General features: G+C 42.2%; 1 protein-coding gene across 3 annotated transcripts; it reads right to left on the bottom strand.

Annotated features, from left to right (window-relative positions):
- Positions 1 to 59,254: 59,254 nt before the first annotated feature.
- PLA2G4A (phospholipase A2 group IVA) lies at positions 59,255 to 279,607 on the bottom strand. Of its 3 annotated transcripts, XM_030207544.1 has the most exons (19): positions 279,347 to 279,607; positions 274,305 to 274,309; positions 250,049 to 250,197; positions 238,033 to 238,114; positions 224,955 to 225,103; positions 212,427 to 212,540; positions 204,738 to 204,775; positions 198,339 to 198,483; positions 194,265 to 194,401; positions 185,524 to 185,746; positions 180,726 to 180,840; positions 169,603 to 169,740; positions 167,554 to 167,646; positions 142,085 to 142,156; positions 136,912 to 137,157; positions 115,890 to 116,074; positions 92,228 to 92,423; positions 82,514 to 82,671; positions 59,255 to 59,613 (listed from the first exon to the last, which is right to left on the bottom strand). In XM_030207544.1, the coding sequence occupies exons 3-19, from the start codon at positions 250,079 to 250,081 to the stop codon at positions 59,482 to 59,484; spliced, it is 2,256 nt and encodes a 751-aa protein (XP_030063404.1). In that variant the 5' UTR covers positions 250,082 to 250,197; positions 274,305 to 274,309; positions 279,347 to 279,607; the 3' UTR covers positions 59,255 to 59,481. The 3 variants fall into 3 exon arrangements, with proteins under 3 accessions (XP_030063404.1, XP_030063405.1, XP_030063406.1); XM_030207545.1 differs by lacking the exon at positions 274,305 to 274,309 and having other exon boundaries at positions 136,912 to 137,154; XM_030207546.1 differs by lacking the exons at positions 224,955 to 225,103; positions 238,033 to 238,114; positions 250,049 to 250,197; positions 274,305 to 274,309; positions 279,347 to 279,607 and adding an exon at positions 205,785 to 205,823 and having other exon boundaries at positions 212,427 to 212,461.
- Between the last annotated feature and the right edge of the window lie 8,751 nt (positions 279,608 to 288,358).

Here is a 288,358-nt window from a genome sequence, read left to right as displayed (position 1 = left end):
AAAACGTCTATCTTTTAGCCCTGGATGTTTTTGCTTTGTTCCATTTTGGCAGAAATATATCCAAGTTTTGGGAACGCCCAAATGCCACCTCCAATACATCCCTTGTGATTTGGATGCACTGCAGATAAAAAAATCTCAAATCTGAGTTTTGAAAATCATGATTTGGACATTTTTTGGAGAAAAACAGCCAAATGCCACTTTATGCTGTTTTTGAGATGTTTTTCTCGTTTGAAAAATGAGCCCCATATTGTCTCAAACACAAAAGAGTAGACCTAATATTTGGCTTTCTTTTTCAGGAGACAGTCCTTGACACAGCAGTTTTGTGAAACATGAGTTCATGTCAGTACAAGAAGTCTCCTCTAATCTAATATGGGGACATTGAGAATTGAGAAAATAAAAAAGAAGAAGCTTTTAAGCTAAGTACTTAAAGTTTGAAAAATAAGTTTTTTGATAATAGATAGATTAAAAATAAAAAAGCTAAAAAAATAATAAAATTTGGATCAATGACAAATACATGCCCACTCTAAGCAATGCTTGGTTTGATAAATTGAGCCATAGTAGTGGTGACATGTGCATCTGATAGATCCAGTTGTAGTAGTAGTACTACTAGGCGTAAGTGTTATTTATGAGAAGAATTTATAATTTATCTGGAGCTGGGCGTTGTTATTGGAAGATATAGGAGCCCCCTCCATTGTGAGAACATGGATACTGTTAATTTGGAGAATTCATACATTTCAATGGGCATATATAGTGTGTAGCTTGCACTAATCATTAGTGTGCACTAAAACCGTTAGCAAGCCTTTGTAAAAGACCCCCCCAAGAGTCCAAATAATTTAATTTTTGTTTTTGCTATATACGTAACAATATATATATATACATAATAACTCTATATCAAGGACTGGATTCTATATATGGCGCCTGAAAAATTCACAAGGTAAAAAAAATACACTTGGCCATGTTCTCTAAAGTACGCCTAAATGTTGTAGAATAGGCTTAAATTTCCATACAGTATATAGAATATACTGAGTGCCTCTCCATGCAACCAAACCTGGTCGCATCCATTTAGGCCAGGTTTTACTTGGAGTAAATCTCAATGCCTAAATTAACCACAGAGCAGATGTATTCTATAATAATGCACATAGATTTTAGAAATGCCCATGACCTACCCATTCTACTCCCACAACCATGCTCCCTTTTCAACTATGTAACTTGGAATGTATGCATACCACCTTACTGAATACATGTAGGGGCCTTTTTACTAAGCCGCATAGGCGCCTAAACATGCCCAATGCGCGTCAATTTTGAGATACAACCCGGCTACCACGTGGCCCTTGTGGTAATTTCATTTTTGACACGCATCCGCTATGTGCACTGGAAAATACTTTTTAGTTTCTGGCACATGGCAGAAACCAGACGGTAATCATCATTCTACACGCATAGACGATTACCGCACAGTTAACGCGTGAGACCTTACTGCTAAGTCAATGGCTGGCGGTAAGGTCTCAGACCCAAAATGGACGCGCGCCAATTTTTATTTTGCTGCACATCCATTTTTGGCAAAAATAAAAAAAGGTCTTTTTTACAGGTGCGCTGAAAAATGGATCTGCGCGCACCCAAAACATGTGCCTACACTAGCGTAGCCCATTTTTTGACACACCTTAGTAAATCGGCCCCTGAGTGAATTGTGCATGTAAATCCTAATTAATGCCAATTAATGCTGATAATTGCTTGTTAACATCCAATTAACAGTGCTGATTATCTAGTTAACCAATTAAATTACATGCATTGTTATGGAATATGCTTCGATTTCCATGTGGAAATTAAGGCGCGATATATAGAATTTGGGGACAAGTGTCACCAAAATACAATCTTCTTGAAACTTCACTTTATGATAGCGTATAAAAGAAGAAAAAATCTAAGAGAGTTGCTGGTTTTCTCAACTTTTGAGAATGGGACATCTGTAAAATCAGTGACTAATGGCCACTATCCTTTTAGAAGATTTTCAGTTTGTTCTGTTAATGTGAAAATTCTTTCTTTTAAACATCCAGTGACTAAAAACGATTATTTTTTAAGACACTTCACTAATTGCAAAACTGACAAAGTAGTCTATGCCTGTATCTGTCCTTGTAATTATGTATATAGGAAAAAGGAAACGTGCGCTCAATAAGAGAGTAATTGAACACCGCAGTGCTATCAACAGACAATTAATTGAAAAACCATTAGTTGAACAGTCAATATTAAAGCAACATAGATTTGAAGAATATAGATATTTTGTTTTACAGAAACCTAAGTTACCAAGGCGAGGAGGAAACATTGACAAAATATTGCTTAAGATAGAACAGAAATTAATATTTGAATTTAACAATGTCTCACCACATGGCTTGAATAGGGATTGATCTGTTGGCTTGCATTTGATATTTTGTTGGAATATGTATTATGTACATCTGTATTATTTCTCTCTATATCTATACATACACACACACACTTTTTTGGATGCATAGTAGGTTTTGTATTTAATTTCTTTGCAGTTGGGAAGGTGTAAATTAAGATAGGTACGTGAGGACCTTGATCGATTTCTTGAAAGGTCAATCAAGTCATTCATGTAGCTAGGGGATTCTCCGTATATGATCTTATGAATCATTGTGTGGACCTTGAAATAAATTCTTTCTTTGATGGGGAGCCAGTGAAGCTTCTTTCGAAGAGGTGATACACTTTCAAATCCTGACTTGCCAAAGTCTGGCTGCCGTGTTCTGGGCAGTCTGAAGTCTCTTCAGGACTTGGGTCTTACATCCTAGGAAAACACTGTTGCAGTAATCCGCATGGGTAATAACTGTGGATTGTACCAGGCTCTGGAAGGTGACCAAGGGAAGATAAGATTTTACTCGTTTCAGTATCCACATCATATTGAACATTTTTTTTTCGTGGTTAACTTAGCGTGATTATCAAAAGATAAATGGCTGTCAATCGTTACTCCAAGGATCTTTAGGCTGTTAGATATGGAGAGTGTAACATCAGGGGTGTTGAGAGTAGTCGGGAGGATTGGGGAGTATTGAGATGAAAGGACTAAGCACTGTGTTTTTTCTTTATTTAATTTCATCTTGAAAGCATTAGACCAAGAAGTTAGGGTGGTCATGCCAGTAGTAATTTTATCGGAGATTTCTGACAAATTTAGGCGCTGTGCATTACAGGATACGCTTAGCGAGTTATGTGTGTAATTTTAATTATTGACAGCCTGATGCTACCGAGTGAAATATTTACATAGTAATGAACTGCTTTATATGCATTTGCATGATTTGCATCTTATTACTATCCAATGAGGGATAACCTAATCATTGCTGCATTAGTAACGTGGAGGGGCATAACTGAATGGCGCCGGACATCTATATGGCCGGCGCCATAAATGGGCAGTGCCAACCATATTATCGAAAAAGATGGCAGGCCAAATCTCAACATTTAGGTCAAATGTTGAGATCGCCGGATTTAGAGATGGCGGGCTTCGGTTTTCGACCATAATGGAAACCTTGCCCGGCCATCTCAAACCCGGTGAAATGCAAGCCTTTTGGTCATGGGAGGAGCCAGCCCCTGTCCCGCCTTCTTTACCCTGCCGAAACAGCCCCTTGAAGTTTGGCCGGCTCCACGACGGCAAGCAGTTGGTGCTGGCCAAAATCGGCTTTCGATTATACTGATTTGGCCGGGTTCAGGAGATCACCGGCCATCTCCCGATTTGTGTCGGAAGATGGCCGGCGATCTCCTTCGAAAATAAGCTAGATAGTAACATAGTAAATGATGGCAGATAAAGACCTGTATAGTCCATCCAGTCTGCCCAACAAGATAAACTCATTTACATGATATGTGATTCTTTATATGTATACCCGAGTTTGATTTGTCCTTGCCTTTTCTCAGGGCACAGACCGTAGAAGTCTACCCAACACTGTTTTTATACTAAGTTCTGAAGCTAACGTCGAAACCCCTCAAAATTTACACTCCAGCCCATCCCTATCTATTCAGTTACAATCAGGGCATAGACCGTAGAAGTCTGCCCAGCTCCCATTTTGTTTCCCAATTACCGGTGTCACCACCCAATCTCCGCTAAGATTCCACAGAACCATTCCTTCTAAATAGGGTTCCTTTGTGTTTATCCCACACATGTTTGAATTCCATTACTGTTTTCATCTTCACCACCTCCCGCGGGAGGGCATTCCACATATCCACCACCCTCTCCATGAAAAAATACTTCCTGGCATTAGTCCTGAGTCTGCCCCCCTTCAACCTCAATTCATGTCCTCTAGTTCTACCGCCTTCCCATCTCTGAAAAAGGTTCATTTACGGATTAATACCTTTCAAATCTTTGAACGTCTGTATCATGCCACCCCTCTTTCTCTTTTCCTCTAAGGTATACATGTTCAGGTCAGCAAGTTTCTCCTCGTAGGATTTCATGGGTATTTTAAACTCTTGAACAGCTGTATATTCTAAGCCAAGAAAGTTAGTCATTCTTTTGTTTTTGTGAATTTGCCTCATATATGAAGTGTTTTGCCTAGGGATCGTGTTCTTTGAATTCAGAGAAGATACACTCAACAAAGCTGAGGGAAGAATACTTTTAATCAGATCTTTCACTCAGTATTTTTGCTTTCTTTCTCCTTTGCTTCATAAAGAATACAATGGTAGCCTTCTCGCTTTAAAAAATTCAAAACTGAAGAAAAAAACAGTACATTCTTTTTTTCTGTTTATTTGAACACAGTTAATGGGCATTTGGATGGTTAAGATTGATAAATGGCAGTCACTGTAGATGCTGACAAAAGTGTCATATCGTTCTGAATTCAAAAATGAGCATTTCATTTACGTCTGTCACACTTTAAAATTACCTTCTTCAATGTCTTGTTTCTTTCTTTGCCTCTTTTCTTTTTGTTTTTACAGGCTTGTAGCCAGATTGCATTAATGCATGATTGTTTTCCTTGATAGCTTGATATAAAATGTTTCTGTAGGACAATGTTGACATCTAGTGGATGATGTGGAAATCCAACACGTTTTTTTTTTTGCTAGGCCTTCCTTTTGTCAATAAGCCTGAAAGCCTGTGAAATGAGCATTTATCGCCTACAATAAGTTATCATGGGATTGTTAACACGTCTTCTAAAAAGGGATAATTATCACATTTTTAATGCTGTACTCTTCCTTGCCAAATCTATGATACTTCAGTTCCTTTTTGATGAGGTTAAATTATTTCTGTTCTCTCAGCTATTATTAGTGTCTGCCAAAAGAGAATTCATCACATAAGCAGTGTGTTCTTGAAATCTAAGAAGCATCTTTGATATTAATGCAGATATCAATAGATTAAATATAATGTACAGGCTGGAAAGATTAGATAACTTTGACGATGAAAGATAAAAACCAAAAATGATCATCTGTTTAGGTTTGTAACTGTACTCCAAGCAGGTTATCTTTATGCCAGGGGTGGTGGAACAACCTTTTGGTTGGTGGGGCCAAAGAAACCAATCTTCAGGCCTCAAGCTCTCTAGTTGCTGATGCTGTGTTCAGAAAAAATATTGATTGTGCCGTAGCCCCAGTGGTCCACCCCATTCTGGAAACATAGAAACATGACGGCAGATAAGGGCCAAATGGCCCATCCAGTTTGCTCATCCTCAATAACCACTAACTCTTCCTTTTCCTAAGGGATCCCATGTGCCTGCCCCACGCTTTCTTAAACTCTGATACAGGCCTTGTCTCCACGACCTCCACCAGGAGGCCATTCCATGTATCTACCACCCTTTCTGTGAAAGAGTTTCCCTATTGTTGCATGCTAACCCTCCGATTCTATATATGGCGCCTGGATTTTCATTACAAAATTTGGGTGCATTCCTGAGATGCGAGCACAAATGAATTGGCTAGCAAGCCAATTAACATCAATAATTGGATGCTAACAACCAATTATTGAATTTAATTGGCAGCCATTAAAATTTGAGTGTGCTGGCACTGTATTCCTTCCAATTAGTTCACAAAATATAGATATTTCAAATAGAATTGCAGAGTATATTTGTTTATTACAAGAATGGATTTCTTCTCACTTTCTAAAGTTAAACAAAGATAAAACAAAATTCCTTTTGATTGACCAATTTTCTGGCATATGGAATGATAATATTTTAAAGGTGGCTAATCCACATTTTACATTTTATTCTACTTTGAAAATACTAGGTGTAATTCCATTCCATTTCCAGCTCTTATATCCCGCTTAATCCAATCGGAATCAAAATAGGCTACACTAAGATTCAGATACCAATATTAGACCCACATATTCAGAAAGCTTTCAAACAGTAAAGCCTTCAAAGGCTGTCTAAATTGATAATATGAATCAATGCTCCAAATTTGTGCAGGAATACTGATCCATAATTTAGCTGCAATGTAACTTAGGGGGGGTCTTTTACAAAGCATCGGTAAACCCAATGTGGGCTTACCGAATGCTAAATTGGGACTACCGCCGGTCCAACGTGGTCATCAGCGGTAATTCTGCCCCAAGCATGCATTATTTCTGGGGGGAAAAGAAAACCCTTGGAAATGGCTTGCGCGGCAGTAACCCAGCAGTAATCGGGCATCGCCGTGATCTGCCTGGCTACCGCCGGATTACCGCGGGAGCCTCTATCACCACCTTATGGACATGTTTGTATGGGGACTTTTTACCCACTGCAGTAAAAATGGCCCTGGTATGCGGGAAACATGGCCCCTGCCACAAGCGCAGGGCCCTTTTCCCCACAGCTTGGTAAAAGGATCCCTAAAAGAGCTATCATGGAAATGTATCCAGACTTACAGATTCAAGCTTTGATTAAAAAGAGTTTTTATATGATGAAAAAGTTAAGAAGGATAAGAAAATATTTTTATTTTGATGCTTTTAAACTAATTGTACAGTTATATATTAGGCCAGATTATTGTAATAGTATCTACCTGGGTTGTACTAAGTTTTTTGATGAAGAAGATTCAGACAATACAGAGAATACAACTGCTTGTCTTGTATTTTCAGTCCGTAAATTTGATAGGATTTCCCCATTGCTAATTGAGCTACATTGGCTGCCTATGGAAACTTGTACATATTTTAAATTGTGTACTGCTGTTCTTAAGATGGTTTATAGCAAGGCCCCAATGTACATGAAGGATTTTGTCTGTCTTCTGTCTGGGTTGAAAAGCATTTTTTCAAGGAATCCATCACCTTTACAATTTTTTTAGTCCATGACGAATGCATATAAGCAGCTTTCATTTACCTTTCAATACATGGCAGCTCAAGTTTGGAATTCTCTTCCTGTAGAGATCTGTATTATTTCAGATTATATGATATTTAAAAAAACTTTTAAAACTTATCTTTTTAAGAAACGTCTTTTATCTGTTTAGAATCTATTTTCATACAATTATGTGAAGTTAATAAGTTATCTCTTTTTAGAACCATTTACTGATTCTTCAGGTTTTGTCTGAACTCTTAGTTAAATGTGACCCGTACTGAACTGCAAGGTTGTAGCGGAATACAAGAATGTATCAATATCAGTATGAGTATCAGTATATGACTGCAGTGGAATGATGTGAAATCATTGTGGGGCCCTTTTATTAAGCTACGTAAGCATCTACGCACGCCCAACACATGCCAAAATGGAGTTACTGCCCGGCTACTGCGTGGCTCTTGCGGTAATTTCAATTTTGGCGTGCATCCATTACGCGTGTCCGAAAAATAATTTTTTTTTTTGGATGCACGTATCGGACACGTGCCAAGTGGCATTTGATGCGTGTAGGTCATTACCACACAGTTACCACATGAGACTTTACCGCTAGGTCAATGGCTGGCAGTAACGCTTCAGACCAAAAATGGATGTGAACCAATTTTGATTTTGCCGCACGTCTATTTTCGGCAAAAATTTTTAAAAGGCCTTTTTTTACAGGCAGGATGAAAAATGGATTGGCCGTGCGCCCAACACCCGTGCCTAAACTACCACAGGCTGTTTTTCAGCGCACCTTAGTAAAAGGACCCCTGTGTTATGCTAAATTTGTCATGCTAGTATTTCAAGTTTTATGTAGATTTTGAAGATTCATTTTAGAAACAAATACAGGCATGGATTTTTTTTTACACTTTATAAGGATTTTGAAGATTACTGAATATAGTCTTTGCCAACAGTTTCAGTAATATCCAAGTACTGGATATTATTGGGACTATCTCACAAAAACAAGAGAGAGTAGGATATTCAATTCACTGAAAATCATATAACGCAAATCCTACTAAATGTTTAATGTGGGAATTAGCTACAAAATTGTAACCAAAATTCAGGGGCCCTTTTACTAAGACGTGACGAAAAATGGCATGCGCTGGTATAGGCGTATGTTTTGGACACGCGCAGGTCCATTTTTCAGCGCGCCTGCAAAAAAGGCCTTTTGGGTGGAGGGGTGAAAATGGACATGCAGCAAAATTAAAACGGGCTCGTGTCCATTTTTCAGTCTGAGACCTTACCGTCGCCCATTGACTTAGCGGTAAGGTCTCAAACATTAACCGGGCAGTAAACATCAGCATGCATATACTGCTGATTTCCGCTGGGTAAGTGCCACACGGTAGAAAATTTCTTCCGTGTGTTTTGGATGTGTGTCAAAAATGGAATTACCACCCTATTCATCACAAATTTTGTGGTCAAAAACTATGGATCTTCCCTGATGTTACAAAAGTAACACAAGAAAGAAATTTCTTGAAATGAGAGAAGAGACGAGGTCTTTGGGTGCAACGTGTTTGCTTGCGTATCCTTGTAAATGTATTATAAAATATCTGGGCATTAGGTATGTTTTCTTTGTACCGAATCAGTTAAGGGAGTTCATAGACCTGAAAATGGATAGTCAAGTCATAACATCAGTACAGCAGAAAGATGTATAAGGTGGTTTTTAAAGGGCATTAGGTCTATCCCTTTATTATTTCCTTATAATTCCCTGAATTTTCTTTGGCACCCCCCCCCCCCCCCAATATTGTGGTCTAAGGAAGATACATGGAGGGGCATAATTGAACGAAAACGTCTATCTCCATGGGCGTTTATCTCCGAGAACGGGTCCGTGAAGGGGCGGACCGAACCATATTTTCGAAAAAAAATAGACATCCATGTTTTATTCGACAATTTGTGAGCTGGGCGTTTTTGTTTTTCAGTGATAATGGAAAATGAAAGTGTCCAGCTCAAAAACGAATAAATCCAAGGCATTTGTTCATGGGAGGGGCCAGGAGTTTTAGTGCACTGGTCCCCCTCACATGCCAGGACACCAACCGGGCACCCTAGGGGGCACTTTTACAAAAACAAAAAAAAAGGTAAAAGAGCTCCCAGGTGCATAGCACCCTTCCCTTGTATGTTGAGCCCCCCAAATCCCCCTCAAAACCCACTGCCCACAAATCTACACCATTACTATAGCCCTAAAGGGTGAAGGGGGGCACCTACATGTGGGTACAGTGGGTTTGGGGGGGTTGGACGACTAAGCATTAAGCAGCACAATTGTAACAGGTAGGGGGGGATGGGCCTGGGTCCACCTGCCTGAAGTCCACTGCACCCCCTAAAAACTGCTCCAGGGACCTGCATACTGCTGCCGGGGAGGTGGGTATGACATTTGAGGGTGAAAATAAAAAGTTGTGAAACATCATTTTTTGTGGTGGGAGGGGGTTAGTGACCACTGGGGGAGTCAGGGGAGGTCATTCCCGATTCCCTCTGGTGGTAATCTGGTCATTTAGGGCACTTTTTGGGGCCTTATTCATGAAAAAACAGGGTCCAGGAAAAGTGCCCTAAATTCTAGCTACAAACGCATACTTTTTTTCCATTATCGGCGAAAGGCGCCCATCTCTCCTCGGCCGATAACCACGCCCCAGTTCCACCTTCGCCACGCCTCCGACACGCCCCTCAAAAAGGACAGTCCCTGCTCAAAGGAGCTTACAGTCTAAAGGACGAAATGACAAGTTGAGGCATTCTAGATTTTTTGAATAGAGGTATAATGGTTAGGTGCCGAAGGCAACATTGAAGAGGTGGGCATTGAGCAAGAATTTGAAGATGGGCAGGGAGGGGGCCTGGCGTATGGGCTCAGGGAGTTTATTCCAAGCATGGGGTGAGGTGAGGCATAAAGGGTGGAGCCTGGAGTTGGCGGTGGTGGAGAAGGGTACTGAAAGGAGGGATTTGTCTTGAGAGCGGAGGTTACGGGTAGGAACGTAAGGGGAGATGAGGGTAGAGAGGTAAGGAGGGGCTGCAGATCATTCACTAATGTATCTTGTATTGCCTGTAACAAGATTAATGCTTGTGTAAAGTTAAAATTGTATAAATAAACAAAATTTTTTTAAATGGAATTACCACCTGGGGCACACGGTAGCTGGATGGTTGTTACAACTTGACGCCCATTGGACACATATAGGTGCCTAGCGTCTTAGTAAAAGGGCCCTCAGTGGAGAAAAATGGGAGTAATGTAATGCATTTTTAAAGCTGTATGTGAAGAGGTAGATAGCTCTGCTCATCCCTTCAGACAGCTTGAAGCAAAACAGAGAACCTCTGTGGGGATTTGGGAGCCCCTTTTTGTGGATTATGGCCAGTATAAAAAATGAAAATTAAGATAAGTGCTTTGGTTGGGCTGCCATATTTTAGAACAGAGCTTAGGCAGTAATTGCACACTGAATGGTATTAATATGGGTCAATGTGATGAAGTTAACATTTTTAAAAATTCTTAATTATTTTTGAAGAACAATTGGTGAAGTTTTTTCTTGACTGATGATCGAAAGCGAGTCTGGTGTTGACAGAGTTTCACTGTGTTTCAGTACTCCTGTTTTACTGAGGTCTTTTTCTCCACTGAATTTTTTGACATTTTTGTAGCCAATTGCCACATTGAACATTCAGTAGGATTCATGTTATTGGGACTTAAACATCTTTAAGTGGAAACAAGATGTGGTCCTATAACAGGGATATTTATCACCTACAAACGGAAAAGACCCTTTGGCTTAAAAAGCAGGCACAATTGGTTTATTTCTATGGACTGTATTAGCCTGCGTACAATTCTTTTTAAAGTTACAGTTTACATTTACACTCTGATTTTTTCCCACCCTTTTTCCCTCTGGCCTCTAATTGCTCATTGTTCATTGTATGGATGCTTGATCACTTTCAGATAATCTGTTACATTAGTATAAAGGAAGATCTTGTCTTTATCTTCACCTTTATTACAATACTCTGTATGGCACCCTAACTTTGTAGTCTCAAAATGGGAATTTATTATCAAGAGCATCTTAAACCCTCTTTTGCCCAACCTCTGATGCGTTTTTTTAAGAATTCATTTTCACAGTCTCTGTAAATGCATGAACCTGAAATATGAATAAATGATTACTGAAATTTTCTTTTCAAAGATAAGAAAAATCTCATTAAACCTGCGGCAAAGAATTTCTCCTTTGGGAGCAAACTGTAAATGACTTTTCAGAAATTGAAATGGAGTGCACCAGCAGATCAGGCCTCTGAGACATGTCTACTGTCATTGTGCTATAATGTACTTGTTTAGCACAGTTATCTAAGAGTAAACTGAATTGATGTGCCTACCATCTGGAAAGCAGCCATGCCCATTTACCTAAAGAAACAGGGCAATAAGAGAATTTAAGTCAAAGTCAGAAAATGTCTAGAATTGGAGAGCTCTATGCTGTTTGTCATTTTTTCAGATGAAACACCCATGCACCTTATCTGCTCTGAGAGATTCAGCTATTCGATGTCTATGGAAAGTAGCTATTCAGGCTAGTTGGGAGAATATTTTATAGGAATAGCAGGCTGAGAACAGGGAAGTCAGGGTTCAAACCCCACTGCTGCTGTTTGTGACCTTGTGCAAGTAATTTAATTTTCCGTTGCCTCAGAGAAAACCTAAGGGCCATGTTTACTAAGGTGTGCTAGCATTTTTAGCATGTGCTAAAAATTAATGTGCACTAACCGTGTAAATGCCCATAGGAATATTATGGGCATCTACACAATTAGCACACACTAATGCTTAGCGTGTACTATAGTGGCGTAGCCAGACTGCCAATTTTGGATGAGCCTGAACCCAAAGTGGGTGGGCACAAAATTTTCTCTCTACCCCCCTCCCCCAGCAAAATTTAGTCACGCTAATCAGATGCATTTGTCACACAGGGTAAAGTGCTGCTTTTCAGTGCATCAGATTTCAGAAAATTTATTTAATAACCTAACACCCTTTTCAGTGAGCTTTCAGAGGCCAAAACCTCCTGCCTCAGGTCAGTATAATGCTGTTACGGTATCCTCGCCTGACCTAAGGAAGGAAGTATTGGTCTCTGAAACTTCATTAACACAGGTACCGTATTACTTTATCCTAAATTAAAAATAAAATTATTTTCTTTACCTTTCTTGTATGGCCATTTACTTTTTCTTATTGTGTCGCTCCCAGTCTCTAGATTCTGCTTTCCTTCGTTTTCGCTTAACTCTTCTGCCAGGTTTTCCTGGCCATTTGTCATTTTTCTCTCCTTTTTCTTTGCTTTCTTCAATATTTTTCTGCCTCTCTCTCTGTCCTGATTTAATTCATTCTTACTATCCATTCTTTAATTTCCTTCATCTACTTATGGCTTTTCATCTTTTTCTCACCCTTGTTCTCCCCATGCCCCTTCCTCTTATTCTCCAGTCTTTCACTACTCCCCTTTTCCATCCAGCAGCTCTCCTCTTTTTCTCCCCATCCTTCCAGTCTCCCCTCTCTCTCCCCATCCTTCCAGTAGTCTCCCCTCTTTCTTTCTGCATTCTCCATCCAGTGTCACCTCTTTCTTTCTTTCTTTCTTTCTTTCTTTCTTTCTTTCTTTCTTTCTTTCTTTCTTTCTTTCTTTCTTTCTTTCTTTCTTTCTCCCTACCCTTCCATCCAGCGTCTTCCCTTTTTCTCTCCCCATCCTTCCATCCATCTACCCTCTCTCCTGATCCTTCCATCTAATGTCTCTCTCTCCCTCTTTCTAACCAGTGTCTCTGTATCTCTCTACCCTTTTCTGTTCAGTGTCCCTTCTCTCTCCACATCCTTCCAGTCTCTCCCCTTTCTCTCTGCATCCTTTCATCCATCTCCCCTCTTTCTCTCCCCATCCTTCCATCCAGAGTCTCTCTCCCCATCCATCCGTTTTCCCTCTTTCTCTCCCCATCCATCCATCTGTTTCCCCTCTTTCTCTCCTATCCTTCTATCTGTTTTCCCTCTTTGTCTCCCCATCCTTCCATCTGTTTTCCCTCTCCCAATTCTTCCATCCAGTGTTTTTCTCTCCCCATCCTTCCATCTGTTTTCCCTCTTTCTCTCCCCATCCTTCCATCTGTTTTCCCTCTTTCTCTCCCATCCTTCCATCTGTTTTCCCTCTTTCTCTGCCATCCTTCCATCTGTTTTCCCTCTTTCTCTGCCATCCTTCCATCTGTTTTCCCTCTTTTCTCCCCATCCTTCCATCTGTTTTTTCCCTCTTTCTCCCTATCCTTCCATATTTTCCCTCTTTCTCCCCATCCTTCCATGTTTTCCCTCTTTCTCTGCCATCCTTCCATCTGTTTTCCCTCTTTTCTCTTTTCCTCGAGGCCCGCCCTGCATGCCAGCGCCAGCCCCAGCCCCAGCTCCCATTGCCGGCCACTGCTGCTTTTCCTGTTGAGCAGCAGGGCCGGCGCTACAAAAAGAAGAAGCGCTCAGCTGACTGAGCAGAGCGCTAAAGCTAAGGACGAAAAATGTAAAAAAAAAAAAAAAAGCGCGGCACCGGCAGGCACTGTCTAGGCAGCCTTGAGGCATTGGCTGCTAGCTCTGCAGGCTCCTCCCATCTCTTACGTTACTGCCCCTGCGTCGCTCCAGGGGCAGTGACGTAGGAGATGGGAGGAGCCTGCGAGCCAGCAGCCAATGCCTCAAGGCTGCCTAGACAGTGCCTGCCGGTGCCGCGCTTTTTTTTTTTTTTAACATTTTTCATCCTTAGCGTTAGCACTTCTTCTTTTTGTAGCGCCGGCCCTGCTGCTCAACAGGAAAAGCAGCAGTGGCCGGAAATGGGAGCTGGGGCTAGCGCTGGGCGGGCCTGGGCCAAAATTGGGTGGGCCTGGCCCCAGCCAGGCCCACCCGTAGCTACACCCCTGGTGTACTAAAAACGCTAACATGCCTCCCTTAAGTTGGCAGTTCTATAAATTGGCACCAAGATTTAGGCACCCCGATGCTACACTCTTAAGACCTAATTCAATATATGTCACCTAAAAAATAGTACTGAAAGAAAACACGCTCAGGCATATTCTATAAACTATGCCTAAAGTTAGGCTCGGTTTACAGAATATGCCTAAATCCGACCACATCACTGAAATTTATGTGCAGCCAATTACACCAATGAAAATCTGGAGTAAATGCCCACACCTAACTTTAGGCGTAGAGCGGGCTATTCTATAACACTGCATGTAAATTTTAGAAATGCCCACAAACCACTCATGCTCCTCCTAAGGCCACACCCCCTTTTGAAATCCATATGGTAGAATTTACGCAGACTACTTTATAGAATTTGCTTAGTGAGTAATGCGTATAAATACTAATTATTGACATTTAGTGATGATAGTTGCTTGCTACCATCCAATTATCAGCACTGCTTGGCTCATTAATCAATTAAGTTACACACGTAAATCAGCTACACGTGCTAATTTGCACACACAACTCAAGGTGTCATATATAGAATCCGGTGGTTAGTACCAATTCTGTAACAGCATATTGGCACCAAGATTCTTTACACAATACTATGGTAAGTTGGTATTGGTGTGCCTAAAGTTAGGTGCCAAAAGAAATGCCAAGTCAATGACAATTATAACTTTTAGCGCATAATTGTGTTCTGAAGTATGCATACCTTATAGTATTCTATCAATTATGCATGTATCTCCAAGACGCACTCATGACCCTCCCATACTTTGCCCATGTCTGTGCCTCCTTGTACTTATATGCTAAGGGGTCCTTTACCAAACAGCACATGCTCAATTTCATTAAAATGAGTGTGCACATGTTGCGATGTGAGGGGAAGAGCAGGGCAGGCAATGCGGCGGAGACCAGCACTGGACAAATGCTTCAGCTGGTGGGGGTTAGAGACCCCTGCCAGTCAAGGTATGTGAGGATGCGGCGGCAGGGAGGTGGGCCAAAATGTGCCCCCCACTTTGGGCTCTGGACCCCCTCCACGTCAAGGTCTGGCTACGCCGCTGGTGCAGATTAATAGAATTCACCCAAAGGGGGCCTAAGTTGGGCACCAGCATTTATACCTGCTTTTAGCAGGCATAAGTACAGCTCCCAAATGTTGGGCACAGGAACTGTACTGAACGCTATTCTTCAAAGGGCATTTTTTCTTTATAAAATAGCCCTTAGGGCTCTAGTATTTTGGCGCTGAATTTTCAGGGCCATGTATTCAATTCCGACCCTAGTGTGTCTGCATTACCACGTGCTATCTGATTAGTGCAGGATTAGCACATGAGCCCTTACTGCCTACAACATAGGTGCCAGTGAGTGTTCATCCACTAATGCTTGTTTATATTCACTAATAGCAATAGTACAGGGAACGGGTAAAAGCCAGTAGGTAGATGAGACATGAAAAGGAGGAGACTAAGGACTAGAGGATAAGAGAAAGACAGAATTAGGGTAATATCAAATGTCCCAAATAGAAAGAAGATAAACGTGAAAAAAATATATAAAAAGAAAGATCAGTGCCAGACAGATGTAGAGAAGGAACTGAAGACAAGAGGAGAAAGAGAAAATGGAAAGACAAATCTGGTAAAGAATTTAGGTTTCTCACGCAACGCTGAATAACTCATTGACGGGTTCTTTTACAAAGGCGTGCTAAAAATAAGTGTGCACTAAACGCTAGAGACACCAGTTCTATTCCTATGTGCATCTTCAGAATTTAGCGTACGCTATAATTAGCGTGTACTACAAAGGCTGCCGTGCCTTTGTAAAAGGACCCCTGAATGCATCTTCCTTGAAGTTAAAATACGGTGTCGGCCTGCAAAATTTTGCCCCTGTCAGAGCTGTGCTGACTATACTTTGTTTCCAGTAAGAGAACGCCATGATTGCCACCCATCATATAGGTCTCATTATTGTTGTAGGCAGCTGCTGGAGAAGTAAGATATTTGTTCTTTTCTTGAAAGCACGGCATTTAACATATTATTCTCTTCTCACCTGTTATGGCCTAGTGTAAGATAAAGATGAGCATAAAAAAGCCAATATCTCATTTCTTCTGAGATGGAGAGTTTGATGTCTGTTGTTACTGGAATTTACAAGCTGCGTCTTGGTTTTATTATCTTTTTCTCAGTGGCCAAATAAGTCAAACTGGAACAATGTATAAACATCATAAACAGAACTAGGTCATAAGTTAGATTTATATAGCTTTATGGCAATAAAGTGGTTTTTTTGTTTGTTTTGTTTTTACATTTTTAGACATCACATGCATCCTTAAAGGATAGAGAAAATAAAGGCTCCTTTTACAAAATGGTGCTAATGATTAGCGTGCGCTGAATGCGAAGAAATCCATGCGAACTAAATGGGTTTCTTTGCATTCAGCATTCGCTAATTGGTAGTACCGCTTTGTAAAGAGAGCCCAAAGTTTGTAGCTATATCTTATGCCTGATTGCTGACATGTGGTGACTGCTTTTAACATATTTATAAATGATCTAGAGATGGGAGTAATTAGTGAGGTAATTCAATTTGCTAACAGCACAAATTTATTTAGATTTTGCTCACACCTTTTTCAGTAGTAGCTCAAGGTGAGTTACATTCAGGTACTCTGGATACCTCTCTGTCCTAGGAGGGCTCACAATCTAAGTTTGTACCTGAGGCAATGGAGGGCTAAGTAACTTGCTGAAGATCACAAGAAGCAGCAGTGGGATTTGAACCAGCCACCTCTGGATTACACAAGTGGTGCTCTAACCCCTAGGCCACTTCTCCACTCCAAAATTAGTCACACTCGTTAAATCACAGGAGGATTGTGAAAAATTACAAGAGGACCTTATGAGACTGGGAGACTGGGTGTCTAACTGGCAGATGACGTTTAATGTGAGCAAGTGCAAAGTGATGCATGTGGGGAAAAAGGAACCCGAATTATAGCTATGTCATCCAAGGTTCCACGTTAGGAGTCACCGACCAAGAAAGGGATCTAGGTGTTGTTGATAATATGTTGAAACCTTCTGCTCAAATAGAATGTTAGGTATTATTAGGAAAGGAATGGAAAACAAAAATGAGGATGTTATAATGCCTTTGTATTGCTCCATGGTGCGACTTCACCTCGAATATTGTGTTCAATTCTGGTCGCCGCATCTCAAAAAAGATATAGCAGAATTTGAAAAGGTGCAGAGAAGGGCGACAAAAATGATAAAGGGGATAGGATGACTTGCCTATGAGGGAAGGGTAGAGTGGCTAGGGCTCTTCAGCTTGCAGAAAAGACAGCTGAGGGGAGATATGATAGAGATTTATAAAATAATCAGTGGAGTGGAACGGGTAGATGTGAAGTGTCTGTTTACTCTTTCCAAAAATACTAGGAGTAGGGGGCATGCGATAAAGCTACAAAGTAGTAAATTTACAACGAATCAGAGAAAATGTTTCTTCACTCAATGTGTAATTAAACTCTGGAATTCATTGCCAAAGAATGTGGTAAAGGCGGTTAGCTTAGCAGAGTTTTAAAAAGGTTTGGACGGCTTCCTAAAGGAAAAGTCCATAGACCATTATTAAATTGGACTTGGGGGAAAAATCCACTATTTCTGGGATAAGCAGTATAAAATGTTTTGTACTTTTTTGGAATCTTGCCAGGTATTTGTGACCTAGATTGGCCACTGTTGGAAACAGGATGCTGGACTTGATGGACCTTTGGTCTGTCCCATTATGTACTTATGTACTTATGAAGTCCAACACAAGAATACCAGAAAACCAAACAATCCCACAAATATCAAAATGAAGAAAAAAAGGGATGGGAAATGACCAATGCGATGAGTTGTTGTAAAAGTTCAAATCTTTTTTTCTTGTATGCACATCAGCATTTCCTTTTAAACAATATATTGAAGGAAGAAATTAAAATGGATCTAGGAATGGACTCAACATGGTCCATGTTTTAGCATATGCCTGATGGAGTCTAAAGCTAGAATCAAGTACTGGAATATGCTGAAAAGAAACATGCAACACTAGAGTCTGTATCAAGAATCCTCAGTTGTGCATTCAATAGTAATCACAATTATTCCTTTCAGCATTCATTTTACCTTTGGACTCCTGATGAAGGCACATGTCGAAACACGGACAGTATTGAGTCCATTTCTAGGTCTATTTTGATGTTGTCCTTCAATATACTGTTTACAAGCAAATACTGATGTGTTTTCTATCATGGATCAGAACAAATTTTATTCATGCATGAGACTCAGAATTTCAATTTCTGGTCATCTACCCCCTTCTGGATTAACCTTTGGCCAACTATTTAGTCAGCACCATTATAGCAATAAAGTGACATATTTACCAATAATACAACCTTTTTCTTTCAAGACAAGCTACATAATAATGAGCTGTGAAGTATGCAGATGTTTGTTTATTTTTATTCAATGTGATTATCACTTTTCAGTAACAATGCAACAAGGTGATATACAAAGCCAAAAAAAAAAAAACCAAACAAATCATAAAAAAAAAAAAAAACAGAACCAAAAACAACACAGGATAAAAAAAAGACAAATATCAAAATGGGCATATAGGGGGGCATAGTGCAATAACACAGATTATTTTAAAAGTTCTCAAGCTATGTTATTCAAAGAGGTGCTGTTAACTTTCTACCTGGAAGCAGCTAATATGCAAGCCAATGCTCCCTGCGAGTGGTGGTGCCCTAAAGGACACAATACCCCCCTCCACACACACACACACACACACACACACACACACACACACACACACTTTGTGCTTCCCTCTTTGCTTTCCTGTTTATATTGTATTTCATCTCTTCCTTCCCCTTGCTCTGCTACCGTTTATATTGTAAGCCGCCCCTTGATGGGCAGGGTATAAGTCTCTAATAAACTTGAAACCTTCAATCTCTTCAGAAACAAATGTGTGCCCCCCGATCCTACTGTTTCATTAAAACAAGAATGCACAACAACTGAAAACAGGACAGAGCGCCAGGCAATGTGAGACCAGCGCTGACCAGCCAAACTGGGGCCCCAGAGCCAATTTGGAGGGGTCCAGGCCCCTGTGGACCCCCATAGCTATGCTACTGATAACAGCACTTAACAAGCAATAATAAACACTAATTGGTAATAATTAGAATTTACGTGCGCAACTCACTAAGCGTATTTTGTAATGAACTGCACCTAAATTCTAATGCATTCAATTCAAAAGGGGTGTGGCTATGGGCGAGGAAATGTATGTTTCATGGGTGTTCCAATATTTATGCACATATTTTTAGAATATAGCCCAGTGCCCGTAAATCTACACACAGGGATTTATGACACATATTCTTTGGTGTAAATTGAGGCATGTAGTTTTAGGCACCTGGATATCAACTAAGCATATTCTATATACCGTGCCTAAATCTAGGCACCACTTATAGAGCATGCAGAATTTTTTGGTGCCTTACATAGAATCTGGCCCCTACTTAAGGTTAAGAAGTGGAGAGTACCACTTTGAGAGGAACACTAGAGTGACATTATTGAGCTAAGTGGTTTCTGGCGATATCTCCTTGATGTATTTGCATTCTGCATGAATATGGAAGAATTAGCACCGCTAACAGTAGTATACAGAATATTGATTTATAACATTGTGGACACACACAAGTGAGGCAGCAGTGCATATAGAATATTTTGAGACTAGAAATCTAGAAATAAACATTATGCAGTGGAGGGTTTTTTTGAAGCTACATGATGGTACGCCGAGCTCACGCCTTATAGTCTGCTAAGTTGGGCTGGATGGGTGGCGACTCTGAAGCTTTTTTTCTCCACTTTAAACACACACGATTAAGCTACATTAGAGTTACACAGCTAGTGTGAGTCTTTGTGGGGAATTTCCCTTACTTAAGAAACCCACAAAACAGTAGTTTCTGATTTTAAAAAAATTCAGATTCATATTAAACACTCTCTAATGGGCCCTTTTACTAAACTGTGTGAAGCATTAAGACCAGATTCGACAAATGGTGCCCAAAGATAGGCGCTGTTAAGATTCATGCCAACAGCAAATTCTATAAAGGTTACTTAGCGCTAAGTAACCGTTATAGAATAGTGTTTAGTATGGATTGTGCCTGCTGATTCCTGGTGTGAATGCTGGCGGCACGGAAATGACCCTATGGTATAATACTGCACCTAAATTTTGGCAATGCCCCTGACCTGTCCATGCCCCTCCCCTGACCATGTCCCCTTTTGAGTTGCACAAGAAACAATTTAGGTGCACAATGTTATAGAATGGAGCATAGGCAGATCTGCTCATGAGGTCTAATTAGTGCCAATTAATGTCAATAATTAATTGTTATCAAGAATCCAGAAGTTAATATGCAGTTTACTGTATGGTAACTGTTAGCAGACATCCACATTAAGGGCTAGATTCTATATATGGTGCCAAAACATTGGCCCAGAAAAAAGCACTATTCTATAAGCCGCGCTTAGTTACTACTACTACTACTATTTAACATTTCTAAAGCGCTACCAGGGTTACACAACGCTGTACAATCTAACAAAGAAGGTCAGTCCCTGCTCAGAGGAGCTTACAATCTAAAGCACAAAAAAGTGCTTGGTTGATCCAAGATGGCGTTGTGAATGGACGTACCTGTGCTAGCTCCTGGAAGTTGCTCTGTTTGTAGGTCCTCTTCGGTGCCTCCGTCGCCTCATCAAACATGGGGAAACGGAGGGGAAAAGTGAAGGAACATCCCTCAGCTCCTGTGACTTCTTCGGTGACAAGGCAGACAACTTTGCAATTTTTCAGACAGCAACCGGGTCCTCAGGGTTTTTCGACCCCCCTCTGCAACTCTCGGTGCTTCGGCGTCGATTGAGAATGGAAACGGGGCTTCCCTGAGCCCCGTGGAATGAGTTGCTCCACCCCAGCCTGGAGGGGAGTTGCTGGCAGCTCTAACAGGGAAGGAAGCCGAAGGGGCTCACCTCGACCTGTTTGAGGGAGTGTCTGCAGTAACGGAGGCTGAATCTGAAGCCGAGAACTACTGTTACAATCAGCTTCAAAGGTATTGCCCCAGGACATAGTTTCTAAACTTGCTCGTGTTGAGGATCAACCTCATTCTTCTCCAGTTATTTGTGGTGTGAATAGACCAGCAACTGTGACATTAGAGTCACTATGGGACATGGTTTACAGCATTCACACTTCTATGCAAACTACTTCAAAAATGAATACTTCTGATATAAAGACTCTTTCTGAGGCTGCCCTGCTTCAGGCGCAAAAGACTGCACAGCAAACCTTAGATTTGGAGACTCTGAATGCTAAAATTCAAGAAATGGGATCTGTAGAAACGGCTCTGGTTAAGGATAATAATTTCCTACACAAAAGACTGGAGTACCTGGAAAACCAGGCTAGAAGACTTAACCTCAGGTTTCTTAATTTTCCCAAATCGCCTTTAATTTCACCTTTGGATATGGTTAAAAAATATATGATTGATATTCTTGGAATGGATAAGGATTCACTGCCTCCCCTTACTCGGGCTTATTACATCAGGAGTGGTGGAGTGGTGGAAGAAAATCCCCAGAGAGCAGGGGAAAGAATGGATCTTACTTCTTTCCTTGAAAGTTCATTGGAGATAATTACTCAGAGGTTGACTCTGCTTGTTACTTTTGTGCTGGAGCCTGATAGGAATGCCGTATTAAGGCTTTCCTTGAGACACTTAGAAAATCTGTTTTGGGGCTCAAAAATTCATATTTTTCCTGATCTCTCAAGGCCTACACAGATGAGACGGAGGGCCTTTTTGGAACTCTGCCCTAGGGTGGTGGCACTGGGAGCAACTTTTATATTACGTTTTCCTTGTTATTGTAATGTAAAGCTTGAGGGTAAACAGTTTCAATTTGTAGACCCAAAACAGTTAAAAGAATTCCTAGATGCTAGAGTGGAATTGAATGTTGTGTGCCCTCCCTAAATGCAGGCTGGGGTCTAAACCAGAGGCTGCAACCATTAGTTCGTAATTATTGCTATATGTTTTATTTTTAAATTCTAAATTCTTGGATTCCAAATTTCCTAAACTTGTGGACAGAAAGGCTGTTAATGATATTTCCTTTTATTTCTTTTTTTGCCTCTTGTATAAATGCCGATTGTATACTCACGTATTGTGATGATATATTGAAATATATGAATAAAGAAATAATAAAAAAAAAAAAGTGCTTGGTTTATAGAATATCACTTATGCCCAGGAATCATGCCTAAATTTAAGTGTGAGACAAAAGTCAACCACCGAGGTGGAGAAACTGGATCCACTACGAGAGAATAATGCAATAACAGAGGAGTAGTGTCATCAACAGGACTCTTCCAAAAAGCCAAGGAGATGTAGTGTGGTAAAATATCTTTTAATTGTAAATAAAATGGGACTCAACACAGCACTGTGTTTCGGCAACAATGCCTGCCTCAGGAGTCTGTGTATAATGGACGCTTCAGTATAAAATCGGAGGATAATGCATAGCAGAACATACCAAATCAAGTCTTTAGAAAGACTGGTAACTGGTGGACGTAAATGATGCAGTGGAGGAAAGATGACTTTAGATTAATGTACAGTCAGTAAAACGGCCAACTGCAGCAACTGAAACATGGTGCAAAGGTAGGCGCAAATCCCTGTTATTCTATAACAATGCGCATTAATTTTAGGAACGCACCCGTTCTGCCCATGACCCTCCCATTTCCGCATCCTCTTTTTCAAATTGCGTGTAAAATGTAGGCGTAGATCCCACGCCTAAATGTATATGCGTAAAGGTCAATTAAAATTAATTTGTGCCAATAATTGCCTGTTTAAAAAGCCAATTATTGGTGCTAATTGGCTTATTTAAATTGCGCATGCAAATTGGGGATGCACCCAATTTTCATGCACAATTTTGGTGACTTTTATAGAATTAGGGGGTAAGGGGCTTTGAGGTAGTTTTGCAGTTACTGTGTTAGGCAGCATGTCTTGGGTGAAGGAAAGGCATGGAAACGCACTGCATATACTTCAAGCTAATCTGTACTTTTGCAGCTAGTGCAGGACTCACATACCACCTCCTAAATAGGAGGCGATAAGTGTTTCCACACTAACTGCACACAAAATACCACATGGTAGCTGCAAATGTAATATGGCATCTGTAACGGCTAATGCTGGGAATACCCCCAGTAGTGATTGTGTTAAATTTGAAGATACCACACAGTAAAGTCCCACATTAAGCTGCATTAATTGCAAATTTAAGCACAGTTTAGTAAAAGAGCCCCTATGATTTTTAAGAAAAAAAATGAAAAAGTTATATTTGGATATCTACACACTTGCTTTGAAAGTAACCAAGCACATAACCAGTGCCATGCTAAGCCAGAGCAGTTGTGCCTCAGGCCCAGCACCCTGTCTCTGACAATGGTCAATCTGGGATACTAGTACTAGATCCTAACTGAAAAGTCCACTCTATGTTGCCCACTCCTTCAAGTATGACGGGCCTATCTGATTATTCCTCTCATTCTGCAAGCTGGCACCTAAATTTAGTCACCAATAGTACATGTATGTTACAGAATAATAGCACATGCAGTTAGGAGCCCTTTTACTAAGTACGGTAGGCCTAATGTGGGCCTACTGCTTGCTAGAAGAGCAGTACTGCAGGATGCACTGAGGTGTCCATGGTAGTTTTCCGCTTAGCACATGCTAATCCCACACTAGAAAATATTTTTATTTTATTGCATGGAAGGCATGCCCATGGTCAGAGGGTAGGCATGCCCTGTGCTAATCAAGTAGCATGGGCAGATTGCCATGTGTTGCCCAATGACTGAGGAAGTAGCAGAGGAGCCCTTTCCACCATGTAAATATGTGGTGGTAATGAATCCTGCAGTCATGGCCACACGCTAATGGGGAAATTACAAAAAAAAACAACACAAATGCAGCCATTTTACTAACATGCTAAAGGTGGCCACGGTACATAGGAAACCCATGCACAAAAGATAGTGTGGGCCACCTTTTAACATGCCATATTAAAAGGACCCCTTAATTTGCAACAATAATTGACAGTAATGTACATAAGTGCTGGGCGCTATTCTGTAACCGGTGCATGTAAATCACTTAGGGGTCTTTTATCAAGCTGCAGTAAGCACTAATGTCCTCATTGAGGACAAGGCCATAGCGGAGAAACTGAATGAATTCTTTGCTTCTATCTTTACGGAAGAAGATGTAAGAGATCTGCCTGTACCAGATGATGTAGAGGAACTGAAAGAAATCTCGGTGAACCATGAATACTGAGCCAAATTCACAAATTAAAGAGTAGTAAATCACCTGGACTGGATGGCATACATTCAAGGGTGCTCAAAGAACTTAAGCATAAAATTGCTGATCTGCTGTTAGTAATATGTAACCTGTCGTTAAAATTGTCCATAGTACCTGAAGATTGGAGGGTGGCCAGTGTGACGCCAAAAAGAGTTCTAGGGGTGATCCGGGAAATTATAGACCGGTAAGCCTGACATCGGTGCCGGGCAAAATACTGGAAACTATTATAAAGAATAAAATTACAGAACTTGTAGACAAACATGGCTTAATGGGACAGAGTCAGCCACTGACCAGGAAGTCCTGGCTTGGCCTTGACTCTGCCCACCAACCACCCCTGTTCTAACCAGATAGTGACAGAAGCATCTATACTAATATTTAGTGGCATTGCCAGGTTAAGTGTAGCTGAATATCAGTGGCAGAGCCAGCCAGCAGGATTTAACTCAAGCTAATTAAATTATTAAACTTCCCAATTCCCACAGGCAGGCCAAAATTGGAAAACACTGCCTCTTAACACCTACATGAATTGCTATGATGTTCCCACATTCCCCACTCTTCCCTGCCCCCTAACTCAGTAACCCCTAAAGGCTGGAAGGGTGGGACAGCACCCACCCTTACTGCTCTCCAACCATGAACTGCCTGCCAACTCGTTGAGCTTCCCACCAGCACCCCAGCCTCCTCCATGACTGATGCTGTAATCTCATCTCAGTATTCAGTTTACTCTGAAGCTTTCAAAAGCTATTCAGAGTAGCCTGAAGAAAATGTTTCATGTGTCAGAGGCAGAGTCAGCCTTTACTTTCATTGAAAGGCAGTTCACTCCATTAGCTTTGGAAGTTTATTTGCATCCCTGTGGTCTGGCCACAAATACATTTTACTTCTGATTATCTGTTGCAAACAACTGTACTTGACGATGTCTTACTTTAATCTGAATCTCGTGAAATTACACAATTGTTTCCGAAGTTTTTCAGTGATGTTTTGTGCTGTCTATAGAATGGTGACCCTTACACTCAAATAGTTCCTTAACATATCGAAATAAAATGCCTTTTTTTAGGAGTAATGATCTATGTGCTGTTGGTTTTTTTCAGGTTACCCACTGTAAACACACATTAGTTCCCTACTTTTAGATTATTTTTACATTGTAAACACACAGCCTGTTAGTCATCTGCTTTCCAAACATTTATTTATGCTTACTTGCCCTTAAAGAGATGGTTTTTTAAAACTACTGGCAATCAGCAGTGTCCCAATGGAAATCTACAAGTCAACTATAGTGTGCTGGCAATTTTGCACTGCCAGCACCACGACTGGCCTATGTTCAGCACACTACAATTGTCCAACAGACCTAAGGGGCCTACTGAAAATACCTAAAAGAGGATAAATTATAAATAACACATGTACAAATAAATGTATTTATTTATTTATTTGTTACATTTGTATCCCACATTTTCCAACCTATTTGCAGGCTCAATGTGGCTTACATAGTTCCGGAGATGCATTTGCAGACTCTGGTGTAAACAAATACAGAGTGATGTTGAGATAAGATAAAGTTCATGTGGTACAGCCACATAAGGGCATCGTACAACGGAAAAATTGTGTTATGTCCATTCCGTATATTAGTTTTGTTGTGTTGCAGAGATCAGGCATTTATGTTGGGTTGGTAGGGTATGCCTTTTTAAACAGATAAGTTTTTAGTGTTCTCCGGAAGTGTAGGTGGTCGTACGTAGTTTAAATAGTTACTATCCTCATTCCCTAAATTTAGAACTGACCTTTATTTGTGGAGGAGTAGCCTAGTGGTTAGAGCACCAATCTTGACATCCAAAGGGGGGGGGGGGGCAGTTCAAATCCCACTGCTGTTCCTCGTGATCTTGGGCAAGTCACTTAACCCTCCATTGCTTCAGGCACAAAACTGTCCCCTCCAGGGACAGAGAAATGCCCAGTGTACCTGAACACAAAACACCTTGAGCTACTACTGGAAAAGGTGTGAGGAAAATCCAAATAAATAAATAAATTGGTTATGCCATCAAATCACCCATAGATATCAAGACAGTTATAATAAAATACTCAGACAGACAAAAGGTAGTTCACACAAACAATCATGGAGCAGCACAAGAGCAAAAATTCTTAAAAACAATGATTCCAAAAACAAGGACAGTGAGACAGCTAGGTAAGGGAGATCAGAGAGAGACATTGAATCAAGACATATATTCCATGTATGTTTTTGGTTAGGATAAAGGAACTGAAAACACCAGCTTACTTGACGCTCACTCTTTCTGTGAGTGGCAGAGAACAGATAAAACAGCACACACCTTTTTGAAAATGCTAAGCACATGCTGTGTTTCTTTCTGCTGACTTACACGCACCCAGTACCTCCTGCTTTAAATTAAGGAGGCTGGAGAAGCCATTGCACCCTTTCAGCTGCTTTGAAGAGTGGAGTTTTCAACAGGTAATTTACCTAGGGCAGGCCAACTGCTTTGAAAATCACCATGTGGTAGCGTGGACCCCCCAGCCAGGTTTGGAAACCTCAGAAATACAGCCAAAAGGATGGAAGCAAAACACAAACACTTTCATTGTATTTTCATGTATACAAGCCTGGTTAGCTCACAGACTGGATAAAGTAATATCTCTTTAATTTCCTGCAGTCATTCTATAGTCCTGTCCCTGGTAGCTTCCACATTCTCAATATGCACTCAGGGTGCCTGTAAACTTCCCATAGTCCTGTCCCTGACAGGCTCCACAATCTTCATATGCACTTAAGGTTTTCTGTAATCTTCTCATAGCCTTGTTCCTGATAAGTGCCACATTAAACACACCCAAGCCTGCCTCTAGCCTGCCCTCAAGGGTTAATATCTCACAGGGTTTCCTGGTAAACCTTCTCCTACCTTTGGAAAAGCTTCTGCTGCTTATAGCTGGGTAATGCAGGTCTTGTAGTGATATATGGTGCCATACTATATTATAGTAATTATCAGACCCAAATATGCCTACAAAATCTGCTGAAAGGCCATTCTGCTTCCCTGTCCCTCAGGTACTGCTGCCTCACTGTGGCACACACAGAGAGGATCCCTTCCTCTTGCTATGGGCCACCCTGTTCTCTTCTGCCAGAGGATTTTTAACTTCTTGCTCTATGCTTGACCCCGCCCTCCTGGCCAGACAGGCTAACATCTCTGTTCTATGCCTTAAAGTAGCTCAGTTGCAACCTCAGTGCAGGAGTGTCCTTAAAAAACCTTTACCTTGTACCATCCACTCCCTCACACACCATCACAAATGTTCTACATCAGCAAAGAAATTATTTTGTTTCGTGTAACGTATTCTCTTTTCATTATCCTGAAAAGCTGCAAAGAAACACTTAAAAAAAAAAAAAGCACACTGTAAAGAAAGTGTAGAATTTCAAAACACTCCAGGCCAGTATTCAAAAGTATTTATCTGGTTAGCAGATGAAAGGGATATTCAGTAGTACTAACCAGATGGTATTGCTGAGTATTTCCTCCAACCTTTTCATCACTATCTGGACCATGCCAGGGTGATCTGTGGGTTGAGCTTGGGCAGCGCTGGAGGTCATCCAATTAGTGATGATATTCAGACCATTAATCAGTGCTGGTTCCAGATATTCAGCACCAGGTGGTATCCGTATACTGACATTAAATGTTTGGTGTTCTTTTAACCTCTGCAGCCAGCGTTTTAAAAAAATGGTGACTGCTGCAGGCTGAATATTGGCCAGATTTTCTTTTTAATAATGACCAAAACAAATCAGAAGAAACACTAGGAGCCTTCAAAATTTGGACAAGTCCTTTAATTCCACGACACAGATCAATAATACATCAATCTTGTACGTCGTAGACTAGACACGGGCAGTGTTCCGGCGCACAGCATCTGCCTCAGGGGTCATTCAATATCTGTTGTGCAATGCAAGAAAATGTAGCATTTGGCTTTAGCTGTGCTGGAACAAAGTCCCGTTTATTTGTGTATCTAGCTCTGCAGCTGGGTTTTCTTGCATTACATAACAGATATTGAATGACCCTGAGGCAGGCGCTGTGCGCCAAAACACAGTCCATGTCGGGTCTACAATGTACTACTACTACTACTACTACTAACTAGCATTTCTAAAGCGCTACTAGGGTTACGCAGCGCTGTACAATTTAACATAGAAGGACAGTCCCTGCTCAAAGAGCTTACAATCTAAAAGACAAGAAAACAATCTAAAGACAAGTGAACAATCTAGAGGACGAGTGAACAGTTAGTCTGATATCTCGAGTGGTTAGGCGCCGAAGGCAGCATTGAAGAGGTGAGTTTTAAGCAGAGATTTGAAGATGGGTAGGGAGGGGGCATGGCGTATGGGTAAAGGAAGATTGTTCCAGGCATGGGGTGAGGCAAGGCAGAATGGGCGGAGTCTGGAGTTGGCAGTGGTGGAGAAGGGTACTGAGAGAAGGGCTTTGTCCTGTGAGCGGAGGTTACGGGCGGGAACATAGGGGGAGATGAGGGTGGAGAGGTAGTGAGGAGCCGCAGACTGAGTGCATTTGTAGGTAAGGAGGAGGAGCTTGAATTGTATGCGATAACTGATCGGAAGCCAGTGAAGTGATTTGAGGAGAGGGGTGATATGAGTATATCGGTTTTGGCGGAATATAAGACGTGCAGCAGCGTTCTGAACTGAATGAAGGGGGGATAGATGGCTGAGTGGGAGGCCGGTGAGGAGTAAGTTGCAGTAATCAAGGCGAGAGGTAATGAGAGCGTGGACGAGAGTTCTGGTGGTGTGCTCAGAGAGGAAAGGGCGAATTTTGCTGATGTTGAAGAGGAAGAAGCGACAGGTCTTGGCAGTCTGTTGGATATGCGCAGAGAAGGAGAGGGAGGAGTCGAAAATGACTCCGAGGTTGCGGGCAGATGGGACAGGGAGGATAAGGGTGTTATCAACAGAGATAGAGAGTGGAGGAAGGGGAGAAGTGGGTTTAGGAGGAAAGACGAGGAGCTCGGTCTTGGACATGTTCAGCTTCAGGTGGCGGTTGGACATCCATGCCGCAATGTCGGATAAGCAGGCCGATACCTTGGCCTGGGTCTCCACGGTGATGTCAGGTGTGGAGAGGTATAGCTGGGTGTCATCAGCATAAAGATGATACTGAAAACCATGAGACGAGATCAGCGAGCCCAGGGAAGAGGTGTAGATTGAGAAGAGAAGGGGTCCAAGGACAGATCCCTGGGGAACTCCAACAGATAGTGGGATGGGAGTGGAGGAAGATCCATGGGAGTGTACCCTGAAGGTGCGGTGGGAGAGATAAGAGGAGAACCAGGAGAGGACAGGGCCTTGGAACCCAAAAGAGGACAGCATGGCAAGAAGTAAATCATGGTTGACAGTGTCAAACGCGGCGGAAAGATCGAGGAGGATGAGGATGGAGTAGTGACCTCTGGATTTGGCCAGGAGCAGGTCGTTGCAAACTTTAGAGAGTGCTGTTTCTGTCGAGTGCAGAGGGCGAAAGCCGGATTGAAGTGGATCGAGGATGGCATGAGAGGAGAGAAAGTCAAGGCAGCGGCTGTGAACAGCGCGCTCAAGTATTTTGGAAAGGAAGGGTAAAAGAGAGATGGGGCGGTAGTTGGAGGGGCAGGTAGGGTCAAGTGAAGGTTTTTTGAGGAGAGGTGTGACAACGGCGTGCTTGAAGGTGTCAGGGACAGTTGCAGTGGAGAAAGAGAGGTTGAGGATGCGAGAGATGGCGGGGGTGACAGTATGGGAGATGGTGTTGAGTAGGTTGGTGGGGATGGGATCAGAGGAACAGGTGGTGCATTTCGAGGAGGAAAGAAGGCGGGAAGTTTCATCCTCGGTGATCTCAGGAAAAGAGGAGAAAGAGACCTGGGTAGGTTGGTTGATGGAGAGGGTTAAAGGGTGAAGAGGAGGTGGTGGCTTGGTCGTGAACTCAAGGTTGATCTTTTGCACTTTGTCGCGGAAATAGTCGGCCAGTGATTGAGGAGAGAGAGAAGGGGGAGTAGGAGCGGGGGGCACTTTTAGGAGGGAGTTAAGGGTGGTGAAGAGACGACGAGGGTTGGAGCTGAGAGAATTGGTCAATTGGGTGTAATAGTCCTGTTTTGCACGGAATAGGGAGGAGTGGAGGGAGGATAGCATGAATTTGTAGTGGAGGAAGTCTGGAAGGGTACGAGATTTCCTCCAGAGGCGCTCAGCGGATCGGGTGCAGGAGCGAAGGTAACGGATGCAAGGAGTCAGCCAGGGCTGGGGATTGGTGCGCTTTGTGGGACGGGAGATGGATGGCGCAAGGGTGTTCAAAGCAGAGGAGAGAGCGGTATTGTAGGCGGAGACCGCTTTGTCGACAGTTTCGGAGGACATGATGGAGGGGAGGAGATTAGAGATAGTAGATGATAAGGTGGAGGGGTCAATAGCCTGGAGGTTCCTGGAGGTGGTGGTTAAAGTTGGACGGGGTGGAGGGGGGGGGTGAAGAAGTGTGAATGTGATCAGGTGATGGTCGGAGAGAGGAAGAGCTGAGACGTGGAAGTTGGAGGGTGAGCTGGAGGAGGAGAGGACGAGGTCAAGACAATGGCCGTCACGATGAGTAGGGGTGGTGGAGCACAGCTGGAGGTTGAAGGAGGATGTTAGGGTGAGGAACTTAGAAGCATGGGGGTCGGATAGGTCATCAGCATGTACGTTAAAGTCTCCGAGAATGAGGGACGGAGATGAAGGGTCAAGAAAGACAGAGAGCCAAGCATCAAAGTCGGTAAGGAAGGAAGGGAAGGATTTATCAGGGGGGCGGTAAATGACTGCCACTCTGAGTGGTAGCGGGTAGAATAGCCGGATGGAATGGGCTTCAAAGGATGAGAAGCAGTGAGACTGCGGTAGGTGGAGGGGTTGGAAACTACAGGAGGGTGAGAGTAGTAGCCCAACGCCTCCGCCGCGGCCAATTGGGCGGGGCGTGTGGGAGAAGAGAGAGCCTCCATGGCAGAGGGCTGCAACGGAGGCAGAGTCTTCCGGGGAGAGCCAGGTTTCGGTTAGGGCGAGCAGTTGAAGGGAGCGAGAGATAAAGAGATCGTGGGTGAGAGGCAGTTTGTTGCAGACTGAGTGGGCATTCCACAAGGCGCATGAGAAGGGGAGGGAGGAGGGGGGAAGGAGGGGAATAGAGACGAGATTGGAGACATCCCGGGATCGTTCGCAAGGATAGGACGGGGACAGGTGAGGGGGACCTGGATTAGGGTTAATATCTCCCGCGGATAGCAGGAGGAGGAGCAAGAGAGTGCGGAGGGGGGGGGGGAGGTTGGGCGACGAAGGCGACGAAGACGGGGTGTACTGAGGAGGAAAGGGGATGGGTTAATGGCAGGAAGGAAGTGCCGAAGGTTGAGAGCCAGGAAGGAGGGGGACAAGAGGGATGGTAAGGTGAGGGATGGAGGTGAATAGGGTATTGCGGTGGCGGGCAGGGTGGGAGGGCAGCGAGTAGTTCTAATGGTAGACAGTGGGAGTGGGGGGGAAAGGAGATTAGGAAGGGACAGGGCAAGGAAGAGAACATGGACAGGGGCCATAGGTGGTGACTGAGGTGTAACAGGTGACAATATAGTGACTGAGGTGTTAAGCAGTTAACAGGTGTTAGTGAGTGACTATGTAATGACTGAGGTGTTAGGCAGATAGATAGGGCTTGAAGCTAGGTTTTGGGTTGGCGATTAGATAAGTCAATGGCTGATAAGCTAGCAGGCAGGTAGGTAAGTCAATGGCTGAGAGGCTCGCAAGCAGGCAGGCAGGTTACTCGATGTGTTAACAGTCAGATGGATTGGAGCAAGCCGGAACAAGCTGAAGCAAGCAGGAACAAGCCGGAACAGGCAGGTACAGATGGACAAGCTGGAACAAGCAGGAACAGATGAACTGTGTCAGGATGAGCAGACGGACAAGCTGGGATCAGGAAGACTGGAACGAGCTGGGATCAGGAAGACTGGAACGAGGTGGAACACGCTGGAGCAGAAGAATTGGAGTAAGCAAGGAGAGGCTGGGTCAGGCAGGCTGAAACACACTGGAGCCGATGGACAGCAAGGGGAGGGCTGGATCGGCAGCTGAAACTAGCTGGACACGCTGGATCCGGTGGACAGGGGCAAGCCGGAAGAAGCTGAATCAGGCGGACTGGAACACACTGGAGCCGATAGACTGGAAGGATCAGGCGGGCTGGAACAAGCTGGGCTCAGGAGAACTGGAACGAGCTGGAACACGCTGGCTGGATCAGGCGGGCTGGAACACGCTGGAGCCAATGGACTGGAACAAGCGGGCTGGAACACGCTGGAGCCGATGGAGTGGAACAAGCGGGGAAGCTGGGTCAGGCGAACTGGAACAAACTGGGATCAGGAGGACTGGAACAAGCTTGAACACGTTGGGGCGGATTGACTGGAGCAAGCAGGGATTGACTGGAACAAGCTGGAGTGGGCTGGATCAGGTTGGAATGGGCTGGAACAAGCTGGAGCATTAGAGCAGGAACGAGCTGGCACACGGGCTGGAACAAGCTGGAACAGGCTAGGCCAGATGGGCTGGTATAAGCTGGATCAAGTTGGAGCAGAAGGCAGCGGCACTGCAGGACTGGAACACGCTAGGACAAGCAGGTGCAGGTGGACTGTAGCAAGTCGGAACAGACGGACTAAGCAAGCTGGAACGGATGGCCTGGATCAAGTTGGAGCGGATGGACTGGAACAGGCTCAGGCAGATGGGCTGGAACGGATGGACTGGAACAAGCTGGAACAGGCAGGAGTAGGAGTAGCAGGGCCCGAGTAAGCTGGAGCAGACAGATTGGGACAAGCAGAAGCAGGAGGGAGCAGAGCAGCGGGCTGGAGCAAGCCGGGTCGGAGCAGGCTGAAGGGCCAGAGCAAGCCAGGACAGAGGGCAGGCGGCAGACAGGCAGGACCAGAGCCAGTGAGGGCCACGGGACATGAACATGAGGTCCTAGGGAACAGCTGCCTGTGGACACCTGGCTCCCCAAGCTCCCACGTCAGCAGGATTAACACCAGGGCCAGCTGCCCAGGTCTCCTGGCTCTCAGATGGGCTAGGGAGAACGGCTGCCACGTGGACGCGTGGTCCCGGCCGCCCTCCGCCGACTCACCACCCTACCTCAAACTCCCACGCTGTGCCGGTCACCAGGCAGCGGAACGAGACGGCTGCCACGTGGACGCGCGGTCCTGGGCCGCACAGCTTCGATTGCGCCGCCACCGCTGCTCTCGACCTCCTGCCTGCTTGTACAAGATTGATGTATTGTAGCTCCCATTTTGAAGGCTCCTAGTACTTATTCTGATTTGTTTTGGACTTTGCTTTGTGCTTTTAACCCTCTCTGTGCTGTTGTGTTCTTTTTAATAATGAACCACTTTTAAAAGAAATAGAAGGAAATATTTTTTCACGCAAAGAATAGTTAAGCTCTGAATCTCACTGCTGGAAGATGTGGTAACAGTGGTTAGTGTATCTGGGTTTTAAAAAGGTTTGGACAAGTTCCTCGAGGAAAAGTCCATAATCTGTTATTGAGATGGACATGGGGAAGCCACTGCTTGCCCTGGGATTGGTAGCATGGAATGTTGCTACTCTTTGAGATTCTGTCTGGAATCTTGTTACTGTTTAGGATTCCAGAATTTTGCTATTCTTTGGGGTTCTACATGGAATGTTGCTACTATTTGGGTTTCTGCCAGGTACTTGTGACCTGGATTGGCCACTGTTGGAAGCAGGATACTGGACTAGATGCACCATTGGTCTGACCCAGTGACTATACTTATGTTCTTAACAAAAACGATCCTGAGAGCCATGGAATTAAGAGGGTTTATTATACCAAAATGTGGTTATAATCAAGTGATGATTACTAAGGAGTTTATTGCAATCATGCTAGATCTACAATGCTGGGCACTTATGCAGTCAATGAGCAATCAGGACCAGCACTGCATCTGTGCATTTACAATAGAGCGTGACATTGAGAACAAGCTTTGAGTAATGACCTATCATACGGTACATTGAAGGTCATTATGCCAAGAATCTTTTAGCCAATCATATCACCTTAATTATTCTGGCCATTTTATAGTATGAGGTCATTAATTTCCATCATTTATTTTCCATTCATATGTCTTTATGCCAGCAAAAATGTTGCTCTCTGTGCTATACATCATAGTGGCAGATCCTTACTCAGCTTCTGAACATCATTAGGAGAAATAATTTGTTTTATTGGTTTGAATTATTATTGTTCATTTTCATTGCCAGGAACTTTGCCAGGGCATTTGAAACTGACATTGAAACAGCAGTTCAGGGAAAGCATCTTGCTTTTATTAAGCTTTGTTCCATCCAATACCATAACCTAGTGCTTAAAGGATCAATTCTGTCACTCAGATGGATAGAAAGCGCTCCTGTTGATCTATCCCTGGAGATTTGGGTCTACTTTAGGTTAATAGCAGCCAAAAGCAGGCTTTTTCCCAAATATATCCCTTTATAAAATAAAAGATCTTTGCTCACTATTCAGTGTGCTCTGCAGCTTTCAGAGAGATAATCAGAATAGCCTGAAGAGAGGAGTATTGCAAGGCTCAAATACACCCTATGCAGTGTCGCCAAGTGCTCTCACCCTGCTCAATTACAGTTCCCACCCTGCCTAGTGCCCAGCAAGGGAAGCCAATGGATGGGGCACTATTTTAGTGTCCTGGTATTCCTTGTGCTGTGTGTGGCCACACCGACCATGGAAGGCAGCCCGCATAAATTCCGCAATCGGTGCTGACTCTGGATATTCAATGCTGGGCTGTTTCCTGTGACTGGCATTGAATATCCTTTTATTTTTTTTTAGGCCAGCTCAAACTTAACCGACTAAGGGGTCCTTTCACTAAGCAGCAGTAACAAGTGGCCTGCAGTAGTGTGGGCACGTGTTTTTGGAGCACACTGGGCCATTTTTTGCCGAGACTGGGAAAAAGGGCACTTTTCAATGGGCCGGGAAATGGGCGTGCACTAAAATAAGTAGTGCATGCCTATTTATGTCCTGGGCCCTTACCTCCAGCTATTGACCTGGCCAATTCTCAGAGGATAATGTAGAGTGGTGTCACTTCCTCCACCTCTCCAACAGAGCAACAGCAACAACCAGACAGAATCCTGCTGTGTCCCCCAGTTTCTCTTTTCAATGACATGTGACATATGAAGTCCCTTTTCTTAAGAGCGCATGGTCACAAATGCATACTTGTGAGTACATGGACATGCAGACAGATGCAACAAAAGGCACCCACTCTCACTTTTTGAAAAATGTGCTTAAATATGACTTATCAAAAAATTGGACCTTTGCAAATTCCACTATATCTTTTTTGAGATACGGCGACCAGAACTAAATATAATACTCAAGATGAGGTGGCACCACGGATGGATAAAGAAGCATAATATTTTTGATCTTATTTTGCAATCCTCTCCTAATAATTCCTAGCACCCTGTTTGCTTTTTTGGCCACCGCCGCACACTGGACAGAAGATTTCAGCATATTGTCTACAATGACCACTAGGTCTTTTCTTGAGGGCTGACTCCTAAAGTGGACCCTAGCATCAGATAACTATGATTTGAATTATTCTTCCCAATGTGCATCACTTTGTATTTGTCTACATTAAATTTTATCTGCCATTTGGATTGCCAGTCTTCCAGTTTCCTAAGGTCTTCCTGCAATTTTTCATCCATCCTTGATCCTGATCTGGTTTTGCCATTTATGGGACCCAGACCATAGAAGTCTGCCTGGCATTGGTGTTACCTCCCAATCTTTGAAGCTGCTGTTAAAGCTTAGTCCAGTTATGAGGTCATTTAAGTTTTGATTTAATTGGATTCCATCCTTTTTTATATAGTGTTCCTCTGTGTTTATTCCACACATTCTTGAATTTCATCACCATTTTTTTTCACAATCATCCGCAGGAGGGCATGCCAGGCATCTACCATTTTTTCTGTGAAAAGTATTCCTGACACTGCTCCTTAGCCTCCCACTGTGCAACCTCAACTCATGACCTCCAATTCTACCATTTCCCCACCAGGGCCGCCGAGAGACTGAGCTGGGCCTGGGGCAGGGCCGCCGCTGCCCCCCCCCCCCCCCCCGGAATTGCACCGCCACCCCCTCAAAGATTGCCACTGCTGCCGCCCCGCCCACAAGGATTGTTGCTGCCGCCACCTGCCACCCACCGCAACTGTAAATACCTTGGCTGGCGGGGATTCCAAGGCCCCACCAGCAGAAGAGTCTTCCTCCAGTGCTACTCTTCTTTACCCTGCTGGGTGTCCTGCCCCTGAGGCTGCTTTTTCTGTCAGCATGCGCAGCCTAAGGGGAAAATCAGTCGCTTGGAAGGCAAAGCGGCAGACTGTGAAGATGAGCAGCACTGGAGGAAGATCTCTTCTGCTGGCACAGTCCCCTTGCCAGCCTGCCTGCTGTGTCTGCTCCTCCAGATCCTCCCCAGCCTCCAAGGGGGGCCCAGCACCAGAGTTTTCTCTCTCTTGCTCCTGACAGGACGTGATCACCCAGGTCCCGTCAGGAGCAGGGGAGAGAGAGAGACAGAGACCCCGGCATCAGGCCCCCCTTGGAGGCCCGGGCCTGGGGAATTTTGCCCCTGCCCCCTCTGGGTGGCCTTGTTCCCCACCTCTGAAAAAGATTAGTTTACATATTAAAATCTTTAAAATCTTTAAACATCTGCATTATATCCCCCTATCCCTCCTTTCTTCTAGGGTATACATATTGAGGTCTGTTCTCATAAGTCTTTTCACACCTTCTTCTGACCTGCCTCAAGTCTTTTGATGTCCTTAGCAAGATATGGTGTCCAAAACTGAAGCATTTATACATAGAAAGATCAGCATTTATACATGGAGATCATAAACACATGTAAATGAAGATTTCAGGAAGCTGCTATTTACACGTTTAGATCCACAGGATGCAGAGATTTCAAGGGGGCATGGTATGGGTGTGGTTTGAGTGGGCTGAAAATATATATGTGGGTTCTATTCTTAAAATGGGAATATACATCTATTCAAACATTTTTTACACCAGCTCAGGGGCAGGCACAGATTCTTGTTTCAGCCAGAGCTTTACATAAGGAATGAAGGGATTAATTCTCCTTAATCCCTCATTTTTATTTCCATCTCAAATTACTTCCCCTAACTAATTGGAAATACTTCTTTTAAGTATGCAAAATGGCCCCGGTATTCATATAAGTGCAGGTATTTTTATGTGGAAGCTGCTGAGTTGATCCTTCTCTTTATGTGTCCATGTACATTTGCAAACTTGCCAGCCAATACACCTGCATCCTTGAACATCTTTATAAGCATTTGGTTCCGCGGAATCTTAGTGGAGATTGGGTGGCAACGCCAGTAATTGGGAAACAAAATGGGAGCTGGGCAGAACTCTACGGTCTATGCCCTGATTGTGACTGAATAGATAGGGATGGGCTGTTTTAAGGGGCTTCGACGTTAACTCCAGAACTTAGTACAAGAACAGTGCTGGGTAGACTTCTATGGTCTGTGCCCTGAGAAAGGCAGGGACAAATCAAACTCGGGTATACATATAAAGTATCACATACCATGTAAATGAGTTTATCTTGTTGGGCAGACTGGATGGACCGTACAGGTCTTTATCTGTTGTCATTTACTATGTATGTTACCATGTTACTAAAGCCTCTACATTCAGCTGAGCCTTTTGTAAAATACAGAGGGAATTGAACTTATCCTAAACCTGGTATCCCAATTGTGATTCAATTACATATGTAAAATGGGCTTTCATGTCTCCTGAAGAATATTTCACCCTATCACCAATTTAAACGAACTGAGAGAGTACAAGAGCAGAGTTCTTATCTCCTAGCACTGTGGATGTTCATATTTCTTCTGATATATGCTACCTTAACAGCTTCTCTGTTAAAGTGAAATTCATGACTGCTATGTGTTATTCAGTTACCGGATTTCTCTGACTGGCATCAGCCAATTCTCTATCTCCAGATGTGTCAGTTCTTTTCTGGAGGCTATGCTAGTGCACTTTTCTGAGTCTATCTAATAAAATGTATGGTAACAAACACATTAAGAATAAAAATAACCCTCGCTAATTCAAGCACATACTGTGCTCGAATCTATCAAGTAACTCTGTACTGAGCAGTGGAGACGAGATGCACATAGAGGGTAATTCTGAAAACATTGACAAACTTTAGGCGCTAGAATGATGTACACCAAGGGGTCCTTTTGCTAAAGTGTGGCAAGCCCACCGCGGGCTTTCTGCGCCCAACCCAGAACTACTGCCGGGCTACCACAGGAGCCTGGCAATAGTTCCCACCCCCAGTGCACACTATTTCTGGTACTACTATGGCTAGTGACACCCCTGAGATGGAGAGACAAGAGAAGAAACACGAGAAACTGTGTTGTGAGGCCTGATGGATTAATAGAAGAAATTGGTAGATTGGGGAACCAATACAGTGACCACATTTTCATTATCTTCTTTGTATTGTCCAGCAACAAGAAATAAAACTCTCAGGAACATAAACCCTTTGAAAAATAATCCCTATCTTTTGATACATAATTTCTTTCACTCTAGTATCTTCAATATAATATTATGATAGAACATAGATACTTTAAGACAAAAACCTGTTGGCGTATCTAAGCATTCAGGTTTGTGTTAATAAAATGAAAACACCAATAGAGCAGAATGAAAGAAAGGGAGGAATTCAAATCAGTGAAAATCCTGTTCACGCCCATGCATGTCTGTCAATGTACTAGTATTAAGTTAAGAAACAGGAAACTCTTAGAAATTCCTAAAGTTTGCCCCTCCGAAGGGACACCACCTTGTAGTGGTGGAGAGGCTTCTGTGTTTCAATGACTCAGAGGGCTATGCTGAAGGGCTACCCATATCAGACAGGCCTCTGAGGAGAAACCAGACAAAGAGTGTCCCAAACTGGGAGAGTGGTAAGATGGCGACCTGAAGTTCGTATGCCCAACGGCCCAGCTGCCCTCTGAAGTTTCGTATTCTTTACGTAAATTTCCTCTCTGCAATTGCAGTTACCTTAACTGAGAGGAAGGGGACAACCGATGGTCAGCCGCCGATGGCCAGTGTTTTGTCCCCTGAGCAGCAAGTGCGGGATCGCTGCGCGATGAACTGCCCACAGATGAAAGGGTTGACGAGTCCTTTGATTAGCGCCGGCGAAGGAGCGTCGACGCTCTTAGACCTGGAAAAACAACTCCATCGCTCCCGAATTATTCAACCACCATGTCTAAAGGAGTGGAAGAGTGAGTTAGAGGCATATGCTGAAACGGAGGATGTTTACAGCAGAACCCAAATCGGCGGAACCACTCCTAAACACCTAAGAGAAATCAACTTGGAGTTTTTGGCTCCCATGGAGGTTACATTGAATACCATCTGGAAGGCGCTTCGGGACTTAATGGTGGCAGTAAATAATTTTGTTTCAGATATCATTTTATTAGAGAGTTACATGGACAATTTAACTGAACCCTTTGAGAGTGAAAAATTGATGATTCTACAAATGATTCTACACGAGCAAGAAGTGGTTATGATTTTGAAAATGATAATAGACCAGAAACTTTGAATACTAAAATGAATATTATTATGGATGATTAATATCGAGATTATTGTTTTTCCCAGAGTTCCGGGTATGACTCCTAAAGTTTTCCTCAGAAATATTTCTTCAATTATTACTTTAAAAGGAGTGAAGCCTGTGAAAACTGGGATTACTTTAATCCGTGGGATTTGAATTACAGACTTTGTATGTGTATTGTTAAATAACTTCTGGTTTTTAAAAGAGAAAGAATGTCATCAGATGTATTATTTCTAACTAATATTGGACAATAAGTATGTTTTCAATGAAATGATTTGACTATACACCATATTGGCCTTGAAGAAACCAACCAGATGATCAATGTGGAATAATGAATTAGACGAGTAATATCTGGGGATAATCAGGTAAATACCACTTTTTTTTCTGTTTACTGTTTAATTGATCTCCTTGTCTTGTTTCGCTCTCCCTATTTAGTGGTCTAAGGAAGAGAATAGAATTACCTGACTGAAATAATTCCTATATATTACTTTCTCTGTATTTCTGGCAAATTGTTTTATCACTTGTAAAAATTTAAATGGTTATAAATAAAAAATTAAAAAAAAAATCCTAAAGTTTGGTATCCTTCTTTCTGCTTCAAATGCTCTCTCTTTGGTCACTATTATTGTTAATTGTTGTAGCAATATAGCACAACTAGATACATATAGCAATTCACAGGTGCATATAACAGACAGCCTCTACTTCTTGAAGCTTATATTCCAATAAAAAAAGATAAATAGACAAGTAACGCAGACGCATATCATTTGCTTTTCATAGCTGTTACAGGGTGTGAGTCACATCACGAGGCAGGGAGAACCCCCCCCCCCCCCCAACCCCGAAAAGATAACACAACCAAACAATACAGGTGGACAACTTGAGTCTAGTCCCCACAAACACAGTTAGGGTGAACATCTGGAACCCTGCTTGGGTGGTTGTAGCCAGACAGGGAAGACTACATGGGAGGTGGCAAGGGAGGAATAACCCATCCAGAAGTTATTTGGATAATTCCATGAGCTTTAAGAGTGATAGAGCACTCTGAAACTGAACTGCATCCCAATTAGAATATGATTTGCATAAGTGGACAAACTGAAAACTTTGGCTTGTCCACAGAGCCAGGAAGAGTGAAACAGGACCCTGGTAGCCCTAAAGGGGACAGGGTGGGAATATTGGTGCCCACTGTACTGCACCAAGCCCAGAGGTGACTGAAGCTTTGAGGGTCTTGCACTCACCCTGAGTAGAGTGGGGCTCACATCTGTACCTGAAAACAGGGTAGCCCAAAAAATTAGAGATATCTCTTTTTTTTCTGGGAAGCGAGAGATCTTTTTGTATAGATGGTCTGTTTGATGGGATTAGTGGCAGTGGATGGATTGTGGCAGATACTCAGCCTACACACTGGTGAGTTTTATGTGACACTGGTGAAAAAGACAATATATCCTCAGGACTGGAAGTGATTTAGGAACAGGGATCATTGCCCAAAGGTGGCCAATAAGAGTGGAATTACACATTACAGGAAGTATGCTAAATTATTGGTCCATAATACAACAGAACTTGATATGTAAACAACATAACATGCACATATGTAAAATGGGGCAGAACAATGAGTCAAAATGGTTCAGCAAAGGCTACCCCCAGGGCTAGAAGGTCCCTGAAGTATCTGTCAAACCAGGGGCAAGGCATGAGCTACAATCCCCAGAGGAAAGGTCCCCAAAGGAAAGAAAAGCCAGAGGAAAACTTGGGCAGGATAAGTTTGAGCCCTGGAAAGCTTTTTTTTAAATGTTCAGTAGTTTGTTTGCTAGAAGTGCATTTAGATGACCGCTTGTCGGAAACCTCGTTTGCGTTGCTCAGAGTCCTGGGCAGGTTAAAGTCACGTAAGGGAATAATGTAAGGATATCTGAAGGAAGAGAGTGTTTATTCCGTATGTTATCTTGTATGTTTGGTTTTGAAACTGTGCTGTGGATTACAAAGAAAGAAAACTGGAGAAACCTTCAGGGAATTCATTTGCAGCTCTGGTTAGGGGCTGAAGACACAGCAGCAGGGAGATAATTAGTCCAGCATAACTTTGGTGGTGGTGGGGGGGGGGGGGGGGGGGGGGGGGGGGGTTGACACTTCTGCTATGTCTTGAACTGAAAACATTTATAAAACAGAAATAAAGCAAAACAAAAGGAACATAAGGTGATCCCTTTTTTATTAGACTAACAATATATTTTCTGACAAGCTTTCAAAGGCAGAGCTTTCTCTTTAAGTCAGGTATGAGCAAAAGATAACAACATCAAAAGATGTATAAAAGGCATTCCAGTGATAGTCTTGAAGGAAAGGAAGGGGGAGAAGTGAGAAACAAGGAGAAGTAGATGTGTAATCAGAAGGATTTTAATGTGATACGAAACCCTTGTTAACTCATGTCGGGTGAGTGTCAAAATATTTAATCATCTTAACTTCAAAGGTCTTACATTCTTTGATTGTTTTAAAGTTGCTTCTTAGAATTCTGATCGTACAGTCATTGATGCAATGGTTGGGTTCTGAAAAATGCTCACAAAAGTGTCACCTTCATCTGCTTTCTGGTGTTTACTGTAGTGCCTGTGTAACTGATTTTGTCTTTATCATTTGTCCATCTTCTCGATACAGCAGCCTTTTTCAAAGTTTCAACATTAAATAATAAATACAATTAGTGAGGAAGACGATGAGTAAGGTCCATTTATATTGAATATTATTCCTATGTGGGTAACTGTGCAGTCCACTGCTATTTGCTGGTATAATCTGTAGTTTGCTATACTGCAAGGACTACTGTCATGCTCTTCTTTGAGAGCTTCCCTTAGAAGTTTGTTTTTCACTAATTTTTGCATCAGTTTTGGTGGTTGTCAAAAGTGCAACATTGGTGGAAGTGGGAATATCACTTAGGGGCCCTTTTAATAAGCTGTCCTAAAAAGTGACCTGCACTATCCCCAGTGCCGGTCTTTCCCACATGCAAAGTTTTAGCCCCAAACGCTTTTGCTGTGTTCCATTATGGCAGAAAAGGGGTCTATAAATAAAAACAATGAAAAGTTAAGGTTAAAAAATACAATCAAATGTCAAAAAGGGGAACATATAACAGATATATATGAATAAGCAACAACAAAAAAGAAATAATTTTAACCATGCTAATATGAATGCATGTTCATTAAGCAATAATAATAAACAAATAATGCTTATATAAGCTGACAACAAAGGGATAAATCAAAATAAGAGAAGATATGAAAACAGAGAAGATATGAAAACACGAAAGGTTATCAATGGGTATAATCACAAAATCTGCCTGATATCAGTGATCCTCTGGACAATCTTTTTTTAGGCCATAGGAAATGTGGACGATGCAGTGTGTGTGCTCTTTGTATAGAGACTAACAGTTTTATTCATCCCACTACTAAAAAATTTTTTCCGTTGAAGCATTCGTCCAATTGCAATACTCATTATGTTATTTATATCATCCAATGCCCTTACTCCCTATTATATGTGGGTAAAACCATCAGGTCCATCAAAACACGTATTATTGAACATAGAAGCTGCATATCAAGAAATGTTCAGTCAGCACCCCTGGTTCAACATTGGCAGGCAGCTAACCATACTACAGCAGATATTAAATACTTTATGTTTAAAATTTTCACTAGGAAATGGCGGGGAGGTGACATTGATAGACGTATACTGGCTTATACTCCCACCTTTCGCATTCCCATTATGGCAGAAAAACATTCAAGTGTTGGGAATGCCCAAATCCAGCTCCCAACATGCCCTGACATGCCCCTTTGTGATTTGGGCTCACTGCACGCAAACTGCCATAGAAAACCATCTTAAAATGGGTTTCAAAAATGGCGATTTGGACTTTTTGGCAAAAAATAAAAAGTCCTTCTGCCACTTTGTGCCACTTTTTGGACATTTTTTCTGTTTTGAAAAGACATCCCTATATGCTACAAGTTTATCACTAGTATTTAGGAGCAAACATTTACACTAGCTTTATGATTGGGGTGGGGCTAAACACCATATAAGGTGTTTTTTCCTTATATGGTGTTTAGCCCCACCTAGTGCATCCCAGAATGCACTGAGTAGGGCCTGGGCACCACCATTTTGTTCCAGGCTGGTCCAAGGCATGAGGGAGGAGCTGTTGTTCCTGACCTCCAGCCTTCATCTTGTTGTAAAGGTACAGGGAGGACCACCAGGGAAAATGTTTTTAAAAGGTTCAGGGATCATGGTCCGTTGGACCACCAGAGAATTTTTTTTTTTTAATTCAGGCGGGGGCGCCAGGAGGTGAGAGGTAGGAAGCACAAGCAGGTAGCCTTCGCAGCTGCCTGCTTGTGCTTCTCTCCTCTCTGACAGCTCCAGAGCAGTTGTAAAATTTGTTCATTAACTTAGGGCTGCTCTGGAGCTGTGCAGCCCCTGGAATACACATTAGACTACAAATGAGCTCATTAGAATACTAATGAGCTCACTGTAATATATTTGCATAGGATTCTCGGTGGCTGATAACAGCACAGGTTAGAGCTACAGAAAACCCCTTTGTTCATTACTAAGTACCTAAACGTTTACTTTAGACTGGCTAGAACCAGTCTAAAGCAAATGATAATAGCACTGTAAGTTTTATGCATCTGGCCCCAAGATTTACCAGTTTAAAAGTATTCACAGCATCTGCTGTCTCAGCTTGGTGCTGAGATCTCCTGGCTCTCTGTGTATACAGGGTGAGCTGATAGAATACAGACTCCCAGTTATTTCCTTTTGTTTGAATTTGCATTAAAGAAGATTTTGGTTCAAGAGTTCTGAGTCTTCAATGTGATGTTTTATACTCTGGTTATCTGCATGCTAATCTCCTGTCAGTCTGGTTCAATGTATGCATAGGATTTCTATATATAAATCAAAGGTTCCCAAACTTTTTTGGTTCATGGCACCCTCCCCCCCCCCCCCCCCCCGGCCACATGGGTCTCCGCGGCACTCCCCCCACACCCACATGGGTCTCTGCACTCCCCCCCCCCCAGCAACATAGGTCTCCACACCCCCCTGGCCACATAGGTCTCCACACACCCACCCCAGCCACACCTCCCTTTCCATGCAGCCTCAGCCTTCCCCAAATCCAGCATCGCTCACTACCTTCCTTCCTGCAGGTCTGCACTTCCTTCTCTTTCCCCCGCCACTGCTGCAGAATTTGCAGCTTACATTTTCGGGCTGGTCATGATTCACACAGGCACTCTGGGACCTTCCCAGTCTTCCGAGTCCGGCCCTCTCATGCAACTTCCTGTTGTAAGGGCCAGACGCAGCAGAGGGAAGTCCCCTCAGTGCCTGTGTGGATCACAGATATAAGCTGCAAGCACTGCGGCTGCAGCGGGGGAAGAAGCAGGAAGCACCAGATGCTGGACCTGTAGGAGGGGAAAGTAGAGAGTGATGCGCTGTGGCAACCCTGAGTGTTTGTACCGGAAGACTGGAGGGTAGCCAATGTTACTTCGATTTTTAAGAAGGGTTCCAGAGGAGATCCGGGAAATTATAGACCGGTGAGTCTGACGTCGGTGCCGGGCAAGATGGTGGAGGCTATTATTAAGAATAAAATTGCAGAGCATATACAAAAACATGGACTGATGAGACAAAGTCAGCACGGATTTAGTGAAGGGAAGTCTTGCCTCACCAATCTAATGCATTTTTTTGAGGGGGTAAGCAAACATGTGGACAATGGGGAGCGGTTGATATTGTATATCTGGATTTTCAGAAGGCGTTGACAAAGTGCCGCACGAAAGACTCCTGAAGAAATTGCAGAGTCATGGAATCGGAAGTAGGGTATTATTATGGATTAAGAACTGGTTGAAAGATAGGAAGCAGAGAGTAGGATTGCGTGGCCAGTATTCTCAGTGGAGGAGGGTAGTTAGTGGGGTCCCGCAGGGGTCTGTGCTGGGTCCGTTGCTTTTTAATGTATTTATAAATGACCTAGAGATGGGAATAACTAGTGAGGTAATTAAATTCGCCGATGACACAAAATTATTCAGGGTCGTCAAGTCGCAGGAGGAATGTGAACGATTACAGGAGGACCTTGCGAGACTGGAGAATGGGCGTGCAAGTGGCAGATGAAGTTCAATGTTGACAAGTGCAAAGTGATGCATGTGGGTAAGAGGAACCCGAATTATAGCTACGTCTTGCAAGGTTCCGCGTTAGGAGTTACGGATCAAGAAAGGGATCTGGGTGTCGTCGTCGATGATACGCTGAAACCTTCTGCTGTGTGCTGCTGCGGCTAGGAAAGCGAATAGAATGTTGGGTGTTATTAGGAAGGGTATGGAGTCCAGGTGTGCGGATGTTATAATGCCGTTGTATCGCTCCATGGTGCGACCGCACCTGGAGTATTGTGTTCAGTACTGGTCTCCGTATCTCAAAAAAAGATATAGTAGAATTGGAAAAGGTACAGCGAAGGGCGACGAAACTGATAGTGGGGATGGGACGACTTTCCTATGAAGAGAGGCTGAGAAGGCTAGGGCTTTCAGCTTGGAGAAGAGACGGCTGAGGGGAGATATGATAGAAGTGTATAAAATAATGAGTGGAATGGATCGGTGGATGTGAAGCGACTGTTCACGCTATCCAAAAATACTAGGACTAGAGGGCATGAGTTTGAAGCTACAGTGTGGTAATTTAAAACGAATCGGAGAAAATTTTTCTTCACCCAACGTGTAATTAGACTCTGGAATCGTTTCCGGAGAACGTGGTACGGGCGGTTAGCTTGACGGAGTTTAAAAGGGGTTAGATAGATTCCTAAAGGACAAGTCCATAGACCGCTATTAAATGGACTTGGAAAAATTCCGCATTTTTAGGTATAACTTGTCTGGAATGTTTTTACGTTTGGGGAGCGTGCCAGGTGCCCTTGACCTGGATTGGCCGCTGTCGGTGACGGGATGCTGGGCTAGATGGACCTTTGGTCTTTCCCAGTATGGCACTACTTATGTACTTATGTACTTATGCTGCGGTGCACCAGGGTGCCGCAGCGCACTGTATGGGAACCACTGGTATAACTACTTTTAGCAGGATGCAGGGGGGCATTTGAAGTGGTGTGCTCTGGGAAAGTGGGAAAATAATACAAATAAAGACCAATGAATTAATGCATTACCCATTATGATGGGGTTTTTGTTTTTGTTTGGGGTGATTTTTTTTTTGTAGTTTTGCTATTGATACAAATGAGTTTTCTATTCATTAACATTTTGCATATATGTATGTGCCCAGCCATGTAATACAAGTCAATTTTCTGCTGAAATTCCACTTTATGCTAATTGCAGTCCAGTTGTTGAAGGGGCTATGCAGCACACGATAGTCCTCCGAGTGCCAAAATCCTTGATTGTTAGTGGATATGCCTCCTCAGCATAAACTATAGTAAAAGCAAAATAATACCCCCATGTAGTAGTCCTACCCCTTTCAATGTCCTGCCCATATAAGAAAATATCTACCAAATGTCCCCAAATACTTATTCCACCAAGATTACCCTACAAGTCAGTAGAGGTAGGAAACGGGCATCAGCACTGTTTACTCTTTCACCTCCAGCACTGTTTTGAGACCTTTGCAAAGCATATTCTTATAAATGAATGGGGCTTCAAGAGGGGATAGAGGTACAGCATAGGGAGTACTTTCTTCTTCCACTGAGATAAGGACTGCCATCAGGTATGGGGAAGTCACACTTTGCACCCACTGGCCCATGAAGGATTTCAGCACCCAGAGGGGATACTTTTAAGAGGCATAATGCAGTGTTACTAGCTGCCTTGATCAGAAAACAAAACACGTATGTTATAAGCTGAAGAGGTGAGTTCCAAAACCCGTTAAGTACATTTCTTTCAAAAATGAGTTCATGCCAGAAACAAACTGCCTTTATAGATAGCCAAAGGATGTGTGTAATTTGCATGAAAATATATTTATTTGTAAGATATATGATATTCAGTGAAAAAAAGAATTCTTGGAAATAAAAACTTGCACTTATCCCTAGAACAACTTTTCATACTTAACAAGTTTTGGAACTCACCTCTGCAGTTGCTGCAGGATACTGGGCTAGGTAGCTTTTTGGTCTGACTCAGTATAACAATTCTTATGCCTTATTGTAAAATCACAAGGGACTCATAGATTTTATCTTCACTGGTACCATTTTTAACCAGACCTGCTCTAACTTCATCCTTGTTTCTTCAGAGAACATAACTCTCCTCTGTAAATTAGGAGGGGGGAGGGGAGCATTGACAATAAATCCGTCAAAACTGCCCATTTGCAGTGAGACTGGCAATAATTGCCTAAACACCCATAAAACAAGTCCTCACCATTTCATCTAAAGTTAACCCATAAAACCTAATGCTGAAATTTACAGAAGCCACCGTTTTCATAGAGGAGACACCAATTTCAGCTGCTCTTTCCATTCGTTATTTCTACTCTATCTTCCTGACCTTCCAAATATGTGCCCTGGAAAAATCTGAAACCTAGCTAAGTATATAGAACTTCATTATATAAATATAAATAGGCTTCACTTAAGCAAGCAATAATCCACTGGGCATCAAAAAATAAATTATGAACACTACTTTTATTCCTTATTGAATATTTTACGAGAGATGTGCACAGGCAAAAAAAAAGAAAAAACAATCACCTAGTTTCTTTTCAGCAAATGTGTCTTTTTTTCCCAATTTTCTTTAATGTTATTGGTTCATTTCACATATTAATTTTAATAAAAATGTATGTAATACATGCTAGAAATGATGGGAGCCAACAAACCAATTCTACATATTAATTCAGAGTTTAAATGTGCATTAAACCAATTTTGTGCATATTACATTTTTAACAGCTCATAAATATGTGGTGTTACTAAAATGTACTCATAGGAAAGCTTATATCATATCCCATATATTATCAAACTATCTTCAATACTGTTCTCAATCTATACTAAAGTTAGATTACCACATGGCAAGCTCAGAATTAACTTCATTACCAGCTACACAATCAGTTCTTCATAGAAACCTGACAGCAGATAAAAGTCAAATGGCCTATCCAGTTGGGCAATCCACCCCTAAGAGATCCTACGTGCCTGTCCCGCACTTTCTTGAATTCAAATAGTCTTTTATCCTACCACCTCCACCAGGAGGTTATTCCATGCAATGTTGGACATATAATATATCCTTACAAATTTTTGTGAGCAAAGATGAAGGAAAACTGTTTTGATTGGGTCATAGTTTTGTTTTTGTTTGATTTCTGGCCCATACTGTGTTGGACATTGTTGAAAGGTGGAGCTGAACTAGGGAAGCAATAAATTGGTGACCGCCAGCTCCCAGCTGATGAAGACCAGACTCCATACTAGGGGGTTTTGGGTTGAGACTTTGAAATTAAGTTCATGGGACAACCTCCCAGTACAAGGAGGGGAATAATTGCTCTTTTGTTGGAGGACAAAAATCTTGTACCCACGGAGGCCCAAGATCACTAGAGAGGTTTTCAGTCACTTGGCTCACTCTCGTGGGTGAGCAGCATAGGATCAGAGAGGTCTCCACGGTCACTCAGTCCATGCTCATGGGTGGGCGGCGTAACATGAGAGAGATCTCCATGGTCACTTGGCCCACGCTCACAGGGGGGCAGTGTAGCATCAGAGAGGTCTCCATGGTCACTCGGCTCATGATCACGGATGAGTGGCATAGGATCAGAGAGGTCTCCATGCTCAATCGTTCCATGCTCATGGGTGGACGGCGTGGCATTTCAGTTTGTTCCAGTCATTCGACTCACACACAAGGGTGGGCGAGGCATGCTCTGTTTACATAAAGATTGGCTGACCATTTTCATCCAATCCCTTCACACCAATGTCATCTCTTTAAGTTCTTCATTCAACCCTTTTAGGGAAACATAATCCAACGTAAAGATCCAATATTAGCCTTATTATTTAAATGGAATTCATAACTACCACTCTCCAATCACCTGTTAACTATATCAAAAATGTGCTCGTGAATATCTGAAGCAATATGATGCAATGGTTGCCACTGAGCCACTAATGGTGCTGATTCATTCTGGATTTGTGTTCATTTAAATGCAACTTCACCTGGTGGATAGATCTACCCGCATAAATCAAATCACAGCATATGACATATCAAAATACATTAAGAATAAACTATTCTCCCCCCCCCCCCCCCCCCCCTCAGTTTTTGGATGAATCCACTCCATATCAACCATGGATAATACATTTTGGCAATGGTCATATTTTTTATTTATTGCATTTGATATACCACTAGGCATACAGTGGTTAACAAGTACAGTTTTCTATATGGGTACTAGTATTGTCCCTAATGGGCTTGCAATCTGTAGCTCCATGTGACCCTGGGCAATGAAGCGCTAAGTGACTTGCCCAGGGTCACATGGAGCTACAGAGGAAATTGAACCCAGCTCCACAGGATGTCAACCCACTGCTGACCGTTAGGCAGCAGCAGGAATTGAACCCAGTTCCCCAGGTCTGCAACCCACTGTACTAACCATTAGGTCACTTCTCCACATATTTTATGATAACCATTCTCATCTTGTTCTTTAAGAATTGAATATTTGAGGAGAGATATTCATTTAAACAAGTATCCCTTTGAAAGGAAAATAAAGGCTTGTCAAGACACACTTTCAGCATCTCCAACACATGCCAGTGTTTACACCTCTATGCAAGTGATCTCTATGGATAATTTTGAATAAGGTAACCCAAAAGTCAAAAGCTCTTTCTCTTCTCTTTGGTGATATTGTAAAAGAAGGTCTCACTGAGCATATTAAGCTCTCAAATACGCTATTTTCAAAATATTATGTGGATAACCCCGCTGAAAAAAATCTGTTTTAAGCACAGATTGATTCTTAAATTCTTCCAATGTAGAGCAAATGCATCTTACGATGCAAGAATTGACTGACAGGTAAACTCTAAGGAGCCTGTTTACTAAGCTGTGCTACAGGCACATTAGCATTTTTAGGGTACACTAAGAATTAGCTCACGCTAACCGTGTAGATGCCCATAATATTCCTTTGGGCATGTACATGGTTAGCGCAGATTAATTTTTAGCATGTGCTAAAATTGTTAGTGCACCTTAGTAAACAGCACCCTAAGTCAATACAGGTGGAAACTGTGAACCTTAAATAATTATTTTCATCAGTATCTTTCCTATACTGAGTTCCAACAATCTTATAAATTTACAGATCTAAAAAAATCAATTGTTCAATAATGCCAAATTACAGCAAACTGTAAACATCACAAATTCTCTCAAGGAGGAACCTTCAGAATCAGACTGTGTGAAATTGCAGAATACCTTGGGAGGCTGAAAAATGGGCATGCAAATGACAGTTCATATTTAATGTGGACAAGTGTAAAGTGGTGCACATTGGGAAGAATAACCTCAACTATACCTATATAATGCTAGGTTGCACATTAGAAATCACCATCAAGGAAAAGGACTTAAATGTCATCATAGATAATATGTTAACATCTTCTGCTCAGAGGGTGACTGCGGCCATAAAAGAAAAGAAAACAGAATGTTCGGAATTATTAGGAAAGAAATTGAGAATAAATCATGTCTCTGCATCACTTCATGGTCAGACTGCTCCTTAGTATTGTGCAATTATGATAGTCACATCTCAAAAAGGATATAGTGGAACTGGAAAAGGTACAGAGAAGGGCAACCAAAATGATTAAGGGGAAGGAAAGACTCTTATAGGAGGAAAGGTTAAAGAGGTTAGGGCTCTTCAGTTTGGAGAAAAGATGGCCGAGGGGAGATATAATAGAAGTCTATAAAATCCTGAATGGAGTGGAATGGGTAAACATGAATCAATCGATTTCTCTTTCAAAAAGTACAAGTACAAAGGACTCCAGGAAGTTACATAGTTCCACATTTAAAACAAATAGAAAATATTTTTTCACTCAACTCTGAAATCATTGATGGAGCAAGTGGTAACAGTAGTTAATGTATCTGGGTTTAAAAAAAGGTTTGGACAAATTCCTGAAGGAAAAGTGCATAAACCGTTATTAAGGTATACCTGGGGTAAGCTACAGCTTATCTTTGGAATTAAGTAACATGGAATCTTTCCACTTTTGGGGGACTCTGCGAGGTACTTGTGACCTGGACTGGCCACTGTTGGTAACATGATACTGTGGTAGACCAACCCTTGGTTTGACCTAGTAGGGCAACTGTTATGTTATCAGGAGGTGTCAGTATGTGTGGAGGTGAGATCGGGGTATCTACCAACGTGTGTGTGTGGGACCAGGTGGTGTTGGTATGGAAGCAGAGTATAACAGATGTGGGGGATGTGTGACAGGCTGTTCAAATCATGGGTGGGGGGGGGGGGGGTGAACACATCAGGTCCTAATTATTTATTTATTTCCATGGGCCAGCACCACATTACCTGCAGTGCCTAACAGCGTGGGTGTTCCTGTGCTATCTGGCACTGCAGGTAACACATTAGCTGCAAGTTACCTGACTGTCCTGTAAGGTAAATGCAGGGCACACCTCCTGCATTTATCATGCAGGCTTTGTGCTGGAAATGCTGCATGGTGGGGGTGGAACTACTGCCAGCGCCCATGTTGGACCAGTGGTAGTACGGATTGGCGGTGGTAAGCCTGCAGTGGGCTTACTATGCTTAGTAAAAGGGTCCCTAAGTTGTAAGTATTTATAGTATTAGCATCTTGTATGCTTGTGTTTGCACACAAGTGCTATTCTGCAATTATGCATGCTTCTTGAGGTACTTCAGAGGGGATCTCTCTTCTTCTTTATTTTCTTCTGTGTATCTTGCATAGAGCATATTTGCAAGGGAGCCAATGACAGGGGTAAAGCTTGGACGGGGTGTAGGCAAGAAGCACACTTACACATGTGCCTTATATAATACTATAAAGTATGTGCGTATGTTCAGCATTTAGGTGAAGATATGGCTGGAATTTTTCCTGTTACACCACTATTCTATAAAGGAAAGTAGCAGGGCCAGCTTAACTTATGGACCAGGTGAGGTTCTGGCCCACGGCACCAGAGATAAAGGGCGCCAAATGCCTGAGACTGTGATGTCACTGGCCCTATAGGTTAAGCTGGCCCAGAGCTCACCTGATGGCGTTGCTGGCAACCCCCTTCCTCTCTCTATCTCAGGCTACCTTCCCCCATCTACCTTTAAAGGCAGGTTTCACCTAACACTACCCACATCAGCCCTAGCATTTTCCCTCTGCCCCGCCCCTCCTTTGACATAACTACCTATTTCCACAGGGGTGCGGCACAGGGAAGACACAGGGGCTGATGCAGGTAGCATTTGGTGAAAGGCTGTTGGTATTCAGGAAGGGAAAACTGAATTTAAAGGTAGGCTGTGGAGGTGGCCTGATGGGGGGGGGGGGGGGGCATACCAATGGGAAGGCGCCAAACCAAAAGTTGATTCAGGGTGCCACAGTCCCTTAAGCAGGCACCTATGTTCCTTTATAGAATAAGCTCCTTCTTAGCAGATGCCCTCTGGATGCCCATTTGTAGGCACTCTGTCATAGATTTACCTTTTTTATGGGACCATTCTAAAATTAGGATGACACTTTGTGACAAATCTGTAAAAGCAGACAAATATGAGCCTCTCAGGAAATGAAGGAAACATACACAACATTCTGCTTCAGTTTAGAATATATCTATTTATTAATATTTGATATACCGTCAATCTCCATGTGACATCTGGACGGTATATTTCTGAGAACAGACAACTAAAATAATCCCTTTGTCCTAAGCTGTTTCAAAGTGTTTCTTCAGAGTAAGGTCACATTATTTTATAGTGTTTCAGTTGAGAAGAAACAATACGTTTATACATTTAGAAGTCTATTCCATAAATATGGCTATTTTACATATTGTACTTATAAATACTAGATTATTTTTGGCTTTCTTACATAACATGCATTACAAACATTAGAATTAAGTCACGTAGGTTCCTGTTTGTGCTCAAGTTTTGTAGTTATCACACACTAACAGCCAGAATTAATACACAGTGGGCCAAATTCTATAAATGGTGCCTAGTGTGATTCTATAAACTAAGCCTAAAGTTAGGAGTACTTCATAAAATATACTCATGCGCCAATCTTGTGACTAAAATGTAGGCGCACCCCTTTGGGCCACCTAAAACCAGGCCTAAATACTTGGGCCTAAGTGGCTCAAATTGGGTGTATTCCATAATAGTGCGCATAGTATTTTGAAATACCCACAACCCACCCATTCCATGCACATGCCACGTTTTCAACTGTACGCTTTAGAATTTACACGCATAGCATTATAGAATACACCTAGAAAGTTGTGCGCGCATAAATTGTAAGTAAAGCCAATTAGTGTCGCTAATTGGTTAATTACCAATTATCAGTGCTGATTGGCTTGTTAATCAATTAAGTCGTGCATGCAATTTGGTCATGCAGCCAAATTAGCATGCACAACTTACAGCGCCATATATAGAATTTGGGGGAGTAACTACAAAACCTCTCTGTTAAATGTCAGAGCTGCTCCCTGAATTTTTTTTTAGATGGGCTGCCACGTTAACTATAAACAGATGGTAATAAACCCCATGTCCCATTCCTTGTCCCCAAAGGGCAAGCCAGCTTAGCAATTATTGCATGATAACAGGTAAAGCGCTGCACCATTAGTGTGTGCTAAAAGCCACATTAAACAACAAATATGGCCTAATAAATAAGCTTTTAGGTGACAATTTTATAACTAGGCACCTCCTTGCAGGTGCCCCAGTGATGCATGGGGAGCCCTTATTCTGTATCATCTGGGCGCCTGAATTCCTTTATAGAATATTAATCTTAACCTGCATTGGCGCACCTAGATGTAATTCCACCCATTTATGCCAGGTCAATGGTGGGTGAAAAAGGGTGTGACTAAGGGTGTTGACCCATGCAACATGGGCAATTTTCAGTATTCTGTACATCGCATGCATGTGGTAGCCATGCCCTTTCTCCTTCCTTGATCCATCTATGTGTGGGCTTCTTTGCAGTTATGCACTAAAGGCACTTCAAACAGCACAAACCCCCAAATTCCATAAATGGTGCCTTAAGTTGTACACGCTAATTTGGCTGCATGGCCAAACTGTGCTCACAACTTAATTAACAAGCCAATCAGCGCTAATTGGTACTTAACCAATTAGCAGAACCAATTGACTTTAATTAGTATTTACACACAACTTTCTAGGTGTGTTCTACAGCATGGTGCACATAAATTCTAATGTGCGCAGCTGAAAAGGGGGCATAGCCAAGGCTGTGTGAAATGGGCAGATTGTGGGCATTTCAAAAACTATACGAACTATTATGGAAGACAGATGATCTGCGCGTAAGTTAGGCACAGGTATTTAGGCCTGGTTTTAGGTGGCCTAAATTTTAGTCACAAGAACGGCGAGTGAGCATATTCTATAAACTACGCCTAACTTTAGGTATAGTTTTTACAAACACGCGAAGAGAGTGGGTTTTCAGCGCCAATTTTTAAGGCGCCACTTACAGAATTTGGCCCAAAGTGCACTTATGCACGTTACACTAATATCCACTGAAAATAACCAGTTAGCGCTGAACTGAAAACTGGCAATTTTGGAGGCATTCCAGGGGCGGAGTCAGCATTTGGCCGGTTAAGTGCAGTTATTCAGCACTTAACCGGCCAGGTTAACTGTATGAATAGGACTGCATAAAAGTCAGTCCTATTTTTATATGGTAACCCATAGCTCGTTAAGTAATCGCACTTAATTGGCCCACTAGTTGGCTTCGGAAACCCGGAAATTCAATGCAAGTGTCCAGACATGGCCCAACCAAAATGATCAAGGGGATGGAACTCCTCTCATAAGAGGAAAGACTAAAGAGGTTAGGGCTCTTCACTTTGGAAAAGAAACGGGTGATGGGAGATATGATTGAAGTCTACAAAATCCTGAGTGGTGTAGAATGAGCAGAAGTGAATCGATTTTTTACTTGTTCCAAAAGTACAAAGACTAGGGGACACTCAAGGAAGTTATATGGAAATACTTTTAAAACAAATAAGAGGACATATATTTTCACTCAAAGAATAGCTAAGCTCTGGAACTCTTTGCCAGTGGATGAGCGTATCTGGGTTTCAAAAAAGTTTGGACAAGTTCTTGGAGGGAAAAGTCAATAGTCTGCTATTGAGACAGACATGGGGAAACCACTGCTTGTCCTGGGATTGGTAGCATGGAATGTTGCTATTCTTTGGGGTTCTACATGGAATGTCGCTACTAATTGGGTTTCTGCCAGGTGCTTGTGACCTGGACTGGCCACTGTTGGAAACAGGATACTGGACTAGATGGACCATTGGTTTGACCCAGTATGGCTATTCTTATGTAACACTGGCAGCAGTCAGTAAAACGCTGATCGCTGCTGGCTATATATGGGACCCTTTGTCTTTAAATTAAATTGAAAGAAAATTTCTCATCTGAACAGTGCTCTTATACCTATTACAAAAGCCATTTAACTTAGTTGAAAACTATAGGTAAGCTGACCACAGGGAACAGGCATGTATTGTACTATTAAATAGCATCAACATGGATCCTCCACTCTTACTGAACAGTTTATTCACATTTCTCCCTATTCTTAAGAATTTAGAGATGTGTAGCAATATCTATTGGAATAAACCTTGTGCAGGATACGGATACATTCCAGAAGGGGCAGCAAGGAGATGGACTTAAAATTGTTTTCTGACTTTTGGATTTTCAAGATTATGCATGCATAATTATTTTCATCGGAAAAATAATGTGCAGCAAACAGCAGATATAAATGTGTTCGTGCAAAACTTTCTTCCTCCCTCCCCCAACCAAAGAAACAAAGAGAAGGTTTTGCTTTGAAAATCCACCAGAATCCACAAAGTGAAAAATACCTGTAAACTTTATTAATGCAGGCAGTTAGGGTGAAGGTAAAAGGGTCATGGATTTGCTATACTGCCTTTCCATGGTACATCCAAAACAGTTTTACATATATTATATGTGGATACTTTTCCCTGTACTCCTCAGTTATAAAATTATCCTCCAGATCACCACAGCGATGCATCTGCCAAGTAAGTCCAAAGAGGTGACATTATACAGCCAATTCCATACGTTATTTTTTGAGCTTCGGACTTCATACACAAGGTTTCTAGCAGGTAGTATATCCATAAACACAGTTTTCTCAACAGATCTGAAAGACTATTAAGACTCCTGAGGCAGGCCAGTTGGCCGAAACATGGCCATGTCAAGTCTCTTTTGAGTCTCACGTTATTGATCTGGACTTGCTGTGACTTTTTGGACTATACAATAAATTTGGACTTTTTAACATCGTCTGAAGACTTTATCCTTGTGTCATCTTCGCTGTGTTCTTTGTGATTTCGAGTTTTGCGAAGACTGGTGTGCTTTTGCATTTACATCGATTATCTGCTGCTCTAACAGTTAATCTGCAGTAAATTACCTTGTGTTAACTGCAAGGCACAGTCCGCCCAGTACCTGTCTCTAATCTATGCAGCTTAGTAAAAGGCCCACACGGCTTTAGTAATGATTCACAAATAGGTCTGCATCCCAGAGTTAATTTCTTATCAGTGGCTGCCGCTTTTCAAACTGGCATTTTCTCCTCCAATCATGCATTAGAGCTTTTTATTTAAAAAAAAAGTGGTTCTATTCACAATGGCTGCAACTTCACATCATTGAAACTGAATGACTTTAAAATGTGTTAAAAATTTCACTTTGGTATACATGGGAGATCATCTCAAGAGTATTATGCTCCAATTATGTGTATAAAAAGCTGATTTGTACATGTAAATCACATCCATGTATATGTGGTAATTGTAGAAAAGCTGCCAGGTACACATATATGCTGGGGGCATGTGCATATTTCAAGGAGAAATATCTTGGGTGTGGTTTGGGTGAGATTTCAAGTATATGTGTATTCACTATTTTAAAGTGGTAATATGTATAAAGGGGCAAATTTGAACATCAGCATTTACACCTGCTTTCAGTCATAAGAACACAAGAACATGCCATATTGAGTCAGATCAAATGTCCATCAAGCCTAGGATCCTGTGGTCACTCCAGGTCACAAAGTGCCTGGCAAAAAATAGCGGTGGATTTTGCCAAGTTTACCTTAATAACAGTTTAGGGACTTTTCCTCCAGGAACTTTCCCAAACCTGTTATAAACTCAGCTACACATTCCAGAGCCTGTCAGTTAACTTCTCGTTTTGACATGGGTGGTGGAGGAGGGCTTAAGGGGGAAAGAGTTAAAAAAAATTGCCCTGAAATTACAGAAGTTTCAGTTTTGGAGCTCGACTCCCCTTGTACATGCAGTTTTGTAAAATATGTTAGTCAAACATGCAAAACCCCAAGAATGCCACTCTTTTTTGAAAATGTTCTTTAGTAAAATGGCTTATCAGAGTCAAAGGGTAATGGATTTGATACACCACCTTTCTGTGGGTACAACCAAAGCAAACTATATGCATGTAGTTTATCTGTCCCTGGACCAATGGAGGGTTAAGAGACTTGCCCAGGGTCACAAGGAGCTATAGTGGGAATTGAAGCTAGTTCTCCAGATTCTCTGCTCACTGAACTAACCATTAGGCTACTCCTCCACGCTACATACATTACTTCCACAGCACTATATGTAAAAGACTGGCATTCAAAGAGTGTTTTATAAAATGATATCATACGTGCATACATAGAACATGAATGTTCATTTACTGACCTGTACAGTCTATAAAAAGCTAGGATGAAAATAAGATGCTACAATAATATTTCCTATAATACATTATTGATTCATAAACTTTCCAGTCAACAGATTTAAAATATATAATATTTTGGGTACTTCAAAGACACTCAGAAATGTTTGTGCACATAGGTATTCCTACTCAAACTTTAAGGCATTACCTTTAATGTATGACTGTTACATCTCACTGTTACATTTAAAAATAAGTTTAAAAGGACTGATGAATTAAATAATATAATGGGGGGGGGGGGGGGGACGTAAGTTATCAATGTGGGCTACTGTTAAGATGGGATATTTTACCATTAACTTGTGATATTTTGGCACAGATTGACCTAGTTACTAATAGCTAGGGTTAACAGTAAAATAATCCTCTTAATGGTACTCCACACTGTTAACTTTCCCCCTTACTGTTATGGTAGATATAGTATACATTAGCAAAAGCATTCAGGGACCTTTTTACCAAGCTGCAGCAAAAGGGGGTCTGCGCTTACATCGGTGCGTGGTTTTGATGTGCGCCGAGGTCCCCTTTTACCGTAGTGGGTAAAAGTTAGGTCTTTCTTTTTTTAAACAAATGTCCAAGCAGCAAATGAAGCACTTGCTACGCAGCCATTTCGGGCGGGGGGAGGGAGCCCTTACCACCACCCATTGAGGTAGCAGTAAGGGCTCCCGCACTAACCAGGCAGCACGTGGCACTGCCCGATTACCACCAAGTACACACTGATGCTAAAAAAAATAAATACATTTTTTGTAGCGCCGGATAGGATAGCACTGGGGTAAGCATTCCACCAGGCTGCTTCGGTAGCCCAACGGTACTTTGGGGCTACCACCGCTTTGTAAAAGGGGCCCTGAGTGGGAGCCAATGGTAAAGGTAACCAGAACTGCTCAAGGATGCCATGTACTTTGAAACAGTCAATATATAGAGTCTATATTGGGAGTCTATGCTGGGAGTCTATGTTGAGAATCTTTTTTAAAGAACTTTTTTGCTTCAACATCATTGAGGGACACAGAACAACGTGATGGATTGTGTTTTCGGTACTCTATGCTCTCCTTTATGGCTTGCTTGATCACCTGTAACAGAGAAAAACAATATATTAGACTTATTTTTTTATTTATAATTTTTTTATTTATATATATTTATAACTCGTTCTATCTGCCACTCTAGGTAGGATATAAAATAAAGCATACATAAAATCAAATGAAACATTAGAGACACATAAAATCACATAACACCTGATAGCCCTCCACACCCTAGACAGTACCATACATGCAACAAGCAATATAAAGTAAAAACTGAGAACTTTTCCACTTAAAATCTGCACAAATAAAAGTCATTAACTCCAGATTCTATATAGCGTGACTTAAGTTGAGCATGCAAATCCAGTCGTATTCTAGATTTGTGCATGCAACTTAATTAGTTAACAAGCCAATCAGTGCCAATCATTACCACTTATCAATTACTGACACTAATTGCATTAATTAAAATTTACACTCAGAACTGTCTAAGTGTATTCTATAATGTGATGCTCGTAAATTCTAAGTCGCATAGTTGAAAAGGTGGTGTGGCCATGGGTGTGGAATGGGAAGGTCGTGGATGTTTCTAAAATCTATGCATGTGGTTATAGGATACACCCAGTCCATGCGTATTTTAGGCGATGGCATTTACACCAAGTTTTACTTGGCATGACTGCCCATGACTAAATTTAATCACATAGATGGGTGCTCGGCGTATTCTATAACTGCGCAGACATTTAGGCTTATTCTATTAAGTATGCCTAAATTTAGGCATACTTTATAGAATACGCTTAGGCGTATTTTGTTTTGGCGCTGATCTTTTAGGCGTGATATATAGAATCTAGTCCTTACTGCTTTCTGAATTAAACATTGTAGCTGAAAGCCTGTGCACATAAAAAAGTCATTAACTGCTTTCTGTATCGCAGAAGTGATGTAATACTGCAAAGTCCAGCAGGTAAGGTGTTCCATAATTGTGTTCGTTCAACTTGAAACTTAATAGTTTGATGAGAATCAAGTCTGATCTGTTAAAAGTAGGAATGTCCAGTAGAAGATTTTGAGCAGAACGCAGACTGCGTTGGGGATAATAAATCTTAAAAGAAGATGTCAAGGACAAAGAAGACCATGCTGTTTGTTTTTGGTAATACAATAACCTACTATGGCAACATAATCATTTACAAGATTATCACAGGTAGACTGGAAGAACAATGACCTTGCTCAGAGTAGCCAAACAGATAAAAGTCACATGAGACAATTTCAACCAGTCTTCAAATGTGTTTTGCTTTAATTACCATCTCTGAACCATTCAAGGGGCTCTTTTACTAAAGTATGGCAAGGTTTTGCATTTACTGTGCGTTAGTTGCAAAAACTAGTGTATGGTAAGTGCAAAGTCTGAGTGGTAAAAGTACAGAGCAGGCACTTACTGTATGGCACCACATTACCTGCAGTGCCAAATAGAATGGGTGCCCACATTATCTGTCACAACAGGTAATGCAGTACAGGCCCAAGTAAAAATAAATAGTGATGCATAAATGTGTTATGGTGGCATTCTCCCCACAAACACCCCCCACATCCTTCCCCCACCACCCCATACTGATTCTCCAACCCTCTCCACCTTCTGATTGTGTTTCCAACCCTCCAAGCACATCCCTCTCGATGCTCCCAAGCTCCCCCCCCAATTGGCTCCTGCTGATAAGTCCCTCCCTAAACTAAAGCTCTGCACACAAGCTGGCAAAGAAACCTTCACCCTATCCCTACCCCACCCTCCTCCCAGCCCCCCTAACATCCCCGGGACTTACGTGGAGGTGATCCCTAGTGGGCTAGGACAGGAGGAGTTCCCATCCACTCTCGTCCCAACTGGCTCCTGGAATCCAAATAGCCACCACAAGCAGCGGTCTTGTGGTACTAATGTTAGGGGGCATCCTTTCATATAAGGAGATAAGGAAGGATGCAGCCTACCAGTCATACCATACTACAGCTAGGGTTCATGATGACCATTATGATTCTTGGAGTCAGATGGGGCAGGAGCAGAGGGTAGTGTATAGCTTGAAGTTGATGAACATATGGATAGAGTCTGGGTAGTATACACATATGTGCAATTACTCTTCTCGCATACTAGTCCATCAGACTACCAGGGATTATCTCTGAGTAAATCAGGGATGGTAGGGGGTGGGGGTGATGGAGGGTGGGTTTCCTTGCCAACTTGTAGGCAGAACTGTGGTTCAAGGAAGGGCTTTCAAGGAGGGGCTTATCAGTAGAAGCCAATTAGCATGAGGTAACAGGGACTGGAGGACAGTATATTTAACGGATGGGGCATGCAATTGGGGAGATGGAGGGGGTCACGGAATCAGATCTGGGGAATTGGGGAATCTCCACCAGTCTGTGGCTGTACTACTGGACTGCTGGTATCATGGCTGCAGTCAGTGCCTCCTCTCAAGGTGGTGCTAAGTCCAACCATGCGATCGGCAGTCGTGAGAGTTAGCTTGCAGTACTGATCTCCCTACTAGCTGTTACGCTGGCCACTCCCGTGACTCATCCAAATCAGATCCGGTTCCTGCTCGCTACGCACGTTAAAAAAACTAGTGTAGCTTTTGCCTTTCACTACTGGATTTAATGCTCAGTAGAAGTTAATACATCTACACTAAAATCTATCATACAGTAAAGCCCATGCTAATTAATTAACACAGCTTAATAAATGAGCCCTTAAGTTTTTACTTGTTTGGTTGATGAAACAAGCAGAAATAGAAATCCCAGATTGTTTATAACTGGAACTGAAAAATGCTGATGTTTTAAAATTGTCCTTTATAGTCTGGACGTAGTTGGTAGCTCTGTTTATTTTTAAGTAAGGGGCATGTTTACTGATGTGTTATAAGGTTTTGCAGCTACTTTGTGTTAATTACCCCATATATACTCAAATATAAACTGAGCTTTATGACCAAAAAAAGGGCAGCAAAAATTGCATTTCAGTTTATATTCAGGCTTACCCTCCTTTCCCCCAGGTGTTTGTATTCCTCCTGTTCCCTCTCCTCCCTGTGGTATCTCTCTTCCACCACCAATCAATCCTCCCACCCAAAACTGGAAGAGCTCCTACTTCCTTCCTCCCTGTGTTCCTCCTCCCACCAAGCAGATGAAGCCTCCATCCCAGACCCACCCATACAGCACACCAGGGTCTACCATACAACCCTGGTGGTCTAGTGGCAAGCTGGGGCCTATGGGTAGATCAGGGAGGGGAGCATCATCTTCTCGGTGGGAGGGGGTTTGTCTGTTTGGGAGAAAGGGAAAAGGTGGTGGAAGTAGGAGTGAAAGAATTTTTGGTTCGGGGAGAGACAAGTGGAAGCGATAGCGGAGGAAGGACACCACAGCTTGGGGGGGGGGGGGGGGGAATAGGAAAAAGGCAATACACCATCGGGGATGGGAGATAGGGGGGAAATTTGAATTTAAACCTTTGATTTATTTTCAACTTAACACCCCCCCTTTTTTAGGGGGAAAAAAACATGATCTCGGTTTATATTCTCTGTGTTAACTGTTGGGAGCATTTCCAGCATCTTTCCTTACAGTTAAAGCATTTATTGTGTGTCTTATCTGCACAGATAACATGATACAATTAGCTTTACCTATTGAAAAGCCATTAACTGCATTGCATTAACAGTTAGTGCTTGGTATTTGGCTTGGTCCCTGATTATTCCATGTTGACCAGTTAACACTGGAATTAGCATACAGTGTAAAGCCATTGTGATGTCAGTGCATACTAATTCCTACACTGACTGCTGATCGCAGCTTAGTAAATAGGCTCCAAGGGGGGCAATTTTCTAAAGCTTTCTCTGCATAGGGGGGTCATTCTAGAAAGAAGATGTCAAGATACAGATGTCAGGAATGTATGTAATGGGTCATGGTTTTGTTATACTGCCCTATTGTGCAACCAAAGCAATATATATTTACTATATGTAGATACTTTCTCTGACCCTAGAGGGCTCATAGTCTTTTTTTTTTTTGTACCTGGGACAATGGCGGGTTAAGTGGCTTGCCCAGAGTCACAAGAAACAGTGGGAATTGAATCCAGTTCCTCAGATTCTTGGCCTACAGCACTAACCATTAAGCTACTCCTCCACTCCATATGCATACACAAGTGTCTAAATGCCAATATTCTGTTTACATGCTATTCTATAAAAAGCTGCCTAAATGTGATAGCTTGCAGGTGAGCATACACATGGATGGACTCTGGACAGTGTATAAATATACACATGTAATTTATGGAATACTCTGTAACACTGAACCTTTATGTCATCTGAAAGTTTACTAAACAGCTTGCATCACAGTTAAAATCATGCATGGGAGGAGAGAGGGGACAATGCTGGATGGGGAGAAAAGAGATAACAGGGGCAATGCTGAATGGTGTGGGAGGGAAGGAGAGACAGAGGAGATGATGAATGGAGAGAGAAAGAAAGAGAGAGAGACGGGGCAATGCTGGATGTGGGAAGACAGAGGAAGAGGCAAGGGCATGGCTGAGTGGTACAAGAGAAGGGGGAAGAAAGAGAGACAGGGCAATGCTGCATGCTAGGGGCATGCTGGGTGGCGAGGCAGGGGAAAGAGACAGAGGAGATACTGGATGGTGGAATGGGGAGAGAGAAAGAGACAAGAGAGGAGATGCTAGCTGGAGGGGGGAAGAAAGACAAGAAAGGATATGCTGGATAGCAGGGGAGGGAGAGACAAGAGAGGAGAGGGTGGAAGGCAGGGGAACAAGGCTGGCTTAAGTCCAACTGATGCCCTAAGTACAAACCAACAATGGTGCCCCTCAGCCCTTCCACTGCTTAACTGAAAAGACATTAAGACTCAGTAAGTGCTAAGAAATATCATTATTGTACAAAACAAAACATTATATATATTTATAATGATTGAAAAAAAAAAAAACACTGAAATTCATGTTGGATAATGGGTGTGGCAGATGGCAGTAAAAGAGTTAAGGGCATGATAGCTAGGGAAAAAAACTTTGTGATTCCCCCATTCCCTTGGTGCCCTGAGCACGTGCTTATTTTGCTTAATGGTTAATCCAGGGCTGTGACATTAGAGATGATGCTGGATGGTGGTAGAGGGAGGTTAGGAAGAGACAGAAAAGATGCTAGATGGCAGGTGGTACAGAGATAGTCAGAGAGAGAGGAGATGTAGGATGGCAGGGGTAGAAAGAGAAGAAGCTGGATGGCAGGGGAAGAGAGGAGTTAGTGAAAGACTGAGAAATAAGAGGAAGAAGAATGGGAGGGCCAGAGTGAGGGAAAGAAATTGAAAGCTGTAGGTACATGCAGTAAAAAGAGGTAGACTGAAGACTAGATAATATGAAATGAAAGCTGAATGAATAGGCAAAAATAAAAGGAAGAAAGCTAAAAGGAACAGATCAGTGTTGGGGTTGGATGTAGTGGAGGAGGTGAAGAACACAGAAAAAGATTTTAAAAAATGACATGTGACAGAAGACCTTTGGAAAGAGTTAAAAGAAGACAGGAAAGCAGAAATCACAGACTGAGGCCAACACAATTAGAAAAATTAAATGGCCAGACAGCAAAGACAGAAAAAAAATGCTTTTGATTTGAATTTACGATGAAGTAGTGTGATAGCTGTGTTAGTCCATTTTAAAAGTGAATAAATATAAATAAAAGAAAAAAAAACACAGAATAAGATGATACCTTTTTATTGGATTAAATACATTTTTTGACCAGCTTTCTTAGGCCAAAACCTCTTTCTTCAGCTCTAGACAGTATACTTCTGTTATAGTATGCTTGTCCAGACTTAAGGAAGGAGGTTTTGGCCTCCAAAGACTAGTTTAAAATGTTTAAAACTAGTCCAAAAAAATAAAGGTATCACCTTATTTTCCATTTTCGTTTTATTTGTTAATGTATAACATAGCAAATGGAAATGTCGGTTTTTGACATTTATATCTGCTTTCTTTCTATTTGCACAGTACAGAGGGCTATGTGTCACTGTTCTATTTCACTGATGTTGCACTGGTTTCTTGGGGGGTTCAGTTTTAATTTGGTCTACATGTTTTTATTTTTTGCTTGTGGTTACTTATTGTATAGTCGAGGGTCTCCCTGTGTTCCTGTGTGAATAAGGTAGGGTTTTCTGTTAGTATTCAACGTCTGTATAGGATTGATATGTACTAATTCAGCTTGTTTAGTTTTCCAATAGGTGTATTAATGTTCTACTGTCCGATGCCATGTTTACAGTGCTTCCTTTTTCCTAGAAGGCTCTGCCATGACCCCTTGAAGTTAGTACTGTTATGGTGTGGTAGAATTGCTTTATAGGTCCTGTGTGATCTTATAGGATTTTGTATGCCTAGTATTACATTTTGGATTTGGATTTAGTTCATGCCTTTCAGTTGTAGCTTAATGCGACTTACATTCAGGCACAATAAGTATTTTCTTGTCTCTGGAGGGCTTAAAATCTGTTTGGACCTGAGGCAGTGGAAGCTTAAGTGACTTGTCCAAGATCTCAAGGAGTGGCAATTGGATTTGAACCCTTGCTTCACTTATTCTGAGACTACTGATTTAAGAGCCTGCAAATCTGTGGGAAAATGTGGGATACAAATGCTATAAATAAAAAAATAAAGAATGAGATACAGCTAGTATAGATAAAACATATTCCAAACGTTTGATAACCTTAAGAGTGGACTAACACGGCTACCACACTCCATAACTCAACAAGAAATTAAAGGCCAGCAGATCCGAAGCCAATTTGGCAACCTATCAAAATAACTGATAGGCAAATCATTTTGTGGTTGCCATTAACCACGAGATTTCTGTTACATTGTTGTTGAACATCTTTGTTTGCATGTTCAACAGGAATATGCTGGATTAGGGAGCTAGATCTGTCTGGGAGCCAAGTGTTAAAGTACTTGCATATATTTCCAGAGTACTGCAAATATTGTTCTGTTTAATATGTTGTATTGATTTGGTGCATTATTTTGATTTTTTTTTTGGCATGCAATTACTGGAGTGTGTATTCAGCATGCACATAACCATCACTAACAGTGGAACTGGAGAGACAGATGATACAGCTTCACCAGAACCCCATAGTGAAGGACTCCCTCCTTGCAGTGTTCACAAGTGCCCCACTGTACCTTTACTGCTGTGAAAGTTGTTGCCTCACTCTCCAAAGATTTTAACTTGCTCTGTTCTATTCCACTCCACTCCATACCCCACCCTATTCCCAACCATACCCTGACCAGGGGCAGACTGACCATTCGGGCAACTAGGCAGTGCCCTAGGGCTCAGAGGCTTTAGGGGGCCCAGAGGCTCTGCCTGGATGCCCAGCACACCGGTGGTGATCTAGTAGTCTCGGGGGGGGGGGGGGGGGGGGGGGGGGGTGGGGGGAAACAACATGTTCTTTCCTGCCCAGCCTGCTGGGCTGCCGCTATTTCCCCCCATCCAGCACCACTGTATTTTAAAAATGGCGGCAAAGACTCCCTGCAGAAGTCTCGCGAGACTGTCGAGACCTGCGAGACTACCGCGGAAGGCTGCCATTTTGAAAACACAGTGGTGTTGGCAGGTAGGGGAATAACGGCAGTGCAGTGGACAGGACAGAACATGCCCCCTCCCACGCAGAGGCCACCAGACTGCCAGGACCCTTCAGGTAAGACTGGGGCAGTGGGGGCGGTGGCTGCGGCAGCAGGGGTGTCAGGCAGTGGCCAGGCAAGGGGGCCCAGACCACTCTCAGTCTGCCCCTGACCTTAGCCCCATCCTACCCCTTAAGGTTACCTAGCCCCACCCACTTTAACCTTCCTAAACAGCACTTACTGTCTATGGTTGTGAATGCCTGCTCTCCACATACTGTAAACGAGTCTAAAATGCAGGACAATCAATACATATAAAACAAAACAGCCCTTCATTTGTTTTGTTTATTATCTGTGTAATAGTTTCTCAGGTTCTTTTGAGCTATTATCTCCATTGGCAATCATTTGTCAATTACATAAAAATAAGTAAAATTAATCTTGTGTACACCACTGAGATCTTTGCGATTGTAAGTTAAGCAGTACAGCAAGTGAAATAAATTATAACTGCAATAAAAGCCTTAAATACAACATATAAAAGTCTAGCTACAAGTAACACACGTATACCACATATGTGCTCACGGAAACTGAGGTTTGCTAATCAAAGCTTGCATGTTGGGGTCTTTAGATAGGTCAAAAACATTAGAATTCAAAGTACTACAAATAGGGAAGCAATGTGATTTGGCTTCTGTATTGGAAATGCATGGCCCTACTTAGGGCCGTGGGTTGACAAATGCCACTTCTTTAGTTATACCTGCATCTATACATAATAGAAACATTTTTTAAGCAGTAGAACATAAGAGCATAAGCCTTGCCATACTGGGACAGACCAAAGGTCCATCAAGTCCAGTATGTGCTTTATTGTCATGTGCTTCTATATATATATTCCTCTCCTTTACTCTTGAGTCTCACAATGCCACTTGTGCACTTCTGTGAAGTATCTTAAAAATAAAAAGCCTTGTCTCCCCATTTTCCTGGATTGGCTGCTTTTTCTTCCATTTACTTCTTTGCTTTCTTGAGTGCTTTCTCAGCTTCTCTTAGCTCTTCCGTTCAAACAACAATATCTAGACCTGAAGAGATCCTCAAGTCAAACTATTTGCATTTGGCAAGGATAAGTTGCACATGCAAGTTTGAGGTTTCATTTAATCTAATGTTGCTAACTTTTTTTTTTTTATCAGCTTGCACTTGGTTGCTAAAGTACATTGGCTATCTAATCTTTGAAATTTCACAAAGATACACTCATTGTAGAAGAAGATAAGAGTCTGCAGCTAGAGAGACATAACACAAATAAAAAGGCCTATGAGATATTCTCAGCCACAGGTTTAATGCCTTTGCCTGCTTCAGCAGAGGGCAGGTGTGGAGGAATAAAATAGTGGATAGAGCACTTGGCTTAAATCCAGGAAAGCCAGGGTTTAAATCTCACTGCTGCACCAAGCGGCCTCTGGAAAGTCATTCATCCCTCTATAGACTCACATACAAACTCAGGGCTAGTTTAACTAAAAGGCACTACCTTACTAATGCATGTTATTTTTTGCAGGTCCAATTTTATATAATGAGATCCATTTATTAATAGTAGTGCACATTAACAGCATTAATGCATGCTAGAGCATGAGCACACATTAGAAAATCTAGCCCTAGGATTTATAAGTATTAAAAAAAAAAATTTAGATTGTGAGCCCAATAGGAACAGAAAAAGTACCTGTACATGTAAAGTGCTTTGATTGTACCACAGAAAGGCGGTATATCAAATCCCTTTCCTCTTCTTCCCCGTATACGTCTTCTGGGAACAGGCAAAATACAAATCAAATATATTACACTAGTCTAGGCTAGATCACTAATGTATTTTTAGAAAGGAGAGAATCCCTCAGAAACCTGACGGACAGAGTCCCAGGCTTACAACGGATAAGATGAAAACCGTTGCTAAGTTTGTATCATGGGGATTCACTTAACTCTCCTTCTTTTTTATTATTGAAAGTGCTTGATGCTGTGATTCAAAAAGGTAAGCATTCAAACAGAACCTCAAATAGGCTGGATACAAGCGCCAATGGATATGGAGCAACACTTAAGTCGAACGGCGCCACCGTTTCACCTTCAAGTGGCTTCCTCAGGGACGAGTGCTGGTGTCCGTGCGTGATTTTATTCAAGTTGCCATTTTTGCTCGAGGAACGCCACTTGAATAAAATCACGCACGGACACCAGCACTCGTCCCTGAGGAAGCCACTTGAAGGTGAAACGGTGGCGCCGTTCGACTTAAGTGTTGCTCCATATCCATTGGCGCTTGTATCCAGCCTATTTGAGGTTCTGTTTGAATGCTTACCTTTTTGAATCACAGCATCAAGCACTTTCAATAATAAAAAAGAAGGAGAGTTAAGTGAATCCCCATGATACAAACTTAGCAACGGTTTTCATCATATCCGTTGTAAGCCTGGGACTCTCAGTCAGTCAGGTTTCTGAGGGATTCTCTCCTTTCTAAAAATACATTAGTGATCTAGCCTAGACTAGTGTAATATATTTGATTTACCTCACCAATACACTAGCTACACTGCACTTTCTTACTGTAGTGATTACAACAGGCAAAATACCTACTGTACTTAAATACAACTTACCTTGAGCTAGTATAGCTTATTATTGCTCGTTAACACCAATTATCACATTATTAAATTAAACCATTTATAATATACTGATTTTTTTTAAACATACAGTGTGCCAGGGATGAACAATGGGGATGGGTTTTTTTTTTGGGGGGGGAGGGAGGACAGGAGTAGTTATCTTTAACATATAGGAGATCTGGGGGGTCATAAGAACCCAGACACTCCAATTCCTTAGGGGTTCTTTTATTAAGGAGTGCCGAAAAATGGCCTGTGCTGCTGTAGGCGCATGTACTGGACGTGCGCAGGTCCATTTTTCAGTGCCCCCTTCAAAAAAAGGCATTTTATTTTTTGACGAAAATGGACATGCGGCAAAATAAAAATCAGTGCACATCCATTTTGGCCACCTACTGACTAAGCGGTAATGTCTCACGCATTAACCGGCGATAATCGTCAGTGCACATACATTGTCAATTACCGCCCTGTTAGCACCACGCAGTAGAAAATTGAAATTATTTTCTGCCGCACTTCAAAATTAGAATTACCACCTGGGACATGTGGTAGCCAGGTGGCAGTTCTAATTTGACACGTGCTATACGTGTGTAGGTGTCTACATATCTTATTAAAAGGGCCCCTTATTTGGTTTTACATAAGGTTGTGGTGAGGGTGGAGGAAAAGGTGTATGGGATTTATTCCTATACAGGGCTCCAACTGTATATTATCTGGGTCTGTTAAGGATCTTTAATATAACTGGAGACTTATGTTAGCTGATACTATTTTAGGGAGGAGAAATGATTTAGGGCCCTGTTTACTATGCCGCATTATAGGCGTGTTAGTGTTTTTAATGCACGTTAACCATATATACGTGTTAACAGTGTACACACCTACAGTATCCCTATGGGGCCTACAAGGTTAGCGTGCACGCTAATTATAGGCACATTAAAAACGCTAACGTGCCATAGTAAACAGGGCTCAGACTTTTTATGAAAAATGGATGATGGTTCTTATACACTTGGGGCCGATATTCAGACTGCGGGAGTTAGCCCGGCTAACTCCTACAGTTGGCACTGAGCCTGGATATTCAATGCCGGGCCATTTCTGGTGACCAGCATTGAATATCCAGTTTCTTTTTGGCCAGTTCAAACTTAACCGGCCAAGCCGATATTCAGCACCGGCCAGTTAAGTTTGAACCGACCAAAGATTGGTCTGCTATTCACATGGCCAAATATGGCTGCTAAACTTCCGCTGGTGGATAGCTGGTTATATTGCACGATACAACCAGCTATCCACTAACCGCAAATTTTCAGTGGGTCATGGCCAGCCACATTCTGCTGAAAATTTGTGGCTAACCGATTATGGTGCATTTAACCGGCCGGGTTATCAATAGAAATGTTTTAAACTAAAAATTATGTTAAGCACATGACTGGCCTTATTACATAACTTGTGCATGCAAATTGCATGCTATTCAGAAATGTGGGTTGGCAATCTTCTAGAATTAGGGGGATAATACTGTTGGAATAATGTATTGTATTTTACATGCATTGTATGTCACCAATTTTTCTCTGTGATTACTCTGTGACCTCTGATGTGAATTTCCTAGAGAGGTCACACCTATGCAACTTCCTGTGGGTGTGATCAGGCACAGCACATGGAGCTCATGATCTCTCCTAAGCTGAGGATCTATGGTGTGAGCATCCATTACCATCTAAGCACATGGAAAGAGCTGATAATCCAAATGTATAGTATTATGTATATATAAGCCTGTCTGAATATAAATCTAACTACAAACTGTGAGTAAACAGATGTTTTGTTACTTCAACTTTAAAGTGACTCAGCAGTGAATTATTCTGGGGTGTATGTGAGAGAGATGAAGAAAAGAAATTAACATTTCTAAAGCAGAAGCTGTGTGTATAAAATCTGCTAATTATTTACTACAAATAATCCAACAAAAGGGTTATGGGCCCAGCCCAGGAATTGAAAAGGAAGAGAAATATTACCAGGCAGTGAAAAAGCCACATTTTTTCTCTTAAGTTTTAAAAGAAAGATTCAGTCTGTCTCTCTCTCCCCCCACACACCAAACAGAAGGCAAGGCTAAGAAATGGCTGAGGGAGGAAATTCACCATTTTTCTACTCTCTCAAGGTGCCTAAATTAACTGAATTTAATTATCAGCAGTGGGAACTAAGATTCAGATGTCTCCTTCAAGCAAAGAAATTAAGTATATGTTTAGACCAAAACAGAACAGCTGAAAATATGGCTGAATGGGACAATGCAAACTATTATGTGAAGTGCATGTTTTTGGAAGCTCTTTCAGAGAAACAAGCCATATTAGTGGAGGCAAAAGATACAGCAAACGAAATTTTATATAAACTGAGAACTATGTATGCAACTACATATGCAAAACAGCAACCAATTTGGTTAGCAGAGTTGAATGAAACCAAATTAAGGGATAAAAGTAAATGTAATGATCACATTATGCATCTTATGTCTTCATTTCAAAAGCTAGAACTTTCTGGAATTCCCATGTGTGATGCATTGAAAAGAGCATTTCTTTTTACCTCACTATCAAAGAAGTTTGATGTTTTTAGGTCTGTAAATGAAGCCATTGAAGGGCAATCTTTTGAACAGGCAGCATCAAAACTGAGGCAGGAATGCATAATTAATGATTCTGAGGAGATGTATTCTCAAAGACAGTCAGAGAGAAATGAAACAAATTTCTTGGCAAAGAATAGAGGAAGGCGGAGCTATGGGAAAACTCCACCCAAGGGCAAGCTGATTTGCTACTCATGTGGAAAGGAGGGACATGTATCTAAATGGTGTAAGGAAACACAAAACACCCCCTCTAGCTCACCTAAGCCAATGGAACAAAAGAATTTTCCAAGCAGGACATGTACAAAAGACAATGATAAACATAAGAGCTTTCTAATGGCAGAAAAATCTTTGACTATGGTAAATAATAATTCAAATGAAAGTACTTGGATTTTGGATTCAGGGAGCACATGCCATTTAACCAATTGTAAGGATTTCTTTCAGGAAATGAGTCCAGAAGAAGGTATTCTTCAAACTGCAAACGCAGGGACTACTCAGATCCAAGCAAAAGGCATTGGATTCTTAAAATGCAAAGTGTCTAATGAAGTTAAAGAAATTCCTGTAAGTGATGTCTTGTATATTCCCCAAGCAGTTTGCAATATGCTTAGTGTATCTACATTAGATAAGAAGGGATTTGTGATTCATTTTGAAAACAGTAAGTGCACAATCTCTAAAAATGATGAAGTGTATGCTGAAGCTTTTATGCATAATGATGTTTATAAACTGAGCATTTCAGGTGAAGCCTCACATCTGGCGCAAGTAAGGAAGAATGATGGTAAATGTAGTCTGGAAATCTGGCACCGCCGCCTGGGACATCGTGATTTTAAGGTGATCCAGGATCTTTACAGTAAGCAACTTGCCACAGGCATTCAGATAAGTGCAGATACTGGTAAAATGGAGAAATGCATAGACTGTGTTACTCAAAAAGGTGTGAGACCCTCATTTCCTGCATACACAGGAAATAGGAGAAATAAAGTACTGGACTTAATACACAGTGACTTATGTGGACCGTTTAATATCCCATCATTGGGAAATAACAGATTTGTGCTAATATTCTTGGATGATTTCTCTAGATATTGTGTGGCCTATTTGCTGAAAGAAAAAAGTCAAGTCACAGACATGCTGAAGAAATACGTAGCCATGGTGAGCAATAAATTTGAAAGAAAACCAAAGGTTCTCCAGACCGACAATGGTGGTGAGTTCACTTCACAAAGCATGCGCACATTTCTAGAACAAGAAGGCATTCAGCATATCACAACAGTAGCTTATACACCAGAGCAAAATTCTGTTGCAGAGAGAAAATTTAGGTCACTTGTGGAAATGACCAGGTGTATGCTGTCAGATAGCAATCTCCCTAAAAGACTATGGGGGGAAGCCATTCTCACAGCAGTGTACCTACAAAACAGAATGCCAACTAAAGGCGCTGAGCGCACACCACATGAGACATGGCATGGTAGGAAGCCAAACCTGTCACACATAAGAACATTTGGAAGTACAGCATATGCTCATGTACCAAAGCAAAGAAGGCATAAGCTGGATTCCACAACAGAAAGGGGCATTTTAGTTGGCTATGCTCCAGGACACAAAGGATATAGAATTTTGAATCTGAAAACTGGCATTGTTGGCATAAGACATGTTACATATTTTGATGAAAACAAAAGGGTTGATAAAGGCTGGATTATCCCAGATGAGCCTTATCCTCCAGAATATGAAACTAGAACCATAATAGACATGCCAGTGTATATAAATGCCATACCAAGGCAGATGTCTGAAAGCAACTCATCTGTATCTAACGAGGAACAGGCAGAGGAAGCAGACACAGAAAGGATCATTGCAGGAGACAGTACAGTTGGAGAAGGGGAATCAATTGGAGAAGGACTCTCAGATTTAGAGGATGCGGAAAGGTCGGACCAACCTGTTGTCAGACGCTCATCCAGGGAAAACAAAGGTGTTCCACCCCCAAGACTGTCTTACCTAACAAAGTCAGCAGAAGCTCAAGAGCCCTTAACATGGGATGAGATTGAGAAAATGCCAGCAGAAGAAGCTGCTGAATGGCGTAAAGCTGCACAAGAAGAAATTGATGCATTGCATAAAAATAATACTTGGATTCTTACAAAATTACCTCCTGGCAAGAAAGCTATAGGATGCAAATGGGTATTCAAGTTAAAAAGGAATGCACAAGGAAAAGTGGAAAGGTATAAAGCCAGATTAGTCGCAAAGGGATATCTTCAAAAATATGGAGAAGATTTTGATGAAGTGTTTGCACCTGTAGTGAAACACACGACAATTAGAACACTTCTGAGCATTGCAGTCTCAAAAGGCATGCAAGTCAACCACATTGATGTGAGAACAGCATTTCTTCATGGAGATATAACTGAAGACTTGTACATGGAACAGCCAACAGGTTTCATAAATACAAAACAAAGACAGCTAGTGTGTAAATTAAACAAAGGTCTTTATGGATTAAAGCAAAGTGCAAAATGTTGGAATGACAAATTGCATGAAATATTGACAAATTTAGGATTTAAGCAAGGTGAAGCAGATAAATGCTTGTACACTAGGTGCAGAAATGGACAATATGCATACATTTTAGCTTTTGTTGATGATCTGCTCATTGCAAGTGAAAGTGAGCAAGAGTACAAGGACATTGTAAAATATTTAAACCTGAATGTTGAGATAAAAGAACTTGGTAATGTGTCATACTATCTTGGTATAGAAATTGAGAAACAAAATGATGGTTCTTATCTTCTAAGCCAGAAGCAGAAAATAAATGAGCTTATTGAAAGTTTAGGTATGCAAGATGCCCAAGTTGTAAGCACTCCCATGATCACTGATTTTCTGAAGGATGAAACAGTAAGAGAACCTTTACCAGATAACATCCAATATAGATCAGCCATAGGTAAGCTTTTATATCTGACTACCACATACAGGGCTGATATAGCAAATGCAGTAGGAATTTTGAGCAGAAGGGTCAGCTCACCTACCAAATCAGATTGGACTGCAGTTAAAAGGATGGTAAGGTATTTAAAGGGTACCATTGATTGTAAATTAAAGATTTCAGCCAATAGTAATCCAAAACTAATATGTTACTGTGATTCAGATTGGGCAGGGGATCATTCTGATTATAAATCCACAAGTGGATATGTGTTTATGTATGGAAATGTACAAATTTCATGGGCCAGTCATAAACAAAGTATTGTGAGTCTGTCTTCTACAGAAGCTGAATATGTGGCTGTATCAGAAGCATGCAGAGAACTGATGTGGATTGAAAAACTTTTGCTGGATTTTGGAATAGCTGAACAGAGACCAATCCAGATAATGGAAGATAATCAGAGCTGCATCAGACTGTCACAGAATGACAGGGTTCAGTCACGCACCAAGCACGTCGCAACGAAATATCACAACGTGCGAGAGCTGGCGAAAGAAGGGGTCATCAGTCTACACTATTGTCACACCGGTGAGATGACAGCTGACATCATGACCAAACCGTTACCCAGAGAACATTTTGTGAATCTGCGAATAAAGCTTGGACTTTGTATGAATTAATAATTGCATGACAGTTATGCATGAGAAGGGGTTTGTTGGAATAATGTATTGTATTTTACATGCATTGTCTGTCACCAATTTTTCTCTGTGATTACTCTGTGACCTCTGATGTGAATTTCCTAGAGAGGTCACACCTATGCAACTTCCTGTGGGTGTGATCAGGCACAGCACATGGAGCTCATGATCTCTCCTAAGCTGAGGATCTATGGTGTGAGCATCCATTACCATCTAAGCACATGGAAAGAGCTGATAATCCAAATGTATAGTATTATGTATATATAAGCCTGTCTGAATATAAATCTAACTACAAACTGTGAGTAAACAGATGTTTTGTTACTTCAACTTTAAAGTGACTCAGCAGTGAATTATTCTGGGGTGTATGTGAGAGAGATGAAGAAAAGAAATTAACATTTCTAAAGCAGAAGCTGTGTGTATAAAATCTGCTAATTATTTACTACAAATAATCCAACAAAAGGGTTATGGGCCCAGCCCAGGAATTGAAAAGGAAGAGAAATATTACCAGGCAGTGAAAAAGCCACATTTTTTCTCTTAAGTTTTAAAAGAAAGATTCAGTCTGTCTCTCTCTCCCCCCACACACCAAACAGAAGGCAAGGCTAAGAAATGGCTGAGGGAGGAAATTCACCATTTTTCTACTCTCTCAAGGTGCCTAAATTAACTGAATTTAATTATCAGCAGTGGGAACTAAGATTCAGATGTCTCCTTCAAGCAAAGAAATTAAGTATATGTTTAGACCAAAACAGAACAGCTGAAAATATGGCTGAATGGGACAATGCAAACTATTATGTGAAGTGCATGTTTTTGGAAGCTCTTTCAGAGAAACAAGCCATATTAGTGGAGGCAAAAGATACAGCAAACGAAATTTTATATAAACTGAGAACTATGTATGCAACTACATATGCAAAACAGCAACCAATTTGGTTAGCAGAGTTGAATGAAACCAAATTAAGGGATAAAAGTAAATGTAATGATCACATTATGCATCTTATGTCTTCATTTCAAAAGCTAGAACTTTCTGGAATTCCCATGTGTGATGCATTGAAAAGAGCATTTCTTTTTACCTCACTATCAAAGAAGTTTGATGTTTTTAGGTCTGTAAATGAAGCCATTGAAGGGCAATCTTTTGAACAGGCAGCATCAAAACTGAGGCAGGAATGCATAATTAATGATTCTGAGGAGATGTATTCTCAAAGACAGTCAGAGAGAAATGAAACAAATTTCTTGGCAAAGAATAGAGGAAGGCGGAGCTATGGGAAAACTCCACCCAAGGGCAAGCTGATTTGCTACTCATGTGGAAAGGAGGGACATGTATCTAAATGGTGTAAGGAAACACAAAACACCCCCTCTAGCTCACCTAAGCCAATGGAACAAAAGAATTTTCCAAGCAGGACATGTACAAAAGACAATGATAAACATAAGAGCTTTCTAATGGCAGAAAAATCTTTGACTATGGTAAATAATAATTCAAATGAAAGTACTTGGATTTTGGATTCAGGGAGCACATGCCATTTAACCAATTGTAAGGATTTCTTTCAGGAAATGAGTCCAGAAGAAGGTATTCTTCAAACTGCAAACGCAGGGACTACTCAGATCCAAGCAAAAGGCATTGGATTCTTAAAATGCAAAGTGTCTAATGAAGTTAAAGAAATTCCTGTAAGTGATGTCTTGTATATTCCCCAAGCAGTTTGCAATATGCTTAGTGTATCTACATTAGATAAGAAGGGATTTGTGATTCATTTTGAAAACAGTAAGTGCACAATCTCTAAAAATGATGAAGTGTATGCTGAAGCTTTTATGCATAATGATGTTTATAAACTGAGCATTTCAGGTGAAGCCTCACATCTGGCGCAAGTAAGGAAGAATGATGGTAAATGTAGTCTGGAAATCTGGCACCGCCGCCTGGGACATCGTGATTTTAAGGCGATCCAGGATCTTTACAGTAAGCAACTTGCCACAGGCATTCAGATAAGTGCAGATACTGGTAAAATGGAGAAATGCATAGACTGTGTTACTCAAAAAGGTGTGAGACCCTCATTTCCTGCATACACAGGAAATAGGAGAAATAAAGTACTGGACTTAATACACAGTGACTTATGTGGACCGTTTAATATCCCATCATTGGGAAATAACAGATTTGTGCTAATATTCTTGGATGATTTCTCTAGATATTGTGTGGCCTATTTGCTGAAAGAAAAAAGTCAAGTCACAGACATGCTGAAGAAATACGTAGCCATGGTGAGCAATAAATTTGAAAGAAAACCAAAGGTTCTCCAGACCGACAATGGTGGTGAGTTCACTTCACAAAGCATGCGCACATTTCTAGAACAAGAAGGCATTCAGCATATCACAACAGTAGCTTATACACCAGAGCAAAATTCTGTTGCAGAGAGAAAATTTAGGTCACTTGTGGAAATGACCAGGTGTATGCTGTCAGATAGCAATCTCCCTAAAAGACTATGGGGGGAAGCCATTCTCACAGCAGTGTACCTACAAAACAGAATGCCAACTAAAGGCGCTGAGCGCACACCACATGAGACATGGCATGGTAGGAAGCCAAACCTGTCACACATAAGAACATTTGGAAGTACAGCATATGCTCATGTACCAAAGCAAAGAAGGCATAAGCTGGATTCCACAACAGAAAGGGGCATTTTAGTTGGCTATGCTCCAGGACACAAAGGATATAGAATTTTGAATCTGAAAACTGGCATTGTTGGCATAAGACATGTTACATATTTTGATGAAAACAAAAGGGTTGATAAAGGCTGGATTATCCCAGATGAGCCTTATCCTCCAGAATATGAAACTAGAACCATAATAGACATGCCAGTGTATATAAATGCCATACCAAGGCAGATGTCTGAAAGCAACTCATCTGTATCTAACGAGGAACAGGCAGAGGAAGCAGACACAGAAAGGATCATTGCAGGAGACAGTACAGTTGGAGAAGGGGAATCAATTGGAGAAGGACTCTCAGATTTAGAGGATGCGGAAAGGTCGGACCAACCTGTTGTCAGACGCTCATCCAGGGAAAACAAAGGTGTTCCACCCCCAAGACTGTCTTACCTAACAAAGTCAGCAGAAGCTCAAGAGCCCTTAACATGGGATGAGATTGAGAAAATGCCAGCAGAAGAAGCTGCTGAATGGCGTAAAGCTGCACAAGAAGAAATTGATGCATTGCATAAAAATAATACTTGGATTCTTACAAAATTACCTCCTGGCAAGAAAGCTATAGGATGCAAATGGGTATTCAAGTTAAAAAGGAATGCACAAGGAAAAGTGGAAAGGTATAAAGCCAGATTAGTCGCAAAGGGATATCTTCAAAAATATGGAGAAGATTTTGATGAAGTGTTTGCACCTGTAGTGAAACACACGACAATTAGAACACTTCTGAGCATTGCAGTCTCAAAAGGCATGCAAGTCAACCACATTGATGTGAGAACAGCATTTCTTCATGGAGATATAACTGAAGACTTGTACATGGAACAGCCAACAGGTTTCATAAATACAAAACAAAGACAGCTAGTGTGTAAATTAAACAAAGGTCTTTATGGATTAAAGCAAAGTGCAAAATGTTGGAATGACAAATTGCATGAAATATTGACAAATTTAGGATTTAAGCAAGGTGAAGCAGATAAATGCTTGTACACTAGGTGCAGAAATGGACAATATGCATACATTTTAGCTTTTGTTGATGATCTGCTCATTGCAAGTGAAAGTGAGCAAGAGTACAAGGACATTGTAAAATATTTAAACCTGAATGTTGAGATAAAAGAACTTGGTAATGTGTCATACTATCTTGGTATAGAAATTGAGAAACAAAATGATGGTTCTTATCTTCTAAGCCAGAAGCAGAAAATAAATGAGCTTATTGAAAGTTTAGGTATGCAAGATGCCCAAGTTGTAAGCACTCCCATGATCACTGATTTTCTGAAGGATGAAACAGTAAGAGAACCTTTACCAGATAACATCCAATATAGATCAGCCATAGGTAAGCTTTTATATCTGACTACCACATACAGGGCTGATATAGCAAATGCAGTAGGAATTTTGAGCAGAAGGGTCAGCTCACCTACCAAATCAGATTGGACTGCAGTTAAAAGGATGGTAAGGTATTTAAAGGGTACCATTGATTGTAAATTAAAGATTTCAGCCAATAGTAATCCAAAACTAATATGTTACTGTGATTCAGATTGGGCAGGGGATCATTCTGATTATAAATCCACAAGTGGATATGTGTTTATGTATGGAAATGTACAAATTTCATGGGCCAGTCATAAACAAAGTATTGTGAGTCTGTCTTCTACAGAAGCTGAATATGTGGCTGTATCAGAAGCATGCAGAGAACTGATGTGGATTGAAAAACTTTTGCTGGATTTTGGAATAGCTGAACAGAGACCAATCCAGATAATGGAAGATAATCAGAGCTGCATCAGACTGTCACAGAATGACAGGGTTCAGTCACGCACCAAGCACGTCGCAACGAAATATCACAACGTGCGAGAGCTGGCGAAAGAAGGGGTCATCAGTCTACACTATTGTCACACCGGTGAGATGACAGCTGACATCATGACCAAACCGTTACCCAGAGAACATTTTGTGAATCTGCGAATAAAGCTTGGACTTTGTATGAATTAATAATTGCATGACAGTTATGCATGAGAAGGGGTTTGTTGGAATAATGTATTGTATTTTACATGCATTGTCTGTCACCAATTTTTCTCTGTGATTACTCTGTGACCTCTGATGTGAATTTCCTAGAGAGGTCACACCTATGCAACTTCCTGTGGGTGTGATCAGGCACAGCACATGGAGCTCATGATCTCTCCTAAGCTGAGGATCTATGGTGTGAGCATCCATTACCATCTAAGCACATGGAAAGAGCTGATAATCCAAATGTATAGTATTATGTATATATAAGCCTGTCTGAATATAAATCTAACTACAAACTGTGAGTAAACAGATGTTTTGTTACTTCAACTTTAAAGTGACTCAGCAGTGAATTATTCTGGGGTGTATGTGAGAGAGATGAAGAAAAGAAATTAACATTTCTAAAGCTGAAGCTGTGTGTATAAAATCTGCTAATTATTTACTACAAATAATCCAACAAATACCACCCTGCCAAGGTGGAGCAAGAGCAGAGCACGGGCATTCTGGCTAATTCTACAGATAGTTGCCAACATGTTCGGCCAGATTCTATATATGGTGATTAAAAAATCCGCGCAGTAAACATTTCTGCCTAAGCATATTCTATAAGCAACAACTAGATTTATGTGCGGTATATAGAATACGCTTAGTTGATATCCTAGCGCTAAAACTACACGCGTCCATTTACACCAATGAAAATGTGGCATAAATCCCTGCACATAGATTTACACATACTGGGCCATATTCTATAATGCATATAAATTTAGGAGCGCAACCACGGAACGCCCCTTTTGAACTGTGTGCATGAGATGTTAGGCGCAGTTCATTTCAGCATGTGCTTAGCGAGTTGTGCGCCTAAATTCTAATTATTGCCAATTAGTGCTCATTATTGTGTTAAGTGCTGCTAAAAATGTTGATTATCTTGTTATGCCAATTAAGTTATGTACGGATCTCTAGGCGCATTATATAGAGTCTGGCCCTTAGCTTGTCTCTGTACAGCTATCCAGATTAATTTAAACATGCAAATAAGTCTTAAAACCAAATAGCCATGGGGATAGAGGCTGAATATCATGGCTACTGATTAGAGCCAGCAGCAGTCACTGCTCTCCACATATACTCAGAGTGCTGGCACTGAATAGACAGCATATATTTAAATGCCATAGCTATTATTTTTTAAAGGCAGACCACAGCATTTGAATATGTAGCTACAAATAAATAAAAACTGGTGTAAATTAAGAAAGAGAGGACATTCCCATTCACAATGGGCCAAATTCTATAAATGGTGCCGAACAACAACGCAGTTAGCATGATTCCATAAACTATGCCTAAACTTAGGCACAGTATATAGAATATGCATACGTGCCATTCTTGTGACTAAAATTTAAGTGCACCCATTTAGGCCATCTAAAACCAGGCCTAAATACCTGTGCCTAAGTTAGGCGCAAATCGGGTGTATTCCATAATAGTGCGCATAATTTTTTTTAAATGCCCACAACCTGCCCAAGGCCATGCCCCCTTTTGACTGTGTGCATTAAAATTCATGCCACCATGTTGTAGAATATGCCTAGAAAGTTGTGCATGTAAATTCTAATTAAAGCCAATTAGTACCGCTAATTGGTTAAGTACCAATTATTGGCGCTGATTGGCTTGTTAATCAATTAAGCAATGCACGCAATTTGGTCGTGCAGCAAAATTAGCACACAGAACTTAAGGTGCCGTATATAGAATTTGGGTGAATTAGTAATTCTTTTTACAATTTCACATATGTTCTCTCTTGTTCTTTTGGGCTCCCACCTCCGTAAGAACTGGTCTCTACTGGGTGATGGCGCAGTGAGCCTTCATTTATAGCTTCATGGGTTATTTCCTTAATTTTTATAACCTTCTTTAATCTTGCCATTGCAGTGGCCATTCTTGGCTGAGATCCACAGACTGCGATTCCCTTGGGAACCTGCTATGCATACAGTTCATCTTATTTATAGCCAGTACACTATGCAATATGCAGTAGAACAGTAGCTTTAGAAACAAAGTTACAATACGTACATCTATGTTATTTAAGGTGTTGAATTCCATCAAATCATGCAGTCTTGTGAACGCACTATTTGGATACTGAAAATTGAAGGTTGAAAATGGTGTTTCAGGATCATCAAAAATGTCAAAGTCTGCAAATTCCTTCTCTTCCTTTGTTTCCCTCCAAACACCTGGAAAAAAAAAAAAAACAAGCAAGGTTTTCTCTTTATTAAAGATTCAGTGGACCATGAAAGAAATGTGATCATTCACTGAAATATGACCCATCAAGTTAGAAACATAGCTTAGCTGCTATTGTGTTCCATTAACAAAGATGATCTCAAGCAGCTTTGGTTAATTTTGAATTCCCTTCCTCTTCAAGTGCTGCCGCTGGAATCTACACTCATGCTCCACCCTGAAACGCCCATGATCCTTTTATTTCCACTCCCCCTTTTCCGGATCATGCACCGAAATTTACGTGCATACATATTAATTGATTTCAATTAGCGCCAATAGTTGCTTGTTAAACAAATTATTGGCACTAATTGTCTCATTATTCAATTAAATTGAAAATGCAAATTGGGTGCATGCCGGGCAAAATGGTAGACACTATTACAAAGAACAAAACTACAGAGCAAATACATAAGCATGGATTAATGAGACAAAGCCAACATGGATTTAGTCAAGGGAAATCTTGCCTCAACAATCTACTATATTTCTTTGAGGGGGTGAATAAGCATGTGGATAAAGGTGAGCTGGTTGATATTGTGTATCTGGATTTACAAAAGGCATTTGATAAAGCACCTCATGAAAGACTCCAGAGGAAATTGGAGAGTCATGGGATAGGAGGCAATGTTCTACTGTGGATTAAAAACTAGTTAAAAAGATAGAAAACAGAGAATAGGGTTAAGCGGTCAGTATTCTCAATGGAGAAAAGCAGATAGTGGGTTCCCCAGTGGTCTGTGCTAGGACTGCTTTTTAACATATTTATAAATGATCTACAGATGGGGAACAACTAGTGAGGTAATTAAATTTGCTGATGACACAAAGTTATTCAAAGTTATTAAATCCCAAGAGGATTGTTTAAATTACAAAAGGACCTTACGAGACTGGGAGACTGGGCATCCAAATGGCAGATGACTTTTAATGTGAGCAAGTACAAAGTGATTCATGTGGGAAAGAGGAACCCAAACTATAGTTGCGTGATGCAAGGCTCCACATTAGGAGTCACCACCGAGGAAAAGGATCTCGGTGTCATTGTTGATGATACATTGAAACCCTCTGCTCAATGTGCAGCAGCAGCTAAGAAAGCAAATAGGATGTTAGGAATTACTAGGAAAGGAATGGAAAACAAAATTGAGAATGTTATAATGCCTTTGTATCGCTCCATGGTGTGACCACACCTCAAATACCGTGTGCAGTTCTGGTCACTGCATCTCAAAAAAGATATACTGGAATTCGAAAAGGTACAGAGAAGGGAGATTAAAATGATAAAGGGAATGGGACGACTTCCCTTTGAGGAAAGACTGAAGTGGCTAGGGCTCTTCGGCTTGGAGAAGAGACAGGTGAAGGGAGATATGATAGAGGTTTATAATATACTAAGTGGAGTGGAAAGAGTAGATGTGGATCGCTTGTTTACATTTTCCAAAAATACTAGGACTAGGGAGGACGCAAAGAAGCTAATATGTAGTAAATTTAAAATGAATCGGAGAAAATATTTCTTCACTCAATGAGTAATTAAACTCTGGAATTCGTTGCCAGAGAATGTGGTAAAAGCAGTTAGTTTAGTGGGGTTTAAAAAAAGGTTTGGATAATTTCCTAAAAGATAAGTCCATAAACCATTATTAAAATGGAATTGGGAAAATCCACTGCTTATTCTAGGATAAGCAGCATAAAATCTGTTTTGCTGTTCTGGGATCTTGTCAGATACTTGTAACCCGGATTGGCCACTGCTGGAAACAGGATACTGGGCCTGATGGACCTTTGGTCTGTCCCAGTATGGCAATGCTTATGTTCTTAACATCTTTATCTCCCTCTTCTATGCCCCACCCCCATCTAACATATCTCCATCTCTCTTCTCTCCATTTTTCCAACCCAGCCACTGTCCAACATCTCTCACACTTCCCTCCCTTCCTCCCTCTCTCTATCTCCCCCTCCCTTCCCAGCCTGGTCCAATATCTCTTTCCATCTCTCCTCCCTCCATCCTGCCTAGCCACTAACATCCCTCTCCCTCAACTCCACCCTTGGATCTGGCATTCCCCCACCCTAAAACCTCCAGTCCCCAGGTCCGGCACTCCCCCTGTATTCAATCCACCCCCCTCCCTGCACCCAATCTACCTTAAAACATTTCTCTGTACAGGTCATCAGTAGTAGCAGCAATTCTCACAGGCTGTCTGCCGCCAAGCCCACAGCCTGCTCTCTGCTACATTCCACCCTCTTCTGATGTAACTTCCTGCTTCCACAAGGGTGGGATGCAACAGAAAGCAGGCTCCAGGCTTGGCAGCAGATGGCCTGTACATATCACTTCCATTGCCAGTGACCTGTACAGGGAAATGCTTTAAGGTAGACTGGAGGAGTGCTGGACCTAGGGCTGCAGGAGAGGGTTGAGGGAGGGGGAGTGCTAGACCCAGGGGGTGGAGGGGAGGGAGAAAGAGATGTTGGACATGTAGGGGAGAGGCACTGGGCCCCTGATTGCTCTGGACCTTCAGGCACTGCTCGACTGCCTGAATGATAAGTCCACCCCTGCATTATATTAATATATTAGGGTTGATATTCAAAGTAATTGAACTGGGCAGGAGAGGCTCCTGCTGGGTTCAATTGCACTGAGCAGGTTGAGAGGGGGATTCCAGCAGCACTTAACTGGATAGTGCCACTGAACATCCACTCTGACTACCACAGCACTTGCTGGTTTAGGGATGGGCTCTGGGCAGAGCCAAGAGTTATAAATGCATTGGTGATATTCAGTGCTGGCGTCCACATAAGTAACTGAGCAAGTAGGAAAGCATAAATAACAGTCCTTACTTTGCCTGATTAGCTCTGTGAGTACAGCACTGAATAGCAGTCGTACCTAGATAGCTTCCGAGTGCTGCCAAAGACCCCGATAGTCAGTGCCAGTGTCCAGATGGAGCCCGGCCATAATATCCAGGCCTAATTTAGTCAGGGCCAGTCAGTATTTGCCTGTTGAATATTGACCCCAGTTGACATATGAGTCATGCTCTCTATCCCTTTCCCACCCTCTTCCTGCAAGTAATATGAAACCTGACATTTCGTACTCAACATTGGATTTAACAAGTGTTTACTAAATGTTAAGCAATAGATTGAAGGAAGATTGGACAGTGACTGGATAGGAGGGAGGGTATGTTGAACCCAGGGGTGGAGGGATGGAGGTAAAGTTACTAGAAAATGGGAGGGAGGGAGGGAGGGAGGGAAGGAAGGGAGATGTTGGACAGTGGCTTGGTGGGGAGAGGGAGAGAACAGAGATGGATATATTTAGGACTCAGGGAAGGGAAGGAGAGAGGAGTGGAAGGAGGGAAGGAGAGATGTTGGACTCAGGGGTATAGAGGAGGGAGGGAAGAGAGATAGTGAGATATTGGACCTGGGGCAGAGGGGGCGGGGACATATACTGGACAATGGAAGGGAGGGGGTGGAAAGGAAGAAAGAAAGATGGCTAGATGTTAGACCCAGGGTCAGAAGGGAAAGAGGGAGGAGCTGGACCCAGAAGGGAGAGGGAGAAACAGAGTGAGAGATGTTGGACATGGAGAGATGTTGGTCTCTGGGGATGGAGGGAGGAAAGGTGAGAGGGGAAAAGGGAGAGGGTGCTGGATCCAGTAGTGGAGGAAGAGGTGTTGAACCTGAAGGGGGGGAGGGAGAGACAGAGTGGTGTTGGAACCCAGTGAGAGAGGGAGAGGTGTTAGGCCTGGGGTGGAGAAAAGAGAGGGAGGGATTTTGGACCCAGACAGGAGAGAGAGAGAGAGGAGAGGAGGGGAGGGGAGATATTGACCCAGTGGATGAGGGGAGAGAGACAGATGTTAGATGATGGGAGGGAGAGAGGCATGGAAAAGACAGGGAGTGGTGTTGAACCTGTGGCAGAGGAAAGGGAGACAGGGAGAGATGAGAGATGTTGGATCCGGGGGGTGGAAGGGAGGGAAGGTTAGATGCAGGACAGTGGGAGGGAGAGAGAGAGAGAAGAGAGAGGGAGACATGTTGGACCATGGGTTGGGGCAGCAGGGAAGAGAGACCCTTCCCCTCACCCAACCTTTGAAGCCTGATATCACACTATCCCTTTCCTTCTTTCCCTGACAATCTCTCTAGTGTCTGTAGATGTTGTCTGCTGGTGCTGGAGGTTCCACTGAAAGAGCTACTGCTCATGAGAGATGAGGATGTTTCTGTTCATTTTTCATGGCATTCTATTCCACAGCCGGTAGAGAGGCCAGGTGTTACAGGGGTCTCATCTCCTCCCCCTCCCCCTGTTTGGCAGTCTCTGCCATTGAGAACGGCGGGTGCCCATTCTGACTGCCTGTCGGGTAAGATCTGAAGCCCTTCAGGAATATTTTTTAAAAAGGGGAATTTGATATACGTGATTATGGAATGGGGTTATTTGCACTGTTTATACTGCAGGGAAGGTACAGTGTGTTTGTATGCAGTGCAGTAATGGCACATATGAGATGGAGCCATTGGACAAGGGCTATACCGCAAAATTATGTTTCTGTTGTGAAGGGGGTGCATGGTTGACAGAAGTTAGTGCATATTTGCAAGCACTTGATTGTTCGGAGGTTATATCACATGTGCATGCTCCTGATGACTTTGGTGTGTCTTCGTTTGACTCACGACTCTCCCACATTTGATTTCTTGCTATGAAGTGCAACCCTTAGCCTCCTTCAGGGGAGAAAAACAGTCATGCCGCTTATCTACAATAAGCCAACATCATTTACTAGCTGAGCTCACATGGCTGGCATAATAAAATGGAAGCTTCTGTTTGGAAATGTAAAAAACATAAAAAGAGGGTGTAGGTGAAGATCACTCTGTGGTAGCAGCTAGCAAAGGTGCTTGGTTTACACTGTTGGTCACAAATGGGGCTGGTTAATTGTGCAAGTATATATATATATATATATATGCTATGTACATGGGTATTGCAAAATCCAGGATACAAAATACAGCAAAAAGCACCAAGAGCCTTCAGAAACGGGACACAGTTCCTTTAATGTAAAAATGATTATTCCAATATGGACCCGATACGGGTTGTGTTTCAGGACACAGCGTTTGCGTCAGGGGTCAAATGTGATCTAATACGAGATGAATACAGTATGTATCAACACAAACTTCTTCCTCATGAAATAAAGAATAATTCCGTCCACACTAAGAAATAGTTATTTCTAGAGAGCAAAGAGTCCCTTCCTTTGAGGAAGGGAGTCTTTCACACATAGAAAGCAAAAAGTCCCTTCCTCTGAGGAAGGGACTCTTTGCTCTCTCTGAGTGAAATAACTACTTCTTAGAGTGGACAGAATTTTTATTTATTTCATGAGGAAGAAGTTTGTGTTGATACATACTGTATTCATCTCGTATTAGATCACATTTGACCCCTGACGCAGGCGCTGTGCACCGAAACATGGTCCGTGTCGGGTCCATATTGGATAATCGTTTTTATATTAAAGGAACTGTACCCTGTTTCTGAAGGCTCTTGGTGCTTTTTGCTGTATTTTGGACCCTCTCTGTGTTGTTGTAAAATCCAGGATGCAGCCGTTGCAGATGATTCAGAATGCTGCGGCCTGTACTCCGCTCTTTGTGTTGGCTACCCATTCAATTTAGGGTACTTTACAAGGTTGCTTGTTTGATTCATCAAGCATTATATGCTGACTCAGTTCTCTGGTATCTTAAAGAGGCAACTGTGGTGTATCGGCCTTTAAGGGCCTTGAGGTCAGAGTATGCAACGTTGTTGATAAGTAGGGATTTGCATTCTGTGAAACATGCTAGTACCTAGAACAAAGTTTTTTTCATTTGCTGGTCCGCTGATCAGGAATGCTTTACCTGGGGATTTAAGACTGTGTGGCAGTATGGCATCCTTTTGTAAATTACTGAAGACACATTTGTTTGTGCAGGCATGGGGTTAATATGTTAATTCAATATATTGTAAACTGAGATTTTTGGCAAACGCCTCTACGATACTATGTAAGCCACACTGAGCCTGCAAATAGGTGGGAAAATGTGGGGTACAAATGTAACAAATAAATAAATAAAATCTTTGGATGGCTATGGATGCTGTTTAGGTGTGCAATATATTACATATCCTGCGTACCACAGTGTGATCTCCTAGTAGCTCTTTATCATTGTATCATTGTGAACCTCACATAAGAGTTGGCAGAAAGCATTTTAGGGTACTGATGCGAAGTGCAGCAAGATATATATATATATATATATATATATATATATATATATATATATATATATATATATATGATTTTAGAACTACCTGTAGGTTACAGTGTCACACTGCAGGCCAAACCACCTTGCATTCCAGTGCAACAATTGTGCATATTTTAATTTGTCATTCTTGATCTGTAACTTTTTTTCAGAGACATGCCATTTCAATGAAACAAGGCTAGCATGAGCAATGTGAGCACCACTTTGAAAAGAAAAATAGAAATTTCTTTAAAGAAGATGCCAGCAACAGAGTCAGCTGCACCACTGAGCAAGCACAAAAAACCCCACACACTGTGATGATAGTTACCTCTGCCATACAGCCAGAAATAGATGACCTCACTTGTGAATTACATTGCTAGGTCAATCAATATGGGGTTGCTGCAGTGAGGCAACAACTGAGCAACTGCAGTAGCAGTGCAAACCTCAGCATATCAAAAGAACCTGGGCCACTGAATGATCTGGCACAGTCAATGGTAGAATCTGTATAACCATCCAGAGCTTATAGAGTATCTCACTGTTATCATAAACTCATCATCTAAATAGATCTCTATTCAAATCACATCTAACGTGGTGCAGTCTTATTTAAAGGAGAAAAAAGCCTCAAACAATGATAGGATACTCTTTTGTTGATCTTTTATTCAACCTAAGGGAGTTCCATCCATTCATCACCGGCTGAAAAACCTCCTATTAATTGTTAATCTAAACATTTATTCTCCATAAACACTTAATTCCGCTTTATGCTATTGTTATTCCTTCAAAGAGGTGGTAAATAAATTCTTATCAATCAATCAATAGATAAATAAATAAATAAATAAATGTTTTCATTATTGATCAGAGATCAGGAATAGGACACCTCACAGAAGCCCTTATATAGAAACATGACCTGGTAGTACTGCAAGGATACTGCTAGGGGTTGCTGGTGCTATTGTATCCCAGTGCAGGCAAGGGCAAGAGAGACTGGGGATCACTCCTGTCAGCCCACTAAACACCAGGGAATATTTAAGGTATGATGGGGGAAGCCTTCAGGAGGGTGGGAGAGAGGTTTGGGGGGGTCCTTTTAGAGGGTGGGGCTTCTAGGTTGGGAAGGTCATACCTTAGGGGGTCCTTTGGGTTGTGAGGGGCTGGTCAGGTTGTACTGGAGGGGGGTTGATTGCGAATGGGCCAAAAAGGGGCTGTCTTTTTGGGTGTGGGGAGAACACAGAAGCAGCGACAGGGATTAAGCACATAAGTACCGCCATACTGGGAAAAGACCAAGGGTCCATCAAGCCCAGCATCCTGTCTCCGACAGTGGCCAATCCAGGCTTCAAGAACTCGGCAACCCCCCCCCCCCAAAAAAAAAAAAAAAAAAAAAAAAATATATATATATATATATATATATATATATATATATATATATATATGCCTCGTTGTATCTTGATGTTAGGAATGACAAATTGTGGAGCATAATTTGCCACATTTTCATGGTGAATCTATGATATAGCAAGGCTTCTACTTTTCTTAGCACAGGCCATGATGGATTTATTCAACATGAACTGGTCTTTTCTTCCCTATGCTCTTCTCTTATTGCCCTTCTGCTCTATTACTATGATGTTAGTAGTATCTATATCACTGTATATTCTGTTGGCATCTATTGCAATGAACAGCTTATAGCCTGTAGGCAGTAAGGTCATTGGTCTGTAATTTTTAGGATTATTTGGATCTCCTTTTGGAAGAAGAAGTGTTCTGCCTATTATTAGCCAATGCGGTATGAAATCTGGTCATTTGATCAATTGAATTTTGCAGTTTGCTATCTCTTGGTAGAGGGATATGAACTGTTTCATTCAAAAGTTGGTCACCCCATCTGGGCCAGGACTCTTCCAATCTGGGGCTTCTTTTAATCTGTTTTCCAACTCGTTATTACTTCAGGCCATTCCACAGCTTTAATCTTTACCCGTTCCAAATCCTTCTATATGCAGGGTAGCCATTTTGTGTCTAGATTATACTCTGCAGCAGTGTTTCCCAAGTCCGGTCCTGGAGTACCCCTTGCCAGTCAGGGTTTCAGTATATCTACAAGGGGATTTTCATGAAAGAGATTTGTATATAATGCAGGTAGTGTATGCAAATCATGTTCATGCATATTCATTGCGGAAATCCTGAAAACCTGACTGGTAAGGGGTATTCCAGGACCGGACTTGGGAAACACTGCTCTACAGGGTCCTCATATAAATTCCTCCAGAATGTTTCTGTTTCAGCTTTAATTGGTGACAATTTCACTATACTGATGTTCTTTCCCAATTCCCTGTAGAACTGTTTTGGGTTTTCCTTAAACAGTTTATTTGATATCTCTCTTTTTTTAAGTTTTCTTCATATCTCCACATTGTTTGTGCTTCAGCTGTTACTTTCAGTTTATTATTAGAGCACATGAATTTAAGATCTTCCTCCATCAATGCAGCATGTCTCTCCTTGATGTTTTGAATCTTCCTCAATATCTTAAGTGATTGTGGTCCTTTAAGGTAACTATCTATCAAGGACACCTCTGCTCACACAGATTTTATTTTTCCCTCAATGTGAGTTTTCCAAGGAGGAGTTGTTGTCTTTCCCATTTTCTTTTGGCCCTCCAAACCTTCTCTGCAAAACTTTTGGCTGAACAATAGTGTATTTAATTAATTTCTGTAATATCCAGATACAAATACCCAAATTATGGCTTTATTCATTTTATTTCTCATACTATTCACTATTTTTTTAATTAAAAAAGGGCCATGTGGTGAAGCACTTGCTGTGTGCCCATTTTTTGGGGGGAAACACTTACCGTTACCCATTGAGGTGGCGGTAAGGGCTGCCTTGCTAACCAGGTGGTAACCAGACAGTGACAATTACCGCTGGGTACCTACCGGTGCTACAAAAAATAAAAACATTTTTGTAGTGCCGGAAATGGTATGCACTGCGGGTGGAAACTACTGCCGTGCTGCTCTAGTAGCCCAGCAGTATTTCCGTTTTAGCGAGCAGTAAGCCCGCGTTGGGCTTACTGCTACTTTGTAAAAGACGCCCGAAGAGTGGAAGAAGCAGTTTAGGCTAAATTTGTATACCATCCATGAAAAGAGCTGTTCCTCTATAAACTTTAGGTCTTTAACATGAATTCAAACTCATAAACCCTATTGTAAATCTTTGTATGTGATCAATGTGTACTTTTAATTGTACCATAATTAATGCTTAGTGTTGACAAATGTCAGCTTTACTACTTCTGAGACAGGAACTTATAAAGTAGTATTAATCAGAGTGGTCACAGACTGCAAAGTAACTATAGATCCTTCTGCTGCAGAAAAGCAGCAGAATAAAAACAAAAATATTACCCACCTGGAGCTTTGTATTTCCGGAAGTTGATGTTGGCCAGAACAAAGTGGATAATGGTTGGACAATGCTTCTCGACATTCGGATTTTTAGGTCTAAAGATATAGCACTCTTTCAGCCCTTCACGATCAAACACATTGGGATCTATTTTTGGAAATGGAAGGTTGTTCATTTTAGCCCACTTTTCCGCAAGCAGAAGCTCCTGGAAGAAAATACATTTCCAAGGGATTGATACAGGAGTTAACCATCAAATTACTTCTGCGGTATGCCATAAAGAATGAGCTATACAATAAACACAATTTTATTTTATATAGGGGTTTTCTTTTCTGCTGGAGAACTTGGGAAAAATAAGCCACTTTTGGAAAACTTTCTTTCACTGGTACAACATGCAAACTGGTCAATCTTTATTTTGATTTAGCAAAAAGGACATGGGTTCTACATTTGTAAGACTAGTCTCTGGTTAGAATCTTTGTAACTCTCGTGTATATTCGGACTACTGGATTCCAGCCCATTAAGCTACGTACATTTATTTACTTGTCCATTAAAAAAACAAAACAAAAACTTACATAGCAAATATCTACTCTTACAGACACAGTTCACATTGAACACAAGAAACAAGTCAAATCATACAAAATACAAATAATTAAGAAACATGTAAAATACAAAACTGTACTGTATTAAGAGATTACAGGGGACAAAGTTGAACAAGTTATGGATCAGAATTAAGGGCCTTGTGACAAAACAGTGGGTTTTAAGCCTGTAAAACTATTATTTCTTGAAGAGTATTTCTCTAGTTTGGCCAGCAGGTGGTGCATGTTTATTTTTAAAGCTGTTACAGAAACTAGAGAGTTGCACGGGGATAAAAATCCAACACGTCCCCACTGGAATCTAGCCCATCCCCATTTGTCCCCGTAGGGAATCTAATCCGTCCCCCTCGGTAATCTAACCCATCCCCGCCCGTCCCCACAGGGAATCTAACCTGTTCCCACCCATCCCTGCAAGAATTTAACCTGTCCTCACCCAGTCCCGCAAGAATTTAATAGTACATTAAAAAAAAATTCATGTCGGTTCTCCCAGTCTCTCTCTGGGTTTGAGCCACAGCCCTGCAGGCAAAGAACGAACAGAAGTTGGAAGTTGGAACACTCTGGTGTGCACATGTAAGACTTCTTTGATTCACTGGCACTGTGTGCTAAGAGATCACCACATGCATGCTCCAGTAGGTCAGGTGACATCTGATGCTCATGCCTATGTCAGCACTGAGGTCTGCGCATCAGCCCGGGAGCACAGAGGATTAATAGTAACATTGTAAATGACAGCAGATAAAAACCGGAACGGTCCATCCAGTCTGCCCAACAATCACAATCATCATCAATTCATGATTAAATCAACAATGAATATGGTATTATATACTTCACTATGGTATTTCTGTGGCATTTCTGGGACACAGACCATAGAAGTCAGCCTGGCCCTATACGTACGTTCCAACTGCAGGAGTTTCCCTCGAAGCCCACTCCAGACTATTCATCTTCTCATTTGCGGGACACAGTCTGTAAAAGTCTGTCCAGCACTGTCCTCATGTTCCAGCCACTAAAGTTGCTGTCTACGCTCTTTCCAGCCCATCCTAAACCAGATTGCCATAGATGAGACACAGACCACACAGGTCTCCCAGTATCGGCCCTAGTTCATCACAGCCAGAGTCGCCATCTAAGTGTCATTCGACACATCCACACACATGTAGCCATTTAAGTTTAGGTTTTTTATAACTTCCATTTTCTAATTAGAGATCCTCTGTGTTCATCCCATGCCTTTTTGAATTTCATCATCATTTGTATCTCTACCACCTCCTTAATGGTGACTGTTAAAGCAAGGAGGAGGAGACAGCACTCAAAGAACTTGGTACTCAGTAGGTGAGAGGTTGGTGCATGTGCAGCATACATTTTCACAAGAACCCCACAGGAACTGCTTCCATCCCCATAGGAACCCCGCAGGAACTGCTTCTGTCCCCATGGGATCCCCGCAGAACTGCATCTGTCCCTGCAGGATTCCCACAGACCCCGTTCCCGTGCAGGTCTCTACAGAGAATTGACTGTTCCATCTTAAGGGCTCCTTTTACTAAGCTGCGTAAGGCTTTACGTGCACCCAACACACACCCAAATGAACTTACCACCTGACTACCGCATGCCTTGAGGTAATTTCATTTTTGGCGCATGTCCGCTACGCGCGTCTGAAAAATATTTTTTATTTACTGCCACTCATATCGGACGCGCACCAAGTGGCATCTGACACGTGTAGGTCGTTACCGTGCAGATTCCTTACTGCTAGGTCTAAGGCTGGTAGTAAGGTCAGACACCCAAAATGGACGCACAATTTTGATTTTGCTGCACGTCCATTTTCAGGGAAAATTTTAAAAAGCATTTTTGGTACATTCGCTGAAAAATATTTCAGCGCGCGCCCAAAACCCACGCCTACAATATCGAAAGCTACTTTTTACCGTGGCTTAGTAAAAGGACCCCTTTTATAACTCAGATAAGAGGTAACCTGCAGTGATGTGGCCGGCTATTTTTAAAACTTGTTCTGGGCTCTGATTGGGCCAGGAGCTCAAAGTTCAGCTAGGATGTACCGGCTTTTTCCCCAGTCTCAGCTTGGGAGAAGAGAGAGAAAGACCTCTTTACTGACACCCTGTAAGCAGTTATATTCTGTAATCTGTAAGCAGCTACATTTCCTGTACGTCCCAGGTACTACTTAGATAGTAAACAAATGTTTAGTTAATTTTATAATTGATCCATATTCAGTTACCTGTTACTATGTGCTGTTTTTGTTCCATCTGTTTTTATGATTCACTGTTCAATATTTTTTCATGACGATAAACAATTTTAGTTTATTGCCTCTGCTTGTCTGGACTGACTAAGAATCCAGGTACTTTGTATGTTGGGTCTGTGAGTGCTTTCTGGGAACTGTGGGACCACTGGGAGTGTAGCCTCAGTAACCTAGAAATCACTGGGGATAATTTGAGAGCGGGAGACTCACCCAGAGGTGGTTGGGACCCAGTTGGTGGAAGGAGGGTGCTAGTGTAGAGCACAAGCAGCAGGTGCAGACGGACCTCTAAGTGGCTGCGGGGTAGCCCCAGGTGGATGGCTAGGCATTTTGTGACAGGCTCATTAGAGTGCATTTTTTTAACAACCTGCCTAGCTGCCAAAGCCTGTGGCTAAAATCTTGCACTTAAGTTTCAAAAAGAACACACATACTCTCCCTTTGAAAATTTCTGTGGAGATAGAGTGCCTGTAGGCATATGTCTCTATTTTTCAGAGAAATATTACCTACAGAAAAGCAACATACGTGGATTTGAAAATACAAATCTATGGGTGTGTCTAGTGTTAGCACACACTAAAAACTCTAGCGCACCTTAGTAAACAGGGCCCTATGGAGCCCTTTTACAAAGCGGCGGTAAGCCCAATGCGGCCTTACTGCTTGCTCTTTCGGGACTACCGCCAGCCCAACACGGCCACTGGCGGTAGTCCCACCCCTAGTGTGCACCATTTCTGGGGAAAAAGAAAACCCACAGAAATGTCTTGCACGGCAGTAACCCGGCGGTAATTGGGCATCGCCGTGCGCACGGTAAGGGCTCCCCGTCGCATGGCCATGTGGTAAGAGTTCTCTTACCGCGTGCCCATGTGTGCTGGGGACTTTTTACCCACTGAGGTAAAACGGTCCGTGCCACCAGTGCAGGGCCCTTTTTTCCGCAGCTTGGTAAAAGGGCCCCTATGTGCATTATTTTCAGATTCTGCCCAAAACACGCATCCAGGGACACCTCCAGTAGATAGAGCTAGAAGTACACTCTCTATAAAACAGTCAATTTAGCAGGTAAATGGACTTGAAAACGGGGCTCTTAATTCATTCTCATCTTTGGGTGAGAAGAGAAGGAAAGCTTTGTTTATGTATATGGATGTCATGTTCTCTTAATTCCTGACATCAAAAATATCAATTATTTCTTTCACACCTAATAACTAGCTATGATTCAGCAGATTAAGTTAAATTCTATTCAATTACAAGAAGGAACTCAGCAGCATATCTGAAACACTTATGAAAGACATTAAGTAATGAGTCATTATAGGATATATTGCCACGAAAGTTTCCAAATTAGTAACTCAGAGTAACAGTGCTCAAAAGAAAGATTAAAAGCAGCAGCAGCACTAATTGCATTTTTCAAAGTATGATTTTGGCCGTTTGCCTTCCTCTTAAGATTCTTTTTATTAGTTTTTCCTTCTATATAAAAACTAAGGGGTCCTTTTACTAAGGTGTGCTGAAAAATGGCCTGCATTAATGTAAGCATTTGTTTTGGTTGCACTTAGATCCATTTTTCAGCGCACCTGTAAAAATGCTTTTTTTTTAAATTTTGACTAAAAATGGACGTTGCAAGGCTACGTCAGACGAGGAAAGGAGGGAAGTCTGAAGGGAGGCATCAGCTGTTGCCCGCTGCAGCGCCTTCACACGGAGGTGAAAGGCGCTGTGAGGGCCCGGCCCGGTGGCAGACGGAGGGGGGTGGGTGGAGGGAGGAGCGGCCACGGGGGTGCAGAGGATGGCGGAGAGGCCGGGGCTGCGGGAAGCTGTCATTTCAATGCGGGGGGAGGGGAGGTGGAGGGGCAGCGTCAGAAGGGAAAAAAGAAAGCCAAGTACTCATCAGAGACGTCCTTGAAGTATGTCCATGTTAGGCACTTTAGAAGGACGTCCCTGACGAGCACTTGGGACACGCAGCTTGGGGTTTTTTTTTTTTTATATATGTTAGGTGCTTTCCCACTGGTCTCCAAACCGATTTAACAACAGCCCCAGCCTAACGAGAGGTGCAGACCTCACGTTAGGTTTTCCACGGTAAGGGGAATCGGTAAATGTTAGTGCATCTCATTATAATAGCCTTGCAGCGGTAGTGCAGCTCATTATAATAGCTTTTGAATCATCTGCATTCCGTTTTCGTTAACTGATACCATGATAGGAAAATGGCCTTTAGGGCATGCCAGGGTTTACTACTTGCTCGTTAATGGCTCGTTAATTGCTCCTTAAGTTTAGTGCATCTGGCCCTAGGAAACCTGTCTGTCTCTAATGACTGAAAAACCAATACTGAAGTCCCACCCCCCCCACTGACAGCAAAGCAGTTGGAGGACTCCCACTCAGCTTAGAGGGAACATGCTCCTCTCTTGTGAACGTCCCCCCCCTTACATTTACGCACTAAACAAGTTGAACGTGTCATTTCTAGAATAGCATTGAGTGAGCATCCAGCACTAATGAGTTAAGTATACACTTACCAATGTTAGTGCGAGTATTTTATAATATAAGCGTGTAAATGGCATTTAAATTTAGGCACTGATTTATAGAATAAGGGGATGGGTGAACAGAAAGCCAAGGGGATGGGGAAAAATCATATGCATTCATTTCAAAATGCCATTTGCATGTGCTGTTTTTCTCCCCTGTACTTAGCACGTTCTGGGAATAATTGTAATAATAATAAATGTAACATTTATATACCATCTTAACCACAGAGAGCCAAACAGCTTACACATAAGAGTGGAAAAACCACAGAATTAATTTGCTCCATTCAGCAATTACAATGGCTAACTAAAAGATACAAAACAAAGCAAACAAACAAAAAACACCTCATTTTAACTGCACTAAGGGCACTGTTTACTAAGGTGCGTTAGTGTTTTTAGCGCGCCTACACTTAGCGCATGCACTAACCATGTAGGCGCCTACAGGGATATTGTAGGCATGCACATGGTTAACACGCGTTAAAAATGCTAACACGCCTATAACGCTGCTGAGTAAACAGGGACCTAAAAGTACTTATGTTATGGAAGCCCATAGGAACATTTAGGAGTGTAGTTATCAAAGTGGGCTACCATTAAGATTATTTTCAGTCACATATGCAACACTGTATGGCAGAGGAGAGCAGAGTTAGCCGCTCTGGAATCAAGCTGTTCTCTTTGATATAAAAATTGTGTGTGCTTATTGTATTTCTTAATGTCTTGGATCGATTACCTAAATTTGTGGGCGTTAGCCTGGAATATTATTGCGCAATGTTAATTTGCAGAGTATATTTGGTTCTTATTTTTCAGAGTTGTGTATTATCACTCATAAATATAAATTATGAATGTTAAAATTGATAAATAAAAATTAAAAAAAAAAAGATGGGTTATTTTACCGCTAACATGCTGGTTTACCACAGATCCCATTTTATGACATAAAACCTAGTTACGAATAACTTGGGTTAACAGTAAAATAATATATCTTAACGATAGCCCATGTTAATAACTTCCCCTCTTAGTTGGGCAGAGGTATTTTGCCTGGGTAACTTGGGGGGTCCTTTTACTAAGATTTAGCACACACTACCTATTACTGCACACTAAGGGTTTCTTTTACAAAACCACACTAGCAATTCCCGCACGGCAAATGCGAGGAAGCCCATAGGAATTGAATGGGGCTCCTCTCATTTGCGGTATCGAGGCTTTGTAAAAGAGGCCCTTAATGCTGAAAAGCCCATAGGTATAAAATGGGCTCCTTAGCGTTTAGCACATGCTAAATCCTTTAACACATCTAAGTAAAAGGTCCCCCCTGGGTTTGAATGTAGCTCACCCTCTCTATATTACCAGTAAAGATAAGAGTAGATGCTTTACTTGAGGTACGGCTTTAAAGCTCTTGAAAAAGTATTTTGCAGCTGAGGATCAAAGCCTACAGTAGACAGGATTTAATCAATGATGTTAAAATTACTGCTTTAACCAGGTCTAGAAAATACTCAAACCTCGCCCTTCACTTTAAAAATGTGCTAAAAAGAGTTCTTAGGTGGAAAACCTTGTCTCAAATATGCCTAAGGAGGGTACTAATTATACAACTGTGCACAGACAACCGATATTATAGGAAACAGTCTCTAAAATTAGCAGCACATTAATGGCTTATGTTCCTAGGGAACATCTAATCTCTTTGAATAGAGTGTCATCTTTATGTGGGAGAGCGCTGCTCCATTCCATTGTTTCCAGAAGGGGCTGGAGGCTACTGTCAGTCAGCTTTGCAGGCTCATCACTTAGTTTTACAGTCACACTGTAAAAGAGAGACACCTGGAAACCAGCTAACACTTTTCCACAACAATAAGCAGCCTTTCCTCAGGACATGTGCAAAGCATGCAGTGCTGAAGAAAATCTGCACATGAGTTTTTCGAGCTAGGTGGTTTACTTATTATTTATTTATTAATTAGGATTTATTTACTGCCTTTTTTGAAGGAATTCACTCAAGGCGACGTACAGCAAGAACAAGTCAAACCTAAGCAGCAGACAATTAAAGCAGTAAAAATATTCAAATAACAATAAAAAGTATGGCATAGTCAGTGCTTTTTTTGTGCCGGTACGCAACGGTACGGCGTACTGGCACCTTTTTTTTTTGCTCCCCCCGCCCCGTGACGGACGCAGTGCCAGCCCCCATTTCCGGCCGCTGCTGCTTCTCCTGTTGAGCAGCAGCGGCCGCTACACAAAGAAAAAGATTTTTAAAAAACTTCAAACCTGGCTGAAACGCGGCACCCCAGCACTGTAGACAGCCATTAGGCATTGGCTGTTGTCCCGCAGCCGCTCCTCCTCTTGCCTCTACGTCACTGCGCTCCTCCGGGGTCTTCCTCCAGGGGCAGTGACGTAGAGGCAAGAGGAGGAGCGGCTGTGGGGCAACAGCCAATGCCTAATGGCTGTCTACAGTGCCGGGGTGCCGCGTTTCAGCTAGGTTTCAAATTTTTTTTTAAATCTTCTTTTTCTTTGTGTAGCGGCCGCTGCTGCTCAACAGGAGAAGCAGCAGCGGCCGGAAATAGGGGCTGGTGCCGCGTGCGTCGCGCCTTCGCGCCGTTCTCGGGAAACTTGGCAGGGAGAGGGAAACCAACAGAGGGAAGGATTGGGGAGAGAGAGAAAGAGGGAAAACAACAGAGGGAAGGATTGGGGAGAGAGAGGGAAAACGGGAGAGAGAGGGAAAAACAGATGGAAGGATGGGGAGAGAGAGGGAAAAACAGATGGAAGGATTGGGGAGAGAGGGGAAAAACAGATGGAAGGATTGGGGAGAGAGGGGAAAAACAGATGGAAGGATGGGGAGAGAGAGAGAAAGAGGGAAAACAACAGAGGGAAGGATTGGGGAGAGAGAGAAAGAGGGAAAACAACAGAGGGAAGGATTGGGGAGAGAGAGGGGAAAACAGATGGAAGGATTGGGGAGAGAGGGGAAAAACAGATGGAAGGATTGGGGAGAGAGGGGAAAAACAGATGGAAGGATGGGGAGAGAGAGAGAAAGAGGGAAAACAACAGAGGGAAGGATTGGGGAGAGAGAGAAAGAGGGAAAACAACAGAGGGAAGGATTGGGGAGAGAGAGGGGAAAACAGATGGAAGGATGGGGAGAGAGAGGGAAAAACAGATGGAAGGATTGGGGAGAGGGGAAAAACAGATGGAAGGATGGGGAGAGAGAGGGAAAAACACAGATGGAAGGATTGGGGAGAGAGGGAAAAACAGATGAAAGGATGGGGAAAGAGAGAGGGAAAACAGATGGAAGGATGGGGAGAGAGAGGGGGAAAACAGATGGAAGGATGGGGAGAGAGAGAGAGGGAAAAACAGATGGAAGGATGGGGAGAGAGAAAGGGAAAACGGAAGGATAGGGAGAGAAAGAGGGAAGACGCTGGATGGAAGAATGCAGAAAGAAATAGGGGAGACACTGGAAGGATGGGGAGAGAAAGCAGAGCTGCTGGATGGAAAAGGGGAATAGAGAAAGACTTGAGAATAAGAGGAAGGGGCATGGGGAGAACAAGGGTGAGGAAAAGATGAAAAGCCACGGGTAGATGAAGGAAATTAAAGAATGGATAGTAAGAATGAATTAAATCTGGACAGAGAGCCTGAAAAATATTGAAGAAAGCAAAGAAAAAGGAGACAAAAAATGACAAATGGCACAGAAGAGTTAAGCGAAAACAAAGGAAAGGAGAATCACAGACTGGGACCAATATGGAAAGAAAAACAGTCACCAGACAACAAAGGTAGAAAAAAATCATTTTATTTTCATTTTAGTGTTTGTAATATGTCCAATTTGAGAATTTACATTGGCTGTCTTATTTTGCACTGGGTATACTACTGCTACTAGTTAGCAAATCACGTTATTTTTTTCTCCTATAGTACTGTAATATTTTCAATGATGTCTGTTTATATGCGCCATGGCTGGTATAGGGGGTGTGGTTAATGTGGGTGTGGCTATCATAGGGGTGGAGCCATATGTGGTGACCCCGCCCATAATGAGTACCGGCACCTTTTTTTCTACAAAAAAAGCACTGGGCATAGTTGATATTTTCAGTAGGTTATTTAGTTCAACTGTACATTAACCCTAGAGAGTTTTTTTAATAGTTTGAATGTTTTCCTCTGTTTTTTGGTTACAGTGGGTTTTTTCTCCCTTTGGGAGTTGTTTTCCCGCTGTGATTTGTTTCAGGGGATTTATAGAAACCGTTAATAAGAGACATTTAAAGGGGAATACCATCTACTACTACTGAGGTTTCCTTTTCTAATATATAATTTATCTATAATCTCTGGGGTTGTGATTTAGGGCAAATTGTGTGATGTTCTAGTATTCTACTTACAATAACAACATAACATGTAATAAAACATTTTAATAGACAGCATGGGGTATAAAGGTTATATCATACAACCAAGGTAAAGTTCCAGCAGCCACACTAGTCTTTCAAAAAACACTGGGCCCCAATAGTCAAAGGATTTATGCTCCTAACTTAAGAGGTCTTTTACTAAAATGCATTAAGTTTTGGGCTTAATGTGCTATTACGCTGAATTTTAAAAGGTGGTAAGACCAAAACTAACGCTGCACCAAGAAGAAGTATTCCCACCATTTTTTTTTACTGCGGTTGTGTGTTAACATTTGGATTAGAAACATGACGGCAGATAAGGGCCATATGACCCAATCCAGTCTGCCCATCCTCTGTAACCCCTAACTCTTCCTTTTCCTAAGCGATCTCACATGCGTATCCCATGCCTTTTTAAATTCAGGAACAGTCCTCGACTCCACAATCTCCACCAGGAGGTCATTCCACGCCTCCACCACCCTTTCTGTGAAATAGTACTTCCTTAGATTACTCCTAAGCCATTACTGCAAGCTACCTGCTATCAGTTAATGTGGAGGCGCTAGGTGCTCCCAAATTAACAGTGCGTTAGCCAGTTAGCATGCGGTAAGTATAACACACCAGCTGGCTAACATTTCGAAGCCCACTCTCTGGCCGTGCCATGCTCCCTTATTGAACAATTTTGAAAATATCACTAATGAGCGGTTTAAAGCCCCTTAATGCAGTCGCACATAGGTGGTCGGTGGCCCAATTGTTTGGGGAGGCTAAAGGGGCGGGGTTAGGGGTGGGGCAGGGGTGGAGCTTAAATCCATAATTGTCTGATAACACGCAGAAAAAATAAATAAATAAAAATAAACGTCACAATACCTTTTATTAAATTTAGATATTAGATATGTATCATATGTCAAAGAATAAAGTGGTTGCTCAAAGCATATTCTAACCACAATCACTCAACTGCAAAACACTATGCACAACTTTGTCCAAAAACACACTCAGAACCTTACTGTACCATAAATATTACACTGGGCAGACCTAATACACCAATATACCACCCATATGGAAAATGCAGACTGTCAACAATATGAAACAAGGATCATAATATCACAATTCTCATGTAGAGCCACAAAACATCCTAATTCATGTTTAATGTGGGATAAAATGCCATACATAAGTAAATAAATATAAACTTTTAATGTTGAGGACCTGATTCTCAAAGTGGACATATTTCAAACACTATAATGAAAATAAAATGATCTTTTCTACCTTTGTTGTCTGGTGACTTTTTCTGATCATGCTGGCCCAGTATCCATTCTGCTGCTATCTGTCCTCAATGCAGGTCAGGAAATCATCCTCCTTAAATATCTCCCTGGCAACCCAGGACACCTCCAGCCAACCCCCCCTGCTTTCCCAGCAGTAAGGTAAACAAACCATAAACCAATTTCTACAACTGCTAGAGGGCTTTCACCAGCTCCTGTTGTGAGGATGGAGGTAAATCAACAATTTAATCCCCTCAGAGCAGCTGGACTCCACAGCTGATCCATTCTGCTGCAGCAGGGGGGAGGCTTAGCCTTCCCAAGCCTCTTATACCGGGCGCCTATGCAGTCGCATGATAGCTTGTTTCCACATGTTAACCCCATGTTAAGGGTTTAACACCCTTTAGTTAAAAGGGTCCCTTTACGATTTATGCTCATAAATTGGCCTCTCTGAAAATTTACTAGAACCAAGTGCCTAAATCTATACTAAAAATATCAGTAAACTCAAATTCAGGAGCATAAAAAGTAGATGGCAACAAGAGTGGATTTAGGGTATGAAAATAATTTGGAGCTTAACACTGATTTTCAGCACTAGGCTGAAGCACTCTTCAAAAAAGCTTATCCCACCGATCCAACATAAATCCCCACACCCAACAACACAAGATAATCTATGATCGTACTGGACAATTTATTATCCTCGACCCCATGATGCCTGAAACACCTCTACCTGTGACCATAACACAACCTTTTATTTGTTATCAACCGTAATGGCAATCGCCATTACAATACTTTGTAAGCCACACTGAGCCTGCAAATAGGTGGGAAAATGTGGGGTATAAATGTAACAAACAAACAAATAAATAAATAAATAAATAGATAGATAAATGAATGTCAGGCCTAAATTTATAGATACCAAATAGATATCTGAACACTAAGCCACCACCAACAAAACCACCTCAATACAAAGAGATATATATATGAAAATTGTAGGTCACGGAGAGGAGAGTCCAAGGCAAAATACTTCTAGCCAACTGACTCATTGTGTATTCTAATCATAGGTCTAAGAACATTAAGATTTATGCAAATCTTAGTGCTACCAACAGTTCAAAATACAATCCCCCGGATATTCCAAACTATTTAACTGGCCAGGAACGGCTCCTTTGCCGGAGGATGTGGTAACAGCGGTTAGTGTATCTGGGTTTAAAAAAAGGTTTGGACAAATTTCTGGAGGAAACGTCCAGTCTGCTATTGAGACAGACATGGGAAGCAACTGCTTGCCCTGGGATTTGTAGTATGGAGTGTTGCCAAGATTTGGATTTCTGCCAGGCACTTGTGACCTGGCTTGGCCACTGTTTGGAAAACAGGATACTGGGTTACATGGACCATTGATCTGATCCAGTATGGCTACTCATACTAAGCCACTGGGATATAGGAGGTGCCAGAAATTTTGGTACACTGACCCTCAGACATCCCAGGAGAGCAATGAGGCACCCTAGGGGGCACTGCAGTGGACTTCAAAAAATGCTGTCAGGTACACATCTAGCCTTTGCTCCCTTATCTTGTCTGCTGAGCCTCCCAAATCCCACCCACTACCCCCAACTGTACACCACTACCATAGCCCTTATGGGTGAAGGGGGCACCTATATGTGGGGGCACCAGTGGGTTTTGATGAGTTTTGGAGAGCTCACAGTTTCCACCACAAGTGTAACAGGTAGGGGGAGGTATGGGCCTGGGTCCACCTGTCTGCAGTGCACTGCACCCACCACTACAGAACTCCAGGGACCAACATGCTGCTCTAATAGACCTGTGTATAACATCTGAGGCTGGTAATATTTTTAATCACATTTTTGGGGGGTGGGAGGAGGTCAGTGACCACTGGGAAAGTAAGGGGAGGTCATCTGGTCATTTAGGGCACAATTTTGTGAGTTATTCATTATAAAAACGTCTTAGTTTGAGTCCTGGATGGTTTTGTTTTGTTCCATTATGGCTGAAAAATGTCCAAGTGTTGGGAATGCCCAGATCCCGCCCTTAACACACACCTGACATGCCCTTTTGTTATTTGAATGCACTTCTGATGGACTTCATAGAAAAACATCTAAAAATTGGTTTCGAAAATACCAATTTGGACATTGTGAGAAAAATGCCCAAATGCAGATTTATGCCACTTTTTGGTCATTTTTCTCTTTTGAAAATGAGCCCCATAGTATCCTATGGAACTTTGTAAGTCTAAGTACCCTGGCTCCTAAGTTTGCTTGAAAAAAGGGCACACATTTAGGAGCCTAACTTAGTAGCCTTTTTGTGGATGATATCAAAATCTGTAATAGGGTAGACATTAATGATGGTTCGGACAGCATGAGAAGGGATGCAGCAAAACTTGAAGAATGGTCCAAAATTTGGCAGCTAGGATTTAATACTAAAAAATGCAGGTCAAGCATTTGAACTACAAAAACCCAAGGGAGCGACATAGTTTAGGAGGTGAAATATGAAAGAAGAGTGGTACTTTTGCATATAAGTACATAAGTATTGCCACACTGGGACAGACCAAAGGTCCATCAAGCCCAGCATCCTGCTTCCAACAGTGGCCAATCCAGGTCACAAATACCTGGCAAGATCCCAAAAAAGCTCAATACATTTTATGCTGCTTATCCCAGAAATATCACAAAAAGTGGCACTGAGTGTATAAAGATGAGTAACCTTACAATAAGAGCTGTTGTAATAACTAGGTGGATTAGAGTCTCATACCTTGCACATGATTATTCACATCACATCCAATGGTGCATCACTTTTATGTGCCCATTTGCTAATCATTGACTCAACCTCCACCGCCCCATAGTTACCATTACATTCAGCCCCGTTAGTTCACGATTATTACGGCTGAATGATGTAAGAACTTGTGACTTGAAAGTACTCAATGCAAAATATAACATATAATCAGCACTTAGCTTGTGCCGGCTGGCGAACTCTTACACCCCGAAAGGTCCCCGTTTCCCAGAAATAAGCAGTGGATTTTCCCCAAGTCAATTTAATAATGGTTTATGGACTTTTCCAGACCCTTTTTAAACCCCGCTAAACTAACCGTGCATGACATATGTGATAATCTTAGGGTGTCCAAACAGGTACAAAAGGTGATGGTGAAAGCCAGAGGGATGCTTGGGTACATAGAGAGAGGAATGGCCAGTATGAAAAATGAGGTGATAATGCCTCTGTATAAGTTTCTGGTACTACTACTACTACAACTTAACATTTATAAAGCGCTACTAGGGTTACGCAGCGCTGTACAATATCATTTAGGGGTCCTTTTGCTAAGCTGCCATAAGGTTCAAAAGCAGTACCTTGGGGCGCGTTCAGGTGTCCTGAGGTAGTTTGGGGATTGATCCACACTACCCATGCAGTTAAAAAGAAAAAAAAAAAAGTATTTGTTTTTTAGTGCTGAGGGTGAAGGGTAGACATATAGGGGATCTTTCACAAAGGTGTGCTAGTGTTTTTAGTGCACACTAATGATTAGTGCATGCTAAACACTAGAGATGCCCATAGGAATATATGGGTGTCTATCACTTAGCACATGCTAAAAATGCTAGCGCACCTTGTAAAAGGGGTCCCTGCTGTGTTGATCGGTTAGCACAACTACATCACCACTCACTAATTGATGATCTTACATTATCCAGATTGCCATGGCCTCAAATATAAATCTACCTACGCATCCAGTTTCTCATTCGTAGGAACACAGTTATGGAATGCTCTGCCTAAAGTCCTGAGATCGACCCAGAATCATTTAGACTTCAGGAAATCTTTGAAGACCACCCTGTTTAAGAAGGCATACCTTCCTAATGTTACTTAGTTTACTTTCAAAATGTTATATCAATATATATGGACCCTCATGTTTTTTATTATCTTATATTATTTCTGCTGTTTTAGATGATACGTATACGACTATAGTTTATAATGACATTGTTTAACGATATTATACTTTATTGCAGTTTACCCTTGTGATTGTGTAAGCCACATTGAGCCTGCAACTAGTGGGAAAATGTGGGGCATAAATGTATTAAATAAATAAATAAATGTAGTTGTGCTAACCAATTAACACACTCACTAAGGGCTCATGTACTAACCACAAGCTATTCACCATTCACTAACTGATTAGCGTGTGGTTGGCGCATAAGCCCTTAGTGCTTACAAAATAGGTGGAAATAAGGGCTCACATGACCAATAACAGGAAAAATGGAAAATGGGGCCAATCTACTGCCGCACTAAAAGTAGCATCAGTGTGCGGGAATGACCTGCGCTGGGGATAGCGCAGGCCACTTTTTAGCATGGATTTGTAAAAGGGCCCCTTAGAAAATTGTGTACAATTCTGGAGACTGCACCTCCAAAAAGATAAAAACAGGATGGAGTGAGTCCAGAGAGTGGCTGGTAAAGTGGTCAGTGGTCCTTGTCATAAAGCTTATGGGGACAGACTTTAAGATCTGAATATGTATACTTTGGAAGAAAGGCAGGAGAGGGGAGACTGCCAGAGACATTTAAATACCTCTGTGCATAAATGCACAGGAGGCGAGTCTATTTCAGTTGAAAGGAAGTTCGGGAATGAAGGAGCATGGGACAAAAATGAAAGGGGACAGAATCTAGTAATGTAAGGAAATACTTCATCATGGAAAGCGTGGTGGATGCGTGGAACAGAATCCCAGTGGAGGTGGTGGAGACAAAGACTATCTGAATTTATGAAAGCATAGGACAAACACATAGGTTCTGTAAGGGAGAGGAACTGATAGTACACTGTATGGACAGGCCATATGAACTTTATCAGCCATCATTTTCTACATTTCTCATTTTGCTTATTCATAACGTAAATAGTGAAATAAACTAATGTTACACAGAGACTAAACTGTAAAACATTTAGAGTGACCTTATACAAAGAAATAGGATGTGTGCGGAGTAACTGACTAAGAATGAGGTTTATGACACCACGGCTGTCAGTGGAGAAACAAACAAGAGACCTACACAGCTGCTTACACTAAACTTTCCAAAATCAGACACAGATGTTAGAATCCAAACATTTAGGCAGTGTGCCTAAACAAAGCATACAGAAAGGCAGCCAAGGAAGAAACCATCCGGAAGTTTTAAAACTGAATTCCCAAAGCCTCTGTGACACCATACCGCAGGGCTCCCAGTCACTATAACTGAACCGTGCTATTTTCTTTGTGACCTTTGCAAAAATGCTTTACCTGCAAACCAGTCTACCTTGTTGTCTTTGGATGTTAATAATCACCAGAAGGATGGAGGATGTGCGAGTAGCTCATTCTATCTGCTCCAGCCACCAGAAAATGATACACCAACAATTCTGTTCATAAACTGGGTTATACAGTCTTATTATCTGAGATAAGCAACAGCAAATATGCCTGGAAACCTAGAAGTGAGGCCCCGAAGGAAGAGAAAAGCAGCATGGGTAAATGGCTGTGGATAAAGTGCAAATTAGCCCATCCAGGCGCACTCCCCCCCCAAATAACAATTTTTCTACCATAGGTAGGAGCATATGCTAGAGAAGCGCTAAGTTATCAAGGCGGGTTATCATTAAGACAGGTTACTTTATCACTCAGACGTGAGAACCTGCCCCATTTCCTCAGGTCTCTCATCTAACCTTTCAAATTGTACCACTGCCTTTTTGGGTAGAAGCTCTCATTTAATCTGTCTACTAGTGCTACTTCGTATCATTTCTATAGCGCTACTAGACATATGCTGCAGTGTATACTGAACATGTGAGAGACAGTCCCCGCTCGACAGAGTTTACAATCTAATCAAGTTTGACAAACAGGGCAGATACGGGATTAGGGAATTACTTCTGGAGGGAATAATAAAACAGACATGGGTACTGAACAAGTGAACAGAAGTTAGGAGTTAAAAGCAGCCTCAAAAAGGTGGGCTTTTAGCCTAGTTAGCTTGACGTACTGACTCAGGAAGTCTATTTCAGGCATATGGTGCAGCAAGATTTTTAAAAAAGTAAATAAAAAAAAAAGGAACAGAATCTACAACTGGCAGTGGAGGAGAAAGGTACAGATAAGAGAAATTTACCCAAAGAACGGAGTTCCTGGGGAGGAGTTTAGGGAGAGACACATGCTATAAAACAGATGAAATGCCTCGTATACCCCTTAAAAAAAAAATTAGATTTGCCGTAATTAATTTTGCTACTTTAGAATCTGTAATTCTGCTGAGACGCTTCTAGTAAGAGGCCTAGGACTAGATTCTATAAATGGCACTGAAAATTTGATGCCAATAAAATTTGGTGCTCAACACTTCGGGACGAGCACTGTTTGGGCTCCGAATTTGGCGCTCAACTTTGGGCGCAAAGACTTATGCCAGCTAAAACCTGGTGTAACTCTTGGCATGCAGATTGGGTGCGGATCCCCGCTATTCTGTAACACTGCACACATCTTTTGTCAACATCCATGACCTGCCCATGCCCCTCCCTTGGCCACACCTCCATTTGAGTTGCACTTGATCCAATTTAGGTGCCCATTGTTACAGAATAACATGCAGCCAGATCGACAGCCAAATCATAATTAGTGCCAATTAAGTATCTGTTAACGCCAATAATTAAATTATTGGAGCCCATTGACTAATTAATATTCTGGGCATCAATCTGAGATCCGTGCCGTTTTGGGCGATCTTTATAAAATCCGTGGGCTAGTTACAAACTTGTACTATCGTGTTCCAGTATGTTAACACCGCCATCAATAATTATTGATGGTGATGATTATTATTAGTGACATTATTAGTGACTAGATACCACTTGATATACGCCCTTGTCATAGAGAAGACAAAGATGCTAGCCATACTACACTGGCCCTCCACTTTAAAGCAAATGGGGGGGGGGTCCTTTAAGAAGTGGGGACTACAAGTCCCATAACGCAAGGGGCTGTGAGGTCAATGGGATTAGGCTTGGAGGAATTCTGGGGAAGGACTGAACTCAGCAGCTATCAACTGCACTAATTAGAAGTGTCGACATTAACTGTCGGTAACTGACCAGCTGTAGTAATTTTTAGATACATATCTGACCGAAAGGGAAGAATTTAAAAGAAGCATTTTTTTTTAGATAAACAAAGGGGTTAATGCAGAAAGTTACATGTTAAGGTCACTGACCATACAGCTTCTAATTTGAAAAAGTACCACCAGGTTGCAGTAATCAATGATCATGCCAAGTTAAAATCACAGCAGTAATCTGCAGCTCACTGAAAAAATGTCTCCTTTCTGGTCAGTGCATGAGCAGTGACTGGCTCACAAACTGACAGGAAGGGGGGCATTTTTTTTTTTGAGTCACCAAGTTTGCATCCCCAACCTGACCTCCTTCTCTCCAACTTAAAAAATATCCCTGGTGTCTAACAGCAGCCTGAAAAATGGTAGGCCCCTTCATTATCCTTAATCCACGAGGGATTCTTTGCTGTCTACAATATTCCAATAAAAATGAATAATGTAAGTCCAATTTGATCATATTTTTCTGTTCTAAAATGACATTGGACCACCGATCTAAAAGAGATACATTAGTGTCATCTTCTTCTGTGAACCCCATTTGTCTTTTCGTCTAACAGCAGCCCCCATCCCTGAACTGACTCTCCCTCATAACTTAAAAGTAATAAGACCCTGATTTCTAGTGGCACCCCCACCCCTCGACTCAACTGACCCCACCCTCGAACTTAAAAGTATAAAGTCCCTGATGTTTAGTAGCACTTCACACTCCCCACCCCCCATAATCCCTCCAGGGCATACCTTGAAGTGGCAGAAGCGATATCCACTTGGTTCTGCCTCGGATCTTTGGAAAACTGCGGCACCTGACCCCATGTGGTGTATCCTGGAATACACTGAGCAGGACCACTTTTTCCAAACAAAGGAAAATTTCCCTTATTTGCTAGTCTCTACCCACATTACCAAATAAGGGAAAATTTTCCTTATTTGGCAGACTGACCCCACTCAGTGCATCTAAGGATACACCACATGAAAGTTAGGCATTGTTGTTTTCCAAGATGGCAGTGCCTCTTCAGGGTACACCCTGGGAGACTCAGGGGGTAGATGGTGCCACTAGACACTAGGGAATTTTGTTTTACTAATAAGTCAGGGGAGGGGGTCAGGTCAGGTTGAGGGAATGGGGGAGGGTGCCTCTACATAGCACAGCTGTTTGCATCATCATGGACAACTATGTTGGGACAGGGGGTTTGGGTTTGGGGGGGGGGATTTCCTTACCCTTCTATGCCACCTCAGACTTGGTCATAGATTTCTTGCATGGTGCTCATCCAACAGCCATCAGTGCACAACTTTGTATTGCTGTGGATTGATTAATTGCCTCCTTACCATACATTTTAATGTGCTGTACATCATGTGGCCAGTAACAAGCACGTAGACTGCTCATTAACTGCATGCTTCTACCATTGGCAACTTTGTGCATTGGCCCCAGAGAGGGGAAACAGAGAGAAACCCAAAGCAGAAAGACAGAGATGGAGAGAGAGACAGGGAGCCATAAGACATACAAAGGGCTGTATTAAGAGTTCTTCTTCCAGCCTCCTTAACAGGAATGGAAGGAAATCCCATCCCTAAAGCAGGCAGCATTGTCAGGGCTTGAGAAAGGTGTCCACAGGGAATAGTTGGAGCCTCAGAGGAACAGGCAAGAGGAGTACCCAAAGGACCAGACAATCAATTCCTCTGGAGAAAGCATGGTGCTTCTATATGGTGAATAATATGAAGCTCTCTTGTAATTTCAGAGATGCTAAGTTACCCAGTTCCAGGCTGGAGACTTAATGGCCAGTCCTTGTTTTCAATTTACATCCCAAAGCAGTGTGGGATTTATAGTGCCTGATCCTGCCCATTGAAATCAGTGCTGCGAGTTCCATAATGCACCACGATGGGGTGGTCAGTAATCCAGGACTGTCCCAAAATCTCAAGCCTGGAACTGAATAACTTGGCATCTCTGAAGTTTATTCTCCTACTAGTAAAAAAGTCTTGTTTCTGACACAAATGAAATGGGCGCTAGCAAGGTTTTCCTTGGAGTGTGTACGTTTGAGAGAGTGTGTGTGAGAGTGACTGTGTGAGAGAGAGAGAGAGAGAGTGAATGTGCGAGTGTGTGTGTGTGTGTGTGACAGAGAGTGAGTGTGGGTGTGAGTGTGTGTGAGAGAGAGAGAGAGTGTGTGTGAGACAGATAGAGTATGAGAGTATGTGTGCGATACACAGACTCTCTGTGAGACCGAGAGTGTATGAGATCGAGTGTTTGAGAGTGACTGTGTGACACATAGAATGAATGTGATACAGTGTGAGACATAGAGTGTGTGAGAGACAGTGTATGAGAGTGAGAGAGAAAGACACTGAGAGAGAGAGAGTGTGTGTATTTGACAGAGATACCTCCCCCCCTCCCTCTCTGGTTTCAGGACCCCCTCCCCCCACCCTCTCCCCCCTCTCAGGTCTCAGGACCACTCCTCCCCTCTGGTCTCAGAACCCCCTCCCTTCCCCCCCCTCTCTGGTCTCAGGACCCCCTCCATCCCCCCTCTCTGGTCTCAGGACCCCTCCCCCTCTCTGGTCTCAGGACCCCCTCCCAATGTCTCCCCTCTTTCTTTCTGCATCTTTCCATCCAGTGTCTCCTTTTTTTCCGTACCCTTCCATCCAGCGTCTTCCCTCTTTTCTCCCCATCCTTTCACCCATCTACTCTCTCTCTCCTGATCCTTCCATCTAATGTCTCTCTCCCCCTCCTTCTATCCAGTGTCTTTCTCTATCTCTCTACCCTTTTTCTGTTCAGTGTCCCTTCTCTCTCCACATCCTTCCAGTCTCTCCTCTTTCTCTCTGCATCCATTCATCCATCTCTCCCTTTCTCTCCCCATCCTTCCATTTGTTTTCCCTCTTTGTCTCCCCATCCTTCCGTCTACTCCCCTCTCCCATCCCGTGTCTCTCTCTCTATCCCCTTCTTTCCCTCCAGGCCCGCCCATCACAGACCTGCCAAGCCTCCCGCGAAACATGAGGCGCCAGTTCCCATTTCCAGCCACTGCTGCTTCTCCTGTTGAGCAGCAGCGACCGCTACAAAAACAAAAACAGCTGTTTTTAAAAAGCAAGCGCAGCACTGCAGGCAGCCATCAGGCATTGACTGTCGGCTCTGCAGCAGCTCCTCTCGCCACTCACATCACTGCCCCTGGAGGACGACCCTGCGTAGATTCCATTGCAGTAGTCTAGTTGGCTTATTACCATTGATTTTATCAGGTTGCGAAAGGTATCTCTCGTGAAATATTGTTTCACGTGTTTGAGCTTCCTCATTGAGTGGAACATTTTCTTTGTGGTGGATTTTACTTGGCTCTCCAGTGTTAGGTTGCGGTCTATTATGACGCCAAGGATTTTCAGGTTGTCTGAGATGGGGAGGGTGTGACCTGGGGTGCTGATGCTTGTGGGGTTGTCCGTGTTGTGTTGGGTCGAGAGGACAAGGCATTGTGTTTTTTCTTTGTTGAGTTTTAGTTGAAATGCATTGGCCCATGAATCCATGATATTTAGGCTTAGCTCGATTTTGTTGGCGATTTCTTGCAGTTTGGTTTTATAAGGGATGTAAATTATTACATCATCTACGTAGATGAAAGGGTTGAGGCCTTTATTGGCTAGGGACCTGGCTAATGGGATCATCATTAAGTTGAAGAGGGTCGGTGATAGTGGTGATCCTTGTGGTACTCTGCAGTTTGCTTTCCACGGTTGTGATATGTTTGAGTTCGACTTTACTTGATAACACTAACTAAACATTTTTATACTATCTAAGTAGTACCTGGGAAGATCAGGACATATAACTGTTCACAGAGCCTCAGCAAAGAGATCCTACTCTCTTTTCTTCCTGGCTAAGACTGAAGGCAAAACCAGTAACTCCTGGGTAACTTCAAACTCCAGGCCAATCAGAGCTCAGAACAACATCATTTGAAAATAGCTGACTACATCAATGCAGGCACTTCCCCTTTCTCTGTGTTAACTAAACAAGGAAAGGTCATTTCTCTGTAACAGCTTTAAACATAAACATGCACCATCTGCTGGCCAAACTAACTTAGTAACATAGTAGATGACGGCAGAAAAAGACCTGCATGGTCCATCCAGTCTGCCCAACAAAATAAACTCATATGTGTATACCTTACCTTGATTTGTACCTGCCTTTTTCAGGGCACAGACCGTACAAGTCTGCCCAGCAGTATTTCCTGCCTCCCAACCACCAGTCCCGCCTCCCATCACTGGCTATGGCACAGACCGTATAAGTCTGCCTCCACTATCCTCGCCTCCCAACCACCAACCTCTCTTCCCCCACCTGCTCCGCCACCCAATTTTGGCTAAGCTTCTGAGGATCCATTCCTACTGCATAGGATTCCTTTATGCATATCCCAAGCATGTTTGAATTCTGTTACCGTTTTCATCCACCACCTCCCGCGGGAGGGCATTCCAAGCATCCACCTCCCTCTCCGTGAAAAAATACTTCCTGACATCTTTTTTGAGTCTGCCCCCCTTCAATCTCATTTCATGTCCTCTCGTTCTACCGCCTTCCCATCTCCGGAAAAGATTTGTTTGCGGATTAATACCTTTCAAGTATTTGAACGTCTGTATCATATCACCCCTGTTCCTCCTTTCCTCCAGGGTATACATGTTCAGGTCAGCAAGTCTCTCTTCATACGTCTTGGAACGCAAATCCCATACCATTCTCGTAGCTTTTCTTTGTACCGCTTCCATTTTTTTTTACATTCTTCGCAAGGTACGGCCTCCAAAACTGAACACAATACTCCAGGTGGGACCTCACCAACGACTTGTACAGAGGCATCAACACTTCCTTTCTTCTGCTGATCACACCTTTCTCTATACAGCCTATCAACCTTCTCGCTACGGCCACCACCTTGTCACACATTGCAGGAAAATATCAAAACAATTATCACAGGCTTAAAAATTCACTATTCTGTCACTGGAAGGGAAGCCTGAATTGTTTTAGGACAGCAAATACATGAAGGTTTGGCCAGGAATAGGTTACATTGAAGCTGTATCCATAGTACAAACTCATTTATCCTCTGCAAAACGAGTCATAGCTGATGTGGAAGAGAGGAATGAGAAAACCCGGTCTGGAGTTCAGCATAGAGCAGGCCAGGACCTCAGCACACTGCAGTGTAGGTTAAGCCAGAATTGAAAGTGAAAGGGGGAATTGGAAAACCTGGTCTGGAGTTGGACTTAGAGCAGACTAGAACCTAATCACATGACAGGGAGAGTAAAAGCTGCTGAGGAAGAACTATGGAGGTCTTTATCTGCTGCCATTTACTATGTTACTATGTATATATGTAAAGCTTGATGAAAGTAGGGTGCTTATGCTTAAAACACAGTAAGAGAAACCTCAGAGCTGTGAAGGGGAGATTCTGTGTTTATGTTCAGCAGTATTCTTAGAAAAAGAAATCCTGAGCTATGGAGGGGAGATACTTTATTATGTGGTGTATGTTAAAACAAAAGAGTGCCTGGACATGTTGGATTTAGTCTGTGAGATCCTGTTAGTAACTATGCCTGTTAGTTGGGTGTTAGGGTCTTGCTTTGTTTAAGTTTGCAATTATTTGAACTGTTTAGAGTTGGTGTTCTTTTGTGACTTGTATTTAATCTCTATTTATGAACTGTACTGTAATATGTGTATTTCTGCTTTTAGAACTATGAGTTTTAAATATATTGAAGGTCACTATAGGATGAATAATATGAAATACAAGTGGAAAGAATGGAATAATCAGAATTCTTCTTTTCTTCCTGAATCCAAAGGTGTTATGTGGATTTGCTGTCATTTCTTATTTACCTTGAAAGGGGGACTGGAGTCACTAGGCCTTGCAGAGAAGTCAAAAGAGATGATCAGATCCACTCCTCGCTGAGGTCTCAAGATGAGAGGATATGGCAGGTTAAATGTCAGTCCGCTATCCACTATATGAATCTTTTTGCTGGTCACATCCAGTGGTTCATATATCCTCTCAAATTCATCAGGATCTAAAAAAAAGATTTTACTATTAAAACCCAACTATACCAGTGTGTTAAGCTTTCCATGGTGCATATAATGTATGGCAAATAATTCTATGCATCCTGTACTTGTATGCTCTAAGGGTAAGATATGATCTCTCTGAATTTCACTGCTTCCAGCCAGTCTGGGATGCAAATAGCGAATCTATATTCAAAAGATTTACCCATGTATCTCTGATAGTTACCCAGGCACATCTAAAGTTATTTGAGTAAGTATATCCAGATAACTTTAACTGGTTCTCTTCTGTGATCTGATTTATCCTTTTATGTCTGCTGACTATCTGGCTAAAGTTTCTGGATAACCTTACGCTGGCTACAGCCTGCTAAATATCAGTCCCCTTTTTTGTCAGTTTGTTGTTTTGCTTAATGAATAAATTCTAAGAAAAAAGCTTCAATGGCTTTATGTTTTATCTAATGTGGCCTAAAGAGGGCAGCAGAATCCACGAAATGAGAGAAATATTTTTTTTTTGTTTAATTATGTATAACTTTTGACTTCTAACTTGCTTTTCTACAGTGTACTCAAGACGAGGAACACGACTGCAGGAAAAAATATACTATAGCTTTTAGTTAAATCTAAAAAGTTAAATAGTTGCACTGACAATGGATTTTCTGTGATCCTCATAGATTTGTGTGTATGATTTTGTGGAGGAAAAGCTATATAAAATTTCTAAAGATGAAAAGGGAGATAAGTACATAAGTATTGCCATACTGGGAAAGACCAAAGGTCCATCGAGCCCAGCATCCTGTTTCCAACAGTGGCCAATCCAGGTCACAAATGCCCGGCAAGATCCCAAAAATGTACAAAACATTTTATACTGCTTATCCCAGAAATTGTGGATTTTCCCCAAGTCCATTTAATAACAGTCTATGGACTTTTCCTTTAGGAAGCCGTCCAAACCTTTTTTAAACTCCGCTAAGCTAACCACCTTTACCACATTGTCTGGCAATGAATTCCAGAGTTTAATTACACATCGAGTGAAGAAAAATTTTCTCCGATTCGTTTTAAATTTACTACATTGTAACTTTATCGCATGCCCCCTAGTCCTAGTATTTTTGGAAAGCGTGAACAGACGCTTCACATCTACCCGTTCAACTCCACTCATTATTTTATAGGCCTCTATCATATCTCCCCTCAGCAGCCTTTTCTCCAAGCTGAAGAACCCTAGCCGCTTTAGCCTTTCCTCATAGGGAAGTCGTCCCATCCCCTTTATCATTTTTGTCGCCCTTCTCTGCACCTTTTCTAATTCCACTATATCTTTTTTGAGATGCGGCGACCAGAATTGAACACAATATTCGAGGAGCTGTCACACCATGGAGCGATACAAAGGCATTATAACATCCTCATTTTTGTTTTCCATTCCTTTCCTAATAATACCTAACAATCTATGTGCTTTCTTAGCTGCAGTAGCACACTGAGAAGAAGGTTTCAACGTATTATCAACGAAGAAACCTAGATCCCTCTCTTGGTCCGTGACACCTAATGAGGAACCTTGCATGACACCTAATGAGGAACCTTGCATGACATAGCTATAATTTGGGTTCCTCTTTCCCACATGCATCACTTTGCACTTGCTCACATTAAACATTATCTGCCATTTAGACGCCCAGTCTCCCAGTCTTGTAAGGTCCGCTTGTAATTTTTCACAATCCTCCCACGATTTAACGACTTTGAATAACTTTGCGTCATCAGCAAATTTAATTACCTCACTAGTTACACCCATCTCTAGGTCACTTATAAATATGTTAAAAAGCAGCGGTCCCAGTACAGACCCCTGGGGAACCCCACTAACTACCCTTCTCCATTGAGAATACTGACCATTTAACCCTACTCTCTGTTTTCTATCTTTTAACCAGTTTTTAATCCACAATAGGACACTACCTCCTATCCCATGACTCTCCAATTTCCTCTGGTACTTTGTCAAATGCCTTCTGAAAATCCAAATACACAATATCAACCGGCTCCCCTTTATCCACATGTTTGTTCACCCCTTCAAAGAAATGTAGTAGATTGGTGAGGCAAGTTTTCCCTTCACTAAATCCATGTTGACTTTGTCTCATTAATCCATTGCATAAGAACATAAGAACAGCCATACTGGGTCAGATCAATGGTCTATCTAACCCAGTATCCTGCTTCCAACAGTGGCCAATCCAGATCACAAGTACCTGACAGAAACCCAAATAGTAACACACAAAAAAAGGGAATATCATAAACACACTCCACAAGAATAATAAACAGAAAAGAGGAGTAATGCTAACATGGCAGTTCTAAAAAATAAAAAAATATATTAAAAAACACCTCTAAAAAGGACATGGAAGCATCAGATATGCACCAGAAACAAGGCCATTGGATCTCTTATAGCGCACAGCTACTTGAAATGCCCTATTATATGGAATCAATTGCTTGCAACCATAGTTTTAGAATCTGTAACCTTAACAAAAACTTTTCTATACCTTTATTATTATATATCAAAAATGACTTAGAAACCCAAATAGTAGCAACATTCCATGGTACCAATCCCAGGGCAAGAAGTAGCTTCCCCATGTCTGACTCAATAGCAGACTATGGACTTTTCCAAACCTCTTTTAAACCCAGTTATGCTAACCACTGTTACCATATCCTCCAGCAACAAGTTCCCGAGCTTAACTATTCATTGAGTGAAAAAATATATATTTCCTCCTATTTGTTTTAAAAGTATTTCTGTGTAACTTTGTTGAGTGTTCCCTAGTCTTTGTACTTTTTGAAAGATTAAAACATTGATTCATTTCTACTCATTCTGCACCACTTGGGATTTTGTAGACCTCATTCATATTTTCCCTCAGCTATCTCTTTTCCAAGCTGAAAAACCCTAACCTCTTTACCCTTTCCTCAGAGGAGACGAGTAATATCACTACTTTGGCACCAGAATTAATTCTGGTTTGAAGAGAACAATAATACAATCCCAGTATAACTCTTCAAACACAATATATAACAAAAAATCATCTCAATAAGGAATCTATTGAGTGTAAGGGAAAGAAGTCCTCAGTATAAGGTGACCCACACTCACCGGTGCAATACCTTAATAGCAATAAGGGGCTAAGGGGCTCTTTTACTAAGCTGCAGTAAAAAGGGTCCTCGCACTGAGGCCCTTTATACTACAATGATTGTTCTTATCGTCTGGCCATGCCGGGGAGGGGGGAGCACTTACTGTCACTCAACCCTCCATTGACCCATGTACAAAAACTTTACGGCCAGAGAAAATAGCTGTCTATAATATGTACGCTGCTTTGGTTGTAAGTGTATCAAATGCATTATTTATACTTGGATAGGCTCCTGTCAGAGACAGGATGCTGGGCTCAAGAACTTTGATATATCTTAAAATCTTCTGTAGGGTAGCCAAGGTTCAATTTCTTCTTCTCCTAATGTTCTTTATGACCTCTGTCAAGTCACATTGAACTTTATTGCCCCAGGTACTCTCTTATGAGTGAAAGATTAGCCTAATGGTTAGAGCAGTGGGCTGAGAACCAAGGAAACCAGAATTCAAATCCCACTGCCACTCGTCCTGATTTTGGGCAAGTCATTTACCCCTCCATTGCCTTAGATACAAACTTATTGGCCAATAATCAGCCAGCGGCAGTCAGCAATTTTTATACACTGGTCACCACTAGCTAAATTAGATCCCACTATTGTGTCAACACCTATCTGGATCCCTGCACGGAATATCCAGGTACCCAGCAGCCTGCCAGGAGTTACCCAGGTGTGGTTGATATTCAGAGGCACTATCCAGTTGACTTAGGAGAGTGTTTCTTCTGTCTTCAGTTCACCAGATAGCTTTACTTGAGCACAGGTGACAAAAATATGAGTAATTAAATAGAAAATTCAAATCTTTCTACTGGGGTCAAATCTTTCTACTGGGGTGGGGGGAGGGAACAGGGGAAAGACAGAGGGATCTGGAGGTTGTTGTGGCAAAATTAAAGGCAAGGCCATGAAAATTTAATGATGGAGGTGCCTAGAATGGATAGCTTTTCAATCCAAGGGTGCTAGGGAACAGAAGATTTGGGGGTAAATTAGACATATCACTCTAGAGGGAGAACTTGAAGAGCATTGGACAGGGAGGGCTCGAAGGAGGCTGGGGATGCCACTTGAAGTATAGTTAACAAGGGGCTAGATCTTTTGAGCTACCAGAAGACCACAAACAAAACGTGTTAGAATTTCTGAATATTGTAGAAATGAAAGAAATTAGGATATGAAATTCTTCTATATTTGTAATTTAAATACTAGGCCATGTTCAATTTGTTTTAAGCAGCTGAGATTGTTAATTTGCCCTGAATTTTTACCCACACTAGACCTTCTTGGGGGGGGGGGGGGGAGCAGTAATTTTATAAATGCCCATATTGGTGAATGTATACTTTTCATTCCTCACACTTTATCCTCTGTGATGTTGAGAGTAATAGTGCATATATACTTTCAGTTTGGGAAATTTATCCATGCTGGACATGGATGGAGGAGAGAGAAGAAATGCTGGACTTAGATGGAGGGGAGGGAAGAAAGAAGGAGATGCATACTGACGAGATGAAGGAAAGGGAAAAGAGGATAAAAACTGCACATGGATAGGTAAAATAGGCAAAAGCTGGATACACTCTATACCTCCTCCAGTCAAGTCTGCGGAGGACCCAGCTTTTACCTATGGATGTAGGGCAAGAAAGGAAGAAAGTAAAGAAATAAATGGAAAGGAAGCCCTGGAAATGGAGTTAAGGGAACAGATAAGAGAGCAGCAGAATCAGATACTGGGACCAACATAATCAGAAAAACAAAGTTACCAGACAACAAAGGTAGAAAAGATCATTTTATTTTCATTTTAGTGTTTGGAAGATGTCCAATTTGAGAATTTATATCTGCTGTCTTATTTTGCACTGGGTATACTGGAGCTGTAACAGCTTACAGAAATTATTTATAATGAAAAGAAAAATCACAAGTTACTTCTTTCTCCTATACTGGTATAGTATTTTCAATGATACTGCTTATATGCGCCATGGCTGGTGTAAGGGGTGTGGCTACTCTGGGTGTAGCTACCATGGAGGTGGAGCCATAGATGGTGATCCCACCCATAATGAGTACCGGTACCTTTTTTCCTACAAAAAAAGCACTGGTTGGGAATGACACTTCAGCACATATAAGTTATACATACATCACTAGAATGAGAGGACAACCGAATTACAGTTTCGGTTACTGTGCCAAAACCAGCCTAAAATCCTGTTTCTGCCCAGTTTCAGTTGAAAGGCTATTTGAATTTTCGGCCATTTTTTTTGGTTTTGGACAAAAAAATGACCATGTGCTTTCAGTGGAAGTCAAAAATTTGTGCTTTTTCCCGTTTGTCTCCCTCCCTCCCTCCATCCCCAACCTCGAACAGGAGATGCCCTAGTGCCTCCCTCTCCACACGCATAGGCCCTCCTGGGCCCATCTTACAATGCCCAGTGGTCCAAGGGTATAGTTGAGAGAGGAGCAATCCCCAGTTGCTCCTGCTTATTCCGGCTCCACTCTCCAAATGGCTGCTGTGACTGGAACATCGCTCTTGCCCTGACTACACCAAAACCAGGTGTTGAGTTTGGGCTGCAGTTTCAGTCAAAAGCTTTGACAGTTTCGGTGGCAGCTTCGGTTTGCGCCAAAAGGAAAAGGAAAAACAAAAACAGTTTTGCTCAGATTGTAACTGGAGCTTAGCTGCACATACTTAAGCCAACTGAGAAGGAACTGATTTATAGACCAGGAATGTCTAACATTTAATGAATCTGGCTTAAACTTCAGTCCTGCCTTTTTAGTCCTGATGCATCTTTTGACAGCAGCCTACTTCAAGCACTAACACAAACAAAAAGATGTAAAGGGCATTCAGGATTGATGTGGCATTTCCACGAAACAGCTTTTTTAGATACCAGAATAGCCTAAAGGAAACCCAGTCTGAAGTGTGTTTCAGCCACTGTCATGTACAAGGTTGCATAGGATGTTGCAAAACACTAAATATTGCAGGCACTAGTGTTTTACTCATACTGCATAAATAAAATAGGAAAAAGTTATCCCAAACTTCAGATGGTAGTTGACTATAGTGCATTGACTTTGCTGTTTCACTAAAGTCCTTACGTACTGTCCTTTTACACGCCTTCTGCGTCAGTTCAGAACCGCACTTTCACAAGGTGTTTTGAAACTCAAATGGACTGCAGTTCAAAAATTAGGAGTCCTGTAATCAGAATTGCTTGCCTTTTTCTTATTTTATTTTTTGACTGTTTTCGTGTAACTAAGTTTTATTTCTCATGAATATATAGCAGATGCAAAAACATTTGCAGAGAACATACATGGAGGGGCATTTTCGAAGAAACGTCTAAGTTGAAATTTGGACGTCTTTGTAAAACGTCCAAATTTGGAGGTGGGGAAAAGGTCATTTTCGAAAAAAAGATGGACATCCATCTGTGTGTTCGAAAATACCATGGACATTCTTGGATTTAGACGTCTTTGATTTTCGGCCATTTTCGAACGCAAAGACATCCAAGTCTAAAACGTTCAAAGTCAAGCCATTTGGACATGGGAGGAGCCAGCATTTTTAGTAGACTGGTCCCCCTGACATGCCAGGACAGCAATCGGACACCCTAGGGGGCACTGCAGTGGACTTCATAAAATGCTCCCAGGTACACAGCTCCCTTACCTTGTGTGTTGAGCCTTCCAAAAACCCACTACCCTCAACTGTACACCACTACCATAGCCCTTACAGGTGAAGGGGGCACCTTTATTTTCTTTGTTTTATTATCATCATGTTGACCAAGATCCTGCAATACCAAATGTTTATCTACTAACATTCTTCCATTACTCATGATGTATTGTAAGCCACTTTGAGCCTGCAAAGAAGTGGGATAAGGTGGGATACAAATGTAACAAATAATAATAATAATTCTGGTGGGTTTTGGAGGGCTCGCTGTTTCCTCCACAAATGTAACAGGTGGGGGGGGGGGGGGGGGGTATGGGCCTGGGTCCACCTGTTTGAAGTGCACTGCACCTACTACTAAACTACTCCAGGGACCTGCATGCGCTGTCATGGACCCAAGTATGACATCTGAGGCTGGCATAGAAGCTGGGAAGTAATATTTTTAATCACGTTTTTTGAGGGTGGGAGGGGGTTAACGACCACTGGGGAAGTAACGGGAGGTCATCCCCGATTCTCTCCAGTGGTCAGCTGGTCATTTTGGGCACCTTTTTGTGCCTTATTCGTAATAAAAACAGGTCTGGGTGAAAACATCCAAGTTTTAGTCCTGGATGTCTTTGCTTTGTTCCATTAAGGCTCAAACACGTCCAAGTCCCACCTCAAACACGCCTCCAATACGCCCCCTTGAGATTTGGACGTCCTTGCGACGGACTTCCGAGAAAGATGTCCAAAATCGGGTTTCGATTGTACTGATTTGGACGTCTCTGTGAGATGGACGTCCAAGTGCTGATTTATGTCACTTTTAGTAATGTAGTAGATGACATTAGATTAAAAATCCGCTTGGTCCATCTAGTCTGCCCAACAAGATAAACTCCTAGTATATGATAACATAAGCATACAAGTCTGCCCAGCACTGGCTTAAGTTTCAACTACTGGAGATGCCGTTGAAGCCATACCAGTTCAACCATATCTATCAAGCCATAATCAGAACACAGACTGTAGAAGTCTGTCTGGCACTAGCTTTACTTCGCAACTACTAGATTTGCCACCCAAGCACGGCTAAGTTGTTTTAATTCCATTAACTTTCCATATAGGAATACTTTGTGCTTATCCCACACATTCTTGAATTCTGCAACCTCCTGTGGGAGGGCATTCCAGCCATCTACCACACTCTCCATGAAAAAGTACTTCTAATATTAATCCTAAGTCATAGAAACATGTAGGCAGATACAGACCATATACTCTTCCATGTCATCTACTTTCTCCGACTCCCTTAGAGATCCTATGTACTTCTCCCAAGGTCTCTTGAATTCAAATATTGTTTTTGTCTCCACCACTTCCACCAGGAGGCCATTCGGCGAATTCACCATCCTTTCCATAAAGATAAAGAAGTATTTCCTCAGGCTACTTGTGAGTTTGTCCCCTTTCACCTGCATCCTATGCCTCCTCGTTCCAGAGCTTCCTTTCAATTGGAAGAGACTCACCTCCTGTGCATTTATACTGCATAGGTATTTAAATGTCTATCATATCTCCCCTCTCTTGCCTTTCTTCCAAAGTATACATATTGAGATCTTTAAGTCTGTCCCCATACACTTTATGATGAAGACCACTGACCATTTTAGAAGTCGCCTCTGGACCGACCCCATCCTGTTTATATCTTTTTGAAGGTGCGGTCTCCAGAATTGTACACAATACTTTAAATGAGGTCTCACCAGAATCTTATACAGGGGTATCATCACTTTTTTCCTTACTGGTTATTCCCCTCCCTATGTACCCAAGCATCCTTCTAGCTTTCGTTGTCAACCTTTCTACTTGTTTGGCCACTTTAAGATCATCACATATGATCACACCCAAGTCCTGCTCCTCTTTCGTCCACAAAAGTTCTTCACCCCCTAAACTGTACTATTCCCTCAGGGTTTTGTAACCTGAATGTATGACCCTCCACTTTTTAATATTAAATTTTAGCTGCCAAATTCCAGACCTTTCCTCTAGCTTTGCTAAGTCCTTCCTCATGTTATCCACACCATCAGGGGTGTCTACACTATTGCAGATTTTGGTATCATCCACAAAGAGGCAAACTTTACAACATCACCTTTCAGCAACATTGCTTACAATAATGTTAAAAAGAACCGTTCAAGAACTGAACCGTATGGCACACCACTAGTAATATCCTTTACCTCAGAATGAGCTCCATTTAGCACTGCCCTCTGTTGTCTTCCACTCAACCAGTTCCTAACCCATATATGAGGGCACTCGGTTTATTTATTAGTCATCTATGCAAAACTGTATCAAAGGCTTTGCTAAAATCTAAATACATCACATCTAGCGCTCTCCCTCGATCCAATTCTCTGGTCACCCAGTCAAAGAAATTATTCAGATTTGTCTGACAAGACCTGTCTCTAGTGAAACCATGTTGCCTTGGGTCCTGTAATCCATTGGATTCCAAAAACTTTACTTTACTATTCTTTGTTTTAAAAGTATTTCCATTAATTTACTTATCACAAAGGTCAGACTTACCTCTCCCTTACTTCTGCTTGGGACCACATCTGTTCTTCTCTAGTCCTCCAGGACCACTCCTGACTCTAAAGCATTGAAAACGTCAACAAGCGGAGCCACTAGAACTTCCTAAGTTCCTTCAGTACCCTTGGATGTATGCCATCCGGATCCATTGCTTTGTCCACCTTTAGTCAGCTCCTCATGAACACAGTCCTCTGAAAATCATTCAAGGACTACCACCCCTCCATTCCTATTTGTGTTTGTCTTCTGCAGTCCTGCTCCTGGCCCTTCATCCATCAACACAGAATAGAAATAATTGTTAAGCAATTATACCTTTATCATTATCAGCTTCTACATATTCCTCCCCTTCACCCTCACAATGCCACTTTTGCACTTCCTCCTATCACTAGCATATCTAAAAAATGTCTTATTCCCCCACTTTACCACATTGGGTATTTTTTCTTCCATTTGTATCTTTGCTTTCATGATTACTCTATCAGCTTCTCTTAGCTTTTCCAGATAGTGTCGCCTGTCTTCCTCTTTCTGTGATCTCTTGTAGTTTATAAAGTCTAACCTCTTTTCCCTTACCTTTTCAGCTACTAATTTTGAAAACCAGTGGCCTCCTTTTCCTCTTGCTTTTATTTACTTTCCTTACAAAAAGGTTTGTTGTCCTCATAATAGCTCCTTTCACTTTTGCCCACTACTTTCCAACTTCTTTGAGACACCCCCACCCCTCGTAACCTCTGGAAAAGGTTTGCATGCATATTAAAATATCTTTCAAATATTTAAACATCTGTATCATTTCTTCTAGGACATACATATTCAGGTCCTCAAGTCTCTTCTCGTAGGTCTTTTGGTGCAAACCTTATATCATTTTTGTCGTTTTTCTCTGACCCGCTGCAGAGAAAAGCGACAAGAATGAGATAGCTACATCCTTTAGAAGCTGTGCAGTCTCTTGTTTTTATCATGCAGATTTTTGCAGAAGTTCAGAAAACTCTAGATTTTCTTATGTTGTTCCATTTGAAAATTCTTGAATGGGGTTCAACCATCTCACCCATGTTTCACAGGAATGTATTTTTGGATTCCAAGCACCAGCTGGATTTCAAATCTGGATTCTGTACAGAACATGCATCAGTCTTGTAAAGTGTGTTTTGTTTGCATAAAGCTGTTGATAATCATCCTGTACTGCACTGGAAGCATAGCAAATATTTACCACTGATGAGGCACACACTGAGACTGACAAAAATATTTAGAACTGGACCTTTAACTCTGTGAAGATGAATCCTAATGGTTGCATAGGATATAATCTGTTCTATTCTTTACTTGAAAATAAAGAAATCCAGCAGTTCAAAATGTGTCCTATACAGCAGTAGTTCTGATGTATGTCCTGGTTGGACCACCAACCAATCAGATTTTCAGAATATCCCAAATTAATATGCAGGAGAAAAATTTCCAAATAATGGAGGTGACAGGCGTACAAATCTATTTCATGCATATTCATTAGGAATATCCTGAAAATCCAACTGGATAGTAGTCTTCCAGGACAGGTTTCATAACTTCTCCTATAGATCACTTACCACCTTGACCTTCACTCCCATTCCTCGAGGGCCACCAACAGGTCAGGTTTTCAGGATATTTCTAATGAGTATGCATGAATGGCATTTGCATGCATACTACCACAGCGTAATGGTATCGAAACTTGAAAGATGCATGTGTGGCGTCTGAGGAGATTTCAGTGCCATTTTGGGCAGGCTGGTTTGAGTCCCGACCTGACAAAGCTGAAGAAGCAGAGTTAAGACTGAATTGTGATAAGGTATGCAGAAGCCATAAAAAGCTTTTATTATCAGATTTGGATAGACAGAAAGTAAATGAGGAATCCTCACTGTATGCTTTTTGGGTTATAATCATCGCCCCTGACGACGCCTAGAGCGAAACACAAGTGTGTTGGGCTTGATTACAAAGAACACAGTGTGATGTGAAAAACGAGTGGAGACATTGAGAAATGAGGAGCTGCTTGACAGGAGCACAAAGTGTATTGAAAAACTAGTAAAGTGAGACGGCAGAAATGGCAGCCCTCTGGTGGAAATCTCATGAACTGGAAAGATAACTTGAAAGAACAAGGCAATTGAGAACCCGTAGGAGATTTAAAACAACTCAAGATAAGAGACTATTGCAGACACGTGGGAGTGTTTTATAGGTATTTAAAATGAACAATAAGAGCAATTCTATGAATAGAGGTGGTCATTGGGTAACACAGTGACTACAATAAAAGATAGTATTTTCTATGTAAAGGTTCGATTTCAACCAGAAGCAAACAGATTGTACTACTCGCACTGTGCAGTGAATATAATTAGAGTAAGAATGTAGTGTGGTGTATGAATGCAATGTGAGTGAAGCAGTGAGGATAAGGGAGTTTTTACAGATTTGTAAATACATATTCATTAGGGATATCCTAAAAACCTGACCTGTTGGAGGCCCTCAAGTTCAGGATGTGCTAAAATCCTGAACTGAAGTCTTCCTATTATCTTCACTATTCTGTAACTAATTCTCCGGAAAGCCATAATACACTTCACGATGATGAACCCAACAATGACTTTGTCATTCAGAAATCAACTCAGGTGCCCCACCTCCCAACCCATTCGCCCACAATTATCCATTAGAGTAGCCACGTTAGTCTGAGATCTAGAACAATGCAAAGGGGCCATTTTACTAATGTAGAAAACAATTAGTGCGTGAATTCGCTTACAGAAATTATTAGTGCAAGGTTGTAGCAATTACTACTGTGCTAAGGTGACAGATAGTCATGCTAATTCATGTACTAAGAGAGCAATTCTATAATTGTGTGCCTACAATTAGATACCCAGAGGGTGTCTACTACTGGAGCCTATTATATAAAGCAGTGGTTCTCGACCAGGGTGTCGCGACACACTAGCGTGTTACAAGGACCCAGGAGATGTGTCGCAAGACCATCAGGCAGCTGCTCTTCTCTTCTGCTGGATGCTGCATCTGAAACTTAAATATGTTCAGCAAGCGGGAACAACATGCACAATGCAGTGGGGCAGGAACAGCAAAGCAAGCTATTAAACTGCTGCGGCCAGAACAATAGCCAACAATCAGAATATTCCCTGCAGGCTGCTGAAGAGAGGAAGAAAGCTGAAGGGCAGGAACAATCTCGGGGATATTTTTTCCTGCCAACCTCTGGGTAACTGAGGTTTAGGGTTGCAGTTTTCAGTCCAATTTATACCATCAGAAGCACTATGGAGTGCAGTAAGGAACCCCCAAAATTGTGCTGTGCTCTGGAACATGGAGAGCCAGATGCAAAGGAGGATGCCAGAAACTAAGTAGAGAGAAGGGGCCTGCCTGAGGAGAAAAGGAGAGGTAAAGGCTGGTTAGGCAGTACAGAAGCAGTGAGTTTGGGTAAAGGATGTTCGCTACCCCCCCCCCCCCCCCACCCCTCCAGAACAGCAGAGTTTCTGGCAAAGGGAGGGAAAACCTAGGGGATGGGAATGAAAGCAGTGTGTAAGTTGATAAAAATCTGCAAGAAGGGAGGGAACAGTGTAATAAATGAAGTCTCTTAGTTGTTTCCAGGATCCAGGAGGGACCATAAAGAGGACCACAAAAAGACAGTGCTGCAAACAGGTCAGTTTTTCTTCTTTGTGGCTGTTTATCTTCTACTAAAAATAAAGGCTCCAATGCTAGCATAAGCTAATAAATAGGTATCCAGCTATATCAAATTAAGTGATTATGCAACACCAATTTTTTGTTTCTTTCGAAGACCTCAGTCAAACGGAGTAGTGTAGCTGTATCATTTCTCGGCTACCACTCCCCTATTGTCACGTCGGGCAAAGCGGGCACGCAAGTATGCCTGATTTACTGCTTTATTAGGTTAACATTTCTCCTTACATTTCCCTGTTAACACCGTAGCTTGGTGTTTAAAATCTTCCATAGATCTGCATAGTCATCTGAGTACTAAAATTGGCTCACTGGTAAGTTATATTTCAAACTATAGGGGTGAAAGCTGTCAAATCCAAGTAGACTGTTGCATTCCATTGGTTTTCTATATAGTGTGGTTGCAAAACCGCCCTGTTGTTTGCATATTAGCGCGTGACCTGTTATTACAGAAGACTCAGACAACACAACAAGATCGAATAACCTGTGTGTTACCATATTCTACCATCTCAAATCACATTGTAACCCACTGGCATGTACTTCAGTTATATCCAGGATTTGAAGAGTATCCCCTAATTGCAAAAAAAGCTAACAGCTCCATCTTGCTAAGCCCATGTGGCTCTTGCATTTATTTGCAAATTGCACTCTCCAGCCTTTTTGCTCACAAGTACTTCTTTTCTGTCTGTCATCCTCACTGTTTTGTCTGTCTTTCAAGCACATGTATTTGTTATTCATTTGTAAATCCTCAGTACATTACCTTTACAAACACTCTTTTTCTGTTTGTCATCCCCACAGTTTTGAATGATTGATTTTTAAGCGCATTCATCTGTCATTAGTCTTTTTAAAGGTAGGTATTATCCCTTTTGTTTTTCCCCTTACCCTATGTTATTTTATCCCAACTAAATGTATTTTTCATGTTCTGGTACTCTTCACTGTTTCAGGCTTGATTTGACTACCTCATTTATGGTGTTTCATTCATTGGTTTACACAACAAACAGGTCTGCATTTATTTTCATATATTATCCATACCCGATATCTCCTATAATTATTAGCCTTAATCCGGCAAAAGGATGAACAGAACTGTCGTCTCATTCTGTTTATTACAATTTTATACTCTTATTTATTTCATGGCCCAATTTAGAGTTTCTTTAATTTCATCTTATTATTCTCATGTGATTTACAGTTTCAATACATGGCTTTTATGTCTCTGTTTAAAAAAAAAAAACCCTTATTGTATTATCAGTCATTACCATTTATATGATTGTTATAAGTTTTACACATTTTTGTGTACTGCTATTTATATGACTGTTCTAGGTTCTATTTATTTGAATGCATTATAATTATATACCTCTCTTGACTTGTAGACTCCTGAAGCAGGCATTTTTCGCCAAAACACAGCTCCATGTCGAGTCTTTTTTAATTCTCATTTAATTAAACATTTTATTACTTGTACCCATGGTGTCTTGGGAGTGTCGTGTTGATGTCGCTACTTTTTTGCTGTTCTATTTTTATCCACGTAGCGGATCATGTTTCTCCAGTCTTTGTTGGTTTTTGTATAATCCATATGACATGAGGGGTGGGAGGGAGGAAATTCAGAACAAAAAGTAAACTACAAAGAACAATTTTGGATTTTCACATTGACCACCATTACACCACATGGTCTTAATGCAAAGCTAGAGTGGATGACGTTAGTATAGCCATGTTTCCTGATTGGTGATCATCTCTTTAATTTGAAAAACATAAATCAGCTGTTTGAAAACGCTGCAGCCAACTTGGCCAGACAAGAGAGAAAACATTGCCGGCACAGATGGCAGGAATGCTTTTTGGTAAATGTGGTTCTGAGGATATTATTGTCTCTCTAAAATGTTTTTCATATAAATAAATTTAACATAGTGTATTTCTTACAGGGGACAATTCTTGATAAAGCCGTTGGGCAAAACATGACGCCATACTTACAGTATCTCCAATAAAGAGAGTTGGAGCACCCTGTATCTGTCTTTGAGTAATTATTTGAGAAACTTGTATACCATGGCCTAGAACCTGCTCCTGAGGATATAGGTACGTACATACTGAGTGAAAAGAGAAGATGATCACTAGGGCCTAAAACCTGCTCTCTTGCATTGAGTGAAGAGGGAAAATGACCAGGAGAAATAAAGGGGAGGCATAAATGTTCCATGGGAGTCCCTGGATGTAAATCCGTTCATCAGGACACTTCCTTACATTATTTTAAATGTTTGTATAAATATTAATGTGGATTCCTTTCAATTTCTTTCCAATATCACGAATAAGCTAGCCTTGAATGTATGATCCTTGGGTCTGGCAGCTGCTTCTAGGAGCTATTCTGTCTCTTGAGGCTGTGCCTGTAGCCAACCCATTCCTAGCTGTGACAGGGTAGGTTTGAGCATTTGTGCCTGTAGCCAACCCATTCCTAGCTGTGACAGGGTAGGCTTCTTTCCCAATGCTTTAGTGTTGTTTTCTTCTATAGTCCTCATTTTGGTTCCAGCATCTTGTCAAGCTCTTTGATATCAGTACTCTTTGTTGCTCTTTTAGATGCACTTCTTGGAGGTACAATGACATTACGATTTACCTTGAGCAATCCTAGTTCTTGTGTTGTTCTAGTCTAGTATTCAAGCCCCAGGAATCCCTGCTAGGGATCTCACAGAATAAACCAGCCAAAGTAAAGGTGCTGAAAGACTGACTAAATCACCTACATCAGCTCTTTTTAACCCTTTCCCGAAGACACCTAGCCAGTGAGGTTTTCAGAATCGCCATAATGAATATGTATGCTATATTCGCATAACTCTTCACAATGTAATCCATAACCAAGTTGTAACAAATTGTATTTCCATCATTCATATCGTATTGTAAGCCACACTGAGCCCGCAAAAAGGTGGGAAAATGTGGGATACAAATGCAATAAATAAATAAATAAAATATTTGCATATGGAGATTCGTTATATGGAAATCTATGTCATACATATTCATTGTGGTAACGCTGAAAACCCAACAGGCTAGGTGTACCTCCAGGAGAAGGTGGAGAAACACTGTCCTAAATAACTTAGATTGTGAGCCCTCCAAGAATAGAAAACAACCTACTGTACTTGATTGTACACCACTTCAATAGCTTCTGGGCTTGCAGGTGGTGTAGAAGAAACATAAAGAAATAAGCTTGTAGAAAAGGGTTTCTCAACCCAGTCCTGAGGGAGCCCCAAGCCAGTCTAGTTTTCAAGAAATCCGTAATGAATATGCTTGAGATATATTTACATATGATGAAGGCAGTTCGTGCAAATTTATATCAGTATATTCATTGCAAATATCTTAAAAACCAGTCTGGCTTGAGGTTCTCCGAGGACTGAATTGAGAAACTCTTTTATAGAACAACTCAGCTAAAGTAGAGTGTTCACAGCAGCAGAGCTGCCAACACCTGGTATTCCAGTCCAGGGACTACAGATACATTTAGATTAGAGCAATGTGGATGGCAGCAATGGGGTTCACTCCTGTTCTGACATTATGGCCCTTATTTTAGAAAGTCTATTCGTGTTTTGAGCATTATAAACTGGCATTTACACATACATATTGCATGGATGTCCAAATCCCAATTTTATAAAGTCAGGATGTAGGTGTTTATAAATGGCAAAAGGCGTGGTCTGGGCATGTTTTTGGAAGGGCTAGAGAGGGGGCCAAAATATGTATTTCCAACTCTGACTTCAGAAAGAGAAGGGACATCTACGTCCAAAAAGATGGACGTTGTTATTTAGACCTGATATTTTGCACGTTCAGGTTATTACACTGGCTCCCACTAAAAGAACGCATCACGTTCAAACTTTGCACCCTAGTCCATAAAATCATCAATGGTAACGCTCCAGCCTACATGTCAGACCTAATAGAACTACCACCCAGGAACGCAAAAAAATCTTCTCGCACATTCCTTAATCTTCATCCTCCCAAGTGTAAAGGTCTGAAATACAAATCAATGCAAGCATCTACCATTTCCTATACGAGCACGCAGCTCTGGAACGCGTTGCCACCTAACCTGAAAACGGTCTATGAACTGACCAATTTCCGTAAACTACTGAAAACCTATCTCTTCGACAAGACATATCACAAAAATCAACATGTGTAACTGTACAATCTCTAAAACTTCCAGAATTGTCTTATAATGTCTTTTGCTTTAACAATGTCATGTATTTCACCACCATGTAACACATAACCCACTGTAAAACCACATGTATGTTCTCTTCTATTTCCAGTACACATGATGAATTGTAAGCCACATTGAGCCTGCAAAGAGGTGGGATAATGTGGGATACAAATGCAATAAATAAATAAATAAATAAAAAGGTGCTCTGATGGAGCAGCTGTCCACTGGAGGGATTCAGGCCAACTCATCTCATTAATCCCCCACCATCCCCTGAATGTGAAACTAGCAAGGAAACTGGGCTTTAAGACAACTTCAGGAATTACGGACATTTACGGTACTAAAATCTTTTTTTAAATCAACTTCTTAATAGACCTCCATGCAAAGTTGAGAAGTACTCTAATGATTAGTACAGTTTGCTGAGAATCTGAGGACCCACTTTAGCTCTTTGTGTGTGTGTGTTTTTTAAATTATGAGCCCTCCAGGGTCAGAAAAATACCTGCTGTGTAATGTATAAGAAACCTGCAAGCCTAAAGGCTATAGAAGAAATATTTTTCTGTCCTTGGAGGGCTCACAATTAAACAAAAAAAAAATCACAATGAGCTGAAACGGAATTTGAACCTTTGTCCTCTGGTGTTTAGCCTACTACTCTAACCATTAGGCTACCCAGTGGTGTACCTAGCTTGGTTACCACCAGCAGCATCATCCCCTCCTCCAACAAGTAAGGGGGTGAATCAACAGTCATGGAGCTGCAATCTGCATACACATGGCTGTTGGCTCTGCTAGTCCCTGCCCCAAAAATGAAAGTTGATGTCAGAGAGGGTGGGGGACCAGCAGTGTTGATAGCCATGTGCATGCAGATAATGGTGCTGCCACTGCTGGATGCTGACCCTTACTTCCTGCACTTGGGGTGGACCACACCCAATGCCCTGCCGTCGGTATACTACTGAGGCTACTCTTCTGCTCTGCATGGAGGTTCCTACGCTGTCACAAAGACATCCGTGTCCCTTGTTACCTCCTGCTCCTCTCCACATTCATAACTTGAGCATTTCAGTTTGTACAATGGATGTTCATGCTGCATGTCACCTGCACATGGGTGTCTATTTCTCTATAGAACAGGCTGTATTCTTGGCAGTTGTGTTCTAAAATACACAAGAAACGTATGTCCATATGTGACGTACCAATTTAGATGTCCATGCTCTGAGTTGGTTGTCCGTGGCTGTCCTTTCTAAAATGCAAATCCATCTCACCCAGTAAGTGCCTGGAGGTACTGACTGCCTCTTTAGTGTGTGTGGTGGTGGGGGTGGGGGGGGGGGGGAACTGATACATTGCTTAACTTTGGTGACAGCAAGGGATTGGAAAACATAAGGGGTGGGCCAAGTAATGCTCTTGGGAGGTGGGGGCAGGTTGTCATTGGGTATTTCAGGTTGTAATCAGGGGGGGTTGGAATGGTTTGCCACAAACAGGGTTGTATTTTTTGTTTGGGCAACAGCCACAGTAACCTCTTAATTAGCACAATTGCCCTGAAACAAAAATGCATCAAAAACAAAACAAAAAAGCCTGCAAACTACACAGGAAACAAAACAATTATTTTTGTCTTCATATCCCTAATAAATATTGAGAGGCCCTTTTACAAAGCAGCAATAAGCCGCACGGTAATCTGGAACTATCCCCGGCCCAAAACAGGCGCCAGCAGTAGTTCCAGCCCCAACATGCGCCATTTCTCATGCTAGGGAAAATCAGCCCGTATTTTTTAGCACAGCACTAACCCGGTGGTAATCGGCCAGCAACGAGCACTATCCTGATACTGCCGAGTTAGCGCGGGAGCCCTTACCGCCGCCTCAATGGGTGACAGTAAGTGCTCCCCCCCCCCCTCATGGCCACACAGTAAAAGCAATCTTACCGCATGGCCATGGCTATTTTCATCAAACGAAGTAGACTATAGCTATCTGTTACCTTCTCGCTAATGCATGGAAATATTCTAATGGGAGGAAAAGGTCTCATAAATCACAGGGATTTATCACTGAACAGCGATTTATGTATAAATCAATCCCTTTCATGTGATTGTGAATAATCATAGACCAAAAAACCTCCTCCTTCCTTAATGTGTGCTAACGTGCTTAAAACTAAAACGTGGAAAAAATATTTTTTCTTTTTACTGTTCTTTTTTTTCTTGGTTATTGTATTCTTATCTGGTTGTACCCATATAATCCCAAATGACTAATAGTTCAGCAAGAGCCTATGCAGTCACAGGAAACGGCCCGGCACTGAATATCCAGGCTCAGCATCGATTGCGGAACTTAGTTGGTCTGCCTCCCGAGGGCTGAATATTGGCCAGACAGTATATAGTCAGTGTCAATTAAGGGGTCTTTTACTAAAGCATAGCTTGAGTTATCTGAAGCAGGGCCCATAGGAATAAAATGGGCCTACTGCAGATAACTCAAGCTACGCTTTAGTAAAAGACCCCCCTAATATATGTATTCGCGGTTAACTGCCAGCCATTATCCAGACAGCAATGATATTCAGCAGATAACCTATGCAATTTACTTTTAGATCTGCAATCTAGCTGAATATTACTGCTATCCAGATCATTTTTAGCCCCTCCTTTTCTTTGCCCCAAACCCAGACCCATTTTATATAGATAGTATCTTGTTGGTCAATCAAACAAACATATATATTGATAAGTGAAAAAAAAAGGCTCATCAATGTCTAACATATAGGACAAAAACAAAAGCTAAATACGTCTTGAGAGATCGCCTATTTGCGCTACTGCCAAAACAAGTGAGAGTGGTAGAATCTCGGAGACTCAGCCATTAATTCAAATGTCATACTGGTCACATCACAATTAAAATGGCAAGCTACAGTAACAAAGTAGTGCAAATTGGCTAATCATAATCATAGGTTAACATCTATAAATAAATTTTGCAACCAACACATCTATAAGTTCAAAAAAGTGGCTCACAAAATATAGTTTAAATTATATGCCCGGCACCCAATCCAAAATACAGTGCTCTAAAGGGCCCTTTTACTAACAGGCATTAAGAAATGCGCATTTTAACGCGGGACTTTCCCATGCCCTAAGCCTATTTCTAATGTGGTCCAAAAATAGGGCTTTTTTCCTTTTTTCATTTCTTTAGGTCCTGCACTATTTTTTCCACTAGTGAATGAGACCTGCAAAAATATTAATGCGAGAGCACTTATTGCCTCCTGTTTAGAAGGCAGTGAGTGCTACTGTGTTAAGTCTGCATTATCCAGTTAGTGTGTGCTAATGCGAATGCGCTATCTGGATAACGCGTTTTGCAGTAAGCCTTTTTTCTTGTGTTAAGCACACTTTAGTATTTAACGTGGTTTTGTAAAGGAGCCCCTTAATGAGAAAAGAATGCTGCTGAAATACTCATTTGTAAATATGACAGCAACAGTAGATCATTAATGTAACAGTCATGTGTAACACCATAAAGCAAAAAAATTCTAACATTCATTAGGTTTCATTTATTCACATCTTCCTTGAATAGGACCACATTAGCAACCCTAAACTTCCTATCCATACAGTACAGGCTCGATTATCCGACCTTCGCTGACCTGATCATCTGGCATATCTGACAGACCCTAATGACATGACACGGCTTCTCTTTCCGTTTTCTGAACCCGGGACCCTACTTTTTCCACCATTGTGAGTCGGGACCCTGCTTTTACTGCCTTTGTTTCTGCATTATTTGAGGGATTACCATTGTTTTCCATATCTTTCGATTTTTCATTTATCTGACAACGGGTCAGTCTCGATTAGGTCGGATAATCGAGACTTTACTGTATTTTGATTACATGAACAAAATATTGTCACTAACCTGTAACGGCAGCATCCATTTCATCTTCATCCACAAAGTCTTGGGTTTCAAAGCCAAACAGAGGAGACATTGGGTAGGATGCATTGAGATTCAATCCCAACATGAAGTTGTGCACTTTGCCTGCTCGTCCTTCACGGGTGTTAAAAAGTGTAGTGTCACTCACCAAGGCCATCAGCATGCGTTGAACCCAGCTTGCTTGGTTGTTCCTTTGGAACTCCTCTTCAGCCTCAGTATTTTCCGTGCCTGCTTCCAAAATTATAGAGTTAAGGAGTGATGTGACAAAGCATCTGAGGTAGCAATATCTCACCAAGATGGGTGCATGGACAACCTTCAGCAACACAAGCTGCTCCAAGGAAGGGCTACTGAAATGGTGTGCGATCAGCACCAAAAACCTTATAAGATTAAGCTTAAGGATCTAAATATGAGAAGAGAAAGAGGAAGAATGATATGTTCACCTGAGAATATCACAGGCACTCCAATGAAACTCCACTAAAAGTACTTATTTACAAACCCTTAACATCACACTGTCAACCTTAACAAAACTGTCCAAAGTGGTTTATATAGTTTTGAAGGTCTAGGGGGATGGGGTGGAAAAGGGACCTTTGGTGAGCATGAAGAAGGTCCAATATTACATACCTCATAGAAGTAGTAGGCTTAAAAAATATTTTATTATTGCTTTGAGTGGTATGTTTTTTTATGTGCGAGTCTAGTATTTAGATTATTATTCTGTACAGTCTGTTCACAGCTATGAATAGTCTGTGGACCAGGAAAGCAATATATACATGGTATTAATATAAGCAGTGTACTAGAAACAAACGCGTGCGTTAAAAATAGCACCGGAACATCACGGGGCTATAACGTCCCTATGATCAAAGCTAATAGTATGCAAATTTATGTGCACTATTAGCTCTGATCATAGGGGTACTTCTGCGGGAGGATTGTGCCTGGGCATGCACCCAAGGCACAATCATCTCACAGAAGTTGTTTGACAGGTCCGGGCTGTCAAAAGCCAAGACTTGTCAAAAAGCAGAAGAGGTTTTCTCCCAGACCTGTCAAACCGAAGCCCGCCCCCCCCCCCCCAAAACACAAGACCATGAGGTCCAGTGGACCTCTAGGTCCCCCACCCACAAAACACAAAAACCATGGTGTTCCAGTGGGACCGCTAGCTTCCCCCTCCACCCCCCCTCCACATCAAACAAAATGCCCTGGTGATCCAGTGGGACCACTAGCTAGCTAGCTAGCCCACCCACCCTTCCTCCCTCTCCCCCCCCCCCCCCCCTGGTGGCCTACCTCACTGCAGTAGTTGTTAGAGGAGGGAAGGACTAGCATTCCCTCCCTCCTCTTCAGGCGCCTTCTCAAAATGGTGGCGTGCCACCCTTCCTGGTGCATCCTGGGATGTGCTGGACGGCGCTTAACCCTTATATGGATGTTAAGCCCCACCCAGCTGTGACTAAATACCTAGCCACCCGCATGGGGTTACCCCACGGCCACTCAGAGGGTCCACCTGCACCTGCTGCTTGTGATCTACACTAGCACCTTCCTCCTATCAACTGGGTCACAACCGCCTCTGGGCGAGTCTCCCACTCCCAAATATTCCCACTGATTTCTAGGTTACTAGAGGCCACAGTTCCAGTGGTCCCACAGTTCCCAGAAAGCACTCACAGACCCAACACACAAATCACCAGGATTCTTTATCAGTCCAGACAGGCATAATGAACAAACTATTGTGTTTATTCTCATGAAAGTATTGAACAGTGGAACAAATATGTGCAAATAGCAAACAGTAACATGTAACTGAAAAATGGGTCAATTAGAAAACTAACTAAACATCTATATACTGCCTAAACAGTACCTGGGAAGATCAGGACATATAATTGTTCAGAGCTTTAGCAAAGAGATCTGTCTAACTGTTCTTCCAGGCTAAGACTGAAGCAACAGCCAGCCACTGCTGGGTAATTTTAAAACTCCAGACCAATCAGAGCCCAGAACAGTCAAGTTTCAAATAAAAACTGATTACATCACTACAGGCACTTCCTATTATCTATGTGCCAAATAAAAGAAAGAGAAGTCAGTCGTCTATCATAGCTTTAAGCATAAACATGCACCATCTTTAGGCAAAACAGGAGAAATACACTTCAGACCTATTTAAGACAAGAAAATATCCAATACATTTTACAGGCTTAAAACATACTGTTTCTAAGGCATGTTTTGATTATCAATGCTCAATAAAGACTTCTATAAATAACAAACAAAACAAAACATACTTTTTCTTCACACCAGCGCATCCCAGGATGCACGCCATTTTGGGAGGAAGAGAGTGCTAGTCCCTCTCTCCTCCAACTACTACTATGGAGAGGTAGGCCGCCGGGGTGAGGGGGAGGGAGGGTGGGCTAGATAGATAGTGGTCCCACTGGACCACTAGGGTGTTTTTGTTCGGTGCGGGGGAGGGGGGAAGTGGGCTTAGTTTTGACAGGTCCAGGAGAGTAGATATTCCTCAACAACTTTGGCTGGCTTCTGAGGTATATGTGAAAGTCTTTGAATGACTTAAAGTTGCATCCTTAAAGTTGTGCTGCATGAACAAAATTCCTTTGACACATTCAACCAGCAGGGAAACAGGAGATCAGCAATGTCTTTCTCTGTCTTTAGCATCTCCATTTCTCCAGACTGTCTAATAGGTCATAGATGACCAGGATGTACCACGCAGGGCAGTGCACCACCATTTTGAAGATGGCACCAGGAGAAGTAGGAGCAAGTGGGCATCACTCTTGCCTCTGACAAAGTATGGGCCTCAGGGAGGGTGCTGGCTTCCACTAGACAACCAGGTCAAGTAACTGGGGGGGGCCAGGCCTGGTGTAGCCTAGGTTAGCTTGGGGGGGGGGGGAGGGCACTAGAAGACCAGGGCATTTTTTGACTAGGGGGGATGGGGCCACTGGACAACCAGGGTATTTTTTTTTATATTGGGTAAAGGTGGGGGGGGGGGGCAATGCTCAAAATGGGTCTTGTCAGGTGGGAAGTCATTATACCACCAGGGTATTTTGGGGGGCTGGTACAGCAGGGTAGTTGGGTTGGAGGGAGAGAAGTGGTGTCTCTAGACACCTCTCCTCTTAACCAGTCCTTCTAATGCTGTCCCGGACCAAGCTAAAAGTTTTCCATGCTAAACGTGCTTGAGAATTTTTTTTTTTTAGCTTGGCTGCAGGGTGTACATTAACATGCATGTAAATGCATTTTTATGTGGTCTGAGCTAATGGTTTCAGTGCCTGCACTGAAACCACTAGAGCATTTGACACATCATGTGTTCTTCCCCCCATGCTCGTGGAGGCAGGGTGCATTGTTATATATGTTTAGTATTTGTGTTTAATTGTATTGTCTGTGCTATAGATACAACTAAATATTTTGGCTAAACTTGCTCGTCTGAAACTATCACTACATCGATTAAGCAAGTTGCAATCAATTTGCTTTAAAGCAGGAGGAAAAGGACTTCAGTGGCTTGGGTCCTGGTCTATCAGAGGGTACTGAAAGTGCAGCATAAATGAACACGCTCCTGATGAAGCAAGGGTGAAACAGCCATGCTGTGGAGCGAGTTAGAACTGCCTCAGATACGTACCTGGAATCTTGTTGAAAAGAGTGGTTTCTTCTTTTAAAGAAAATAAAATGAAAAATATTAAAAATTGAAAATAGAAAATCAGGTGTTATTAAGCACTGGAGGTTTTTTTAGGACTAATGATGAAGCAGGGCGGGCCATTAGTCCAAAATTGAATTCAGACGTGACCCGAGCCACTGAAGTCCTTTTCCTCCTGCTTTAAAGCAAATTGATCGCAACTTGATTAATCGATGTAGTGCTGTGTTATAGATACATAGTTTGCAGTTCCTGTGATCGACTCCTTGTGAGCTTTCACTATTGGCTCTTGGTTCTGAGCTAGGGCCAGTCCTCCCCCTCTCCCCCGGTGGGCTGTGTGAGAGAGTCCTAGTCTTACTAGCATGCCTTGGTGATCAGCAGCTGTTCTAGGAGCTGATCCCTCCTTATTTTACTGTAATTCCATCAAACATTTTCACCATCTCCCCAAGTCATTCCGCTTTTATTTACCCTGAGTTTCTCCCCGCTATTTCCTTTGAGAGTTACATCTTTTCCTCTCAGCTAGGCTGAGGTTCTGGCCATCTCCTGACCTCTGGGTTGGCAAGATGCAGACTCTATTGCAGAAGGCAATAATTCTGTCTAAGCAACTGAACTGTAAGTTGGATTTTCTTTATTATGACTACTACAATAAAGAAAATTTGCTTAAGAACTGAGGTATTCTGGGGATGGTTTAGCTGCCTTTTGAAGCTACATCATATTTTGCCTGGAACAGCACACCATGTGTGCAAACCCAGTGCTAACATTAATTTTAAGCATTGATTCCCCAGTTATCTATGCAGGCATTGGCAACAAATATCCCCAGTTCCCACATAACTCCCATTTGCATCCAAACTCTGCTGAATATCTACTCCTGGCTCACTCAGCAGAATTTAACCAGGCAAGATTGACTGGACCATCAATCCTGTTACGTTCAAATTTGTTAGCAAGACCTTTGTGGCAAAAATTATGTGCCTTCATGTTGGTCGGTTTTCAATGAACTCTTACCAAGTTGCTGTACACAATCCAATAAGAGAGCTTAAGAAAATTATATCATTAATCTTTTGCAGTGCTGCGTCTACTGATCACATTGTCGAAGTAAAGCACCTACTGCTAAAATATTCAATATTTCTGGGGATTTTATGGACCGCTCCATTTAAAGCAACAGACTTCACCATACTTCATCATGACGTGAGTAGCTAATAGTAAAATAAGTAGAGATTTCAGTACGAAGGCATTAAAATGAACTACATAGACACCATATTTGATTGTCTTCAATAAACACTACAGAGAGGTTAGACGATGTTCAAGCCTCACCCCTTCCCACTGAAACAACACAAAAACAGTGGGTGCCATATTAGCCACTTGAATGCACCAATGAATAAGTACATAAATCAACCAAAATAAGATATGGGTCTCTTTTTACTTCAGGAAAGGGCTATTAGCTTCTAAAAGCTAGTTAAGAAATGTATTATGGTTGTCCAATATAAAAGTATGACCCTTATCAATTTTTTTTTAGTTGATCTCTATTGCCCACAAAAACATTAAGTATATACCTCATACCTTTTGGTTCCTGTGATTCATCATCACTGTCTGAACTGTCCATGGAGAAAATATGCTTTGGCTTAATGTTCTCTGTTGAAATATGAAAATAAGATCAGATATTATTTACAGTGCAGTACAGTTCTGTGCTATATCCTGTGTCATAGCCTTCTGACTTATCAGACTTTCCACATTTTACACTGACATTTCAGTTCAAGTGTCAAAGTTTTCAATTATGAAGCTAATTATTACTGGCATTTCTAACTCATTTTTCTTTGAGCTATTTCCAGGTAATACAGAGATAAGGAAAGCAATTTTTAAAAAGTATTCCAGAGATGATCCGGGAAATTATAGACCAGTGAGCCTGACATCAGTGCCAGGCAAAATGGTAGAGATTATTATAAAGAACAAAATTACAGAGCATATACATAAGCATGGATTAATGAGACAAAGACAACATGGATCTAGTCTGAGGAAATCTTGCCTCAACAATCTTTGAAGAGGTAAATAAACATATGGATAAAGGTGAGCCAGTCGATATTCTGAATCAGGATTTTCAAAAGGCATTTGACAAAGTACCTCATGAAAGACTCCAGAGGAAATTAGAAAGTCATGGGACAGAAGGTAATGTCCTATTATGGATTTAAAACTGGTTAAAAGATAGAAAACAGAGAGTAGGGTTAAATGGTCAAAATTCTCAATGGAGAAGGGTAGATAGTGAGATTCCCCAGGGGTCTATGCTGGGACCCCTGCTTTTTAACATTATAACATTATCTGTATGACCTACAGATGGGAATAACTAGTGGGGTAATTAAATCTGATGATGACACAAAGGTATTCAAAGTTGTTAAATCCCAAGAGGATTGTGAAAAATTGCAAGAGGACCTTACGAGAGTGGGAGACTGGGCATCCAAATGACATTTAATGTGAGCAACTGCAAAGTGATGCATGTCGGAAAGAGGAACCCAAACTACAGCTACATGATGCAAGGTTCCAGATTAGGTGTCAACCGCCTAGAAAAAGGATCTAGGTGTCATCGTTGATAATATTTTGAAACCCTCTGCTCAGTGTGCATTGGCGGCTAAGAAAGCATATACAATGTTAGGAATTATTAGGAAAGGAATGGAAAACAAAAATGAGAATGTTATAATGCCTTTGTATCGCTCCATGGTGTGGCCACACCTCAAATACTGTGTGCAATTCTGGTCAGTGCATCTCAAAAAAGATATAGTGGAATTAGAAAATGTACAGAGAAAGGCGCTGAAAATGATAAAGGGGATGTGACAACATCCCTATGACGAAAGGTTAAAGCGGCTAAGGCTCTTCAGCCTGGAGAAGAGACGGCTGAGATGATATATGATAAAGGTCTATAAAATACTGAATGGAGTGAAATGGGTAGACGTGAATCACTTGTTTACTCTTTCCAAAAATACTAGAACTAGGGGGCACGCAATGAAGCTACTAAGTAGTAAATTTAAAACAAACCAGAAAAAATATTTCTTCACTCAATGTGTAATTAAAATGTGGAATTCGTTGCCAGAGAATATGGTAAAAAGCAGTTAGCTTAGCAGGGTTTTAAAAAGGTTGGATAATTTCCTAAAAGAAAAATCCATAAGCCATTCTTAAGATGGACTTGGGAAAATCCACTGCTTATTTCTGGGATAAGTAGCATAAAATCTGTTTTACTATTCTGGGATCTTGCCAGGTGCTTGTGATGGATATCTGATCTGTTCCATAATGGCAACACTTATGTTCTTTTGTTCAATTTTCATCCTCTCCACAGAATCTCAAGACACTGTACAAGTGTATTCTTAAAGGGAAACTCCCTACCGCAGCAGGGAGTTTAAAAATAATCTTTGGTGGGGTGATCTGAGAGGGGAAGGGGGGATTTATTCATAAGAGTGATAATAGTTTTGGATCTGGGTCCGGGGAGCTAATAGTTAACAGAGGGGTCTCTTGTTCAAGCTGTTTTTTCTATGTAAGCTTTATAATAATAATATTCAGTAACACACATACTTGCACTCGTCTAATAAGTTGGGGGGGGGGGGGGATGGGGAGAAAATGGTTACAAAATTGGATAATAGCACTATTGTCTTGTAGTAGTTCAGTTTTCACCAGAAAGTGGTGTTTGCCATTCTTGTAGTTTATGCCTATTGTATGTTAATTCTGTTGAATCACCAATAAAATTGTTGAAACCTAAAAATAAACTTTGGATGTGTACCTTGCAGAACCTCCCTTTGTAACAAAACCCACAAGTCCAAGGTTTCATAAGTGAGTTTTCTTACATGAGGTCATTGACTATGGAATTTGAGATCTCGGATGATATTTCTAGGAAATACTTTACAAGAGACATGAATGCTTTAATAATATATTCATTCCAACACAGTTTGTCATAAAAGGATGTTTTTAAAGCTAAGAAGAAAAACTGTGTTAGTCATGTGAATGCAGTAGGTGGCATATTAATTTTATTTATTTGGATTTAGATCACACCATTTTCAGGAGCAGCTGAAAGTGAGTTACATTGTGGGTGGGCATGACTGCCCTACCTACTGATCTTAGCACAGTTTCATGCCATTCTCAAGATTTACAGAAGTTAATCTCAGGTGAATCATGTACTCCAGGTGGCTTGGTGAAAACTGAAAATGATGCGTCAGTTGCATTTGCAAGATTTTTGTACTTTTGTGCAAACAACGATGTTTACATAACTGGATTACTGCAATGCTATTTATGTGGGGCTTCCTCAGTATGTTTTACCAAAGATGCAATGGGTACAGAATGCTGCCACCTGCACGATACTGTACTGAAAACTCTGAGATAGGGTTTCCCTCTTTTCCCAGGATTCTATATCTCGCGCCTTGATTTCCGCACGGAAATCAAAGCTTATTCCATAACAATACGCATAACTTATGACCCTGTTTACTAAGCCACGCTAAAGGTTCATTAGCATTTATAGCACGTACTAAAGCCCATAATACTCCTATGGGCGTCTTCTTGGTTAGCACGCGCTAATTTTTAGTATGTGCTGAAAACTCTAGCACATCTTAGTAAACAGGGCCCTTAATTAGTTAACAAGCTAATCAGCTTGTTAATTGGATGTCACAAGCAATTATAAGACTAATTGGCATTAATTAGAATTTATGTGCACCACTTGCTAAGCGTATTCTGTAACGTGGTGTGTATAAATGCTAAATTGGATAGTTGGAAAGTGGGCAGGGTTATGGGAGGTAAGTGGGCGGGTTGTGGGCGTTTCTAAAATTTATGCGTGTTGTTATAGAATACACCCACTCTGCGCTTAATTTAGGCGTCAGGATTTACACCAGGTTTTAGTTTGCGTAATTGACCATGACTAAAATTAGTTGTGCACAGCAGCACTCGGCAAATTCTATAACGTACAGTATGTCTAAATTAAAGTATACTTTGTATAATATGCTTTGAATTTTTTAGAAGAAATCGAGGCATCTTTGTATTCAGTTAAACTGTGCAGCTCGGTACTTAAGGCTTTACAAGAGATAGGACCCCAATATTTTAATGGGCTTTTGCAACCTTATGAACCAGGTCACTGGTTGTAATCAAATGGGCAGGGTCATTTGGCACTGCCAGCAGTAAGAGATTTTCAATTAAGTGCAAACATGGGTGTCTTCTTTTGTGTGCCTTGTGTGCTTTGTTGTGCCTGGTTTGCGGAATAAGCTACTGAAAAAACTGAAGGTGATTCACGATCGTGTAATCTTTTAGAAACCATTAAAAGACTTGCCCCCTAATTCTATATAATGTGCCAAATAGGCGCCTAACATTAGGTGCTCAAATGGAAGTACCAAAATGGGGTTAAAAAGGCAGTTAGGTGCCTAAGTGCATTTAGGTGCTATTCTATAACTTGGTGCTCATTTCAAAGCACATAGATGTCTCAAAATACCCCCCAAATCGTCTATCTGCCAAAAACATCCAAATAGCAATTGCGGAAAGGCAGAAAAAAAAGTCCAATGATATGTTTCTTCCAAATAGCAAGGGGGTGTGTTGGGGGTGGGTAGGAGGTGCGTTTTCAGTAGGATTAAGGAGGGCCCAAAAACAGGACATCCAACATTGATAATCGACATGAATAGGGTTACCATATGTCTGGTTTTACCCAGACATGTCCTCTTTTTGAGGACATGGCCGGGCATTCGGGCAGGTTTAGCCAGCCTGCCTCTTTGTCCAGATTTCCAGGCAACAGGCAGCGAGCCTCAGGGTATCCTATCCTCCCCTCCCTTCTTTACCTTATTGTAGTGCCCTGGTGGTTTAGTGACCTCTTTGGGGCAGGAAAGAGCCCCTTCTTTCCTGTCTGGTGCAGCTGGAGACTGTCTTACTCATGGCGCCGCTTCAAAGTGGCTGCTGAGAATTCTAGCGGCAGCCTAGCGAGACTTCCAGAAATGTTTTCAATGTTACTGCTTGAACTCTCGGCAGCCATTTTGAATTAGTACTGGGAGCAAGACAGCCGCCTGGGCAGGAAAGAGGGGGCTCTTTTCTGCCCTGAAGAGGCTACTAAACCCTCAGGGCACTACAATAAGGTACAGGAGGAGAGAGGTGGGAACCAAGATGGCGCTGATGTGAGACGCTACCCCAGATCTACTAAGATACGCTCCAGCACAGAATCCCGAGAGGTGTCTGAATACCCAAGATTTGGGGAAGCGGAGAGGAAAGGTGAGGGAGGCTCCTGTTACCCCTGCCGAAATCCCCCTCTCGAGGCAGACGAAGCTGGAAAATTTTGGAGTAACGCTGGGACCTCGGGTGACATCATCTCCTGCTATCAGACCGGCTTCAATCGACTCGGTCAGCAGCGTAGACGGGGCTTCTCTTAGCCCCAACGTCCGTACGGCAACTCCTCAACCAGGAAGTGAGCGAGAGGGTTGTGCCTTGCTGGATCCCATGCCTGAAGTGGAGAGGACCCACAAGGAAGGGAGCCCAACCGAACGTGATGGAAGCGAGGGTTATGTTGTGCGATGGCTTGAAACAGATAACCAATGCTCCCCTTCCTGATTTGAGTGTAGTAGTTGCAAAACCTGCCGTAGTGACAATGGAGTCACTATGGGACCTAACTTTTTCAATGCATTCTTCACCTACAAGCGGTTTTGGCTAAAAATGTAGGAGAAATTAAGCTATTAGCTGAAGCCCTATCGGTCCAAGAGCGGATTAATGCCCACCAGTTGTCTATGACTCAAGAGTTTGAAGAAAAATTCCAGAGACTGGAGAAATTGAATAAAGCTACAATTAAGGATAGTAATTTTACCAAACGGAAAATGGAATATCTAGAGAATCAACAGTGACGGCTTAATTTGTGGCTTATCAACTTCCCCAGATCTCCTATTGTTTCGGCTATTGACATGGTTAAAAAGTATTTGATGGAAGTCCTAGGGATGCCGGGTGAGTCTCTCCCACCCATAACAAGGGTAATTTACCTTCAGACTTTAACATCTAAATCTGGAAGTAATCATGCTGTTGTGGATGGAGGAATGAACTTGACGTCCTTTTTAGAGTCTTCCCTAGAGGTGGTTACCCAGAGGACAACAGCAGTGGTAGCATTTGCACTTGAGATGAATAGAGAAGTGGTGTTGAAATTATTTTTCAAACGTTTAGACTCATTGTTTTTTGGATCTAAAGTTAGAATTTTTCCGGATCTCGCAAGAGAGACTCAAAGTAGACGCAAGGCCTTTTTGGCACTGCGTCAAAGAGCTTTAAATATTGGGGTAATTTTCACTCTTAAATTTCCTTGTGTCTGTCAGTTTGTTTACCAACAGAATAATTATCAGTTCTTTGATCCAAAACAATTTGAGGAATTTGTTTGTTCCAAGGAAGTTCAGAATGTAACTGTGAAAGTTTAGGTGCTCATAAGGTCGCTGTAAGATAGGCTGAGAATATCACTCGAGTTTGTAATGTTCTGATTGTTAATTACTTTAATTGGTAACTATGTTAAATATATATCTTGGTTCCATTTATGTATTTCCCATATGGAGGTCGAAAATGTATAATTTATTACCTTAAGAGGGACAAGTTTTTATTTGTCTCAAAAACAATGATTTGGATTTTAGTGTCTATTGTTTTTGTATACTTCTTGGATAAGATGTATATATTTGAAGTTAATAATAAAGTATAAAAAAAAAAAGGTACAGGAGGAGAAGGATAGTGAATGAATGGAGTCACGTGGGTGGAGGGACAATGGAAAATTGGGGAAGGGATATACATGGGGAGAGAGAGGGAATCGAGCTTTCTTTGGGGGGGTCAAAGTGATGGGGAGGGGTGTGACAGGGACGGGGCATGTGTCCTCTTTTTCCTTAGGGAAAATGTGGTAACCCTAGACAAGAAGAAACTTCCAAGTGTTAGATTTAGGATGTCCTAAGTTAGACCTGTTTCAAATCATGTCCAGGGTAAAAAAGAAGGTGCTCTGAGTAGCTAGCTACTGACAGGGATTATGGCATGACCCCTCCATAATTCATTGTGGGTATCCTGAAAACCTGACTGGCTGGGGTGTCTCCAGGACTAGGTTTGGGAACCACTGCACTAGGCTACTCCTCACACTTGCTTCCTCCTTTGGTCAGAATGCCTGTAGTATCTGAGGCTGTCATAGAGCTTGGTTTTCCTTTCCAGTTTCACTTTCAGGGGAGAGGGAGGGGGACAGTAACCACTGGGGAATTACAGAGGGGTCATGCCATAATCCCTGTCAGTGGTCAATTACTCAGAGCACCTTCTTTTTTACCCTGGACATGATTTGAAACAGGTTTAATTTAGGCCATCCTAAATCTAAGACTTGAATATTTCTTCCTGTTTGATTATCACTGTTGGAGGTCCTGTTTTTGGGCCCTCGCTAATCCTGCCTAATATGCACTTCCTACCCACCCCCAACTGCCTCCACTGCATGCAAATCTCTCTCACAAATATTGTGTAGATATCCTGAAAACCATGACCAGGTTTGAGAACAACTGGCTTACTGGTTAGTGCAGTGGATTTTAAACTACGGGACCCTGGTTCAAATATCACTTTAACTCAATTTGTTTTAATTGTGAGCCCTCCAGAAACAGAAATATAAAGAGTCGGTTGGGCCGCTGGACGAAAATGGTGTTAAAGGGGCGATCAAGGAGGACAAAGCCGTAGCGGAGAAATTAAATGAATTCTTTGCTTCGGTCTTCACCGAGGAGGATTTGGGGGGGACACCGGTGCCGGAAAGAATATTTGAAGCGGGGGAGTCGGAGAAACTAAACAAATTCTCTGTAACCTTGGAGGATGTAATGGGTCAGTTCAGCAAGCTGAAGAGTAGTAAATCACCGGGACCTGATGGTATTCATCCCAGAGTATTAATAGAACTAAAAAATGAACTTGCGGAGCTACTGTTAGAAATATGCAATCTGTCCCTAAAATCGAGTGTAGTACCGGAAGACTGGAGGGTAGCCAATGTTACTCCGATTTTTAAGAAGGGTTCCAGAGGAGATCCGGGAAATTATAGACCGGTGAGTCTGACGTCGGTGCCGGGCAAGATGGTGGAGGCTATTATTAAGAATAAAATTGCAGAGCATATACAAAAACATGGACTGATGAGACAAAGTCAGCACGGATTTAGTGAAGGGAAGTCTTGCCTCACCAATCTAATGCATTTTTTTGAGGGGGTAAGCAAACATGTGGACAATGGGGAGCCGGTTGATATTGTATATCTGGATTTTCAGAAGGCGTTTGACAAAGTGCCGCACGAAAGACTCCTGAAGAAATTGCAGAGTCATGGAATCGGAGGTAGGGTATTATTATGGATTAAGAACTGGTTGAAAGATAGGAAGCAGAGAGTAGGATTGCGTGGCCAGTATTCTCAGTGGAGGAGGGTAGTTAGTGGGGTCCCGCAGGGGTCTGTGCTGGGTCCGTTGCTTTTTAATGTATTTATAAATGACCTAGAGATGGGAATAACTAGTGAGGTAATTAAATTCGCCGATGACACAAAATTATTCAGGGTCGTCAAGTCGCAGGAGGAATGTGAACGATTACAGGAGGACCTTGCGAGACTGGGAGAATGGGCGTGCAAGTGGCAGATGAAGTTCAATGTTGACAAGTGCAAAGTGATGCATGTGGGTAAGAGGAACCCGAATTATAGCTACGTCTTGCAAGGTTCCGCGTTAGGAGTTACGGATCAAGAAAGGGATCTGGGTGTCGTCGTCGATGATACGCTGAAACCTTCTGCTCAGTGTGCTGCTGCGGCTAGGAAAGCGAATAGAATGTTGGGTGTTATTAGGAAGGGTATGGAGTCCAGGTGTGCGGATGTTATAATGCCGTTGTATCGCTCCATGGTGCGACCGCACCTGGAGTATTGTGTTCAGTACTGGTCTCCGTATCTCAAAAAAGATATAGTAGAATTAGAAAAGGTACAGCGAAGGGCGACGAAAATGATAGTGGGGATGGGACGACTTTCCTACGAAGAGAGGCTGAGAAGGCTAGGGCTTTTCAGCTTGGAGAAGAGACGGCTGAGGGGAGATATGATAGAAGTGTATAAAATAATGAGTGGAATGGATCGGGTGGATGTGAAGCGACTGTTCACGCTATCCAAAAATACTAGGACTAGAGGGCATGAGTTGAAGCTACAGTGTGGTAAATTTAAAACGAATCGGAGAAAATATTTCTTCACCCAACGTGTAATTAGACTCTGGAATTCGTTGCCGGAGAACGTGGTACGGGCGGTTAGCTTGACGGAGTTTAAAAAGGGGTTAGATAGATTCCTAAAGGACAAGTCCATAGACCGCTACTAAATGGACTTGGAAAAATTCCGCATTTTTAGGTATAACTTGTCTGGAATGTTTTTACGTTTGGGGAGCGTGCCAGGTGCCCTTGACCTGGATTGGCCACTGTCGGTGACAGGATGCTGGGCTAGATGGACCTTTGGTCTTTCCCAGTATGGCACTACTTATGTACTTATGTACTTATACCTACTGTACCTAAATATATAAGCCATTTGCAAACCTGAAGGCTACTGAAGTGGTGTACATTCATGTAGAGTAGGTATTTTTCTGTTCCTGGAGGGCTCAGAATTAGAAAATAAAAGAGCTGAACTGGGATTTGGACCGGGGTTCCTTGGTTTGAAGTCTACTGCACTAACCACCAGATTACGCCTCTGCTCTGTCTGGATGTCTTTGTGGGTGATGCCAAACAGACATCTCTATCCCTGTTTTTTTTGACGTTCATAAGTCATTGACTATTCATTTTGTACATTCTCAGCAAAAAAAACCCCCATCCATCTCACAGCCATTTTCAAACAGAAAACCTAGATGTCTTTTTTTTTACATTATGGGCAGGATGTCCCAATTCTGACAGACACATTTTTCAAAAATGCTTCTCTATGTATTCTAGCATGTAACTGCAAAGGCGGTGCTAACTTTTAGCACCCTTTATCAAACCAACCCTTTGGTTTTTTACTTAGTATTATTCTTGTTAATGGGGTTGAGTGAGTTACCTAGTCAGAAAGATGCATGAATAGGGAACGAGAATGGGTTGTGGGGATTGTTTTAGGCAGGATTGTATTGATTGCTCTTACGAATATTTTATTGTACTCCACACTGTATGACATGTTCTCAGTTATAAGTAATTCAAAGTCTTTGGATTAAATTAAATTTAGGTACAGTAGATATTCTCCTGTAACTAGAGAGCTTACAATGTAAGTTTATACCTAAGGCACTGGAAGGTTAAGCAATTTGACCATGATCACAAAGACTGGTGGACGGAGTTGAACTGGGTTTCTCTGGTTGCTAGCCCAGCACTCTAACCACTAGGCTATTCCTCCATTTTCATGCTTTTTCTGGCAATGTCATTTTTGCTCTGGAGCCCACAACAAAACAGGAAAGGACCTCTATGAGGATCAAAAATGGAAGCAGGACCTACTCACTCTGAATCTGAAGAATTGAGCTGTGGCACAGTGATTGGTGGAACTAAGTGATGTGGTCTGAAGGGGGAATGGGGTGCTGAACCACAGGCTGAGGCGTCCAAGAAAAAACAACCTTGGGCCCTTCAACCCATGACTGCAGTCAAAGCCTTGCCCATTTCCACCTGTTGGTGACAGGAAACCTATGCTGAAGGAGGTAGAGACAGAGAAATGATGATGGAGCATCAGAAGGGATGATTGGAAGCAGAAGGAATGGGCAGAGAGAAAAATCAGTATGGGGATAATTAAAAGAATGCGTAAATAGAAATAAGCAGCTAATCTGATCTGTATGTAGCAGCCACTGTTAATTCAGCAGCAAGGAATGCCTGCTTGAAGTTTGTCACTACTTTAAACCACTACTTCTTGTCTGACCTCCATGATAGGCAGGCAAAGTCTTGTATGTCCAGCTACCTTTTCCAGAAAGTTCAAGTTCATCTTTATTTGACATACCATCTTATAGATGTACCACATAGGCAGTTCACAATAATAATAACAGAACTACTAGAAAGAGTAGCAGGTCAGGAAGGAAAAGAAACTACAAATCTACGATAGGAAAGGGACAGAAAGTGAGGGAAAAGTACTATAGCATCAATAAACTCGGTGCTCCAACATTGGCATCATTAACAATCTAGGAGAAACCTAAATTAAAAGTAAAAAAAATAACAAAAAAAATTAAAATTGTTAATAATTTAACAATTTTGAGGAGAAAAGAAGACACCTAAGCTGGAGGTTTGAAGGCCTGGTGAAAAATATGGAAAGGAAAGGAAGCTGAGAGAAACCAGGCAAATATGAGTGCCTTCTGTGAGAATTGGTGTCTATTGTAATCAGTGGGAGCAACTGGTGGCAGCCGGACCCCCCCCCCCCCCCCAGACTATTCAATAGTAACTCAATATTGAAACTCTTCTCTAAGGTTCTTGATTCTCCCTGGCATCTGACCTTTTGTTATTAAGGGAGAGCCTTTTAGCTACTGTTTGCCCTGAGATTGGTAGTATGGAATGCTGCCACTATCTGGGTTTCTGCCAGGTACTTGTGATCTGGCTTGTCCACTGTTGGAAACAGGATACTGAGCTAGATGGACCATTGGTCTGACCCCGCATGCTATTCTTATGTTACTCAACGGTACCACAGAAGAACCAAAAAGACCTCCGCAGTCTCAAAAGCACACCACACACAGCGAAGGTGACAAAAAAAAAAAAGGAAAACTAGATTATGTAAATGTAGTAACTCCAGTTACATCGTCTAGTTTTCCTTGTTTTGTGTCACCTTTGCTGTGTGTTTTTGCAATAACTGTTAGGACAGGCTTATGCTGTAGGCATGCAGTAATTCTCACATTAAAATGATAACAGAGCTTGGTAAATAGGGACCTTAGTATGAGAAAGATATATCATTTTATATTTTTTGTGTGTTGACCTGTGCTTCCATGCAGCTTAAGAATCTATTTTATTAAAACACATATTAGGATTTAGAATAAAAGATGGATTCAAGTAAACATTTGTGGAAGACAATTTTCAAGTGATTTATGCAGGTAAAAAGTATTTCACCTACGTAAATCAAGCACCTGAAAACAATCCACCCTCTATTTGACAAGAGGTCCGCAAAACATTTGTCAAGAATGCATCTTGAGGAGTTCCAGCAGATGTCACTGTAAACAACAGGCAGCTTTGTGGACGCCCCAGACCATCTCCTGTTGGTTGAGAGGCCCCCAGCACAAGGCCATTTTCCTGTCGCAGCAATGTCAAGTTCCAGCAGATGGCACTATGAGCAGCAGGCAGCTTTGTGGATGCCCCGGACCATCTCCTGCTGGTTGAGAGGCCACCAGCACTACAAGGCCATGTCCCTGCCACAGCGTGTGCCTGTTAGCACATACCCAAAGGGGTGTGACCATAGGGGCAGGTACCACTCCTTTAGAGCCCCTTCGGAGCAAATGAGGAGCGAGAAGCGGGTTCCCTTGCTCTTCTATGGGGAAACGTAAAGAAGCCAGGGGGAGGACTGCACAGCTTACCATTATTCAGGGACCGATGAACTTCCATCTATAGCAGGCCATGGTTGCACAACCACTTCTGACTAAGAGTTCCTCCTCCAAGTCTGGAGCTTCTCTTTTTCCTGGGGGTCATACCCCTTCCCCAACCTGTTTTTCCTAATGCAGTGATCAGTAAACCTAAGCAGAAATTACTCTGGATCTCAAAGGAAATGATCCGGAAGGATCTTTTTTCTTGGAACAACAATCTTCAAATAGTGGGACTAAGAACAATGATTCCGTTAAGATACCATCTCCGGTTTGTCTTTTAGTCTCTACTATCTCCGGTTTCTCTTTCAGTCTCTCCTGATCTTAGCAATTTGCAGGAGGTTTCATTCAAAGCTATTCATAGAGTTGAGAAATCTCATCAGGAAAATCTTTCCAGTATTGGGAAATTTACTGAAGAAACTGCAATAAAATTCACGGATCAAGATTCAAAATTAAGACTATGTACTTGCATCTTGGGAAAGTTGAGCCTCAAATGGGAACCTTTAGTGCTACGGCTACATCAATGATTAAAGACAGTTTGTCTATTCATTTTCAGTTAGAATGACTTGAAAATTCATTGAGAGCTCGTAACTTGAGGGTCCTTAATTTTCCTGTGACTCATTTTTAAGCACCATTAGAAATCTTTAAAATTATTATTATTATTATTATTACTTTTGTATCCCACATTATCCCACCTTTTTGTAGGCTCAATGTATATGAAGTTTGACTTATGAAGATTCTATGGTTGCTAAGCTGTATTATATAATTATGGGCTCTAGAAAGGCTAGAGATAAAGGAGCTTGTGATGTTATTGCTTCACTAGATAGTTTAGATTTATCTAGATTTTTAGAATCTTCACAAGAACCTATTTCCAAAAGAGCAAACCTATTGGTGTCTTTGAACAAGGAAGAACACAAGATGCTAATTTTGAAGACTTATTTTACTAAAAAAGATTTGCTACTCTTTGGTCAGAAAGTTATTTCCCAACTTGGCCCAGCCAACACAATTGCATCGTAAGGATTTTCTACAGTTTAGGCCCCGGGTTCTGGCTGTGGGAGCCACTTTATTCCTAAAATTTCCTTGTAAATGTCTGGTCACATCAGGGAATAATTCCTATGTTTTCTTAGATCCTACTTAATTGGAGAATTTTTTTGATGGAAAAAGAGAAACATACGCAAATTATGTAATGTTTAAAAAAAATTCCTTTAGTTATCTCTGCAGGTTAAATAATTGAAGTATTAAAGATATATTAGTGTTTGCTGCATATTTAGGATTGATTGCTGAAACTAATTTTTTCATTTCTTTGCTTTTTCCATCTGAAGGAGCTCCATAATGTGGACTTTTTTTTTTTAAGCTTTTTTTGTATTCTCTGTTTTGCTTTATTTCCTATACATATTTTCATTATATGTCATTATGGGCCCTGTTTACTAAGCAGTGTTATAGGTGCGTTAAAGTTTTTAATGCGCATTAACCATGTACGTGCCTACAATATCCCTATAGGTGCCTACATGGTTAGTGCACGTGCTAAGTGTACGCACGCTAAAAACACTAATGCACCTTACTGAACAGGACCCTATATATATATAATGTAAATTCAATTAAAAGAAAAAAAAAAGAAAGAATGCATCTTGAAATATATCTGCAGTGTTCACAACTTAAACCCATACTGCAGTATTTCAGAGGTTGTGGAATCAATGGAATAATTAATATTTCTATGAATTATTTAAATGAACAAAGAAAAGCACTGTGTGCTTGTCCTTATTTTAGAATTACCTAGAACGTACATAATTGTATACAGTGGATCGATCGACCCTTTAATCTTCTCAAGTTTAAACAAATATTTATTGTACAGTATTGTGGTTGGGAGGGAATAGCTGAACACTGTTCTATAAATGGCTGGTTTCTCATATTAGTTTTGGAACTTTTACAATCAAAATTCTTTGTGATTAGCTGTGTGTAGATTGGCAACAAACAACAAACTGAGTAGGAAGCTACCATACCAGTAGTAATGCAATCCAAAAACACAGTTTAAAAGTGTAATGTTCAGGTTTTAAGAATTAAAGGACAGTTAAATTAAACCTGTGTATACCTGAGTGCATGGAGATATGCCATTGTTGAGCATGTAGGCGTAAAAAGATTAGACTATATAACTATGGACGAATTATTTCCAACGGCATACATTTTTATCATGTTTACTTAATGTACTTAAACAGTAATTTCCTGCCAAGTATGGCCAACTGAAGGTTAAGAAAACTCTTATCTGAACAGAAAAGGAATGGAAACTTGAAGGATTAGAAAAAAGAAGTGCAAACCACAAATCACAGCTCCAACTAGGATTTGGAAGGGCTTGTAACCGCTGAAACCCAGCCCGTGTCAGGTCATTTTCTGGTGCTTTAATAAAGACCTTTCAAGCTTCTACTTCCAGTTTGGAAGTCATTTTGTCATCCTCTACTTCTGCTCGTTTCCTTTGGACTTTCGTAGAGGTTGTTTCCTGTTTTTGCTTTGGACTTTGCTTGTGCTCCAATTATTTATTTATTGTACATTTATACCCCACGTTTTTCCCACACTTTTGCAGGCTCAAAGTGGCTTACAATGCACTGATAGGCTAACGCCAGATCAGAGGTGGTACAGATACAATTAATTAGATAAAATAAAAGAAACAGGGGAAGAAGAGAATAGGGAAAGGATAAGCGAGTTCAAAATGGTCTGTAGATATGTTGTTAGGTAGGACTTCAGGCCTCATGTTGAATCCTGGCCGAACCTCGAGTGGCTAGAAGAGATGCAAAGCGACCAGGCACACCAGATAACCAATAGTTTTAATATGTATGTCATTTCAACGCTGTATATATTATGGCACCCAAGTTTTCACGTCATGACATCAAGGTCCTTAATTATTTCCTCTGTCCCTTTACAATTTGTTCCCCTAATCAATACATATGTGCGTTTTACATTTTTTTGTTATTATTGCTCAAATCTATGTGTGCATATACGTTTTTATTTATATAACATATGTATGGTGTTTTTGCTTTCGAAATACATTATTGCATCACCATTTTACATATAGTATATTTTTGTTATTAGTTTATTCTTTTTGTGTGTATTTTTTTAAAATCCCTTGACCGAATTGTTACACATACATTTTTAAAGTTTACAAGTTTATATAATTTGTAAATTTATTGTTTTAACCTATTTGTGTGCACTGTATTTTGTCTTTTCTATTTTATATATAAATGTATGGTTTTTTTTTTAATTTTATAGAAGTCTTTATTGAACTTATTTTGATACACAACAAGGTATAAACATAGTGAAACACATCTGGATTAAAACAGAAGTCTTAGTAATAAATGTATGTTTTTATAGACTCCTGATGCAGGCCTGACGGCCGAAACACGACGTTGTGTCGAGTCTTCAAATTATCAATAAAATTGTTTATTAACGAACATCCTCCAGTTTCTGGTATCCTTGGTCGCTCTCCCACTTCTTTTACACTATTGTTTTTACCGTGAGGCGTTTGAGTTCTCCGCTTTTTTGGCGGATTTTCTCTCACACCAGATGACCAAACATGATGGGAATGGAGCTGAAATACGCTCCTCCACCCGTCCACGTCCGCTCCCTGGTCAACCGACCCACACACTCACAGACTTCTTCAATGGCAAGCAGGCCAGTTTCACAGTTGGAATCAGAAGGACAGCACTTCCCAAGAGGACCCAACGATGCCACCGCAATGGCCAACGGCCAGCAACCGACCGAGCGGCAGGCTGACGACGGAGGGAGATCCGCAGCGCTGAAGAAACCAGCAGCCCAGAGGAACAGACAGATGGCCGCAGGGGCCATTTTACTAAAGGGTTGGTGTATGGCAATGGTCTTGCTGTGCTCCAATCTGGAACTACTGGAGCCCGGCAGTAGTACCCAAATCAAGCGCACACCATTTCCGGTGATACAAAAATATTTTGTATTGTTGTAGCGCTGGGTTTACCCGGCGGTATCAGCACTGCTTGGTTACTGCTGGGTTAGCTTGGGAGCCCTTACCGTCAGCTAAATAGGTGACGATAAGAGCTTCTCCTGGAAATGGCCGTGCAACAAGTTGTTCACTTACCGAACAGCCATTTCCTTTTAAAAAAAAAAAATCTCAGCCTTTTACCCGCTGCGGTAAAAGGGGGTCTCAGCGTGCATCAAAAACTGATGCCACTGCAGGCCCCCTTTTACCACAGTTGGGTAAAATGGGCCCTTATTCCCTCGTGTAAAGCCCTGGCCAAAACAAGCACTTTTTGAGCTGTTGTAAAACCTGTTATGGAAATGTTTCCCCATACACATATATGCCCTTTGTAAAATGGGGAATATACATGCCATCCTAATCTTAATTTCAAGCATTTTTAAGGAATAGAGAAGTAGCCTAACGGTCAGTGCAGTGGGCTGAGAACCTGTGGAACTGGGCGTGATTCCCAATGCAGCTCCTTGTGATGCTGGGCAAGTCACTTAACCCTCCCAGGTACAAAATTTAGATTGTGAGCCCACTAGGGACAGAGACAGTACCTACACATAATAAATGTAAACCGCTTTGACTACACCAAAGAAAGGCTGTATATCAAATCCCATTTTTTTAAGCTGCTTATTCCCAAACTATGTGCTAAGCAGTTAACCATAAAATTAACCAGTCATATTACTGGGAAATAACAAAATGAAATACACAATTGACAAAATATATGTTTAACAGCCAACCTTAATCAAATAAAATATTTATAAAATTGAAAAGTCTTTTGCTTACGAAACACATAATAAGAAGATTGGCATTTAATATTCAGAGGCAAGCTGTTCCAAATTATCACCACTTTGAAAGAAAAAGCGCTATCCAGTACTCACGTACAGCGAATGCCCTTCACTGATGGAAAATGTAATAAATAATGTTCTAGTGAACAACAAGTTTGATTATTTGAAGGCACATCTACCACATTAGTCAAATAAACTGATGCTTGAACTTGTAATATTTAAAAAATTAAAATCAAACAAAGCTATCTTAAACATAATGCAAGCCTGGACTGGAAGCCAATGATGTCGTATCAACAGTGGAGTGGCCTTATATTTTTTGTCTTTCAGTCTCGTAGCTGTATTTTGCAACAACTGAAGCTTCTTCTGTTTAGGAGAAATTTCTAACTGAATTGCAATAGTCTATCTGAGACAATCATCTGAACCAACAAACAAACCAGTTTTCATAAAAATAAGAACACACTGACATTAACCCCCTAATTCTACAAAAGTTGCTAAAAATTATGCGTACACAATTTAATTGATTGAGCTAATTAGAGCTGATAATTGGCTTAACAAGCAATTATTAGCACCATTTAGTTTTAATTGGAATATATGCGCCTAAATTTTACATGCAAGTTCAAAAGGGGGAGTGAAAATGAGAGGGTTATGGGCAGAACAGAGGCGTTCCTAAAATTAACATGTATAGTTATAGAATAAGGGGGAAACACGCTTAATTTAAGCGCCAAGATTTGCACCACATTTCAGCTGGTGCAAACGTGCGTGCCAAAAGTTAGATGCGATTCCTGGGTGTAAGCGCTACTCTATAAACTGTGTCTAACTAAGTGGCTTTCCTAAATCAGCATTTATACATGTACACAACTCATAGCCACATGTATATGCTGCAATAGAGCAGCAAGGCAAACGAAAGAGAGGGAGTCTAAAGTGCAGGAAGCCCAGTCAAACACAAACAGCCTCCAAGAATGGGTTGGCATCTAAAGTTTATTGAAGGACCCAACACAGGCCGTGTTTCAGCAGAACACCTGCATCAGGGGTCATCAGTGTTATGTGTTACAATCACAATATTGTCTATTGTTCCTTCATAAATCAGTGGATAATACTGACACTTACAAAGGTTAAAATGACATAACCAATTTGCACAACTAATTAGAAAATGCTGCCAAAATTCTAAAACGTTAAGTCATTAGTCTGTCTTGCTAGGCAAGGCTTGCGAGAGAGCAGCAAACACCTCTAGTGTGATTCATTCATTACTGAGTGAAAAGCATTAGTTACTGTAACATGCTCCCTGCTGTATGAGAGACAACGGTTACTGCCACAGGTTTCCTGCTTCAAGCTGTTCTATTTGTTAACTCTTGTCCTCTGACATATACTATAGGCAAAACATGGTTGTGTTGGGGTTTATTATGTGATTTTGCTATGCGATTTATCATTTTAATTGATTTTTATTAAAATATCATATTTTTGGTTCATTTTATGTCTCTCTGGTACTGTTTTCTTGTTTCCCTCCTCCAGCAGAAAAAAACACAAATATGCACAGGTAATTTGTATCCATAATAAATTTCAAAGCAAAAGTGTATGCACGCGTTCCCTTCAAAAACTGATGCAAAACCTGTGCATACAAAATATGTACAGGTTTTGTGGTCAGAGGATCATGCTTTGTCAGATAGGGTTCATGCCACACACCTGAGGAGGATTATTTCCTGGGTTAAATTCTACAATTCATGCAGTGGGGTGGGGGGACCTTTTTTTTTTTAAGGTTTTCAAACAAGTGTTTGGTGAGTTGGCAGGTGAAACAATTTGTATTCTTTGATCCCACACAATTGAGGGTTTTTTTGTGGATACACTTCTTAAGTAATTTCTGTTGGGATATTGTAGGTAGGGCTGTTGTTAATCAGATAAATATACACCATGCTTTGGACTAAATTCTATAAATAGCACTGAAAAATCAGTGCCAAAAAAAGCGCTAAGCATTAATTTTATAAAGCGACACTCAAATTTAGATGTAGTTTATAGAATAGCGCTAGGCGCCGGAAACCACAACTATATTTAGGCATGACCATTTACGCCAACGAAACCTTGATCTATGCCTATGTTAGGCACAGGTCCCCTTTATTCTATAAAGAGACACCTAAAGTGCAGGAACACCCTTGATCTGCCCATGACCCTCCTAATTAGCACTGATAATTGATTTAGTGCCGGTGCTAATTGGCTCATTATTCAATTAAATTGCATGCACAAATTGGGCACATGCCCAAATTTGCATGAGAATTTAAAGCACCATTTATAGAACTTGGGGGATAGTGTGAGACTTTTCAATCAAGCTTGCTTGTTTGATTTTTGTTATTTGCTTTTGTCCATTTCTCTCTCTTTGATGTGGGCTATGTTATTTTAACTTTGCCTGTGATTAAGTTATTACTTTTTACTATGGTATAGTTTTTCTTTGTTTATTTTGGAATGTTAAAGGTTTCAAAAGTCTAATAAAACTACATACTGTATGTGTACAGACTTTGTCCCAATACAGTTTGAACAATGCCCCCTTGGACTTATAGCAAAGATGTTAAAATTGGAACGAGTATGTCTTTTTCCCATCTGACGGGTTCTGCATCCCGAGGCAAAAATGTGGCAGGGCTTTCCTTTGATCGTCTTGTATTGCAAAGGTTTACATTTCAGAAAACATCATCATAGACAATGAAACTTATTATGGGCTGGAATAAGAGATTCTGGCCTGCTTGGCATTCATTTCAAATCAAATGACTCTTCCCAAAGTTGTCATTTGCATGTTTTACATCTGAGGCTGCATATTTCTCTTGGCTGGACAGTAAGTGAAACATGACCCTTTGACTACATTCTTTCCTCTGTATCTCAGCTAGCAGTAATCATCAAAGACTATGACTGACCTACAGACATTAAGTAGAGGCTTAAAGTATCAGTGTCAGACATCACATATTAAGATGATTAACAGGAATTGGACCCCCTACTATAGAATCTTGTTTCTCAATCTGTTACAGGTAGGCGAGGTTTAGTAGGGCTGTGAAAGTGATTTAAACTGACTATGCTGCTCATATTGCACAGTTTTCATAATTCTCAGATATGTAGATTAAGTGTTCTGAAGTTTCAAAGTTTTAAAGAACTTGGCAGACCAAAACCAGAGCTATTTGAACAACTGCTCCTACTCAAAAAGCAAAGGACTGAAAGCGATCTTTAGAACATAAAAGGCGGCTACAACGTGGATAACTGCAGATTAGAGAATGACACGCAGTAACCACAGCAATGCGGATGGGGAAGGGGCGGGGATGGGGACAGAGCCCGTGAGAACAGGGACAAATTTTGTCCCCTTGTCACATTCTACTTTGAAGCCTGTTAATGAACTGGACTATTACTTATGTTTGATTGATGCAGATGGAAAAACAAGCAAGCATGCTGGCCACAGCTAGCAAAATTTGAATGGGGGATCCTGTACATCCTGTTACAGCACATCTTCTAAGAAGACATCTTCTACTGCAGGAGGGACTGTGGAAGACAGGAGAGCTAGACTGAATCCTGAGATTGTTAATGACTTCTTATTCATCCACAGATTAAAGAAATCATAACAGTGCTTCATAGGGCATATATCTCCCCTCTAGGGAATACAGAACGGGTTGTAAATTGTACCCCTGGACATTTTAACAAGGTGGATTAGGATTCCTTGGGGTAGTAGAAATCAGCTATTGTTGGGGTTGGAAGGGTAGAGGGTGGTGGTGGTGGTGGTGGGAGGATTTATTATAGCTGCTCATTGTTAATATTGCTTTCTGTTTGTAATTTATGCACAACGGTTGCACAGCATATTGTTCCTTTTTATACTTTAATAAAAAGATTTAAATATAAAATCATAATGTTCGAGGCTTCTACAGATGAGACCAGAGCCCACAGGGAGGGGACAGGGACAGAGACGGGGCCTGCAGGGACAGGATGGGGATGGGACCAAATTTTATCCCCGTGTCATTCTCTACTGCAGACAGAAGAAAGGACAGAGAACTGAGTTTAAAATGCAGGAGGGGAGATCTAGGTTAGACAAGAGGTAGGTAACTGGTTAAAATTATTCAGGAGGGTGGAAGACTCTCCATCACTTCAGGTTTTAGAAAGCAGGTTAAACAGACATTTGGGATGATATGCCCATAGTACACCCAGTCTTGAAGCAGAAAGATGACTAGGTCAGTGTTTCTGAACTGCCAGTCTGTGGCAGCTTTTTTACTGATCCATGAAGCATGGTGGTAGTGATATAGGAGGCAATGTGACAATCCTTCCTGTATCTCTGCCTATTTGCCTATCTCTGCCTATTCTGCCTGGAATGCTACCATCTGATAGGTCTAGGCCAAATGATGTCATCACGTTGTTGACGGAAGTTTGTTTCTTTAAAAGGTCCGCTTTGCCACGCTGTGTTATTAAGAAGCAAGGAGCTGAACTTTTGAGAATGCAGCACCGGCGTCCCTGAAAAAGTAGTTTTGAAACATAGATTCCTGTAGGACGTTTAAGGAGCAGATGGCTTTGGAGCGAGCAAAGAGAAGTTTAAGGGGTCCTTTTACAAAGGCGTGCTGAAAAATGGCTTGCGGTAGTGTAAGCATGGGATTTGGGCACACGCCGATCCATTTTTTAGCGCCTGTAAAAAAAAAGGCTTTTTCTCTTTCTTTGCCGAAAATGGAGGTACGGCAAAATCAAAATTGCTGCTGGTCCATTTTGGGTCTGAGACCTTATCGTCAGCCATTGAACCTAGCAGTAAAGAATCCGGGCGGTAATGACCTGCGCACGTCCGTTATGTGCACATGAAAAAAAAATATTTCTCAGACGCACTTATCGAACGCTCGCAAAAAATAAAATTACTGCAAGATCCACATAGTAGTCGGGCAGTAACTCCATTTTGGCGCATGTTGGGCACGCGTAGACACTTACGCGGCTTAGTAAAAGGGCCCCTGAGTTAAGTTCTTACTCTGGCTTGACTGTCTCTATTATATCTGGTGTTTTGCTTTCTTTCATTTTTTACTCACATATTGTGACTTTTTGACTTAAATGTTTTTAAAAAAAAAGTTTTTTGAAGGACTCCTTGATAGAGGGTTAGGGGGTTTCTCACTAAGGTTTTTCACATTCATTTTGGTAATAAAAATTTTGTACATGAATGCACTAAAAAGGAAATTTGAAGGGTTTCAATGTAAGGAGTACTGATGATATATAGAGCGGTATAGTGTGGTTTGGCTAAGGAACAGCCTATACTGAATTCTCCGTTCGTTTCCCTTCTTTTTTGATAAATTATTCAATTTCCAGTGTGAAATCCTTTTCTGAGTATTCCCTATTCCTATGTAGGGATTGACTTTATATTCTAGAATTCATTGAAGTGTCTCTCCCTTTGGGAATTTTATAATTGATATATATTATAGTAACTGCATGTCATAGCACTTCCTACTCCTTTCTCTCCCTCCCCCTCCCCCCCCCCCCCCCCCCCCACCAAACACACATTGCCAAGGATAGCAAGCTAAAACCCTGTTAGTTCTAGAACAAAGCAAATACCCTGACTCCATGCTTTCTGACTTGCTGTACTGTATGGATGGAATAGCCCTCCTGAGCTGGTGTATAACGCTTCTCCTGGCTGTATTTGAATGCTTCCTATACAGCCATCGTTTTGAGGCTACTTTTAAATCTTACACCCTGGCCTAATCTGTTTAAAGCCTTATTTTACCAATGTTTTCTGTGTTTAATACATTTCCTCTTGTTTGGGATATCAACTCGTAATTCACAGTGAAGTTGCATACTAATACCATGGAATTTTTGGATGTTTTGATAAAAAGAAATGATGGTTCTTTAACCATGACAGTAAAGTATAAACCAGCGGGACCAAATAATTTGCTGCAGTTTGAGAGCTTTAATCTACAATCTCTTAAACGGAACTTTTTGATAGGACAGTCTTTGTGCCAGTGGTGAATAAATGCATCAATGCAGGACTATGAACAGGTGAATGTCTGCTTAGGGTTACCTGAGGGCTTGTTTTACCTACAGATTATTTGTTACAACATAGGATGTGAGAAGAAAAAAAAGAGACCTTGTTTGTATCTTTCCATACAAGGCCAGGTCTAAATGTCTCATGAAGTTGATTCATCACCACATGGTATGGCGACTGCATCAAGTATTCACAAAGTCTCCAGTGATTGCTTATAGAAGAGGGAAAAATATTGGTGAAATTTTGTCTTATCACGATACATTTGAAACTTAGAATAGGGTTCATAGGGTCTGCTCCCACTGTTACTGGTGATCTACAACTCTGAAAGGCAGACCCAGATATATCCTCCAACTGTAAAGTACTATAGAACACAATTTGATTCCAGCTATGCGATCTATCTTATAATAAACCCCTGTAGTCCAGTATATATGGAACATACTAAGAGTTGATAAGGAGTTGTGGCCATCGCTGAAGAGTGAGTGGCAGTATCCAAGACCCATAAATTGTGGGGTTCCAGAAGGAGCCCTGATGCACAGCGCCTGCCTTCAGTCCTGCTCCGATTAAGCAGGAGGCCCAAAGTAGCAGAAGGAGAATGATGAACAAAAACTATGATTGCTGTGCAACAACTTCTGACTGATGAACATAGGCATTATCTAAATGCAATAGATTACAATGCTACGATACAATGAACTATGCATATACCTCAGCTTAGATATACTAGCAGCACTGTTTGTTTTTGTTTTTTTAAATCTATATCTCACATACTGGTTTCTACTCTGTGGGGATGAAATGATTCTCATTTGAGGAAACACTAGGAAAGTTGGGGCACTTAACTTGGACAAGGCAACTGAAGGGAGATATGATAGAGGTCTATAAAATAATGAGCAGAGTGGGTAGGCGTGAATCGCTTGTTTACTCTTTCCAAAAATACTAGGACTAGGGGGCACACAATGGGGCACACAATGAAGCTACGAAGTAGTAAATTTAAAAAGAATCGGACAAAAATATTTCTTCACTCAATGTGTAATTCAATTCTGGAATTCGTTACAAGAGAATGAAGTAAAAGCAGTTAGCTTAACAGGGTTTAAAAAAAGATTTGGCTAGTTTCCTAAAAGAAAAGTCCATAAGCCATTATTAAAATGGAATCCACAGCTTATTTCTAGGATAAGCAGCATAAAATGTATTGTACTGTTTTGGGATCTTGCCAGGTACTTGTAACCTGGGTTGGTCACTGTTGGAAACAGGATGCTGGGCTTGATGGACCTTTGGTCTATCCCAGTATGGCAACACTTATGTACGTATGAGGGAAGCTATGATAAAGGTCTATAAAATACTAAGTGGAGTGGAACAGGTAAATGCAAATTAATTTTTCAGTCTTTTTAAAAGTACAAAGACTAGGGGGCACACCATTAAGTTATACAGTAGTACATTTAAAATAAATCAGACAAAATATTTCTTCACTCAACACACAGTTAAGCTCTGGAACTCATTTCCAGATAATGTGGTAAAAACAGCATAGCTGGGTTTCAAAAATGTTTGAACAAATTCCTGAAAGTTAAGTAGCATGGAATCTCTCTACTGTTTGGGATCCTGCCAAACGCTTGTGACCTGGATTGGCCACTGTTGGAAACAAGATACTGGACTTGATGGAAATTTGGTCTAACCCTGCATAGTATGTTCCTATAAACAAAGCATAGGGGCTGTTTTACAGAGCGGCGGTAAGCACAACGCAGGCTTACCGCTTGCTCTTCTGGGATTACCCCAGCCCAACATGGCCAACAGCGGTAGTCTCACCCTGAGTGCGCACCATTTCTAGGGGAAAAAGAAAACCCCCAGAAAAGACTTGCACGGCGATAACCTGTCGGTAATCAGACATTGCCATGCACTGCTTGTTACTGCCAGGTTAGTGCGGGATCCCTTATTGTTACCACAATGGGTGGTGGTAAGAGCTCCCCGCCTCATGGCCACACGGTAATAATTCTCTTACCGCATGGCCATGTGTGCCTGGGGGCTTTTTTAGCTGCTGTGGTAAAAAGGGCCCTAGCATGTGAGAAAAACGGCCCCCGCTGCTAGCCCAGGGCCCTTTTTCCTGCAGCTTCGTAAAAGGAACCCTATATTTTTTATTGTACACTGCTATGATACTTGATTGTAGATTTGTGTATATATTTATTCGATTTATTTTTACACTATCTAGGGTTTTCTAGGTGTACTTCATTTTCTCCTTACTAAATATCTTAATATTTCAAATAATTTATAATATTGGATATTAATGATTTATTTCACATATAATGTAACAGCCAAGTGGCCGTAAAGAAAACAATGACCTCCCCCCTACATCAGATTTAGGTTACAGCTTGGCAGTTTCTTCCTCCAACATTTGGACTTCCAGCTCTAAAGGGCTTTGACACACTAAATCATCTCTCATTTCCCCCCTTTGTATCCCCCTTCCACCTTCGGTCTGTTATTCCATTGACTGTCTTGAGCCAGGGGCCACAGACTGCGTCTCTGTCAAGAGCAGGCTAATTTGGACCCAAAGTTTGATCACTGAGGACATTTGACGCACATAGATCATTACTGCCCAGATTATTTACCACTAGGTCTATGGCTAGTGGTACATTTTCAGCCCCCCCCCCCCAAAAAGGCCTTTTTTACAGGCATGCTGAACAATTGATCTGCGCATGTCCAATACACGCGCCTACATTAGCACAGGCCATTTTTCAGCGCACCTTAGTAAACGAACCCCTCAGTTTGGTAAAAGAGGCCTTTACGTTGTCAAAGCCTTCAAATATTAAAGATAAAATCTTGAACTATTCCAGTCAATAAATAATACCAGGCATTACCTAATTCTTCCTCCATTGTACAGCCTGTGTTCTGAGAACTGGACACTCCAAGAACTCTGTTGAAAAGTATAGAAAACGCACTACCCCAGACACCTTAAAAACAAAAACAGTAAAATTATACTAAATACATGCAAACAAACATTAGAGTATGGAGGTCATTTTAGAAGCACGCATTATGTGTACATAATAGCATTTGCATATGTAAATTGCATAAATGGTGATTTCCGAAAGCCAACATGGGGGATAAAAGTGACAAAGGCAATAACCAATTTATAGAGGCATGCACTTTCACAGATCAGAGTTTTCTTGGTCCTCATGCCTCAATACACTGGTTAATCTATAAAGTGCCATCTGCGTCTATCATTTCTGATACACCAGACTAATATCGCTATCCCCTTAAAAGTTTTTACTAAGGGATATAGATACTAATATACATTAAGGGAACAACATATAATATTTGCCTCTTATGTGCTAAATGGCAAAATCATGTATTATTTTTACAATAATGTGCATTATTATTATGCTGCCAATGGTGACAAACTGGGATGCAAAGCAACCCATTATTATGCAAATTGAATAAAACAGCTTGAATTGAACTTCAGAAGCTGTGCTATTCATGGAAAAATGCCAGCTTTGAACTAGAGTTATTTTCCTGCCCAGGAGAATTGCGCTGTGAATAAACAGCCCAATGCTCCCAGGCACCATCTTAAAGGGACTAGTGTAATAGTATAAAAAGCAGACCTCCACTCCCTCCCTCTCCTCCCCACAGCAAAGATCTCCTGAACAGAATTCCCATCAAAAGGGATCCACAATCCTAAAGGCATTTTACATAATGTCAGTCCAAGACAGCAGACCCCCCTCTGATGACCTGGATGACCATTCAATGGCTTCTACTCCTGAAGGTCCTCAAACCTCTATAGGCCCACCACGCCTACCCAGCCAATCCCTGGGGTCCAGTAGAATGGAGCTGGAGCAATGCCTAGCTGCTCCTACTTCATACATTTCTGGATTCAAAATAAAACCTCTCAACCCAGTGGCGTAGTATTTTGGATGGGCCCAGAGCTAACTTAGATGAGCCCTTTCATGGCATGGCACTCCACAGCTCCACCCCCCCCCCCCCCCACCCTGAGATTATTAAAAAAAAAATTATAAATTTTTTTCACCTACTCCACATCAACATCTCTCCTCCTCCACAGCGTCCCGGCACTGACCGCCCTTCGCTGAAACTCGTCCCTCCCTGGTATACCACAAAGGTGTCCCCGGCACCTACAGTGATTCAATTATTGCTGCCTGCAACGGCCCTGCAGGTTTCCATCGGTCAGGTCCCGCCCTCGCTTTCATCATTTCCTGTCTGGCGGGACCCGGCCAATGGAAGCCTGCAGGGCCGTCGCAGGCAGCAATAAATGAATCACGTAGGCGCCGGAGACGCCTTTAAGGTATACCAGGAAGGGAAGGGGTTCAGTGATGGGCGGCAATTTACCCGCTGCAGTAAAAAGGGCCCTGGTGCGTGAGAAAAATGGCCACCGCCACTAGCTCAGGGTCCTTTTTCCCATAGCTTGGTAAAAGGACCCCATAGTAATTTGTTGTCTAAAGAAACTTGATTCATTTTAATTGTTTTATATATTTTGTTCATGTTTTTTACAATTGATATTTTATGAACGTTTATTTTGTCGTGTAACTGATTTTGCTTTGTTACTCACTCTTTATATTGCATGCATGCAAAAGTCTGCTATAAATTGTAAATTAATTGAAATTTACATTTGGTAGACCTGTGCAGCTATATAGCCTAATGCAGTTTTCAACATGTCATGTCCCATTGTTATATTCTTAATGATACTTCAATGGTCTCACATAACTTGTACGATGTAACCCATAACCAAGTTGTTAACAAATGTATTTCCATTATTCATATCTTATTGTAAGCCACACTGAGCCCGCAAAGAGGTGGGAAAATGTGGGATACAAATGCAATAAATAATAATAATAATAATAATGTCACAACAGTTCACAGTGATACCTCATTATTCTCCCACAGTCGGTGCTACTTACCCATTAAGAAATGCAAAGGATTTTCTTCATATTTTTTCACCACTGTCCCCATGAAAAACTTACTCCCAAACAGATCAGGTGGCATGAATGTGCCATACTTTGCCATGCCAATCTCATATGGACTGAATTCCACCCAGTCTGAGGATAAGAAAACACAGAATGGGCATCACCTACATAGAAAATTCAGTTTTTTTCTGACAAAGATTGTAGTTAGTAAAAAGACTAGTAGGAAATATTGGGGGTTGCATTCTGAAAAATGGATTTTATTTTTACCGATTCCTCCATGCTGTGCAGAACATACATATTTATTTGCGATCTGCAGGCAAGAATTTATTAAAGGGGAACATTACCACAATGCACTGTAGGTCGATTTCCCACAACAGAACAAGTCTGCCTACATAAATGTACAAAGAAGCTGAAAAAGGATAAGAAAATGAATTGTAATTCCAGAAGATATCATCTTCAAAAAGATGTGCAAAAAGGACAACTTCAATTTTGAAACTCTTCCACAGATTTATAAAACTCTTTGGCAGAACCTTTAATGAAGAACTCTGCACACATACAAAAGAAAAGAAAATGGAAAAAATTTATGAATTGTACAGTGTTTCACTAAAAAAAAAAAAAAAAAAGACAGAGGGGCATAATCGAATCGGGCGCCCAAGTTTTCCTGAGGGCGTCCTCGCAGGACGTCCCCGCGAAGGGAGTATTATCGAAACAAGATGGGCATCCATATTTCGTTTCGATAATACGGTCAGGGATGCCCAAATCTCAACATTTAGGTCGACCTTAGAGATGGGCATCCCTGGTTTTCAGCAATAATGGAAACCGAGGACGCAAACCAAAAATGACCAAATCCAACTCATTTGGTCATGGGAGGAGCCAGCATTCGAAGTGCACTGGTCCCCCTCACATGCCAGGACACCAACCGGTCACCCTAGGGGGCACTGCAGTGGACTAACTGATGCACTAACTGAACGGAAAAAGCCCTTCCCTTACCGATCCCTTAGCAATTCGAAAAGGAACGGGCATGCATGAAGAAAATCGCATGCAAATGAGGTGCTCACTGCTAGCTCATTTGCACACGATTTCCTTCCTAAGGAGGGGAAGCCAGTGCAGAGCAGCCAAGCATTATGCATGGCTGCTGTGCGCATGTCAAAGATGACTTCATACATGCAGACAAGCTGCGTGTATAATAGCTGTCTACAGCCTTAAATAAATTGCCATCTACAACCTTAGAAAAATGCAAGTCCAGGTGAAAACGTCAAAGTGCTCGTCAGGGACGTCTTTTTTTTTTTTTTTTTTTTTTTAGAGTATGGGTGAAGGACGTCCCTGTCACTATGCCTCCGTCCCTGCAATGGCAGTTGAGGACGTCCTTCGCATAAATAAGACCACATAAATAGCTGTCCTATCTTTGGCCTCCTTTTACAAAGCTGCAGTAAAAGGGGTCCATAAGTAGCATCAGCACGTGAATTTGCCACACTCCAAGGCCCCCTTTTAATGCAGTGGACAAAAGGTTTTAAAAAAAGAAAACCAATAAAAGAAATTCAACTTTAAAAAAGAAAAAAGGAAATGGGAATTGATATACCACCTTTCTGTGGTTTTTGCAACTATATTCAAAGTGGTTTACATATTATATACAGGTACTTATTTGTACCTGCGGCAATGGAGGGTTAAGTGACTTACCCAGAGTCACAAGGAGATGTAGTGGGAATTGAACCCAGTTCCCCAGCATCAAAGTCTACTGCACTGAGCAGTAGCCCTGAGGTAGTGCTGAAATGATGTGCGGCAAAACTCTGGTAGAGGTACCACTGCTTTTTAAAAGGGGCCCTTTACGCACTAACCTATGGCCGATTAAGTCCGAATATTAACTTAACCGGTCATGCGCTAGCTGGCTTCAACAAAAACAGAAATTCAGTGCCAAAGTCCACGCATGCAGGGCACGGCACTGAATTTCCGGTTTTAGCGCCAATGGCAGACAAAAAAAAACCCACTGTCTGCCACTGGCCGAATATCAGCTGGAATGAGTTTAGTTCAGTCTATATTATTAATTTGATATACCACGTATGCAAAAAAAAGTATAGGCTGTGCAATAACTAAATACTATAATAAATTTTTCATTAAAAAAGAGAGGGAATGTTGCTTCTTTCAGCCCATGTTCTCAGTTCTGATTCTAACCTATGATATAACCTTGTTGTGGGGTTTTTTTTTGTTGCTGTTGTTGTTTTGGGTTTTTTTTTGTTTTTTGTATTCTGTTCTACAGCATAGACAAACAAAAAAAAGTCTACTAATTTTTTTTTTGTTACATTTGTACCCCGCGCTTTCCCACTCATGGCAAGCTCAATGCGGCTTACATATACAGGTACTTATTTGTACCTAGGGCAATGGAGGGTTAAGTGACTTACCCAGAGTCGTCTTTCTAATATAACAGAAGACATGATATAAGTTTAGACCTGGAGTCATTAAACCCAATTGTTTAGATACTATGCTATAAAAATTCAACAACTGGGAAGAAAGCAAATGTCAATGTGTGGGTGTGAATCAAAGCAAATCCACAAACATACTTCTCTTTTTGCCAATATTAAAGTCATTTGGCATGAAATAAACCCCATATGGCTAAGAGGACGCAATATCAGGGAAACAATTATAAAAACACAATGGAATTTGATTTTGTAATTTTTATAATGATGTCAGAGACAGCTAATGCCACTTTACTCTCACTGGATCAAGGAATACCCTTTCATAGGAGTGCTGTGGTTGAGCAGTTAAATGTGGCTTTTCAAGATTATTTGGAAAAAGAAAGGATGATAAAACATGTATACTGTGCAATATGGAGAAAAAAAATATCCGCCAGAAGGCGGAGAACTCTAGACGCCCCACGGACAACAACAAGAAATGAAATAAAAGTGGGAGGCCGACCAAGGATTCCAAAGACTGAAAGGATATATAATAATAAAGATGTTTATTGAGGTATAAAGACTCGACACAACGTCGTGTTTCGGCCGTTAGGCCTGCATCAGGAGTCTATAATCAAATTTTGAATACATAAATTATAAAAACAATATAAAAGTAGACAACATATATGTATGTTTAAATATTTAAAATTAATTTTATAATTTTAAATATTATATAAAAAAGTATGTATAATAACAAATTAGATGCATTTAAGAATGAATATGAATTTAAATGGATGATTAAATTTAAAAAAAAAAAAATATTTAAATTCATCAAAAAATAAAATAAAACCTTCCATATTTAAATATATGTAAAGACAAAAAATGGTGTGCTTGTATAAAAATGATGTACATATAAATAAATAACAATATGTAAATGAATTCTCATGTCTACACAAAGTAAGAAAGCAGTGTGGATTGGATACATTAAACATGGATAACCAAATGCATTCAAAGGTGAATTTATACACATTAAAAATGAAATGTGCAATATGGTCCATTTTTTAAATCATTAGTTAACAAATCTATTTTCTTATGTGATAAGTGTCTTTCTCAATCCAATCATAGTAACATAGTAGATGACGGCAGAAAAAGACCTGCATGGTCCATCCAGTCTGCCCAACAAGATAAACTCATATGTGTATACCTTACCTTGATTTGTACCTGCCTTTTTCAGGGCACAGACTGTACAAGTCTGCCCAGCAGTAATTCCCGCCTCCCAACCACCAGTCCCGCCTCCCATCACCGGCTCTGGCACAGACCGTATAAGTCTGCCCTCCACTATCCTCGCCTCCCAACCACCAACCTCTCTTCCCCCACCTGCTCCGCCACCCACTTTCGGCTAAGCTTCTGAGGATCCATTCCTACCGTACAGGATTCCTTCATGCATATCCCATGCATGTTTGAATTCCGTTACCGTTTTCATCTCCACCACCTCCCGTGGGAGGGCATTCCAAGCATCCACCACCCTCTCCGTGAAAAAATACTTCCCGACATCTTTTTTGAGTCTGCCCCCCTTCAATCTCATTTCATGTCCTCTCGTTCTACCGCCTTCCCATCTCCGGAAAAGATTTTTTTGCGGATTAATACCTTTCAAGTATTTGAACGTCTGTATCATATCACCCCTGTTCCTCCTTTCCTCCAGGGTATACATGTTCAGGCCAGAAAGTCTTTGCTCATACGTCTTGGAATGCAAATCCCATACCATTCTCGTAGCTTTTCTTTGCACCGCTTCCATTTTTTTAACATCCTTCGCAAGGTACGGCCTCCAAAACTGAACAAAATACTCCAGGTGGGGCCTCACCAATGACTTGTACAGGGGCATCAACACTTCCTTTCTTCTGCTGATCACACCTCTCTCTATACAGCCTAGCAACCTTCTCGCTACGGCCACCGTCTTGTCACACTGTTTCGTCGCCTTCAGATCCTCGGATACTATCACCCCAAGATCCCTCAGTACCTATCAGACTCTCCCCGCCTAACACATAAGTCTTTCATGGGTTTCTACTCCCTAAATGCATCACTTTGCATTTCTTCGCATTGAATTTTAATTGCCAAACATTAGACCATTCTTCTAGCTTCCTCAGATCCCTTTTCATGCTTTCCACTCCCTCCCGGGTGTCCACTCTGTTGCAAATCTTAGTATCATCCGCAAATAGGCAAACTTTACCTTGTAACCCTTCGGCAATGTCACTCACAAATATATTGAACAGAATCGGCGCCAGCACCGATCCCTGAGGCACTCCACTACTCACCTTTCCCTCCTCCGAGCGAACTCCATTTACCACCACCCTCTGTCGTCTGTCCATCAACCAGTTCCTAATCCAGTTCACCACTTCGGGACCTATCTTCAGCCCATCTAGTTTATTTAAGAGCCTCCTGTGGGGAACCGTGTCAAAAGCTTTGCTAAAATCTAAGTAGATTACGTCTATAGCACGTCGATGATTCAATTCTCCAGTTATCCAATCAAAGAATTCAATGAGATTCGTTTGGCACGATTTCCCTCTGGTAAAACCATGTTGTCTCGGATCTTGCAACTTATTGGCTTCTAGGAAATTCACTATCCTTTCCTTCAGCATGGCTTCCATTACTTTTCCAATAACTGAAGTGAGGCTTACCGGCCTGTAGTTTCCAGCTTCTTCCCTATCACCACTTTTGTGAAGAGGGACCACCTCCGCCGTTCTCCAGTCCCTCGGAACCTCTCCCGTCTCCAAGGATTTATTAAACAAATCTTTAAGAGGACCCGCCAGAACCTCTCTGAGCTCCCTCAATATTCTGGGGTGGATCCCATCCGGTCCCATGGCTTTGTCCACCTTTAGCTTTCCAAGTTGTTGATACACACTCTCTTCCGTGAACGGTGCTAAATCCATTCCATTCTCAGGTGTACTTTTGCCAGTCCCTCGCGGCCTTTCTCCAGGATTTTCTTCAGTGAAAACAGAACAAAAGTATCTATTTAGCAAATTGGCTTTTTCTTCATCATTATCTACATAGCGGTTCGCTGTATCTTTTAGTCTCACAATTTGGGAGTGGTGATTGCTGCTTTTATATATCAATCTGGAAACAGAAACAAGTGAGGCGATCAAATTTGCAGAAGACAAAAATTATTCAAAGGTGTTAAATCACTTGCAGAATGTGACTGCTGCATTTATATATCAATCTGGAAACAGAAACAAGTGAGGCGATCAAATTTGCAGAAGACAAAAATTATTCAAAGGTGTTAAATCACTTGCAGAATGTGACACTGCAGGAGGACTAACATATTCAATCAGATATCAAGATTAACAGTGTCAAAGGCAGCAGAAATATCAAATTGTAACAATACCAACTCTTCACCACTGCCCAAGACACGCCTTACTTCAGATGTCAAAAGTAACAAGGTTTCCCTACTATGAAATGAAAGGAAACCATGCTGAAAATCATGCAGAAGATCATTACCTTCTATATACTTAGTCAACTGTGATCCCACACCAAACTCAAGCAATTTTGCAAGGAAAGGAATATTAGCAACATGTCTAAATTAGAGACTAAGGATTAGAGACTAAGGATGTATCTCTATCAAGTTGTTTTAATATAGATGTCAAAATAATGGGGGCCCTTCCACTAAGGCACACCTAAATGTGGTCTGCGCTGGTGTAGGTGCATGTTTTGGATGCACGCAGGTCATATTTTCAGCGCACCTGGAAAAAAGGCACTTTTTTGTGGCCAAAAATGGACATGCGGCAAAATTAAAACCAGCATGTGTCCATTTTTAGCCTGAAGCCTTACCACCACCCACTGACATAGCAGTAAGATCTCATACGCTAACTGGGCGGTAAGTGGCCAGCACGTGTAAATTGGAATTACTGGCCGGGGCACATGGTCGCCGGGCAGTAGTTCCAATTAGGCGCACGTTGGATGCGCATAGGCGCCTTAGTAAAAGGGCCCAAATGTGTCCTATATCTTCAGGAAGCCATCCCAGTTTCAATGCAGACTTAACAAATGAAACAAGCCAGTCCAGCAGCTCAATAGGAGGATCCTTTAACAAGAAAGAAGGAATTACATCTAGAGGAAAACCAGATCTGGATAACATATTCAACAGAGGACTTAAAAAAAGACTGGAAAATAACCCTTCTTAAAGGTAATCCACATTAATAACTTTCTCCCATAATTTCAATTATTCTTCCCCTATACATCACTTTCAGACTTATTTTCGAAAGAGAAGGGTGCCTATCTTTTGACACAAATCGCAAGATTGGCGTCCTTCTCACAGGGTCGCCCAAATCGGCATAATCGAAAGCCGATTTGGGGCATCCTCGACTGCTTTCCGTCGCGGGGACGACCAAAGTTCACAGGGGCATGTTGGAAGCGAAGCGAAGCGAAGGCGGGACTGGGGCGTGCCTAACAAATGGGTGTCCTCGACCAATAATGGAAAAAAGAAGGGTGTCCCTGACGAACACTTGGACGACTTTACCTGGTCCTTTTTTTCTTACGACCAAGTCACAAAAATGTGCCCTAAATGACCAGATGACCACTGGAGGGAATCGGGGATGACCTCCCCTTACTCCCCCAGTGACCACTAACCCCCTCCCACCCTCAAAAAAACATTTTTAAAATATATTTTCCAGCCTCTATGCCAGCCTCAAATATCATACCCAGCTCCATGACAGCAGTATGCAGGTCCCTGGAGCAGTTTTAGTGGGTGTAGTGCACTTCAGGCAGGCGGACCCAGGCCCATCCCCCCCTCTACCTGTTACACTTGTGGTGGTAAATGTGAGCCCTTCAAAACCCACATCTAGGTGTCCCCCTTCACCCATAAGGGCTATGGCAGTGGTGTACAGTTGTGGGGAGTGGGTTTGGGGGTGGGGGTTTGGGGGGCTCAGCACACAAGGTAAGGGAGCTATGCACCTGGGAGCAATTTATGAAGTCCACTGCAGTGCCCCCTAGGGTCCCCAGTTGGTGTCTTGGCATGTCAGGGGGACCAGTGCACTACGAATGCTGGCTCCTCCCACAACCAAATGGCTTGGATTTGGTCGTTTCTGAGATAGGCGTCCTCGGTTTCCATTATTGCTGAAAACCGGAGACGACCATCTCTAAGGACGACCATCTGTAAGGTCTACCTAAATGTTAAGATTTGGGCGTCCCCGACCATATTATCTAAACGAAAGATGGACGCCCATCTTGTTTCGATAATACGGGTTTCCCCGGCCCTTCCCGAGGACGCCCTCAGGAAAACTTGGGCGCCCTGTTCGATTATGCCCCTCCATGTCACCTTTGTCTATTGGGAATTGTCCTTTTGCAAGCATTTATGTGACGTGTCTGGTGACGTGCTTGATGTGTCATGTGGTTAGGGCATTTAACTAGTGTGCAGTATGTATGTGCATATTTTGTCAGTAGTTTCTTTACTGTGGTTGGTTCAAGTGATTTAAATGCGGACCAGATTCTGTCTGCCACTGTGTGGATGTCATTTGTTTTGCAGTCTTGCAGGAAGTCATTGATGGATGTTTGTGAGTTTTCTAGGTTTAATCTTCTGTTTGCTATTTTATTTTTGAAGTACTACTACTACTAAACATTTCTAGAGCGCTACTAGGGTTATGCAGCGCTGTACAGTTTAACAAAGAAGGACAGTCCCTGCTCGAAGGAGTATGGTGCCTGTTCGTCTGCTGTTGGTGGTGTTTCAGTTGATTCTAGTATGTCTTGGGTTTTCAGTAGTTTGTTCATGAGTTTGAATATATATATATTTTTTTGTTAATCTGTTCAAGGTCCGCATATGCACTGTAGTGTTCTGCTTTGGCTTTCTTTATGTTGTGTATTTCCTTATAGCTTTTCTCCATATGATTTTGTTTATGTCCGTTTTGTTTTTAGCCCACATTCTTTCAAGTTTCCTGCACAATTCTTTCATGTTTGTCATTAAACCAGGGGTGCGACTAGTTTTTGTTCTTGTTTTCATTGTGAGTGGTGCTATTTTGTCTACTGTGTTTTCACTGGCTTCATCCCAGTTTTTCATGAAGTGTATATCCCTAGGAGTTATGCTGTTGTGTTCATTCATCATTTTTGTCCAGAAGGTATGGTGTCAACTTTCCCTCTGGTTGTGGTTGTGTATGGTGTTTTTGGTTCTCTTTTCTTGCCATTTTCTTTCCATTGTAGTGTACAAGTTAGTTTGCTGTGGTCTGACCATGGCACCTCTTCCCATTTCTGGTTTTTCATTATGTGATTGTTGCTTGTCAAGATTCTGTGAGCTAGTATGTCTAGTAGGTGTCCATTTGTGTGTGATGAGACTCCTTGTATTGCTCAGAACCAGAGGCTGAAGTGTGTGCCAATCCACCTGCTGAAGATAGAAAATACCGGGGAGCTGGACTAGATGCCAAGAGAGATATGTCTCGGCTCAGTTTTCAGTTCTCTATCTTCACCTGCTGGGTTGATGGATAAACTATCCACAGGTTCTGGAATACTGAGAAGCTATGTAATGGAAATAGTGTTTTAGTGCCTAACCGAGGATATTTAGCGGGAGATAACCGATTATATCCCGTTGAATATCTGTGGTTATCTGCTAGTCGCTAACCGGCTATATTGTGTGCCATAGTTGGGCATGCTGAAAACCCACCCTTTTCACCACTGCTTTTGGCTCCTAGCCACTACTCAATTGCCCTCCCCTTTTTCCTTCTCACCCAGTACTTCCCTCGGCCTTTAGTTGTCTTCTCTGTCTGTATTTTTAGATTGTAAGCTCTATTGAGCAGGGACTGTCTCTCTGTGTCCGGTGTTCAGCGCTGCGTGAGTCTGGTAGCACTATACAAATGCTAATAATAATAATAATGTTTAACAGTTAAAATAGGCCACATAAATAGCAGGCCTATTTTTCATCACTAAGCACATAACCGGCTAGCACTGATTATCAGCTTAACCAGTTAAGTTGCAGTGGTTGAAAATGAAACTGAATGTTAAATGTTGGTTGTCAGATACAGCCTGGCACTGGATATCCAGTCTGACCTCCAGCGTCGGGCAGTCACTGAGCAACCCAATGCCAGCTGATTATTAGTAGGATAGGATCTCTAAGGGAGAGCAAGAAATAGTAGATAGCATGGATGGGCAGACTGGAGAGGCCATATGGTCTTTATCTGCCTTCATTTTTTTATTAGTGGAATGAAATCGGTAAACACAAATATTTTGTTTACTTTTACAAAAAGTACAAAGACTAAGCAACATGTCAAGACGTTACTAAGTAATATATTGAAAACAAATAGAAAATATTTTTTCACTGAACAACAATTAAGTTCTGGAATTCATTGAGGGAGGATGTGGTAAAAGAAGCTAGAATAGTTCTGTTTAAAAAAAGGTTGGCCAAGGACATGCAAGAAAGTCCATAAATCATTTTTACCAAAATAGACTTGAAGGAAGTCATTCCTCATCCCTGGGGCTAAGCAGCATGGTATCTATTTAATTTCTGGGATCCTGCCTGGTACTTGTGGCCTGAATTAGCAACTGCTGAAAACAGGGTATTGAGCCTGATGATCTTTGTTCCAACTTAGGGGTCCGTTTACTAAGCCACGTTAGCAGCCTCCGCGCAGCATTGCCGACACAACCCATTCAAAGTGAATGTTGAATGGGCTGTGTCAGCACTAGTGCACAGCAGTGGCGTAGCTATGTGGGGCCAGGGGGGCCAGGGCCCCCGTAGATTTGGCCCTGGACCCCCCTGCCGCCAACCCACCCGAGACCCCCTCCGGCCGCCAACTGCCTTTGCTGGCAGGGAGCCCCAACCCCCACCAGCCGAGGTCCTCTTCTGCTCGCAAAAGGCTTCCTTCTGTTTCTGATGTCCTGCTAGCCTCCCCTCCCCTTACTTACTACTGCCCTGGTGGTCTAGTGACCTCTTCGGTCTTTGAGGCAGGAAAGAGCCCTGCCCTGCATGCATCTTTCCTGTTGGTGATCTCGGCACCGATTCAAAATGGCCGCCGAGAGTTGAAGTGACCTCGCGAGACTTCAACTCTCGGCGGCCATTTTGAATCAGCGCCGAGATCACGAACAGGAAGGATGCATGCAGGGCAGCGGTCCGGGCAGGAAAGAGGGGGCTCTTTCCTGCCCCAAAGAGGTCACTAGACCGCAAGGGCAGTAGTAAGGGGAGCGGGGTGACAGGGAGGTGGAGTGACGGGGTGTGTGACAGAGGGGGAGGGGAAAATGTGACAGAGGGCAGAGCAAGGTGTGAAAAGGGTGGGGCATCTGTCCTCCTTTTGGGGGGACAAAATATGGTAACCCTACTGTGAGTGCAACTGGGCCCTTGACCTTCATAAATTGTGCAGGCATATGCCGCAGGGTGTCGCTGCTTTCTTCTGGGCCTCCTTAACCCTAAGCTTTTATACTTCCTAGTTCCTGCTCTTCTGGCTCCACTCCTCCCGTGTCACTTGGAACCATGGATCTTAAGGTGATTCTGACACTGTGAAGGAGTATCCTTAAGGGAAAGGGCAGGATCCTATAGACTCGCTCACAGAGCCCATTATAGAACAGGCTCTCACCGCTCAGTTTTGGGACACCTAAAAGGAGGAACCGGCTTATTGAATTGTCACCTTTTTGGTTGATATCTTTTAGCCTTCTGTGGGCTGGGTTTTTTTTTTTATTCTAATGTAAGGTTTTGAGCATTATATAATAACAAATTGTTAGAAGTTACATTGACGTCAAGCACTGAGTGCAGAGCCTATGATAACCCACCTGCAAACATGAGCTCAGAAACATCAGGTTTAACGTGCAAGCAGGTGAAGAGTGGCAAAGGACACTGCCCTTTGTTCACTTTTTCCTTCATGTTACTTAATTTGCTGTCCATTCTCTGCAGAAAGAGGTGGGGGGGGGGGGGGGGGAGAAACACACTGCATTAAACTTCTTGCTTCAGCATTCTACAAGACACAAAGAGAAAGATAATGAGATCTTTTTCCTATCCTTTTCCCATTTTATTACTATAAGATTTAATGGGGATGGGATGACTTCCCTATGAGGAGACACTAAAGTGACTAGGGCTCTTCAGCTTGGAGAAGAGACAACTGAGAGGAGATATAACAGAAGTCTATAAAATATTGATTGAAGTGGAACAGGTAGAGATGAATCGCTTGTTTATTCTTTCCAAAAATACTAGGACTAGGGGGCACACAATGAAGCTACTAAGTAGTAAATTTAAAACAAACCAGAAAAAATATTTTTTCACTCAACGAGACTGGGAGACTGGGCATCTAAATGGCTGATGACGTTTAATGTGAGCAAGTGCAAAGTGATGCATGTGGGAAAGAGGAACCCGAATTATAGCTACGTCATGCAAGGTTCCACGTTAGGAGTCACGGACCAAGAAAGGGATCTACTGTAGGTGTCGTCGTTGATGATACGTTGAAACCTTCTGCTCAGTGTGTTGCTGCGGCTAAGAAAGCAAATAGAATGTTATGTATTATTAGGAAAGGAATGGAAAACAAAAATGAGGATGTTATAATGCCTTTGTATCGCTCCATGGTGCGTCCGCACCTCGAATATTGTGTTCAATTCTGGTTGCTGTATCTCAAAAAAGATATAGTGGAATTAGAAAAGGTGCAGAGAAGGGCGACGGAAATGATAAAGGGGATGGGACGACTTCCCTATGAGGAAAGGCTAAAGTGGCTAGGGCTCTTCAGCTTGGAGAAAAGGCGCCTGAGGGGAGATATGATAGAGGTCTATAAAATAATGAATGGAATGGAACGGGTAGATATGAAGCGTCTGTTCACGCTTTCCAAAAATACTAGGGGGCATGCGATAAAGCTACAATGTAGTAAATTTAAAATGAATCGGAGAAAATGTTTCTTCACTCAACGTGTAATTAAACTCTGGAATTCGTTGCCAGAGAATGTGGTAAAGGCGGTTAGCTTAGCGGAGTTTAAAAATGTTTGGGCGACTTCCTAAAGGAAAAGTCCATAGACCGTTTTTAAATGGACTTGGGGAAAATCCACTATTTCTGGGATAAGCAGTATAAAATGTTTTGTACTTTTTTGGGATCTTGCCAGGTATTTATGATCTGGTTTGGCCACTGTTGGAAACAGGATGCTGGGGCTTGATGGACCTTTGGTCTTTCCCAGTACGGCAATACTTATGTACTTATTATGTACTTAACGTGTAATTATACTCTGGAATTCATTGCCAGAGAATGTGATAAAAGCAATTACCTTATCAGGGCTTAAAAAAGGTTTGGGTAATTCCCTAAAATAAAAGTCCATAAGCCATTATTAGGATGGTCGTGGGAAAATCCACTGCTTATTTCTAAGATAAGAAGCATAAAATCTGTTTTACTGTTCTGGGATCTTGCCTGGTACTTGTGAACTAGATTGGTCATTGCTGGAAACAGGATACTGGGCTTGATAATGTTTATGTTCTTATCTTTCAGAGAATTTAGTTCCTCTTAAATATTTCTTCAGATTTTTTTTGTAAACAAAATGAATGAATGCTCTAATCAACAGGCTATTGATAATATGTTTCAATGAATGTGAATTAAAAAACTGGGATAAACATTGGTAGATGGTGAGACATTTGCATAACAGATAAAAACAGCAGCATCTTTTGTAAATGTTTAATTTTCAGGATCCCATTTGATAAAACATTTGGGGAAGGGGGAGGCAAATTCATCAGCCTGTGTTAGAGCCTTAACTTGCATCATTTGGGCCTTATTGTGACTTAAAAGGCCCTAAAGTTGCTTGACCTAAAATACCACGGCAATATTTAAATTGCCTGGATTAGGTAGTAATGAGATGCAAAATATACAAATGTATGTTTTCTATCTCATTACTATGCAAATGCCCTAATGGGACTTGTAGTGATACACCGCAAGTAGCGTTAGGGGCCAAAAATCATAGTAAAATAACCCCAGCTTTTTTCTAGGGTTATTTTACCACCCAGGAGCATCAGGCTGCAAAGAAAGGGTCCCCCTCAGTCCTGCCTGCACCCCCCCATCTAACCCCCCTGCACGTCCCACTTCCCCACTGCCAGGAGCTATCTATTAAAGAGCATTGGTGGTCCAGAGGGAGATACGGGGGCCTTTGGGGGTCTAGGGGGTCTTTCAGGGATCTGGGGGGGGGGGGTCTGGGGAGATCTGGAGGGTCTTTGGGCAGGAGCGAGGCTAACTTCACTCCTGCTCAGTCCTTCCTGAAAATAGCAACCACCTCTAGGGGTCATGATTCTTTATAAGGAAACTCCTTATAATGCAACATGAACTCTAATAGTAGTTGCATAAGGCTACTGCTAGGGGCGCCATTTCCAGGATGGCACTGGACTGGGCAGGAGCCAGTGGGCTCGCTCCTGCCCAAAGACCCTCTGGTATCCCAGAGAACCCCCCACCCCACCCCACCCCGGACCCTCAGATCCCCCCGGACTACCAATGCTCTTTAAAAAGTAGCCCCTGGAGAAGTGAGAAGAACTTATGTGGAGGGGGGGGGGGGGGAACAGCCCAATGGTCCCGAGCTGCAGGAATAATGCTGCTTGCAAGGTGGCTCAGAAGCAGCATTATTCTTCTAAGACATGATTCAGCAACCTGCAGTACCGGGATCCCGCAGGTTGCTTGATGCAGTAAAGGGTAATCTTTTACAGCACCTTGATGAATTCCCCCCCCCCCCCTTTAGCCCCCATTGGAACTACTGTAATTTGATATGTTACATATTTGATATGTGCAGCAGGGCCCGCTTAAGCATGTTGAAAATAATATACTATTCAGATCAGCATTATTGTATATATATGCAAATTGATAGTCACTAATTTGCATACATTGTTTATGCAAATAAACAATGTCATATGCAAATTAGGGACTATCAATTTCTTGGCAAATGCAGTATGCTCACTTTCCACATGATTAACTGAGTGCTCAGTAAATGACCGTTAGTAAATGCCTGCTGAGGTCTTGTGTTAACTAAATACTGATACAGTATTTGTCCCCACCATCTCCACCAGGAGGACATTCCAGAAATTCACTTCCTTAGGTTACGTCTGACTCTGACACAAAAGCTTTACCATTCCTCCTACCTGAGAAGTCTCAGGCCTCTCCAAAAGGGTGAGTTCATCTTCTGGGGAGTGCTGCATAAGAACTTTTAATATGGATAAGGATTTCTGATTCAGGTCTTAGGGGCCTCTTGATACAAGGGACCATTTGACTGTGATCTGGGGAATTGTCCTTCTCATAAGAAGGGTAATAGAGAACATGATCATCACAGGAAGGATTGGGATATTCCAATCAGAGCATATTCTTGTAGAAGGAGGGAAATAAACATCCTGTTCACTATTGACCGACCAGGAGGGAAATAAACATCCTGTTCACTATTGACCAACCAGTGGGGAGTTTGGATGACAGGAACATTCATGGTAGTTATTTAGTAGTACTATGAATGTCCTACTAGGGTGTGCTAATGTGGCCAAAATTTAAAATATTGAAACTAAAACTCTTGGCCTAGTGAATATGTTGATTTATTTTGTAAAGCCTTTTAGAAAGAGTTTTATTACAAAGGCCCCTCTGAGTCTATGAGAAAAATGTTTAGTATATAAGTCACCAAGCATGAAACCTTTTTTCTAGATTCCCACACAGATAAGACATAAGCATCGCCACACTGGGACAGACCAAAGGTCCATCTAGCCCAGCACCCTGTCTCCGACAGTGGCCAATCCAGACGTATATATGTGCAGACGTATATATGATGCCGATGCAAATTATGAACAGCACCTGCTCAATATAGCATTATCATTTCATTTAGGCAAGCTTTATTTGCATAGTTTGTGACATAACTATCTCTTTCCTCATTAGGGTAGGCTCTCATTCACATTAGGGTCTGTACCTGATTTCTAATAAGGGCCAACTTTACTTCAATAATACTATAGGAATAAGCAGGGTTATTATATTCATTTTGGTTCGCTATGTCAAAATTCTGCCTTTGTTTCAAATAAGAGGGAAAACAAAGCAGTCGATTCAAGACTAATATAAGCAAATATTTTTAAACAAAAACAGTAGTAAAGGCATGGCACAGGCTCCAGCAGAAAATGTGGAAGCCAAAATGTATAATTAAACTCTGGAATTCGTTGCCAGAGAATGTAGTAAAAGCAGTTAGCTTAGCAGGGTTTTAAAAAAGGTTTGGATGGCTTCCTAAAGGAAAAGTCCATAGACCATTATTAAAATGGACTTAGGGAAAATCCACTGCTTATTTCTAGGATAAGCAGCATAAAATATATTGTACTTTTTTGGGATCTTGCCAGGTACTTGTGATCTGGATTGGCAACTGTTAGAAACAGGATGCTGGGCTTGATGGACCTTCGGTCTGTCCCAGTATGGCAACACTTATATACTTATGTACTTATGAAATAGTGCAAAGTGCAAAAAAATATTCAAGAACACAAGCAATAAACACAAAGGCCTTAGTTAACACAAAATGACTCTGTGGTATTACCATGAGAAAGGCTAACGAACAGAATTGATGGATCTTAGTCTATGATCATATTCTCTGTTTCCAGGTAAACATACACTTACATCTTTGATGAGTGTTTCTCCAATCAGCATTGCAAAGATATCGGTGAATGTGACAGGCTGCCCTGAGCTCTTCTTCTTCCATAAGCTTTCCACATATCGTTTCACTTTCTGAGGTGTGAGTAGCAAAAGCGGGTTGTGACTGACATTGTGCATCACCTCCTTGTTAATTTCCCGAGGCCCTTTCTTTGGGAATTCTAAGTGTGAGTATAAAGTCGACATGTACCTGAGAAAATAATCAAATACTTGACAAATGGAACAGCAACATTTCAGCCTACAAAATGTAACCTTGCATGCTTTTCCTGGTGAATTAGATACAGCCATGTAATGATTAATACTTATGAACTGAAATACTGTCATGATTATTTATTAGCTTGTTAGACGAGAAAAAAAAATTTAGAAGGTCAAATTGAAATCAACTCAGACTCAGGGCTCTAAAATACTATAACAATACAAAAACACCTTGTTGAGCATGTCTCTACATGACCATCCTCTGAGAAGATGGAAATGGAAACACTCCATCCTTTAGAAAACATCTTGAATTAAATTCTAGAAGGATTCCAAGGAAAAAAACAAGCATGACAAGGAGTGTGAGAAGAGGATCATTCAAGCACTGATTCTCATTTTGAGACTATCCAGCTGATTTTCGAAAGAGATCGCTGCCCATCTTCCGACACAAATCGGGAGATGGCCGGCGATCTCCTGAAGTCGGCCAAATCAGTATAATCGAAAGCCAATTTTGGCCGGCTCCAACTGCTTTCTGTCGCAGGGCCGGTGAAAGTTCAAGGGGGCGTGTCGGCACGGTAGTGAAGGCAGGACGAGGGCATGCGTTGAGATGGCCGGCTTCGCCCGATAATCGAGAAAAGAAAGCCGGACTTGATGAGAATTTGGTCCACTTTATTTGGTCTTTTTTTTTTTTCAGGTCCAAGTCCCAAAAAAGTGACACAACTGAGCAGATGACCACCAGAGGGAATCGGGGATCACCTCCCCTGACTCCCCCAGTGGTCACTAACCCCCTCTCACCCTCAAAAAAACTTTTTTTGCCAGCCTCAAATGTCATACTCAGGTCCATCGCAGCAGTACACAGGTCCCTGGAGCAGCTGTGGTGGGTGCAGTGGACTTCAGGCAGGCGGACACAGGCCCATCCCCCCCTACCTGCTACACTTGTGGTGGAAAATGGGAGCCCTCCAAAACCCACTGTACCCACATGTAGGTGCCCCCCTTCACCCATGAGGGCTAGGGTAATGGTGTAGAGTTGTGGGGAGTGGGTTTTGGGGGGGGGGGGTTGGGGAGCTTAGCACCCAAGGTAAGGGAGCTATGCACCTGGGAGCTATTTTTCTTTTTTACTTTTTTAGAAGTGCCCCCTATGGTGCCTGGTTGGTGTCCTGGCATGTGAGGGGGACCAGTGCACTATGAATCCTGGCACCTCCCACGACCAAATGCCTTGGATTTGGCCGGATTTGAGATCGCCGGCTTCGGTTTCCATTATGAGCAAAAACCGAGGCCGGCAATCTCTGACATTTGGGTGGCCCCAACCGTATTACCGAAAAAAAAGATGGCCGGCCATCTTTTTCAAAAATACGGTTGGCTCCGCCCCTTCGCAGCGCCATCCTCGGAGATGGCCGGCCATCCCGTTCGATTATGCTCCTCTATGTGTTGGGGGCTTGTTGGCTAGAAAAGAAGGGATGGACTCAAATTAGCCAACATACAGAAGCACAGCATCTTGGTAAAGAAAGCCACAGTGCAGTTACATTAAAATGATGTTCTCCTCATGGCATGGTAATTCTGGTGGCATGGAAACACTGCACATGGAGTCATAAATATAACACCAGTTTAACTGGATCCAAAATGTCTCCGATTATAATGATTGCAAGCTGCATCCATGAATTTAAAGTAGTTAATTAAAATCATCCTTGTAAGATGTCAAATATAGAACTTCAGTTTCAGCGTTGAATAACTATGACATCTCAAATCACTCAGGTGGAAGGCAGGGCAGCACAATGCAGAGAAAGCACAACTACATGATTATCCTATTAGCAAAAGATAATTCTTCAGAGTTTGCTTTTTGGTAGAAATGCACTGTTTTTCTCTTATTGAGACATTAACTTGCTGCTAAGGTCTGTGTTCAAAGTTTTCCTTTTTTTTACCCCTCATCCAGCCACCCTAGTTCTTGCTGTTCTCATACAGACTGTTAGCTACGCAGAGCCCAGATTACTCACTAGACCAGTATGCTCCTTCTTTCAGAACTGTACCATGTCGGCATGGAAAGGAAGTGTGTGCCATTTTGTTTTAGCATCCTCAACTGGCATGGCTGCAACAGTTCTGCCTGTCCATATGTAAGTCAGAGACCTTTAGGATTGTTGTGTGCTATGCAAGAGAAGCAGTGTGGGTTTAGGGGTCAGCCTTTTGGGCTGAGTTAGTTTATATCCAGTGTGAAGTATTTCATGAGTCCTGAGACACTGCCTATTTGTGAAGTGCTTGAATACCAAATAATGAAGTAAACTCAGTGGTCCTTTTAATAAGGTGTGCTGAAAAATGGCCTGCGCTAGTGTAGGTGCGTGTTTTCAACGTGCACAGATCCATTTTTCAGCGTACCTGTAAAAAAGGCAATTTTTTGGCTGAAAATGGACGTGTGACAAAATGAAAATTGGCGCACGACCATTTTGGGCCTGAGACCTTACCGTCACCCATTCACTTAGCAGTAAGGTCTCACACCTTAACAAGGTGGTAATCGTCAGTGTGTGTTGCCGCATGTTTAACATCGCTTTCCGGAAAATAAAATATATTTTCCGGTGTGCGTAATGCAAGTGCATAAAAAATGAAATTACTGCCCGGGCCACGCGGTACCCGGGTTCCGAATTGGCACACATTGGGCATGCGTAGGCGCCAATCCAGCTTAGTAAAAGGGACCCTTAATACCTTGAGACACAATCCAAAGGAAAAGGGAGAGAACAGCACCAACTAGGAGCCTAACCATAGAAGGTATTGTGGGGGAAGATTCTCAGTTGGAGAGAGTCTGTGTGGAAGAGGAACCTGAAGGGAGGGACTGTGAAGTACAGTCATAAGGAAACAGGTTGGCCCCGTACTCATGAAACACCTAACCCAAAAGCACAGACACAGACAAAGAAGTAGTAAGATGTATGACTACAGAGATACCAAGTTACCGTATGCCTTGTAGCACTACAGAAATGATAAGTAGTAGTATTAGTAGCAGGCTACAGATTTTGGGACAGTCCTAAATTTCTCATCACACCATCCTGGTGCATTATGGGACTTGCAGCACTAATTTCACTGGGCAGGATCAGGTACTAAAAATCCCCCACTGCTTTGGGATGTAAATTCAAAAGGACAGTCTCAAAATCTCCAGCCTGCAACTGGGTAGCTTGGCATCTCTTTGTCAATTGACTATACAGTGTTTATTTATTTAGATCATTTATACTCCGCTTTTTGCTACGGAACGCAGACCCAAAGCGGCTTACAATGAACAAAAGAAAAGAATTACAATGACAGTTAAAGGCAAAGGGAAGGGAGAATAGGTGCAAAATGAAGCAGATAAGCAGCAGGTAGGGAAAAGAACAGAAAGGAAAGGGAAATAGGACAAAATCAGATCTTGACTTGCCGAATCACAGAAGATAACGATGAAGATATTCCCATCAGGGCCAGGGACCACACTCCAGGTTGTCCAGCAGGCAAAACAGGCAGAGGCAGGGCAGTGCAGAAGGCAGTCTTTAGACAAGAGCGTCCAAGAAGCTTGTCAGGAGGAAAGAGCACATCAGCTGTTAGACCGTTCCGTTGTAAAGGAGGCGTTACTGGACGAGGGCTATAATGAAGAGGGCTCAAACCAGTCCGGGAAGCAGAGGCGAGCAAAGCAAAGCAAGCAAAAGAAAGAAAGACTAAATCAAAAAAGTATTTGTTTTGCACAAGTTATCAGTGAAGTCTGTTGGAGCATCCCATATCAATCTGCTTATTTGAGCTAAACGGGAAATGTACACCTGGGCCTTGAAGGGAAATGCTTTCCCCCCAAGAGAATCTGCTCCCTTGAAGAAGTGTACATGCACCGAGTGAAAGAGAGGAAAGAACTGAGATAAGAAAACACTGCTTGGAAGGCCGCAGGGTGAGAGTTGTTATATTTATTTATTTAACTTCTTTATGAACTGGTCTGAGAGAAGGTAGACCTCTGCCACCCCCTACACCTGGAGCTTTAGTTAATTAGATAAAATGTTTGAAGGAGGACTTAAAAGTACCATCTTAAAAGCACTCACTCCCTTCCACGAGGAGGTAGCAAGTAGGCATTGCTCCCATCTCATTACCCACCAGGGACACCAGTAAGCTAGGGCCTGCATCGCGGGTGAAGGAGTTTGGGGGCCTTGCAGCCCAACATCTGTTTTAGAGGGTCTTTGGCATGGGGGAGGAGAAGGGAATCTCTGTCCACATGTGAGGGCCTCCATTATGTTCCCGAAACTGTCACAGTGACCTTTTAATCTTGCTGGTTTAGCATTTGGGGAACCAAACACTACTGAAGGATTAAGGGGGCAACTTCACCAATTCCTCCAGTAGAGTGCTGCTCAACAGCAGCTTTTCACTAAATCCTAAATGTGCTTGGGAATAGTAACCCCCCGACATAAATCTTTTAGGACATAAGCGTTTAGTCCCCTTTTAAAATGGGGACTATGTCTATGAACCTGCCACAATCTTGTCCTGCCCAAAACACACCCAGGCCACCCCCCCCCCCCCCCCACCACACACACACACACACACTTGCCAAGGAGGACCTGGGTCTAATATGTGCATATCCTAGGCTTTGTAAAATGGAGACTCTGATGTTTATGCAAGATAAGCGTTTAAGGGGACAATTCTTCAAGTGGTGTTAGGGCCTGACTAAAAATAGCACAGCGATATTTAAGTTGCCGCAGATTACACTGTAATAAGATACAAAACATGAAAATGCATGTTTTGCATCTCACTACAATGCAAATACTCTACTCAATTTGCCGTGATTCACTGCTTGTCGTGTTAGGGCCCAAAAATTGCAGTAAAATAATCCCAGATTTTTGCTGGGGTTATTTTACAATCTGGGAAACTGGGCCGCAAAGCCACACACCAACGCTTCCAGGCCTACAGATCCAAGTCCTCTCAGGCTTCCAGTCCCCTCCCCCGCCCCCGCACAAGACCCAACCACCGCCCACAGGGGCTAACTTTAAAAATAATTGGTGGTCCGGGGCAGTTGTCCAGGAGGTCTTCAACAGGAATGATGCCCAATCACTCCTGCCCAGTCCTTTGCTGGCTTCAAAATGGCATGGATACCACTAGGGGTGCCATTTTAAAGCTAACACAAGACTGGGCAGGAGTGACTGGGCATCATTCCTGTTGAAGACCCCCTGGACGATTCCTCCCCCTCCCGAAACCATCAATGATTTTAGCGGTAGCCCCTGTGGGGGTATGCGGGCCATGTGCGGTGGTTGGGGGGGGAGGACTGCAAGCCTGGGGGGACCCAGATTTGCAGGTCTAGGAGCATCAAGCCGCAGCTTTGTGGCCTGATGCTCCCAGGCCTTGGAAATAATGCTGCTTACAAACAGCACTATTCTTCTAAGATAGGATTCAGCAACCTGTGATACTAAGATCTCACAGGTTGCTGAATCTGGCGGTACATCGAGGTGTGATAAAAGGCGAACCTTTACTGCACCTTGATGAATTCCCCTCTAAGTGCAAGTTTATACATGTATTACACCCAAACAGAGCCTGTAAAACGAAGGCTTATGCAATTTACACACGGCCTTACCGAATAGTGCTTAGGTGTTTTTTTGCTGCAACTTACACACTTAAGTGTGCACTCACCTGTGAAAGTGTCAGAACCCTGTTTTAGAACAGTAAACCACCTAGGGTTCAAGGGATGTGCACAGGGCAATATTTTTAGTTCATTTGGGTTTCTCAGTTCACACATTCTTCTTAATAAACATACTTTAATCTACATTATAACTGGTTTACATAGACAAATCTACTGAATTTGCAGATTCATACAAACTGGGTAAATTTAGCATGCACTCATGTTTTACAATGCGCTAACAAATAAAATGCATACTAACGTGGAGGGGAATAATCGAACGGCGCCGGCGAAATACATGGCCGGCAATGTATTTTGGCGGTACCGCAAACAGCTGGCCAGACCCGTATTTTCGAAAAAGATGGCCGGCCATCTTTTGTTTTGATAATACGGTTCCAGCCAGCCAAATGCCTTGGATTTGGCCGGGGTTTGAGATGGCCGGCTTCGTTTTTTAGCGATAATGGAAAGTTGTCGTCCATCTCAAACTCCGGCCAAATCCAAGGCATTTGGCCGTGGGAGGAGCCAGCATTTTTAGTGCACTGGCCCCCCTGACATGCCAGGACACCAACCGGGCTCCCTAGAGGTCACTACGGTGGACTTCAGAAAAGCTCCCACGTGCATAGCTCCCTTACTTTGGGAGCTGAGCCCCCCAACCCCCTCCCCCCCAAAAAAACCCCCACTACCCACAAATGTACTGCACCCACTAAAACTGCTCCAGGGACCTGCATACAGCCTCTAGGACTTATTGCTGCTGTATAACTTTGGCACACCAGTTCACACCTGAAGACTAATCTCTTTGAAAAAGTCCTTTATTTGAATAAGCACGTTTACTCACAGTTAACTGCAGATCAGAGGTTGTGCCCCACTGGCAAAGAGTCCCCTGGTACTAAGATTAGCAGTAGGTCAGAGCTCGCACAATGGTGTACAATGCCCTCTTTCAGCACCATTCAAGGTAAGAACTACGTTCTCTAACATGGGTAACACAGGAAATGGAACTAAAACTGGCTTACAAAAATGGCCACTACCGCATGGACTACAACAGGAAACAAAATAGGGCACACTCTGACCCAGTAAGCAGGGGGAAAGCACCAGGGGAGTAGAGCCTACCAACTACCAATACCTACACTCACCACAATGCATTGCTGATGTGACTCTGCAGTGCAAATAACAGAAAACGTGTCACACTCACCCCAGAGCCACAACACAAGCAGGAAAAGGCTGTCGGAGGACAGAACACATTCTGCTGTCATGGAGGTGGGTAAGGCATTTGAGGCTGGCATACAGTGTTTAAAGTGGGGGGGTTTTGGTGGGAGGGGGTTAGTGACCACTGGGGGAGTACGGGGAGGTCATCTCCGCTTTCTTCCGGTTGTCATGAGGTCAGTTTGGGCACCTTTTTGAGGCTTGGTCGTGAAAATAAAAGGACCAAATAAACCCGGCGAAATACTGCTTAACGCCGTATTTGTTTTTCCATTATCGGCGAAAGCCGGCTATCTGGTAGCCACGCCCATACCCGCCCATGTCCCGCCTTCGCTTCGCCGCTGACACGCCCCTTTGAACTTTCGCTGGCGAGGCGACGGGAAAGCAGCGATGCTGTAAAAAAAAGCAGCTTTCGATTATACCGATTTCGCCGCTTTTCCGAGATCGCCGGCCATCTCCCGATTTGTGTCGGGAAATGACCGGCAATCACTTTCGATTATGAGCTGGATATTCTCATCCTATTGAGCTCCATCTCCCCTCTTTTTTTAATCTCTTCTTACTAACACAAATATCTTTTTGTGATACTCACGTTGCTGGAATGAGCCTGGTTTTCATCAATAATTACATATTTCTGAAAACACCTTCTACAATCTACATCAGAATGATGTAGGGCCTAGGCACACTAGACACCTTTTCAAAATACCACATGTCAGTTTATTAAAGGAGTAAAAAGGAATAACTGCAAACTATCTTTCATTTATATGAGAACTAGCCGTTAAGCCCATTAAAACGGGCGAGATTTCCAGCTACCCTCCTCGCCGCCACTCCCTCCCCCCTCCGTGCTGGGCCCCCTGCACTGACCTGACAGTGCCTCTCACCTCCATGTGAAAGCGCTGCAGCGCTTCCACACAGAGGTGAGAGGTGCTGTCAGGTCAGTGCAGGGGGCCCAATACGGAGGGGGCGGGAGCGGCAGCGGAGATGGGGGGGAGAGTGGAGGTTGGTGCACGCAATGTTCGTTTCCAGGCTCCAGCGTCCGACAGTTCGACTCCGTTTCCCTCTCTGTTCCGCCCTCTGATGTCATCACGTCTTGACACAAGGGCGGGACAGAGAGGGAAGTCTCTACTGCGCATTTGCAGGTGAGTCGGTCACTTGCCATTTATATGTTTGATGTTTTATTTAAGGGACAGAGAGAGCCAGTACTACAGGCTTTATTTCAGTCAAATTTACATACCAATAAATTACAATACCAAGAGAGCAGTGGATCTTTCCTATTGAAATGTATCACATACTGTAGATCTCAGCTAGCTGACACCTGCTAAATATTTACAGGGCAGTGTTATTAACTAGCCCATCCTTGCTCAAACCCAGCACATTTATCTTTCTCCTACCTGATTCAAGGACTATCCATCTTCCCCCTTCTCGACTGGAGTATTTGCTCCCATTTGCTCTGCCTACTGATTTATGACCAGATGGTCTTCAGCTTCTCTCCAGCCCCTGGGAACCCCTGTGCCTGCTGTTGATCCCCTGACCCTGGTGCATCTCTGTGGTATCCTTGACCTGTAGCTTTAAAAAGCACATGCATGTGATACCGCAGTGCTCCCTTTTGGCCAAAGCCAGAACAGCATGGTTCCAGACAGATATCACTTTTAGTGGTAAGCATATTACACTACGACTGCTATTTTTAAACATATGGCCAAATAATTCCATTCGAAACATGTTAACCTACCATGTAGAGCCTGATAGCCCAGCAATATACGTCACGCAATCCAAAACTCCCGATTCGAAGAGTGCTTTCATCACACCAGCAAATCCCACCATGGCACGAAATCCACCCCCTGAGCCTAGCACAGCTATTACTGGTACCTAGACATTAGAAAGGGGCAATGGTTAATATTCAGCCTACAGGAGCAGTGAGAAAACAAATTTCTTGGTTGCAAAGAAATCACCTAGAGATGAACTTCAAATTGCATTTTGGCTCATAAGAAAGCATTTTGGTGACTTATTAGGGAATGAGCAGCAATAAAACACATTTCTCTTGTTGCTGTTCCAGCAGTTTAGAAAGTGTGTGTTGAAATCTTTAGAAGCTTTCAAGTTAAAGGCCAAAACGGAATAGCTACTGTCCTCCTAAATCTCTTTAGCTTCGGTATGGAGGTGTTGACTATAAACTAGCCATTCCTCCTTCTTCTATATCTTCAGTTCAGTTGACCTGCACACTACAGATGTTATAGTTCTCAGAGACTTAAATATGGGGTGGATTCAATAAAGAGTGCCAAAAGTTCGACACAAAACAATTGAGCACTAAGTATTCTATAATGGCAAAGTTGGGCACAGAAGCCATTACAGAACACTAACACAAGTCAGTATCTGAGCACTTAACTTTAGGCACAAGCACTTATGTCTTGTCAAAGGCTAGTGTGAATGCTTGTGCCTAAAAACTGTCAGTTGCGCGTGTAACTAACTATTCTATAAACGGCACTGAAACTCATGTGCAGAAAGAATACAGCGCCAAGTGCTATTCTGTAAAGAGCACGCGCCTTATACAGAACAGCATTTAGGGGTATTCTATATATGGTGCCTAAAAAATCCACACGGAAAACATTTTCACCTAAGCGTATTCTATAAGCGGCACCTAGATTAAGGCGTGGTACATAGAATACATGTACTTGATATCCCAGCGCCTAAAACTACACGCCTCCATTTACAGGAATGGAAACATGGCATAAATCCCAGCATGTAGATTTAGCCGCAGAGGGCCATATTCTATAACTACGTGAATAAATTTCCGAACGCCCATGAAACATCCATTTCCCTGCCCATAATCATGCCTCCTTGTCTGCGCATTTTAGAAGCTAGGCGCAGTGCGTTACAGAATACGCTTAAGCGAGTTGTGTGTGCAAATTCTAATTATTGCCAATTAGTGCTCATTATTGCTTGTTAAGTGCTGTTATCAGTGCTAATTCGTTTGTTAAGTCAATTAAGTTGCACACGTTGTTATAGCATCCACCTAGATTTCGGCACAGATCTCTAGGCGCATTCTACAGAATCCGGAGGTTAGCACAGGTTCTGTGCCTAACCTTTGGGTGTTAGACTTATGCCTACTGAAACCTGGTGTAAATTCCAGTGCCCAAGTTAGGCGCAGTTAGGCAGTATTCTGTAATTCCACGCACAACTTTTCAGAATGCCCCCAACACACCCTGGCCACACCTTCTTTTCCAATATGCCCTAAGGGTGTTAGGTGCTGTGCCCTATAGAATAGCTTTCATCCAGATGCATGCGCAAATTTTAATGACTACCAAGTAACATCAATAATTGGTTGTTATCACCCAATTATTGATGCTTCAGAGCTCATTATCCAATTTATTTATGTGCACATCTCGGACGTACACTAAAAGCTGGGTGCACAACTTTGGGCACCATATATAGCATCCGGGGGGGGGGGGGGTTAGCGTGTAAGTGCCTGACAACTTCCTGACCTGCTACGTGCCTCAACCCTGTCAATGTCCCCTTTGCGGTTATGTGCTATACAACTCAGGCACTATTCTATGTAACTTAGCACCTCAATGCGATTACACACATAACTGCAAATTGAGACCAACTAACACCATTTAAGGGTCATTATTGGCAGTTAAAACCAATTAGCGCTCACTTAATTAGGTGCTATTCTATAACTTGCACATGCAATTTTCTGTGCTACTCACAAAATTGTGCGACCAAGTTTATAGAATTAGGAGGTATATCCCTAAGCTCATCGGTTACTAGAGGAATAGATATAAGCAATTTTCCTCTTACCATAGTTCTTCACAGACGTTATATTATGTGAAGAATAAAAGGTATAGAGGAGCACATAAGACTATAACCACGCTGGTCTTTGTCTGCTGTCTGTTTCTATGTTTCTTAGAATATTTTCTCCACATTGTATGATTATGTTTATGTTAACATAGGATGCGATTTTAAATTGCACCTACGTCAGGGGTCACAGTAATGACGGGAAAGATATTTTGTAAAAATAATCCAAAGCAGCTGAAATATCGTCAGATATATCTCTGTATATTTGAAAAAACAATCTTCCTGAAATACAGAGCTAGTACTCTCTGTCAGACACCAGCTCTGTATCTTTCCCGTCATTACTGCGACCTCGGACGTAGGTGCTGTAGCACCAAAACATGGCCCATGTCGGGTCTTTCATGAACAACTGTGTTTACCTAAAGTTGATAATAAAAGAACTGTGCCCCCTTTTTTAAGGCCCTTGGTGCTTTTTTTCTTTTATCGATAATCTAGACCAGTGCTTCTCAACTCAGTCCTCAGGGCACACCCATCCAGTTGGGTTTTCAGGATATCCACAATGCATATGTATATGTATAAGATAGATTTACATATCAACGAGGCAGTGCATATCTATCTCATGCATATTCATTGCGGATATCCAAAGAACCCGACTGGTTGGGTGTGCCCAAGGACTGGCTTGAGAAGCACTGATGTAGCCATATAGGAGCCCAATACTGGCACCTAGACATGTAAAATACGCATGCCAATACACATGTAGAGTCGGTGCATATTTCAGTGATGCACACTATCTCCCAGATTTTATAAAGTTGTGCACCCACATGCCTGACTAGCATGCAAATTTGGGCACGTGAGTTATAGAATAGAGTCAGTTGCGTGTCTAACTTAATTTTTAAATTAGACGCCAATTGGCCTTATGACCAATAATAGCCCTTAGAGTTAATTAGCACTAATTTGTAGTTATGTGCATGACTACACTTCGGTGCTAACCAGCTCCTAACTTTATGTATAGTGATAAGAATGTATGTTATAGTTTTAAGCCTGATGTTTTTACTATAGCCTTGGTGGTGTTTGCTGTATGAATGACTAATCTGTCCTATCTGACTTTGGTGTTTCTTTCTGATTTTCTGTTTGTTTTTAAACATTGTAAACCACCTAGACCCATTGTTTGGAATTTTGGAGGGATATCAAGTTCTTAATAAACACACATAAACATACTTAGCGCCTAAATAATATAGCACACAACTACAGAGGGAACATGCTCATGGGCGAATCAGGGCCGTGTCTTGCAGTTGGGTACATACGTTGCACATTTCCATGTGCAACTGCCTAACTTTAGGTGCAACCATTTACACCAGCTTAAAGTTAGGTGCGTGCATGTCAACTTAGGCTCTATTCCAGTGGTTCCCAAACCTGGTCCTGGAGGCACCCCAGCCAGTGAGGTTTTCAGGATATCCACAATGAATATTCATGAGAGAGATTTGCATGCAGTGCATATCCTGAAAACCCAACTGGATGCAGTGCCTTCAGGACCAGGTTTGGGAAACACTGCTCTATTCTATAATGGCAATTTTGCATCCAATTGCCATTACAGAATTAGCACTTAGCCCTCATATTTTTCAAGCCTAAATTTGGTGTTCTTTTTTTAATCTACCCCTATACATGCAGCACCACTGAAAATCTGCCTAACCTACAAGTGAATTTTGCACAAATTAGCGGATGTCACCAGATGACCCATTTGAAAACTGATTCAGCCTGTGTGCACATATATAGTTCATATACTTATTTACACCTTTTTCAAAGCAAGTATAAATTTGTGCAAGAGAATTTGTGTGCTCCTGTGAGTCATTGTACAACCTGTTTTACAAAACATATAGGAGCCTATGCTGCATTTATAACAGGTATAAAAGAGGCACCTTTTCAGACTTTTCACATAGGCACCTTGTTCTAAAATTAGTCTCCATTTGTGTATACTGTCTCATTCTCATCAATCAATTATTATTGAGTCCTGACTTACCTCACGAGGTGAGGATTTCAAGTTCTTGGTGTTTTCAGGTCCCAGGAGTGCCTTCATTCCTTGAACCACTTTTTCCCTCCGCTTCTGTCTGAATGTTTTCTCTTCATCACACAGAGCCATACTAAATCTAAGGTCCGTGGAGGAGCTGTTGTGATTAACAAGCAAGCATTTTAACACAATGGTTCACATAAGACTACAGTCAAACCACACTTCATGAAAATACTGCAGGGATAACATAGGAAAATAACATTCACGTGGTTTCACAAGTTAATGTTTCCAAAATACAACTAGAAAGAGTCATGAGTGCAGATTTTGTATATTAATATTTGTTTCTTCTGGTGATACAGCGTGGGCCTCCTTCTACTTTACATTCATGTCCATTCAGAGGCTACTGGAATGTGGTTACATAGACCAAAAGGCATAGTCTTCTTCATAAATCCTACCAGCTTCCCAGCACAGCAATGAAGAGATACTTCCTGTATAAGGTGAGATGCTACTTACTAATGCAAGCTTTGGCAAAGGACTAGCCAAAGGAAGGGAATGCCATTAGGTTGATTTGAATGGGGACTAGGAAGCCTATGGGATAGGTAACATGGCAGCAAACATTTTCTCATGCTCTCCCTCATTCCCATCCCAACCCTATCAGTCTTCCTCCTTTCTCACCTATTTCAATACAGCAATGAAGTCCTTCAGTGATCTTTTTTATCTTTTTTTCAGTGTATGGGATACTAAGGTAAACAATGTTAGTAGTACGATTCCAAGATGAGGATCATGAAAGAGTCTAACAAAGAGGGCAGTCAGTTACAGTGGACGAATGTTGGCTCATCTTCTGTTTTCCAGACCCCACTGTCACTACCATGTAATTCTGAAGCAGTAACTTGGTCTCCTCATGCTGATGTGCTTCTTGGAATGGCCCATGGCTTCTGTGCTCCCAGGGATATCGAGGGACTGTTCCATTTGTTTGTGAATAAATCAATGCAGAATGTAGTAAAAATAGTAAGGTCTGCTAGAGTTCTCGTTGTTTTGCTGCACAGAGAGGCTCACCTGCCTGACTGCACTGTACAATACTCTTCTATTATAATAAATCTAGTGACTATGAACCTTGATGAAAACTCTGAACTTTGCGCTGAAATTAATGGATTAATTTTATTTCAATCATGTTTAGGACAACATTTTGGGTCTTCTGCTTATGAGTGCAAAGTGATAGATTCATCAAGGTTCTTTCCTAAAAAGCAAAGAATGGGAGAAAGGTCTTTATAAATCTTGCCCTGGGATTAGTCTTTCATTCTGTTAAAATTCATTGCTCATAACTGTTAAACCTCTATTATGCTACCACACCACCACCACCCCCCAAAAAAAAAAACTAATAGAATAAAACATGACATCCTTCAGCAGGCATTTCAAAGAATAAAGGAAATTAGAAAACTTAGCTTTTTCACATCATTAATTACTGAAAAACTTTCCTTACATAAGCGCTGCCATACTGGAACAGGCCAGAGGTACATCAAGCCCAGTATCCTGTTTCCAACAGTGGTCAATTCAGGTCACAAGTACCTGGCAAGATCCCAGAACAGTAAAGCAGATTTTATGCTGCTTATCTTAGAAATCAAAAGCAAAAAAAGGCTTACACGTGTCTAAAAATATTTTGTAAACAATACACAAATTGGGGTAGACACTGTGTGTTAAATGCAATGTGAAAATGTTGGCTAATGAAGGCGTCTCATATCCACATGGAAGTCTATATGTATAAGCTTCCTTAACGGCTAACGAGCCGATGCACGGTTATAATCATGGACACAATGTCACCGGAGTTATCAGCAGTTTGATGGATGAAATCTTTTTTTGAAATTTGATGAGTTCGGGCCCTAGGAGATGGCCCTTATTGATTTGAACTATCAAGATAAGTGGAATTTTTGCATTATATGTCTATTTTTGATATAATGTTTATTTTGTGAACAGCAGTGCGCATATACATTTTTATTTACCTGAGTATAAATTCCATAGTAAATAGATAATAGAGACTTTTTAATTCTCAGGTTTTCAAATACTAACAATACTGGGCACTGCTGGTTGGCTGGAGGTGGTCCATGATTATAACCGTGCATCGGCTCGTTAGCCGTTAAGGAAGCTTATACATATAGACTTCCATGTGGATATGAGACGCCTTCATTAGCCAACATTTTCACATTGCATTTAACACACAGTGTCTACCCCAATTTGTGTATCTTAGAAATCAGCAGTGGATTTCCCCAAGTCCATCTTAATAAAGGCTTATGGATGTTTATTTTAGGAAATTATCCAAACCTTTTCTAAACCATGCTAAGCTAACTGCTTCTACCACATTCTGTGGCAATGAATTCCAGAGTTTAATTACATATTGAGTGAAGAAATATTTTCTACGGTTTGTTTTAAAGTTATTACTTAGCAGCTTCATTTTAGAAAGAGTAAACAAGCAATTCACATCTACCCATTCCACTTCATTCAGTATTTTACAGACCTCTATCATATCTCCCCTCAGCCAACTCTTCTCCAAGCTGAAGAGCCCTAGTGGCTTTAGCCTTTTCCTCATAGGGAAGTTGTCCCATCCCCTTTTCGTGGTGTGGTCACAACACGGAGTGATACAAAGGCATAACAACATTGTTTTCCATTCCTTTCACAATAATTCCTAACATTCTATTTGCTTTCTTAGCCACCGCTGCACACTGAGCAGAGGGTTTCAACAAATCAGCAACGGTGACACCTAGATGCTTTTCCTGGTCGGTGACTCCTAATGTGGAACCTTGCATCACGTAGCTATAGTCTGGGTTCCTCTTTCCCACATGCATCACTTTGCAATTGCTCACATTAAAAGTCATCTGCTATTTGGATGTCCAGTCTCCCATTCTCATATGGATCTCTTGCTATTTTTCCCAACCCTCTTGTGATTTAACAATTTTGAATAACTTTGTGTCATCACCAAATTTAATTACCTCACTAGTTATTCCAATCTCTAGATCATTTTTAAAAATGGTAAAAAGCATAATGCTCAATTAACCCATACTTTGTGCTCATAAACATATCTATCAGAATGTAAAAATCAGATTCAGTGTTTAGAAATGGAGAGCACTGGGTTTGGAATAAAGATGGCTACTGAATGGATGTCAGCACACTGAGCTCCTAATATCTGCACCATGGCTAAGCATGTTTGACAATTATGTAACTCTCTTTCCCTTAACCCCAAAGTGCAGGCTTCTATCATCTGGTTTTCAGGTGACTCAGATGTGTGGCCCAAGACTCAAATTCTTGTATTTGGGAGTGCAGTGAAGGCATCATTGCATCCAAAGTTAGCAAGGTTTTATACACCCTAGAGGAGTATTCTTTCCCTCCAACGTCAAAAGTGATCACGATCCCAGCACCACTGCAGCAGCCTGGGCTGAGGTAGCAGACTTTTGAGGCATTGCAGATGGAAGAGGTCAGAGGGTGAGATATGGCAATGGTCTTGTTGAGATCACTAACACCCCAATTGGAACTATATGGAAACCAAGACAGGGAGCTGGAGGAGGAACACCTGCTACCTATGATTTTTGGTGGACAATCAGGTGAACTCCTGGCTTATGAAAGCATTCTCCAGACTAAGCCACCAATTTGGGAAGCCTTAGGAGCTCTACCTTGAAGTTCAAACCAGGTACTGTTGTGCAGAACGTGTCAGAACTTCGGAAATGTGGCCTGGCTTTAGCAAAAGACTAGAACACAGTTCAACATAAACGAGAAGCCTCTGAAAACAATATAAGAGACTCAGGTCATTATTCTGGAAGCAAGTGTAGATTGGATATATATGTACATGGTGATTTCAAAAAGCCACTCTTTCCATTTGTAGATAGCCGGGACACAGAGAATTTAAGATAGTTTTGAACCTTATTTTATTTGGAACCTAACCTTATTTGAACCTCCATTATCCAAGCTGCATAGGACTCAGATATAAATCAACTTATGCATCCAGTTTCTATTATTTAGGCACACAAATGTGGAATGCATTACCAAAGACTATGAAAACGATCTATGACCATCTAAACTTCAGGAGATCATTAAAGACCTACCTGTTCTGCAAGGCCTACTCAACTGACCCAACTTAAATGCCTCAACTCTGCAACACAACAAAACCTTAGATTGTATTGGACATTATATGTTCCTTACTATCTTTGACCCTTATTGTACCTTAATACACTCCCCTTACCTGACCCTTACTTCAAATCGTATTTGTCTACCCCCACCGGACTTAGTGATCGTCTTTACGATAATATGTAAGCCACATTGAGCCTGCTAGTGGGCACCAAAATGAGGATTACGTTAGTATTCTATACGGCAAAGGGCGGCAACAGTCCTGCCTCGGCTCTGTCTCTCTGTGGCCCTGATCTGGTTAGGTACTGAATATCGGTATCTAACTGGGTAAGTTGTGCGATATAGCCGGTTATGCGCTAGGTGCTAACTGGCAATATTCAGTGGAGATAACCAGTTATCTACTGCTGAATATTAGCAGTTAGGCACCAATATGCTATTTAACTTGAAGCCGTGTCTGTCTGGTTAAATAGCTTTGAATATCGGGAGTAGGGGGAGGGTAAGGTATATAGAATTACCAAAATTTTGGTGCCTTAATTTTAGCACCGATTATTGAATTGAGCCCAAATTTTATGAGATTCATGTATAAGTACTGATCCTGTCCCCTGTCCCCACTTTCCTTATTTTCTGGCCTTGGAAATATCTGCACTTTACAGTTTGCAATTTACAGTTTATGTCCAACTTGATATACCACTATTAGACATATCCAAAATAGTGGTTTATATAAAAATCCACAAGTTAGATACATATAGAAAGAAAAGAAAATCACTAAAGTTCTATAACAAAGATCAAGGGTAGAGCCAAGTTGTTCAATCTCAGGTGAGGCCCAGGTGCCATTTACCATCCAGTTCACGTTTGACCAGTAGCCTACAAATTGAAGGCCAACTGAAATAAGTAGCTTTTAATTTGGATTTAAACATTGGATAGCTAGATTTTGATCTTAGATATTGTGGTAGATGGTTCCTGAGTGTAGGGACTTTCAAACTAAGGAGCCCTTTTACTAAGCTGCAGTAAGCACTAATGTGCACTTACTGCAGGGTAAAAAAAAAAACCCAAAACAACAATAACACTATGGCACGACACGCTCAGGTGTCCCACAGTAGGTTTGGGTTTGGCACATGCTTCCCGTGCACCAGCAAATAGAATTTATTTTTTTAGAGCTGGGGGCGTGTCTGTGGTTGGAGAATAGGCGTATGCTACATTGCTGCACGCTAACTGATTAGCGCAGGATTAGTGCATGAGCCCTTACCACCTAGAAAATAGGTGTCGTTAAGTAATCACGCACTAATGAAGAAATTAGCACATGGCCATAAATGGGAATAAAGGAAAATGGGACCATTTTACTGCTACACTAAACGTGGCCTCAGCAAGTGGAATAGACCCACACTGGAGATAGCACTGGACACTTTTTTGTGTAGCTTAGTAAAAGGACACCTAAATATAGCTTCTTGAATGGATTGCAAGTGAACATAACAAAAGGAAAGTCTGGTATTTAAATTCAACATAAGCTTCTAGAGGTTATGTAAGGTATGAGATATTTGAAGAGAGAATTAGGAGTTCCATATTTGTTAATTTTTATATACTAAAATGACTTTTAAAAAACTGGATTCTGCATTTAACAGGAAGCCAGTGTTCTTCTGTGAATAAAGGGGTTACATGATCCCATTTTCTACATCAGTGATATAGGCACAGGCCCACCCAGTTTGAGCTCAGGTCCACCCTGCACCTGCACAGCCGGATTGTGGTTGGTGGAGATCCCCAAGCCCCACCAGCTGAAGACTCCCAATGATCCAACTCTCTTAACTTCATCCTCCAACCCTCCCAGCATCTTTTAAATCCTTCAGTGCTGGGCCGGCAGCGAGCAGTGATTCATACCGGCTGCTCACGCTGGCCCTGAGCCTGCCCTCTGATGCAATTTCCTGTTCATGGGACCAGGGGAGATGCCGGGCAGGGGGGCGGAATGTGCAGTACACGGCCCATCCACTTGAGGCTCAAGCCCACCCAAAATTGGGTGTCTGATGTGTATTGCACAAAAGTAGAAGATATATTATCCAGACACCTGCTTTTATGTGTTAATACTCCAGAATAATTTTTTAAGCATCTACTTGAGCACGTAAAAAGCTGTGCTATACACTCAAGTCACTAACCAAATAACATACTGACCCCCACGACTATATGAGGGTTAAGTTGGCACACTGTTATTCTGAGATGTGCCCCTATTTCTAAGCATAGCAAAACTATAAAGCCAGAACATAATTAAAAACACAAAGGCCACTTCTCACCCTAACAAAGCAGGAGACTTACCAAATTCCAAGGGAGAACTCCAGAAACATCTCCGTGACCTAAACAAGAAACACAACATGCTTACTTATTTATTTATAGGTGAAAAACATATATAGAGGTAATAATGGGTCCCAGTTGTGAAATGTGGGGGAGGGGGTTCCCAATTTTGAATGTGCTCATTTCATTGTGATGAAATGATAGTTATCACTGCTAAAGATGTTACTGTTGATGACTGAGGTGGTCAAATTAAAGTTCTAATCAGTACTGAGACAATCATAATTTGAATGTAAAAAGTGTTTTATAACAACAAAGGGTCCAACGTTTCATTCTAACTCTAAAACTATATTATCATTAGAATTACTAAATTACACAGATGAATTAAAATACTGGAAAAATGAAGTGTTTTATAACACAAGTGGTAGAACCAATGAAACTCTTGAATCCCAAAGCCAGAGTACAACACTGTACACAATATAACATTTCTGGGGCTCCCTCAGCATTATCTCTGAGGTTAAGCACTTAAAAAAACTGAAGGATTTAACTGGATCATTACAACATGGTTAAATTAACTATCTTAGGGCACCTTTTACTAAGCCACGTAAGTGCCTACGTGCACCCAACATGCGCCAAATTGGAGTTACCACATGGCCCCTTGCGGTAATTTCTATTTTGGTGCACGTCCACTACGCGCGTCTGAAAAATTTTTTTTTTTTCAGGCACGCATAGCGGACGCGCACCAAGTAGCATCTGACACATGTAGGTCATTACCGCCCTAATTCTTTACCGCTAGTTCTATGGCTGGCAGTAAGGTCTCAGACCCAAAATGGATGCGCAGCAATTTTGATTTTGATGCACATCCATTTTCATCAAAAGAAAAAGAGGCATTTTTTGCAGGTGCATTGAAAAATGGATTGGTGCACGCCCAAAACACGCACCCACACTACCACAAGCCATTTTTCACCGCAGCTTTGTAAAAGGACCCCTTAGTGCCCAACATACTCTTTAGCGAGGATTTTCAGATGGACCAGACACAAACTGGAAATAAACTGTAAATATAAAGACACTTACAGGCTTCTGATCCTTAAAGGACTTCCACTAGGAGAAGAACTGCAGGAGGAGGGAAAGGCAAGGAAACAACAAGGGAAAGGATATAAAGAGAAAGAGAGAAATCATTTGCAGAGCTGAGTTTCAAATAATGGGACACCCACTGTCATCTTGCTGAGCACAAGGCATGCCCTGTAGGTGGGTACCACATGTAAAGGGAAGAAACCAGATCAAAAACTGGCATCTTTCATACTTAAGCACTAATGAAGAAAATCGAGAGATTCTTTGGATTCCCAACCAAAGGCTCTGTCTCCCGTATACTTGAATTCTTCATTTGTTCTCTCTAGCACTCCTTGATAGAGGATTATAACGTTCTTAGAGAGCTTCTTTCCTATTGTAACTTTCTAGTGCCCAACTATCCACAGGACCTGAATTTATTTCAAATACTATATTGCAGGATTAGAATCGGACTATATTATAGTTTTATTGAAAAAATGTATACACCTCCTATTCCCGTAGGTGGTTTACAAGAAAGCTATACACAATAAAACTTGAAAACAAAATATTACAAAACAAATGAATAAACTCAAACAAAAAAAGCTGCTCTTTATAGATACAAAATCATAACAGACTGTTCCTACCTAAACAAAAAAATGGGTGGAAGAATCTATTCAGTTAATGACTGCAACTGTGAAAACATTCCAACACTGGCAAAGTACAAAACTCATCTTTCTAGGATGGAAATGTAAAGAAAAACACAACAATATTTGATTAGTTAATGGCCTTTTGTTGTCTATCTTAGAGAGCATAGCACTATGGAAGTGTAAATTCATATATCCCCTTCATGCATTTTCCTACATTTCTTTAAACTGTAATGCCATAAATTGGGTGCTAGTGACCAAACGGTAGCTGAACACAAGAGTCCCACGTAGTAAATGCAAAACACCAAACAAGTGGAAAACGGAAGAAGGCTCAACAAACAAGGGCACTTCAAAAATACTATGTTTTACTTTAATACATATATTGTATAGAAATTACAAAGAACTTGTATTCTCGTTACATAAAACTCAACACAGTACCCTGTTTCGGCACTAAGTGCCTGTCTCAGGAGTCTACAAGATAAATTGGGTGCAAACGTTTACACACCCATTGCACGCATAAATGCTTAGAACACTAGAATATACGAGAGTAGGTTTGCATGCGTGTATATGCCAGTAGGTACATAATTTACAGAATACTACATTTAGGCACTGCATATGCCAGCTTAAAGGCTAGCATGGGTGCCTTAATGTTAGGAGCACTGATATTGGATTATGCTAGTTCTCAAGTTTCAAGTTTATTCAGAGCTTGCTATAGTGTAAATTGGAAACCATCTATGCAGTATACAATATTAAAAACAGAATGAGGTAACGGGGGGAGACAATTCTCATGTAAAACTTTAGAAAGTTATTGCAGTTTATTGAGGTTAATCTATGGATGTAAAATTCTGGGAACAGGGTGCATCAGGTGATCCCTTGTTTGCTTGGATATACATGTAGCAGTGCATTGACAGTTTGTTTAAAAAGTATATTATTAAGTTTTAATGCTAAATAAAGACTTCATACAAATAAAAAAAAACAGAATGAGAAAGGACAGTAGGAGCAGGATATCAATGAGTGAGAAAGGGGAGGTGGGGGTGATATAAAGAACTACAAACTATGACAGGAAAGAGGCAAAGAAACAGCAAGTCAGTAGGGAAGGGGGGTAGTAGTTGTGTTCAGAGGTCTCTCCAAGGGAAGAGTCAACACAGGTCTAACGAAAGGCAACTACAAAGAGGTGGGATTTAAGCTGGGACTTAAACATTTGTAGGGAATCAAGATGTTGTAGGTGAGAGGGGAGTGCATTCCAAAGGACCGGACCAACAACTGAGAATATAGTGTTATGTGTGGAAACATGAGTTATCTGCTTGAAGGAAGGAATGACCAAGAGATTTTGCTGAGAGTCCAGGAAGGGGAATAAGGTGTTAGAAAGCTAGCTAAAAATGTCAATGTTCATTATAGAATAAGTTCCTACTGAGTGGCCTAAGAGCACCTAAATGGAGGCACTCACTTATAGAATTATCCCCTTTGTGTCTTCTCTGTATGATTCTTTTATTCAATATCCTTAAAATAGTGTTATTTATAGATCTTTGAGAAGGGAAGGGAGATGGAACTTGATATACCACCTTTTTGTGATTACAGTCAAAGTGGTTTACATATTATATACAGGTATTTATTTTGTACCTGGAGCAATAGAGGTTTAAGTGACTTGCCCAGAATCACAAGGAACTGCAGTGGGAATCAAACCCAATTTCTCAGATTCTCAGGCCATTGCACTAACCACTAGGCTACTCATCCACTCCTCCACTTTGTGATCATATCCTATATAATAATTTGCACCTCCAACGTTCTACGTCTGAATGCCTGGGTTCGTAGCACAATTCCCATTGATCTGCCCTCACGTCTAAACGTGATGACGTCAGAGGGAGGATCAATGAGAGGGAAGGGAAACCAGCACCAGCCAGCCACAGAACGTTAGAGGTGAGAATAGAATCGCCCCCTCCCTCCCCCCCTGTCCTCCGAGTTCCAGGCCCGCACCCTCCCTCCCTCTCCTCCCCTCCGAGTTCCATGCCCCCGCGCCTCCCTCCCTCTCTCTCCCCTCTGAGTGGCAGCCCGACCTGCGTTGCCCGTCCTCTTCTCCCAGTCCTCCGACTGCCCCTCGCCTTCCTGCGTGCCGTCCAGAATTTAAAAGTTTTTACCTCAGGGTCCGGCGGCAGCAGTGAAAGGCGAGTATGCACGGCGCTTCAGCCTGCCTTCCCTTCTCTCTCAGCTCTGCCTCTGGTCCCACCCTTCCGAAAACAGGAAATGAGGGCGGGACCAGAGGCATTATTTCAGTGTTTAAAACAAACTACCAACTTGAATTAAGAGGATGGTGGCAGATAACACTGCCACAGTTGATGCAGCATTGGCATCACTCAACGTGAAGGAGGTTTGCCACCTCGGTAGAGAGGCCTGGGATGCTATCTCAGCAACTTGAATTGAGCGATGCTGCATAAAGGGGTTTGGATCTGTATTCCCTTCATTGACGATTGATGAGGATGACGATGCCCAAGAGGACTTTTTTTTTTTTTTTGCTTTTCTTCAGGGGACGTGCAGTTAGCTGAAGAAGCATTTAAAAAATTTGAAGATGTGCACAATGATATCCTGAAGAAATTGTGACATATGTGCAGCGAAAAGTCACAGCTACGCCATCGGACAACGCTGACGATGAGGAAGGTGATGATTATGTTCCTCCTGCTCTTCCACCAAAAGTGTCAAAGGCTAAAGAACATCTTGAGGCAAGTTTGATGATGGCTAGAAACTCAGGATGTGGACAGCTTCAAAATTTTACAGCTACAAAACATTCTTGATTTTACAAGAAGCCAACAGTTTGCATTAAGAAAACAGATCACACTAGATAAGTTCCTGTAATAGTACAGTACAGTATTGTATGTTTCAATAATGTTGCATATATACAGTAGTTCAGCCATAATGCTCAATGCTGTGTGAATGCCTAGGTTTGTAGCAAACAAATCTGTTAAAACAGATCAATTTTTGCTTCATTTGTGTTCATGTTCAACCCCGGATTTAACACAATGATATTTTATGGATCACAAACATCGCATTATAACGGGTTCCACTGTACTAAAATTATAAAAACACAATGATAAATAGAAAACACTAAGGGATATGTTTACTGAAGTGCGTTAGTGTTTTTAACATGCCTTTAAAGATAAAGTGCATAAATGCTAACGCGCTAATACATTCCTATGGGCGTATTAGCGTTTAACGCACGTCGACCATTAATGCGTGTTAAAAATATTAATGCGCCTATAGAGCACCTTTGTAAACACAGGTCTAAATTACTAATATGAATAGGACTACTAGTAACTTATAAAAGCAGAAATAAGGAGCATTACAATTATAAATAAATGAACTGACATAAAACTACATTTAGAAACTCATGGATCTGACAACAAATAACTAGCAGCAACTCAAATAAAACCATATTTAAAAGAGAACAAAACTAACATGCGCTTTCTATTTATTTCTATTGTGGTTTTATAATTTTAGTAGTGGTTTTACTTAAAATCATTTATGTGAGTAATCAATTTTCATGTGGTATTTATACTTATTTTATAGACCCCTGATGCAGTCATGTAGGGTAAAACTTGGGCAAGTTAGGTGCAGTTTTTTTCCCCCTTCCACTGTTATTGCTAATAAAAGTTATTTTTGCTATTTCTTTCAGACTTTTTGGTTTGGCATTTGTAGACTGTCTGCCTGTTTGTTTCCTGAAATGTTATTGTGTCACTAATAATAAATTATTGGATGAAAAACCAGGTGATCCTAAAGTTTTGGTTCCACCTGATAGTTTTTTGAAAATTCTTAGATCCATAACGACAACCCTTCTGGTTACTTTCCTTAGTGAAATGGATACGACATTGGTTCTGAAAGGTTATTTGAAGAATAAAAATTATTCTATGGCCAGAAGATGCAAATATTCCCTGATATAGCACGCCCTACTCAGGTGGCAAGGAAATACTTTATTGGCTTTGAAGGCAAAAGTGACTGCCATGGGATGAACTTTCTTTTTGACGTTCCCATGGGGACTTCTTATTAAGGCCCACTAACGATTAGCATGTGCTAAATGCTAAGAAGCCTATTTTATTCCTGTGGGCTTCTTGGCATATAGCATGCACAAATTGCTAGAGCGAACTAAATCCATTAGCTCACTTAATAAAAGGAGCCCCATATCTGTTATTAGTTATCAGAATTATAGTAATCTTTTTCCCAGACCATTTCCATTTGGGAAAGTTTATATACAAACATGCCTTAGACAGCAATGCCTAGTATGTGGGAATTAGTTGTTGGTCCTTTTTAATGGATTGGTAATCTAGGTGCAGGGAAATAGATCTGAACAGTTCCTCTTGGGCATGTTGGCTTATAACATTTGCCAAATAAACGCATGTTATGAAATTTTGTCTTATACATATCGGTAGTACCACTTATACATTAAAGCCTGGATTTTATAAGTGGTGATCAAAGTTGTGCACGCAAATTTGGCAATGCAGTCAAAGTGTGCGCACAATTTAGTTGCATAACCAATCGGTGCCAATACTTTGTCAATAAGAAGCAATTATCTGCACTAATTGGCACTAATTCGACTTTATGCGCACAATCTGTAAAGTGGCGCACGTAAATTCTAATGCGTGGATCTCAAACAGGGGCCATGGGACGGGCATAGGCATTCCTAAAAATTACATGCACTGTTACTGAACATGCCCGATCTATGTCTAAGTTAGGAGTGGGCATTTACACCAAGTTTTAGTTGGCCCAAAACTGAACACAGTACTCCAAGTGGGGCCTCACCAATGACTTGTAGAGGGGCATCAACACCTCCTTTCTTCCGCAGAGAGGGGTATAACCAACAGAAGAAAGGAGGTGTTGATGCCCCTCTACAAGCCGTTGGTGAGGCCCCACTTGGAGTATTGTGTTCAGATTTGAAGGCCGTACCTTGCTAAAGATGTAAAAAGACTGGAAGAGGTGCAAAGAAAAGCTACGAAAATGGTATGGGATTTGTGCTGCAAACTGTACGAGGAGACTTGCTGACCTGAACATGTATACCTTGGAGGAAAGGAGAAACAGGGGTGATATGATACAGACGTTCAAATATTTGAAAGGTATTAATCCGCAAACGAACCTTTTCCGGAGACGGGAAGGCAGTAGAACTAGAGAACATGAATTGAGGTTAAAGGGGGGCAGACTCAGGACTAATGTGAGGAAGTATTTTTTCACGGAGAGGGTGGTGGATATGTGGAACGCCCTCCCGCAGCAGGTGGTGGAGATGAAAATAGTAATGGAATTCAAACATGCGTGGGATAAACACAAAGGAATCCTGTTTAGAAGGAATGGTTCCATGGAATCTTAGCAGAGATTGGGTGGTGACAACAGTAATTGGAAACAAAACGGGAGATGGGCAGACTTCTATGGTCTATGCCCTGATCATGACTGAATAGATAGGTATGGGCTGGAGTGTAAATTTTAAGGGGCTTCGATGTTGGCTTCAGAACTTAGTACAAGAACAGTACTGGGCAGACTTCTACGGTCTGTGCCCTGAGAAAGGCAAGGACAAATCAAACTAGGGTATACATATAAAGTATCACATACCATATAAAATGAGTTTATCTTGTTGGGCAGACTGGATGGACCATACAGGTCTTTATCTGCTGTCATTTACTATGTTACTATGATCATGCATAGGTTTTAGTCATGGGGATGGACACCCTGCATATTCTATATACCGTGCCTAACTTTAAGCGAGGTTTATAATATAGCGCTAAGGGGGGGGGGGGGGGGCTTCAGCGCCATATATAGAATCTGGCCCAAACCCCATAGTAATGTCACTTTTTAACATTTTCATTTTTAAAATAGCATTTTATCTTGCATATGGTATCAAATATGCGTGTTTCTTTGGCAGTGCTACAATAGTTTTAAATGGGCAGATATAGATGACCTAGAAAACATTATCCTCTTGGTGCCCTACACAAGTATTTTAGCTCAAAGTCCAGTTGTAATTCATACTTTCATTCTTTACAATGTCAGTGCTTACTTTATTTAAGATAAACGAAACCTCCTTCTTTTCTCCCACTTTCATGGAGGATATCTGAAATGTTGCAGTGCCAAGACATTCATCCATCACATAATTGGCATCCATTAAGGTGATCTAACAATAAAAAGACATGTACAGTTCAAAAAGTTCTTGCTACTCCCCTTCCAGCAGGCTGCTTTCAGATGATATCAAGCATAAAAATGTTTTAAGATAAGGAAGAACCTGTTCAGTTGAAAACTGAAGATGCATATTTATATATTCACATTTATGTTGCTTAATTCTGATAAAACTGAAGGTGGCATATACAGACAGCCAAAGGATCATCACCTACCCAACAACTCAGTCTTCCATGCATACCCTTCCCCATCCCCTGATACTTATTCCTATTTAACCAGCCAGTAACAGCTCCTGGCTGGTTAAATAGAAATAGGTGGCAGTAAGGGCTTCCCCCCCCCCCCCCCCAAAAGAAAAAATGGCTGCAAAGCAAGTGCTTTACTTTTCGCACGGCCATTTCCTGTAGGAAAGCGAGACTTCCCTTTTACCAGCTGTAGTAAAAGGGGGCCTCGGAACATGTGTAAAACGCGAGCCAACGCCAGCACTAGTCCCCTTTTGCCACAGCTTGATAAAAGGAGACCTCAAAGCGCTTTTGAAGGCATGGTTGTTCCAGAAGGCATACTCCAGTGAGTGATGCAGCTCTCATGGGCACCGGTATCTGGGGGAGAGTATTTATGAATCTTGGATTTGTATTGGATGTCATTTTATGCATTGTTCTTGTATGTATGTTTTACTTTCCTATTGAATACTGTATTTCATTTTCTTTGCTTTTTTATTTCGCTTGTAAACCCGTTTTGATCTGTCCATCAGTTACAGCAATATATCAAATTATAAATTAATAAAGTAGGTGCACACATACACACATATATGTCAATATTCTATTGAAGTACTATTCTGCAAATACCTGCTTAACTTAGATATGGGGTTTTTGTAAGGGGACGTTCATAGGGGTGGAGAATGGATGAGACAGATAGGGTTCTAACTTACACTTATAAGTTATAGAATACTGCAAGTTAAATATGTCCTTGCCACACTTATGCCAACTATATGGGTTGTGTAAGTGCAGGCTCATCGAAACTGGATTACACTAGTATCTCTCTATATAAAAGGCAACCCCAACGTTCTGAAGCCTCCATGGAAGCTGAGGCGCCCGAGATATCCGGTGTGCCCTGGAGTGTCTGCACCGCCCTCGCGTCAAAACGTCATGATGTCGAGGGCGGAGCTATGACACTCGAGGGCCGAAACAGAAATGCCACAGCGAACAACTAACAAGGCAAGTAGCTCGGAGGGACAGAGGGAGGGGGCCCCTTGCTAGCGCCCGTTTCATTGCGCTCCGAAACCGGCATTTTTTCCTAGTTCTATAATAAAACTTAGGTGCCTAGGTTCATTATAGAATACACTCCTACTGCCTGCCCTCAGGGCATCTACATGGAGGCACCTACTTATAGAATTTCCCCCTCCCCAAGTGTGCTCTCCAAAGATACATTTCCACCTACAGCTGAAAATGTACTTCAAAGCTGGCATAAACTACGGATGGAAAATGTAAACATTTCTAGTTTGTTTTAAGTTCCTTTGACCTTTTTTTCAAAATCTTCAGATTTTTCAGTTTTTCATTAAAAAATATATTTTAAACTATGTGAATTTTTGGCATATGAAAATTGACTAGGGGTAGGAAGTTTTCAAAAGAGGCTACCATACGACGGTTTATTTTACCCCAAGTCAAGATATTTTAACACAGGGTTCCTGCATAAAATGGAACTATGTGCTATAATAGCATGACTTGGGGTAAAATAACTCGACTTAATGGTAGCGTATGTTGATAACTTCCCCTATAAGTGTGCTAATTCATAGGTTAATGAACGCTGTAGTACTTGCCAGGAGCATAGCCAGACATACAATTTTTGGTGGGCCTCAGCCCAAAGTGGGTGGGCACGACAACCCTGTCCCCCACCGCCCTTCCCCTTCCCCACCTGACATCTCTCTATCCCCTAAGCAATCGGGGGGAAGGGTGTCACTTAACTCCATTTCCCCCGTCTCCTTCCCCGGTACCTTTAAATCCTTAGTTCTTTACTGGCAGCGAGCAGCAACTCACTCCTCTTGCTCACACAGGCTCCAAGTCTTCCCTCTGACGCAACTTCCAGTCCTTCAAACAGAAAGCTGTGTCAGAGGGAAGGCTCGGGTTGGTGTGAGCAGGGGAAATGTGTTGCTGCTCACTGCCAGAGAAGATCTAAACAATTTAAAGGTACTTGGGGGGGGGGGGGGCGGTCAAGGAAATGGATGGAGTTAAGTGACCCCCCACCCCCACCCCGATCTCCTGGAGGGACAGAACCTTCAGCTGGCGAGGTTTGGGGATTCCTCGCTACTGTGCCGCTGCTGGGTGGAACTGAGTTCAAAGCCCACCCGTGGCTACACCACTGGTACTTGCATTGCGTCACAGAGAGCTCTTTCTGGAGTTCATAAGGTGTAATATGTATAGGTAACTTATCCAGCTGCACTTGGAAGTGGCAGCCCAAACTATAGGAAATGTTTCTGTATCTTTCTATCATATTTTCTTGGTCTCCCACTGCAGTGAGGGATCAGACAGCCTCTTTGAGCCAGCCAACACAGGAAGCAGCACTGACCCAACCCACCCACCCCGAGCTGAGTAGCTGTCGCAGCTGGGCATAAAGTTACAGCAGTGATACTGCCACAGCGACGGGTACACAGCCGATGAATAGACAAACTGATAAATGTGGAAAGCGTTAAGTGAAACAGCTTAGTGTAAAATTAAAATGTAACCAAGAGTCATATGTCGCATGGTAGCTGAGTCACAGCTTGTCTCCTGGCTTTGATGGCCAGGAGGCCCAGATCATTGGATCAGGAAGAGCAGGGTGTATCCTCCAACGGGATACACCGGAGAGAGAAGATAGTAGGTGTATCCTTTAACGGGATACACCGGAGAGACAATTGGTGCTGCAAGAGGCACCACAGTGGGAGAAAAATGTACACACCTTAATGCAATACCATTTGTAATTCTGTTAACCGGAAATGGCAATTGCCACTACGGCAAATGTAAGCCACATTGAGCCTGCAAATTCATGGGAAAATGTGGGATACAAATGCTACAAATAAATAAATAAATCATGTTTCTTCTCTCCATGTGATTCACCAAGTAACTGCTTAGGACTCACACTTCTATAATCAATGTTATTCTGGTGTTTTTTTTTTCTCTTTTACTACTATATCCAGTTTTCTTACATCCAGCTTTTTATCAGTCACAATGGGGGTGTCCCAGGTTGTCATTCATAACCTCTTCATTTTCCACAATTCTCTTCGGGCCATGATCTCAATACTTTTCTGGTTCACTGATGTTGTAATGCTTACAAAGTTTCCAATGAATGAGACATGCCAACTTGTTGTATCTTTCTATATAAAATTTCCGTCATCAGCACTCCATAGCCAGCCACAAGATGAGTAACTGTTTCTAGTTCTTTCTTACAGAATTTATAGATGTCTGTTGCATTAGTTTTTTCAATGCTTGCTGCAAATCATCTTGTCCATAATCCGCTGTCCTGGGCTGCAACTATCAATCATTGATCCTTAGGTTTCAATTCACCTCTCCTTAACCATTCAAGTGTCCGATTTTGATCCATGAATAGTTCCCCGGAGTAATTCTTTGTATTTATCGCTGTACTTATCCTTGTTGTTTGTCCCTTGCTGATCCAATTCCTTGAAGTTTTTTTTTTCTCTTCCTTCACAAATTCTGTTGCTTTTTTCCCTTTTGATACCGATGAATTTTCACCTATTCTTTCTACTCATCGGAATGTTTGTCCAAGTTTAATAATGGATCTGGATTCTCAAAGTTGTCTTTCATATTTCAACACATTTTGTGCATTGCGATCTGATGATGCCATTAAGTAAGCCTGGATAGGTTTAATCTATTTCTATTAGACCCATTCCTCCTTCAGCTCTAGGAATGTACAGCCTTGGCATACACTAATACTTATAGATGACCTCATTGGCATGGAGTTCTCTCGTTCTCACATCTAATTTTTCCAGGTCTTTAAAAGGTCAGTCTGCAATACTAAAATATCTGAGAGTGTTGGACGTGCCAGTTGATTAATAGCCAGTTTCTTTTTCTGTGATGTTACACTCTTCAGTATCAGTTTTAGTCTCCTATATTATTTACCTATTTTTTTCTCACAGCGATTTCTGCTTGATAGTTGTTGCTTCCTCCACTCTTTCATACTGACAAACGCCTTCCTGTTCAAGTTTCTTTATCTCAGTTATCATTCAGAGACATGTTTTCAGTTTTACTCAACTTTTCCCTATAGAGAGTCACTTTAGCACATTTGTCCAGATGAAAAGTTCACTTGATGTCATCTGAAAAACTTTTCACCACTCAAAGTTTTCCCCCTAATTGCTGGTCACTGGAACGATAGAGTTTCATGTAATCTATAAACAGTAAGTGTGATGTTTTATTTTTTTTGGACACAATTCACCCCAGGGAGCTCAATCTTGAAATGGATTGGAGATCCTTAAAGTGATGAGCCGATTGGCTTCTCGATGTCATGTAACATTATATAAACAGACTCTGTGCTTGGATCACCATTTTAAATACTGAACATGAAGGTGAAGAAAGCACAATATATTAGGTGGGTTTCACCTTTATGGGTACAATGGGTTTTTGTTAATTTTATGTTATAGGACCGCTCCCTGACACAGCCAATGGAAAGACATGTCCCTTGTTGGTGACGGGTCCTTTTGATTCCACTTAAGATAAGTGTGGATTTTATACTTAAATAAAAGAGAATATACAAAGAAGTTTAAATCAATTATAGTAAAATAAAATATATTTAATATTTTCATTTAAACCAACAAGGAGGCAGGCGAGTCACAGACTGGGGTGTGAAAGAAGTCAATACTGAATATTAGTGTGGAAATAGATGTGTTCTTCCCTTTGAGTTGTTAATAGTATTGGGAGATGAGTAACTGTATTGTAAGGTTTTCGCACTGAACATGCCTTGTTGGATCTTGATGTTAGGAATGACAAACTGTCCATCTGCATATTGGAAGTGGAGCATAGTTTGCCAAATTTTCACAGTGGACTTAACGTATTAAATTCAGGGTTTGTTTTGTACATTTCAAGACAATTTATTATCCAGGAATGTGAGACACTATCAAAGGCTTTTTTATAGTTAATCCATGTAATACTAAGGGCTTGATGCACTAAACAATTGATAGAGCCCTTCCCTTACCGATTCCCTTAGCGAATCGGTAAGGAATGGGCATGCATTAAGGAAAAGGAATGCAAATGAGCTGCTCGTTGTAGCTCACTTGCATTCCCTATTCCATCGTTAAACAGTTGGCCAATCGGCCGGTCGAGCATGCGCAGAGCAGCCAAGTGTTATGCTGGCTGCTCTGCGCATGCCAAATACGCCTCCCTGTGCCGCCCGAAGACGCCGCGCTGCTCACCCCCTCCGATGCGGCTCGAATCCAGAGGACAGTGCAGTTGAGGACGCCCATCCAAAAAAACGCCCATTTTGGCCGCCTCCCCCCCCCCCCCCCTGCAATAATAAAAATTTATTTTTTGGCAGTGCTTCACTCAGCTGAGAGACCTGGAAGTCCCTGAGCCAATCACAACACGTTTAGCACAGCTAAACGTGCTGTGATTGGTTCAGAGACTTCCAGGTCTCTCAGCTGAGTGAAGCACTGCCAAAAAAGACATTTTTATTATTGCGGGGGGGGGGGGGGGGGGGAATGACGGCCAAAATGGATGTTTTTTTGCGATGGGCGCCCATTTTGGCCGCCTCCCCCCCCCCGCAATAATAAAAACGTCTTTTTTAAATAATAATGGAGATAAGAGGTTGTCCCTTATCTCCATTATTATTTAATTTAGCCCTTGAACCATTATTAACAGCGATTCGTCAACACCCCCTTATCAGTGGCGTTAAAATCGGTCAACAAATCATTAAATTAGCTGCGTATGCAGATGATGTCCTACTATTCACCTCTCCTACATCAATCCCTCACATACTGTGTTTAATATCTAAATATGCCAAAATATCCGGTTATAAATTAAATACCACAAAAACGGAACTTTTGCCCATAAATTGTGTTCATCTGAAACATATTATTCAATAATATAATTTTCAATGGAATGATAATCAAATTAAGTATTTGGGAGTTTTATTTGGCCCCACTATTGAGGACACTATTAAATATAACTCTGAAAATATAATTAAAATTACTGAATTACTAACTCAAAAATGGTCACCATTAAGGCTTAATTGGTGGGGTAGACTAGAAACCATAAAAATGATGATAGTGCCAAAAATTAACTACATTCTTATCATGCTACCTATGTTACTAAATCCAACAACATATAAGAAGGTTGAAGCTAAATTAGTACAATTTTTATGGAATAATAAAACACCTAGAATTTCAGTTAAAAAATTGAAGGCCTGTCCACTAAAAGGTGGTGTCAATTTTCCTAGTTTCTATGATTATCACATATCTTTTCTCCTAAAGCAAAACTCAGCATTTATGAATGATAAGGAACAACTCAACACCTCACCATGGTTCCAGATTGAAATGCTAAAGCAACCAGACACACCCACACATTTCTTCCCTTGGTCTCAAAAGACTAATGTTTCTTCTAATGTTTTGTTTAAAACTCTTAGAACTGTTTTTAATGAACTTGATTCAGTTGTCACACATCTCATAACACATACTATGTACGTCCCAATTTGGAACAATCCAAAATTCAAAATTAATAATTGTTGCATAAATTGGAATACTTGGAAAAAAGCTGGCACATGGACTCTCAATGATGTTATAAAAGATAATTCTTGGCTACCTTTTGCCCAAATAAGTATAAAATATGGTCTTAAAAGTTCTCAATACTATAAATGGGTTCGACTCAAACACTGTGTAACTAACTCCGTAGATATAAAAAAATTAACTACTGATTACCCTTCTTGTTGGCAACTTTGCAAGTCTTTTATGACTTCCAAAAAAGTCGCATCTAAATGGTACAAAATACTAGTTAGCTAAATTCAAAGAACCTACTAATACCATGCAATCATGGGAATGTGATCTAAATGCCCAACTAGATGAAAAAACTTTGGAAAACTTTTGGTTTAAAATTACTCATACCACCAAATCAGTGTCCATTTCACAATCTATGTTCTACTTAGCACAAAGAGCCCTATGGACTCCTGCTAAACTTGCCAGATTGAACACAATAAAACCAAAAAACAGTGCGAATAAATGCTGGACCTGTGAAAAAGATGTTGGAAATCTTAAACATATCATCTATTCTTGCCCATATATTCAAGAATATTGGAATTCTGTATGGGACACAATATCTTCCACCTTGAATATTCAAGATGTTTTATCATATAATATAGTTATATGTGGATCACTAATGTTACAATCATCAATAGACAAATATCAAGCACAATTACTGGATTTAATGTTACATCAAGCCCTTAGAACACTTTTCTTTTGTTGGAAAGCTCTTGACAAAGTAACTTATTTATCATGGTGGAATTCTGTGTGTATTTTAGCTAAATATGAATATGCTGCGGCTGAAAAACATAACTCACTTGTTAAGTACAACAAAATATGGTTTCCTTTACTAAACCCACTACGTAATAACCTTTGTCAGAATTGAAATTATGTATTACTCCTGTGACTTATGATTATGATGTTATTGAAATAATCCCTGACTTGCCCTAACTTGAACATGTATGCTGATGCTTGTTACTGTTAACTTGTTAAGCTGGCTAATTGCTTTATTTTAGCCATTTGTTATCATTTATAAAACACAATAAAAATATTGGAACTAAAAAAAAAAAAACGTATTTTTTGGCAGTGCTTCACTAAGATGAGAGACCTGGAAGTCCCTGAGCCAATCACAACGCGTTTAGCAGAGCCAAGATGTTAATATAGTCTATATGATCGTATATTCTACCAGCATCTACTGCAGTGATCAGTTAATAGACTGTAGAACAAGTTATCGATCTATAATTTTTAGGAATGTTACTTGGATCTCCCTTAGGAAGAAGAAGTGTTCTGTCTGTTAGTAGCCAATATGGTGTCAAATCTTGCTGCCTGATCAATTGATTTTTGCATTACATCATGTCTTGGTGGAGGGATGTTAAATGTTTGAACTAAAAATTGGTCACTCCATCTGGACTAAGACTCTTCTATTTGGGGGTCTTTTTAACCTGTTTTCCAACTCTTCTTTTATTACTTTAGGTAATTCCAAAGAGGAAATATTTACCTGCATCAAATTCTCTTATATACAGGATAGCCATTCTGCATTTCGGTTATGTTCTAGAGGGTCCTTATATAAAACTTTCTCTAGAATGTTTCTGTCTGAACTTTAGTTGTTGATATTTTCATTGTACTGATGTTCTTTCCCAGTTCCCAATAAAATTGTTTTGGGTTTTCTCTACATAATTTAATATCCCTGCAATTTTTGTGTTTCAGCTGTTACTTTCAATTTATTATTAGAACATATGAATTTAAGATCGTCCTCCATTAATGTAGCATGTTTCAATTTGATACAGTATTTTGGATCTTCCTGAGTATCTTTAGTGATCATGATCTTTTTGGGTACCCACCTATCAAGGACACCTCCATTCACAAAGATTTTATTTTTCCCTCAAAACAAGTTTTCAAAGGAGAAGTTGTCTTTCTCTTTTGGACCAGGATCATCTATGGTAAAACACTCTCTTAATAATTTTGGTTAATTAGCCATAGTGTATTTGACTAATTACCATAATATTCAAAGGTTGTCTTTTTATACAGATAATGACTGTATTAATCGTATTTATTATACTCTTTACTCTAGTTGTTACATTCAACTTAGGTAACCTTTCTCTCTCCTGGAGCCCAGCATATTTATCTATAACTTTATATGCCAAAAGTTTAATTACTAATTTTTCCACTTCTGGTTCCTTCTGCAATTCTTCTTTCTCTTCAGTTGACCACTGTCTCTGTCCTTCATTTATCATGCTAATTTGTATTTCTGGAACTCCTCTCTTTATCTCCTCCTCATCTATTACAGAAGCCTTTCCCATTGCTCCTTCCAAATTCTGTGGCTGCTGTGCCACTTTTCCTTCCTTACTCCTTTTTGAATCCCCTTTCTCCCTAGTTCTCATTCTACGGCATCAGTCAGCTATTTCAAGATATCCTCACTCAGGTACTATTCTTTAATCTCTCCAATCAAGGATCATAGATTGGCATCGGTTGCCTTTTGAAGCTTGTCCTTCGATATATTTCCACTTTCCTTTATTTTCCGACGAGCTCTCTTTGTATACCCACTGTAATCAAATACAGAGTTTATAGCATAATAATAGCAGTACAATATCTCCTTTTTATCTTCAAGAGTCCAGCTAACAGTTTTTAATCCTCTAGGTTGTCCTACGCATGGACTGAGTATTATGTAATACATTATTAAAACCTGACTATCAAATGGATTTAACACAAACCTGACTATAATACAAAGCTAAAATTAACTGTAGTTAAGGTATGAATTATAGAACATACTAATTAAAGACAAAAGATAAATTAAATAACATTGATTAGCTAGCTAGGCAGAAATGAGAATAATTATGTCTCATATCTGGTAATGAACAACAGAAAGGATCTTTCCATTAAGATCATCTGTACCAAGACACTACTGGCCTGGATTTGATTTACTATTGGTTTGAACCCAAATGGGCAAGATTAAGGCATAGGCAAACTAAGCACTTGCTCAGGCCTCAAACATGTAGGAGAGGCCCTCTCATATATGCTAATTCAGTGGCTCCCAAGGCAGTTTTTGCCATAGCAGGTTCCTCTGTTCTCCACACTCCCTGCACATCTTCATCAAGCTGACATGAGGAGTTGGTAAACAGCACTTCTTACCTGCTGCTCCCTTCTCTCCTAGTTTTCCTCTGCAGACAGAACCATATGGAGCCCTGTTTGTAGGAGTTTTAAAATGTACCAGTGGCATAGCCAGAAAACCAATTTTGGGTGGGCCTGAGCCCAAAGTGGGTGGCACAAAAGTTTCTCTGCCTCGCCCTACCTTCACCTCAAAATATAAATACTTTAGCTAATGAGGATCCTCAAACTCTGTCAGCTGAAGACTTCCTCTGAAAGTGGCCAGAACGTCTTTACCAAGCTTGGCAGGCAGCAGCAACATCCCTAAGTGACCAAAGCTGGCACCCCTTGCATCCTTAGTTGTCAGTAATTCAAAGATGCTGTTGCCAACTGCAGAGCTTGGTAGAAGGGAGTTCTGACTGCCTTTGGAGGAGGTCCTCAGCTGGGATGCTTGGGGAGCCCCACCAGCTATAAAGCAAGGGTAAGGGCCAGTGTTAGACATGCTCTGGCCCAGGTCAGAAAATAAAGGAGGGCACTCTCTCCAATCCCCTCTCTTCCCTGCCTCCCTTCCGATTTCTGTACCTGCCATTACTATCACACTGACAGACCCTCACCAAAAACAGAACAAGGGATCACAAGTTAGAAATAAAAATATTTACACAAAAATTGAATTAAGAACCCCAAGAAGTTAAACTTATCATGTACTACAACCCTGAAGAAATAAAAACAAAAATGCATTTCCTTTGTACTGAACACAATGCAAAGACATTTGCTATGCACTTTTCACAAAGCTAACATATTCCATTTAAACATTCAAAATAAAATGCTTTTTTCTACCTTTGATGTCTGGACATTTTATTTTTCCATTATGTTGCTTCTAATTTCCTGGCGTCTACTAATTCTCCTTCAAGTAACTGCTGTGCATTTGTCTTTTCTCCTCTCTACTGTCTATTCCCTCACTACATCTACCTCTGACATACTGATCATTCCTTTTTAGCTGCTTCCTCTTTTTTTTTTATTTTCTGCCTCTCTGTCAACTCAAATTTTACTCTCTTTCTCGCCTTTCTCCTTCTTTTTACTTTACAGCTGCCTATCAGATCGTCATCTTCTTCTCTCTCCCACTAGCTCTCCCATTACCCAACTCACTCCTTCCCCAGCCATTCCCTTTTATCTTTAATCTACTCCCCATTACTATATTTCTATCTTCTGTAATCACTATCCTCTCATCCATTTCCTTGCCACCCTCTTCCTCCTCCCCCCTCCAGCATCTCCCACATGGTTCCACCATTCCCAGCATCTTCCTCCATCCACCCTTCTAGCTCCCTGTCCCTTCTCTTCTCTCCTCCCCTGTCCCCCATGATCCAGCATTTCTCCCTCTCTCTTCCCTCACTCCCATTGTCTGGCATCTCTCCATCATTCTCATTTGCTCCTGGATCCAATATCTCCCTCTCTCCCCTCTCCTATGAATCTCCCTTGCCTCTCATCCAACCCCATGGCCTACATCTCCCCCTCTCTCCCATTGTCCACATCCTTCTTTCCCCCTCCCTTGTACCCCAGATCCAATATCGGTCTTCCCCCTCCTTCCCATGCAGCATTCTCTTCCTTCCTCCACCATGTCCAACATTTCTGTCTCTCTCCCACTGTCCACCATCTCTGTCTCCCCCTCCCTTGTGCCCCAGGTCCAATATCTCTTTCTCCTCCTCCCATACAGCATGTCTCCCTTCTTCCCATCCACTGTCATGCCCAACATTTCTCCCTCTCTTCTCTCTGCACCATCTCTCCCTCCCCTCCACCCCCATATACAAGATTTCTCCCTTTCTTGCCCCCCCTGTCTCTCTCTCTCTTCCTTCCCTCCACCCTCATGCACCATCTCTCCCTCCTCTTCACCTGTGTCCAACATTTCTCCCTGTGTTCTCCCTCCCCCTCCATGCAACATTTCTCCTTCTCCATCCACCCCATCTCTCTTGTCCCTATCCCCCTCTCCCTCCAGGCAGCATTTCTCCCTCTCCTCCCACTATACAAGATTTCTCCCTCTGCTCCGCTGCCTGCCCGGTACCTTGGCTGAGCCCCAAATGTAGCTATGTGCACCTCTCCCCAGGCTCCGCTTCACCAAATGATCGTCACTCCCTGCACTCTTCCTCTCGCCCGCCACGCTGCACACAGCACCGCCATTCACACAGGCAGCCGCGCTTCCCCCTGCTGCATCCATCCGATCCTCTGATGCACTTCCTGTTAGGACCGGATAGACGCGGCAGGGGAGAGAGCAGCCGCCTGCATGAATGGCAGCACCGCGCGACAGGCGAGAAGAAGAATGCAGAGCGATGAAGCGGAGCCTGGGAGCAGCGAGCGAAGAAGGATGTGAACGGGCGCCTGGGCGGGCCTGGAGGGAAAGTGGGTGGGCCTGGGCCCATCCAGGCCCACCCGTGGCTACGCCCCTGAAATGTACTTATATTACAATAAGGAACCCAATGTGCTTACTTCCCTAGGGTCAAACAATGAGTTGACCCTGCCCTAAAGACAAGATTAAGACTTCAGGCTATATATTTTTTTTGTTGTTGTTTTTTTTTTTTGTTAAATTTTGTACCCTGCGCTTTCCCACTCATGGCAGGCTCAATTTACCTCCAATATGTTCTCCTGATTAGGGTCCAAAATAAACTCGAAAGTCTCATTCCACACTGGATTTATGATATTGTCAAAATATTTTGTTTTCTTTCTGCCATCTATAGCTGACGAAATGAAAAGCTCCACATAGGGGTCTGGTGTGTCAACTGGAAGAAAACAAAACAGTAAAGAGATAATGAGGTTGATCTTTCCAGCTACATCACTACCTGTATACCCCCCATCCACCACCACCACCACAGTCATCAACCATAAATGAGAGACAATAAACAATTATGAGAGCCGAGGGACAAGTAGATTACTCTAGAAAAGTGCTGGAAAAGGACCAACAGTGAATGCTGCCTTTAATTTTAAAAAATAACAGGTGGAAAACTGTAGGCTCTAAGCATGGAACAAATATGCATTTAAGTGAAGTAGGTTTTAGTTACAGGATGCGTCATGCGCTTTGGGAGTTACTTTATTATTAAAATTAATAATTTTCATTTCAATTCATTTATTAATATTTATATCCCATAAAAATCCAAACAACAATCTGGCTCTATGTAGCTTAAACAATTATAAATAACATAGCAAGCATTAGATCAATGATATTAGAGTAATCATAAAGGGACATAAAATGGATTCGATTGGGATAGATCATTAAGTAAGGCTCAGCCAGTTTCTCAAATTAAGCCTCATCCATCAAAAGACATTTAAGATTAATTGAAACCTTGAACATAACAAAGCTCCCAAGTCCAATTAGGGGGATATTACTAAGCTATGGTACAATATGGCTTAGATTACTGCAGAAGTCACTTTTTGCAGCAGAGAGAAGGCCCCCAGGGCTGGCTGGAGGTAGCTTGACTGAATCACTGCTGGGAAGACAAGCAATTTATAAGAGCAACAGGTGAGAGTGAGGCAGGTAGGGAGAGAGATGGACCCACAAAGGGGGGAAGCAACAGAGAACAGGGAGGAAAGAGACCCGACCGGCAGAAGAGAGATGGAGAGACACTGGACTCGGGGAAGGAGGGTTAGAGTAAGTGATGGTGGAATGGGTTGTGGGGGTAGGAAGAAATGCTGGTATCATGGGGCAGGAAGAAGGGAAGACAGGCCTAATATAAGGAGCAAGAAATTATTCCTCAATGCAAGGTCTAGCCCCCCCCCCCCCCCCCAAAGAAAAAAAGAAAACCAGCGCCGGCCGCCATTATCTCAAGGCCTTGCATTGAAAAACAGTGACCTATCTCCTCATGAGAAACTACTACAAACTATTCCCACGATTTATCGGCACCAAAGGTAACAACTTATCAGTGATGCTATTGTCAAAATGCTTGCAGATCCATTTGAATCTTTACTGATATAGTTGCTCCTCCTGCCTCACTTTGGGGTATGTCTACTACAGGGTGTTAAGCTCTAATGCGTGCTTAGCATGTGTAAAGCAAGGAAACTTAGCTGTTAGCAGATATTCTCTGAGGACAGCAGACCATTCATTCCCATGTGTGGGGTCTTCACAATTGGATATTATGCATTCTCCAATGGCAACTGCCATCCTCTTGTGATCAAAAGAAACAAAAAGCTGGGTGGACTTTATGTAGGGCCTAGTCCACTCCAAGTAAAAGGTCAATGCTCGCTTGCAGTCCAAGGTATGCAGTGCGCTTTTTCCAGGATGGGCGTGAGGTTTGGAAAAGAATGTTGGAAGAACAATTGACTGGTTTAGATGGAACTCCAACAAAACCTTAGGCAGGAACTTAAGGTACGTGCGGAGAACTACTCTGTTATGATGAAATTTAGTGTATGGTAGATCCACTACTAGGGCCTGAAGCTCACTGACCCTGTGAGCTGAAGTAACAGCCACCAAAAATATGACCTTCCAGGTTAAGTACTTCAGATGACAGGAATCTAGTGTCTCAAAGGGAGCTTTCATCAGCTGGGTAAGGATGAAGTTGAGGTCCTATGACACAGGTGGAAGTTTGATAGGGGATTTTGTCAAAAGCAAACCTCTCACAAAGTGAACAACCAGAGGCTGTCTAGAGATGGGCTTGCCTTCTACATGGTAATGGTAAGCACTAATTGCACTGAGGTAAACCCATACAGAGTTGGTCTTAACACCAGACTCAGAGAGGTGTAGAAAGTATTCAAGCAGGGTCTATATAGGGCAAGAAATAGCATCTAGGGCCCTGTCTTCACATCAGATGGCAAATCTCCTCCATTTGAAAGAGTAACATCTCTTAGTGAAATCTTTTCTGGAAGCCAGAAAGACCATGGAGATACTCTGTGAAGATGCAAGGAAGGAAATTCTAAGCTCTCAACATCCAGGCTATGAGGGCCAGGGACTGAAGGTTGGTATGCAGAAGAGATCCCTCATTCTGTGTGATGAGAGTCTGAAAACACTCCAATCTCCAAGGTTCTTTGGAAGATAACTCCAGAAGAAGAGGAAACCAGTTCTGCCTGGGCCAAAAAGAAGCAATCAGAATCATGGTTCCTCAGTCTTGCTTGTGTTTCAGCAAAGTCTTCCCCACAAGAGGGATGGGAGGATACACATACAGAAGACAGTTCCCCCAATGAAGGAGGAAGGCATCCAACGCTAGTCTGTTGTGTGCCCTGAGGGACTTTGTGGTTGAGTGGAGTGGCAAAGAGATCCACCAAGGGGGTGTACCAGTCTAAGAAGATCACACGGGTAACACTCATAGAGAGTGACCACTAGTGTGGTTGCATGACCCTATTCAGTCTGTTGACCAGGCTGTTGGATTTGCCCGCCACGCATATGGCCCTGAGAACTATCCTGTTCTAGACAGCCCAGTGCCACATACGGGTGGCCTCCTGTCACACACAGAGGGTATGATCCGGTACCCCATGCTTGTTGGTGTAATACATTGCAACCTGTTTCAATTAGCACAATTTGGTCAAACAGCAAATTTCTGAAAGCCTTTAGAGCATTCAAGATTGCCTGTAGCTCCAGGAGGTTGATCTCACAAGATCTGATTCCTGAGCTAAAGCTCTTCACCCTAGGTGGGATGCATCTGCCATGAGAACCTTCTGGGGCTGAGCAATTTGGAATAGAAGTCCAACAGCCAAACTGGTTCAAACTAACCATCAGAGGAGGAACCAAACCAACTCCGGTGTCACCTGAATGACATCACTAGGTTCCTGAAGGCATGACACCACTGAAAAGCTAGAGTCCACTGGGCAGTTCTCATGTGAAGATGTGCCATGGGTGTAACATGCACCCATGGAGGCCATGTGGCCTAACAACCTCAACATCTGCTGAGCCATGATCTGCTGGCTGGCCTGAACCTGAGTTGCGATTACGACTAGTGCATCCGCCCTTGGCATTGGGAAATAGGCTCCTGCCTGCTGTGTGTCTAGCAGGGCTCCAATGAACTCCAATTGCTGAACCAGGAGCAGATGAGACTTGGGGTAGTTTAAAATGAACCCTAGTAGCTCCAGCATCCGAACAGTTCTCCGTATGGACTCCTGTGTACCGTCCTTTCACATGCTCTTCACCAGCAAATCATCCAGGTAGGGAAGCACATGGACTCACAATCTGAGTAGCGATGCTAGGACTACCACTAAATATTTGGTGAAAACTCTGGGAGCTGATTCAAGGCCAAACAGCGACATGTGGTACTGGAAGTGATGTGTTCCACCCAAAATCTGAGATACTTCCTGTGGCCTGGAAGTATCAGGATGTGAGTGTAGGCATCTTTTAAGTCCAGAAAGCATAGCCAATTTTTTTCCTGAATCTTTGGGAGAAAGGCACCAAGGAAAACCATCCTGAATTTTTCTTTGGCAAGGAATTTGTTCAGGGCCCTTAGGTCTAGGATGGGACACATCCCCCTGTTTTGTTTGGCACAAGGAAGTACCTGGAATAGAATTCCTTCCCTTCTTTCCCTGGTGGAAAGGGCTCAACTGCATGGACCTTTTGAAGGATGGAGAGTTCTTCTTGAAGTACCTCCTGGTGAAGAGAGCTGAAGTGAAACGCTCTCGGTGGGCAATTTGGTGGTCTTTGCCGCCTGTATGGTGTAACTGAGACAGACTAATTTGAAGAACACACAGGTCTGTGGTTATAAGTAGCCACCTTTCTTGGGAAAAAAAAAAACTCAAGCTCCCTCCTATCAGTAGGTTGTCCAGAACAGTTACATAAGTACATAAGTACATAAGTAGTGCCATACTGGGAAAGACCAAAGGTCCATCTAGCCCAGCATCCTGTCACCGACAGTGGCCAATCCAGGTCAAGGGCACCAGGCACGCTCCCCAAACGTAAAAACATTCCAGACAAGTTATACCTAAAAATGCGGAATTTTTCCAAGTCCATTTAATAGCGGTCTATGGACTTGTCCTTTAGGAATCTATCTAACCCCTTTTTAAACTCCGTCAAGCTAACCGCCCGTACCACGTTCTCCGGCAACGAATTCCAGAGTCTAATTACACGTTGGGTGAAGAAAAATTTTCTCCGATTCGTTTTAAATTTACCACACTGTAGCTTCAACTCATGCCCTCTAGTCCTAGTATTTTTGGATAGCGTGAACAGTCGCTTCACATCCACCCGATCCATTCCACTCATTATTTTATACACTTCTATCATATCTCCCCTCAGCCGTCTCTTCTCCAAGCTGAAAAGCCCTAGCCTTCTCAGCCTCTCTTCATAGGAAAGTCGTCCCATCCCCACTATCATTTTCGTCGCCCTTCGCTGTACCTTTTCCAATTCTACTATATCTTTTTTGAGATACGGAGACCAGTACTGAACACAATACTCCAGGTGCGGTCGCACCATGGAGCGATACAACGGCATTATAACATCCGCACACCTGGCCTCCATACCCTTCCTAATAACACCCAACATTCTATTCGCTTTCCTAGCCGCAGCAGCACACTGAGCAGAAGGTTTCAGCGTATCATCGACGACGACACCCAGATCCCTTTCTTGATCCGTAACTCCTAACGCGGAACCTTGCAAGACGTAGCTATAATTCGGGTTCCTCTTACCCACATGCATCACTTTGCACTTGTCAACATTGAACTTCATCTGCCACTTGCACGCCCATTCTCCCAGTCTCGCAAGGTCCTCCTGTAATCGTTCACATTCCTCCTGCGACTTGACGACCCTGAATAATTTTGTGTCGTCGGCGAATTTAATTACCTCACTAGTTATTCCCATCTCTAGGTCATTTATAAATACATTAAAAAGCAACGGACCCAGCACAGACCCCTGCGGGACCCCACTAACTACCCTCCTCCACTGAGAATACTGGCCACGCAATCCTACTCTCTGCTTCCTATCTTTCAACCAGTTCTTAATCCATAATAATACCCTACCTCCGATTCCATGACTCTGCAATTTCTTCAGGAGTCTTTCGTGCGGCACTTTGTCAAACGCCTTCTGAAAATCCAGATATACAATATCAACAGGCTCCCCATTGTCCACATGTTTGCTTACCCCCTCAAAAAAATGCATTAGATTGGCGAGGCAAGACTTCCCTTCACTAAATCCGTGCTGACTTTGTCTCATCAGTCCATGTTTTTGTATATGCTCTGCAATTTTATTCTTAATAATAGCCTCCACCATCTTGCCCGGCACCGACGTCAGACTCACCGGTCTATAATTTCCCGGATCTCCTCTGGAACCCTTCTTAAAAATCGGAGTAACATTGGCTACCCTCCAGTCTTCCGGTACTACACTCGATTTTAGGGACAGATTGCATATTTCTAACAGTAGCTCCGCAAGTTCATTTTTTAGTTCTATTAATACTCTGGGATGAATACCATCAGGTCCCGGTGATTTACTACTCTTCAGCTTGCTGAACTGACCCATTACATCCTCCAAGGTTACAGAGAATTTGTTTAGTTTCTCCGACTCCCCCGCTTCAAATATTCTTTCCGGCACCGGTGTCCCCCCCCAAATCCTCCTCGGTGAAGACCGAAGCAAAGAATTCATTTAATTTCTCCGCTACGGCTTTGTCCTCCTTGATCGCCCCTTTAACACCATTTTCGTCCAGCGGCCCAACCGACTCTTTGGCCGGTTTCCTGCTATTAATGTATCTAAAAAAATTTTTACTATGTATTTTTGCTTCCAACGCTAATTTCTTCTCAAAGTCCTTTTTTGCCCTCCTTATCTCCGCTTTGCATTTGGCTTGGCATTCCTTATGATCTATCCTGTTACTTTCAGTTGGTTCTCTTCTCCACTTTCTGAAGGATTGTTTTTTGGCTCTAATGATTTCCTTTATCTTACTGTTTAGCCACGCCGGCTGACGTTTAGTCTTTTTTCCCTTTTTTCTAATACGTGGAATATATTTGTCCTGAACCTCCAGGATGGTGTTTTTAAACAGCATCCACGCCTGATGCAAGTTTTTTACTCTGCGAGCTGCTCCTTTCAGTCTTTTTTTCACCATTTTTCTCATTTTGTCGTAATCACCTTTTCTATAGTTAAACGCTAGCGTACTTGATTTCCTAGTTTCACTTCCTTCAATGCCAATATCAAAACCGATCATATTATGATCACTGTTATCAAGCGGCCCTCGTATCGTTACCCCCAGCACTAGATCATGAGCACCACTAAGGACTAAGTCTAGTATTTTTCCTTCTCTTGTCGGCTCCTGAACTAGCTGTTCCATGAAGCTGTCCTTGATTTCATCAAGAAATCTTATGTCCCTTGCGTGTACAGATGTTACATTAACCCAGTCTATATGCGGGTAATTGAAATCCCCCATTATTATTGTGTTGCCCAGTTTGTTTGCGTCCCTGATTTCCTTTAACATTTCCGCATCCGTCTGTTCGTCCTGGCCAGGCGGACGGTAGTACACTCCTATCACTATCCTTTTCCCCTTTGCACATGGAATTTCAATCCACAGTGATTCCAAGGAGTGTTTTGTTTCCTGCAGAATTTTCAATCTATTTGATTCAAGGCTCTCGTTAATATACAATGCTACCCCTCCACCAATCCGATTCACCCTATCACTACGATATAATTTGTACCCCGGTATGAGAGTGTCCCACTGGTTATCCTCCTTCCACCAGGTCTCAGAGATGCCTATTATATCTAATTTTTCATTTAGTGCAATATATTCCAACTCCCCCATCTTATTTCTTAGGCTCCTGGCATTCGCATACAGACATTTCAAACTATGTTTGTTGTTCCTAAGTACATCATGCTTAGTACTTGACAGTATTAATTGGCAATCTTTTGTCTGATTTTTATTGTTATTTAAAGATACCCGATCTACTACAATCTCTTTTGCAACCTCACTATCAGGATACTCTATCTTCCCTGTTATGGTGATATCTTTGAAAGATACCTTATCCCGAACCATGCTCTTTTGAGCGACTGTCGGCCTTCCCCCCATTTCTAGTTTAAAAGCTGCTCTATCTCCTTCTTAAACGCCGATGCCAGCAGCCTGGTCCCACTCTGGTTAAGATGGAGCCCATCCTTTCGGAATAGGCTCCCCCTTCCCCAGAATGTTGCCCAGTTCCTAACAAATCTAAAGCCCTCCTCCCTGCACCATCGTCTCATCCACGCATTGAGACGCTGGAGCTCTGCCTGTCTCTTGGGCCCTGCGCGTGGCACAGGTAGCATTTCAGAAAATGCTACCCTGGAGGATCTGGATTTCAGCTTTCTACCTAAGAGCCTAAATTTTGCTTCCAGAACCTCTCTCCCACATTTTCCTATGTCATTAGTACCCACATGTACCAAGACAGCCGTCTCCTCCCCAGCACTATCTAAAATCCTATCTAGGTGATGCGTGAGGTCCGCCACCTTCGCACCAGGCAGGCAAGTCACCAGGCGATCCTCACGTCCACCAGCCACCCAGCTATCTATATGCCTAATGATCGAATCACCCAGTACAACAGCTGTCCTAACCTTTCCCTCCCGGGCAACATTTGGAGATATATCCTCGGTGCGAAAGGATAATACATCCCCTGGTGGGCAGGTCCTGGCTACAGGAGTACTTCCTACTTCACCAGGGTGATGCTCTCCTTCTAGGAGACCTCCCTCCTCCAAGGTAGCACAGGGGCTACCTGACTGGAGGTGGGACTTCTCTACAACATCCCTGTAGGTCTCCTCTATGTACCTCTCTGTCTCCCTCAGCTCCATCAAGTCTGCTACTCTAGCCTCAAGAGAACGGACACGTTCTCTGAGAGCTAGGAGCTCTTTGCATCGGGCACACACATATGACACCTCACCAATTGGGAGATAATCATACATGTGACACTCAATGCAAAAGACTGGATAGCACCCCTCTCGCTGCTGGACTGCTGACTCCATCTTAGTGTTTTTTGAGTTTTTCCATAATTTAAAACTTGCTAAGGTATTAAGGATATCAGCCTATCACTAACTTACAGTTCCTCCTTTAAACCCCAATCTTCAAGTTCCGAAAGCACAAGCAAAATTTGTTCACTTACCAGAGAAATATCCTCTTCTCCCAGAACTTATTAGAAGGAAAGCTTTCGCGCGCCTAATGGCGCGCGGCACCTTGAGCAGAGGCCCCGAGTGGATCGGAACGGACCTGGGAGTCACTCCGGCGAAGGCTCTGAGGATATGCAGATGAGCTGCAAGTCCTCCACGGCACCTGAGAAGGCAACCGGTGGGAGAGCTGGGCACCTCTCAACCAAGAAAAGGCTTACCAGGGGTTAGGCCGAAGCCAGCATTCCTCCCCCTGAGGGTCACCTGATCCTGGCTGGAGTCAGTCAAAAACTCATTTCCCGTTTTGACTGGGGAGCCAGCTGGGCCTTGGGTGCAAGCTGTTGATGAGAACGAGCGTGCTGGGGTTGAACCTGCTGAGGCTGGTGAGAAGTAGTATCATAACTATGCCTCTGAGTAGCAGGAACCCCTCTTTGACTTGCCCAAAAACCTCCTTAAGGAGGAAGGAGCAGAAGGTGCCTGGCGGGAGAGAGTATCAATGGTGTCAGTGTGTTTCTTGACATCAGCGACCACCTCCACTTTCTCTCCAAAAAGGTTATCTCAACTAGCAAGTGGCATCCTGTAATCTCTGCTGGACCACAGGGTCAAAGTCAGAGACACACAGCCATGACAGACTACACATCGCTATACTCTGGGCAGAGATGCGGGATGCCACATCGTAAGCCCTGGCCAAGAACTTATGATGCATCTTCTGCTGCTTGACCAGCTGGCAACAAGATTCAGCCTGCTCCAGTTGGAGAGTCTGCCAAATCAGACATACTGTGCACCATGTTCTTTAAGAAAAAAGCTCATGTAGAGCTGGTAAGATTGAATGTGGGAGATTAGCATAGAGACGTGATACATCCTCCACCCAAAAGAATCCAAGGTTTGAGCTTCTCTGTCCAGTGGCGCTGAACCATAGTCCCTGGAACTCCTGGATCTTTTGAGCATGGACTCCACTACCTGGGAATGATAAGGCAACTGAAGCCTGTCAAAACCTGGGGAACTTTGGATTCCATACATAGTATCAATTTTTTTTTTTTGGGGGGGGGGCAGGATAGGGACTGACAGAGCGGACTCCCAGTTCTTCATCTGAATATCATTCAGGAACTGGTGAAGTGGGACTGTCATGGCCTCTCTAGGCAGAGAGACGTACTCCAGGACCTCAAACATCTCCGCCCTGGGCTCATCCTCCGTCTCCAAATGAACTGGAATGGAAGCCACCATTTCCCAGGCAAAACCTGGGAAGGAAAGGCACTCGGGTGGAGATTTCTTCCTTTCCTCTGGAGGGGAGGGGTCAGATGGGATACCATAGGTCTCCTCCTCCGAGAAATACCTAGGGTCCTCATCAGACGTCTGTAAGTGCTTCTCATCAGTGTCAGCAAAGAGCTCCTCATGGGAGGACTGAGACCGAGCCTGCTTCAAGAAAGAGGAACTATGTCCTTGTATGGAGGGGCATCAAGGTGTAGGCTCTACCCATAACTCCAGGAAGGCTTCCTCCACCGTCATCAAAGGGGTGCCAGCATGGGCAACTGTCGACGTCAGTACCACATGCAGCACTAGGGGTCGGAAGCTTCACCTCAGCCTGAGGGCCTTACGGAGCAGCAGGAAGAGGAAAGGCTGGTGCAAGCACCCCAAATCACAATGCATTCTCCTGAAGGAGCCACGCTAAATGCTGATGGAGTACAGCCTGGATGCGCTTATCAAGGGCCGCCATTGGGAAAGGCTGGGGAATCAGTTGAGAAGCAGCCTGCTGAACCGTTGGGGTTGGTGCAGGTGCCTGGCTGCATGGAGACCCAAGCATTGGTGCCTCCACAATGGAGTGAAAGTGCTCCTCCCAGTTCTGATACTTCTCAGGGACTGGATCCCTCGGTGCCACGGTACTCTTGGCACCATGCATCAAGGCGGATTAGTGTCAATGCTTCTTGGCCTTCCCCCAATGCCGGACATCAATGCTCCTCAGTACCGATAAGGATGACGTCGAATCCCCATGCCTTCTCAGTGTTGGGTCCAATGCTGACCAGTCACAGGGGCCCTGCACAGCAGTCAACATCGAGGCAGGTGGAGACCTTCTCGATGCACAACCACTCCCATTGTCTGATAAGGGCTTAGGAGCCATAGGGACCGATGCACACGATGCCGGTGAAAGGCTCTATGTCGATACTGATGCAGACATCAAGGATTTGGACCAGGCTCCACAACTTTTCTCTTTCTGAACCTCTCTGGCCAGCTCAGTCCTTTTCTTCATACAAAGGCAAAGAACACAGCTGGAAGGGATATGTTCAGGCCCCACACACTGTCTTTACCAGAAATGGTCCGACTGCACTGGGCACATCACTTGAAGCCACTGAGAACCTTCGATGACATGGAGGGGAAAATAGCCAAACCAAACGACTCGATGGTTACCTTAAAAAGGGGCAAATCACCAAGAAAAATAAGTATGGAAAGCCTGACAGGAGCTCAGGCCTAAGAGGGCCTATTGAGTGCAAAAAATTAAAGAAAAAAACTTATAAGTGGGGAAAAATTAAGCTAAAACGTGAGGTGAGCAGAAAACACCCAATTGGGGAAAGAAACAAAGAAGAACTGGAAAATCCTGCTGGGAAGGCATAGAAAGCTGCATCATACATGAAATCACATCAGACGCAGTGAGGGAGCTGTGTAGCAGCACATCTTCTCTTTACAGTGGATGGAAGAAGACTGCTGGTCCTGCACTCTTGCAGCGGGCAGGAAAGCACCCACACATGGTGGTGGGGACATTGTCGCATGTATTTAAAGCTGTATTACACTTTTTAAGCATTCCACACCAGGTGGCACGGATGACATCACCCCACATGTGAGAATATGGTCTGCTTGTCCTCAGAGAAAAACACTTACCACAAAGCATATTAAAGCATTATGTGTTAAGTAACCTTTTTGCACGCGCTAATCGTGTATTATTTATATTTCTGTATTTATTTTTTTGAGAGGATGTGTCGGGGTGAAAAATGGGCATGGATATGCTAATCATATAGCATGTCGACATTTGCACACACTAACTGGTTAGTGCATCCATAACGCGGGAGCCCTGACCTAAATACGTGTGTTTATGTGAACATCAGTGCACAACCTGAAATAAACAAATAAAAACCTGAACGTGTACCATTTCACGGGCACGGTGGAAATTGTCTTAGCGGGTGGAAAAGTCTCACATTAGCACATGCAAAGCCCATTTCCTAGCACCCTTTAGTAGGCATACTCCTTTGTAATTTTGCCTTTGCTTGTTATTATTTTCCATAGTTGTTCTCTCTCCAGGACATATGCCACCCATTCTAAAATCTAGGATCATTGCTCTAGTATAATTTTTTCCAGATACAGAACTTTAACCAAAATGTGCTAAAGAATGGGCTTAACACATTTTAATGTAGGACTTTCCCTTGCGCTAAGCCCATAATTGTATGCAGCAGTATATTAAGGAGATTTTTTGTTAGTTTGTTTGTTTCTATTCATTGTCTTAATAGTGAATCTTGGCAAAGCTAATTATTTATTTATTTATTTATTTGTATTTAGCCATTTGATTTAACTCTTTTGGTAAGGTTTCAGTTATGGTTTATTTTCAGTATAGCATATTATTCATAAACACATTTTCTCACTGGCAGATATTAACATCTAAATATATTTAATATGATCAACTATTTTCACCCTCCTTTTCACAACGGTATATATTTGTGACCACTACACTACACAATGGTATACATTTTGACCACTATCTCTATTCCTAATTTTATATCATTCTATGCATCAGCCAGTTTCCACCTTAATGTATACATGCGGACTGCAAAAGGGGGCTTGGACATTGGAGGGACATAGGTGGAGCATGGGCATTCCTAATATTTATGCACACTGTTATAGAATAAGTTAGGCGCAGGTATTTATACCAGGGTTTCATCGGTGTAAATAGTTGCGCCTAAATTTTAGTTGCAGGGATGGGCGCTATGCGTATTACATAAACCGCGCCTAACTTTAGGTAAGGTTTATAGAATAGCGCTAAGCACATTTTCTTTGCTCCATACATAGAATTTGGCCCTATGTGTGTTGACTTTACCTGTTGCTAATTGAAGGAATAAGAAATAACACCTTGATTGTGACATTTATGGTAATTTCTAATGATTTTTATTGTTTGCTACTTATATTATTTATATAGGGGTCTTTTACTGTGCTGCAGTAAACACTAACGTGTGCTTACCACAGCAGAAAATGCCTTACAACGGAATGCACTGAGGCGTCCCATGATAATTTTTGGATGTACATGGGCTACCCATGCGCTAAAAGTAAAAAGTTACTTTTTAGTGCTGGGGGGATAGTGGACGTGTTCTGCATTAATCGGTTAGTGCTGCTACATTACCGTGTGCTAACAGATTAGCGCACTTTATGAATGTATTTTATTTTAGATTGTTTTAAAAGACCCTTGACGCAGGCTTTGCCAAAACATAGCCCATGTTGAGTTCTTCAATAAACCTTAGATGCCAAAACAACCTTGGAGGCTCATTGTGCTTTTTCATTTGTCTTTTATTCTGATCTCAACATATAAGCTATTTATCTTCCCCCGAACCCATTCTATATCCAGATTATTCCAGAAAAAAAATATATTGTGGTATATTTACCCTCCAGAATAAATGACTTATTTTGAACAAGGAGGTTGTGAAGAACAGTAAAATAATGGTTACTCACGCATATCCCCAAATGTCCCTTTGGTGACATTGACTGCCCTTAATACCGTCACAGTAAATTTGTGTGAATACTGGTGTTCTACCTGAAAATGAAAAAGATATTCATTACTAAAAGGAAATAATCCTCACAAAAAAGAACTTTCCAAAATACATTTTACCTCAGGAAAAATCTGTAACATGAAAGTTCACTGCAAACATATTTTTGTGGCAAATGACCCCTTTGATTTGGCTTTATCTGGAGACTGGACTATCACAATTGTTTAAAGTGATTAAAGCCACACATATGTGGGGGTCAATATTTTGCAATTTTTAAGCTAAAGTTGCATACTTACCGTATTGCCTACTAAAAATACATGTCTCATTGATGAGAATGGGTTAAAAAGTCTGTTGAGGATTCTTGCTTTTGATATGTGATAGACTGTACCACACAGAAGAATTTTACTTTTTCAGCAGGTTTTGCTTACAGTACCTTGTAATCTGAAACTGCAATCTACTTGTACATGGTGATGACATCATTAGAGCTGAATTGCAAGATATGCTATTTAACGTTTAAAGAACAATTCTCTGTGTGCCTGTACTTTGGTGTGCATAGCACAAGTAAATGTAGGGTAAATTAGCACTTATATCTTTAAGCACCGTAGGCACTAACCCATAAGGATGCACATAACTGCTGTAGCATGTAAGTGCAAGGGGGCGTACACATGGTAGGAGCATGAGTGAGACATGGGCGTGTCTCCCACACACCTGCTCAGCCGATAGAATACTTTGAGTTGCATGTATTGCTTGTCGCATTTAGGCAAACAGGTTCATACCTACCATCAACACAACCTACATTTAGGCGTGCCAACAGACCTGCCAAGTCTCCCGCATTGAGCGGGAGACTCCTTGCTTTGGCAGGTCATCTCCCGCACTCCCACCAAACCAGGAAATTCTCCCACTCAGCTTTGAGACACTGCACTACCACACCGCTGCTGCTGCTGCTTTTCCCGATGAGCAGCAGCGATGGCAAAACTGCAAACAGCAAGCAAGGGGCTGGAGCCTTCAGGCATGCACTGTCGGCTCTGCCGGTCCCCTGCCACCAGTGACATCAACTTCCCGTTCCGAGGCAGATGACCTCATTTCCTATTTGTTGTTTTCCCGCAGCTGCTGCTGTTCTTCATTGGGAGAAACAGCAGTGGCCAGCCCAGAACAGAAGATGCCATATAAGAGGGGAGGGGAGGGGTGTGGAGAAAGAGGCAGGAAATGTTGAATGGAGAGAAGGGAAGAAAAAGACAGAAAAGTGGGGACCTAGCTGGAAGAGGAGTAGAGAGAGAGGTGATGAATGGAAAGATGGAGAGAGAAAGAGGGGACACACATGGAAAAGGGCTGCAGAAGATACTGGGTAGAAAGATGGGGAGAAAGGGGGAGACACTGGCTGACTGGAAGGATGGAGAGAGAAAAAGGGAAGGTGCTGGAAGGATGGGGGCAGAAAGAGGAAAGATACAGGATGGGAGGATGCAGAGGAAAGACACTGGAAGGATGGGGAGAGAAAGAGGGAAGACGCTGGATGGAAGGGTAGGAAGAGAAAGAGGAGATGCTGGATGGAACAATACACAGAGAAAGAGGGGGGAGACACTGGAAGGATAAGGAGACACTGGATGGAAGGGTAGAGAGAGAAAGAGAAGACGCTGAATGGAGGGGTATGGAGAGAAAGAGAAGATGCTGGATGGAAGGCTGCATAGAGAAAGAGGGAGAGACACTGGAAGGATGGGGAGAGAAAGAGGGGAGACACTAGATGGAAGGGTAGGAAGAGAAAGAGAAGATACAGGATGGAAGGGTAGTGAGAGAGGGGGAAGACGCTGGGTGGAAGGGTACTGAGAGAAAGAGGAGACACTGGATGGGAGGATGCAAAGAGAAAGAAGGGGAGACACTGGAAGAATGGGGAGAAACAGGGAATACGCTGGGTGGAGGGGTAGGGAAAGAAAGAGGGGAGATGCTGGAATGGAAGGGGGAGAGGATAGAGTTAGTGAAAGACTGGAGAATAAGAGGGAGGGGCATAGGGGAGAACAAAGGTGAGGGAAAGATGAAAAGCCATAAGTAGATGAAGTAAAAAGAAGGAAATTAAAGACTGGATAGTAAGAATGAATTAAATCTGGACAGAGGCAGAAAAATAAATTGAAGAAAACTGAAAGAAACAGAAGGGAGAAAAATGACAAATGGATAGGAAACCCTGGCAAGAGACTTCTTTGCAATGCATGCCATGTCTCCCCATTACTCCAAAAACACCACTGGCTTCCTATAGAACATAAAACTGTTTATAAAATATTACTTCTTACTTTTAAGGCCCTTTGGATAGTCCTCCTGGATTACCTCTCAACCTTTACTATTTCCTATGTTCCCTCACCTTCACTCCGCTCCTTAAATGACCATCACCTTGTCATTCCAAACCCTAAACAAGCAATCTTAGAAACTACTAGATACCAAGCATTCTATTTTGCCGAACCTGCTCTCTGGAATTCAATGTCCCTACCTCCTCGTGCTGAATCCTAGCTAAAACGACAGGAGCACAGAGCTCACCCAAATGGTTGAGCAGATTAAAAAACTTTTTGAGGGAAGCCAGAGAAGTCAATTGGGCTCATGTGGCCAAGGTAGAAACATCTAAAAGATAAAGAAAACGTAGGACCTGACTAAGAAGCAAGAGAAGGTCACTGGAGGAATGGCACTCTGTCTTGGTAAACCAAATTAGTAAAGCTCAAACAAAGGCAAGAAAGGGGCAATATCTAATTACTGAGCTCACAACTTAAGAGGCTCAGGTCCTAATAGAAAATGGAGAGCAATCTTGGCAAGTGAAAGACTTGAAAGAGACAATGCGAGTAAGAAGTGGAAGCAAAGAATGTTAGATACCTTACAAAGTCCCAGACACGATTTTGAAGTGCTCCAAGAGCCATATGAAAGTGCCTTGGTTGAAGGAGTCAGTTATATGGCCAGCTAAGGCAGCATAAGTGTCTAGTGGAAGAACTGCGCTGGGAGGAGGAGGAGGAGAAGAAGGGGCAGCTCAAAAGGGAATACCAAGAGCTATCTGGGGAATAAAACATTTGTGAAAGTGAAAAGGAGAAGGTAACCTGCATGTTGCAGGTACAACAGGGACAGCTGAAGGACAGTGTCGCAGTTGATCATTTTGAGAACATGAAGACTTGGCTGGCCTATGAAATGAATGAGAAAGCTAAGCAGCTGATACCTAATAAGGGAGCAGGTGCAGCAGCAGCAAGAAGTCAAGGACCAAATTCACCTGACAGTCCAGACCCAGGGCTACACCGAGCAGCTGCAACAGGAGTTGGCTGGAACAGTGTCACCGTGGTAGTACACTGAGCTGCAGGGGCAGCTAAATGAACTCATGCAGGACAATGCATAGTAAGTCAAGTAGCATGTGTTAAAGTTCTAATGCATGTGAAATATTTTTTTTGGTCATTAAAACAAATAAGTGAATCAAACCCAAATAATGGCCAAAAATCATAAAAAGAAGCCCAAACTGAAAATTTTTGTCTTGTGCATATCAGTAAGGGGTCTTTTACTAAGGTGCGCTAGCATTTTTAGCGCGCACTAAAACTAGGTGTGAGCTAAACGCTAGATATGCCCATAGGAATACATTGGCTTCTCTAGCATTTAGCGCATGTCTATTTTTAGCACATGCCAAAAATGCTAGCGCACCTTAGTAAAACACCCCCTAAAGAAGAAATGTCTCCAAATTGGGTTAGTTTTGTGCATACCATGACAACAATGAACCTCACTCCTATGCCAGGGCAGTCCTTAGAGCAGCGGTTCCCAAACTGTGTGCCGCGGCACCCTGGTGCACTGCAGCGAACTCTTAGGGGTGCAGCGGCAAATCCTGACCTCCCTCCTGCTGCCCACAATCCAGCATGGCTACCTACTTTCCCCTCTTGCAGGTCTGGAATCAGCCACTTCCTCCTTCTTCTTCTTCTCCTGACGCCGCTGCAGTGCTTGCAGCTTACATTTTCTGGCTGTCCACGATTCACACAGGCACTGCAGGGACTTCCCTACATAAGTATTGCCATACTGGGACAGACCAAAGGTCTGTCAAGCACAGTATCCTGTTTCCAACAGTGGCCAATCCAGGTCACAAATACCTGGCAAGATCCCAAAAAAGTACAAAACATTTTATACTGCTTATCCCAGAAATAGTGGATTTTCCCCACCCCCCAAGTCCAATTTAATAATGGCCTATGGACTTTTCCTTTAGGAAGCCGCCCAAACCTTTTTTAAACTCTGCTAAGCTACCTGGCTTTACCACATTCTCTGGCAACGAATTCCAGAGTTTAATTACATGTTCAGTGAAGAAACTTTCTCCGATTCATTTTAAATTTACTACTTTGTAGCTTCATCGCATGCCCCCTAGTCCTAGTATTTCTGGAAAGCATAAACAGATGCTTCACATCTACCCGTTCAACTCCACTCATTATTTTATAGACATCTATCATATCTCCCCTCTGCCGGGTCAAGCCCTCAGAACAGGAAGTTGCATCAAAGAGGGCTGGACACGGCACAGAGAAGTACCCGCAGTGCCTGTGTGAATCGCGGACAGCCCGAAAATGTATGTAAGCTGATAGCACTGCAACGGCGGCAGGGGAAGAAGAAGAAAGCGGCAGCGATCCTGGACCTGCGAGTAGGAAGGTAACGAGTGATGCTGGATTTGGGGAAGTGAGATGTGTGCTGGACTTATGGGAGGAGAGGGGCTACAGGGAATGGTGTGCTGGACTTTCTGGGAGAAGGGGGAATGCAGGGAATGGAGAGGTGTGCTGAACTTTCAGGGAGGAGAGATGTGCTGGAGAGGAGGGGGCTGCAGGGAAAGGGAAACCTATGTGGCCGGGGGGGGGGGGGAGAGTGTGGAGTCCTCTGTGGCTGGGAGGGGGGGTGCCAGGAAAAATTGTTCAGATACTAAGGGTGCCAAGAACCAAAAACGTTTGGGAACCACAGCCTTAGACTGATGCTTTATGATGGTATTGAATACAGAACATTTTACCTTTTATGTTGCCGTTCCAAAAGTTCCAGAATCTTGGCAAGATTACCACACACAAAGGGCAGAAAATGTTTACCAGTTGATTAATATGATTCACTTAGTGCCTTCTGCTGCTTCCAAATAATGAGCTATTCGTGCTTGCTACCTCCAGTGTTTACCTTAGATTCCACATAGCTTTCTATGGTCCGTAGAACTCAAACTGGGATGCTACCATTTTATTTCATTTTTATTAGTATACAAAAATTGTTTTTTGAGATGTTAGTGATTAGGAGTCTTCAAATTGTCCAAATTAGCCGCATTGTTAAAAAAATGTTTAAAAAAAATGAATTTCTATGACAAGAAGAAGAAATCTGCCCAACCCCTATTCTAAAAATGCATTCATCCTTGTCAGAGTAGTTACTGGAGTCTAAAGTGGAAATCTTTTCCCTCTGATCATATGCCAGATTGGTCTGCAAAATTTCAAACTGACAGTAGTGACATAGATTTTCTGTAAGGATCTTCCTCCAGTGCTTGCCCGCATGAAGAACATTCATAAATCAAATTCTATAAAACGGGCACTGGTTCCTGGATATTGTGCAGTTAATTCACTCAAGTGCATTAATTTTTTCTACTTACCATGTGTTAGGTCCAAAATTAATACATGGTAAATGCAAAGCCTGTTGTGGATACAGCCTATATAGGCAGACATTTATCACACAGTAAAAGCATCAGCAGACAGAATGGTAAGTGTATCTATGCTATCTTCTGATGTAGTTACCCCAGCCCACTATGGAAAAATACAAAACATGAACCCCTCCATCAGCCTCTTAACCAGGGGCGTAGCCAGACTTCGGCGGGAGGGGGATCCAGAGCCCAAGGTGAGGGGGCACATTTTAGCCTCCCCCGCCACCACCACCACCACCAACTTTGACACCCCCCCCCCCGCCGATGACCCTCTCGACCCCCCCCTCCTGCTGACAACCCTCCCCCGCCACAGTCGACTACCTTTGCTGGCGGGGGAACCCCAACCCCCGCCAGCCAAGGTCCTCTTCTTCTCGCACAAGGCTTTGTTTTGTTTCTGTGAGTCTGATGTCCCACACGTTGTATGTGCAGGACGTCAGACTCACAGAAACAGAACGAAGCCTTGTGCCGGAAGAAGAGGACCTCGGCTGGTGGGGGTTGGGGTCCCCCGCCAGCAAAGGTAGCCGACGGCAGCGGAGGGAGGGGGGTCAAGAGATTCGTCGGCAGGGGAATCCAGGGCCAAATCTAGGGGGGCCCAGGCCCCTGTGGCCCCACGTAGCTATGCCACTGCTCTTAACATAGTAATATAGTAAAGAGCGGCAGGGTCCATCTAGTCTGCCCAACAAGGCAAAATAAAAGATGCATATTTGGCCCTGATCAGTAAATCTGCCATTTTCAAACTGCAGATGTCTGCCCAGCACTGGCCTTATTTCCCAGCTATTGGAGCTGCTGTCTAAACACCACTCCTGCCCATCATAACACATCAACTGCAATGAGGTCATTTAAGTTTTGTTTTGATTTCATCCTCTTTCTACTGTTTATAGAGCTCCTCATTTTTGAATTCCATTACTGTTTTTGTCTGCACTACCTCAACTGGAAGACTATTCCAGGCATCCACCACCGTCTCCGTGAAAAAGTATTTCCCACCTGTTTCTCATTAGTTTACCACCCTGCAACCTCAATTTATGTCCTCTAGCTCTACTGCTTCCCCATCTCTGGCCAAGATTTGTTTGTATATTAGTACTCTAAGACCCCGATGCTCAGAAGCAAATGCGGGCGCTAGAGGCCATTAGCGCCGGACTAGTGCCCACATCTGCTAGCGCCAAATGCTCAGAGATGGCAAGCGCGTGAACCAATGAGCTTGCCAGTTCACAGCACAATGAGCATGCAAATGGCATGCTGATGAGGAGATTCCCTATTCCTCCCCAATGCTAAGCATACAGCATGTCAAACAAGGGCGCTCTTTCAGCTGTAAAGTCTATGCCATCTCACAGCTGGCATTAAGGTTTCTGAAGCAGTCTCACCATCCATAGCCCCTGTCTCTCTGCTCCAGGTTGTGCAAGAGAGGGAAGGACAGAGTCTGCTTCCACAGAATTTGTCTAGCCAATTTGGGACTCACTTTGGACCATGTGCAGTTCTCTTTTCCCACACTAACTAGCTGTTCTGCACGGTTCAGGCAAGCAGTTCTGGCAGGGGAGTCGCGGAACTGTCTCTGGACGAGCAAGCTGTGCGTCTTTCAGATTTATTCATTTATTAAGACTTACTATATTACCTTTAACCACCACACTGTAGATCAAAGCGGCTTACAAACTAAAAATATACATAAAAGAAATTAACTCCAAAGTTCATAATAGAAAAGTAAAAAACAATCAATACAACACAAAAAAATATACAATACTCAAGGTAGCACAGTCCATCCCCAATGTACTACAAATCAGTTTCCTTCAAAAGCTTGCTGGAAGAGTCAAGTCTTCACTTTAATCTTAAAGAATTTCAAAGATAACTCACTTTTACTAGAGAACAGAGTTGCAAACAGCAGTGGCCTGAAAGAAAAATGCACACCATGTACATTCCAGTCTAGCAATGTGAGGGCCCGGAAGGAACAAACGGTGGTCATTCTGCGATCGAAGAACATGTCCAGGAGAACAAGGAACCATAAGTACTGCCAAATAACCAGGATTACCAATTTGAAAAGCTTTAAAAGTTAAAAGAAGTAGTTTGAAAATAACATGAGATTTAACAGGCAACCAATGAAGCTGTTTGAATGATTGACTAATGTGATCTGATTTCTTCAAATTACACAAAAGAGGAATTTCAGAGCTTTGCAGTGTCTGAAGTTTCTTGAGAGCACACTGGGGTAACCTTAAATAAACAATATTACAATAATCCAACCTTGATGGAAAAGGGGATATGATAAATGAGTGAAAGGCACTACGATAAAAAAAAGGCCCCAATTGAACGCAGCTGCCATAAAACAAAAAAAAACCTGACTTACATACCGCTGAGATACGAGAATCCAACAAAACCCTGAGATAACAAAAGGCAGTAACTTTTGTTTCTAATAGTAGTACCAAATAACGATAAAATGTTATCAGGATATAAGAAATGACCAGACCATAATGCCATAGTTTTATCCCGATTTAAAACTAGGCGATGGTCACGAAGCCAGGTCTCTACTATGTAATAAACAATTTTGAATAGGAGTAATATCAGGATTCACTGGAGTAGTGTGAAACAAAAGCAAAATGTTGCCTGCATACAGTGGTGGAAATAAGTATTTGATCCCTTGCTGATTTTGTAAGTTTGCCCACTGACAAAGACATGAGCAGCCCATAATTGAAGGGTAGGTTATTGGTAACAGTGAGAGATAGCACATCACAAATTAAATCCGGAAAATCACATTGTGGAAAGTATATGAATTTATTTGCATTCTGCAGAGGGAAATAAGTATTTAATCCCTCTGGCAAACAAGACCTAATACTTGGTGGCAAAACCCTTGTTGGCAAGCACAGCGGTCAGACGTCTTCTGTAGTTGATGATGAGGTTTGCACACATGTCAGGAGGAATTTTGGTCCACTCCTCTTTGCAGATCATCTCTAAATCATTAAGAGTTCTGGGCTGTCGCTTGGCAACTCGCAGCTTCAGCTCCCTCCATAAGTTTTCAATGGGATTAAGGTCTGGTGACTGGCTAGGCCACTCCATGACCCTAATGTGCTTCTTCCTGAGCCACTCCTTTGTTGCCTTGGCTGTATGTTTTGGGTCATTGTCGTGCTGGAAGACCCAGCCACGACCCATTTTTAAGGCCCTGGCGGAGGGAAGGAGGTTGTCACTCAGAATTGTAAGGTACATGGCCCCATCCATTCTCCCATTGATGCGGTGAAGTAGTCCTGTGCCCTTAGCAGAGAAACACCCCCAAAACATAACATTTCCACCTCCATGCTTGACAGTGGGGACGGTGTTCTTTGGGTCATAGGCAGCATTTCTCTTCCTCCAAACACGGCGAGTTGAGTTCATGCCAAAGAGCTCAATTTTTGTCTCATCTGACCACAGCACCTTCTCCCAATCACTCTCGGCATCATCCAGGTGTTGACTGGCAAACTTCAGACGGGCCGTCACATGTGCCTTCCGGAGCAGGGGGACCTTGCGGGCACTGCAGGATTGCAATCCGTTATGTCGTAATGTGTTACCAATGGTTTTCGTGGTGACAGTGGTCCCAGCTGCCTTGAGATCATTGACAAGTTCCCCCCCTTGTAGTTGTAGGCTGATTTCTAACCTTCCTCATGATCAAGGATACCCCATGAGGTGAGATTTTGCGTGGAGCCCCAGATCTTTGTCGATTGACAGTCATTTTGTACTTCTTCCATTTTCTTACTATGGCACCAACAGTTGTCTCCTTCTCGCCCAGCGTCTTACTGATGGTTTTGTAGCCCATTCCAGCCTTGTGCAGGTGTATGATCTTGTCCCTGACATCCTTAGACAGCTCCTTGCTCTTGGCCATTTTGTAGAGTTAGAGTCTGACTGATTCACTGAGTCTGTGGACAGGTGTCTTTCATACAGGTGACCATTGCCGACAGCTGTCTGTCATGCAGGTAACGAGTTGATTTGGAGCATCTACCTGGTCTGTAGGGGCCAGATCTCTTACTGGTTGGTGGGGGATCAAATACTTATTTCCCTCTGCAGAATGCAAATAAATTCATATACTTTCCACAATGTGATTTTCCGGATTTAATTTGTGATGTGCTATCTCTCACTGTTACCAATAACCTACCCTTCAATTATGGGCTGCTCATGTCTTTGTCAGTGGGCAAACTTACAAAATCAGCAAGGGATCAAATACTTATTTCCACCACTGTATATACTGAATTAAACCCCTGCCTTTCCTGTATAAGCAACGCCAGGGGGCTTAAATAAAGATTAAAGAGGGTAAGTGACAAAAACAACCCTTGAGGCACACCACAATCAAGGGTTTTATTTGTCAAATTTCCAGACTGGGAATAAACAGTGAAACAATCTGTTTAAAAAGAGTGAAACCAAGCTAGAATGGTCCCAGAAATGCCTAAATCCTAGATGAAACAATAGAGTATGATCAATAACATCGAAAACTGACGAAAAATCCAAAGACCTGGTCCAAGGATTATCTGACCTCTATCCAAATAAGAATACACCTCACTAGGCACAGCAGCAATGATAGTTTCAGTGCTGTGCCGGGGACGAATACCAGACTGATAAGGATGGAAAGCCTTGATTCATTCGGCAAACTGTGAAAGTTGCTGGTAAACAACTTTCTCTACTATTAGAAACAAAAGTAAGATTAGACACCAGCCAATAATGTTCCAGCAAAGACGGATCCAAAGAAGACTTCTTCAAAATAGGTCTTACAGTGGCAGTCTTCCATTGGGCTGGTACAAGGCCCAGAGAAAGACTGTCATTAACCAAAGTCAGTAATGCTGGTAAAAGATGCAAGTGAGAAACCTCTAGCCATGATGAAGGAATAGGATCCATAGCACAAATAGATTTCATAAAGGCCATAGTCTTGCTTAAAGAGACAAGAATCCATGAATGAAAACTATATATATATATATACACTTGAAAATGGCAAGCACACAAAAGATTTTCTTCTCCACATATCTCCTGGAATGCTTCTTTGTAATACTTTAAGCTGTGTTAAGTGGTGCAAATTATTAGGAATATACACGTTCAGTTCATTAGCATGCTTTAAAATTTCATGCATGAATTAGAGGAGCATAATCGGGGCACCCAAGCTTTCCTGAGGGCGTCCTCGCAGGACGTCCTGGCGAAGGGGCAGAGAAACCTGTATTATCGAAACAAGATGGGTGTCCATCTTTCGTTGCAATAATACAGTCGGGACACCCAAATCTCAACATTTAGTTCGACCTTAGAGATGGTTGTCCTTAGAGATGGTCGTCCTCGGTTTTCAGTGATAATGGAAACCGAGGACGCCCATCTCAGAAACGACCAAATCCAAGTCCTTTGGTCGTGGGAGGAGCCAGCATTCATAGTGCAGGATACCAACCGGGCACCCTAGGGGGCACTGCAGTGGACTTCACAAATTGCTGCCAGGTGCATAGCTCCCTTACCTTGGGTGCTGAGCCTCCCAAAACCCACTCCCCACAACTGTACAACACTACCATAGCCCTAAGGGGTGAAGGGGGGCACCTAGATGTGGGTACAGCGGGTTTCTGATGGGTTTTGAAGGGCTCACATTTACCACCACAAGTGTAACAGGTGGGGGGGGGGGGGGGGGGATGGGCCTGGGTCCGCCTGCCTGCCTGAAGTGCACTGCAGTACCCACTAAAAATGCTCCAGGGACCTGCATACTGCTGTCAGGGAGCTGGGTATGACATTTGAGGCTGGCATAGAGGCTGGCACAAAAGATTTTTAAAGTTTTTTTTTTTTTTTGAGGGTGGGAGGGGGTTAGTGACCACTGGAGGAGTAAGGGGAGGTCATCCCCAATTCCCTCCAGTGGTCATCTGGTCAGTTCGGGCACCTTTTTGAGGCTTGGTTGCAAGAAAAAAATGGACCAAGTAAAGTCAGCCAAGTGCTCGTCAGGGACGCCCTTCTTTTTTCCATTATCGGCTAAGGACGCCCATGTGTTAAGCACGCCCCAGTCCCGCCTTCGCTATGCTTCCGACACACCCCCGGGAACTTCGTTCATCCCCACGGTGGAAAGCAGTTGGGGATGCCCAAAAGCAGGTTTTGATTATGCTGATTTGGGTGACCCTGTGAGGACACCCATCTTGCAATTTGTGTCAAAAGATGGGTGCCCTTCTTTTTCGAAAATGAGTCTGTTAATGTACAAATTAATTTACTTACAATTGATTTGCACATTTTAAAACATTTCAATTATTGTGTGGAATGAAGAAGTCAATGAAAATAGGGGGAAATGCCAAATTTTCTAAAAACTAAAAACATGTAGCTATGCACATTCCTAAATTATTCAAGTAAGAACACAGATTTTAATTCAAAGTTGTATTTTACTTACTATAATATATTGGTAAGGATCGATTGAAGCCATTTTTTATTTTGAGCAAGGAACCCTTTCAAAGCAAAGGCAACAAGGTCCCAGTTCCGTCTGATTTCACACTCTTCACAGCTAGTGGAGGCTTTTGGAATAAGGTCATTCATTCAATCCTGCAAAGAAATATACACCAGTAATTAATGTTGATCTAAATTCTCGTGAGAGAATGCTTATCCATCCTGACTGAAAAGCTGGGAAGATATAACGATATGCATTCATTTGAAACAACACTTCCCATGCTGATGCTGTTTCATGACAGGAAATTTTATTGCCCTGTAGTATTCACTACTGCTTGACAATGCACACAGTTTATGACTAGGCACACTATGCAGCATGGAAAACACGATATTCAAGATATTCACAATGTCAGCACAATACAAATGAAACAGGCATGCATTAGAACATTCAAATAAGATATGATAAATACCATGTCTGTACAATGCAAATTACATACATGAATAGGCATGCATTAGAACAAATAAATAACGTATATACAGAGAAGCCAAGAGTGGCCCATCTCAAAGCTGGAGATTTACCACCACTATGCTGGAGAATGTGGGTTTTGTTTGTTTGTTTGTTTTGTGGCCAGTCTAAAACCAGTTCTGACAGAAATATATTCAAAAACGGACATTCTAATAAATTAATTATAAATAAAATTATTTTTCTACCTTTGTCTGGTCATTTTATTTTTCTAATTGTGTTTGTCTTAATCTCTGGTTTCTTCTTTTCTCTGTCTTCTCTCAATTGTCTTGCTAGGTTCTCTTTGACCACTTGGCATTTCTTCTCTCTTCATATCCACTGTCCAACTTCCTTCTGCATCACTATCCATCCTGTCCAGTATTTCCCATGTCTCAGCCCCTATCCTCCTACCATGTTTAGAATCCCTCTTCTCTGCATCCCTATACTTGCCATGTTCAGCATTCACCTTGTGTCCCTATCACCCCTCATTTGTCTAGCATCATCCTTTGGAGTCTCTATCCCCCACCCCCATTTGTCCAACATTGCCCCTCTGTGTCTCTCCCTCCCCACACACATGCCCAGCATCACTCCTCCAAGTCCCTATCCCTCCTAATGTCCATCTCTCTCTCTTTCTTCTCTCCCCCGTGCCACCCTCCCCAGGGTCCAGCATCTTGCCCTCTCTCTCTCTCCACCTCAACCTGCCCTCCTTCCTGGGAATTCAGCAAGGTTTGTCTCTCTTCTCTCTCTGCTGCCCCCCCCCCCCCAGAAAGTCCAGTATCTCTCCCTCTTCCTTCTTCCCCATGCAGATCCCAGCATCATTTCCTCTCTCTTCCCCCATTCCTTCTCGTGGGTCCAGTATCTTTCCCTCTTCCTTCTTCCTCTGCAGTTTCTGGCAACATTTCCCATCCCTCCCCTCCCCCATGGGTTCAATATCACTCCTCCTTCTTCCTTCCCTGGCAGGTCCTGGCATAATTTCCTCCCCTCCATAGGTCCAGTATCTCCCCCCTCTTCCTCCTTCCCCTGGAGGTCCTTGCATTATTTCCTCCCATTCTGCTTGTTCCTCCTCTCCTGTGGGTCAAGTATCTTTCCCTTTTCATCCTTCCCCTGCAAGTTCTGGCATCATATCCAATCCCTCTCCCCACAGGTCCAGTATCTCTCTCTCTCTCTCTCTCTCTCTCTTTCCCCCGTAGGTCCCAGTATCATTTCCTCCCTCTTCACCTTGCCCCCTCCCCCACAGATCCAGTAGCTCTCCCTCTTCCTTCTTCCCTTGCATGTCCCAGCATCATTTCTAATCCCACCCCATGTCCAGAATTTTTCTCTGATCCTCCTTCCACTGCAGGTCTCAGCATAATTTTCAATCTCTCCCCCATCCCTCACAGGTGCAATATCTTTACCTCTTGCTCTTTTCTCTGCAGGTCCCAACTTCCTCTTGCTTCTTCCCCTGCAGGACCCAACTTCAATTCCTTCCCCCTTCTCCCCCCCCCCCCCGTTCCTCCCTTGTCTGCAGGCCCCAGAATCATTTAGCTCTCTCCCTCCTCTCCCCCAGTCTCTATGTCCCTTCTTCTCCATACAATAAGTGTCTGCTGTGTGTGTTAAATGCAGGGCAGATGTTGGGCATACATTCTTTATTTACCACACAAGCTTTGCATTTACCATGTGTTAGTTTTTGCAACTAGCATATGTTAAGGGGAATATGATTGAGGTCTACAAAATCCTGAGTGGTGTACAACAGGTAAAAGTGAATCAACTTTTCACTCTTTCTAAAAGTACAAAGACCTGGGGACACTCAATGAAATTACATGGAAATACTTTTAAAACAAATAGAAGAAAAGATTTTTTCACTCAAAGAATAGTTAAGCTCCGGAACTCATTGCCGGAGGATATGGAAACTGTGGTTATCATATATTGATTTTTAAAAGGGTTGGACAAGTTCTTGCAAGAAAAATCCATATAATCTGTTATTGAGACAGACATGGGGAAGCCACTGCTTGCCCAGGGATTGGTAGTATGGAATGTTACTACCATTTGAGACTCTGCATGGAATCGTGTTACTCTTTAGGATTCCAGAATCTTGCTATTCTTTGGGGTTCTACATGGAATGTTGCTACTCTTTACGATTCTAGAATCTTGCTATTCTTTGGGGTTCTACATGGAATGTTGCTACTATTTGGGTTTCTGTCAGGTACTTGTGAACTGGATTGGCCACTGATAGAAAAAGGATACTTGGCTAGATGGACCATTGGTCTGACCCAGAATGGCTATTCTTTTTTTTTTTTAAAGTATCTTTATTGGTGCCTGGCAGAAGCAACATTTTAGAGTTGAAAAAGGAAATTTAACATTCTTCAATAATAACAGCACATCGCGTAACAAAATGCGAGGTTACATTATATGAACAATAATCGTGCTTCCCACTGGCTTTTTAAATCAAACCCTTCCATCCCCCCTCCCTCTCCATGTCTGCACTACCTAAATACTTCCAGATGGTCTCCCAACTAATCAACCGGGGGGGGGGGGGGGGGGACCTAATCCCACCTCAGAACCCACTGAAGAGAAGTCTTCCATAGTTCTCGGTACATCTTTTGCCTCCATGAAGTGGCAAAAGAATGTTGAAGTTCCACCCACTCTGTCATTTCCTTCATCAAATTATGCCATTTAGCTATCGACGGAGGTGACGGATCCACCCAAGATTGTAGAATGCATTTTTGAACCAATAATGACGCTAACAAAACAAATTGGCACAGAACATCAGTTAAACCCTCCCCCTGAGCTGTCCTACATCACACAGTAATAGCGTTTGCTATGGTAACCTGGCGGCACTTCCTGTATAGCGAGCAGTAAGCCCGCATTGGGCTTACCACAGCTTAGTAAAAGGAGCTCAAAGTTTGTTATCAGAGGCTGAGACAGGCCTTTGGGCTCCAAGGGTAAGTTCTTATGTTTCCTTTCCACTTGCCTATCTTAAAAATTGTTAACAGGCCAGAAAGCTCACCTCAAACTTTCTAGAGGGGACTGGGTATCAGCTAATATTTATAATTATAAAAAATTAGAGGTACTAATCTAAAAAGCCAGAAACTTGTCAATGACACAAATACATCCATTGAAAATCTATTAAAAACTATGTGATGAGGACAACTAAAGACCCCTAAATTTATACCTGGTTACTTTTCAGGAACTGTGGAGCAAAGAGTACAGAGGGTCTTTTACTAAAGATTAGCTCATTATCTGCAGCAGGGCCCATAGGAATAAAAATGGGCACTGCTGCAGATAACTCGAACTAATCTTTAGTAAAAGACCCCATAATGGACAACTTTTTCAATACCTTCAGATGTTTAATAAAACTAGAAATGTGGTCCGCCAGTGTATGAATGATATGCATCTACAATGGATTGTTCCATTAAAGATTTTCTCTTCATTTATAGCACAATATAGCCATGCATGCCATGTACACACAAATGAATCCAATTAAATGGCCAGAACAGTTTGAACAGTGGGAGTAACACACTCAAAGCAATAACTCACATATACATAAATAGCAACAATTCATATAAAGTGTAAATACACCAACATAAAGACTAAGCAACTCAATTCACAAGAGCCAGGAATGCCCTTGGCTCACCTGCCTCATTGGTCAAAAATATATTTTAATCAAAATTAATATTGTTCCACGTTTTTTGTCTTTTTCATTCTTTTATGTAAAAGTAACTCAAATTATTACTTAGCTTTAATCAAAAAATGGTCCAAGGGCATTCCTGGCTCTCGTGAAACGAGTCACCGCTAAGGTCTTTAGTTACTGTATTTTCAGTTTATACGAATTGTTGCTATATGAGTTTTCAGAGTTGGGTATTGTTAATGTACGCACATCTGAAGGCCAAAGAGTGATCGACACTCATTGCTCTCGCTTCTTCTCTAAAGCTCACTGTTTATTGCATTTTAATTCCCCCCACCCCCACCCCTTTAGTATTCAGGTACAACAGCTTTATGAATGCACACACACAAGACACAAGAAGCCTGCCAGTTGTGCCTATACAGTGCAGACACCCGTGGCCCTCCTTAAATATTGAGAATGTGTTGTTTAAGCAGTAGTGCTCACTGCTCAAAATTATCATAAACATACTGTAATATCTACAGAGCTAGCTGCAGTGTCCATCACAGTCTTCAGCTGCTGTCAATCAGCTCTCTTCCAGCTGGTTCTCTAGGATCAGCTCTAAGGCAAGGATGACTGCCTCTATGAGTCCTCCTCCCAGCCCTTATAAGTCTAGCATACCTTGTCTCCTACCCCTCTGGGCAAGACAAGTAGGCTCGGCACATATTTTTACTGGGTCTAATGTGTGCTAAGAGTAATTTCTCTAGGCTAAAATTATGCTTTACACATGTTGACTCACTGCATTAACAAAATGAAAAATTAATGAGAGTATAGGGTGTTTCTCCCTCAGGGCTGCCAACTGGATCCATGTCATAACGAACAGAGCAATCTAGTTCTGGCTTTATCCCAAAGTATGGATGTATTTTCTTAGTAAATTCAACTGGGCAAGCGGCACTACAAATCCATGCATGCAACAGGGTAGACCTATAACTATATTCGTTTGTTCCTTGTAGTTGACAACCCTACTCCCCTCCTGAGTACTTCAGATATATTTCTTCAGAGCCATGCAAATGTTTTGAATATTGACTGGATATCCCCCTTTACAGCAGCACATATTCTGAAAAGTCAATATAGATTTATTGATACCTGCCTGTTGAATGTGGTTTCCAATGTCACATACAGAAATATAAAATAACACATAACCATGCAAATCATAGTAACATAGTAGATGGCGGCAGATAAAGACCTGTACGGTCCATCCAGTCTACTGAACAATATAAACTCATTACTTCATATGTATATCTGATCTTGATTTGTCCTTGCCATTTTCAGGGCACAGACTGTAGAAGTCTGCCTGGCACTGTCGAAGCCCTTGAAAAGTTCCACTGCAGCCTATCCAAATCTATTCGGCCACGATCAGGGCACAGTGCACAGAAGTAGTGTCCAGCACTGGCTTTGCATCTCAGTTAGCAGTGTTGGTACCTAATCTCCGCTAAGCTTCTTTGGACCTATTCATTCCAAACAGGATTCCTTTGTGTTTATCCCACGCATTTTTGAATTCTGTTACTGTTTGCATCTAAACCACCTCCCATGGAAGGGCAATCCAGGTACCTACCACTCTCTCAGTGAAAAAATATTATTCCTGAGGCGGCCCCCCTTCAACCTCAATTCATGTCCTCTAGTTCTAGCACCTCCCCATCTCTGGAAAATGTTTGTCTGTGGATTTATACCTTTCAAATATTTGAACCTCCGCATCATATCATCCCGGTTTCTCCTTTCCTCCAGGGTATACATGTTCAGGTCAGCAAGTCTCTCTTCATACATCTTGCTACGCAAACCCCATGCCATTTTTGTCACTATTCTTTGAACCACTTCAAGTCTTTTTACATCCTTAGCGAGATACAGCCTCCAAAACTGAACACAACACTTCCAAGTCCACACAATAAGAAATACAAATAATGTACTCATTGTGTGTTTAATGAAGGTCAAATCTCTAGGGTTGAATAGACCCCTTTGTGTTTTGTTTTTTTAATGAAGGTGGGGGTCTGATAAGAGCCAGACCCAGCCTTTTAACTCTCCTCACTAAACATGTGCTAGCTAGTGCTGATTTTAATCCAGACTAAAGTTCCTTATGTGTAATTGATGGAAAGGTTTTCTGGTAAACAATTATGTGGGTGGGTTCAAGTGAAGGTTGTTGAGAAGAAGCTGGGTGTTTGAAGGGATAAAGCTATTCTTCCATTGATGAGTTAACACACATGATCACAATGTTTTCCCAGGCATGCTTGTGATGTGTGGGCAGAATGTTCTGCAAGAAACTGCAGACATTTTAATGACAGTAAAAGAATTTCTGGACACACCCACAGCACGCTGTAATTTCATTCAATTTTTCTCCATTATGAACCGACAAGGAGTTACCTAAGTGAATGTTATACTCATGTCTTCCATTAGTGATAAAACGCATAAGGGCCTCTATTTACTAATGCTTAGCACACAAATATCACATGCACAATATGTCGTGTTTGCAGTCTTATTTAAGACAAACACTGGATGTTCATGTTAAATTCTTTTCTTGTTAAAATCTTGTTACTTTTGACATTTTCAACTCTAAGTGCTAACTAAAGTTTTATTAAAAAAAAAAAAAAAAAAAAAAAAGATGACCACAAAGGCTTTTTTGAGCAGTAATGCCAGCGAAAAAGCTTTATCACAGCTTGTCTAGCACAACACTGTTCTGCAGAGCTGTTTTACAAGTGATAAGAAAATAATGTGGTTTTGATGTGCGTGTGCAGAGCAGGCATACTATCTTTAAGAATTCATTTTAGCAAATACGCATTTTTACCTTATTTAATTAAAAGCAGTTAAGGACTTTGCAAACAGAGGAGGACTCCAACTTATGCATCTACAACCCCAGTACATCCTTGAAATAGCAAGTGATTAATACAGCCACCTTCGTGCAAGCACTGTGCACTTAGCACAGATGTGTTGAATCAGATTTGTAAGATTTTGTTTTGCAAACCAGTTTCATATTGCTATAGTTTGTATTTTTCAAATTCATAAGGACAGACACAGAGAATATGAAGCACAGAATCTCCCTCTACACACCTCCAAGGGAGCTAAGAACCTGCCAAGGAATACCACTAACCACACCTACTCCAAATGAAATCACGCGAGCCTTCTCTGGAGTAGCTCTCATGTTCCCAGAAAGACTTTGCTTAACACAAGAGTATCTCTACTGCAAGAAACAGGTAAAAGCTTGGCTCTTCTCCCTAGCCTTTAATGGAAGAAGCAACTAACTTGATAATCACACATTCACAAGGACTAGCGCTGACTGAACATACTGTAGCAGGACTTAATTATAAACTCCTAATCTACGTGAGATCATTTTCTTGCACCTTTTCTGACTTCAAGAGCATTTATTCTTAAACTAGTCATTATTTTCTGTCCTCCTATTATTCTACCTTATCTGTCTAAATGGTCCACTTCTGATTACACCCTAACAGGCTCATTTTGAAAGCACATAGATTTACAAAGTTACAAAAGAACATAAGCGTTGACATAATGGGACAGACCGAAGGTCCATCAAGCTCAGTATCCTGTTTCCAACAGTGGCCAATCCAGGTCACAAGTACCTGGCAAGATCCCAAAAGAGTAAAACAGATTTTATGCTGCTTATCCTAGAAATACCAAATTACCCTGGCACTACTCTACTAAACTTGTACAATACAAAACAAACAAAAAAATATACAGTAGAGAATTCTCTCGGAGTAACTTTGTACCATTCATATATTGTATAGGATGGAGTCTCATATAATCACCACGGCTGGTTTCACTTCACTCCCACGGTGATCCTCTGCCCGTGTATATTACTAATCATAGACTCTTCCCCCAACTTGCCTATGCTGCAATAACTATCACATTTACTCTTAACCTTGCATAAGCATATATCATCAATGGCTATGTGACACTTATCTGTTTGAACCGGTGTGCTTGTAAGGGAATTACAATACAATATATGAATGGCACAGAATATCCTAGAAATAAGCAGTGGATTTTCCCAAGTCCATCTTAATAATGGTTTATGGGCTTTGCTCTTAGGAAACTATCCCTTTTTAAACCCTGCTAAACTAACCGCTTTTACCACATTCACTGCCGACGAATTCCAGAGTTTAATTACACATTGAGTGAAGAAATATTTTCTACAGTTTGTTTTAAATTTACTACTTAGTAGCTTCATTGTGTGTCCACTAGTCCTAATATTTTGGGAAAAAGAAGCGATTCACCTCTACCCATTCCACTCCACTCAGTATTTTTGTGCAACTTAGTAAGTCCATGTGTTTTGAAAATGAGCACCCATACTGTCTATTAAGACATTTTAATGTGCATTGTGTTGACATTATTAGTAGCATATTATGCCATAGTGTGAACTATTATTTGAATATTTTTAGTGATACACATGCAGAAGGGTTTGAAATAATTCTATGAGCCATGCTCTGCATGCTTTCCCCACTTGTTTATAGTTTCCTTTCTGTTATCTGCCTTCCAGTGTTCTCTTTCCCATGTTTCAGTCCAGTATTCAAGGCCAGCCTTAGGAAAACCTTCAGCTATGTGCTCCTCCCAGGAGCAACATCCAGCTCAAGGCACTATCCCCCAGTAGTCCAGCATTCCCCTTCCATTCCCTACACCTCCCCCTCCCCGTCTAGCATCTCCCCTTCCATTATTAAACCCACAACCCCCCAGGTGTTCAGCATCTTCCATTCCTTACTCCCAAGGTGTCCATTACCTCCTATTTCCTTTCTTTTCCCCTCCCCCAAAGTGTCCAGCATCTTTTTTGTTCCCTATCCCTCCAGGTATCTAGCATCAACATCCTCCTTCCCTTCGTGCTACCACCCTATCCCCTATCCTCCAGAGCCACAGCCAGCTTCAAAGAGAAACACTGCAGTAGCAGACCTTCATGTACTATGCGCACTCATAGACTGCCAGGTCTTAGTCCCTATAATGCAAAATTCTTTATAGAATGGGTGGGAGTGGCAGCCTTGAGTTTGCATGCTCAACGATGCCCCTCACCACCCTGACTGTGCCTTACTGCTTTGCCAGTTCTGTTAGTGCCACACTGTTGCCTCTGATGTCTATTGTCCTAAGTGAATGCCTAATCCCCTAATGGACAGGCTGCCCCACTGGTCCATCCTATTTTCTTTTCTTTCCTCTCCCATTATTTCCTTCTTTCTGTTCTCCCTCCAAATTTTAAACTTTTCATCCAGCCTCTGTTCTTGATATTAAGTCAGTAATAGGCTACTTCAGGCCCCAACAGTAGCAGTTTCTCCCGGCACTGGATACCGAACACCAAATTTAATCGATCCAAATGTATACAACCCCAAATTCTATAAATGATGCTTGAAATTGTGCATACAAATTTGCGCACAAGCCCAATTTGCATGTGCAATTTGCGTAACAATTGGGCACTAAAAGTTATTGGGGTCAATTGTCAACAATTTGGATTTAGGCTGGCATCTTGTTAAACACTATTCCATAAAGATGAACACTCAAATTCTTTAGTGCACAACTGAAAAGGGGGCGTTCACCAGAGATGCTCACACTATTATTGAATTCGGGGAATCTGCTCCTAATTTAGGTGCAGGGATTTACACCAGGGTTCAGCTGATGTAACTCCTTGTGTCTAAAAGTTGGGCATGGTTCCCAACACTATGTCCTATTCTATAAACAACGCCCAACTCGGAGCACCATTTATAGAATAGCACTCACCCCCAGATTCTATATGACGTGCTTAGAGTTCTGTGCCAAAATCCAAGCGTATTCTATAACAATGAGCCTAACTTAATTGGCTTAACAAGCCAATCAGCATATTTAACAGCACTTAACAAGCAAAAGATTAACACATGTGAACTCCCCCACATGTATCCAAAACTGTCTTAAAATGTTCTCTTGTTATATTACTATCATGTTTTTCATTATCATGTAACCCAAAATCCTTCTGTAATACCAAACGTCTATTCTCTTCTTATTTCCACTATTCATGATGTATTGTAAGCCACAATGAGCCTGCAAAGAGGTGGGAAAATGTGGGATACAAATAAAATAAAATAATCAGCACTAATTGACAATAATGAGAATTTACGTGCACAATTCGCTAAGCGTATTCTGTAATGCACTGCGCCTAACTTCTAACACGCATAGGCAAAAGGGGGCAGGAAAATGGCCATTCCAAAATTTACGTGCACTGTTATAGAATATGGCCCTCTGCACCTAAATCTACATGCCGGGATAGAATACGCGTAAATGGAGGCACGTATTCCATGTACCATGCCTAAATTTATGTATTTATTTATTTATTGCATTTGTATCCCACAATTTCCCACCTCTTTGCAGGCTCAATGTGGCTTACAATACATCATGGATAGTGGAAATGAGAAGAGAATGAACAATTGGTATTATAGAATATGCTTAGACGGAAATGTTTTCTGTGAAGAATTTTTTAGGCGCCATATATAGAATCCCTCCTCAGCGTGCATTTTTTTCAGCACCCAAATTTAGGTGCCATTTATTGAATTAAGTGCATAATCTTTCCACCCCAGATCTAAACACACACTGGAACAATTATAGTCAAATTAAACCTAAACCAAGACCTAATACACCTTTTTCTAATATCACAGCAGAACCCAAAATGTTTACACATAGCTGATATATATCCTAGGCTTTCATCTTCTCAAGCATCACTTCTTGGGCAATGCAGGATATGAGATTTTGTCTGGCACCAGACTTTAGAAAAGAAACTGACAAAACGCTAAGTTTTCAAAACTTGTTGAAAGGATAGAAGCTGTGTTTTACCAAAAAGGAAACTAGGATGCAGTGGTTAGAGTTAATAAAACCATCAATCATTAATGCAATGACAAGAGAAGGAAACAAGATAGTCAAATAAGTTGAGCATACAAGGGGACACATTTCTAAACAAAACAGTCTCAGTTTTAGTCAGGAAAAGTAGGCCACGTGTTGATAAGGCACACCGTACTGGATTTGCATCTCCATTTTGAAGTCAAATTAAATATAGAAGGAAGCTAAGCTCTAAAATAAAACTATACATTATTAAATGCTAAGATTGTGAGCCCTCCAGGGACAGAGAAATACCCAGTGTACCCGAATGTAACTCACCTTAAGCTACTACAGAAAAGGTGTGAGTAAAATCCAAATAAATAATAAATGGAAGTGGTCATTGTCTATCACAGGGTAGGCTTCACAGTAGTTTACCTGGACTGGGTAACAAGAGTGGGAAGAGGCTGGTAATTAAGTGCATACTTTTGAAGAGTGAATGTAAATATAAGTGAAATATTTCCCTTTAGTAATTTCAAAGCAGAACTATGCACACATTTTTGCTTTGGAAATCCAGTAAAATCTATATAAATTGTTTACGAAGGGCATGACATTTAAAACGGTTTAACATGGCCGGAGAAGCTCTTGCCTAGTTAAACTGTGCTCAATGAGCCATTTCCCAATATTCAGCAGGACTTAACCAGGCAATGCCGCTGAACATCAGCCCTAACCAGTTATGTCACCACCAGGCAGTACAGAGGCAGTCTTGGGGGGGGGGGGGGGGGGGAGTCCAGGAGGAGTTTGGAGTTATGCTGATGCTTGCGATATTGAGTGGCAGTGACCATATAGCTAAGCAAACAAATAAGACTGCACAAAGCACTGTCCTAACTTTGGTCACTAAGCTATGTGGGTGCTAGCACTGAATATTAGCCAGCACCCACATAACTTCTAGGTAGCAGCCAGCATATCCCTCTGTTCTCCCCTCCCCCCTCCCCGGAACAACAGCATTCCCCATCCCAATCCCTTCCCCCTCCTGGCTTCCTCTTGTCCTCCCTACTCCAAAATCTTCTCCTGTTCTGGATCCCCCCACACACACGAGACACACCCCTTCATGACACCTCCCCCCCCCCCCCCAGGAGAAGCACATCCTTGTAAGCCCCCCCCCCCCCCCCCCCAGGACTACCTTAGCATCCCTGGTGGTCTAGGAGTGGTAGGCATGGCAGAAAAAAAAAACCAATTGCTCCTGCCCATGGTGGCTCCAGGTCCAAAATGGCAGCTATGTCCTCTAGAAGCAGTCTTGCAGTACTACTGCTATGGGTCAGTTTGCATAAACATCCAAAGCCATATTTTACAAAGCTGGAATACGCACGTTTAAAAGTCAAAAATGTGCATACAACAAGGTGGTGGAGCATAGTCTGGGCACGTTTTGAGTGAGGCTACAATGAGGCCTACAAAATAAATATGTGTTCCCCATTTCAGAAGGGGAATGCACATGTTCAAACAAATCAATATCAGCATTTACACCTGCTACCTTGGATACGTTTCAGAAAAGTGCTTGAATTGAGCACTACTCTACTGGAGAGATAAGGGGAGGCTGGCTCCTTAATCTCCCAGTGGTTGATGTCCCCTCCCCCCTCCACCAGAATTCAAAACTAGTAAGGAATATCAGACTCTTTGACAACTTCAAGGGAAAAAAAGGGTTTTATGTTCCAGCACATAAACATTTATGTTGCCATGCTGACCCCGTTGATATTTTAGATGCAACTGGCTCATGTCAGCAGATCCTGTTCTAAAATACTAACAGAACTTGATATACCCTGATCTGGACATCTCAATTCTTTCTAAAATGCCTCCCCAAGCTGTTACAGAGAATCCAGCATCATTCATGAAATCCTACAAAGTTATGCAAAGATTTTAACTATCTCCCTGCTGTTTTCCTAAATGGAAATGCTCATCTATTTTTAGGCATTCATTTCCAAATAAAAAGTGAATATTTAATGAAGAAATCATATTCTCCCATGTCTGTGACCTCTTTTCAGCAGCCATAACAAAAGATGAATCGACTTGATGCTCAGTTGCAAGACTGCCTTGTATTTCAGTCCATTTCAATCAAACTAACCAATCTGTGTGTTGTTCCACTGTGCGCTGAAATGCGTTAACGAATGGGAAAGAGAAAATGTATATGTCTGATGCGATATCTCCTTGATTAATAAATGCTGTTCCCATAAGTAAAGCTGCCAGAAAGTACATTCTTTAGACTTGGCTAAATTTTGCTTAAACATAAGTAAAATGTTCACCTTCATTAACGCATTTCAGCGCACAGTGGAACAAAGTCCTCGCTGCCCCTTAAATGCAAAATATATCCATACTACATTAGGAAAATTCTTTTGTGTTTTAAAATTGCTGACCTATATATCATGGACATTGGAATGGTTTAGTGTGACTGCCCATAGGATTAGGCCTTGGGTTTTTTTCATTTTAATTCTGGTTTTACAAAAAGGAAATGTATAATTAAGCTGTGGAATCCATTGCCAGAACACTAAAATTAGATGAACTTTTTGAACTTGCAGTGCAGTGCTGTGACCAGTATGGAAGATTAAAGCAACAGGCACACCCCGTGGGGGCAGTGCAGTATTAGCATCAGAGGAACTTTTTGAACAAATATCCTGCTGAGGTTACTGGGCATTTTGAACAGTTATGATATAACATGTATTAGTGGGTTTGCTCCATTAAGGTTTTATTGTGAAACTAGGAAAAAATGCCCGTTTCAGAACGCAATGAAACGGGCGCTAGCAAGGGGCCCCCTCCCTCCGTCCCTCCGAGCTACTTGCCTTGTTCGCCACAGTTTCCGTTTCGGCCCTCGAGTGTCATAGCTCCGCCCTCGACATCATGACGTTTTAACGCGAGGGTGGTGCAGACACTCCAGGGCACACCGGATATCTCGGGCGCCTCAACTTCCGTGGAGGCTTCAGAACGTTGGGGTTGCCTTTTATATAGAGAGATGTGTATGAGTGTGCATTTGTAAGTGAGTGTGCATGAGTGTGTATGAAGGAAAGATATGTTAAGGTATTAGGTTTTGTAAGTAAATAAATAATAAAGGTATTTTCTAAAAATGAATTAACTGGCAGAGAGATTTATACGGCTAAGGATCTATGAGAAATGTTGATCTACTTTTTGGGCTCTGCTGGGTTCTTATTTATTATTATTTGTGACATTTGTATCCCACATTTTCCCACATATTTGCAGGCTCAATGTGGCTTACATAATACTGTGAAGGCATTCGCCAAATCCGGTATGAAATAGGTACAAAATGTTGTATTGGGATAGAGAAGATATGTTGTATTGGGATAGAGAAGATATGTTGTATTGGGATAGGGAAGATAAGATTCAATCAAGTTGACATTTATACCCCACATTTTCCCCCACTTATGACCCAGTCTGGCCACTATTGGAGACAGGATGCTGGCTTTGATGGACCTTGGTCTAACTCAGTATGGCTTTTCTTATGTTCTTAACCGAAGTATATGAAATAGGTGTGCAATACTTTAAAATGGGCTTTGAGTGAACATCTTCATAGAGTAAATGAAAAACTGAACATTGACCTAGCCTCTCTTTACATCTCTAATGTATTGGAAGCTAAAATCACAAATTTTTAAAAAGGGGATAATACGTAGATGGGCATCTTTGAACGAACGTCCGCATCAGAATTTGGACGTCGGGCTGATAACATAAAAAAACAATAGCATATGTCTCACAGCCATTTTTAAACGGAAAAAACATCTGGGTTTCCTGTTTGAAAATAAGCGAGAAGGACATTCTCAAGCTAAAAACGTCCAAAATGAACAGCTGTTTTCCAAAATGAAATGTCCAAAATATAAACACCAAAAAAAGCAGGCATAAAAACGTCTGTCTGGCATCGGTTGTACAAAAATGGCCACAATGATGTCCCTGCAGAGCAGAGGAGCAGCCTAGTGGTCAGTGCAGTAGACGTTAAGCAATGGGACAAAGCTACAAATCCAACCTTAATTCCTTTTTTATGTATTGAGAGACCTTCAGGGACAGATAAAAACCTACTATACCTAAAGGCAGGGGAATAGCCAGACAACAGATTTTGTGTGGGCCTAGGCAAAAATTGGGTGGGCACCAAGTGTTCCCCCCCCCCCCCCCCTGCAAAAAAAAAAAATCTCAGCTGGTGGGAAAACGCTTCTTTTCACCTTGGCAGCAGTATTGCACTGAAAACTGAGCATGCGCAGGTGCTGGTGTCGTGGAGAGTAGCTTTTTTGTTACCATCAGGGGGAAATCTTCAGCTGGCGGAGCTTGGGATTCCCACCAGTTACCACTAAACATGTGCTACTGTTGGGTGGGCCTGACCCATAAATGGGTGGGCCCTGGCCCACCCAAGCCCACCTGTGGCTACGCCACTGCCTAAAGGTACAACACTACAATAGCCATCACGCTTGCAGGTGTCTTATAAATTTGAGTACAGTAGGCATTTCTATGTTCCAGGAAGGCTCGCATATTTATGCAGAAATAAAAAAAAAAAAAAAAAAAGAGTTAAAAGTGAGAGTTACACTTGGGTCCTGTTATCCAAAGTCCACCGCACTGACCACTAGCATACTGCTATATTAGGAATAGCCATAATATCTGAGGCCATCATACAGCCTGGTATCCACTGTAAATTTCACTTCTTAGGGGGGTGGGGGAGGGTCAGTAACCACTGGGAGATGAAAGAAGGGTTATGCCTTCATCCCTCCAGTAATCAGCTGCTCAACCAGGGCACCTTTTTATACCGTGGACGTCACTGAAACAAATCTAGATAAAAACATCCTTCTTTTTTGCCTTGGATGTTTCTTTCTGTTCCATTATCGTTGAAAGATGTCCTAATTTTGGATCCATCCTAGTCCTGACCAAAACATGCCTGCAACACACCCCCTTTCTATCTGAATGAACTGAAGTGTAAAACATCCAAATTCTACCTTTCCAAAATTGCAATTTGGATGTTTTCGGCAGATGGACTTTTTTTTTGGGGGGGGGGGGGCCATTTTGAGATGTTTATCTGCTTCATAAATGAGCACCATAATGTGAAAAAATATTTATGGAGCAGAGACAGAAACAGAAGTGAGCAAGAAATGATCATAAAAAGATCCGATAAATCCCAAGCAATTTATGGGTTAATTCAGATCTTTACGGATCCTTTAGACCAGTATACATGCAGATATTCATATATCTACATTAATATTCAGGTATCTGAAGATTCATCCTAGCATAGATCAGTGGTTTCCAAACCTGTCCTAGGGGCTCCACATTGAATATCCACAATGAATATTCATGAGAGATTTCTGCCTCCACTGCATGCAAATTTCTCTCATGAAATATTCATTGTGGATATCCTGAAAATCTGAATGGCTGTCCTGTGCTAAAATATTTTTTAGTGCAGGGTCGTATTTGGGGGGAGGAGAGTAGGCGTGTCCTGTGCTTATCAGTTAGTAAAGGCAAATTCCCAAGCACTGCCGAATACCACAGGGTTAGCGCATGAACCCTTACCATCTACAAAATAGGTAATGGTAAGGGCTCAAGTGGTATTGGGCATGCACTGATTGGGAAATTAACATGTGGCCATTAATGGAAAAAAAGAAAAAGCAGCCATTTTACAGATGCGCTAAAAGGGCCCCCATATAATAAAATGGAAATGCTCTAAATTCTTGTAGAAGAACACTAGGGGCATAATCGAAAGGGGCGCCCAAGTTTTACTGAGGACATCCTCGCAGGACGTCTGGCGAAGGGGTGGGGAAACCCGCATTATCGAAACAAGATGGGCATCCATCTTTCGTTTCAATAATATGGTCGGGGACGCCCAAATTGCGAAATTTAGGTCGACCTTAGAGATGGTCATCCCGATTTTCGGCCATAATGGTAACCGAGGACGCCCATCTCAAAAACAACCAAATCCAAGCCATTTGGTCGTGGGAGGAGCCAAAATTCGTAGTGCACTGGTCCCCCTGACATGCCAGGACACCAACCAGGCACCCTAGGGGGCACTGCAGTGGACTTCACAAATTGCTCCCAGGTGCATAGCTCCCTTACCTTGTGTGCTGAGTCCCCCAAAACCCACTACCCACAACTGTACACCACTACCGTATCCCTAAGGGGAGAAGGGGGCACCTAGATGTGGGTACAGTGGGTTTCTGGTGGGTTTTGAAGGGCTCACATTTACCACCACAAATGTAACAGGTGGGGGGATGGGCCTGGGTCTGCCTGCCTGAAGTGCACTGCACCCACTAAAACTGCTCCAGGGACCTGCATACTGCTGTGATGAAGCTGGGTATGACATTTGAGGCTGGGGTTGGTGACCACTGGGGGAGGAAGGGGAGGTGATCCCTGATTCTCTCCGGTGGTCATCTGGTCAGTTTGGGCAACTTTTTGAGGCTTGGTCGTAAAAAAAAATGGACCAAGTAAAGTCGTCCAATTGCTCGTCAGGGATGCCCTTCTTTTTTCCATTATCGGTCGAGGATGCCCATGTGTTAGGCACGCCCCAGTCCCGCCTTCACTATGCCTCTGACACGCCCCTGTGAACTTTGGTCACCCCGCGACGGAAAGCAGTTGATGACACCCAAAATCGGCTTTCGATTATGCCAATTTGGGCAACCCTGGCAGAATTTAGGGGTGGTGGTGTAGATAGAGCACTGTAAATTCTTAAAGAGCCCCTAAAGACTACATGACCTGCTTCGGGGGATTAAAAGCAGTTGCTGTAAAAAGCAACAAATGAAATTAATAAAATGAGTAGCAGCTGCCACTATAACATTTAAACTTGACAAAAAAAAAACATTACATACACAAAATGTGTGTGTGTGTGTGTGTTGCTCACAATCAATTACTGATCCATCATGGCTGCAAACTGAAGTAAGACACTGACAACTCAAACTCAAGAGATAATAAAGACTCGGCGCCAACGTGACGATGTCAACCTCCGCATGGAGACATGCAAATTCGCCATGAGGGATACCCTCAGTGAGTCAATACTGCACAAGTGAACTCACCATCATAAGACAACACAAGAAAAAGGGAAACACCACATAAAAACCTAATAAGATAAAATGAAAACACAAAACAAGCAAAGAAAATCAAGAAAACAAAATTTAAAAATCCAAACCGAAGCAAAAAGAATTTTTTAAAACAAAAAACATCAACCATCTGAAATTTTTTATAACCCCCCCCCCCCCCCAGGAGTGAGGGTAGCCAAAAAACGAATCCATTGACATTGTTTATATCATAGATCATTAAGCCAATGTTATGGCATTATTTATTGTACTTTATATTTATGTAATTTTTAATATGTATCATTCATTTAATTGTTATGTAAGCCACATTCAACCTGAGTCACTCTCGGGCTAATGTTGGGTAAAAAAAATGTAATATAAATAAATAAATAATATGATCGTCCCCAAATGGTGACTGAAAAACTTGCCCCAGTACTACAAACTTCAGCTGCTCAAAGTTATGTTGATATTTCTTGCAATGTTCCACTAAGGGAGCAGCAAAATCTTGACATTTCATCCGACTCTTGTGGGGCGGGTGTTCAACATTACAGTACAGCCTGAAAATGAAATAGAACAAACACTGCATTGAATACAGGGAAAATGGTCTCTCACTGTACCAGATGTGATAATCCCAAAATCACTCAGCAGGTACGACGAAACCAGTAAATCCTTCAAGTTCCTCCCCCCCCCCCCCCCCCCCCCACCCACAGAAGGCAAACAGAGGAGGTGGTTGCAAACTTGAATGAATACTCAAAACAGACCAATGTCTCAAAATAGATAATCGAACTCTGTCCGCTGCTAGGGAGTATGGGAGGACACAAGTAACCCGGTCAATGGAATCTGGTGTGACACATAATAAATGATCTCTAGCTCTTTTGTAGGCCTGCTTTACCACTGAATAAGGATATCCTCGCTGGACAAACCTGTCAAACATGTCTTCTGAGTAAGTTTCCATGCTACCGATTGAAGGGACAGCAGTGCTTTTCCTATTTTTATCTCAATGCTAGACTAGAGATTTGCATAGAATCATATCCGTCCCCATCTGTCCCCACTGGAATCTGACCCATCCCCATCAGTCCCTGCAAGAATTTAACCTGTCCCCCACCCATTCATGCAAGAATTTAATGGTACCTAAAAACAAAAATAATTCTGGTCGGCTCTCTCAGTCTCGAGCCGCAGCACTGCAGGCAAGGAAGAAATGGAAGTTGGAACACTCTGGTGTGCACATGTAAGGCTCGTCTCTGATTCGCTGGCACTGTGTGCTGAGAGGTCACTACATGCACGAATTAATAGGTCAGGTGACCGCCGATGCTCATACCTGTGTTAGAGCTGAGGCCTGTGCATCAGCCCAGGAGCAGAGAAGGTTAATGGAAGACTTTCTACATCTGCGCTATTAAAGCAAAGAGGAGGAGGAGGTGGCACTCAAAGAACTTGGTGGGTGAGAGACTGGTGCAGGTGCAGCTTATACTTCCAAAGGTCAATGAACAGTATGGGCTGTTAATCACACTAAGGTAATCTAATGCTGCAAAAACTGAAAAACAGCCAAACCCAATCTCAAAGGGTCAAATGTAGTGAATATACACTAATAAATGACAAATGGGAAATATCCTCAGAAACCAAGGTCACTGCCAAGGTCTGGAGCTGCTTCCATCCCCACGGGAACCCCACAGCCCTGGAGGGGATTCCTGCAGGATTCCCATGAACCCCTTTCCTGTGCAGGTCTCTATTCTGGACTATGGACTTTTCCTCCAGGAGCTTGTCCAAACCTTACTTCAAATGATTTTATTAATTTTATACAAAAAGTCAGTACAAAATCCAAATGGCTACAAAACTTCAAGAATATACAAAAGAATCAGTGAGCATTTGAGTCCAAACCTTTTTTAACCTAGATACACTAACTGCTGTTAACACATCCTCTAGTAACGAGTTCCAGAGCTGAACTATGTTTATGTTCATGTTTATTAAAATGTTATATACTGCCAAGCGAATATCAGGATCTAAGCAGTTTACAAATACATAAAAAGACAGCAACCAATGAAATAAAAGAACTGCAGAAATGATAGGACAGACCTAATCATTCATACAAGAACATACAACTGATCTAATTCTACAAATCACATAAAACCAGAGAAAAAGCTGCATTAATTCATGTTTCTCAGGCCATCTAGTACACTTTACCAATAGAATATCAAAAGCTAGGTGGAAGTAATACGTTTTTAAAAGAATCTTAAAGTTCTTAAAATTCTCCTCTGTTCTAACATACTGAGGAAGCCCATTCCAAAAAGAGTGAAAAATATTTCCTCCTATTTGTTTTAAAAATATGTCCATGTAATTTCACTGAGTCCCCTGGTCTTTGTAGTTTTTGAAAGAGTGAAAAATCGATTCACTTTTACCTGTTCTACACTACTCAGGATTTTATAGACCTCAATCATATCCCCCATCTCTTTTCCAAGCTGAAGAACCCTAACCTCTTTAGCCTTTCCTCATATGAGAGGAGTTCCATCCCCTTTATCATTTTGGTCGCTCTTCTTTGAACCTTTTCTAATTCTGCTATACATTTTTTTAAATACGGTGACCAGAATTGAACACAATACTCAAGGAGAGATACAGAGGCATTATAATATTCTTGGTCTTATTTTGCATCCCTTTCCTAATAATTCCTAGCATCCTTTTGCTTTTTTTTTTTTGGTCACCGCCACACACTGGGCAGAAGACTTCAGCATACTGTCTACAATGACACCTAGATCTTTTCCTTGAGTGCTGACTCCTAATATGGACCCCAGCATTAGGTGACTACGATTTGGATTATTCTTCTTAATATGCATCACTTTGCATTTGTCCATATTAAATTTCATCTCCCAGTCTTCCAGTTTCCTAAGATCTTCCTGCAATTTTTCATAATCCACATGTGTTTTGACAACTTTGAATAGTTTTGTGTCATCTGCAAATTTAATTACCTCACTTTGGGATCCTTTTACCAACAGACAGATAAAAGACCCCTGCAGTGGCGTTGGTGCACGGGTTTGCCATGTGCCGAGGCCTCCTTTTAACACCACTGGTAAAAGGACTTTTTTTTTTTTTTAAATGGAGATGGTGGTGCGGTAAGTGTAGCACTTGCTGCGTGGCCATTTCAGAAGGGAGACCTAACCTCCTCCAATTTAGGAGATGGTATGGGCTCCCGTGCCAACCCGGCACAAAATAAATTCAAAATACTTTTTTGAACCCAGAAATGGCATGCAGCGAGTCAGCACTACCGTTGGGTTCACACGGTAGCCCAGCGATAGGGCTGAATCACCATGTGCCAAGTCCACAATAGCCCTACCTCAGCCTGGAAAATGGGCCCCTCATTGCTCCCCTTTCTAGATCATTTATAAATTCTTGGGGCGCTCGTCTAGTCATCCTCCTCCACTGAGAAAAATGGTCATTTAATCCATTTAACTGTTTTCTATCCATTAACCAGCTCCTAATCCACAACAGAACTTTGCCTCCAATCCTATGACTTTTTATTTTCTCAAATCTCTCATGAGGGACTTTGTCAAAAGCTTTGTCAACCGATGCACCTATATCCACACGTTTATTCATGCCTTCAAAGAAAAGAAGTAAATTAATGACTTCGCTTGGCTGAACCCGTGCTGACTTTGTCCTGTTAAAACATGTTTATCTAGGTGTTCAGTAATTTTATTCTTTATAATAGTTTCTACTATTTTGCCCGGCACTGAAGTCAGGCTTCCCAGTCTGTAATATCCCGTATCTCCACTGAAACCCATTTTTGGCCACTTGCCAAGCTTCAGGTACTGTGGACGATTTTAATGACAGGTTATAGATCACTAACAGCAGATTAGCAATTTCATATTTCTTTCAGTACTTTTAAGTCTTTTTCTATTGTCTTCAGTTTAAAACAAAGGAAGTTTTTTGCCAATGATGAAGAAGTCCTGCTCCTGCAGTGTATAACGTACAGCAGCAAGCTCCTTGAGGTTTTTTCCTCCTTCCATATTGAAACCCTTCCATAGTGAAACTTTATGAGAATCCCGTGTGTTTTGGTGTCCCATTAGTAGGTGGCCGTTAATAGAAAAATTGGAAATCCGGCCATTTCCGGCTGTGGCAAAAAGTGGCCTCAGCACACAAAAAAGACCCGCGGAAGGACGTGCTATGACCACTTTTTGCCACAGCTTAGTAAAAGAACCCCTTAGAGTGTTAGCCCTACAGGACAGGAAAATACCTACTGTACCCGAAAGTAACTCACCTTGAACTACTACTGAAAGGTGAAACCCCCCTCCCCCACCCAAAAAAAGAAGTATTTGCAGATCTCTTTAAGAGACCTATGTGATTTCAAAAGATCATGTAGCACAATCACTTTTCATGGCCAAAAAAAAAAAAATAATAATCGCGTTCTAATGAATTTTTAATACAATAACCTGTTTCTCTTTCATAGGGCTTGGAATATATGGGGCTCATTTTTAAAGCACTTAGACTTACAAAGTTCCGTAGTAGCCAACAGAACTTTGTAAGTCTAAATGCTTTGAAAATGAGTAACCTATGAAAATTTGTAAGCCTAAATGCTTTGAAAATATGCCTCTATATCTCCATTCTCCTGCTATTACTATTAGATATGGGTCCAATATTTTAAAGGATTTAGGTATGCACTGGTGGCACTGATAGGCAGATGATCAAAAGCCCCATGCTGTTCCAAACAGCGCTTTAAAAATAGCACTGGAACAGCACAGGGCTTTACCGGACCTATGATCAGAGATAATTGCATGCAAATTTAAGCATCCAATTCTTTCTGATCATGGGGTAGAAGTGCTTACCTCCTTTATTTTGAAAGTAGCTGTAATTATGCACAAGTCATAAAACACTTAACAGCTATGTATACAGGAGGTGGAAGGGTCAGAAGCATGCTGGGGGCCCAATGAGAAATCAGACCCTATGTTTAGCACAGGTCAAGAAACAAGCTGTGGGTAATAGCTTTCCACTGGCTAAATACAAGTGTGAATAGTTTTCAAACTGAAAAGGTATTTGGCAAAAGATCTGTGAAGAAACTCGTGCTCTGCAGAGTGAGCAAGAAACCTATTTTTAGATAATCACAGATTACAATCTCATCTCCACTGTTACTATCTGCTCAACATGTCAGGTTTGCAACACCCCTGTTTACTTAGATCCTTAATTAGTATTTTGGCATTTTATATGAGTATTGTCTAAACCAGAGCATTTTGGCTATAATCAATCTCTGCCTCGGTGTGTACAATCTACAGATTTACCAAAGGTGATGGGGAAACAGTTAATCACAATGAAAATCAATCTGGGTTAGGGATGTGCTTTTCTTTTCAAATTAAATTCATTTCATTTCAAACTGAACCAGCAAGAAACCCCAGGGACATTTCTTTTCATTTTATTTCAGTTTTAGCAAAACAAAGTAGGAAAAATACAGAAAAGTAACATTAAACATAAAACCAGCATGCACACCGATGGTCAGGGCTCAGGCAAAGAATTTTGCTACACCGTATACCTCTTAACAGGCCTGCCTGCCTGCCTGCATTGCTCTTTCCATCTACCCACAACTACTTGCTCTTGGCACTGGAAGCAGCAGCAGCCGCAGCGCTGAAAGCAAGCTGCTTGTGGGCAGTTCGTGGGGCCTTCTTTCTACTGGTCCTGCCTCAGATTCTACTTCCTGTTTAAAGAGGGGGAGGACTGGAAGAAGGAAGGCCACATGCACTGTCCATAGGCAGCCTGTTTTCAGTGCTGCTGCTGCTGCCTGTGAGAATCAAGGACAAGTTTAAAGGATCCCAGAGGAAGGGGGGGGGGGGGGGGGGGAGGAGTGAGAGATGCCAACATCATCAAGAAAATAAAATGACCAAACAACAACAACAAAATGAATTTTATTTCGTATTTACTGATTAAAATGTCAGTTTTTGGAATGGCCAAAAAAAAAAAACACAGCAGGGGAATTCAGAACTGAGGACAGCAAACAAATCTTTATTTTCTGACCCGACACGGGCTATGTTTCTATGTCAGGGGTCTGTCAAAATAATATAAACACATACAGAGATACAGCCAAATAAAAATGATAACAAAAACAATCCACACATAAGTATAACGTACTTGTAACATAAGTGTACTGAATCCGTATTCCATCAAGATTCAATGCTGTACTTCAGAATAATTAAACATGAGAAACCCCAATGATAGTGTGATCAAACCCAACAGAAACCAGCTTTGAATAAATGAATAGTAAGTGATGACTAGCATCTTGACAAAGTGTTTATATATATTTTAATATATGTGCATCCATGAAAAAAAAACACTACAGAAGTGAGCCAAGAGTGACTGTGCCTCATCAGAAAAAAATGGAGAATGCTATCCAAAAGACGATGGTCCAAAGGTTCTCAGAGCAGTAAGGGCATCTTTTACTAAGGCGCAATCACGTTTTTAGCGTGTGCTAAAACTGTGAGTGCGCTAAACGTTAGAGATGCCAATGCATTCTTATGGGCGTCTCTAACATTTAGCACGCCCATCATTTTTGCACGCACTAAAAACGTGAGCATGCCTCAGTAAAAGACGCCCTAAAGGTTTTCAGAGAAGTCACAATAAAAGCCATTGAGCTTCTCAGAATATATTAACAATAAAAAAAAAAACAGAAATAAGGAATGAACATGTCAAAGCATCTTAATTAAAAAAAAAAAGAAAGAAGAAATAATGTTGATTGTCCCTCTCAATTTATTAACATTGTTTCTAAAAAAAAAAAAAGGTGAGCAATGTTTATCAGATCTCTCAGTGAGTCTCAGAGGATACAATTCTAATTGTACCTCTAATTGCATATGAAACCTGCAGCTGAAGCGTTGCTAATAAACCCTCTCAGAGTGTTTCAATAACGAGCCCCATATAACTTCACCCAACAGTTAAAAGAAAAGTTTTTGGAACGTACATCCGCCAGAGCTGGTTTTAGACATGACTGGGGCCCATGAGAAAAACCTCCAGCATAGCAGTGGTAAGTCTCCAGCTTTGGGATGGGCCACCCTTGGCATCTCTGTATGCCTCCTTCAGTTTGAGGCGCTCATGGGGCCTCCTGTTGCTTGGGGGCCCAGGGTAATTGCCCTGGTTGACAACCCCCAAGGTCGGCCCCGGTTTGAACAGTGATGATTCTGAAACTACTTGTTCCACACATACTCTCGAAAGCTGTCAGTTCTAGAACTGTCTTCGTAGTATACACGAGATCAAGAACCCCTTTTACTAATGCCTACCACTTGCTGATGGATAGTGCATTGTTATCTGCCACCACGGCCCATTTTATTGCTAAAGATGCGGTGGCGAGAAAGCACACTAACACCTATTAGAACACATGGAGGAGAATATTTGAGAGGACGGCCCAAATGGACATCCATCTAACATGTATTTTCAAACAGGATACAGCCTGTTCAAAAATACGCGAGAAAAACATCTATGCACTGAAAACATCCAGCATGAACATTCATTTTACAAACGGAAATGTTCACATTTTGAACAGGGGAATGTCTGTGTAGCAGCATTCTTAGAAAACAGCCATACAAACATCCATGTAAAGTAGAGGGCCAGCCTAGCGATTAGTGCAGTGAACTGTAAACCAAGGGACTCGGAATCAAATCCCACTTTAACTCTTTAAGGGTCCCTTTTACAAAAGGCACGTCAGCGCTTTTAGCATGCACTAAAAATAAGTGTGCACTAAACGTTAGAGATGCCCATACTGCAGCGGGACAAGTATATCTACTCCTACTCTACCTGAGATAATATTTAACCATCTCTCTGACCTCATGTGCAACTTTCTTCAAATCTGTCACCTAACTTTCTAACTCTTCCTACTTTCTTGCCCATCTATATATTACAACTTTGCCTTACCCTGCACTAGCAATTATAATGTTCTATTACGTATTGTGTTGACATTGCAAGTAGTATACCATGCCATACTTTGTACTGTTAGTTGAATATTTTTCCTGCTATAACTGCCTATCGCTCATGTTTGATCTATTCTTACTGTACACCACCTTGAATGAATTCCTTCAAAGAGGACCTAAATAAATCCTAATAAATAAATAAATATTCCTATGGGCGTCTCTAGCGTTTAGCGCATGCTAATCACTAGCATGCCTTTGTAAAAGACCCCCTTTTATTTTGCAATTGTGAGCCTTCCAGGAACAGAAAAATACCTACTGTGGAGGAGTAGCCTAATTAGTGGTTAGTGCAGTGGACTTTGATCCTGGGGAACTGAGTTCCATTCCCACTGCAGCTCCTTGTGACTCTGGGCAAGTCACTTAGCCCTCCATTGCCCCTGGTACAAAATAAGTACCTGGATGTATGTAAACCGCTTTGAATGTAGTTGCAAAAACCTCAGAAAGGCAGTATATCAAATCCCATTTCCCTTTGGTAATCCTTACTGAACACCCAGATTTCAGTTCTGCCCTAACAAGAGTGGAGGAGTGGCCTAGTGGTTAGGGTGGTGGACTTTGGTCCTGGGGAACTGAGGAAGTGAGTTCAATTCCCAGGACAGGCAGCTCCTTGTGACTCTGGGCAAGTCACTTAACCCTCCATTGCTCCATGTAAGCCGCATTGAGCCTGCCATGAGTGGGAAAGTGCAGGGTACAAATGTAACAAAAATAAAAATAAGCGCTTGGTATTAGGCCATAATATAGTGTTGGACATCCTTATTGCTTTGCAAAATCAGATTGGGACATTTCAAGCACATGGATGGCCATTTTGGCCTTTTGAGATTTCCATATGCTTCAAAAATGAGAGCCTAAGGGTTTGTGAAAGGGGCACTAAATTTGATATCTGCATGTATTAAAGTAAAAATTTAAATCACTTGTGCTTGATAATCTGCTCATATTCAGTGACACTTAACTGGACAGTGTCTCTCTGAATATCAGCACAATCTGCCCCTGCACTGTCTGATTATTGCCGGGCCAGAGCTTGTGTGGAACCAGTACTTAACCTGTTACCAGCACTATTCAGACTGCTGACCTGATAAGTGGCTAAAGTTAACACAGCAAAAAGACTGTCCTAACTTTAGCCACTGAACTAACCGTGCACTGGTCTGAATATCATCCGGTACTCAGTTAACTTCCAAGTATTGATTGAGAGATTTCCGTTACCCCCTTCCTTCCCCTCAATCCCAACCTCCCTCCCCCAATGACAAGTCGAGTTCCCTGACCAGACCCACACTCCCCATGCTCCTCCCTCCCCCCCCCCCCCCAGCTCCTAGGCCCATGTGCGATACCCCTACTGTTCTATGGAGTCCTATAAGCAACAGCAATGCCCACTCACCCCTGTTAGTCACAGATCTGGTCTCAAAATGGCTGCCATGACCTCAAGTGGCAGTCTTGCAGTACTCACAAATACAGGGAGGCTGCCACTAGAGGCCAGTAGCCATGGTGACCATTTTGAAACCAGAGCTGCAACGGGCAGGAGTGGGCATTGCTCCTGTCTGTAGGAACCCCTTGACTCCCAGTGATATCACACATACACCTGGGGGGGGCCTGTAGGTGGTAGGGGCCTGTTAAGGGGGCTTGACTTGTCTTCAGGGGAGAGGGAGGGAGGGAGGGGGATGGGGATCTGGAAGGGAGAGGGCACCTGCTTCAACTTATGTGGTTCCTGGCCAATATTTAGGCAGGGCCCACATAAGGGGCCCTTTTACTAAAGGGCTGGCAAGCAGTAACAAGCTTGCTGTGCGCCAATCCAGAACTACCGAAGGAGCCTGGCAGTAGTTCCCACCCCCAGCGAGAATAATTTTTTTTTTTATTTTTGTAGTACTGGAACTTAACTGGCAGTAACTGGGCAGCACCACGCGCTGCCTGGTTACCACTGGGTTAGCATGGGAGATCTTAACGCCATCTCAATGGGTGGAGGTAAGGGCTCCCCACCGAAATGGCGGTGCAGTAAGTGGTTCACTTACTGCACGGCACTTTTTTTCATGAAAAATGGACAGCCTTTTATCCGCTGCAGTAAAAGGGGCCTCAGTGCACGTCAAAAATATGAGCCGATGCTAGCGTAAGCCCCCTTTTACAGAAGCTTAGTAAAAAGGTCCCTAAGTGTCTTATGAAGGTCCTGGATGAATATTGGCCAGGAACCATATAAGCTCTGGTAGGCCCAAATATTCAATGCTGGTGCTCAGATATGTCCAACATTGGATACCCAGACCTAATTCTGTCCGCAGTGGTCAGCATTTAAAAAAACACTGACTACCATAACTGAATATTGACCAGTTAGTTTAAAACTGATAGTTGCATAACAATCAGGGCTAATATAAGAGTCTTAGGAACTTAAGGCAAACATTCAGCTTCAACCCTTGCCTTCCAATTAACTGTCAAGTCCTCTGTCCTACTTCCCCCAAAGATTTTGATAATGAAACTCAACCATCACGATTGCCCAACATTACCCTTCCCAGAACAACCCAGCACAAATATACATATTTATTTCACCAGCACAGTTTACACAGGCCATTTATTCAGGTGACTGGACTTTTTGAAAACTGTCCACCCTCTCTGTGGGTATAAGTATTTGTTGATGGTTCTGTGTATTTGTGTGGCAGCCAGGACCTGTTTATTTATTGGGATTTATTAACTTTATGAAGAGATTCGCCCAAGGTGTTGTACAGCTGTTTTTGCCTTGAATGCTGCTGGTTTTCCTTATCACCAAATCTCCCATCCCACCTTCCACAGCTACCACCCTAGATGGCTAATTTTATAGCACCATTTTTTATGTTCAAAGGCTAACTTAAAAATCTGTTTAAATCAGTGTTAAATTACAGCGTAATGAGAAAACACTCCAGCATAATGCCATGCATTCCAGAAGCCGAGTCGGCAAACTTCCTGACCCTTCAGCGAAACACTTTCACTGAAATTACTGGATCAACCAGATTTCACCAGCTGCATGCTAACAATCTCATCCTGTAATATTTCATCGCAGGAAATACTGCAGGACTAGCAGGCTGAACATTTTTAGTGAAATGCTTTTTTTTTTTTTTTTAACCCTGATCATACTTTTTAAAAGATCAGAACTGGTTAAAGACTTTCACTTGTTTTAACGCTTTCTGGCTGCTGATTTCTTTACTTTGGCAATGGGGGGGGGGGGGGGGGGGCGACGGGGGCATTGCCACACACCATCAGCACGTACTGACAAAGACACAGCAAGCTGCCAGGGCAGGGATGAATGGATGGATGGATGGAATTACTCCATGAGGCTGCTACAACGTTATGCACTTCAGCAGCACACGTGAAAAGAAATAAAGAACTGTCATTTGTAACCATCGAGAAAGAACACAGGAATTAGAGATGAAACGTAAAAGCTACAGCTCTCCCCCCCAAAACTAAGGTGCCCTGCAGTGAAAACTCCCCAACTTACTCAGCGCTCTCCTTGGCTGCTGGGCAATTGCTCCTCCGATTCCTGTGGGGGGAGTAAATCCGTCTACCTGAAGGTACTCGCCGGCTTGCTTCCAGCACCACGTCTTCTGCCGGCTCTCCACGTCTCCGTCCCCTGCTCAGAGTCTGATGGAAAGCAATTTCGAGTTCTATTTACTAAGCATTTTTTCCATAGACACTAAAAGGGAGAAAACCTTTAGTAAACAGGCTCCCTAAGTGGCTCTGAAGAGGCACTTCCGTTCCAATCGCATTCGCAGCCACTGGCACTAGGAATAAGCCTCGCTCTGACCCCACTATCAGACTGCTTAAAAGCCAGACACGGAATAAGAAACTTCCTGCTGATCATGTGCACTGTTGTCTAACAACAAGAAGACCAGTACTTGCTGAACTCAGCTTCCCAGTGACTAGTAATGTGCAGTCTTCACTGCTTCCCTCCCCCCCCCCCGCCATCCAAGAATTTTCAGTAGAAAGGAGACTTCCTGGGTGTTTTGGTTTGGGGTTTTTTTTTCCCAGGGAGAGTGTATTTTCTCTCCTGATCTGCCTCTAGGGTCTCTGGCAGTGTGAGCAAAAGAATTTGCAAAGGTTTCTGCTCTAGGTTTTCAAAGGCAAGTTTTACACATGGTTTTCACACACACACACCCTCTCCCATCATTCACTACATCCAACCTTATGGGGGCAGTTCTGTAAAGGTGGCCCAAATTTGCCATATATTTTATGAGTGCTGAGCATGAATTCTATAGCTGTATTTAGGTGGCCAAATTCTGTTACTAAGCAACATCTCTTTCCGATCTGACGAAGAAGGGCAACCTTCGAAAGCTAATCAAGAAATGTATTATGTCCAATAAAAAATGTATCATCTTATTTTCTTTTCCATGTTTTATTTTGTTTGATTTCTATTGATAACCTTATTGCATATAAAAGGCAAGCGTAAACATAAGCATGTAAAATGTTGCCTTTTAGTGTGTAACGTGGAGGTGCATAATCAAAAGGGACACCCAAGTTTTGCTGAGGATGTCCTCGCAAAACGTCCCAGTGGAGGGGCGGGGAAACCCGTATTATCGAAACAAGATGGACATCCATCTTTTGTTTAAATAATACGGTCAGGGACGCCCAAATCTTGAAATTTAGGTCATCCTTAGAGATGGCTGTCCCTAGATTTGGTCGTTTCTGATTTTCGGCGATAGTGGAAGCCAAGGACGCCCAGCTGAGAAACAACCAAATGCAAGTCCTTTGGTCGTGGGAGAAGCCAGCATTCGTAGTGCACTGGTCCCCCTGACATGCCAGCACATCAACCGGGCACCCTAGGGGGCACTGCAGTGGACTTCACAAATTGCTTCCAGGTACATAGCTCCCTTACCTTGTGTGCTGAGCCCCCCAACCCTCCCCCAAAACCTACTACCCACAACTGTACACCACTACCATAGCCCTTACGAGTGAAGGGGGGGCACCTAGATGTGGGTACAGTGGGTTTTGGAGGGCTCACATTTACCACCACAAGTGTAACAGGTAGGGGAGGGATGGGCCTGGGTCCGCCTACCTGAAGTGCACTGCACCCATTAAAACTGCTCCAGGGACCTACATACTGCTGTGATGGAGCTGAGTATGACATTTGAGGCTGGCACAAAATATTTTTAAAGATGTTTTTTGAGGGTGGGAGGAGGTTAGTGACCACTGGGGGAGTAAGGGGAGGTCAACCCCGATTCTCTCCAGTGGTCATCTGGTCAGTTCGGGCACCTTTTCGTGGCTTGGTCGTAAGAAAAACAGGACCAGGTAAAGTCGTCCAAGTGCTCATCAGGGACGCCCTTTTTTTCCATTATGGGTTGAGGACGCTGAGTCCCGTCTTCGCTATGCCTCCGACACGTCCCTGTGATGGAAAGCAGTTGGGAACGCCCAAAATCGGCTTTCAATTATGCCGATTTGGGCGACCCTGTGAGAAGGACGCCCACCTTCCGATTTGTGTCGAAAGATGGGCATCCTTCTCTTTCGAAAATGAGCCTGATAGTATTCCATAAATTACATGTATAATGTGGGACCCACCCATGCCCTGCTCTTGCGCTTCACCGTGTGAATGGCTCATTGCAGTAACATGCTATCCCCTGGATTCTATATGTGGTGCCCAGATGTGCATGCAAATTAATTGACTAACAACTAATTACTGATGTTAATGGGCACTCATTACAATCTGTGCATGCATCTAACTGCGTGCTATTTTATAACACTAGTGTCATGGTTTTACCATGACTTCTCCTCCGCCCCAGTCAGGGCTCCATCAGTGACACCCCCACCCCGCTGTCCCACTCCGTTTCCAGAGCACATGTAATGTGCACCTCAGCTTCCACCTATCGGGACAATGGCGGGAACCATGCGGAGACCTAGCAAGATGACGTCAGGACCAGACATTTAACCAACACCTAAGACCCTCCCAGTGCCTTTGCAACTATAGCTCCTGCTCTAGTTCCTGAGAGCGCTACTGAGATGCAAACGCTAGTTCCTGAGACGCTGCTGCACCAGTCCTGAAAATACTACTCAGACTACTACTACTACTACTACTACTTATCATTTCTATAGCACTACTAGACGTATGCAGCACTGTACACTTGAACATGAAGAGACAGTCCCTGCTCGACAGAGCTTACAATCTAATTAGGACAGACAAACAGGACAAACAAGAGATAAGGGAATATTAAGGTGAGGATGATAAAATAAGGGTTCTGAACAAGTGAATAAGGGTTAGGAGTTAAAAGCAGCATCAAAAAGGTGGGCTTTTAGCTTAGATTTGAAGACGGTCAGAGAACAAAGCATGGCACCATTATCAGAAATGCCACAATACCCAGGTTCCAGGCTAGACACTTTGGGGCAGTCCTGCCAGAGCTAGTTCCTGAGATGCTGCTACTCAGTGCTTTTTTTTGTAGTAAAAAAGGTACCGGTACTCAGTATGGATGGGGTCACCACCTATGGCTCTGCCCCTATGCTAGCCACACCCACATTAGCCACACTCCATATACCAACCATGGTGCATATTATCACCAATACTCTTCAACATAATGATGATCCCACTGGCAAAGTCCTTATCCAATCGAGGCCTCAACCCGTTCATCTATGCAGACGATGTTACAATTTTCATTCCCTTCAGACATGATTTGACAGAAATAACCAATGAAATCAACATAGGCCTGAACATCATGGACTCATGGGCAAACTCATTCCAACTGAAACTGAACACTGAAAAAACACACTGCCTCATCCTCTCATCTCAACACAACAAGTACAAACCCACAACCAGGGGCGTATCTGGAATCCGGCGGTAGGGGGGGCCAGAGCCAGAGAGGGGGGGCACATTTTTGCCTCCCTCCCCCCCCCCCCCGCCGCCGCCGCCTCTCTCCACCCCCTCCCCGCCGTCAACCCTCCCCCGTTGCTTACTTTTGCTGGCGGGGGGCCCCAACCCCCGCCAGCCGAGGTCCGACCCGCAATCTCCATATTTCGTCTTCCTCCGTGGCCATGTGCTTCAAGGAAGTAACGCTGCAGTGCTGATTGGTTGAATCCAGTTCGGCGTCTGACATCGCCAGGGCGAAATCTGCGGGGGCCCAGGCCCCTGTGGCCCCACGCAGATACGCCCCTGCCCACAACCATAAACACCCCAGAACACACCCTCCCTATCTCAGACAGCCTAAAAATACTCAACGTCACATTCGACCGCAACCTTACTCGTGAGAGACAAGTAAACTCCGTAACAAAGAAAATGTTCTACTCAATGTGGAAACTTAAACGCGTAAAACCTTTCTTCCCGAGGGAAATATTTCGAAACCTAATACAATCAATGGTTCTTAGCCATGCAGATTACTGCAACGGAATCTATGCGGGATGTAAAGAGCAACTCACAAAAAACTCCAGACTGCCCAAAACACAGCAGCTAGGCTGATATTTGGTAAAACGCGATTCGAAAGTGCTAAACTGCTCTGAAAAAAGCTGCACTGGCTCCCAGTCAAAGAACGGATCATCTTCAAATCTGCACCATGGTTCACAAAATTATCTACGACGTAGTCCCAGGATACATGACAGACCTTATAGACCTACCAACCAGAAGCAGAACCAGATCATCACAAACATACCTAAACCTCCATTACCCAAATTGCAAAGGACTCAAATACAAAACAACCTATGCATCTAGCTTCTCCTGTATAAGTGCATGGAACACACTCCCAAAAGCTGTGAAAACAATCCATGACCACCTAAACTTCAGGAAATCACTAAAAACCAACCTCTTCAAAAAGGATTACCCTACCGATCCAATGTAAATCCCACTCCTCGTAACTCAGCAAAACCAATGATCATACTAGACAATATACAACCTTCCCTCCCTTTGACCCTCATGGTGCCTGAAACACACTTACCTTTTTCGACCACAATATAACCTTGTATTTGTTCTCTACCGGACTTGGCAAACGCCTTTACGGTACTGTGTAAGCCCACATTGAGCCTGCAAATAGATGAGAAAATGTGGGTTACAAATGTAACAAATAAATAAAAATAAACAGGCATCATTGAAAATATTATACCAGTATAGGAGGAAAAAACTTGTGATTTTTTTTCATTATAAATAATTTCAATAAGCTGTTACAGCTCCAGTATACCCTGTGCAAAATAAGACAGCAGATGTAAATTCTCAAATTGGACATATTCCAAACACTAAAATGAAAATAAAATTATTTTTTGTACCTTTGTTGTCTGGTGACTTTGTTTTTCTGATCATGTTGGTCCCAGTCTCTGATTCTGCTGCTCTCTATCTGTTCTCTTAACTGCGTTGCCAGGGCTTCCTTTCCATTTATTTCTTTACTTTCCTCCTTTCTTCTTCATTTCTTGCCCTACATCCATAAGTAAAAGCTGTGTCCTCTGTGGAATTGACTGGAGGAGGTATAACATGGATTCAGCTTTTGCCTATTTTCTCCATCCATGTGCAGTTTTCTCTTTCCTTTCCCTTATCTCTATCCATGTACATCTTCTTCTTTTCTCTTCCCTTCCCTCCATCCATGTCCAGCATTTCTCCTCTCTCCCCTATATCTATATCCAGCAACAATTCTCTCTTCCCTCTCCTCCATCCAAGTCCAGCAGTTATCCTCTCTCCTCATCCACTCCTCCATCCATCCATGTCCAGCAATTCTCCTCTGTCCCCTGCCCTCCCCTTCATCCATCCATGTCCAGCAATTTTCCTCTCTATCTCTCCTGCTCTCCTCTCCATCCATTTCCAGCATTTCTTCTCTCTTCCCTGCCCTCCCCTCTCATCCATGTCCAGCGATTCTCTCTTCCTTGCCATCCCCTCCCATCCATGTCCAGCAATTCTCCTTTGCCCCCTGTCCTCCCCTGCCATCCATGTGCAGCAATTCTGCTCTCTCCCCTCCCCTCTCATCCATGTCCAGTGATTCTCCTCTCTTCCCTGCCCTCCCCCTCCCATCCATGTCCAGCGATTCTCCTCTGTCCCCTGCCCTCCCCTCCCATCCATGTCCAGAGATTCTTTCTTCCCTGCCCTCCCATCCATGTCCAGAGATTCTTTCTTCTCTGCCCTCCCCTCTCATCCATGTCCTCCCCTCCCATCCATCTCCAGTGATTCTCTCTTCCTTGCCCTCTCCTCCTGTCCATGTCCAGCAATTCTCCTCTCTCCACTGCCCTCCCCTCCCATCCATGTCCAGCGATTCTCTCTTCCCTGCCCTCCTCTCTCTTCCATGTCCAGAGATTCTTTCTCCCCCCGCCCATCCTCTTTCTCCCGCTGCCTGCCTGCTTGAGAGTCCGGACCCCAGCCAGCATCAGCCAGTGCAGCGATTAAGAGAAGCTATTGGCATCTGGACCTTCCCTCTGTGAGTTCCACCTACTTTGTTTCAACTTCCTGTTTCTGCATAGGCAGGACTTGCAGAGGGAAGGCCCTAACACTGGCAGCCTCTCTTATTTGCTGCTGAGTCGCTAAAGAAGAGAGGAGCGAGCAGGACTCGCCAGGAAAAAAAGTGCCGGTACACCATACCGGTGCATACCAGCACAAAAAAAAGCCCTGCTGCTACTCCAGTCCTGAGAACGCTACTCAGATGCCAGTGCTAGTTCCTGATCCAGTTCCTGACAGCACTACTAAGACACCAGCTCTAGTTCCTGAGATGCTGCTGCTCCAGTCCTGAGAGCTCTACTGAGACGCCATTGCTAGTTCCTGCTCCAGTTCCTGACAGCTCTACTTAGACACCAGCTCTAGTTTCTGAGACATGCTGCTCCAGTTCCTGAGAGTGCAACTGAAACACCAGCACTACTAGTTCCTGAGATGCCTGTAATGGAAGTGAATTTTAAAGATTGTTTTTCAACCCTGTCTTGAAGGAGCAGTGCACTCGGGGTCTGTATTGTTGATTAGAAGTAATTCTGTTTAAAAATGATTGTTTAAGTGTTACCTTAAAGGATTGCTTTTCAACCCTGCTTTTGTCCGATAATACACTCTGAAATCTTGTCTTTGACCAAAAGTAACTTTTCTTGTAAATATAAAAAACAAGTTGGGATGTAGAAGATAAGACACAGCTCTAACTAATTTGGTATGCAAAGGGGAAGATGGTTCTTGCTTTCCAGCTCTAGCCTGGCCACCTGGAGTTAGAAGGCATGTGACCACGTTCCCACAGTAAGCATTCTGTAATTTTCCTTAGCTGTAATTTTCCATAGCTCTGAACATGAGCTCAGAGCCTAATAAAAAGGGAGGGCTTCTCACAGCAGAGTCGGGGTTCATCTGTGGGCAGATGTGTTGTGCAGAGGGTTTGTTCCTGGTCAATAAGGAGACTCTGAGCTTTCGCTGCAACGGACCTCCTGGCTGATGAGATAAGGACCTGAGCTTCCTGACCAGTGTTGTATGTATGTATATATATATATATATATATATATATATATATATATATATATATATATATATATATATATATTGTGAAGGAGAGGACCTGGGGGTAGATAAGATGGAAGTGGAAGAGGAAGAAGGGGGGAGGCTCATGAGCAGACGTAGGCAGAACAGAGCCTTGCCTCCATTCCATCCCCAGAGAGCGAGAAAAGTAGTAATGCCCCCTAGAAAAGGGTGGAGAGAAAAGGACTACATTACCCAGCATTCCCCGAGAGAGCAGAGAAAGGGTCGTGACCCCTGTAAAATGGAGGAGAGGAAGAGACTACATTTCCCAGCAACCTCGGGGCAAAGCCTGGTACAGAGATTACCTTCCCCAGCAGGAACAGGGGGAGAACTCTAACAAGGAAAGGGTGGTGCCCCTGCAGGGTAATCAAGGGAAAGAGGAACAGCTGCAAAGTGGGTGGGACGGGGAGCCCATGGAGTATCAAGAAGCTGGGCAGAGAGAAAGAGAGGAGAGTGAGGAAGAGCCTATGGACCTCTCAGCCTTGGCTCACTCCTTAGGTAACAAAATAAGGGACCAGGTAACTTCATGGTATGGTAACTGGGCTAAGAGAGGAAAGAGGAAAGGTCATGTGGGAGGATGGGTCAGTGCTTAGAGAGAGTGACCCAGATGGGTGGGGCTTTTTCATTTTCCAGAGCTCAGGCTGTGATTGAACTGTGAGTTTAAAGAGTTCTGGTTGAAGAGGGATGAGAGATTTTCTCGGAGTGGGCTGAGCCCCAGCAGAAGGAGGGTAGAGTGTGAACTGTGGCTAAAAAGCCTAAAAGAAGCTGAAGGGGTTTGAGCTGTGTGCTGAAGCCTCAAGAACTGTGTTTGTTTTTTTTGTTGGAACTGCTTGCAGTGTTTTGCCCCCTCCCAAGGGAGAGAAAGGGAGAGGGGGAGAAAGAAGACCCAGGGCTATAAAACTGTCTAAAAGGAACCCAGCTGGGTGCTGGAAGCCTGGGAGTTAAAAGTTGTTTTTTTTCTTGCTGTGTTTGTACCCCTGAGAGGAGCAACAGGGGGAATTGTGAGGTTTTTTGTTGATTCAAGTATTGTGTCTTTTTGCACTGCTGGACTGTTGGATCCCAAGCAAAATAAAGAACTTGTTAGTTTTGCTTTGAAGTTGATTTCTTTGAGCCCTGCCCTGTGGACTGCAGTGAACCAGGAGGTTGGGCAGCAAGGGTGAAGGGGAGATCCCGAGGACCCTCAGGTGGAGGGGAGGATCATTTACAATATATATATATATATATATATATATATACTGTATATATATATATATATATATACATACATACAACACTGCCATTTTTAAAGTTTTTGCCAAAAATGGATGTGCGGCAAAATGAAAATTGCCGCGCGTCCATTTTGGGTTTGAGACCTTACCGCCAGTCATTGACCTAGTGTGGGTACATAAGTACATAACTACATAAGTATTGCCATACTGGGAAAGACCAAAGGTCCATCAAGCCCAGCATTCTGTTTCCAACTGTGGCCAATCCAGGTCACAAATACCGGGCAAGATCCCAAAAAAGTACAAAACATTCTATATTGCTTATCCCAGAAATAGTGGATTTTCCCCAAGTCCATTTAATAATGGTCTATGGACTTTTTCTTTAGGAAGCCGTCCAAACCTTTTTTAAACTCTGCTAAGCTAACCACCTTTACCACATTCTCTGGCAACAAATTCCAGACTTTAATTACATGTCGAGTGAAGAAAAAGTTTCTACGATTCTTTTAAATTTACTACATTGTAGCTTCATCGCATGCCCCCTAGTCCTAGTATTTTTGGAACGCGTAAACAGATACTTCACATCTACCCAATCCACTCCACTCCCATTCCACTCCACTCATTAACTAGCTATGAGGAGTCATTGAATGCAATAGAAAATACATGGGCTTTGAGAAGACTGTGACATCGAAAATAGAACAGCCCCGGATTCAGTGGCGTTCCGAGGGGCGCTGACACCCGGGGTGGATCGCCGATGCACCCTTCCCCCCCCCCCCCCCGTGCAGCGTGACCCCCCCGGTGAAGGGACACCCCGGCGAAAGAACCCCCCCCGGGTGCACGCCACTGGGGGGGTGCCGTGCGCCGGTCAGTGTCGTTCGTTTCC

This window comes from Microcaecilia unicolor, chromosome 6 (genome assembly GCF_901765095.1).
Source record: "Microcaecilia unicolor chromosome 6, aMicUni1.1, whole genome shotgun sequence".
Classification (NCBI taxonomy): domain Eukaryota; kingdom Metazoa; phylum Chordata; class Amphibia; order Gymnophiona; family Siphonopidae; genus Microcaecilia; species Microcaecilia unicolor.
The sequence above is the reverse complement of the archived record's forward strand: the minus strand, read 5'-3'. Positions and strand labels throughout refer to the sequence as shown.

What these genes read in the sequence shown, in the direction of transcription:
- PLA2G4A (XM_030207544.1), bottom strand. Translation starts at nt 250,081, where the DNA reads ATGGCTTCAATCGATCCTTACCAATATATTATA. An exon ending in GAGTTCTCCCTTGGAATTTG is followed by an intron (nt 198,484 to 204,737) that starts GTAAGTCTCCTG and finishes TAATCACAACAG; the next exon opens with CTCCTCCACGGACCTTAGAT. An exon ending in TCCTTTGCATTTCTTAATGG is followed by an intron (nt 167,647 to 169,602) that starts GTAAGTAGCACC and finishes TTTGTTTTTAAG; the next exon opens with GTGTCTGGGGTAGTGCGTTT.